Raw genomic sequence first — 288,358 nt, 5'->3', positions numbered from 1 at the left:
CTAGGTGACCAAACAACAGAATGAACTAACCTTCATCCACACTGATCTTTCTTTTTCGTTCAGGTTCAGGTCTCTTTTCCTTCGGCATATACCAAACTCTACACTGGACTTATATGATGGCAACAAGTGTAATTTACTAGGAGAATTGTGATTGATGTGATTGGGTGGTAACAAAAGTAGTCATTCTTTGCGTTAGATTTGTCACTATAATCCATAACATCTAACATGCATTCATGCTGACCCACATACAAAACCTTTCCTAGGATGTGTTCATTGGCCAAAAACAAGTTTCCGCTAAATTAATTTCAAACTGCAGACTGTAATCTGAGGTATATCAGCCTCACTGACAAGTCAAGCCCACGGGACACACGACAACCAATCATCATCCCAAAGCATTTTGACTGACAGGTGGAATTGACAGGGTGCTTGCAGGGACACCCTCCTCCTGAGAGACACAGGAGTCTGCTGACTGAAGATATGGAGGAAGGTTACAGAGAAGACAGAGAGTGAGAGTACAGTATGTCTAAGTGTGTGAGAGATGGATGGATGTGGTTCAGCCTTGGGTGGCTGTGGCTTAGTGGTAGAGCGGGTCGTCCACTAATCGGAAGGTTGGCACTTCGATCCCGTCTTCCCCGAGTCCACATGTCGAAATGTCCATGGGCAAAATACTGAACCCCAAATTGCTCCCGAGGGCTGTGCCTTCAGTGTGTGTGTGTGTGTGTGTAAATGATTAGTTTATTTGGACTGATGAGCAGTTGGCACTGTTGTGCAAATGTGATATGTAGTGTGAAGCGCTTTGAGTGGTCGGAAGACTAGCGAGGCGCTATACATGTACAGTCCATTTACCATTTCCCTGCTCTAAAGGAGCTCACAGTTGATATGTAACAAGCTGAAAATGAGGGGTTAGATGTGACCAATAATAAGCATTTGTTATTCGCTAATGGACAGTCAGTGTCATCCAATTTCATTTTCAAAAATGTAATTTCTAAACACATTTGTCTTGTCATTAACCTTACCCTCCCATATCCTAACCTCACCTGACACCATATCAAACCCTTTCCACTCCTTAGTCCTTCTTCTCATCCTCCTCCACATTCAAAGCCTGTTTATGCCTGTTTGACTTGTCACTTTTTATAGTAAAATTCCAGTTTATCGCAACTTGGCTCTTAATTTTGTAGTTTTGGCCATCATAGTGATTTTTCAGATGTAATTGCTGAGATCTAGGAAAGCAGCTACATTGCTAAAAAGAAGTCAGAAGGGGCAAGAAACAGTGTTAAACAAACCTCTGGGTTAAAGTGTCAGTGCACTTCAAACAAAATGTTTGTCAGCTCACCCAACAGCGTCTGAAACCCCCTCACCCAAATCTTTCAGACACCTGAATCGTAGTAGTGTGGACGACCTCCGTCCAGACAAGCGTTTCAGCTCCATTTCAGAAGTAATCTCCATCCATGCTAACAGGCTGAAAACACATATCACATGACCATTCATGTACACTGGGCATACGTGTGCCGGTGTAAACAAAACAGGACAAAAATCATAAAGGCAGGGAAACGTGACTGCTCTTCACAAAAACCTCCTGGATAACGCTGGTTTTATTAAAACATTGTAAATAGCATTTTGTTTGTCTCTTTTCCATCATTGTATTACATCAAGTCTTTTTGTGTCTTTCTAAATATAGAAAATATAACATCCATTCCGTCAATATACAAACTCAAACTCTCCACAATATCACAACACACACTCTTAGCCGATGCTTATAGCCTACATAACATACACATGTACTCTTTTTAGTTGGGCTATTCTTTAAACTGCATTTGAATTGAATTTACTTTACAGCAGAAGGCTGATGCTAGATAACACATGTGAAATGGCTGAACACAATAACAGCAGGCTAAGCTAAGCTACTAGCAAATGTTTAAACATTGATGCATCAAAACAAATCCATTATAGAAAACAGCGTCCATGACACAGTACTTGTAGTCACAACCTTGTACATTCAAAGAATGTTTCCTGTTTCTGTTGATGTAGTCTGTGGATTAGCATTGTAGCATAACTTTACCATGTGTTTGCTAGAAGTTGATGACAAGATCCTTCACTACAAGATCCTTGTCCTCCTTGAATGTCCACATCTGGACATTCAAATGTTTTCGCGCCATTCCCCAGGAACCACAACTTCATTAATAAAATTATCCCACCAGGCACTAGTTCGTCACCCAAAACAGGTGCTCAATGTAGGGCTGATAACGCTGCTCGAATAATAGCTTGCCTCCTGTGCATGTAGGCAGTAGTAGCATTATAAAATGCTGAATTTAACTGCACAACATCTGCTAGCATTGACAACAAGGTCAGCGTTCGTTATCCATGTTGAATTAGCCATGCTTTGTGTTTGTTTTCTTCCGGAAAAGGGTTACATGATAGAGGCATGATGACTCAGGGAAGGACACGTCGTTACTGATGAGACCTAATCAAGACATGAACGTGGGTGTCTGTGTCACCGTTTCTAAAAGCCTCCGTTTTTGCCCACCCAGACTAAAACGCAACCCCGGAGTTCTCAAACGCAAACGGTGCCAGCAGCATTTCCAAACATACGCTAGGTGTAAACATAGCAAAATTAACTTTTTAAAACAAAAACATAGTAGTGTGGATGTAGCCTAAGAGCCTACAGCCATGCTATGGGCTCTGTGACGCTGTATTTGAGCTAAATGGTCACTTCAGCATCCTAACATGCTCAACGTGAAAATACTAGCATGTTAATGTAGCAGGTATAATGTTTACCATTTTGTCTTAGTTTAGCATGTTAGCATGCTAACATTTGCTTGTTAGCGTTAAACACAAACTGCAGCTGAGGGGGTTTTTTGTTTTTTTGTTTTTTAGGTATTTGGCCATAATCCACAATATTGGACAAAATTAAAATCTGAAATTTTTCTTCTGGGAACCATGAATACAATATATCAATATATCATACAATATATCATAGCAATCCATTCGATAAGATATTTCAATAAAAAACAAAATTAGGAAAAAGTCAGGGGATCATCAAAGTCAGTAGGATTCATCATCTGGGCACCATAAATGCGTGTACAAAAGTGTGTGCCAATGCATCCAGTAGATGTTGAGATATTTCACAGGATTACTGTAAAATTTTACCTACTGGTGGCGCTACAGTACAAGTCAGAAGTCATTTGAATTTATCCTCTAGAGAACCTCCCTTGAATATCTATAGCACATTTAATGGCAATCCATCCACTTGTTGTCAAGATATTTCACTCTGAACCACAACCTCATGGTGGTGCTAGAGGAAAAGGGGATCACCAAAGTCAGTTGGATCTATCCTCCGGGGACCATGATAGTTTCTGCAAAATTTCATGGCAATCTAGTTGTCGAGATATTTAAGTCTGGACCAAAGTGGTGAACCGACTGACCAACAGACTGGCATTGCCGTCCCTAGAGCATTTGGTGCTAGCATAGCTAAAAACTATATTCAGGTGGCATTACATTTCTCACTAAATGTATTTGTTGTTGCAAATTACTGGTATATAAACCCAAGAAACCCAACTTGTAATACACCAAAATTATCCTCTAGGGAAGCATTAAGACATGCTGAAAATGTTCTATACTGAACTCAAACCCGTTATGCTTTGATTAGCCCACAGAACCAACAGGATAGCCAGACTGTCATTTCTTCATATTATACCTCCCTCATCCTTCTATCTCTTAACCTAACCCACTTCCCATTCCCTCACCTCTAATTTCACTATCTGAATTGCACCTCTTACAATCTCTCACCCCTCATCTCTCGCTCTCATTGATCCTTAAACCTTCACACCTCTTTCACCCTTCATTAGTTATCTCTGCACTCTAAACTCAATATTGTACTTCTTTATTCCAAACCATTTCTCCTGGTCTTCCTCCCTTGCTCACCTTCTTCTCACATGTTCCTTTATTCTTTCCCTTCCTCCCTCATGTCATTCTCTTTCTCTCCTCCTTAAGCCCCTCCTTCTAACCCTTTATCCCTCTATCCCAAGTTCACCCCCTTTAACCTCGACCAGTCTGGAGATGACATCTGGTCTCAATGCTGGGAGTTCACCGTCTATGGTCCTGGTTTACCAGATAACAGATAACACAGGAACATAACACAAAGATATTCAAGCTTTAACACTGCACATGTGTCAGGGAAACACAAACTTTATAAAATGTGAGTAGATTCTTGTATTCAAGGTTACATTAATATTCAAAACCTACTCAGTTTGTTTATATATTGGCTACTAAGTTTGCTTCTGAAATAATTATGGTACAGTGTAAAAATGTATGTTTGAGTGAAGCAAAATCCATCATAGTTTTAAACCTTTTAAAACTCATTGAATAAACTGACCAGTAATTAAAAAAGGGCAAAGGAAAAAGGCTGTTTCCTGTATTTCTGGAACGGTAACATTTTAAAGATATTAGGTTTTGGAGGTCCTGGATTTGTATGAATAGCTACACAAACAGATGAGCAAACCAGCAGCAGTTCAGAAAACTGGAAGCTTTTACACAAACATGTTATCCTTCAGTTGCTACATTCAGCCATCCATGACTAGATGGATCACACTGAGAAACAAAGGTCTTCATGTGGACAAAGTGATGAGGGCACACCTTGTGCTGTTCCTGATGATTTCAATGGGGGAAAAGTTGCCATGCACAGTATGTATGTGTGACACCACCAACAAATAAATTAGACTCTCAGCCGTGATAATATACATATAGTGTGCCTTAATGCTCCATTATAATTAACTACTGTATGATAACCCAACACCAACCCACTATACACACACACCCACACTGTGCCTGGTAAATAATAATAACCATTATTACGCCTGCCATTACAATGCTTTATTTGAGGTCATTTAAATAACTCTGTTAGGATAAGGAGCGAGGAGTGCTGGGTAAGCAGGAAAACACTCGCCTCGCTCAGCTGGCTTCCCGAGGCCCCAGGAGCTACCGAGTTGTCAGAGGGTGTGATTGGACAGCCCGGAGAGGACCTTCTTTGCCATCCATGTCACATTAGAAGGCTGGAAAGAGAAAGGACCTTGGCAATTCTTTGATGGGGTGGAATTCGCCAGGGTCCTCTACTAATACCAATCCACTTTTCAGTGTTTTTATGGCTGCTGGGAAGCATAAATGCTGAAAATGTAAAAGACTAAAAAAACATAGTGGTAAAAGATTATAAATATATAACACATGAATATGCTTTTCAGTTACAAAATCAAAAGCTTAATGCAACAAAATATTCAAACATATTACAAAAAAAATTCCAAAGAAGATAAAAGGTTGCTCCCTGAATTTAAAACACATCAGTTACAAAAACTAAATTTGTTTAACACTGTAAACAGAATGGTAGAGCTGAAATGATTAGTTGATTACAGTAATTGATTAGTTGATTAACACAATTAATCTGAAACTATTTTCATAAACTAATTAATTGTTTAAAACTGCTTTTCTTTGTCTTTAGTGATAGTAGGAACTGAATATCTTTTAGTTTTGGACTGCTGATTTAAAAAACAAGCAACAAGTCACCTGGGGCTTTGGGAAACTATGATGGTTATTTTTCACTATTTCCTGACATTTTATAGACCAAACCATTAATCAAGAAAATAATCATAAGATTAATCGATAATAAATATAATTGTTTGCTGCACCCCTATGGAATGGATTCTAAAATCTCAAATGGTAACAAATTCAGCCAGACCACAGGGATTACAGGGATTTACAAATTATGATATAATGTTTAGCTTCATAAATCGTACAGTTCTAGAAATCGCTTTTAGTATTTAACAGCAAGTACATAAAGATTCAAACCTGGTGTTAAGAGTATGGTTATTTTCAGTGTCTATTAATCTGCCAATTCTTTTCTTGATTAAGTGATTACTTGTTTGGTCTATATAATGTCAAAAGACAGCAAAAATGCCTGTTATTATTTCCTAAAGTCCAAGTTAATCAAGTCCAGTTCTTAGAATACCTTATTTTGTCCAACCAAAATGAAAAAATTATAAAGTTACTATCACATAAGACAAAGAAAAAGCAGCAAATCCTCCCAACTGAGAAGCTTGAACTAAGGAAAGTTCAAGGTTATTTTTCCTTGAAAAATGGCTTAAACGATCAATTGCTAATCAAAATAGCAGATTAATTTTCTGTCCACTAATTAATTGATCGATTAATCGACTAATTATGACTACAAGACACTCAAAGCAAAATCACTTTTACACTGAACTCAGCATGATGGTGGATAATACGGGGAGGAGACTAGCCAATGAATATAACCCTTTTTTTTACAGGAACATGATTACCCCAGAGGTATAATTATTGTCCTTTCATGATGTTTCCTAGATTATAATGCCATCACACACTCCTCTATCATCCCATATATATAAACACCAGTGAACCTTTCTTGAGAGGTCCTGTGAGTTGAAGGTTTTCCTTCTTGAAGAAAGCTCTTGTATCTATATTAGCTAATTCATATTCACAAATTGGTGGATGTTTCAGTTATTTTGTCTATTGCCTTGGATATAAAATACTTTCACCGTTTAGTGATGGCCACTGACAATGGGTTTATACACAGTACTGGAAGGAGAGAATGTGTGGGGACTGCAAGCCAGCCAGCGAATGACAAGGGATTACTGTGATACCCATTTGCATATCAAGAATTTTAAGTAGCGAGGGAGAAAATATCGAACCCTCCAGCCTGCAAGGTCATTCAAAATATTTTTTTTCTCTTCTCTTCATAATTATTTTGCATAACATGCAGTATGGACACACTGTAGATTAAAAAGGTGGCTTTAGCATATCATGCCATCCCTGATAGGGACCTGCTCCCACCTACACTTCTCCTAGACACCATGCCACCACCACAACCTCATCAAACTGACTAAGGACACACACACACACACACACACACACACACATCATCTTGATTGCTTTAAGACGAACTACACATTGGAGAAAAGAAACTGATTGCTGAAGCCTCTAATCCATTCCAAGTTTATCATCTCTTTAATTTTAATGGTTTTTTTCATATCAATAGGCCACAAAGCCAATGTTTTGATAGTCGCTGTTGGCAGAAAATGGTAAAAAAAAAAAAAAAAAAAAAAGAGAGAGAGAGAGAAAAAAGAATCGCCTCGACTATCATCTATGACTAAGGAATATATTCAGATTGACATATATACAACTCATTACACACTGAGGAGACGGTGTCAAATATGTTGTTTGAAAAATGTTGTGTCCAGTAATGAATTGTATTATCTCTAAGCAGAAAGACAAAACAGGCAGAGAGGATGAATTAAAATGTTCTGTTGTTGTTTTCTCTGTTTTATGTTAATATCAGTCTGTTTGAACAATAGTAATGACTGCGACAAAGAATTATTTTAATAAATTATTTGAATAAATTAAGATAATGTTATCATAAGGTTAGAACACAAACTATGCACAGAAAGGGAAAAATTTTATATCTAGGAATTATTGTATTCCAAACTAAAATATAATTACTAGATTTATATTCTAATTTTATATATATACACATATATATATACATATACATATACATATATATGTATAGACTGATGGATAGAGGTAAAGACTTGAGAGATGTATTATGGAGGAGCGAAAGATAGACAGAAATGTAAAAAATGAATGTACCGTATGTATCTTTCTTTAAATGAACAAACTTGGAGAAGCTTGGCAGCACAAAGAATTTAAGTGAGTGACACTCAGTAACTTCTGTTAGAGAAAAGATAAAAAAGAACCAAAACACTGTGACCATTATACATCTTTTTGTTGATCACTGCATTGCATTGTGTGTTCATTTACTAAACCAAAGGCTATAGCAAATCTATTAAGAGAATAAAGAGGCCAAGTGCTGAGTTTAACATGCAGGAAGTCCAGGAACCTTGAGGTGCTCTTGAAGACAAAAGAACTGGTCACAGAAAAGAAAAGAGAACATTCTTGTGGTTCTTTTCTGTGTTTTACACCATTAAATAAGTACAATATAGGACTTCAATATCATTTTTTTCATTGAGCTGCCTAAGAGTGCCCAAGAACAATTTCTTTCCACTAGAGCTGAAACGATTAATTTATTGATTGATTAGTCATTCAACAGAAAATTAACAGGCAACTGTTTTGATAATCAATTTATTCTGTCATTTTCGAGCGAAAATGCCAAACGTTTTGTTTCCAGGTCCTGAAATGTGAGGATTTGATTCTTTTGAATATTCACATTGGGCTCTGAGAAATTGTAATGAGCATTTTGCAATAGTTTCCGACATCTGTTAGACAAAACGATTAATCATTTAATCGAGAGAATAGTCTGCAGATTCATCATTAATGAAAATATTAGTTGTTGCTCTAATTTCTACAATCATCATCTATTAAAACTCGACAGCCTAATCAATAATAAAAATAACATATATTTGCATTCCTTAATAACAGTACTGTTATTAAGGAATGCGAATAAATGCTATTTTTCAGGTTAATTAATTGATTAGTCTAGAAAGGTCATAAAATGGTGAAAAATGGTTCAAGGTGACTTGAAATTGCAATTTTTTTCCCCAATTAATAGCTCACACTCCATAGATTTCCAATTATATAAAACAGAGAAAAGTAGCAAATGCTCACATTTGGAACCAGCAAATGTTACAATAGCAATAAATTGCTGTTGATCAATATTTTCTGTCAATCGACTAACTGATTACGCACGCTACTGTTATTAAAGTGTTAAGAGCAAAGGGATGACTGACATATCAGCTTAAGAGTGATGTTGGTCCTGAATGTGAGAAAGTCTTTTTTTGAAAGTGATCTTTAAATTGTTTTCTGCTAAGTTTTGCTTTTTACTGTAACACTAAAAACAAAGTTTCACTGAGGCAAGGACGTAGGTTATGGATTTGATTTGATTTTGTAATTTAAAAAAACATACACATAACACACTCTCCCAAATATTCACAAATCAAACAACTAAACAAAAACACAGATTCAATCCAACAAGAGACCTGGACATGCAAAGACAAAAAAGAAAAAGAAATTGAAAAAGAAAAAGAAATACTATAAATAGCATGTAACACAAACAAGTTGTCGCATAAAGGTTGTAGTGACACTACTGGACCATTGGCATGACTGGCCTTAAAGCAACCAAACCCCTTAAGATTAAAAGCTAGAAACTTCTGGTCCTAGGAGCAGAAGTGTCTGAAAGGCAACAACAATGAGAAACGAGTGGAATACCAACACTCCCAGAGGAGATAAAAGCCTGTTTATTTCTATCCCAGCTAATATACACTTTTCCTCTCATGTGTTTATGGGATATGTCTGATACATGGTGAACATTTTGTATGAACAACAGCACATTAGCCAGTGACTCCAGTCCCACTGTGACATGCAGGATGAAGAAGAAGAAAGAAGAAACAATAAAAAGATGCAGAAAAAGAGGGCGCGATGGATGCTGTTAGGGGGTGGAGGGTGGAGAGGAGGGAGGCTGTTAGTGGGGTTTTAGTGGTGATGGAGAGACCAGAGGAGAAGAAGGTGGATGGATGGAGGGTGGGGAGAGGGAGGCAGGAAGGGGAGGTGGAGGAGGGGGGGCTTGACGATAAGAGAAAAATTCAGACCGGTCAAAGTTTCCTTTTTGCCAATCGTGCTCCTGATAAAGACAGCGCCTGCTCCCGAGCTGATAGAGGGGCTATCTCTCTCCCTTACTCTCTCTCCCCCCCCTCCTCCCTCCCCCATCCTCCTCCATCCCTCTGCCTCGCTCACCCAGCAGTTAGTTTGTGAGGAGGAGAGGAAGGAAGAAAAAAAAAAACGAAGGGCCCTATCAGTGCAGCATCATGGTGCTACCATCAACCAGCCACTGTGCAGCAATTAATATCGCTCCAATTACTGTTAAAGGGACAAGGCTGGGACATGACGATAATGAACACATCCTCTCTTCCCCACCAGAGGAATTAAAATACATGTGCAAGCACACACACACACACACACACACACACACGTAAACACTCGTAAATATACATACACACTCAGTGCTGTGCAGACACACGTGCACAGACATACATAAAACGTGTGCTGCTTGAAAAGGAAATTATGCAAGATAGTGCGGTAATCTTATTGCATTGTTTAACTCATTGAAGACAACAGACAGAGAGAAATAAATAACCAAACAAACCTTGATAAGAGAAGAAATAAATAATAAAATTATGGCGATTTACTTGTTATCTCCTCTTAGCCGTGTGTATATGTGTTTTTGTTACGACTTGAATAAATTTTCCCCAGGCCTGTCACATTCACATCTCATGTTCAGGGGGAACAGCAGGACAACACAACAGACCCTGAAAGACACTAGGAAGAGACAAAACAGAAGAACATCTCTAAGACACACACACAGGAACACACAGACAGACAAACACAGCCATATAGGGCTGGTTAGATCTACTTAAGAGCATATTAAGAGTTGAAATAATGCATGTTGTCAGTATCCCTAGGAATAGTCATTTTGGACTATTCTGCAGCACATCATATACATTTAAGTCCAACATTCAGTTCTCTTTACCTAGTTACAGTACAGGGAAAATAAGGGTGTAGTGGATGGGGGGGGGGGTGTAGCAGGTCCACTAACTTTCATGTCACAGACTGGAGTTTGTGTTCTGCCAACTTTTAACAATTAATGTTTTTGGGGGGTTTTTAACCCTTGCGATGTTTTGTCCTTAATCAAGTGTTTTAGTTTAGCGATTTATCCATCTAGATTGTTTTGGTGTAAGTTGCTGAGTTTTGGAGATATCCTCCGTAGAGATGTCTGCTTTTTTTGAATGGGACTATGGCACTCGGCTTAAAAAATACATTTGAAAAACTCAACAGCAATATCTCTTTCAGTTTCATGAAGGAACTATTTTCTTTCTACCAATAGTTCCTACATGAACCGGCTCACAACAAGGTCTGTGGATATATCTTGAGTAACCGGGTCATGATTTCTGGAAAGAGACACTTCTGTTGAGTTTTACAACGAGCCGACAAGCCGAGTGCCATTGTAGGAGCCAAATAGGTTGTTCGAACGGCCAGAATTTAATTGTTATTCACTGTGTGTACATTGGGTGTCGCTGTGCTAGTATCTAGGGCTCAGGTATGTAGGTAGCAGGGTAACTGTTTGACCCCGGAAGGGCAAAGGGTTTTTGACTGCATGAGCGCTAAGGGTTTGTTTGTCACGCTGTAAGTTGTGTGTTTGGTTTATCAATGGAAACTAGAAAATGGACTGTATTCACCTTTACAGCAGAAACAATAAAGAAATGGATTCTTATTCTGCAACCGAAGAACAGCCTGGAGATTCTGTGCTGAACGCAACACATAGCAAATGTTAATGCGATCACATCAGACTAAGCGAAGCACGTCAACCAGGTCACTCCTGGGTTAGACAGCTCAGTATATTACAGTAATAGACTGAGCTCCTAAAGTCTTATAGTCCCATTATATTCAAGAGAAGGCAGACATCTCTACGACCAATATCTCCAAAACTCGGCAACACACACCAAAACAATCTAGATGGATAAATAGCACTACAGGTAAGAGGAAACATGTGTATTTTTGATTTTGGGGTGAACTGTCCCTTTAACCATACCATCGTTTCCATGTACAAATATTTTAGAAATAAATAGATTAAAAATGCTGTCATTTAATGTCAAAATAGGTAATGTGGGGTTTTGCAGAATATCAGTTCTGACAGGGTTGGGCCCTCTATTGCGAAAACACACTATCAACAATAGCATTCCATACCATAACAGAAATGTACACTTCCAAACTAAATTGAATATGAAATATGTTGTCTTCTGTGTGATATAGCGCCTCTGCTCTTTTTCCCTGAAGATAAATGTTATATTTTATAAAAATTGGTCTTTATTTCAGGCAAAGCAGCTCTCCTCCACTAGAATACACTGTTAGAAACTTTAGGACACAAATTATGCAAGATTACATTTCTTAAGTCTCATTTGTCATGTTTTATATATATATTTGGCTCCTTTAAATAAAAAGAGTTTGAGTGAAAGAGTTGACTGAAAAATGGAAACCACACAAGTCAGATGCAGTCTACTAACAACTGCACAGCTCTGAGGAACCCTGCTATAGACCTTTCTTCTATGAATTGTCATAGTAAGAACAGCATACATGTTGTTGTTACTAATAACACTGACACTGTAGGGTTTTCCCCAGGAAATTGGGTAGCGGAGACAATGGGGACGCTGCCGCCTTACAAAAAGAGCTCATGACACTTATTAATGTAAAACAAACAAAAAAACAAACGGGAGGGGGGCGAAGGTTCGAAGAAGACCCTCCTTCTCTTGGTCTCTCTCTCTCTAATTACGAACATGTAAAACTAGTTTTGCTATATATCTGTTTAGACAAAGTCAGTAACAAATGATGTGCATCATTAAAAAATAATTTCAGGTCAACTGTCAATAATTACAGGCTTTATACATTTTCACAAGTGAATTTCACACTTTAGAGACAAAAATATACTCTGTGCGTAAAGACAGCGGAGCGAGGAAAAGAGCCGAGGTCACGCGTGGCTCACAGACCAGGTGGACACACATACACACCAGTTAGAATGGCAGCAGATTGTCTCCGGCAGCCACGACGGATCCAGATCCTTAAAGTACCCCTCCACTCAAAAATGTGTTTTTCTTATGTTTATGTCCCTGAAAATGTCAGACCTTGACTTTACTGACTTGTATCTGTGCAAAGTTTGTCACTAGAGAGGTGTTTTCACATTCCTCTACTGAGGGGGGAGATGTCTGTACTCTTTGCTAAAATCTGACATTCAAACGTACCGTGGACAAGCTAGATTTGGTACGTTACAAATTCGAAAGCCAATCGCAACGCCACCGGCAAAGAAACCTGAAACCTCCAGTGCAGAGCGGACTTGTCAATACAGGGAGCGAGAGTTAGTGAAAGTTTTGACAGCAAACATAGTAGAGTGTGTTGTTTTTGGATGTAACCGGGTCCTGAAGTTTCCTTCCACTATCTACTAACGTTACGTAATGACAATGTGAACACACTGTAACATCATAGCAGATATTGTATGTTCCACGACCACTAATGCTGTGTCAGCCACTGCCAGTTACAAGCTAACAAACAACATAAACAAATAAAAGCTGCTAACTACTCTTACCATTCTGATTTGTCTGCTTGTTGCCGATTTAGGTGCACAACAGACTCCTCATCTGGTCTGACTGCGGCTCAAACATGTACGGCTGAATCTCTCCGATGTTTCCTCTAACTCTAGCCATCTTGACAACGCACACCGCTCTCTCACCATGGATCTATGTCTCTCACCCACATCCATGCTCGCACCGGTCAACCTAACAGCGCAGCGGTGGTGGGCGGGGCATTCAGAGATCCAGAATTTCTCAATGAGTTGGTCTCAATGAGTTGTTTCTCAAATGTACTTTTTATGTGGCATAACCATGTTTAACAAAATATTAATCATAGTATTTTTACATACTTTAAAACGTGTCTGGAGGGGAACTTTAATATTGGCAGAGAAAAAAACATTGGCAATGGTCTCTTCAATCATTGATAGTAGATCTGATCCTCAATCAGCACAAGCCTAGTTGGCAGCTGTTGCCCACATACAGCTGCCATCACTACGAGCAACAATGGCCTGTAAAAATGTCTACAGTGAAAAAGGCCTATTGTCTCGTGCTGGATTTGTTTTATGGATATTGCACATTTCTTGACTGATTGAATTTTAAATTGACTACAAGCCCCTCACACTGTCACAAACCTTGATAAGAGAAGAAATAAATAATAAAACAAACACTGTCTCCATTACTGTGAGGTCCCTTTAGCCTAAGAATGTCCTTTTTAGAGTCCAATTTGTGCAGGGTGGTAGTTCTGAATAATTACTATTAGTTTTAGAGCAAATAATACTTTTAATATGAATGCACACCATACTATTAAGTATTGTGAAAGTTTTGTTTTCCATTTGGTTAACACCGAACGTGAACACTTCATGATTTTGTCATCAGTGCTTCCTGAACAGGTATGAAGAACCTTTTCACAATTCTTGAGTAAAAGCAAATATTGGAATGAATTTTTCCCTCACAGTTCATTTCAAAAATCACAGTTCACTTTCGTTTTGCTTCAGTACATTTGTTTTGGTTAGTTCCAAATACCAAATGACATGTTTACTGGCTGCATGGAACCCCTTTGAGCGTACTTACCTGGACCCCTCCACTGTAACTCCTCTTCTTCTTCCTCCCCTTCCTCTTCCTCCTCATCGCCACTGTGTGTTGGGCCTTGCTCCTCTCCGTCCCTGTCTTCATCCTCAGGGCCTCCTCGAGAGTCCTGCGTCCTGGGCTCTGGATACACAACACAAACAGTCAAATTTAAACATGCTATCGACTCCTGGCGGAAACTGAAACTTCAGTATCGGCCCTCGACACTCTGTGTGTGTCTAAATATCTGTATATGTGCCTGTGTGTGTGTGTGTGTGTGTGTGTGTGTGTGTGTGTGTGTGTGTGTGTGTGTGTGCGTCTGGGCAGTGGCTGTTCCTGTCTGTTGATCAAAGGCAGCGGTGAAATAACTCCCTGAGCTGTGTAACACAACACCTCACCACGTAGAGATGGACCCTTTGATTCTCATTGCAACTCTGGAGAATCAAACTCTCGACCTTTAGTTTTTGTCTTTTTTTGGCTCCTTCCCTGTTTCTTCCATCAGTTTTTCCATTCTCTCTTCGTTAATCTCTTCTTCCTTTCCTTGTTTTCTCTTCACTGAATGTAGGTTGGTCTCATTGTGCTCGTCTTTTCCTCCGTCCTTCTCTTCTCCTGTATCTTTCCATCTTCGCCCCCTCTGCCTGACACTTTTTGAAGAGACTGAGGCTGCCTGTGTTCCTCTAATCAGCAATGATATCCCTGCAATTGATCAAGGTGATCAGATAGATCTGTGTGTGGTTCTGCACGTGGGCTGTGTGTGTGTGTGTGTGTGAATCTGAATGTCTGGATGTGTATGTGTGTATATGATGTGTTTATCCAGCATGCATATATGTGAACCCTGAACTCTGCCTGTACACCTGGTATCAGCCGGTTCATAACACAGCTGGGTCCCTCCCTATTAGCAGGATTCATGATTAGTTAGATTAGATTAATAGTTACATCACAGCACCTCAGGCTATCTGACCTGAAGATCTCTCTCTTCTTGCTCTCTGGTCTTGCATCATCATCAGGCCAAGGGTTAGGGTGACTCAAAAGCTGACTGCATGGAAACGGATCACAAACATGTCACTATTAATCTCACTAATAATTGTCACTGTAGTTATAACAAAATAAAGTGACCCAGATCTTTAAGGTGGACATTTCAGTTGATATAATATAAGGGAACCATTTTAAAAAGCTGGAAATTGTTTCTAAATGCTTGTGTAAATCAATTCATTATATTACTTGTTACAAATGCAGCCATGCAGTTAGTGTTGTGTAATGGATTGCGTGATTAAAAGTAACCCTCCCAGACTAACTTGTTGCAGGGAAGGAAAGCACCACCCCTGTCACAAAGATCATCTGTATCAAAATGAAGTACTGGGTGAAATCATCCACCAAATGGCACACTGTAGCACATGGGAGAAGTTCTGCCAGAAAGCCCTACTACTGCTTGGTTAGGTTTAGGCACCAAAACTACTTGGTTAGGTTCAGCTAAAAAAAGAGAGCCAGAAAGCCCTGAAGGAAAACTTCTCCCACGTGCAACACTGTATTTTAAGCTAATGATCCCATTTCTCACGACTTTTTATACATTTTACATAACTGAAATTCCAGTAAAATTCAGGCATATAATGATGTTCTATGTATGTTATAATAGGTAAAAGTAAATAAAAGCTACCTTTACACTCTTGTGGGTGGCCCACCTGATTGAAAACAAATCATTAGACCCTTGCGATGGGTTTTACTAGAGCAGGAGCGATATTAGCTCATCACAGATATATGAGTATTGGGGTATGTTGGCTGATAAGCAGAGAACTGCAAAAGATCTTTGAGGTAGAAACACTGTCTCCATTACAAAGTGTATTCACCAGAGAGCACTGAAGTCCATTTTTTAACTGTAAAATGTTGTGCTCAGTACATATCTATCTCAGAATTCTCTAAAACAAACAATCTAAAGGGATCAAAAATGTTTATGTAAACTAATTAATATCAACCAACACATAAACAGATTTTTTAAACTCTCAAATATTGATATTGGCATCAGCCAAAATTCAGTATTGACCATGTTGTAATTTGGTTACTAAGTTTTAAAAGCTTTGTAGAGACTAGGGAGACGCCAAATTTTCAAGGTTTCGGTTTTGGACTATTTTTTGAAAATGACCACAATAGGCAAAAAGACAAGAGTCTAATCTATTGATACGTACAGTATATCATACAGTATATTACATGTTCACATCACGTTTTGGAGCAGTAGCAGCCCATCTTTCCAAGTTCTACATAGTGATAGCGTCACAAAGTCAGAACGGTGGGTGGTAAAAGGTTACAAAGCAGACCTGACCAGACATGTAATGCTAAAAGAGAAAGTTTAATTACTCATACTATGATGTGATAAAAACACACTTCGGAAAAGTATTTCATTAGTAAAACTGTGATACCAAAAAATAAAAAAGCCTCTCACCACGTGATCAATTTACTTACTGGATGGTAGCCTAAAAAATAACCACACTAAATATACTGACTTTTGCTGGGTGGAGTAGTTCTTTTCCCCTGAGGGTTTCTATTTATATTTAATAAAAGTGCATCCATTTTTTTTATGATGTTAGCAGAGGTGGTTTTTGTTTCAGGTGCTTTCTTGGTATATACTAATGCACCATCAAACTCTACTGTAGCACCATCATTACACTATCAAAATAATGTATTAAATGCATTTGCCTATATAATTTAGCATACAATATACAAAATATGTTGTTATGTGTTGGTTTAGACTTTTCTGTAATTGATACCAACATCATACCCAGGAATTCTAGGAAGACCCCTGTTGTGTCTCCATCCAGGCAAAAAGAAGGAATAATATGGCGAGATCTTGATTAATTGTCATAAAAGATTTAGTATCAGAGCTTGTTACGATTTTCTTTTAATATGTTCAGAGGTTTGACATACATGTAGTGTAGTTTCTGACTGGACAGTTTATTAAATAATACACTGATATGACACTTATATGACTAGAATGTAAAAGGTAGCTGACTTTGTGATAGCATTAACTTACTATTTCTATTGTTGAGTGTGTAGTTAAAATGTTTTTTTAGTGATGATGTGTAAAGAAAACACATGAGAAATGTTGTTGAAGAAAACATATAATATATATGCTGTGAAAACCCACAGTTGCAGAAAATTCCAGGTTTGGTTAAAAGACATTATCCTTCTAACCCTGTATATTTAAAAAGCTGTTAATCCACTTTCTCTCCTCATTTCTTCTGTCCTTTGTCCGGATCCCTGTCCTCCTCATCCTAACTTTTGCCCTTTTCTTCACTTCCTCCTTCCAAGCTCCTGTTTTGTGCTGCTCTCCCTCCCCTTTCCCAAATCCCACCCCGTCTTCAGCCTCCACCCTGATAACACCTCAGCTGTCTGCACAAAGCCCATGTTTACCCTTGCATTCCCGCTCCGATAAACAGCGATAGCGCCCAATCAATACCAGCCATAAATGCCCCACTACCACGTGACACCCTCACACTCTGCCGTTATTAATGTAACAGTTGAGAGATTGGATCTGCATCGTCAAATAAATCAACACGCACACACACACACACACAAAGAGAAGCAGATGCACTCATACACACACCATCCATTTTCATGTCACGTCCACCTTTCGACTTCATCCACACGCAAACACTCATACACAGCAATATACTGTACACACACTAAAGCAACCAGGCCTAAACGCACATGCACACACACACCTCCCCCCTGCCTAAACAGTGCCATTATTTTCAGCTATAAATCACATTGAATGGCACATTGATTTTATCCTGCAGGGGCTGAAGCGAGGGAGGGGAGCTAGAGACACAGTTATTGCGTTTAATATTATCAATATTATCTCCCATATCATCTCAGACAGGGAGGCAGGTATCAGGAGGAGTCGACAGACACTTTTCTGCCAAACCCCCTCCTCCCTCTCTCCCACCCCCCACCCCCACCCCACCCCATAGTGAGACAGTCTCCATCAATCTGATAAGCTGAACTTCCCCTGTCACACCTGCAGGGCAAAGTCACCCAACAATCTCGCCTTCTAACTTCTACAGCCCTCTATACATTTCTGTCTCTCTTTTTCTGATTTTAAAGCTGCCTTTTGTCTTTTGCATCTTTTCTTTACATATCTGTTCCCTCATATTTGAGGTTCAACATATGTGCTACAGTCTCCACATTGGTCAATATGAAGCTGAAAGGGAACTGGACAAAACCAAGGTATGGAGCCAAGTCTTGCACCTTGTTCACACCAGCTAGAGAAAGCAGAACGTTAGCAGCAGCTGCAGTCATCTGTCAGTGTCTACACTGCATCCATTCAGCCACAGAACTGCTACACACTGACAAGCATTTTGGCAAATCTCACACCCAATACACAGTCATTGAGGTGACGCACATACAGTAAGTCAGAAGAGAAATAAGTAGGTCGGAGCGTAAAACAGGCTGCACTTCGAGTCACACATAAAGCATGAGTAAAGCACAAGTTATTTACACATATTAATAAAAAGATTTGATTTTTTTTCATGGATCGATTAATGGTTTCCCCTATAAAAAAAGTCAGACAATAGTGAAAAACGCCTAGAGCCCAAGGTGAATGTGATTAATCGTTTAGTGTATAAAATGTCAAAAAAATTGTTAAAAATATCACCCATCACAAAAGGTGCCAATGTGGCTAAGGTGTTAAGGTACTGACCATGAACTGCAACGTCCCTGGTTCGAGTCCCACCAGGGACGATTGCTGCTCTCTCTCCCTCATTTCTTCTTATCTCTCTACTGTCTGTAATAAAGGGATAAAAAAGCGCCCCAAAAATACTAAAAAATGCCTTTCACAATTTCCCAGAGCCAAAGGTGACCTCCTTGAATTGCTCATTTTGTCCAAACACAAACCTGTTCAATTTACAGTGACATAAAACAGAGAAAAGCTGCAAATTTTCATTGGAGAAGCTGAAATGAGCAAATATTTATTTGTTCTTGATAAATTATTCAAACACCTGCTCAATCATCAAGATTGTCTGACGATTGACTAATCAATTAATCAACTAATCACAACAGCAGTACTGCATACGTATAGTCCATAACTGTCCATCATGATGATACCAGAAAAGTTTATAACCTTTGTAATTTGTCCATTTATGCATCACACAGAGTTTCTCTGTCACCACTGATCAGATTCTGATGAAAAAGAAAAAAAACTGGAGGTTTACAAAAATCATCCTGATTGGTCCAAACGAGGGCACGGCAATTAGAGGTCAAAAGGAGGTAACATACTGACTAATCAGCCCAGAAATGGATTTTATCAGGTTTCCTGTGATGTATAAGTATGATTGCCTTGTTATGATAAAAGAGCCTTCACTTGTTTCTGCGGGTCGCTGCAACTGTAGAGCAATTCTGAGAAGAGAGAGGGAAAAAAAACACCACAACAGAGAGAGACGTACTGAACAGATGCTCAAGTCTTCCTCAATAAAGTTGTGTGTATGTGCATGTGTGTGTCGATCCATTGTATCAGCATTAATATACTAACTCACTCTGTCAGGTGGAGGAGGTGGCTGTGATGGATAGAACAGAGTGCTTGGTCCAGTTACTGGTAGAATGTGTTTTTCTTGCTAAAGTTATCAGAGTGGTTATCAGTCTCTCTCTCTCTCTCTCTCTCTCTCTCTCTCTCCCCCCCTCCCTCTCTCTCTCCCACCCCCCCTCTCCCAGATGGTGGATAAGAGGCCTTGCCTTTATTAGCCAGCGCTGGCCAGATAAAGACCTGGTATTGATCCCAGGTTGAAAGAGCAGGTTCGTCAAACATGGCTGATTTACAGAGAACTGATAATGGCAGCACTGGGCAACTGAGGAACCCCAGAGAAGAGAGAGAGAGAGGAGTAAATCAACAGTGTGATGGGGAGGGGTGTGTGGGAGGAGGGAGGGGACAGGGGGAAGCTAAGCACACACACACAAATAAAGAAACAAAGACGCCAAGTCAGTTTGCTATCGACAAAGTTGCTCAAATGTGCAGTCTGTTTGAGTTCTCTCATCTTCTTCTTCTTCTTATACAATCTAATACACACATAACCCACTTCTCACCTCAAACACACACACAGTCACACACACACACACACTATAGCTAATCTCTAATCTCGTCTCGATTAGCACCTGACAGAATTTCCATGGGTTTATCAAACCAAGCCAACCAACAGACGCTTATCACTTCTAGCCCCAAAATTTCACAAGAGCAGGAATTTTTGAGATTAAAAAAACACCGCTAGTGAAATCTTGAATAAGTCAAAAGAATATGACTGGAAACTCTGCTATCACCCCGTACAAGGGTAGCTCGGTATAAGAGGTGCATGAGGGGGCAGATTCACTGGAGCCAAGATTGAACCCTGAGAATTTTTTATTTTATTTATTCGTTTAACACAATAGAGATAAAAGAGTGATACATGTGGAAAGCTGCAACCTCATAATGGTTCTTCAGTATTTTTGAGTTGTCTCTGGGTGACGTTAACTGTCTCCTGACAGATAACAGGACGTCAGTTGATGAAAGAAAGACTTCAAGTCTTGATGGGGATATAAATCTGGTAATAACCACTAATAACTGCCGGTAAACATCTGGAATTATTATTTAAAAGGGTTCTTTTTGCTGCATGTTGTCAGTGCATGGCTATCATTATAGTCAGTGTGATACAGTGTAATAATCAAACAGTGTAATAATGGTGAAACATTTTGATATCTTCCTGATTATATAGTAAAAGAGTGTGAGCACAGATGTCTGCAAGTTATTTGGTCAGTTTACCGACACACTGTCAACAGTTTTTAAGGACTATTTCCTTGGTGGAAAATATTTCCAGTGAAAATAGGTCACAGTAAAGGTCTGTGGACTATCCAGTATACAGTAAGTGCACAGTCAAATTTAGACAGTGGTCCAGCAAATTTATTTGCGTGTCCTTGCAAAATACGTAGGGCATGAAGCTTTGTGACGTAGTGACTATTTGAGCTCTCAGCTGCAGAACAAACATACATTAACACAGTTCATTCAAGAGGGAAAAATGCCACACACACAAAAAAAAAAATCACTGGATACAGCTTGTCGGCTATGAATAATTGCTGGTTTGATTAGTGGTCTATGACAGTAAACTGATTATATTTGGGTTTTGGGCAAAACAAGCAATTTGTGACATTTTATAGACCAAATGATTAATCAAGAGAATAACTGGCAGATTAATCAATAATTGAACTAATTGTTGGAAAGACTTTTTTATAAGTGTAATTTTACAAAACTTTAAGCAGTGGATTGTTCTTTTTTCCAGCCAGCAGTCACATTTTAGCAGCAGGTATCTTTTTTGCTGGACCCATTTTAGAGTTTCAAAGTCTTCATGAGAAGTACTATCAATCTTTAAAGCAGCTACAAGGAACTTTCATTCTGTGTTGATTTTGGCGGCCCCTGTGGACTAAAGCGGTAGTGTTTCCACCGCCTCGTGCAGATTATGATCTGGCTAGTGCATGCATTTGTTTTGCAAGCGAGTGAAAGAACGACGCAACTTATTTTTAATACTAATATGCCAGAGAAACAAAGTAAACCGTTCAAAGTACCGTTCATACACCTACCCTAGGTTACATGTAAGCCTACAACTAACAGATTCAGTTGCTTGGTAAGAGTAATTTTGTTGAGGAAGCTAAAGTTATCAACATTCCCTAGTCATGGTATGTCTTCATAATAATAAGCTAACATCAAGATATAGCTCGGTAGCAAGTCCAACATAAAATGTTACGTTATAAGCCAGTTGTATTACAGTACTGCATATTTCATACTTGTCTAGGAGGAAGAGGGCCAGTTCAGGATCAGTTTTGAATCCTTTCAAATCCCACAATTCTCTTCATCTGTTGAATGACCGACCAAGGTTGACTCGTGTTTTCGCCCGTGCTCTATCACTGTCCCTTTTTCTCTTTGCTGATCCTGCCCCAGTATCGGCCATAGGGACAAAATACAACGTCAAAAATAAAATTCTCTAAAGAGAATCTTTAAATCTCCTCCTGCTTCCTTGTAACTGGCTAACGTACCACTCACTGTGGAACTTTGCGTCAGAAAATGTGAACGTAGGCTCTTCCATGTGCCGTAAATCATTTAGTCTGATTTTACAGGAAATCGGACCTGGCATCAAGAATAACTATATAGAAAGAGCCAATCTTCTCGCTGATGGTCTCGTTTGCTTATGTAGGTCATATAGAGGCATCAGTATTAAACACAACTGTTGCTCATTTTGTTCTTTACCTTCTTTTTTTAATTGATTCTTGTGCTAATATCTTTTGTTGGATTTTTGACTCTTATATCTGGCTTTCTTCCTCTTCTCACCTTCGTTGCACAGTGATGTGTATGGTGGGGGGCTGGAGCTATCACCCTCTGCTGAATCATCTGGGTCCGAGGCTCCTCCTTCCTCTCCTGATAGGCTGAGGTTGTCCGGTGTGTTTTCCTCACCGCTGTCTAGATCCCCGAGGGAACCTGCAGGAGGAAGACGGGGGAAAAACAACTGAATCTGTACTTATATCGATCAAATCCACTGTATTCTGTTTGGACTTGATACCTGTAACATCTGAAAAACTGGACCTGATTCTGACGGAATTTGAAAAAAGAAGAAAAAAATAAAAATATTGCCATCTGGATGGATGAAGAGTTTAATTAAAGAAGACAATAGCAGATCAGAGCCACATTGCAGTTTGAATATTTATAGAATTATAGTAGAGTACCACCAAAAAAATAGAGCTCCATAAAGTACAGAACTCTAGAAATCTCTGTCTGCGGACACAATCACAGAATAATATTACTCGTTAAGTCTGCAGAAGGCAAGGATTTGAGTTTAATTGTCATCCCATGGGCCTTGAGTCTAAACGGACTGGTCCAGGAGAGGTAAAAATTAAAGGAAGTGAGATTGTTAAACAAGCTACTTATGATTGTATGTACTGTAGAAGGGAGGAAAAATACCCTTAAACACAATGATCCATTTTTTTTTTAACTGGACTCATTCAAAAACGGTTTCAAGAATTGGACACGCTGAACGGTCTAATCCAGAAGATTAATAGCAAGAAGCCAAGGGGGACCTTAAAGCCAAATTACAGTATACCTAAAAATGTAGCTAAAAGAGTATTAGTGCAGGGCTGATCTGTATCAATTACAGTTTCATAATCCCTGCTGACCATAGTAATTATACAGTACTTTTGATCTATTTTAGCCTGTTTGAAGATTACACCCCAAAAAATGTGAGTCAGTTAATATGGATTTAATGTGACTTTTTTGTCAAATTGCTTCATTAATAATACTCCTTCTATAAGATGGATACACCAGGCTGCTTTAATGGTACATTAAGAGCTCGAAGCCTTGAAATATACTGTCATATTTATTGGCTGTCTTTCTGTAACACTGAGTTATAGTTATTAGTGTTTCAAGGCTTGATGATTATAAAAGGCAGTTTCTATTATGTTCATCTGCATCAGATGACATGCCTCATTCTCAGTTCCCGAGACGATACCATGATATAATTATTAATTCAGGGTAACGATTTCATTTAAGAGGATTAGGGAGTGCTAGAGTGAAGCAGAAATGGTTAATATGCTGCAGACAGCCAAGGGAGAAAACAACTCACATACATAATGATGATGTAGTGTCAAGTCAAGGAGGGTGGGCACATTGTTTTAGAATAACTAAATCAGAGTAAAATTAATACCGAGAGAAAACCAGGATTTTTTTTTTTTTTTTTTCATTTTCCGCTTTTCTCCCCCAATCCAGACAGGTTGTAAATTAATTTTCATTAGGTTGTGTCGAACGAACAGAGGGATTGTTTCGGAGCTAAAGCCGTGACTGGGGGCGTATATATTTACAATACTGGAACAAAAGGAGTCTATAATCTATACAAAGCACACAACAATACCCATGAATGAAGAAGCTTGTAGAAAAAGGGAGAGGCAATTTTTCTAATTCTGTTAATTTCACTTCCAAAGCAATTAAAAGAGGCAGAGATAATGCTTGGAAACAATCGCCGGCTGACAAAGTGTTTCTGTCTTTGTAAATGAAACATCTTTAGGCTAATTTCAACTTCCACGCCTGCATGGTTCACTCTAATTTCAGATAAAATGAACACAGCTAGATTTGGACCTTCATAAAAAATGTTTTAAGAAAGAATAGAGAAAGAAAAAAAGCTAGATCCTGTACACAATATTTTTAGAATTCTACGTCGCCTGAGCTTTGCAAGATCTAATTTTCAGTATCTATAAGGACATTTTCATACAATTAATTTTCCTTTAATCATAATTGTACAAAGGCACTTCTCTGTATAAAATTCCAATTATATTTCCTGTTTAAAATGTAAGTTTGAATTATGATTTCTTTCCTCATTACAGCTCTGGTTTAATGAATCAATCACTGCATCACTGCTTTCAGACATCAAATGGTGCGGAAAAGTTTCGGCTCCACTTTCTCCCCTCTTTTATCCAAGGAGAAATATTCTCTTTCCCCTTCTCTTCCTGTCTCGGATAGTTGGCAAAAAGGATAGCTGGGCCTGTGTGATAAGTGCAGAGCATTCTACTTCATTTGCCAGTTTAAAAGTTAAAGCCTTATTAATTGTTATAGCGCGATATTCACAGGAAAATTGGACTGAACTCATTCAAGAGATGGAGAAATAATAAGAAGACATAGCCCACATGACATCAATTAAGTTGAGACTTATCCAACAGCACCACTGAACTTTCTAGGTTGTGAACTAAAGAAGGAGGATCTTTTTCATGAAGAAAAGCCTAAAGCTTAAATTTATTCATATTTCCAAACTTTTGGTTCTGGGATGAATAAAACTTCAGGAAATACTTCAAATCAGTTCCTGGACAGAGAAGGGCGATGTGCAAAACCTTTCCAGAGTCATTTATAGACAGAGAACTTGCAAACAGTGCCAACCAACAAATTCAGATTTGTTTGCTTGGATTGCTTAACATTTATCAAAGAGAATTCCAGAACAACACTTGCTCCTTCGCAAGTATACCAACTGAGGTGCACTGATACAGCTTTGACATCTGCCTCAAAGTATGGACAAAAATTACTCTAGAAGGTTAAAAGGAGATCCTACTGAATAAAGATGCTGTAGTGGAGTAAAGAGCACAGATGTGGTCAAGAGCAACTGAACTAAAACAGATTTAAAACCAAGAACACAGCTCATCAAGCCAGATGAGTTCCATTCAAAACAAGAATATAGTATATATATTCCAGACTAAAGCTGCAACAAATTACTATTTTCATCATTGATTAATCTATCACTTTTTTTATTAACCATTTGGTGTATAATTTGAGAACATAATGACAAATGCACATCTTGAGTTTCTAATGACCATGGTTCACTTACTTCAGTTTGATTATTTTGTCTAAGCAACAGTTAACAATAACAAATAGATTAAAATTATATGAAACTAGGGCTGAAATTTTTCAATACCGATGCCAATACAAAGTTTTGACGATTTTTGAGGAATATGAAAATCTTTTTCAACAAAAAAAACATTTTCATTTAGCAAAATAGGACAAACCACGCAATACTTTGTTGTTAAAAAGCAAATGTGCCTTAATAAATTAAATACATTTAAAAAATAAAAAAGCAAAGTTTCCTGAATTCCCGATTTAGATTAGGGACTATCTGATCAAATAATAGCCAAACAAGACCATAAATCTGATCTGAAACTTTCAATACCTGGTGGTTTTTAATACTAAATGCTACAGACACTCCTCAAAAAGTACTAATGTTCAAATAAAAATTTGTGAAGCATTAACCAACTAGTGTTTGGTGTCAATCAACTAGAGCAGAAACAAATTATTATAGTAATGGATTAGTCAATCCACAGAAAAATAATTGGTAACTATTAATCAGTCAAGGTAATTTTTATCCTAAAATCTGGTTCCAGCTTCACAATTGTGAGGATTTGCTGGTGTTCTTTGTCTTATGTGATAACAAACTGAATATCTTAAGTCTTGAACTGTTGATCGGACAAAACCAGCAAACTGATAACCATCATCTAGGCCGTTAGAAAATTGTGATGGCCATTTTTCACTATTTTCTTACATTTAATGGACCACACGTGAATCGATTATTTGAGACATCAAAGTAATTGTTAGTTGCAGCCCTAATGGACACATTTCGGTTGGTATTCCAAAAGTATTGAGGTTCGATAACCAGACCTAGGTGAGACCAAACTCAAGACCATAACCTGGATAACTGAGTTTGCAAAATTCCTCCGCTAACATTTTAAGGGAACACAAGACATTATTACGGTATTTCAGGCAAACACAGTTTTAAAATTAGGGACAAAATGATAGAGGAGTGATCTACAATTACTACTCCATGTTGACTGAGGAAAAATCCAGTCCACCACCAAAAGGAGACCAAGACAGATGTGGCACTACAGGAGTACTTGAGCTCCAGCGCAGAGACTGCAGCTGTCTGTCTTGGAGGCGCAAGGAGAGTCAGAACAAAGTGCTGCAGCTGATGAAGGCACCAAAGATACTGCTTTATTAACTCTCCGTCCACATCAAACCTGCAGCAAGCAGCTCGCTGATTAAACACAGAGACAACACACATCAAACCTGCATGCTCAACAAGCCTGATTAAACAGACCCAAGCCTCGCCGCTCTCGCGCTAATAACCCACCACACAAAAAATACATTTGATCTGAAAGCAAGAGAAGGACAGGAAGAGAGAGAGTGAGAGGCATACTTGTATCAGAAAATCACAGACTTGTGAAGAGAAACATCAAAAGAGGATATTTAGAGAAAGAAAGGAGGAGAGAATGGGAAGGAGAGGAGGATGTGTGAGCTCTCGAGAGAAACTAAGGTACCTGACACAGAGTCACGCACTGGAGAGGAGCCACTTATTGATCACAGTGAAGAGAATTACCCACCACTGAGGAAATACTTTTAATCAACCTTGCACTTTAAACATTTCCCTCAACGCTGCATAGGCTCTTATCACACCTCCATGGCCACATTCCCTTCCATCAACCCTCACACAAGAGGAACCATCCACACAGCCCATGATATCGATCCGTTATATTCAGCTTCAATAAAAATCAGCTTTTTCTCCTCAGCCTTTAGGATCGGAGCTGCTAACGACTGCCCATTGATTACTCTGGGGATGACAAACTCAAGCAAAGCAATAGATTTTTTCAACAGATCTGAAATCCCTGGGACTTACTGAACATACCACACATCTTCACATCTAATGTGATGATGATAAAGTTCTCAGGGGGGGTGCAATAGGTGACACGTAATGGTGGATGGTGTGAGGGTAAGGCCCAAGTATTAAAGGCCTTAAGGCTGATCAACCTCTATCAGTCCTCTGCAACGCCTCTTAGATGTTCTAAAACGAAGTAGTCATATTAGTCTCAGCGAAACCTGCATTGTGAATCTAAATGGAACAGGAGTTTTTTAAAATGTGACTTTGGTTGACATAGGATACACATTTTTTCACCAAATTAACTGAAAAATGAATATACAGTATGCTTCCATTGTACTTGAGAAGTGGAAAATCTCCAACGTTAACCGCACTAAGGATTCATCCAGGCATCTGAGCTTTATTTTATTTTATTTTTTTATCCCAGATTGACCAGATCTTACATTACTTGCTTCATCGGACCAACACTTAAAGATATTCAGTTTACAGTGATATGAAACAGAGAAAAGCAGCAGCTTCTCACATTTGAAAAGTTGTAACCAGCAAATGTTCGGCTTGTTTTTTCAATAAATTACTTTAACAATTAGACATTTTCTGTCGATCTGCTGATCAATTAATCAACTACTAGTTTAAGCACTATATCATAATCACTATATAGTAATGTATAAATTTGACCTACAGTAGATTTTCAAAATAAAAGTGATGACCAATCCCCAGAGCAGCTGGGCCGGGTGGTTGTTTTTCCTGTAGAGTAACTGTGTGTACACTGAAAGTCAGAAACAATTTCAGTTAGTTTTCATTACTATTGCGACCTTGAACTACTACCATAAAACTGTGAGCAACAGCATGGGTAATATGTGGAAAAAAGCACATACAAAAGTATATGCCTTGGTTGAATAAAAGAGAAAAAAGTTATTCAACATTTTTTACACTTTCGACTGCATTGTATTTCAAACAAGCAAGAACAGTAATAGCAATACTAATATCGCTACGAAAGATGATGATGACGATGAACTGTAGGGGTCTCCACTGAAATTCTGGCTTTGATGGTGCTACCCATTTCACTAATATATATTATCAATATATTCTGGAAACTGGGCAACAGTTGCATAACAAGAAGCAAAAGATGGAAGTGGAAAGATGGTGCTGAAGTAGAATATAATGCTGCAGCATCATTTTTCCTACCTTAAAGGAAAGAGCTGCACTTTAGCTGCTAAATAAGGAGGTTGCTAAGCAAATCAGGTATTTTAAAATAGGTATGAACACACTCAGCCAATCAGAAGAAAGGAGAACAACCGTACATTTTAGAATGATAAACAACAGACCACAGCGTACCACCGATTACTGTACCATTGTTCGAGAGCAAGCTTTCATCTATATTAAATGTCTCAATATCAATTTTTTTTACAACAACCGCACTTGAACGCTGGGTTTCATGTTCTAGTTGAAACAATTAGTCAATCAATAGATTAGTTGACCTACAGAAAATTACAGATCAGCCACTGTTTTGATAATTGATTAATAATTTAAGTCATTTTTTAAGCATAAATGGCAAACCTTACCTTGTTCCAGTCTCTCAATTGTGAGAATTTGCTGCTTTAATTTGTCTTATTACTTGTGATGGTAAGCTAAATACCTTTGGGTTTTGTTTCTATGCGAAGCAACCATTCAAAAGTGCCCAGATCTTTTTTTTTTTGGCACAGAGAAACATTTTAATTCCATGCCACAGCAGGTTGGCTGCCATGCCCGCAAGAAATAAAAAGTGCCCACCAACAGTGTGAAGAAATGGACAGGCTGACGAGAGAATTAAATATGCAGAAATAAAAGGGGAGCGCCCGGAGGAAAAAAGCAAAAGGTAGAAAATGTCCATCATAGCCATCAGTGAAATACATACTGTAAAGACTGACAACACAGCAATGATAAAGGAGTGAGCTGATGTCCTTGAACGCAGCAGGATACCATACATCAAAGGCCTGAAAATGCATGAACACAGTGTAAACATATAACACATTACAGCATGTTTTTGTAGGATTGATCAAGCTCGACATTTTGGACACTACGTACTAACAAACTGCAACATATTTAAGACCTTTAAAAGTCATTTCCTACAATTACTTCATTAATAATTCTTCAATTGATTGCATTCAAGACCTTTAAAGGCCTCGAGTTTAAAAGAATTCAAGGCATTTTAGACTTTTAGGACCCTGTTTTCTCAGCTCAGTGCTCGTCTCAATGAAAAAAAAATTCTCTCCATCTCCTCTCATCCCTCATCTCTCTCCATTCCAACCTGCAGTCTCTCCTTTATATTCTCGCTTCCTCCTCTCTTTCTGTCATTATCTCTCCATTCCTCATCCCCTCTTATCCCCCCACAACCACCACCACCGCTGCCGCCACCACCTCTTTCTTCTTCTCCGTCCCTTTTCAATATCACTCACGCTCTCTCTCTCTCTCTCTCTCTATCACCTTCCCTCCCTCTCTCTTTCTCTCCCTCCCCTCCTTCCCTTTTTTTTTCGTGAAAAAGCGTAGTGACTGGGAGCGTCACTCTGTGCGGATAGCTGGGAGCCGTTGGCGGTTATCGGCTCCTGCAGACTCTCTCTGCCGGTCTGATCTGTCTCCTCTTCATTAAGCAAATACGCCGACGTGGAAATGAAAACATAATAGCTATTTGATTTCCAGCGAGATATTTTGCATATTGGTTCGGAGCTGATAGCGGAATTTCATCAAGTCGTTTTTTTTCACTCCTTCTCTCTTCCCTCCCTCTCCCACCGCCACCACCACTGCCCCCCCACACACCACCACCACCCCACCCCCGCCCCACAACCACCTCCTCCCTCCTTCCCCTTCCCTCCATCCTCATGCTTTAAAAACTGAATTGCTGAGCTGGGCCGGCTTTCAGCGAGATTTCTTTACATTGCTGGGAAGAGAAAAAAAAGAGAGGGAGAGAGAGAAATCTAGTTCCCCAGGAAGACTACTTAACCGATTAAATATCCCCCTATTCCCATCTTTTTTTCTCCCTCTCCCTTTTTGATAACAAGGAAGAAAATTTAAAGAATTCACTGTGCTTTAGGTTGACTACACTAATCTGAGATAGGAGTGAGAAAATTAACTCCTTAATGAGCAGAGCCGTCTCCCTAATAAAGGTCCTGGGGAGACGGCGGCGTGGGACACTGGCTGAACCTTGGGAGAGAGACATAGAAGGAGAGATAGACAGCGATAAAGCCAGGCAGCAGATGGAAGAATGAAGTGTAATGCAGGGGTAACAATTAGTTTCCCTCTTTTTCCTATGAGGAGATATTTGCTTCTTTGGTAGAAAGATAACAGCGATAACGGCCCTATAGCACCACATGCCCACAGTGCCTTGCATCAGCGCTGGTTGTACGGATGGTCCAGTGGCGGGGTATCCTTCATGCCTCCCGGAGAGAAAAGCTAGCCCTGGAGAAGAGGATCAGCAGCCTCTTCACAGCGGCCTATCTGATAGGCCGGCACATCTCAGGAGGACTATTCACCGGCCTGAGTCCACTGAAATAAATCTCCCTGCTGCTGCTTTCCATGTTGGACACCATGTAGCCTCGGTCCTGATAGCAGTCCCGCTGTGTTACTGCTGTAGCCTGGCAAATAGGCTACTATACACACTCACACATACAGTGGACTAGACACACACACACCTTTGTCAAAGGGTTCTGAGGTGAGGAAACTGGTTCTATAATTATACCTATAATATCTCTATAATTCTTCAGTTTAATTTTCTAAAAATGTCAGTCATTTCCTAAAACAGCTGGGCACTGTAGGTTTTAGCATGTTACTCAAACAGGAGGAAATGTATTGGGGACGGATCAATACCCATTTGGAGTATTTACAACATTCTCAAATTCCTAAAACGTGAGGATGTGAATATATGTTTTCTTTTTTAGCATCTAACTAAAGACAAAGTAACAAAACCTCAAGACATGCCTTGAACTCTGTTAAGTTGTGATGGCTGATGGTCAATACTTACGTTATTCTACAATTAATCAAATTATCAAATAAATTTAGTATCAGCCAATACTGGGATTTGTTGGGTTTCTGTAAATAACATTATAAAGCGTACAGTCTAGACCTGCTCTATAGGAAAAGTACAATGAGATAACTTCTGTTATGAATTGGCGCTATATAAATAAAATTGAATTGAATTGATAGAGAGTTTTAAAAATCTGATAACAATAAATTGGCCAATATTCTTCTTTTTTTTCTTTTACATTTTATTGTTGAAAAATACACTTGTCAGTGCTCTCTGCAGGACAACCAATGTAATGCAGACACGGTTTCTAAATAACCTCAAACATATCTTTAGCATTTCTACACTGATATTTCTTGCCGACACAGAGTACCAATCTGATATGAGTGCCCTCTTTTTCCCAAAAATAATAATCTGTATACTTCAATGTGTGGATTGGGATCATTTTTATGTAAAGTAGCATGTAGTCATGTGGTGCTAATATTTAGTTGGCGGCCCACAATAACGTTTATGTCGTTATTATCGCTTTTAGTATTATTTCTTTCTTTTCTTTTTTAATGTTGCTTCACTTGTAAACACAGTACAGTGGTCTCCGTGGGTTTCCCCTGTATAATCAGTAGACGCCCCCAGTTTGGAGAAGCAGACTGGAGTACCAGCACGGAAGCTAAGCAATGCACTGCTGTGGATCTGGGCAGCAACAAAATGTTTTTTAGCCACCTAAAAAAGTCATATATCCGTTATATCCATATATGCTCCCTTTAAAGCCACCAGATCCCACTGACAAAAACCTTAATTTTATGTTGCAGAACACGGGAGTTGCTGGCTGCCTCGATCAGTTAGTTTGTTTGTGTTATTGTGTGACTTTGGTGTTTTAACATGTCAGTTGCTGCGGCTCGACGCAGCGGTAGACAAGCAACTCTTGTGTTCTGCGATGTAAAATTACTGTTCTTCTTTAATAATTACATTTAAGGTATCTGTTTCAAATAACGTTTCTGTTTTGTACATTTAAAAAAAAGGACATCAGATAATATGCCGTAATCAGATTTTTTAAACTCTCAAATATCGATATTGGTATCAGAAGAATTCCTGTATCATTCAACTCCACATTATATTAGCCATTTCAGAGGGTGAGAGAGAATGGTTGGGGAAAATCCAAAGGAAAATTGTTTAATGCTCCTTGAAATGGTTCCATTTAGCACTATGAATAAGTTAGAATGGGTCTATTTAAAATCTTTCTAGGATTTCTTCAAGGAACAACATCAATTAATACAAAATGATCATGGTACCATTGAGGAACGGAACAACGCATGATGTTTCAACAACAGTGTGACTAAAACTGAACCATATGACTGACATACTGCAATAACATTTGGAGATGCTCCATTTCAGAAGATTTCATCACCGTTGATAGAGGGATCCTATCAAGCTCATCTGACTTATACAAAGTCACCTCTCTCCATCTCTGAACTGTTCTGTCTCTCATCTTTGTTTTTGTATAGCTCACTGCGACTGATTTTAGCTGCACTTTGTACACAGTTCCCATGTAATGGAGGATTGTCCTCCAAGCACTGCACTTTGGAGTGAGGTATGAAGCAACATGATAAATACTGTACACCAATCAATGGACAAATGTGAGAGAATAAGATGGATTTGGTGTTAATCATTAATATCTGACTGATAAGTTAATAAGGATGGGGTTTTTCAAGTTTCAAAATCAAGTATCCACCTTTTTATTTATCACTATATCACTGAAGTGTCTCATTCATTTCCTGCATGAGGTGTAGTGTGGAGACACCTCGTGATGTGTTGGATCAAGTCTTTCCTCTGGTATTCTGTTTCACAACCGTTTCTCCTCTGGCAGCACTTCAGACGCACTCACCCTGACAGACTGTTTCATGTTCCTCAAGGACGCCTCACTCCTACATACATCACAGAGGAACAGCAGTCTACAGTTTAAATACAGTGAAGTGAGTGGTGTGTTCCTCTGAAAATCTAATGAAAAGTGAACGTGTGTGCATCATGATGAGAAAGTAAGGGAATGACAGTGTGTATGTTCCACATTGACATTTCTCAAAAGAAAAACTACCAGCTTTCATGTCACAGATAAATAAATTAGGTAAATTAAATTCGATCAAACTCTTCACTTCTTCCCATGTTATGTTATTGCCACGATGGCACCAGCTACCCATGTTTCACATTAACCTGCATGTTCAGTGAGCTTGTCAGACTCAGCTGGGTAGCATCATACTGACAGGCTCTATGCCTACTATCTGCCCAGCAACACCTAGTTTGCCCAGGAACTGGGAAGTACATCTAATACAGTACGCAACATTTTTTGCTTCAGTATATCCCATGACCCAAATACATACAGTGTGATAAGTCTAATGCAGTGTAATTACATCTTGCCACTTGTGGAATATGAATTCAAAAGGTGCCAGCTTCAGGAAAGCTTCTACAGCTGTCAGTTGGTGACTGATATTATCTGAGGGAAAATCATTGGTATGGCAAACTGAAATAAGACCCTCTCAAATCACCCTCTGTTAAGGAGCATTATGATTTTTCAGTAAGCTATAGAAACACCTGACAAGGAACAGTGGCAAAGATAAAAAGCTGTGTGTTGACATTTTCAACTCACAAACATGCCAACTCAATACATCAGGGACTATATGCAATTGCTTCAGTGGCTTTTCTTTACAGCAAGAATTACGACCCATGGGCAACTGTTTAGTTGACACCTTTCAAATAATGAACCATGACCCCAAAAACCAATCACTTTGTGTACCATTACATCCCTTTTATGCATGGAGTCTACTATAATATAAAGCGTTAAGACTGGAGAAGATGGATTGACTGACAATAGACTGATTAAATTAATTTCTCGCACCAAGAAAACCACAACACTTCTGACTTCTTGAAATTAATTTAAGATACATTGTCTGTTTCTGTTACAGAACCCCAAAATCCCGACATCTTCTCCCAGCTGATGTTTTTTCATAGTTGATAATTCAAGTTCAATCTCATTCAACAGGAAAATGCTATATTTAACTGTATGGAAGACCAGATTCTTAAACCTTTTCAGCACATTTGAGGTCCTAAAATTCTTATGACCCACAGCATTTAGAAAATCTGTTGTCTTGTAAAATTGACTGTGGTTTATTTTTATTTTTGTCTTTTATTTTCAAGGGAATAGAGGGAGCTCATATACATGGATCACATATAACTTATGTTTAAACATATTCACTTGTTTTAAATACATGAAAATCAATAGCTATGACTCCATCTGCATATCAAGCCCCCCCCGCAATGGGTCCCAACCCCAAGGCTGAGAAACTCAGATTCAAGGCCATAAATATAAATATAGATGAAATCATTTCAGAATATGGTATGAACTTTCTAAAACTTTCCAAATCTTGCAGCCACCCTGTGCATAGTATGATGTGTTTGTATAATTTACAGTACAAATTAATCTGTACCTGCTCCTCTTAACAGGTTATACCCAAACACACACACAAACACGCACACACACAAAGACAAACATACAACCGCTAAAAAAATGGAGGGGTGACACCAAATATTCTTTTTAATGAGCTGGTAATGATAAAAAGGTAAGGAGAAAAGGGGGTAAGAACAGGTGGTTTTTCAAAAAAAAGAGAGAGTTTGGAGGAGGAGTTTAGAGGGAGGGAGATAGAGAGCAGTTACCATGCAGCCTGAGCTGAGACCCTGGACTATTGAAGCCAGGCATGCAGACGAGAAAGCCAGCCGATAAGCCCGGCTGATAAAAGATAGAGAATAGCAGCAGATTTGAACTTTCCCACCGTCCTAAGATCCACAGAGGGAGGAGGAGTTGATTCAACTACTTATTGAATCCCTTACTATCTACAGCCACCCCCTCCCAAAACCCAACAGCCAGGCAAGGCCAACACACACACACACAGAATTCTCAGCAATGTTTCCCATTAATTACCTAGACTGTGGTGGCCCGCCACGGCCTAATTTGTCCCGCCACAGTTTCATAATGAACTGAAAATATTTTACATAATAGCATAAAAACGCTCTGTTTTGCGCCGTTGCTTCAGCAAAGCATCTCTCACTGCCAGTCAGTCAGCCCCTCTCCCCCACGCTGTACACTCTCACACACAAACACAGGGGACGGCAGAGCAAAGACTGTCTGTGCTTCATTCTTACTAAATTTCATTCAGTATTTTGATGTCAGGAGTATTAGGCTATTTATTTTACTGACGATTTAGATTTGGTTCCAGTGACATATTACTGAGTGTATATAGTGACTTTTCTGTTGTAAACTTTACTGTTGCTGCTCTGGAAACAACATTTAATTATATTTAAAATATAAATCAATTCTAATCCTGTTCTGAATTCATTCTTTTTTTTTTAATAATAATTAAAAAAATCCCAATTCTTTAGTAATGAAAAAGCACCGGTAAGAGTATTGATAAAGAACTGGGCCGATAAGAGTATGGCTAAGATGAAGATAATGATACACACACACACACACACACACACACACACCTCACCCCCCCACCCCCCACAGCAGGTTATGGATTCACCCTGACTTTGGGAGGATGAGCAAATCGCAGTTCAAATCCCATCACTATAAGCCTTTTTTAACCAATGGTATTTTGTGATTATTATTTGTTATGGCACACAGTGCAATCACTCACAAAAATGTGAAGGATTACTTCAGTACATCGCGCTTACTTCATCAGTGAGCATATTTGTTTCACTTTTCTTCTTGCTAATGTCTGAGTGTAATGTTAAAAACCACAACTTGTGTTTTTTTATAAATATTTATAGAGCACAAAATTGTTTATAAGAGTACAAAGTTCTTCATAAATCTAGCCTCTTAATTTTGCTCTCAAAGTGCACCAGATTGATGCATTTAACTTGAAAATATACAAAATTTTCTTATGGGGGCACACGACCCCCCCAGAGGGCCTGAGGTCCAACCACCACAGTCTCACAAAATCCTGTGGGAAACACTAATAATAATTATCAGCAGAATGTAAATCATATATTGCCAAATTTAAGAGTTAAAATAAGGTTTCATGAAGAGGTCAAAGAAAGGCCAAGAAGAACTGGTTTCTGTAGACACACACACACACACACACAAACACACACACACACACACACACACAAGGTCATACAGTATCTTAAGTCTAACCATCATTGCTCCATCCTCAAATCATATCAAAGACAGTGTTTCTTTCCATATCTCTGCTCCTCTCAGTTGATATAACGAGACTTGGCCTTGAGTAAATGGTGAGAATGTTCACACACTTCTACATACAGACAAACACACACATGCACACACACTGTTTGGCAAAATAAGGTCATTCCCATATCCGACATGGTTTTGGCTATGAAATTTATTGATGGGATTCATTCACAAGGTCTATACTGCAGACGCTCTTTGGCAAAGTATGACTCTCATGCCGATTCTTACACAACAGTACAGGTGTGACTTCCCCATATTCCATATGCAAAAATACACCAATGATGTGAAAACCACGTACAGGGACTCTAATTTTGCATATATTCAGAAAGCTATGTGTAATGTTGCAGACACTACATCCATTTTTTTCTAACCTAGAACAAAGCTAGAACAGAGACATTTTTGTACTTTCATTAGGTACTGGGTATGGTGACCAACTGACCAAACTGACAAATGGTCACAACAGCCCTTTAACAAAGAGCAACATCTTCTATTAATATTTATGTTCAACAAAAGTTCAATTACCAATAAGAAGCATTTCTGACATGTCACTTCCAGCTCTTTCACAGTAAATACTCAATACATGTTACCACACTCTACAATTAAGCCAACAACTCAAATTATTTTTTGTCATCTGCGGATATGCTGCATCAAACTAACAAAGTACAGGCACATGAGAAAAGAGAGCTGTTTTTAAATCATTGCTTAAAACATATCTTTATAGGAAAGCTTTTTTCTTTTGATGCTTGATTTGGAACTTTGGTGTTGTGTTTTATTTTCTTTTGTTCTCATATTGTAACTATATTTTGTAGGGTTATTTATCTTTTATCTTTGTTTAATTCTCATGTATTTTGTGAAGCACTTTGTAACCTTGTTTAGATAAGTGCTAAACAAATAAAGTTATTATTATTAAAACTACAGGAGACATCAGATTCAGGTAAATCAGAGACTTTAATGTATGGCAATGATATTTCTCAAAGTGTGTACAGTATGTGGGAGAATCTGTTATCATTCATTTGTGTGTATTTGGCTTTTAGTGTGATTAGTGTTTGCATGATATAATAAGCCTGACTGCAATCCCTTCTCCTTGATCTCAACCCTGAATCAAGACGGGAGGCAGATGAGAGATTGTAATGGTATGCAGGAGGAAAGAGAGAGAGACTCCCTCCACCGTGGTCCTCCCTCGCTCACCCTCCCTGTCTGAGCACCCCCGAACACCACATCTTTGACATGAAGCAGTTCTGTGTTCACGTCCTTGCAATGTTGCGGATGTTGAAAAGAAAAATGTTGTTAACACTAGAGAAAACAAAGATCTTAAACTGATGAGGTGTTACATTTGGAAGACAAAAATGATCCAAGAGCATCCAAATGGCTTTCTGATCTGTTTATTATCTATGAAAATGCCTATAATAAGTTGTTTTTGAATAATAACAACCTTTCTAATGGTTTCTCACGCCTCTTTCCAGGTTTCTTACTTTCATTCACCTTTTCCTGCTCTTCCACTTCCCTGGCTTCCCTCTCTTCCTCCTCTGTTTCACCACTTTAGTTTCACTTACTCATCTTCTTCCTTCCATGTTTAGCCAATTCATCCTCTTCCTCCTGATCGCCGTCTCAAGTAAAGGCCTTCACTTTTGCTTTTTATCCGATTGCCAACCCTGAAACTTCATGTCAACTGTACAGCTACACAGTAGGAACAAACACACACACACACATGCAGATGTTTCTGCTGGTCCCAGAGACTAAACACACTGAGGGAGAGAGGGAAAACAGCTCCGGCAAACAGAGACCAAAACACGACTGAGAATGCAACAAGAACTGCCCTGGGGGATGGGATGGTTTATGTGTGTGGGTGGGTGGGTGTGTGTGTGTGTGTATGTGTGTGTGCGTGCGTGCGTGGTATGCACAGAGGGGACAGGACTGGGTTTAGTGGCATCTGCCTCAGTCAGCATCATCCATCTGTATTATTACATATGTGATGCAATTTTAATTGATATATTTACAGTGAAACTCATCAGTACTACTGTACGTTTCAGAGGCTTTTCCACCACTAGTCATTTTCCGATATTTGATAGTATGAAAGCCAAGTCCCCCGCAGCAGCCAGCCCCCGAAGAAGCTGAACCCTCCATGGACAACGAAACTTTAAGTGAGGCATCAACAACTTCATCGACATCTTCGGGTAATCAATTAGCTAGTTGTATAAGTTCTTGTTGGAGATAACTGGGCTTTTTCTCACTGTCTTGGTTGACGTTACTTTAGCATTTTTACTAGCGTTAGCTACAGGACTGTCTACTCACACAATGACCACGAAAGTCACTCAGTTGACACTTTTCACAAGCTAGCACGCCACACGTCCATTTTCTCACGCAGTAAAAAATAAATTTATAACTGATAAACGGCACGAAAAGAGGACACTGACAGCGCACAGACAGACAGGACTCAGCGGCTCTTCTGTCAGCAGTGTCTCTCCCTCTCGCACCGTGTGCACGCAGGTAGGAGTAACAGTGAGTTACTATGGTTACGGCAGGAGTAAGCAGTGTGGTAGTGAGAGAAGCTTGGTGTTATTTTTAAGATTTACATTTAAGTTATTGCAGAGAGAGTATAGTACCGAAAAAAGGTACCGGTATCGGTTCAAGTGTGAACGGTACGCAACCCTACTTAAAGAGTGCTAGATTTTCTCTTTAAAACAGAAAAATGCAGCAAATTTACCTCATTGGAGAGCTAAAAAACTACAGTAAAACTCTATACAACCAACTGTTTAATTTTAAAAGTGCGATGACTTTTAATGATGTCTTGTCCATGATTTGATTGTATATGTGTATACAGGAAAATCTTAATTACTGTATCTGGGCTGCTTTAAGTGTAATAACTACACTCAAACTAAAAAAAAAACCTACTAAAAGTAACACTCCTTATCAGATGTTTTAGTAAATAAGTGTTACAACTCCGAAACGGTCAGGGGATGAGGGAAGTAACAAATTAATATTTAAACCCGGTTTTTAAAAGGAGAGAGGGGAAACGGTTGTATGACCAGAAAATAATGAGGTTTATTTACAATGAAAATAAAACAACTGCTCAACAGAAATGTGCATCTTCAAAAGGAAGAGCCGGTCCGCCAGTCACGGAATAACAACACTCTTGAACCTGGTTAACCACACACGTGCATAAGGTGCCGTCAGGCCCACTAGCACCCATCAGCAGCTCACTATAGATAATGTCGAAATAAGGGGAACCTGGAGAGAAGAACACAAACTCAAACTCATCCACAGCAACACACACACTTGCACCACACTAGCAAACACACAGGGACACCTGCCAGATACAGAGACAACTGCAAAACACGCAGACTAAGCTGCCGAATGGTCCACTGATACAACTTGCAGCTTCTCCATGCCTTTTATACTCCAGGCCCTGATTAAGTAATTGAGGACAGCGGCCACCAATCACTCACTGCAGCTGCAAGGCAGGGAGGGCAATACCTGCAGAAACGCAGAGGCACAGGAGAGCAAAGAGCGACACACCCACTACACTACAACATGTAACAATAAGACAGTGATTCTAAGTGATTCTTACTAATGCTTCAATAACTTGATCATTACTACGGTTTCTTGGCTTGGTTCTTATCTGCAGTTTGCCATGAGACATGACTTATGTCTTATTGCACTGTAACTGCAAACAAAGTCTTCAAAATACCTGAAACAGAAAACTCAACCGAAAATTCTAAATACACTCTTTTTCCTCACACATTTCTTTTGCAATTACCACTGCAGTGTTGATTTTATTCCATTAATTAAGGGACATAAATCATCTTAAATGCCTGATATGTCTAACTATCCTCTTCCCAACATAACTAATCGTTCCCAGAATGGATTTCAGGGGCCCTTTTTAAGTATTAAATTACACGTCTGCTGTCACAGGTTTAAAAATATTTCCTAATCTGCTCTCTTCCTCATCATTAATGTCTACAGTTGTGTGAGTTGGAATTAACAGGTGAAATAAATGTTATATTACATTTAAAATAATACAACTGCAATGACTTCTTAAATGAGCAACACACATCTGAGAAGAACAGCTACTGTGGGTGCTTTGGACCCTCGGACATAGAATTAGAGAGATAGAGAGAAATTACACATAAACAGAGGATAAATGTATAACTTTACATTGTTGGTTACAGTCTACTTCACAAGGAACAGTTCAAAATGTTGGGGAATATGCTTATTCGTGTTCTTTCAAAGAGTGAGATGAGAGGACTGATATCAATCTCATGTTTGTGTGTTGAGTACAGAGCTCTCAGGACATGTGTAGCCTATCTTAGCATAAAGAACCAGCTAGCCTGGCTCTGTCCAAAAAATCTAATTTCTTTAATCTGTATACAGAAATGTAAAAAGGGTGACAGTTTATCCTTTTGTTCTACTAGAAAAAGTTGTGTCTTAGCAACTTTCAGCCCACATATTTAACACTAATCTTTCTGTGCCTTTTCTATCTTCTTTCAGGGCCTGTCACTCTACTGAAACTGCACTTACTAAAGTGGTAAATGATCTTCCGCTTACCATGGATTCGGAATTCACGAGTACTTCTATTACTGGATCTCAGTGCAGCTATTGATACCATAGATCATTGTATACTCCTAGGCCGACTGGAAAATCGATTTGGCATCTCTGGCCTGACTCTCACGTGGTTAAAGTCTTCCATATATGAAAGAGCACAGTGCGTATCCTATGATAATACTACATCAAAATTTTCTCAGTATGAATGTGGAGTACCTCAGGGCTCTATTCTTGGCCCTCTGCTTTTCTCTCTTTATATTTCATCTCTTGGCCAAATTATACGCATTCATGGAATTAATATCCACAGCAGCTGTATGTGCCTGTAAAGGCAGATAATTCTCAAATTATTAAATTAGAGGCCTGCTTGTTTGCTGTGAAAAACAAAATTTCATACTCCGTTCTCCGTACGTTCTGATAAAACTAAGGTGCTGGTCATTGGCCCAGCTCAACATAGATACCAGTTTGATCAAATAATAGTAACTCTTGACAACTGTGTGATTTCGACAGCCAAGAATCTTGCTGTTATGTTTGATCCTAGTCTCTCTTTTGATCAGCACATCAAAGAAATCACCAAGATCGCCTTTTTCCCCTTACACAACATAGCAAAAATGAGGTCTTTTCTGTCCTTAGCTGATGCAAAGATCCTAATTCCCATCTTTGTTTCATCCAGACTTGATTATTGTAAAGTTTTGTTGTCAGGCCTGCTGCGTGCTAGTACTAGCAAGACTTCAAATGGTTCAGAATGCTGCAGGTAGAATTTTAACAAAAATTTGTGATTTGTGATATTGGGCTAAATAAATAAAATTGAGTTGACTTTATCCATTTACCAGGCACTTCTTGCAGCATCTCCAGTTATAGCGGGTTATATGTATGGCAGTTATATGTTGTTTGTCAAAAAATCCAGCATGAAAAACAAATTGTCATTTTCTGTTTCTGTACAGGTTAATCAAACACGCGAGCTTTAGAGTTGTGGGAAGGTGTATTTTTGAAATTTAGACAGATCCAGGCTAACTGTTTCCCCCTGCATCAAGTCTTTATGCTAAGCTAGGCTAACCACATCCTAACTCCTTATCTAGACTTAAAGCACATTAGAGTTTTGCACAGGCCTATAACTGAGACATGAACTTGGCCTGTACCAGACTAGTTTATGACCCAACCTAACTGAACCCAGCTAGTACTGCCATCTTAAAAACACAAACCCAACCCAAGACCTGATCCCTTAGATTTGTTTTTAAAAGAATTGTGACCAAGACACATACTGAGCAGGACATTTTACAGTTAAAAAAATAAACTTGTCAATTCTCTCTGGTGGAGAAAACTATGTAATGTACAGTTTGGTATTTCTGTACTACAATTTCTTGTTACTTATCAGCAGACATATACTGTACATCAAAAGTTATATATCTGCAAGAAGCTAATACCGGCCTATATATTGGTCTAGCTGATTTATCGATCTAGCTCCAGAACATTCCTGGCAATGGTATTTTCTAATTCTTATATTGGAAAGACACTTTGTCTACATTTTAATAGGTTTACAATTGTTTTGAATGCGCACATTGCACTTGAAGTCAAGTCTCACTTAAGGTGGATGTATAAATAAGCACAGATCAAGCCACAAAAAATTCAATATGCCATCTTTCCGTCATGACAGAATCCCAGTATTGTACGGTGTGATCTCCGTCTGCCTACTGTACATCTGCCTCCCCCTGCCAACAGGAAGCTTCTACCAGGAAACCCTCTCGGAGAAGTAAAGAGAAATACCACGAGAGAGAGAAGGGGTGGGGGGAGATAAAAGGGCAGAGAAGTGATAAAGATAAAGAGACAGACAAGCAAAGCAAAAGAAAAAAACAAGGGAAAAGAGAGATGGAAAGATGGGGGGGCAGTCTTTTTGTTGGAGAGAGAGCAGAAATAGAGAAGAGGGGGAGTACGCCACTCACAACTTTGCTTTGCATCTGTTATCTCCGCCTCCTGTCACAAGGCTTAAAATAAAAATAAAAATAAAATGAGATGGTGGCAGCAGTGTTGGTGCGATAGCCCTGTGGAGCATGGAGAGGGGATGTAAAGGAGATAGCTGGTTAAATATAACCCGCTACATGGCTGGCAGCAGCAAAGAAAGGGGGTATTTTCAAGAGGCAGGGCATCACTGGAGCCCTCACTGCACAGATAACATCCATGTTAAGAGTGTGTGTGTGTGTGTGTGTGTGTGTGTGTGTGTGCGTGCGTGCGTGTTTGTGCAAAGGACATATCCATAACTACTCTACTGATCGAACACACACATGCACAAGTATGCATGCCCAGACATACACAATTACTTTTACACACTGATGGAGGCGAAAACACACACACACACACACACACACAGAAGGAGCAGAGCCAAGAAAAGACGCGCTTGCTCACATCTATGTATCTCTGCCTCGCCAAAGGAAGTATCAGCGACCCCCCCAACGCAAAAAGTCACAACGGGATTTCTGATGGGAAAAATGTGCTTTCCTCAGATGATGGTCAGATAGAGGGGAGTACAGCCAAATGTCAAAGATGATAAATGGAAGGGTGCAGAGACAAGATCACACACACACACACACACACACACACACACAAATGCAACACAGGCAGGCAGGCACACAGAGAAATACTCTTCCTCACATGTACTCAAAAGCAAGCATGCAAATACACGCACACACACACCAGGGCTGCAACTATCATTTGTTTGAAGAATCTATCAAAGCTGACATCCAGTATTCAAATAATCTCTAATCAAGACAGCACACTTTGAAAAATATACCTTTCTTGACAAATTGAAATGTCTTTGGCCAGTGTGCAAAAGTTCAATTCAGCGTTAAATATGACAGCAAGTTTTTCAAAATCTAATCACATTTAGATATTTCAAACTTCATGTATATGTTTTGCACCTTAGGCAGCAACTAATGATTATTCTCATTCTCATCAGTTAATCTGCCTATTTTTGACTAATGAATGAATGATTTAGCCCACAAGTGAAGCAAACTGTGAAAAATAACCATCAATAATTCCTAGCCCAAGGTAACGTCCTTAAATGTCTTGGTTTTGTCCAAGTAACACTCCAAAAATTAAATATATTTAGTTCACAATGACATAAAACAGAGAAAAGCAGCAAATCCTCATACTGGAGAAGCTGGAGCTAGTTAAGAAACTAAATCTTATTTTTCAACTAATTATTTCAGCACTTTTGCATCTTTTACATGACCACATGCATGTTTTTAAAATAGAGAAACCCAATTTTCCACCAGGAGCTCACTTCAATTCACAAATTGTTCTTGCTTTATAGTTAGACTGCACCCAAAGTTTGTTTTTGTAAAGTATCGCTTATCCAGCAGGTTGTTCTCAAACGTTCTGGAAGAGTTTTCTCATACATGAAAAGTTAACTAGTAAAATACAGACTGACTGAATACACCGATTCCTGCCTCAAAATATTAGAGCTGAAACACTTGGACAGATGGATCTGTGTCATGTAACAGGTAAAAATGACAAACCTTTGCTAGATCTAGCCTCTCAAATATGAGAATTTGCAGCTTTTCTCTGTTTCATATAATTATTTTGATGAATTGTTGAATGTTTTGAACAATAGGTCGGACAAAGCAGTTAGAAAATGTCAACTAGGGCACTGGAAAATTGTGATGAAATTTCCCCTATTTTCTGACATTTTATAGACTAACCGACTTAATAATAATCAAAAAAAGAATCCAAAGATTAATTGACAATTAAAATAATTGTTAGTTGCAGCCCTACAAAGAGTACTAAAAAAAGAAATAATTATACTCAGTAATCACATATTTTCAGTTCTTTGTGCAAAGGTATGGTCATTAATTTCAGAATTCAACCACATCCACAATACTGTATATTAGTACCAGTAGTGTAGTAAGAGCTCTTCAACTGATTCAGTAATGAAATGACAAACATTTTTTCTTGTCCATTTGTTATTGTTAGCATATCCCCTCCAACAAACATGATTTCAATAAGCAGTAAAGAAGCCACCTTTACTGCACAGAATGTATTTTGCTTTAATATGTTACAAATGTATGTGGTCCCAGTTTTCTACATCAAATCCTTCACCATTTACAACTGTAAACCTAGCAGGTTACAGAAGTGATATAAATGGCCACTGCATGCTTCACTGCAAGTGTGAGTAACTTTACCACCTGCCATGTAAACAATCTTTGGACCAGAGCAATTATTCATGGCAAAGGTTTATTTGCTAAAATTATAATCACAGGCTACTAAAAAAAGATAGGCTGTTACTGTTAGAGCAGGTGTTTATTAGAACTTTCACAAGAATTTAATTTGGAGCCAGTATGCCCTCTTTGTTTAAGCCCATTAAATACAAATCACAATACTTGACATTAAAGCCACCCATTTTCCAAAGCATCATACCTTCCACAAAGATTAGTTTCTGTTTATTTCTTTATACTTTGAAAATCAACTTGTAGAGACCGGAAATTTGGTAATCACTAGAGCTGCAATTATTTTCATTATCTATTGATCTATTGATTATTTTTTCCATTAATCACAACAGACAAAAGGTGAAAAATGGCCCTCACAATTTCCCAGGGCCCAAGGTAACATCTTCAAATTGCTTTACAATGATATGAAACAGAGGAAAGCTGTAAATCCTCACATTTGATAAGATGGAACCTGAGAATGTTTTAAAAGATTACAGAATTATCAAAATTATTGCTGAATAATTTTCTGTTGATCGACTAATCAATTAATCCACTAATCATTTCAGCTCAAAATGATCACAGAGAAAATTTTACAGAACTTTGTTTCCGGTTATTGCCGCAGTTACAAGTAGGGACTGATTTGAAAATGATTTCTCCAGGTGCATTCAAGGGCAGAAATAAAGAGTCAGCCAATGAACAGCAACTTCATTCATGCAGAAAAATTACATTATTTTCTCATAAGATCCATGTTTTCTTACTGTTTATTTAAGTTTAAATTTCTGACTACACGGCTGCTAAATGTGTCGCTTTTGAGCAACTGACTTTGAAGTTTCAATGTCAGAGCATCCTTGAATGCACCATGAGGGAAAACATTTTCTCTTGCCCTGCCAAACAGGGGTCAGGATCAGCAACACAACAGGTATTTTATTTCTTGTTCAAAGGCACTTCAAACACAGGAGTCTGAACCTGCATCATCCAGTCGAAGGATGACTCTCTGTCTACTAGATTAACTCATGGTGGACTCAGTATCTGGTCATTAGGTGGTACCCATGATAGCATCATGTCTTGTCTTTCTTTGGCCTGGCCTTGCCCTGTCTGGTCTGGTGTCTTCTGGGGCTTTAGAGTTGTGCAGCCTAGCCTAACTGAGGTGTGTGTGTGTGTGTGTGTGTGTGTGTGTGTGTGTGTGTGTGTGTGTGTGTGTGGTGTGTGTGTGTGTGTGTGTGGATGACTTAAGAGATAATTTTAATATCAGGCCGGTGTGGATTGCTGATAGTGTTTTAAGGCAGGGCCCGGTGGACCGAGCGCTGGTAGTACCTATCTGTAATTAGTAACCATTCCCTATCACTGATAAGATAAACTACGTCTGACCTTTTCCATTTGGTCACCATAGCAACCCAACACCCCTACCCCACCACCCTCCCCTTCGTATTATTTTAGTGATTAAACAGCAAATAGAGCCGAAGATGTGAGGAGCTGATAGGAGCATGATTAATAATAGTCCTCCACATGGTCCTCTGAGGTGTGTGTGTGTGTGTGTGTTGAGGAGGAGGGGCTCGTCAGTGTCAAACAGTCATTGTGAAAAGGCTTGGCTTGGCTTTTTGTGGTGAATAATGGAATTTAAGATGAGCTGAAAGTGAAATAAAAGCAGCGGGATGAGAGCGATAGATGTCTCCCTTTTCCAAGAGCCACTCTGAGGATAGGGAATATTAACATTACCCTCTCCCACACCCACTCAGCTCTTGCCCACCGTGGCCCTTACATTCTGTTGATGAATAATGAATGCCGGATTCCAGGGTTACCTCCTCCTCACTTTAAAACGCCACACTGTGGTTTTAGAGTGGTGGGCAGGAGGACTAACTTGAAATGAGAAACTGAGTGTAGTTCTTGATCGATGTTAGTTACAAACTTCCCTGGAAGGTAGGAAACCTAAAATCTTACTTTGGAAAATAGTCTTCAGTCATGTAAAGTACATGTGATATGATTGCTAAACCAGGGCTGACCCGAATGCTTCGAAGCTTCTACCGTCATGGTAATCGAACTCCAAATCAGTATTCAGTTTTGTGAGGCACAGTCCTGCTGATGGTTTCACATTTTTCAGCTGATTGACAGTTGGTGGCAGTAATGTGCAAAGAAATGTAGAAATGTGCCAACAAAAGCAAGGAGGAAGAAGACTGGGAGCTAGCAAATATGGATGTTAACACTTTAGGTTTCAAATTTCCCCCAAATCAGCTTTGCAAATGTTTTATGAGGAAGATAATGCATTCAACATGTTTATTAGGCACACAACATGTTAAGGATACATACAGTGTGTTTTGGTAAGAGACACAGAATGTGAAACAAAACAATATATTTTAAAGTCCAATACAGGCCCCCATACTTTGATGTTATTTAATGTATTATTGGATATGAGAAACTGAAAATACAGTTTGATCATTGCTTGTGCAAAAAATACCTATAGTGACTTAGTTACAGTACCCCACATCTCTCAAACTTTACTGTCAAATTCCACAACAAAGTTAATTATCACCTCTTCCAACAGTGCTCTCCACTGAAGCCCTGAATATCTTCCTCTTCTCAGCAGTCAGAGTCAACTGAGCTAAGAGCGAGGCCTTCCCCACTCCTAGGAAGCCTGTTCTGTATCTCCCTCCATTTGCATGCCAGGGAAACGGCAAGTAGGTATGCAAAGCGGGACCAGTTGACTGAAAGGTCAGTGTAGGTATGCTGAGGCCAGGCAGCCAAAAAAGCTAAGCAGAACCCATCTGACTGTTATCGCTCAGATCCCTTAACTGATAGAGGGAAGGGGACGCATTCTATCCCTATACTAAAAAGGGAAATCTCCCTTTTACCCCCATTGGTGGGTTACAGTGCTACAAGATTTCCTAATATAGGTCCACACCAACATCACCTGTGTTATCTGTACATACAGAAGCAAGCAAAAAGGTGTCCATACTACAACAAAACCTGGCTACATTATGGTATATTAACTAAACGTGTTTTAATCCTTTTAAATTGTAACCCATATCCAACACCTGTATGAACTGACAGCAATTTTAAAGGCATTGTAATGACAATAATTAAGGACATCAAATCCATGTTTGTTTCGACATATTTAAGGATGGTCCTTACAGCTGTTACACTAAATGTGGCTGGTTTAGAATATTTTGTACAAGCTTTTTACACAAGGGTTTTTACAGCACTATGTCTGTATAGAACCAAGTGAGCATATGGCTAAAATGATCTAAAATAGTTCTTTGTAGGTTGTTCTCTTAAAAAAACTAGCCAAAAACATTCCTTAAAAGGGACACTCCACTAATTTTACACATAAAGGTCAGCTTAATCTTTGTGGTTAGTACTACTCAGCATTTGAAAACAGTTGTATAATGTCTTCTGTGGCTCTGGAGGAGCTTTGTCAAGTCTGACAAATTAACCCTGATGATGTCATGGTGATGTCATCAGGGTTATCTCAGCTTGGGCTTTAAGACTACACATTTATATCAGAAAGTCTGTATTACAAACTAGGGGTGCGGATGTATGAAAGATGTAGGTGTTTACCAGGAGGGTAGGGTCTAATAAAGAGATGCTAGTGAGCTGCATTATGGGAAGTGTAGGAGTCAGTGTTTTTGGAGTTTGCCCCATCCTAGGAACTTAAAATCAGGACATCACGACCACTGTTGGTTTGATTTTTACCCTTCTTTATTATTTATCTGTCTCTCGCAAGTCCCCCTTATGGAAGTGCAACATTGAATGACTAGTGTAATGTGACAATTGGAACTACATTCTAATAGTCCCCATGTTAACTGTTTACAACCTGTTCTATAGATTATATTAGACAGAGGACACTGTTTGTAGAAAGAGATGTTGCAATTACGTTTTTTTTTAAATGTATTTTTAAATGATGTGAGCACAAAAAATGAAATTCCATTCACCTCCATTGTTATCCAGATCTCTCAAAACCTGGACTAGTAAGACCAAATCTGCACGGCTAGATTTTTTGTTTTGTGTACTATATCAAATATCTTTTCCACATTTTGTTTCTCTGGGGATGATCGGATTACTACGGTTACTATTCCCATATTATTTCTCACACGCTCCAGAATAAGGACAGGTCTCCCGACATTGCAGTCATTGGGTTGGGGGGGTCAGATGAATGTGCCTGGGAAGGCGGATTTTGCCAATCAGATGAGTGTCAGCCAGAGATATTTTAGAGATAATAAGCATTCTGGGTTATCTCCGGAAAATTCCTGCCCCTTACAGTGGAGCAGAAAATGGGTGCCATACACTGCTGAGTGATGTGGACGGAGGCAGGGAGGCAGAATCAGATTCACACAAGCAACATGCAGCACCCACACCCACACACACAAGCTTTTACATACTGCTGCTGGTATAAGCACTTCCCAACACTTCCCACTTTGAAGGCAATGTGGCTGTAGTACACACACACACAAACACACACGGACACGGCATGTCCGCATGATTGCTTGAGTAAGCGAATTAGCCTCAGCGTTGGCTGAGGAGGCAATAAGTTGGCAGAAAAGAGGGATAATCTTTTATCTTTCACCCTCCCAAATGATTTCTTAAAGTCTGTATCACTTCCCTGACAGTTGACGTTCCACTTTTTCCTCTTTCATTATTTATTTATCTATTTTTGCTTTGTGTGAATTCAGCTAAAATACTTCTAAAGCGCTTAATAGCCCTATCGCTGCCTCAAATCTGCTGCCACATGCTGCCTTTTCCCCGCTTCCCCTACTTTTAGAGATATTCTCCGGCCCAGGCCCCGAAGAGCCGTCGCTTTATCAAACAGTCTTGACGAGAATGACACGGCCAATTATTGACAAATTATTCCTTCATAGAATGACAGTAAGACAAGGGGAGGAGTGAGAGAGAGGGGGGGAGAGAGACTATTGGCTTGATGAGTGGAACGCCCCCCTAACAGGCCTGAGGAAACAGGCGTCTATCTATCAGATTATATTAAGAGCGCGGCATTTTGGCGAACAAAGCTGCCCGCGCCCCGCCACGCATTAACTGCTATTATACGCTCATGAACTTTGTCACAATCACAATGGTTCTCCCCATTCTCCCTTTTGCACATTTTTAGTCTCCTTTTGTGCGCTTAAGGACTGAGAACCCGCTTTCCCTTTGTGTGTCTGTGTGAGTCAAAGATTGGAATAGAAGATGATGATGTACATACAAAAAGTGACAGTTGTCAGAGAAACGCTTTTTTTTAAAGCAAAGTTGACTAAGCTCAATGCATTTTTTCTATCAGCGTTCTGCTTCACATTCATTCATACTGGGAGTTGTCCAGTACAACCACAGTCTTATAATTTGTCGAAAACATCAGGTGTTGCATCATATATCTATATCAAGCAGTTAATCACCTGTTTTATTTATAGGTTTTCTGATATTCTATATTTTTCAAAAAATCTAATTAAAGAGGAAAATCAGCAATGAATGTAACCTACTAAAAAGTACTGTTTGAGTATCAAAGCCTGATATATCATTCCCGTGTGCCACACAGCTCCATTGTTGTCCAAAAACTATTTAAAACATATATGAGCCACAACGCTGCACTGGGTGACATGTTTCACACACGCTGTGTGTGTGTTTATTTTGACTTAACACCACATACACCATCCTGCTGCTGGAAATACTCAATTGCACCCAACTATTATCCCCAACAAATGCACTATTTCTTCCTGTTTGAGTAACATTTGCTAAAATCAGACAAGGCGACAGACTTCATCAGAATTCATTGACAAACTTGCACAATGTTGGTTTTGATATGCTCTAGAAAAGGTACAATCTAATATAAACTTAACTTTTCATGAAATTTGCTGACAATAAGAGATCATTAGAATAATGCCTGACTTCTAATTTAAGCAGAATATAACTCATGTTAATATAACTCATGCCCATTGCATGCTCGGCACAGAAGCAACGCTGAAAACAAGGATGAAGAGCCTTTCACAGGTGAAGACAGGTCTGACCTTTTCGACCGTTCTTGTTGTGTCCTTAAAAATCCTTTAAAGAAAGTAAAAGTTTGGAGGAAATATCTCATCAATATCATCTGAATCTTAGCACAAGTTCTCTGACATTACTCATCCATTGTATTTCTGTCACTCTGACAGCTCTTGATTTTCAGGTGCAACCTTACTGATAGATCTTGAGTGCTCAAGATACAGTATGACGTGTTTAATAATGTTGGTCACTGAGCAGCTCCACTGCAGCAGCCGTTTAGTTTCCAGTGGTTTTTAGCTCAAGGGCTCCTCAAAAGTTGGGAGGGGAGATGACTCTTCTCGTCCCTTTTCCAAACCACATGTTCTGAACTGCTCAGAGGACTCAAACTGTCAACCATCCAGTTTGAGTCCCACAAGCCAACAGCACATCTTCATCTTCAAATGCACACCACCTTCAAATAAACACTTCGCATGCATTTAAAAATAGCATGAGTGTAAAAGATATGGCCCATTTGAACGGGCCCACTAATCATCAGTTGACTAACTACCTAATGCTTTATCAGTCATTTGTACCATTGCGTTTGTGAACCACCGCTCTTATCACTATGAGTGAGGCCTGACAGTCTGATGGCTGTGAGATAGAAGCTGTTGATGTGTTCACAGAGACGGATGAGAACTTGGCGCCAATGAGAACTTTGATACCGACGCCACAGTTAGGCCGGCAGGTAGGTAACCCTTAAGCATGAAAGGGGGGGAGAGGGCGGGTAACTACATTTTCATCCATGGGTCAGGAATTTTTAAGAGAAATTATTAGTTGTAGGAAAACATCTATTTAGCTTTTTTCTACATTTTGTTAACCATCTTAGAGTCACTGGTATGTCCTCTACAAGTAGGGATATAACCAATAATAACTGCATTAATGGTTTGGTCTCCGTGCCCATTAAAATTTCCCAGATTGCTTGTTATGACTGACCAACAGTCCAAAACCAAAAGATATTCAATCAACTATGATTTGATATTACATTTGAGAAGCTGGAACTAATAAATATTTGGCCTCTTTGCTTGAAAAACGCCTTACATAATTAATAAGAAATCAAATATAGATAGGTGATTAATTTTCTGTTTATTGACTAATCAATAAATTAACTTATTATTTCAGCTCTAACTACAAGTGCATGAAGTGTGGCTAAGATCTGTCCAAACCCTCAGAACTTCTAGTGGAGATCCCAAGGTTTTCTAACAATAGTCAAGCTGAATGGGGGGCTGATTATTTCACTTAATATAAGATTGATATCTTCAATGAAGTTTTGGAACAAGCAGATATTCCATATATAAACAATATATAGGGATTTTTTTTAAAGAAGAGCAGCACAAATAGGGGTAAATGTAAAGGGAAAGTGAGAGTTGAAAAGGCTAAAACTTCAGGACTGACACAGAAACCAGACTATTAAAGGCTGGGAAAATAAGAAAGTGAGCCCTGTTCCAGGAGAGAAACCAGAGAAAAGAATAGACTTGGTGTGTGTGTGTTTGAAAAAAGAAACACCGACCAGGGCCTGACCCCTCGACCCACGACTCATGCAAAGAAGACCTCTTTTTCCTCTCTGACTTTGCTCCTCATCACTGCCGCCACCCTCCTCTTCTTCCCTTTTTCTCCATTTTCCACCTACACACACCCCTCCCTGTTGCTCCGCTTTGCCAAGTCCACATCGTCGTAACGAGGGTGTAGTTTCTTAACATTCATCATCACTGAACTCTGAAACTTTATCAGCTCCGGATAGCGGCGCCACAGCCCCGGCCCTGGCTTTCTCAGCTCTCAGATAGGCCGATAACACGCTGATAGATTACAGCAGATTGTTTTACTTCAGGGGACACTGCTGCTGCTAATACTAATACACGACAAGAAGACTCGCTGGTGATAGAAGGGGAGGTGGAGAGAAGGGGGCAAAGAGGCAAAGGGCAAGGAAACCGCGATGGGTTGGAGGAAATTACAGCCAATGTGTGATATGTCCTTATCCTGCCTCCGCAATCATTTGTGGAAATATAGGCTTTCAAATTTGTATTTATGTTAATGTTATGTGTATAGCACACAAGTTCAAACTAACTATTTTGTTAAACTGTGTGTATGTATGCTTGAGGGACTGGTTAGACGCCACTCAGGTGTACACACACTCACTGAAAGGGGTAACCTGAGCTGGGGGGGGGGGGCACCCAGGTGACAGGGTCTCTCTCTCTCTCTCTCTCTCTCTCTCTCTCTCCAAAGACATTAAATTAATGGTTTATCATTCTTTCTTTCATTTCATCAATCTTCCTACAGTATTCTCTCATTTCAGTTATGGATTTTTCAAGCCTCTTTCTACAAAAAAGGGCAATGCAAACAAGTAATGACTTTTCGAGGCTCACATGAAAGCAATAGGCAACTGTTTGAATTGTGAACAGGGGAAATACACATTTGCCATCTTACAGAGTCCAATGAAAAGATTTATATCAATGTCTTGGATGTGTTTAGCTTAGCTTTGTACAAACAGTGGAAACTGTTAGCTAATCTAGCTATGTTAAAAGTGGAAAGTCTTGAAAAACAACAATAGGAAATCTATGAAACATCACGTTAAAACCTCTCTTTTTTTACCACATACTTAAGACTTATGCTCTTCATCTATGCCCACCTGAGGGTACCTGGCAACACCCAGTGTTTTTCACTGAGTAACCTCATAACTGCAAAATAGATAGCTTTAGGGTAGCTGCACCTATCTATGTACTGGACACAGTTGATTGTTCACGGCATTTCATACAAACTGTATATACATGCAGCAAAGTGGAAAAAACTGTTCATGTTAGCCTTCAAGTTGTAATTAGTAATCAGCAATATCGGGAATGTCTGAGAAATACAATTATCTCCACTTGGTGAGAAGAACTGCAAAAAGAGTCATCAAACCAGTGCTAAGATTACGTAAATGCAGGATAGGACAGCGAACAAGCATATTTCCGAAATGTCAGACTGTTTGTTTTAGCTGAAGGCTGAATGCACCACCTAAAGGATGAAACGAGCAGAAGCCGTTCATTTTGATATGCGTGTGTGTATGAGAACAATTGTACTGTAAGACATGTCATCAAAGAAAAAAAAAGCAGATTGGTGAAGGCATGGTCAATCACTTTGCCAGATCATAATCCACTCTCGTTATCAAAAGTCACACTGAGAAGCATCAGAGTTCCAGCAGGAGAGTTAATCTGTCAGTTATAACCTATAGTTTTAATAAAAGGCGTTCTCCATTCGTTATTTATTGGTTTTGAGTGGCTTTTGCATTGCTACTTTGTCAAAACTGCGGCTCTGACCTCTAAATTTAGCCTGGCTAGGTAACATAGCTTTCACAGACGCCTGCAGAGAGATGCCGTCGAACGTGAACAAGAGATTCATTTCTCTTCTGTGGCAGTAAACACGACACATGGCCACTCTGTGCTATGTTCAGCTTCACTAGATATTCAGACCTGACAAACAGTAATGTCAACTTAACTACTATAACAGCAGGGCTTCGACTATGTACTGACACTGCCTGGCTGCAACACACATATCCACACAGACACTCAAAAAGGGACATAAATGTGCGTCTAGGGACCAAAGCACCACAGGACTCCCTGTATTTCCAGCGGAGGGTCAGTGAGCCAGTGACCCCGTCTCCCCACAACCCTGCGTTAAATAGATTTTTTTTTTTATTTACTGGAAGGGAGGGTCCTAGCAAAATTTTAGGGTGGACTGACTCTTTAAAAAGGTGAAACGCTATCACTCCTTTCCTCGACGTGATGTACAGTATTTCCTGTTGAAATAGATCACTGAGGGCTCAATCCAAAACCAACAAGCTAGAATTTAACACTAGAATTTAATTTTGGGAAATATTCTTATTGCCAGGAATAGTTCCAGTACCCCTAAAACCACAAATAATTGTTGTTACATACGAAAAGAAAGAAAAGTGCATTTCCCAAAATTTCAAACTATTCCTTTAACTCCTCAGCACCTCACTTAATATAAATGGGACACCTTTTCTAGTGCAGTCATACGTTTAGGTCAGGTGGCTTCAACATCAACATTTTGGAAGCAATACAACACTCTATCCATGAGAGGATGAGTACTGGATGAGTACACACACACACACACACACACACACACAAACACACACACACACACACACAAATAGTCAGTCAGCTGGGAATTCAGAGCCATTGTATTAAGCACAGGAGCAATTAGGGAGTGGGGTCAAGTGGGTTCAAGCTGCTGACCTGCCTGTCTTCATGTCTTCTGTTGGGACGCTACTAGATGGCTCTGTACCACAAAGCGGCCAATTACGGCGCCCCATTCCTGCCACCGTTGTCGACAGCAACGTTTTGGCCCGTCATTGTGGAAATTCAAACCTGTCCACCGCTGGTTTGTGCCTCTCTATTAGCGACAGATTGAGGACTGAGCTTATCTGAGCCCACCAGAATGTGTGTGTATGTATGTGTGTGTGTTTGTGGAGACAGAGGGTGTGCATGTAATGAATTGGTGTCAGGGAGGGCATAAAGAGTTAAATGAGGTCTAATCTGCTAATAGCAAGCAATGGCAAGGAATTATCAACAGACAGCTTGCACACAATGCAAAAGCCTTTACACACACACAAAAACACACAAATATCATTACGAAAAACACTTGCAGTGCAAAAAAAAGTGCCTCTGTGTATTGGTCTTAATTTCGGCATCAACATTTTATCATCAGCCAACCCCCATGAATAATACGCACGGTAATTTCTTTCTTTCTCCCCTTTTTGTTCCTGGCATTTTGGTGCAGCAAGATAAGGGCTAAAAAACAACAGAAGGGCTCGCAGAGTGAAAAAAAGACAGATTGATAACATTGATATCAACTCCTACACAACACAGCCATTCTCTTATCTGGGCTTTTTATCACAGTTTCGTTTTTTTTCTTCTATTTTCTTTCTTTCTTTCTTTCTTTCTTTCTTTCTTTCTTTCTAAGCCTTCCACTCCCTGTTCTTTGTGGACTCACAGGGCAAAAAAGGAGCAGTGCCCTTAAAAAGAAAAGTCAGGTTTTGTATCAAATTAACCTTAATACTGATTTTGTGTAAAATGCAGCAGCAGGAGCATGTTGAAGAGACAGAACTGGTCACATAAAACAAATCAGACTGCGGGCTGGAAAAGAAAATGTGTTTAGATACGTGATCTAGTGAAATAGGAGGGGAGTTGCTTATTAGCAGACACAGACAAGAAGATTGGTTGGTAGAAACAGACTGACACACACACACACACACACACACACAATCTTGTCCCAGCCTACACTGCAGCCATATTTCTGAGAAGAGGAAATACTATTTCACACACAGACTTATCATTGCTCTGTGTCAGACAGAAAAGCCTCTCTGGGTCTAATCTATCAAGGTCAGCTAGTGTGGCCCGGACAAACATGTTGTTCCATCCCGCTGCTCCCTGCTGGAGAACACAACATCTGACTGGCTCACTGGAGGGATGACTCACTGACCCAGCTGCTGGATGACTATATATGACTATATAAGCTGACCAGACTTCAAATGTACTACTAATAAATACTAATAAATGTACAAAAACACTGCTATATCATGATCAGAATCAGAATCAGAAATACTTTATTGATCCCAGAGGGGAAACTCTTTTGTTACAGCTCTTTTGTTACAGCTGCTCACTATCACGTGATGAATTGAACTGAGATTGTAAAACTCGATCATTTAAAATCAATGTTTCTTTTAATTGAAATACTAGTACAGTCTTGTTGGTGCTCACCCTTGTTGACATGTTTCTTTCCCTGTTCAGCTTCCATCCCTCATGTACCAGCACTGCATACTGCAGCACTGTGAGCTGTTGTTTCACTGGATTAAGTTTAAATAGTTTTTAGTAAAGAGGTATGTAGATGGAATCAGTTTAATTACTTTTATTAACATTTGCAGAGCTGCTGTGCTTTTTGGTAGCGTCAACAGCTAGCCGGACACATTGACTTCCTGGAGTCTTGTCATCACTGTGAGGTTGCCAGGCAACCGGCGGAGATCCCAGGAAGTTACTGTGCCCGCTCAAGAAAAAGTCTGGCACATAAAAGTGTTGTTTTTAAACTTTGGTTTGTGTACAAATTAAAAAAAGCAAGATATAACCTGTTTTTTAGTGAGCTTTAGCAGTGTGGGTAGTCAGATTTTGTTGCCTTTGGACTGAGCCTGGCTAGATGTTTCCCCCTGTTTCCAGTCTTTATGCTAAGCCAGACTAAACGGCTCCGAGCTGTAGCTTCATATTGAACAGACACACGAGTGGTATCAAACCTCTCATCTAACTCTCTGCAAGGCAGTGAATAAGAGCATTTCCCAAAACGTCAAACTATTCCTTAACAGCCCTGCAAGAAATCCTATTTTAACAAAGTTTATAATATTTAGTTTTTGTCCACCCCATATATATAAATGAGGGTAGACTAAATATTACACCTCGCAGTATAACTAGTGTATACTGATACTGGTTGACTGCCCCCATATAGGACTTTTCACATTTAAAAGGTTAGTCAAACTTTAACCCTACATTATAATATCCTTGGGTTATCTTGTATCACATTTAACACTAGTTTTATTTTATAAAACATTATTTACAGGCAACTGTGGCTTAGTGGTAGAGCGGGTCGTCCACCAATTGGAAGGTTGGCGGTTCAATCCCGCCTTCCCCCAGCCGCATGTCGAAGTGTCCTTCAATTTACTTTAAATTTTCTTCCAACGCAATATGTCAAAACTCACATACAACAACTTTAATGGAAACCCAGCTATTGACAGACAGCAGACACCTTCATCGTCATCATCCTGATCAAGGAAGAGGGGTGATGGTGCAGATGGAGAATTTCTCCTCATGGAAAGGAGGGAGGAAGAGGTGAGAGGAGGAAGGAGGACAGAAGTTCAGTTGGACAGACAGAGCTGGAGAGCCAAAGATAAGAGAGGGGAGAGAGACAGAGGTTGCTGGTGGGGGGGGGGCAAATGGGTTAGAGGATTTGGATGCAGGGAGCATATCTATCAGGAATCTTTCCTGATATCAAACTGGAGCGATCAGTGATAAAAAGTCGACCTGGAAACGGCTGTAGCTGCAGTGGGAGTTCACTGGGCTGCAAATAAGTCTGTCTGCCCCTACTCTCTCACTATCTCTACATCTCTGCCACCATGCCCCCCCCCCAAGCCACCCTTGTTGCCTTTATAATGACTCGAAAAGCCAGTAATACAAGTTTTCTTTATACTCAGGCTGGTACTAATGGCCATTCTGCAATGATCTTTGTGCCATTGATGTTTTCACAGATCTACACCGCCCACAGGATCTGCAAATATAATTCACTTCCACATCTCGATACTCTTCTTCCAATCGTATGACCACTACAGAATCTCTCAATCCGCCCTCCTTTCCTCTCTGCACTCCAAAAAAAAAGCTCCACAGAAGAAAAGAGAAATAAAAAGAGGAGAGGGTTTTTCTTCTTTCTGCTGCGCCCCACCCATTTCTAGATAGAGGGAGAGAAGAAGACGAGGAAGAAAAAAAACATAATTTATCTGTGTATTATCAAGAAAGGCAGACACTTTAATCAGTCAGCTATGAAGTCAGTATTTCCATTCTTATCTGTCGCAGGAGTGGAAATGGAGAGGAGATAGCGTTCTGGGAGCCCATCGGTGGGCAGGAATGATAATGGGGGGTGGGGGGGTTGAGGGGGTGAGGGGGGTGAGGGGGGGTGGGGATGAGGGCTATTGGACCGCTGTGTCAGCGCTATCTGCACCCATTATCAACAGCCTTATCGGCCCTACCATCAGCCTCGCTGTAATGGGGCCAGTTCAACTTTCCACATTATCATACCGCCAAGACCTGGTTCGCCAAGGCTAGGGCTCTGGCTGGAGCCAGAGAGAGAGAGAGGAGGTGGGGGGAGGACGGGGCAGATAGATAGAATGAAAGAAAGGGTGATAGGGAAGTGGAAGTGGAAGGGTAGAGAAAGAGGGAGAAGAGTATTAAAAAATAGTGGAGGAGGAAAAAGAGAGATTATTTAAAAAGAAGAAAAAAGAATAAAGGATGAATTGATGGAATAGCTGAAGGTGGAGGTAAGGATAGTAAGGTCCAAAAATCGTAATAACTTTCAAAAAAACATTAGGCTTTGTTATTTAAGCTGATATTGCAGTGACAGTGTTGCATTCTGTTGTTGCGTTTACACATAGGAGTGTTTATGCTCTGACTTCCTGTGTCTCCAGGCTGTTAAATTATATTAGATCAACACGCCTGTAATAAATTATGTTACAACAGGGCTTCATTACTCTGGAAGATTACATAAAGTTAGTTTATAGCTCACTCAAGCTTTATCTGTGTTTCTATCGAGAGAGAAGATGAAACAATGTGTCAAGATATTTCACAAATGCGTTTTTCCCAACAGTCTTAACCAAAACATATAAAGACAGGACAAAAATTAAACAGTGTGTTGATTTATTTTGAAAAGAGTTTGATATGGACTGGTCCCTGCGGATGCCAAAAATCTTGTTGCAGCAACTATAATATAGGTTATTTTTACATTTTTGCCATATCATGCCACAACATTTAAGCCTTCGAATTAATCTGTTTCCAGCAGGATTGTATTCTTGTTAGGTTGGATAGGCCTCTGAAATGTAATATATGTTATATTAAATATGGTAAAGGGGTACTCCAGCCACTTAGTACAGTTAAAGTTGGAAGACTCGTAAAAGAATGGTGATAATTCAAGCAGCAGAGGCACACCAATTTTTAGATCCTAGTATGGGCCGAGCATCAAAAGCTCTGTATCCTACATTTCCCGTAATGCAACCAATAGTTTTTTTTTTGTTAGATCCTCCCTTTATGGTCTTCATGCCCACACTAAGGTTATTTTAGCTCCTCCAGAGTCACAGAGGACATTACACAACTGTTTTCACAGGCTGTTGTAGTACTCGCCATGACTAGTAAACTGACCTTTCTGGGTAAAATGTGAGAATGAGTGCCCCTTTACTGGGATTTCAAATATCACCCTATATTTCACATAATGGCATTGTATTAATTATATTAGCGTTGGCAGGTAACTATGTGCACTTGTGTCAAGATTTTGACTCAAATTTACACCAGAAACCCCAAAGTACTCTGAACCCAAAATATATCAAAATCTGAAATACTGCAGTATGCATGTTCACACTAGACAACCATAAAACAATTTCTGTATATATGTATAGTGTTTGACAAGCACAAGCCCTCACTTTTTCCAATGGTTCTTAAGCCTTCGCAAGCTAAGTGACTATTAAAATGTGACATTCAAAATAAAGACAATATATAGTCTACACAGCACAGTGCTGGAACACTATGATGTATAATTAAGATAGCAATGATAATCTTTAGCCCTAAGAGCTCTCATATAATCACTCCAATAAAAACATGTATGTATATTTACAGTGAATCCTAGCAGAATCCTAGAGTGAATTCCTCTTTAAAATAAGTTTTTTTTTTTACAGCAGTTTGATTTATATTAAATGTCTAGTATATAATGTCTTTTCACCTGTGACACATACCGTGAGCATACTGTAAGACCAGACACCCCCAACACCCACTATACACACACACATGCACACGCAGCCGGTTAATTGGCAGCTCAGTTATCAGTCAGGGAGCCAGAACACCATGGTTTACACAAGCACAAAGCAATCCAAAGGCTTGGATCACTGTAACGCTACTGGCTCACATGACTCATAATGTACACATGCTAAGACGTGAGAGAGAAGGATACTGAGAGACAGGGAGAGAGAGAGAGTTAGAGAGAGAGAAGAGTGCTACATTACTCATCACTCACCAACATGGCCCTGGTCAGGCTTACATTCTTAAATGTAATCAAATACATAAACACTCAATTTAAATGGAAAACAAGTTATTTGTGACTTTTATCATCCTCTGTTGGCATCCAGAGGGAACTGCAACAACAACTGGCTCAGCTTCCGGTGGTCCATAACTGACAGCTGATAAAAAAGTTGCATTTTCAAAACACAGAGGAGTAAATAGGCTAATTAATAGACCAGAAAGTGAGTTTTAAAAAGCCTGAAATTTAGCACCTGAATTTAGTGTGTGTGTGTGTGTGTGTGTGTGTGTGTGTGTGTGCGCACGTGTGTGTAGACAGACAGAGGAGGTCTAGACCAGCGGCTCCTCTCGCTGTTAAGGTGGCTCCCAGGAGGCTCCTCCGGCATCTCCTCTTTTTACTCGTATTGTCTCGGATGCCAAGTCGCCCTTATCTTCTCGCCTCCTATCCTTCCCATTCCCTCCTTCTAACCCTCCTCTGCTTCCTCATTCCCTCATTGTCCCCTTCTCTTCATCTTCTTAATCTGCAGCATTACATATTATTAATTAATATCAGCTGTCAAGAAATACCATCTGCCTGTTGCTCCGTATATTATGTGCTTTGTAAGGGTCAGCAGCTAAATTCAGCCATCAGCCATATAATTCATTTCATTGCCATATTTAAGTCTGTGCAGTCTGTAGATACTGTACATATACACTCTCAATATATGAACATTAAAACGCTTGTGTATATTGAGTACCTTATCAACTTAACTCATAACTTACAATATACATTCCAGCATCTGTGTCATATACTCTTGCACTAGCTGTGCCACAGCCCTGGTTATACGGTACAGTATATGTACCTGTATTAATAATCTGACCTGTATATAGACAGGTAAGAGCGGGACATCAAACTATTAGCTATATGTATGTACATGTAATGAATGTACATTAGTTCTCTGCACTGTGTGTAAGTATACTTAGAGCTACTGAGAACGAGAGTCAAATTTCTGGTATGAGTCAACATACATGGCCAATAAGGTGATTAAATGAAAGCTGCTAATAAAACAGTTTATGAACTCTTTCTGTGTCTTCATTGCATTGATCCTTTCCTTGTCATTTAGAACTAACAACATTCTTGCTTTGGGGGACGCGTTGGGCCCACGGAGAACACCAGCACACACACATTAACTAAACATGTTTCCATCATATGATCTCTTCCAAGTTCTTTTTCTTAAGTTGGACACTTCTTGCTACTTAGAGAGCTGACCAAATAATCCCAGCAACACAAAGGTGTTCAGATGAAATTCAGATCACAGCAAAGGCTACAGTTAATACTGCAAATTCATGTAAAATGCATATACAAATAATATAGTTAAATCAGTTTTCAACCTACATGTAGCTGAAAACATACAGGTCAACAAGCCAGAAAAAAAAGACACTTCACATCCTACTTGTCAAAATAAGAGTTGTCCAGTCCAGTTTGTTTCTTTCCAAATATTATCATATATATATATATCATATTATATAATTAAGAAATATTATTTCACTAATACATATAAAATAAAGAGTATGATGAGTCTAGCACTATGTTTTGCTTTGTTTAATGTATCTTCAATATGTTACACAATATATTACATTTATGCAGATATCTATGCATGTGAACACAGCTGAGTATATCACATTCCTTCATGCATATTGCCATGAGAGCAACTCTTGTATTAATGCCTGTATTTCTGATGAAGGGTTTTCAATGCAAATCTGTGGGTTAAAACCTCCCTCATTGCACATTAAACCCAAAAGAATACAATAAAATTCCTACACTAAAATAATACTCTACAAAAAAGCTAAAAATATACTAAAACTTAACAGATACCAGGTTTTCACCCAGCCGTGACGATATGACATAATAACAACTATATATAGCAACAGCAATATAACAGAAAGCCAAAACAATAAGGCCAAACAAAGGCAAGTCTAAGTTCAGGTAAAATTTTTAAAAAGGGATGATGCAAAGATGCAAAAACATAGTAGAGAGAAGACAAATGATGATGAACGATAAGAATGGTAAAAGAGATAAAAATAACAAAAAACCATGTCAATAAAATAAATACAAATAAAAAGAATAAAAGCAATAAAAAGATGACATCACATAAAAGCAAGTCTATAAAAATGAGTTTTAAGAAGTGATTTAAAAGAGGTCATGACATCATAGGCTTTTTTTTCCCACTTAATGGCTGACTGCACAGGGAGCAGGTACACGCAGGGTCAAAGGTCAGTGCAAATTAATGTGTGTGTATTAAGCACTTCATGATCTGTCTAGGGATGGTGGAGTATTGTTCCATTTTGTCAGGGTCCTATGACCTTTGACCTGTATGTCCAGTTTAATATTGGTGATCTGGGAATCCAAGCTTGGCAGCTTCAAGCTACAGTTGCATTTATTGTCGGTCAATCTGGACAAGAGCAGTCGCGAAGTGTATATATGTGTGTGTATGTGCGTGTGTGTGTGTGCGTGTGCGTGCGTGCGCAGCTGTAAAAGCAGGTCGGTCAGTGTTGTTTGCCCAGGTTGCCTTAAAACCACAGAACAGAGTGCTCAGCACAGTAGGAGCAAATGGTCTGTCTTATCACTGCCACCCGGGGGGGGGGGGGCCTTGACATAACACTGGCTGTCTCTCTCTCATACACACCCACACCCACACATACACACAGATATATCTACATGAACACTCTTTCGAGTGTCCAGAGTCATTCTGACCAGAGATCAGAGCCACATGGCCCACAGCTACCCCACACACAAATTCTCTTACAACTCCTACAACCACCAACTACACACACAGCTGCTTTAGTCTATACACCCCAAATAACTGACCTCCATTTAGTCTACTTTGATAAAGTGAGGTTTATATTCTGTGATTCTGCTACTCTTCCCCTCACTCTTGGCATTCTCATGTATCCCTGAAACCATTTAAACATCACTGACATATGTTGATGAAAACCTTGCATGATGACGCTCACTGCACCATCATTTGTCCTCAAACCTGTGTTTTCATGCATCGATCGGACAGCAGCTCGAGGAGAAGTCTTGGATTCTTCGGTTACTCTGGTTAAACATCCATCGTCTCTAATAGAAAGCATGTCAGCCATGAGTTAAGCCCTCACAAAGCTCCCTGGGAAGAGCTGGCAGAGTGGTAATTACTGCTAGAGCAAACAGTTTCGGCGGAGATTACGCTACTGTTGGTTGGGGTAATGTTTTCTCTCCTCCCTCATCTACGGAGTCGTCAGAGCCGAGGTCAAGGGTGAAACCGTTTACAACTGTGCTGAGTTGGGGAACCATAATTCACCACGAGGCCGTCCACTGGGTAAAGAGCAGGAAAGGGCAATAACTCATCCACACACCGAACACAAACGGTGTTTCCTCTGTAACCCTGCCCACTTCCCCCTTTGGTGTATCCAACCATACACACACACAAACACACACTCACTCTCCGTCACTGCTGCTCGGATAGCCACAATGCAAACACACACATTCAAGCAAAGAACCTAACACTGTTAACAAGAGCAGAAAGAAGACAGGCAAATCCACAAGGTATCTTGATCAAAAATGAGTTGAAATTGAAAATTGCTGCTTTTATGAGCTAATTTTGAAAGAATTCCAAATAGTTGAGAATAAGAGAAAAAGTCAAGTTCAATAATATGTAGGTCACATGACAAAGACATTATTGAACCATATGGACCATTAAGTGGATTTTCAGCTTTTCCAGCTTCAAAAACTGACGGCTTTCTTACAGAGATCCAATCAGGACTGCTTTGACTGCCCACTGAAAACTTGATCATTCTATGTTTTTAAAGTGTGCAGCTCTCACACCAAGCTATCTCATCGTGAGCATGACAAACATTGGCGTCTAATACCTAATCAGTCACCATCTAGCTAGTTTATTATCTGTTGGTAGAATCAACCCAGTGCGAGTCATCCTGCTGATGCTGTTACTTTCCTCTTTTTCCTTCCGCTCTTGCTTACTGTATGCTCTTCAAGTTTTACGCCTTTAACAGAAAAGAATATTGAAAAAGACATAAAAAATCTCCCTGAGATAATCATCGACGAACACCAAAATTTCCCAACATGTCTGCGTTATCTTACACAGAATCTGCAATGAGTAATACATGGTATTAATTTTAATTAAATTAATCAATGACAATGCTTGTTAGGGAGGAGAGAGAGAGAGAGACAAGGAGAGGAAAGAAGGAGGAGCAGGGGGGTTTGAATGAGCGAGAAAAGATTGAGGGAGAAAAGAAATGCATTCACACCTATCATCTAATTATACAACAACATTAATCCCATTAGGGCTGGAACTGATTGCCAGGGTCTGGACCCCGGCTGCTCCTGCCTGGGCCTGTTGTTATTGCAGTGGAGCCTCGGCTCCTGCCTGCTCCAGCCTGATAACAACTCTTATCACACTTGGCGATCTCTATCTGCACCGGAGATCAGGCCCCGCGGCTTATCGAAAGTTCACATCAAGCTAAAAGCAGAACAAAAAAAGAGAAGAAAAAAAATAAAACACAAGGGAAAGCCACCAAGGCGCTGCATGAGTCTTCTGGGTGTGTGTTTGTGTGTGTGCTTGGAATTTAGACATGCTTATGTGTTTTATTTTACTTTGGCTCACACAGAATGAATTAATCTCTCAATTGTGCGCCCATGTAACAATCATGTGACCCATGTCTGAGCCTTGTCAGACTACAGATAAAGAAAGAAACACAGTAACACATTCCTTTCACACAGCTGCGACACACTCAACTGGAACCTATCTCAAGTCATTTTAAAAATCTAAAAACACCTCTTCTATAAACTTTAAAGAAGTTTAACTGCTGTTTTATGAAAGAGAAGGAAGAGAAGAAGTAGAAGAAAAGGAAGAGGAGGAGGTCAGTGTGGTGATTTCCTTGTCTGGCCTCTGCAGGCGTTCTGGTTTGCTTTGAGCCGTGGGAGGCAGCATATTATTCATGCCGACCTCTGAGCTCTAGCACTGATGTCATAGGAACCAAGCTTTCTCACACACACACACACACACACACACAAACACACACACACACAAACCCCTACAGAAGGCCTAATCAGCAGTGTGGATCTGCAGGGTGTTATCTATCTACCATCAGCAGGCCTCCTTATCAGCCCCAAACATCTTTCACAGATGGGTCGGGGAACGGCTGGGCTGCCATTAAAAACACACTACAACACATTCATCTATGTATTCCACACACTTTTTGACTCTTTCTCTATCTCTTTCTACCCAATCTCTACCTCCACTCCCCCTCTTCTCGTCCTTCTTATCATCACACTTTTTTCCCCCCACTCTCACTCTGCTTTTCTCTTCTTTTAATTATCTAGAGATCCACCCCTAGCCAATCGCAAACAAAACCACTGACAGCAACGCAACAACACTGGGAAAATGGCATGCAACAGCCAGATGTAATTACAATGAGCCCTCCATCCTCCATCTCTCCTTCCATCTGCCCAAACTCCCATCTCTCTCTCTCCCTCTCTCTCTTTTGCTTTCTGCGATATCAGCAGCAGCAATCGCCGCCAAGTTTTATCATGTCTCCCATCTCAACCACCAAAATATAAGCCCAGGGATCCAGCCTCAGTGGGCTGCCTGCCTGCCTCCTATCTCTCCATCAAGGAGAGAAGCCTTATCAGGCTGAAAGATCACCAACCGTTGGCGAGGATGACGCACAAAGAGACACAGACAAATATCTATCTTCTGCACAAACACCCACTTCTCCTCCTCAACTATGGGCCTCCAGAAAGCCCTGAACTTAATCCATTGTTGTTGGGGGAAAAAATTGAAAAAGATATCCATGCTATGTTGTCTTAATGTATTGCTCTGTTGTGGGGGGGGTTATTGTCAGTTGTTGCTTTTCTGGTGGTATTTATAAAAGTTATTTCAGGTCAGAGAATCAGCGGGAAGAGCATCACTCCTCTAGAGCTGCATACTAACAAACTACATCACCTGGGTATAATGGATACATTTTTTTGGTGAAAGTGCAGATAAGATACCTGAGATTGGACTGATATCAAAACTGTACTTCCTAAAATAGTCTAAAATTGGCAAACTGTTTTTGAAATCAGGAACTTTCTGATAAAAGAATAAGTCAACAAGATTACAATTGCATTGTTTTTCTTCAACCCGTCAGCTTGCTTGACGAGCAGGTTTGCACAATGCAGTTGCCCATTACACCCTTCCCTGTGTAGGTTTGCAAAGATGTTTACGTGTATCTCTGCGGAAGCATAATTGAAGCTTTACTCACAACACAGTTGTGTTACCTTTCCCCATGATTTTGATGATCTATGGGGTCAAATCAAAAATACTTCCTCACATTACTTCTCGGGTGTTTGTTGTCTTGGTCATCCATTCAGCACAGCTCACTAGCATCCTCCATTTTGCATAAATGAAGAGAATAGCAATTGCCTAGTTTACTGGTAGGTCAATGGGGTCACAACAGATTATCACGCACCAGGGTACACAACGCGGTTTGCACTTATGCACTGCACTGTTTTATTTTAATTCCTTCTGTCTGTAGCCTCCCATGCATTTATAGTCTGATTGCACATTTTACTGGGGTTGGGCAGAACAGATCATGCTAAGACAGAGCTCAGAAGTGCAGTAAAAGCTTGTCTCCTTGTTGTAGGCTAATAAACAACCACATATGTGCATAGGGAATGCGTGGTTGAGTACAAGTGAGAGAGAGCGAGGAGCGATTGAGAGAGCGAGCGGCAGAAAAGTGGATGAATGGAGCAGAGCAGAGGAAAAGGTTAGCAGTAAATTGTCAATCTGGTTGTAAATGTACAGTGTTGGTTACAGTGTGTCAATTAATAAACGCTGCAGCTTCTCAAGATCAAGAAAAGTCTTCCAACTGCTGGAAAAGTGAAAGGGGTTAGCCCCGAAGCCCCGGTAACAACCCCGCCTACATTTTAGTAGGTAGTACTGTCTGCGGTGTAAACGCAAAACAGATCAATGATAATAATCTTAAAATAGCACGCGACCCCCCCCAACAGAATTGTCAATCGCCAATGGGTACAGCGCTCGATGGGTCGATGCATCTGTGCACACGATGACGCAAGCCTAGTCCGTTTCCAACGTTATGGGCTCACGCCCAAAATTTCTGTTTGCATAAGCTAAGTATGCAAACAAAAATGAAAACCAAAAATAGACTTAATTACAGCTCCAAACACACAGCCAAGAAAAGCGGATCAAGAAAAAAAAAACTAATTACAATAACTAAACAACTAATTGTACACTATCAAACCACATCAATGTGTGGTGTGAATCATTTTAAGAAAGGAAGTTAGAAGTGTTTTACTGTGATAATGAAACAACACTGTGACCTGGCTGGAATTTGTCGTATCAGTAACAGCGAGCAGCATGCTCAAAACAACATGGTGGACACACTGCATTAGTAGTAATAGTAGTAGTGGTAGAGATAGCACCAGCAGCCCCCACCTCCGCTGAACCCCCACACACCCCAGCCGAACAAAGTCCTTATCACTCCTCGCTCTTTCCTATCAAAATGTCTGCCAAATCACAAGAGAGTCATGGGGCTGAGAGCCTGGCTGGCCTCGACCGCAGCCGGGGCCTGGTGCACAGGGAAGCATAGTGGACCAGAAGCACTGATAAAGACGGCCATGACACCACTGAGACACACACATACACACACTCTCTCTCTCTCATACACGCCAAGTCTAGCCTAGGTTTATCAGCCTCAGGGTCTGGAATACATCTCCAGGCCTCGCTGCTGGCTTTACTGTAAGTGCCTACTGGGAGTTCACAGCTGATAGGCACTATGGAAACGTATGAAAAAACAGGAAGTGACAGACTATATAGACTACTTGCAGTGGCACACCAGAGTTTTTGGTATCATATTTTTTATTATTTTTTGATTAGAACGCTGTTCCTGTATTATAAAGCTTTTTTTTTACCTTTATTAGACATCTTCAAGTAACAAAACAAGCATTATCATTGTTAAACACACTTAACAATAATTCCAAGCAGAAAATTAACAAGGACAAAATAAAATTAAATAAAACTTAAAATTCAATTAAACATTAACTTAACTTTCATTTAAGGGGGTTTAATCTATGTATAACATAAGTAATTCAGATAATCTTAATGCATTCCTCTTTTCCAGTTTTTTTATGGATTTAAAGAAAATTTTCAAATAATTTTTAAATGCAACAAAAGTTGGAGTAACTTTAAAAAAAATCTACATTAATGGATATAAATGTACCTATAATCAAAATATTATTACACAAAAATTCAACATCTTTGTTATGCATTATAACACTAAACTTAACAATATGATATTCAAAAACCGGTATTATGTTCTTTGCAAGTAACCACTCATGCATTCTGTCCCAAAAAAGCTTTCACACCAGAGAACCTCATCAATAGAAATCCTTAATGGTAACCCAGCAGATATGCTTGAACACAATTGATGGCATCAATGAGTCCCGTGCTATTGGCGCAAACTATGGAAGAAAGCGAGCAGCTAGCAATAACTTTAAAGGTCCAGTGTGTAGGATTTAGTGGTGTTGAAATTGCAGATTGCAACCATTTGAATACCGCTCGCCTCACCCTCCCCTTCCAAGTGTGTAGGAGAAACTACGGTGGCCACGAAAAACACAAAAAACGTGTTTGGTTTGTCCGTTCTGGGCTACTGTAGAAACATGGCGGTGCAACATGGCGACCTCTGTGAAAGGGAACCCGCTCCCACTCTGTAGATAAAAACGGCTTATTCTAAGGTAATGAAAACACAATTCTTATTTTCAGGTGATTATACACTAATGAAAACATACTTAAATATTATATTCCGTTTCTGCCAATAGCTCCTCCTAAATGTTACACACTGGACCTTTAATTACATCCTCTAGTTAAGAATAAACACCTCATTGTCATGTGCAAAGAGCAAACAATAGCATTACATTTGTTAGTCCAGGTTAGCTAGCTAATGCTACTGACTAAACAGTTTGCAGAGGGCTGAACGATTTGAGGAAAATATCTGATTGTGATTTAAACTCAAAATATTTTCTACAATTTAAACTCCAGGTGTGTAGTCGTGGTCTAGATAGTTTTAAAACAAGATACGTTTGTACCAAGCATAATCACAAATAAAATGATCCTTGTTGCTGAGATCCTAAAAGGGTTCTTTTTCTTTAAACAGTCAGTCAGAGAAAAGTCAACTTCTGAGTAAACTTGGTTAGTTTTTCTATAGAAAAATGTACCAATTTAGCCTGCAGTCATTAATATATTATATTGGTGGTATACTTAACATTAGCTACTCAATACTGTCCGATGATAATGACGATCAAAAGTGGCATTATATATATTAGTAACAACTAAATGGTATGCCACTTATGGCAATAATAAAGTGTATTTATATACATAATTACTATTAAAATTTAAAAGTCACGTCTGACAATGTTTGATACTGGCCTGACAACCCATAATGATGCTGTTGACTTTAGCTGCTTAACCTAACGTTAATGTTAGCTTCATAGACTGACAGGGCAGACCGCTTCACAGCTCTGGATCCTGGAGGTGCTGATTCAGAGCTTTTAGGATGACAAGCTTAAACAACGATATCATGAGCGTGAAAGCTGTCATTTACACTCAACAACTACTGAGCTACTTGCTAGCTATCTGCCTGACATTGAAGTGAGGCAATCACCTAGATCATTTATGTAGAGCAAGACCCATCACTCTGTTGGAGTTTTTGAGCAGCAGAAAGACACAGCCAACCCTCCATTTTCATCACAGAGTGGTGTATCTTCTTCGATGAAACTATCTTTGGCAGAGCAATAATAGTACAAAAACCAGCATGCAGAGAGGCTATAAACCAGAAAACAAGAGTTTCATTCTGTAGTTTGACCAACTCATGGAATTAACTTTAATTAGCTACAGCGGAGTAAATTTGCCAAGGACAGCAAAATCAACTGACTAAAACCTTTCACCTCCTATAACTTATTGAGACATCGCTAATAATGTTAAATAAATAGTTAGGATTAAGATCAATTTTTGAAATTGTGATTTTCATATTAAAAAAAATGTAATTATAAAAATACATTGTTCAGCCATAGTTTGCAGGTTGCACAGCAACTTCTGAGCAACTTGGTGACATGATGTAATGCTCCTTGCTCCCTTTGACCTCTTGCTCTTAAAAACACAAACAATGCTCACAAGTGAGGTTTGCATTAGACCACGAAAAAAACAAAAAACAAAAGGTGATCACTGCCATTAGATGCAAAGAATACACGTGCTGTCACCAGAGCCAGGGTACTTAATCAGGGTATTTTGGTCAGAAATGCCAACTCATTAATATTATATAAAAAGGATGTGATACCATACAGCCTAAACTTACAAATATTGCTTTTCGGCACCAGGTTTCAGGGAACACAGTGACACAATCACTGATACCAAGATATTATTATTTGCTCAATGTGATAACTTACCAAACAAACTGCCCTGCTGAAGTCATGGTTTCCATTCCAGCTGTGGCTTCCAAATAGATACATGCACACTTTTCCCTTAATCTTTAATCTCCAGTATAAAGACATTAAATTTAGACTGAGACACTTCATCAGCTCAGAGTGCAACAGGCCTATCCTTTGGCCTCACAAAGCACAAGGCGGGGTTAATGACAACATCATTAATATGCTTTTATATCAACTTTGAACATCAGTCACGAGCGATAAACCTTCAGACGTTTTATAAACAGGAAGAAGTCGTCAAGCAAGGAGACCAGCCAAGCGCCAGATCAAGAAAAGGCCTTTCAAACAGCCCTAAGATGCATTATTGAGTTAAAAGGATAGATGAAAAAAAAAGATCCAATTGTAAGCTGCTATCAGCCGGAGAGATCAGCCAGGCGGCCTATCTGACGCCCCATCTCTGGAAAAGAGAAGTGAAAAGCCAGGGGGAAAATGCAACGGCGGCCTCGACGCTGCCTCAGACAGAAAACAAATAAAAAAGATCCAATTTTAATCTTTATCTGGGCTCACATCGGATCGCTGCCTTATCTCTGTTCACATCGGCTTTTTCAGAGAACACTGACGTTTCCACAACAGTATTAAACAGGAAGCCACGGCTACAGTTTTAGCTGCCAATGGACAAAGCATTCTTTACAGGGTAATAAATGAAAAACTTTTTTATATTCTTGCACACTCTAGATAGCGAGGCTCGCAAAGTGGCGCTTTAATAATTTTGAAAAACGGTCTAAGACTAAGTGTAAGCTACATCACTCGGTTATTCTGAGAAAATGCTGAAGCTGTAAGCTGTGCGGTGTCATAAAACTACTGACAGGCGTTACAGTTGGGTTTCATACTGCTTATTAACTTTATAGCTGGTGAACGCGCAGCTCAGCAGAAGCGCCGCACAAAACATGCGGCTTCTTCCCAGAGTGCGCGTGGCTCACCACACACTCTGCTACTACTCACAGCACTCCGGCAAATAAACAACATTAAGTAATGAACTTGTTTCATCCTTACGCTTTATCTGCCGGGGTTTGCTCTGCTTCCTCCGGGACATGGTTGCTCTTCCCTCTGACTGGGAGCCCGCTTGGACGGACTGGCAGAGCGTCAAAGAAGCGGTCTGGTTCTTCTGTTTTCTGCTTCTTCTCTCTCTCTCCACACAGTTTATTGCTGCGACGCGGCGCTCCGATCAGCGACCGGAGACCCGCCTGCACTTTGATATCTTCTGCCACGACAGCTAACGGAGGGCTACCTGTGGCTGAGTCCGCTTACTTGTCACTGCCCTCCTTCTCCCTCTTCCCAAACGTGCCTTCACCTCACCTTTCTATCCGTTTTCCTGCTAACGTTATTCCTTCGCTGGGCCCGCCTCCGTCGCAACCGCTCGCGCGTCTGTCAGCGAGCACAATTGCCTGTCTTCAGAAATATTAACGCTGATAAATGATAACAGCTATATGGAGGTCAGCGGAATGACTGCTATTGTTTTCTGTCAAGTTTCCTCTCGCCGGTCCGCCCCCTTGTCTGCTTGCGCGCTCTCTGAACAGGGGAGCCACTTTCAATGGAGCTCCAGCGGTGTAGTCAACTCTGCTTACTACTGAGGAGAAGACGCGCCTCTGGAACGCCCCTTACGTATGACGTAGGGCGCCGCACTCATCTCCTATTGGTTCACACTTATTCCATGTTAAAGCAGGCGTTTTTTTTTTTATCTGTCAAAATAAAATAAAATGAAATCCATATTGTACTTCATATTTCAACGTTTTGATTATTCAGTAACTACAAAATCAATAATACATATTCTCATGGAAGTTAATTATGTATTCGGTATCTAACAGGCACTAAGAAATTATTCATTCAATATTCATTGTCAAATTTAATATTAATTGAAGTTGTTTTGTTTTATTCCTTTATGATATAGCTGTTCTGACAATCACCCTTTTGTTATGTTAAAAAATAAAATAATAAATATAACAAACAAAATTATTCAATTAGGAAAAATGTTTAATATGTCAGAACAGCTTCTAAGTTTTGTTTTGTGAAAAATCTTGTATTTCCAATTTTTTTGTTTGTATGTATGTTGTCATAAACTTTTCCATTTTCTACCTCAAATTAAGAAGGATAGCATTGTCTTCTATTGGGAGTTTAAGGAAATGATAAAGTTTTTGGCACTCATGAAACTCTCAAAAGCTTTGAGGTTTGTCCAAATGATAATTTTCTTGTAATTTACCTAAGCAGTGGATAACCCCAATTAACTTGATATTGTATATTATTCAAAATTCAGATTTTTATCAAGTGTGTAATGCATGGTATTGTTGAGTGCGTTCATTGTATTGTACTTTGATTCTTGTTTAAATGTGATACAGACATGAGATTAGCCAGGATTTCCTTTTGGGATGACGACAGGCTGCTATGGTTTCCTGCTTGGATGACTCAGATTATTTGAATTATTGAGAGTCTAAGGACACACATGTGAATGGATTTTTGTGTATAGAAAAAAATGTATTGAACTTGTTTTCAGTCACTAACATCAACACTATGAACAGCAGGGGAGGGGGGAATTAAGTGTTGAGTGTTCCCACTGTGATATTCTGTCATGATACTAATTAAGCTTTTTAATATCTTTATTTTTATATTGCAGGGACATGATACATTCATTGGGAAATGTATATTTAGCACTTATTTAGAAATGAAAGGTTTTACCTTTCTTTTCCAAAACTCATAAGGTGAGAAAGTCTGAAGATTGTTTTAAGGTCTGAATACCTCCATCACTTTTTAAAATAACAGATATAACAGTAGTTGCAGAGTAACAAACCACCACATCAGTGAACTATAATTCAGGTAACCCCCATTCATTGGTTCATGCCATAAAGTTTCATTCCATCCAGGAATTTGAACCAGCAGCCCCTGGGTCACACATTTGCTTTTCCAAATATGCTACCGCTTTTAACATGAACACAGAGAGGAGCTGGAGTTGGCTTCTTACCAGCTAAATTCACTGGTGCCATCTAGTGGCCATCTTTAAAGTCACGTGAGTACCTCAGAGAGCTTAGAGGGTTAAGAGCTGAAAAACACATGTGCTTTATGCTCTGTAGAGCTAAACGGTGCAGTAGCATGGAGATTTGCCATACTGACTGGGAGGAGATTCATCTTGTGAAGCTATATCTTACTGGGTTAAGTTAATGACAATAGCAACTACACACCCATGCATGAGAGGAAAACCCAACCTAAAGTTTGTTCCACCATGAGCCTCCAGAACTGCTTCAGTGCTCCCTGTCATAGATTCTTCAAGTGTGAGGAACTCTACTAGAGGGATGAACAGCATTCTTCCAAAAGATATTCCCTTATTTGGTGTTTGATGGAAAGGCGTGGAAAGCACTGTCTAACACGTCACTCCAAAATGACCATAGGTGTTGGGTTGAGATCTGGTGACTGTGGAGACCATAGCTGGGTATGACTTGGCGGTTAAAAGCCTTTCTCGTTTTGTGGTATGTTCTCCAGTGATATGTTACACAGTTTCCACTCTGAATGTAGTACATGCTTTTTCTGTCCAGCAGTGGATAATATTTTGGAGATTTGTGGCTTACTGGAAATTTTGGTCATTAATCAATTCTTGGTCATTTATTTTTATCTGGACTATTTTTAGCTGTCAGCTCATGAAGACAGACTGTGACCAGATTGTGTTTCATTAGCATGTGTATCTTTTGAAATATGATTGTTTTTATGTAATTTAGTCACATTGTGCAATATGTACAAAATAACATAAAATTGTTTGTAAGTGGAATAGTTATCTCCTGCTTATCCCTGCCAAGAATGACAGATATGAAAAGACAAAATGACCTTATTAGTGTTTGAATCATTTCTGTCTGCTTATCAAGGGCAACACAGCAAGAAACTTTAATTTTGAGAACATACACTTTTGTTGTTGCATGTGAAGTGACGCAGACTACAGCATAGACAGTTTGGAAATTCTAAGTAACTAAACAACAAGTAACTTGAAATAAATGTGTTGTTTTGTATCTGGACATTTTGTAAACATGAGCTGATGTAATGGTTATATGGTTTTACAATCTAACATTAACTAAGATCACATGTAACTGCTGCACCAACAGTGCAAAACACAATTGACTTTATTTATTGGGGCAGGAGCAATACTATAAAATCTGTTTCACCAGCTGTTTGTCTTTATATGGGAGTAATATTGGAGCATCTCTGTTTAACAAAGCGATAATATCTGGTTAGGCATCAGTCATTGGTCAGGTTCTAGAGGTGATGGTTGTTTAACATTGGTCTCCAGTGCCTGTCACCCCAAGAGTCAAGGGAGCAACCCCTGCCATTTTTGCTCTGAGTTCCATAGTGCCCTTTAAAAAAATTAATATAACCACGCCTTAAAGCAGTGGTTCCCAAGAAGTTTTAAGTGGTCACCAGATAATTTTATGGAATAAAATACACACATTTTTGTTTTAATGTTTTCTGATTTTTTCTCTAATTTGTGTTTTTTATTGTGAAATACTGCATGCTTTCACCTCTTCAGACTGCTAAAAATCTTTCAAATGCTCACAACTTCAGTCATGAGGCATCACAAGTAGCTATTACCTCACTTTAAGAGTCCACAAGCCAAAAAGATTGGGGGCAGGACACTTCCATGCATACATTTAGTCATACTAGTGGTGGGTCTCAAGGGATAGTAATAGAATTCAGGCCACTGCTATGGTCCACATGGAAATATGGGTGGATTGCCATAAAATCGGTCCAGACATTCATGTGTCCCAGAGGATGAATTGTAATAAGTTTGGTGATCCCCTGACTTTTCATCAGGTCAAAATTCTTATTTCCCCAATAATTTGGTGTATGACCAAATACCTGCAAAACTAATGAACTAATGACCCATCTGTACTCTGTGTTTAGTGCTAATTAGCAAATGTTAGAATGCCAACATGCTAAACTAAGATGGTGAACATGATAAACATTATACCTGCTAACAGCGTGTTAACATTGCCATTGTGAACATGCTGACAGTAGCATTTAGCTCAAAGCACCATAGAGCCGTTAGTGTAGCTGTAGACTCTGAAGACTGTCAACCGAAAGTCACAGCAAGTGTACCCAAGTGCCCCTCTGGTTGGCTCAAATGCCACTCTGTTAGGATAAAATTAACACTAAACATAACCCTAACCCTGTGTGTGGTACAGGTCCCTATTTTTTTTTCACCTCTTCCCCAAGAGAGTCTTTACGCAACTGCTCACATGTGCTGTATGCTTAGGGTGTATGCTAGGTTTCAGTGGTGCATCTTCTGAGCAAGTTGACTTAGTGACCAATGATGCTGCTGCATGCTTGATTAAGTGTTTTGTGTCATTTGTATGATCCTTCAGGGCTTCATAGGAGTGGCTCTGTGGCTTTAATAGACGTGTATTATGGAAGACATTTTGACTTAGCAGGAAAAGCACAGGTGTAGTCAATAACATTAATTAAAGATAGTTGCATTCCATTTAGGTGAGGCAGTTCCAGGGCCTAGTTTTGTGCATGATAGTCTTACTCGACACTTAATGGAACTGAGCCATCATTAATGTTATTAGTTACACCTGTGTTTTACCTGCTGTGACAAGTGTCTATTGATATCCATTGTACAAAATTCCTAGATGTCCCTTAACCAAACCACTGTTCTGCAACATGTTGCAGATAACCTTCTTATTAAAGCTAAGGTAGGTAATGTATTTCAGAAGCATTTTTTGTTATATTTGTTGAAATTCTCTTTATATCCCAACAGCAATCAATAAATCAAATGCTCTGAAAAAAAAAAATAATCCAGTATCTGTGGCTGTCGCAGGCCTATAACAAGCTCATCCAATCATTTCATTCGCGCACTCTGCACGTGCACTCGCGTGAAAATGTGTTTTGGGGGAGTGGCTAGGGAAGGAGACCTGAAGGCAGAGGGTGGGATTTTTTCAGTTGGATACTTTCAAAATCTAGCTGTCTTTTGTTAGTTTCTCCAACGCTACTTACCCTGGCTTTAAGCAGAATGCCTATGGCGTGAATCCCCCATGTAACAGAATGAGGTTGAATATTTACAACAACTTGGCCTTGCTGCTCCCACCTGAAGTTCACAGAGCTCACCATGTTTGTTTGGCCTGATGGAACACCTTGTTTCTCTACTGATTATAGAAAGGTAAACAGTATTGCCAAATCTGACCTCTGGGGTGGAAGACTGAATTGTCAGGCTATGACCTATTCACTGTTTCATCAAATTAGACTTGTCATAAATATTACTGGTTTTCTCTTCTCCCTCTGTGTGAATGGTGTGCTTGAGTTTTGCCTCTTGTGTGTATTTGTAGTCTGTCCTCTTTCCAGGTCACCATGGTGGAGACTAGGTTGTGTAGCTCAGGTCCTGTCTGTATGGCGGCACCTGGAAGTTGCCTGACATCCTCCTGAATCACATTCTTCATGTTTACAGTCTATCTATAATTTTGTCATCCTGATTTTCTATGTTGTAATTTTGCTATTTTATACACACAACATCTATTGCATGTCTATCCGTCATGGAAGAGGGATCCCTCCTCTCCCTTGCTCTTCCTGAGGTTTCTTCAATTTTTTTGGGAGATTTTCCTTATATGAATCGATGGTCTAAAGATAGAGGGTGTTGTATGCTGTACAGATTGCAAAGCCCCTTAAGCCAAATTTGTGATATTAGGCTATGTAAATAAAACTGACTTGACTTAATATGTGTCATAAAAATGCAGAGTAGTAATAGTAATTGTAGAGTAATGCAGTAGAGCACCATGTATTAATGCAGCAGCACTTAAAACAAGCCGATTCATAACATGGTCATTCATTACAGTTTGAATGGAAAGTGGCAGATGTTTGAAAATGGTAGAGGAAGATTTTCACAATGTACTACCAAAATCACAGCAACAGCAACACTAGCATCTACGTATGTGTGACCCTAAATGCTTTTGAAGAAGGATAAGACTTCTTCAAAAGCATTTATATCTTTACGTCAACAAATTCCATGAAAATACCAAAACCAATAAATATATATACTGTATCTTTACACGATATACTGTAGTATCGCAGCCACCTCCCCTGGCAGGAGTTGCCTCCTGCTCCTTATGTGAGGCAGTTGGCATAAAGTTGCTCTCTTCTGTCGCCATCCCATCATCCTAGGGCAGAGCCTTGTGGCTCAGACCTTTGCGACTTCATAGGGTTTTCAGCTGGGCATGCCCCCTCACTGGTGTTTCATCGATTGGCCCACGGCACATCAGAGGGGCTCGGCAGTGGAACCAGCATCCTGGAACCGCCCCCTCAGTCCCTCAGGCTTACTCACTACTTAGCTCTGCCCTCCCTCTCTTCTACCAGCCTGGTTGTGCCATTGCTCATTCCTCTTAAACCAGATCCAGATTTAAATTGTTATTTGTTTTAGGATTTATTGCTGAAACATCATTAAATTATGTCTGATTGGATCTGTTTTAAAGGGCTAAGCCAAAATTGTTCAAATTGACTGGATCAGGCGATTTTTACTGGTAACGGCTGTGCATGTAGGTGCAGCCTGTAGGCTAGCTCCTTCAAACTCCGCTACATATTTGTTTTTATCTGTGGGAAAGGAAGCCAGGGTTTGGATTAAAGAGCAGCGGACCTTGAGACAATCAACCCAGCCAGATCAACCAGATCAGACACCATGGCAGGTGTTGTGTAATCGCCCCGGGAGGAGAGAAAGAGCTGGGATAGGAGCCAAGCTGGCCCAGTTTGGACTTAAGGCTGCTCCTGGCTACTATCCAGTCTTGATGAAATGGGACTCAGGCTGGCCAAGCAACAGGAAATCTGAGATTGTTGTGCCCACATCTTTGCAGAGACCTGCTCCACCAACATTCCTGATCAAGCACTCAACTGGCGGACCATGTTCCAAGCTGAAGGAGTGCAAGACTCCAGCGGGATGAAGGGAGTGTTACACACATCGATGGTGCTTGGTGCTCCAGCGCAATCAAAGTGATGGACACTGTTTCCAGATGTCAAACATTTTATCTTGTTGCTGTTGTCTTGCATTTCCCCAGACCTAAATTCAAAAAATGCACTGAATTATTTCCTGGGTGTATATGTGCATGTATTAATGTAAATAAGTGTAGGATATATATATTGTATGTGTATAGCATGAAGGGACTACAAACTTAATTTTGTTGTACAATCTTATGTTGTATGATAAATTACCTTGTAACATGTACCTTGTATGTGTACTCCGCAATAACTGACAGAAGTGCATCAGCCTAATGCGAGCAGTTAATTTCCTATAGTCAGTTTCCATTCCACAGAAAATAAAATTCAATAGGATTTGTTCTAAACTTTTTATTCGCTTCAATCCAATCTTATTCAACACCTCGCAGCAGTAAGAGCTTGCAGCATTGAGCTGCAGTGGTCAAAGAGCAGGATTTTGTTATTTTTGACTCAACGGTCAGCGTTTTGCTTGTGGTGCATTGGAGGTTAAATCAATGAGATTCTACTATGTATGCTGAGCTGTGGTTGTGAAATAATGAGCTTGTTTGTAATGTGTGTGTGTGTGTGGGACGTTTGAAAGTGCATGTACTCACTTTCTGTTTTCATATATTCACAATTTAAAGTGTGTGTGTGTGTGTGTGTGTGTGTGTGTGTGTGTGTGTGTGTGTGTGTGTGTGTGTGTGTGTGTGTGTGTTTGTGTAGGAGGGGTGGTGCTAGAGGGCCAGTAAAGGGGGCAGAGAACTATTTCTCTGAAAGTACACTGTAATTCTTTCTGTACACTGTAAGTCTTTTCTTCAAGCTCGGACAGGATGAGAACAGCGCTGTTCATTGTTTATCTCTTTCCTGTGCTGACAGTGATAGCACAGGCAACACCGGGTAAGAAAACATTTCACTTGACCTCATATTAGGGCAGGACATTCTGATGCACCAGCCACTGTGATTGACAGATGTGTAGGTTCATTGAACAATTTTCTAATATCTTAGCAGCCCAAGGAATGTTAAGAACAATCTAACAAAAATAAATTCTGTAAGACAAAGCATGACCATATTGACATTTGGGTAAAAGAACCCCTGTTCACATTGTCAACTTTTCAGGAGCTACCAATAACAGCCTTGTTGTAGCTTGACCACTGTATGGGAGTTTTTTTAAAGGCATTTTGAAAGGGTTTCATAAAACAATAACTGGATTAAGGACTTTTCCAATCCCACCAAGTAATCCCTGGATTGACATTACAGTCTTGTTTTTGTTTGTTTGTTGTTGTTGTTTTTACAATTGCTTACACCCATGTTTCAATGCTAAGTTGACTTTTTTTTTCAATCCAGTGGTGGAAGAAGTATTCAGGTCCTTTAGTTTAGTTAATGTGGCAATACCACACTCTAAAAATACTCAGTTACAAGTAAAAGTCCTGCAAAGATTTTGCTCAAGTATAAGTACAGAAATATTAGTAGAAATAATGTACTTACAGTATCAAGACTAAAAGTACTTGTTATGCAGGAAAATGGCCCCTGTTAGTGTTATATCTTATCATATGTTATGTTATAGGACTACTGATGCATTCATGTGTAAGTATTTTACTGTTGTCGTTTGTCGAGGTGGAGCTAGTTTTATAAATTATAACAAACGTTTTATATGATGAACAAATGTTTTGAATTTAATATTGAAAAAAATGAAATTAAAATAACTAATAACACTAGCTGTTAAGCTAGCTAAGCAATACATGTAGTAAAAAGTAAAAAGATCAATATTTGCCACTGAAATATTGTGAAGTAAAAGTATAAAGTAGCATAAAATGGAAGTACTCAAGTTGAGGTACCAAAAATGTGTACTTAAGTGCAGTTCTTAAGTAATTGTATTTAGTTACTGTCCACCACTGTTTACTACTGCTAATACTTTGTCACTTTTAACACAATTACCTAAAATCACTAACAACAGGGAGCATAACAATATGTACTGCGTCACCATTATCTTAGACGTACAGTATCTTTTCAGTTTTCTTGCATAAACCAACATTCCACAACAAAACAAGAATGACATGTATGGAATGTGCTACCTCACAGTATATGTCACTGTCAGAAATGCTTCAACTTGCTTTGCAATATTTTTGACAGTTTTTGCATGGAATATTTCCAAAATGTAACTAAGTAAACACATTTTTTTAATGTACAATATACATACAGTATATGTAGAGGATAGCTGCCAATTTATACACTAGACATACAGCAATGCTAGCCAAATGGAAATGGACTGCATTTATATAGCACCTTTATCCGAAGCACTTAGAATTTTCTATTGACTTCTATTGTCTTCTGTATTTGGACACAAGTTGTTATCCATATGACACCACTTCATGACACACATAGACTGCTGCTGAACTGACTGTTTGAAGAGTTTTGTGAAGTGAAGTCAATATTGAAAAATTAGTTTAACTAATTTAATCAAACTGCAACTTTGGAAGGTCACTGGCAATTAAACTTCATAAACAGACAGCAAAATGTGTTTTTAGTATGTATACTGACTGTTTTAAGTATATTTTATTTTGTCACATTTTTTTGTGTGAACACACTCAAAACAGCTTTAGAATTTATAATGATATCACATAAAGCACACCTCTGGTTGGTAATGGAAGTCCACATGGGAAATGCAGTTCACAACAAGTGTTGTTTCCAAGGTCACAATGCATGGGAAACGCCACTAACACACCATATCACAATAATGGAGTTACATATTAGAAGAAAATAAAAAGGAATTAAATATTGCACACACCCATAACATAATGCTCATATCAAAATCACACATCCCGTCAAGGCTCTCAGGCAGCCATTGGCTTTTCCATTCATTTTAGCACACTAACTGTACAAAAACCAACTTGCAGAGACTTGAAACTTGACTGAGTTAGGTAACCAGTCTGCGTCAACATGTCTGAATCCACTTTTCATTTCTAAAAGTTATTGTCAAATAGTAATACAGTGCAGACTTTTCAAATCAGTCTACACTTACATTATTACCACATTATTATACAACAATAGCATAACTTTGACATTAATCAAAGCAGACATGATGTTCACTGTGATGGATTACCTAATTCAAGTAAGTCTCTGCAAGATAACTTTGACATTCAACACATTAAAAAAATAATGGTAATCAAGGTATAGCATGCCTTGGAAAATGGCTGGCAGAAATGTGAAATATACATTAATTGTAACCTTGCAAAAACACCGGTATGGTCTTTTAAGATACAAAACATACACTTGTATCTTGAGCAGGGAGCATCGACCTTGTGGTCTCGCTGAAAAATGGCCAAATCAGAGGGGAATACGTAACGGTGAAAGGCACAGAGAGGAGGGTGAAGCAATATCTGGGAATCCCCTTTGCCCGGCCCCCTGTGGGGCCCCTCCGCTTGGCTGCTCCCCAGGATATAGAGCCGTGGGAGGGGGAGAGAGACGGCACACACCAGCCCCCCATGTAAGACTGGGTGACCACTGAATCACCAAAGGGCACAGAACATGACAAAATTAAAGTAACAGTTTTTCTCTCTGGATTGACATACTTCTTCCTCTTCTCTCTCTTTCTGTCTCAGGTGTATCCAGGATCCAGAAATAGTTGTGAATGTTTCTAGGACCATGTCAATGCAATACACCCCAACAGAGCTTTCAGAGGACTGTCTGTATCTGAACGTATACACTCCAGCTGAGGCAACAAAAGGGGAGAAACTGCCGGTGGGTTAGACACAGCGTGTACATACAGTCTCCTTACAGTGTAAATGCAATCCAATAGAACAGCCCTGAATTAAACCCTAACTTTGTGAAGGGGGGGACTAATGTATGATGTTGTTGTACTGGACTGAATTCTAATGTAAGGTGTTTATGTTATTTTGTTCACACCCTGTCTCTATGCTGAAGTATAGAGCTGTTCATTGTGTGATGCCAAATGTCAAATGGGTTGGCTGCTCATTAACTTTGTTCAAACAGTGTCTTCGTGGCAACACAGAGTTGGTAGATGGTATTGATTAGGTTATTTCAGCTTGTTAGCTTGTTAGCTTGCTTTGTGGATGTAAAGATGTGATGTCTGTTCATTAGTCAAATTAACATATCGACTGTCTGCTTATCTTCTATGACTGATGATTCTGCTTACTACTTTACATGATTTTATTGTGCTACATTAGCATTAGTGACAGTTGCGTCCAGTTACCTAACGCTATAGTTCCCTTAAACAATGTTATAATGTTATAACAAAAATACGTGTCGCGTCAGGTGTGGCATCATCTTCACTCAACCCTGCACTGATACGCCACACGTGCTACATTACATGTAACTGAAATGTTCTACTTTCTCAGTGTGAGGTGTAGTGTCAGATTCACCACCACTGACCACTGTAGCTTCACTCAACACCACACCTGCTCTTTCACATGACTAAGTACATTTTGTTACGTGAGGCGTAGGTGTGGCGCAGGCGATCATGTTAACGTCACACCTAAATGAAACACACATCGCCTACGCCACGTGCATGACGCATGTAACCACTGAATGGAAATTGTAGGTGTAGTGTCAGATTGGTCAGATGGCAGAGATGAATATTGTTAAGTTCCACCCCTCATAACTTTCTGTGTGGAGACTAGGTCAGCTGTGAACAGCAGGCTCCTGTGTTGTGTTGTGTGTCAGGTGATGGTGTGGATCCATGGAGGAGGTCTATCAATGGGTGCAGCATCTCAGTATGATGGCGCTCCACTGGCTGCTTATGAAAACATAGTGATGGTTATTATCCAGTATCGCCTTGGCATTCTGGGATTCCTGAGGTAAGGAACTGTGTTGCTCATCACATTTCTGTCACAGGTTTCAAATAAAGAAATAAACTGAAAACATCCACAGCATCTCAGAGAATGTTTTTCCAGACATGTCTTGATGTTTCCTGTTCCAAAGTACTGGAGACGAACATGCTCAGGGCAACTGGGGTTTCTTGGATCAGCTGGCGGCCCTGAGATGGGTGCAGGAAAATATTGAGGCCTTTGGTGGCAATCCACAAACCGTCACAGTCGCTGGAGAATCTGCAGGAGGCATCAGTGCATCCATACTGGTAGAGAAAACTAATCACTGGAAGAAAGAAAACATGTTAAGCACCAAACCGAACCAGCATGTGTTGATAGTGAAATGACAGGAACATGATTTCAAACACACATTCACACATGTTTAACACGTTTTACTGACCCAAATGTGAGAACCTCAGTGCTAATGATGTTTGGAATTTATGTTTGAGTGCATCTTGAATTTATTATTTATCATGTCCATTTGTCAATTGATTGCATATGTTTCTTTCCTTATGAACAGACTCTGTCTCCTCAAGCAAAAGGACTGTTTCAAAGGGCAATTTTTCAAAGTGGAGTAGCAACGCTTGGGACCTACACTACAAGCCATCCTTTGGGTCATGCCAAGGTACTGTAGTATGTAAACTGAGTAGATTAGCATGAATTCTTAAAAATATCTATCAAACACATGCTTATTGTTTTGAACATGTATTTGTTCAGCTGCATTAATTTATTTATTTGGCCACTTGAGGAATTAAGACAAAAACACCACAATGACATATTATCACCTCATAAAGTTGTTATGGCGAAGATTAAGTTCTTTATATGTCATATGCCCAACAATTATAGTGAAGCAGTCATTGCCAGTGCAATTCTTGTTCTCGTGCTCCCTCCAACACTGCAAAAGTAAAATAAGAAAAAGAGAATCAAAGACTAGATCTAAGATCCGAGTGTGTGTATATATATATATATGTATATATACATATTTAATATGTTAGTAAACAGTTGTCTGTTTACACATCCAGCAGACAAACATTAGAATCCCATTGGAGTCGTGTTTGTGTCCACCTGATGAATTGAAGTCCAATGTTCACTCTCCTTTTAGCTCTGTTTTGGTTGCCACCAACTCCAGAGAAAAATATCTGGCTCTTTCGCTGCTAAATGCTCCACTGTGTTCACCGGCTAGTTGCTTACTTGCTGGAAAAGAGGTTGATGAGAGTGGAGTTCCATGCCAGAAAACCAAAATAATAGCCCAAAACAGACTGAAAAGCTCCATAGAGCTGAAAGGAACTGCAGAGTTGGGTGATAATTCTCTGTGGAGAATGAGTGACCCCATTTACATTACACATAGCCATTTGATCTACTGTTAATATAAATTTTCATTAGCGCAGCTTCAAAGTAATCTGTAGCCCCTTTCACATACGCACAGGAGCCAGAGCAGATTCGCTTTGGCACTTTCCCAGCTCAGGAGCTAGAAGGATTTTTGTTAGTTTTCCACCAACTTTGCAGAGTAAAACACACAAAAAGTTATGCCATTGTTTCACATCATGGTTTCACTTGGAGTGAATAAGCCAATTACAAAGGCATAAGGTACAGCATGTAAATCCAATCAAAAAAACATCATTTGGTCTCAGGAGCCAGACAGCAAGTGCCATGCACTGCCTGTCATGTGTGAACAGACTTTAATATAGATTTCTCCATATAGGAAATGTGTTTCACTGATGAAAACACACTACCTTACTTGATTAATTGAAACAGAAATGTTCTGGTTTCTATGTGTAAAAAGGGTTATGAATTATCAACCTGTACTGGAAAGAACAATATCAACAGGTTTAGCTTACTGCAGCCTGAAACTTAATACTCATTTAACATTTTTCCAGTAGATAGGAGTAAGCAAGCTAATTAGAGCATAGATCCAGCAGAAACACTAGCAAGGCAAATACGCTAAATACTGTAATAAGAATACATTACATTTATTTAGCTGACGCCTTTATCCAAAGCGACTTACAATAAATGCATTTCAACCATGTGGATACAATCCAAAAATGTTAAGAATCATGCAAGTACATCAACTTCATCAAATATGCTGAACCGCTTGAAGTGCTACATTTAGAAACAAACAGAATGCTGCTTTGACATTTGACTTTTTGGTTTGAGTTCTTTTTGGTTTCTTGCTTGTAGCACTGTTCCTATCACTGAACACAACTATCAAACCCCCGTAGATACGGGATATTGTGGCTCTTTTGTGCAGTGGACAAAAACACAAGTGCATTTTTATAGCAACTTTCATGTCTACCAGAGTAAAATATGTAAGGATTAGTTATGTATCAGGATACATTTACTTTGGTATTTGTGATTTTCATTAATCTCTTCCTTACACCTAGATTGTTGCCAACCTTACTGGATGTGACCGCAGCAGCACGGAGGAACTGGTGCAGTGTATGAGGGGAAAAAGCAAAGATGAGCTAGTTGATGCGACTAAAAAGGTAAACGGTCTTGTGAGGATATACAAGCAGATGTTATACTCTAGATGTACTGTATTTACTCTTAAAGGTAGGGTATGCGATTCCGGGGGAAGATCCAGTACCATGACAAATACCATGATTTAGAGCGAACAACGACACAGCAAGTAATGGAACTAACGTTAGTTAGGTTGTGGGTTAACAAACTGTCCCCACATCAAATCTAACCACAATTAGGAGGTGAAAACTTTCTAATTTTACAAAGTTTCTGTATGTGTTTCCAGATGGAAGAACACTGGATTAACCTAGACCAAAAAAATAAAACGTGGATTACTGTAACCCAGACAACAAATCTACAGTTATTCAACCTAATTATGTAAAGAAACCTGCTGTCAATTTGATTTGGTTCTGCCGTTCATACTTGCATATCAGAATTACAGAGGGTGAACAAACTAATAGAAACCTCACCCAAAGGGGAATTTAAATTTTGTCCAGGTTCAGCGTAAAGATCCTGATCAGAATTTCAAGTGTCAGGCCTAACTGTAGCCACAAGATGGCAGCCTGTGAACACCCTTGGCTGGTAAAAACCCATTGAAAGTTTGGGTTCCCGTCATTCACTCGGCCAAAGTTGCACTGACATTCAGTAACAGTAAGTTCTGTCTTGTGTTTAGATGAAAATGTACCTGGGAGCAGTGGTGGATGGTGTGTTTCTGACTGATACAGCAGAGGAACTTCTCAAGAGGAAAGAAGTGCTGAAGGTTCCAGTGATGATGGGAATAACCAACCATGAGTTTGGATGGATCCTGCCTCAGGTCACACACTTCTCAATGCTTTCAGTCCAAATATTCAGACGTAATATACTTTACCCAGCCTCTGTAACATTTCCATTATTTATCTATGTCAGTGTCACTTCAGATCACTCTTTTCTGAAAGTTACTGACGTGGTTTTCTTCATGTTTAAGGATTTGCACTTCATCTTTAACTCATTTTGAAACCTTTTTTTCTGTTGATCGCAGAGCTTTGCCCCTCCTGGCTGGGAGAACGGTATGAACAGAGCGTCTGTGCTGGCAGTGGTGAACATGTTCAACCCTACAGGGGTGAGCTCCATGATAGCTATTGCTTCTTGTTGATGATAATGATGATATTGATTGATTGTTTGTTTGATTGATTCTAATTGAAGTCAGAAAGTGTTTTTAATATGTATTTTATATGACAATTAAAAATTTTATTTGATTGTTTAATTTTACAGTTTATTTTACTTTATTTAATTCAAAGTTTTATTATTATTACTATGATCTATCGTTTGACTATTTTTTGCCCCCCCCCAAAAAATATTTACTAAACCTATTCATTCCGAACCTGATGGTCAATAACAACAATTGAATGCAATTTTAAATATTTAATTCATCCCTCATGGGGTCATTTGAGGCAAGCGAGTTTGCGAACACAAATACACATAAACAAGTTATTCACACACACATAAAAACAGTCCAAAAATAGATTAATGGCAGTGGCCAATCCATTGCTGAATATCAGTGTCCAATACTGCAAAGAAACATTACTTTTACTACTTATACTTTGGCTGATCTTATGGAATAAAACCTTCAATTTGTTTTTCCTGCAAGCATTTTAAAACACATTACTGATGGCATTAGCTTAAAGAATAAAAGTACTCTTTTTGGAATATTAATTTGTGTCTGAAAGTTCAATTACCTAGTCAAAAATTATTCTCCGTCTCCCTCATTGAAAAATCCAGAATCTATGACTATGCAATTATTGTTTATTTCCAAAATTTAATACTAAACACAAACTGTCTCCTACTTCACTGAAAGACATGCTCAGTGTATGTGCACTGAAGGTTTCAAGTTTCCACTCTGCATATTGAACCATGATTGGCTTCCGAACCAGTTGTGATGTCACATAGTCCTGCTTGTGCTTGTACATGTGTTAAAGCGAGATTTAAGGAGAGCAGAGAAATGTTCCCCCTTCAACAGATGAATGTGAAAACAGTCTTCTAGTGTCAAACTCTGCACCTGCTTCATTCTGCACAATGAAGCTCAAACATTCCAGTGAAGTAACAATAAACAAAACACACATTTTTGAGTGCTGGGAGACTTTAAAGAAGTCATAAAAGACGTGTGGGGTCAGGGATAATCACATTTATACCATACTTGTAGTTGTTGGAAGCCTGTCAATATGTTTTGGTGAAATGATCATTTCTTTTGTTTTGATACATTTCAATCTAAAAATGATCTATTAAAAGGGTATACATCGTATAAATTCTGGTGAAGGTCTTCCCGTAGACAACCACTCGTGTACAGAAAATTGTACAATAAACACTCAAATGATTTATTTTAATATTTAGGCAAAATATTAAAATCTGTTTCAATACAATTAGCATTATATTATCGTATTATCTTATTAAATTGACAGGAAAGCAGCACAATGATTTTTGACCTACAAGGTCGGCGTCAGGCAAACACATTGATCACATATTGATCATATCACATGTGAACAATATTGACACAATTTTTAATAAAATAGTAAAGGGGTCAGACCCATTTTCCAGCTGCAACACTGTTCTACAAATGATAAGAGGTCATGAAAAAGGCCAACTAGGTATTCACTAGGTAATGGAACTTTGTTTTTGGAAAAACCATATCAGACACAAATTAATATTCCTGAAAAACAGCACTACATAACAGGGAAATCTGATGGTCCGAACTTCCTCCCTGTTCCAGGCGTCCTCTGCCAATAGCCTCATCGCAGACGAATACCTGAAAGATGCTAAAACACCAGAGGAGATCAGAGACGGATTCACTGAAATCATGGGAGACCTGCTGATGACGCTGCCTGTCGTCAAGGTGGCCGGATACCACTCAGGTCAGAAGGGGCAAGGCATAAAAAGAGCTTCTTGACAGATCTGTAAATAAATGGAAACAAATGTGACTTGTTTGTGTCACATGCAGGGGACTAATTGATGAAAGGTCTGTGTAGGAGGACATTCTGTCAATCTTGGTGCAATTTGCTGGTACTGATTATAGATTACTTGATGCTCCTTTAATCTCATGTCAACCTGATATAAGGAAAGCGCCACCTCATAGAGTTCATACATCACCCAGCTGTGAACAACATTCATTACCTGCAAGGATTAGCTCATTGCTCTTGATCTTTGATCTTCATCTCAGCCAAAGCATACATACGCCTCTTGTCTTTTCTCCCCTTGGTGTATTTGGTGTTGTAGATGCGGGTGTTCCAGTTTACATGTATGAGTTTGTGTACCGTGCTGAGATACACAAACACACCAGACCCAGCTTCGTGAAAGCAGATCATGCAGATGATGTCGGCTTCATGTTTGGTGGATGTTTCTGGAATGGACATATAAAAATAATAGGTAGGTTATATGTAATATGTTACTCATTATATATATTTACATATAAGATGGGCTCTCCTACTCCCCTCTTTTCTCATTACATACATGTGGGTGCCAAGTAATATGAACTGAAAATCAGGCATGGCCGCTTCATGCCCAAGTCCTGGGACTTGATGGAATAAATGAAGGAATGAAGACCATATGGCTACAACACAAAACACTGAAGTCACTTCAGATCATGGTTAATGGGTATCAGTATTTGATTTTGTGATTAAACTCCTCCTGTCCCATCTTCAGGCAACATTTCCATGGAGGATGACAGACTTTGTAGGACCATGATGGCATACTGGGCCAGCTTTGCCCGTACTGGGTGAGTAAGCACTGAGAACAACAATATCATTAAAGCTGCACTAATCAAAATTTTTATATTAACAACTGAAAAAAAGACTAAAGGAATATGAAAGGGGTCACTTACAGGGACGAACCCACAGAGAATTATCACCTGAATGCAGTTCCCCTCAGCTCTGCGGAGCTTTTTAGCATCTTTCAGCTCATTGTTTTGGTTTTATGGCCACAACTTTACTGTTTGGTTCAGTCTCACCGCTTTAATCATTAGTATTCAAAATGAATGCTAATGTTACTCAGTGTCTGCTGGATGTGCAAACAGGCAATTGTTGGCTAACATGTTCACCATATCAACTTTATAAGGTGATGTGTCAGTTAAGTCAATTAATGCAGCTTTAAATGAAGTCTTATTAAATGATGCTGCATAATTGAAAGTTGATACTTACTAGTACAGTAACATGTTGAAAGGTCAGGCTTTGAAAACACTATACTGTGACACAGCAGAGCAAGATGGCAATATTTAGCAGAATGTGCATATATGTATAAATCCAGTATATCCAAACTGGGTTGTTGCAGCAGCAAATATTCACTGGATACAATCAAATAATTGATGAATTGATACAATTTAAGAAAAAAAACTGTAGGCCGAATCAAAAGTGTTAAATGCAGTATATGCTTTACATTATGTGTACCACGTGTGAAGTTTCAAGCATGCAGAGACAAAGAAATTAACATATTTATATGAACATATGGAGTAAAGAAATTAGCATTTTCAATTTATGTAACAAATAAAAGTAGATAAGGTGCAAAATGAGCATTCTATTCATAATACCAGGCTATAAGGCAGTTGCTTTAGACAAAAAAATGTATAAAGGTGTACAGACATTCATTCTAAAGGCTGACCATACGAAATCAGTAGAAAACATACAGTATATGTAGTATAGTATATGACCCTAATGTCTGTAGCTGGCATGTTTGAATATCTCCTCAGCTCTCCCAACGGTCCTAGTCTGGTCAGCTGGCCTCAGTATGACAGGCAGAAGCAGGAGTACATGGAGCTGGGCCTGACGCAGACGGTGAGACAGAAACTGAAGAAGGACAGGGTCCAGTTTGCTACCGTCACCCTCCCTCAGAAGCTGGAACAGTTAGCAGCAGCAGTCAAACCTGGAAACTGATCTCTGCAAGCTGTCATATTGTTTGTGTAGTTTGAGAGTATAAAGCCTTCTCACCAAAACTAACTGGTATAATGTTAATTACTGCCTAGACCCCATTATTAAAATTGATTTACTGGGCTTCTTTTCCAAGTCTTTGAATTCAATGTGTCTTTTTTTGACAAGTATTTGTGATGGTACCCTGATCATGTGAGTGAGAGTGACATTCCCATAAATTTGGAAATTAAAATGATTTACCATAAATAAATATAAATTTAATGCATCATGTAAAATATTCAAAAGATGTGCAAACTGGCTGGTTAAAATTCACCAGAAATATAGGCTAGTAGGCTAATACATCATGTGCCAAGGAATACCGTTATATCTGGGCTTGCCCCACATCCAGTTAATGTAGACGAGAGCCAAGCACATTTTCGACCAGAGCACTTTAAAAAATAAAACATTTATTCTGCAACAAAGCAACGTTGAGTAATGTACACTGAGACTATAATATGTGATTTCCTTTTCAAAATAGGCCATTTGACGAGAACACCAACAAGCCTCATCTAATCTCCGGTCGTTTTGTTGTTTTGCTGAGTGAAATATTCCAGCCTTTTAAGATTAAATAATTGTATGACACATATTCAAGGAATCCATCAGGTTATGTGAGTGGAGGGAATTAATTAAAAAAACCTAGTTAACCCTTCCTCAAAATAGAATTTTCCTTAAACTGTTGTTACTCGAGGTCCAGATTTAGCCATCATTATGTTATTGTTGTATAGGAAATATCCGGTAATGTTAGTAATCTCTATAAACAGATATCTGCATAAATCGTCGTCGATGGGATACTCTGCTGACCTTACTCAGCACCACGGCTGTTCGGTCGCGCTCATTGGCTGTGCTGCTTCTTGACGTCACAGCCGCGAAGCCGCACGTTCTTCTCTGTCTGCGCTTGCGCCGTTCTGGTGTCAAGACCACAGACTCGAGCAAAATCTACGACTCACGAGCAGCAGTGAGGAGCCTCCCTCTTCCCCTGTCAGCACGGGACATTTCATGTACGTACAGCCGTTACTTATGTTGTCGTTTCATGAAATATCAATGAACACATTCATTGACTCCATTACGACTTGTAAACGGCATTGTATTTCAGTTTATGTGAAAGGTTCTGGGGTCAAAGCGGAGGGCTAATTGTCCTTCTCTCGTGATGTTTTGGCCTTAATCGTTCAGTTCGAGTTGTTTTGATGTGTATTTGGCTGCACTTGCAGATCCACCTCCATGACTGACGTGTGGTATCCCGGTTTGCCTGAAAATGCCAGCGATTAACGTTACAGGAAACGTCAGCCTTTTGCTGTGTTTATTCAGTGCTGCTTCCTATCTCAGCTGTTAAGTGCGCCCCGTCCAGCAACTGGAAGTCATTTGTCAGCATTTGTGTTAAATGATAAGCTATGTTCTGCCCTATGGGAGTCCAAGCACCTGTTTCTTTCATATGTTTTTAACTCTTCATATCTTAATTCATTCAAGACAGATTCTGGTTGTCCACTATGGAGACATCGTAAACCAAACTTCATTCAGTAAGGTTGCAATATAAGGTGACCTTTCTTATTGACAAAGAAATAGGCTATACCAAGTGAAATATGACACAAAGCGTTTTGTTCATTGTACCGGGACACATTTATATTCGGCAAATGTATCAGCCACCAAGCGCATTGTTTTTGTCGGAAATTTCAACTTTTCTAATTCGTCCACATGTAAGTTCAACAAGCTTCTTAAGTTGTGTCGAAGGATATTAATATTTTACAACAGAAGTGCGTCTTTATAGTACTGCTACGTATGTCACATTGGAGAATACCTCCTCTTGATTTGCAACGACAGTCAAGTCATGGTTTATCAGCTAAGCACGCTTGCTGATAAGCAGTGCATTATAAAATTACCAGATTTTTGAATGGAGTCTGGCGTGGCGTTCTCTCCATACGTGGTAGAGTAGCAGGTACACAAGCAGATGGCAGATAATACATAGCCCTAAATAAAGCAGTACATAATAACTACATAATATCTATAGACAGCGAACACTGCACACACAGGAGATAGATCTGTATTAAAACAAACAAACATGTAGCCTAAAGCCATTTTACCGAGTCATGATTTCTACATTAATCACAAATCTGCTATACTACACGTTTAAATCTGCATTCACACTAGGCCTACTTATCTCGTTTCATTACATTAGCCTAAAGATCTTTAATAGCCATGCGACAGTTAAGGAAAGGCCAGCCTGACAAAATATTACTGGGGCTCCAATTCCTTGGGTTGATAGATAGAGTCTGTGCTTGGTGTTATCTGGAAGTGCACATGGAGGAGAACTTCCTCCCTGGTTTTATAGCATCCATCGCTCATTTCACCCTGGCTCTGTAGTGTTTGTTTAGATGCTTTGTTGTGCATGTTTGTGGCTATCAATGACAGTGATCTTATCTTTTTTGTGTCCCCTTTCTGGGCCACCGTCTTCCACTCAGGTCTTGAAAGATGGAGAAAAGACTTTAAATATTTCTTACCTTCTGTATGAGCAATTGCACGGGCAGGCATTTTGTCTAAACTCGTGTTCTGCTATGTCACGTATTAGATTGTGATGGAAAATCAACAATAGAGGGACACTGGGTTAAAATGAAACGAGATTTGCCACGCTAGGTCAGGAGGTGGTAATGACATCCGTATTTAATAGAGTGTTCCTCTTTGACCTCTCTTCGACCTGTCTGTGCTGTTATTGAGTGTCTTCAGTGGGAAGATTAATAATTAAATCAAACCCTGGTAGTGTCAGTTTTGCAGTCTTAATATAAGAAACACATTTTTATAGTTTCATGGTAGATGTAGTGGATAAGGTGCACCATACTTCATGGGTACATTGCTTTCATGTTTACTGACATGACAATGGGGTACAGTGCTACTGTTTTTGTGTCTCCAGAAATCCAGCTTGTCCTCTGAAAACAGATTTGTTGGGACGGTGTGTATATGTACAGTGTTGTTGTGTTTGGAGCGTTGCCTGTGGTGAACAGATTACATCTGTAAACGCCGTCCCCTCAGCTGTTACACTAACCGACCTCAGCTGAGATTCTACACCTAAGTTATCTGCCATTAGCCACTTCTGCTTGTCACACCCCTATTGTACCATGTGATGTGAGGTTGTGCAGTTCAGCTATCACACTCTGGCACTGTGATACTGCTGTGTACCCAAACTGACCTTTAAATGTACAATTATGAAGCTATTTTGTTCCATAAAACAAAATAACCATATTATATGTGACAGTAAATCAATGATTATTTGGCTAGCTGGTGGGATTTCTGGCTTTCAAGCTGTATTGTAAAACTTTATTATTGCTGTCAGTCATACAAAGCTATGCCAGAGAGCAGTAGTTCCTACTTGTTGCTGATAGAAGCTGATAAAAGATATTACAGCCCCTGTTAACGCCTGTAATCAGGTGACACACGCAAACACTTCTTTCTGATGAAGTCCAGTCATGTCCATCCAAGACGTGACATTCCTGCACCCAGAACACTTCTCTCTCTGCTGCCTGTAAAAGTCTGATCCACCTCAGCTGGAGGGCTGCTATCCCACTATCAGTTTGGAGACTGAAAGGACTCGTTCTTGATTTAGGGCAGTGGTGGAACTTTCCAGTCAGCTTTGGCCGTCATTCCTGTCGGCAACAATAATATTATACCCAACTTAACAAGTTCAGTGCAGAGCTCTGGTAACATGGTGACATCACCAAAAAGAAGTTCAGCGGGGCAAGAAACATGTGCAGTCATATGATCAGACAAATTGTAAACAAACCCCCAGGTGAGACACACTTAAAGAGAGTCTGTCTTGTGTAAACATCTGTAAACAACTACTGGTTCAACTTTGACCTACTGTACTTACTGTAGTTGTGTGTACACACAGTTTTCCTGTACATGAAGGATTACCTTCATTGATTATTACCAATATTTCCATTTTACCTCCAAATGCTCGACTGTTCATGTTTCTTGCCTCATTGGACATTGTTGTAGCGATGTCCCTGTGTTCCCAGATCTTAACATTAGGCCTATTTCACAGCAGACATGTTGACTTGTCATAGTAGAAAAAGCACAGGTGCAAGTAACAATGGCTCCGTTCGTTTAAAGTGAGCCTGTAAGCCATGACAGTGTGACAGTGAGCCAGCAGGATACCAGGACTCTTAACTAAAGCAGCTAAATGGAATTCAGCCATCTTTCATTTTATTCTGGTTTTACTGTGATATGTGGAGATGTCTTCTGTGAAAAACAAAATTACTTTGATGGGTACAATGATACAGTATCATAGCAACAGAAACAATGGTCAAAACTACAAAAATAAGACAAAAATTGTAATAAACTAGAATTATCCTTTTTAATAACACATTGTAGATAAACAATGTAGTGGTACTAGTACTTAAGTATTTACATTTTATGCTACTTTATACTTCTACTCCACTACATTTCAGAGTGAAATATTGTACTTTATACTCCCCTAAAATTAGTTATTAAAACAGCCATAGTTGTTAGTTACTTTGCAGATTGATATGGTAAGCTTGTAAAATATGATGCATTGATATCGAAAACAACGACCACAAAATATATACATGATAGTTCAAATAAGCTCCACCTCGACCAATTACAACATTAAAATGCTGCTTACATGTTGAATAAAAATCCATTAATATACTTTTCTTAATGATATAACACTGCGTAATGACTAATTTTACTTTTGATATTTGTAGTACGTTGCTGTACCTTTTTTATTTAATTAAAAAACTAAAGAACAAAAGAAAAAAATGTGCAGGGCAGGACTTTAACTGTAACTGAGTACTTTTCAGTGTTGTGTTGGTATTTTTATATTTTTATCGTTCATCAAAAATGCGTCTACAAAACAAGACAACGGTCGTTTTCGGCATTTTTTGACAGCGGATCAGTTTGACAAATTGCAGGGAGTAATGGAAGAGTCAGGAGCAGCCACAGTGAGCTGTTAGATGGAGAGCTGCAGGTGACAGGCTGCACACCTCCAACTTCTCGGTCAGGTAACTGACTCCTTTCACTGTGCCCTGCTGTTCGCAGACTCATGCCGTGTGCAGCATAACATCAGATCACGGTTGCTCACAGAATGATGGAAAAAGGCCAGTTATTGTCTGACTTTTTTTTTATTAAAATGACAATAGTTTGTTTTGCTGCCCCCAGAATTCTGTGACCTGTAGTATTAAACCGCACTTGATGTTAGGCCTACCACCAGTAACCACAGGTGTCGCCAGATCAACCAGGACTGAAATCTTACGGATTGCCACTTTAAGGGGTTAAACAGCCTTGTTTCCAGCTCTTTGAACATATTCATCCAAAGTATCAAAAGTGGCGAGACAAAGAATGTACTCACTTCTTTTGTTTTGGTGACTAAGACGTCCCAGTAGACACAATAATAAGATACTGAACAACTTACCCTCTCAGATTACACAAGGAAGCCAAAGGATTGTGGGTCAGGGAAGTCCCCAGTTGGGTATTGGTTCCTACCTCCATCAGGCTGTGCTTAGTTCAGGAATGCTTGAGAGAGCACTTTGGGTTTAGGACTAGTGGCTTGAGAAGGGGACTTTGAAAGCATTTTGCCTACATGCTGAATTTCTATTCTATAATACTGTATTTGACATGGAAGAAAAGCTGATTAATTTCTTTGCATCTGCCGCATATTGCTCATAAAGTTGGTGTGACAGAGATGAACTGTGAAACACCACAAGTGTTGAGGGTAACAGCGTGTTGCTCATATCTTGCTCAACTGATGTTTTTGCGGACACGTGTGCTGAATAATATTTCCTGTGGGTGGGAGAGGCTTTGGGACACGTTGCATAATGGCACTGGCTTCCATGTGTGAATCATGCAAAGTGCAGCATACACTGAAGGTGAGAAAAGAGTGCAGGACGGTGATGCTGTTGTGTCGCACAGTGCTGCAATCTTCTATAATGATAGAAGCACCTTGCTCTGCGCACATTACCTTTAAAGGATAGTAGACAGGACACATTAATCAGGCCAAATGGCATCACTGGTCGGCAGGTGATTGTACCGCTGCCAACCGTCCTCAGCAGGGAATCATGACTGACTGAGGGGCTCTGCTGCTTGCTCAGGCCTCCAGATAAAAGCTGTGAGGGAAAGACGTGACGGGCGACGTTTCACACTTCGCCACTAAGACTGATGAACTGTGGGCCATATGCTCAGTTTTCCTGGTGAGATCTCACTTTGCCTGTTAAACATTAAAAAAAACTTGGGTATTCTTTATTTATTCAGGAACTCTCACTGATTTCTGTTACAAGAGAGACCTGAGAACAAACTACATATACACACCATCCCAACAAAACAGTTCAGTCACACAAAGCAGTCATTACACACACACAAACACACAAGTTAAAACATAACAGTAAGCAGAACTTTCCTAAATCCTTAGGTTTTTTTGCAGTTCATTCTAGTAGTAAGGTACATAGTACCAGAAACTTCCCCAGTTCAGTGTTAGTATGAGGAAATGTTAATGGTAACCTATTTAGTTTCCTGGTTGTTCACATTGACCTCAACTAAGGATGTTAAATATCTCAGCAACTTAGATAGCAAGCCCTATAAATGAAGACACAGATATGCTGATGCCTTCTAGATGTGAGTGATGACCAGCCGACTTTAACTCAGTGTGACAGCTGTCCTGAGTAATGAATTGAATGGCACTGTGGTTAATGGCTTCCAGTGGTTGAAGGGTAGTGGCAGCAGCATTAGCCTACAGAATATCTACATAATCCATCTTCAATTGTATAATGTTTTTTACCCCTGTTATTGAAGGAGAAACAAGCTTTGTTCAGGTATAACAAAATCTAATTTGATTATTTAGTTTTTGAGCGAGATGTTCAACATGAGTTGAAGAGTGTGGATCGGAGTCGAAACACCTGTGCTCTCGTGAAATGCATACACTGTCTGTTTGGAGTTTAGGGCAAGCTTTAAAGCCCCTGAAAACCTAGCTTCAAGTCTTTAGCATTTCTCTATAAAATTAAAATTCAGGACTAAATAAGCAACAATCAAAGTTAAAAAACATCTTAAGTTATTATTTATCAAGAGTTTAACACTCATATTCTCAGATTCAGATTCAAATAAATCCTGATTGGTGCACAGAAGTATGTGACATCACCCTTTTGCAACTGAGCCCCACCTACTTCAAACCAGACAAGGAGCACAGACAAAAATACAAATACTAACTAACTTTGGTTAGTTAGTCTAAAATAGTGTTTGTGTCGGACCCCCTTGCTCAAAGTAAGAAGCTAATTAAGAAAATATATATATTCAGGAGGTCATCAAAAGCAGAAAAAGCAGCGCAGAGAAGGCCTGGTTTGTGGTAGAACCAATGGCGTACAAGGTGATATTTGAGCATAAAAATGAATATTGCAATGTTGAGTTGGAAAATATATATTTATGTTTAGAGTAAATAACTGGGGCCTAATATTGATCCATGTGGGACACCTTTATCAACCATCTGGGGACTTGATTTGAAGCCATCTGCAACAACAATCTGAACTCTACCAGAAAGTACAGGATTCCTATCTGTAGGCAGAGTCATCAAAACCAATGAAAACCAACCAAATTCATTAGTTAACAAAATATTAGTATCAAAAGCTTTGGACAGATCTACGAAGAGTGCAGCACAATGTTGCTCTTTTTATATATATATATATATATGTATGCTGATGAGGCAATGAGATCATCATCATCTTTTTTGCTGATATTTTTTACATGTTACATATACGTGTTTGTGAGCTTATGTGCATATGTGTGTGTTTTCTTTGCCCTCATGCTGTGTATGTGTGCATCCGAATGTGTCACCCTGGGTCTTACTCACTAAATACCGCATTATACAACCACCTCATGTTCAGAGCTTCAGCCCAAACACACAGTAGGCCCAAGGGCTCCTCGCCTGGCTTGTGTGTATGTGTGTGTGATTGTGTTTAGGCTAACAATGTTATAGCAGTGTATGCTCAGTCAGAAGACCAAGCGGTGCCCTGTGATAGAGGAGCTACAGCAGATTAGCCCAAGGACAGAGTGCAGGATGTGTGTGTCTGAAAGACGAGCAGTTGTTGCTGTTTTCTGCCTCAGAGCGTATGAGGCCAAGGCGAAGAGTCCTGGGAAGACCTGAGTGGGAGTCAGCAGTATGATACTCTGCTATGACTTTGTCATTTATTTAAAATCAGACCAGTGTTGTCTGAGTTACACAACACTTGTACAGACTCATAAAATAAGATTTCAGTTTCTTGTCTGTGGTTTTCAATCAATTATTTCAACTTCCTGTTATTTGCATGTGAATGCTAACTTATGAATAAAAAGGAACTAGTTAGATATTTCATAAATACAAGCAAAGTGAACCATTTATAGGTTTAAAGCTGCACTGGGAATGATATTTATGTACAAATTGCCCATGTTATGAACCTAAATCACAATGTGGAACTACAACATCCTGTTCACACTAACTGAGAAGCTGCAGAGTGTCCTTATTTGATCAAGTGGAATTCTGGGATGTATTCTGTTTTCTTCAAAATGCTCTCTCCTTTTCCTTTGTGAACTGGAAAGTGATATGCAGTAGTTCTGTAGAAAAAAAGGAATGGAGCTGCTTGAGGTCTCTTTCTAGCAACCTTTGATCAAGGAAACACAAGAGTATCCTATCAGGAAGTTTTTTTTATTTCAGACCACATAACCTGCTCTTCTCAGCTAAGATTTCTTATAGCTGAATGTCTACACTGATCAGCAACTACAGGAAATCCCCTTACATGTATTTTCACACCTAACCCATTTAAATAACGAGTGCATTTGTGTGCTGAAATGGTTGTTAAAAGGGTTTATTGCCCATGTGCCTCATGTCTTTTTTGTTGACTTAGATCCTACTCTTGTTGCTTTATTAGCTGCTATTTTATGCTTTTTCAAATCCAGATACTAGAAACGAAATTTAAGTAACCATATCTGTTTTGTTTTTTTTAATCAAACTTTTGTTATTGGCTTGTACAGCGAAATCATCTATAATACCACTTTTTCACAGCAGACATTTTCAATTTTTTCATAGTAAGAAAAGTAGCCTCGGTCCAGACCTTTGAATCACTGCCCACATCTCAGATTTTAGTTCAAATAGGTCTGGTGCAGGGCAACAACTAACGATTATTTTCATTATCTCTCAATCTGCCTATTACTATTATTATAATTTTTATTATTATTTTCAATTAAATTATTAATTAAGTTCGGTCTATAAACCTCAGAAAACAGTGAAAAAAGACTTCTTAGAGGCCATGGTAATGTCATCAAATTTCTTGTTTTGTCCAGCTAACCTAAATATATTCCATTTACTATCGGGTAAGCCAAGGAAAATCAACAAATTCTAACATTTAAGAAGCTGGAACCATCAAGTATTTGGCATTGTTACTTGAAAAATTACTTAAACAATGTGTCGATTTAAGCGATTATCAAAATTGTTGCGGTTAATTAAAAAAAGAATTCTGCCTGTTGACTGATCAATGACACATTTTGCTAGTCTGGTATTGTGCTCATTGACAGCTGTTTCCCCAGTTGTAAAAACAGTTAACCAATCCGAGCTTTGTGTCATCAAACCCCAATGGTGAAAAAGGTTTGCTTTTCATAAAATAAATCAAACTCGTTTGACTTATATTTGTGAGCATGTAATTATGTTATCTATCACATTCGCTAACCTGTCGCTCATTGAATGCCTTGAACAGGTCGGCATGTCTGTCGGTGAGATGCGTTGACACCCTTGGTCTGCATTGGTTTAAAACATATTTCGCTCCGTGCGTCTGCTTTTGTCAACAAGCCGTGGACGTTCGGAGAGAGCACTTGCACTTACAGCCATGCCTCTCGTTCTGTCACCATGAAAGCTGCCATATGAGAGAAAAAAAAATGGCTGGCACGCCCACTAGCCTGCAGGGAGTGGAAGCAGAGCACTGCACTGCACGCTGCCCCGCTGTCGCACATCAACGCAACTCATAGGAAATACGCCTCTTATTAAAACACTGTCATGCTTAAAGTATCTGTACTAATAAAATGGGGTATAATACCGTTTTTAACGGCAAGGAATTGACATTTACGTTCTCCTCAGGATAACTTGTAATAACTGGTGATCTCCTCACTTTTGATCCTCAGTTCAAAATTTTTATTGGTCCAATACTTTGGTTTATGACCAAATACCTGCAAAACTAATGACATTCCCATCAGCCTCAGCTGTACTTAAATAATTAGCAGATGTTAGCACATTAACACACTAAACTAAGATGGTGAACATTGTAAACATTATACCTGCTAAACATCAGCATGTTAGCGTTGGCATTGTTAGCACGTTGGCATGCTGTTCGGAATACTGCGGTGTCTAAGAACAGCCTCACAAAGCTGCTAGCATGGCTTCAGACTATTGTTTACCTCTCACAGCCATTTGTGTCTAGTGCCTAGTGCATTTTTAATTGAACGTGAAAGATTATCACAATGCTAATTTTCTCCTTTCTTTGTTCCCAGATGCATTGGGTTTGTGAGTTCACTTGATGTCAGCACCCTCAGGGGGTGGGAGGGTCTGCAAAATCAAAACCCAATAACGACAGTGACCTCAGTTGAAACCTTCAGCTAGCACCCACATCTGTGATCACCCTCATGTTCCTGCAGAGCACCTAATAGCTCATTCTAAAAACTGTTGCAGAGCTAAAAGGAAGAGACATATTTCCAACATGGAGGGCGTAGCAGTGGACAACCTAATAGACTTTGACCTGCCCTCACAGGCCACAGCTCTTAGTATAGATGGAGGCCAACACCAAGGCCATACAGACATTTTCTCCCCAGAACAGGCATCTTCCATCGGAGTCCACCAGCAGCCCTTACTGCCGGAGCCCATGGCACCAACAAAGCCCAGCTCTCATCACCACCACCACCAAGAGGAAGGAGACAATGACAGCGATGTTACAGAGTCGGCAGACAGCGAGAACGATATGGACCCACCCTCTCATATGTGGGAGCTCAGGAGGTCTTCATCTTCGTCCGCTCACAGTGGAGAAGACACTGATGCTGAAACAGTGGAGAGGAGGCAGTTCATGAAGGCTTATGTGGAGAAGGTGTTTCATGGAAAGTAAGGAATAACTGTTTTTTTTCTCTCTATGTTGTGAGATGAACCAATATGAGGTCTAACCAAAGAGGTGAATTTCCTTTGTCTGTCCCAGAGGGCATGTAGACAGTCACCACTTAAAGAGATACATTGACCTTTTTTATTTAAGATAATAATTTTTTCCTTTACCTAGCTGCTTGTTTTGTTTCTCTACCCTTTATTTATCCAGGGTAATTCAAAGGAAGGTATAGTCGACTTCATTTATATATATATATATACTAAAAAGAATATTTTTGAAATAATATTTAGAAAAAGATAGACTGCACCAGTTCTCACCTGGATTGTATTATTTTTTTTACAAACAAAAATGTATGGCATCAGAATAATTTTAAATATGCTGTAAAAAATTCAAACTTGTACATAAAGGGGCATTAAAGCTTAACTATGTCTCTTTTTACAGAAGAAATAGCACATTCTTTCCTTCACAAAACAAAAGTAGCATAGCAAATTCTTGCAGAATGCGCATGTACAATTTTCACAATAGTGTCTACAAAATAAGCATCAGTGGCTAATTGTATACATTTTCAGATATAAAGATGAATATTATACATTAGAAAATATACATTGAAACTGTATCAAATTTACACATAGATGTTAATCATACACAGAAATGTTTGCAAATATATATTGTTCAGTATAACACTGAAATCATCAGTCAATTCATTGAATAATCACTAGACAGAAAATAAATCGGTCGGTAGGGGCTGAAGACCACAGGTTTGACAATAAAAGAACTCTGGGGGTTATGGAGTTGGAAAGAAGTGAGCTCATCAGACCTCTGTAGCCTGCTCCTCATCTCTGCTTGAGGCTAATGACTCGAGGCAACATTAGCCACTACTACCATAACATACCCAAATCTCCAACCGAACTGTCGGCGGCTGAGTTGCATTGTGGGCAATGTAGGCGCCAGTTTTTGACAAGGAAGAAGAATGCCTGAAATACAAAAGACGATATCTCTGGTTCTGCTGCATCGATTTTGATACTTTTTTTAAACTGTCCATTGTGAGTCTGACAATGTTGTGGGAGTGCAAAGCTAAATCGATGGGTGCAGGGGATGAGCTGAAGGCTGAAAGTTCCCCTCAGCTGCATCAGCTCGTCTCAGAGATTGCTAAGTATTGTCTAAGATGGACTTGATGATCCCCTCTACCACTGCCTATAGGAAGTCCAGGATCAGCAATGTGACTGTCAGACAATTCGTTGAACCCTCTGGCATCAGTAACCTTGATGGTGGCTCCTCAGCACACAAAAGTGTACTAATGGGTATTGTTTACACTTTTCATTACTCAATAACTGCCAGGCCTTCTAGAAACTTTTCTGACCCCATCTTTACCAGGTTTTCTATTGTTTTTTATCAGCTCTATTTTTTGTTGATGCAGTGATTTTTTTTTTTGTTGTGACAATTTCTCCTGCTTTAGGCTGTGTATTCACTTATATTCAGATCAACACTGTTCCATTTTTGTCACCTAGAATGACTAGAAACATTCACCCAGTCAGAGGTTCCCATTACTCACCAGCAGAGGCCCATGGGGGACAGCAGTTCTACAGACGCATGAATATTTGACAAGAAATCAAATGTGAGCAGGGCGAAATGTGAGCTTCTAAATATCAGGGTACTTTTTGTATTTAATTTTACAGACATTTATTGAACTTTTTGTGGCATTTTTGCTACAGGCCTGATCTTTTCTGACCGAGCTGAGTACTGTATCTCTGTCAGGTAATTTGCCACCTGTTGGCCACTCACCTCTTTGGTACAAATTGACACAGGGACCTACTCTGTAATGTCATAATCCATCTTGTCTAAAAGAATTAATTTCTTGCCATGAGAACCAAGTCTGCAGTCTTCTTGTGATTACCTATGCCTTCTTGACCTTCTTGAACTGGATTGTGAAACTTGATGAGCTGTGGGAACAGCAGTTCAAGTCACAGCCCCACCCAAAAATGAAAGGGAAGTATCTTTGCCACCACTGTGACAGTTGCAGATAAGAAAATTGATAAAGGAACTAAGGAAAAGAAGAGTTTGCCTGCTGTGAAGAGCTGTTTGTTCTTTGGAGGAGGACATGCTTTGGAGATGTGTCCACAGTTGGAAAATAGGGCACAAAGTGAGAAAATCACTTTCCTAAAAGAAAATGGAGTATGTTCTGGCTGTTTGTGTAAAGGACACATCAGCAAAGACTGCAGGAAGTAACTCAGCTGCAACATATAGTATTTCTTGACCCAGGTAGCACTGCATCATTTTGCACAGTGGGGCTAATGAATAAGCTTAATTTTAAGGGAAGATCAAATATTCTACTGGGCCAAAGGAAAGTCACTGAAACCAGCATTGTTTCAGGCCTAGAGGTCGCTGGACTGGACAGCAGTGATTTTTGTGATCTCAATTTTTGTCATATACACTATGGACTATACCTGTGCACAGAGGAAACATCCCACATCAATACGATATCAATCAGTGGCCTCATTTGAGGAATGTTCATCTACCTGAAATTGACACTGAAATAGAGTTGCTGATTGGCTCAGATGTCCCAAAGGCTCTGGAACCACTAGATGTAATCCAGAGTGTTGGAGACGGACCTTACGCTGTCAGAACTATGCTTGTCACTATCCAACTATTAATGGATCATTGGGAGGAAAAAATTATGATGCTCAGGAGCAGTCAGCCGTTAAGTGTCAACAGGATATCAGTTGCGAAACTTGATGAGCTGTGGGAACAGCAGTTCAACTGACTTTCCTGTGTGTGCCAAGGATGACCAAGAACCTTCAAGAGAAGACCAGCAGTTTTTGGGTTTAGTCTCAAAATCTGCCAAGATAGTCGATGGCCATTATTGCATTGGATTACCTTTGAAGAAAAGGGAAATATGCATGCCTGACAACAGAAGTGGATCAGTCGTCACGTGTTGGCTGCCATACCAGAAACAGAGAGAGCAAAAGAAATGAAGAATCTGTATTTTTCTCTCCTGTGTGTATTATAATCACATTATAATGCATTATAACAGTGATTATTATGCATTACAACTATGAGAGTTATAATACACTATGATCCTTGCCAAAAAAATGTCAGTGAGTGACCAGCAATTATAAAGTATTATGCTACTTTTTTAAGTCATTATAAAATGCTTTGAATGTGTTATGATTATTGTTATAAAGCATTATGAATATTTCTGAGCGCTTATAACTATAATTATACATTGCTATAAGCACAGTATAATGCATTAAAAATGTTTATAATGTATTATAATGCATTATAGAAATGAGCTTCATAGAAAGTGTTTTCACAGGGTGTGTAAATTAGTGCTATAACGAGTTTTTGGACAATTTTTTCACAGGGAGGACTTTGACCAGGAAGAGAAGGCTCGTTTTGGAGAGCTGTGCAGTGGAGAGAATGGCAAAGGCAGGGAGTGGTTTGCCAAATATGTCAGCGCACAGGTGAATATGTGGATGTCAGACATCATACGTGACCTTTAAGGAGAAAATAAGTACAATATTCCAAAAGCATTAGCCAAAGAATTACAGGCTCTTGTTGGACCCCTACCCACACAGTGAGAAAGCCAGCACAAGTCAGTTTCTACTTTATTCCAAACAAAGTCCAACAGAGTCTGAATCTAAAAGATCTAAAATGGTTGCCAGATATTTCTCTGTTAACGAGCCTTTCAAGCTGTAAACAAGATCACCTCATTTCCTTGATTTGGTTGAAGTTAATTTTTCCTTTACCTCGAGTAACACTGTGTGTTTAACAGTAATGCAAATTTCAAACTTGAGTTTTGACAGACATAGTGATGAGTAGATCATTTTTGGATCTTTTCAAGGAATAAAAATACACAAAATTAGTCACACATTCTAGTGCAAAAAACACCTACATGAATGCAGGAACTCAAACCACAATAGCTCATGAAATAAGTCGTGGAGTCCTCAATCATTTTCAAATCTGTGAAGTTTTTTATTTGTGTAATTTATCTGATGATTGTTGAGATCTTATCTTTATACCAAGCTTTCTTTCCTGAACAAGCTTATAACTCTCTTTCTTGCGTACTGTGTTCACAGCGCTGCCACTCTAAATGTGTGAGTGAAGCCACCTTCTACAGACTGGTGCAGTCTTTTGCAGTTGTACTGTTTGAGTGAGTCTATATGTGGTTGACTTTTGTTGGAGACCAGCATACTGCAATTGTCTAATTTTATTTGACTGTAAAGGATAAGGCTTGTGATAATCTATAAAGTTGTTATTGTCAGCAATTCCCGTGAAAAGACAAAAAATTTTCAATACTTTACAACTTTCCTACCGTGTCTGTGACACTCAGCCCCAAGCCCAATCCTACTGATGTAAACCTTTAAAATCAGGTGATAAATGCATACTTTTTATAAAGGCTCAGTCATTTCCTAAAATAGTTTTTAGCAAACATTACTTAAACAAGAGGAAATGGTGCATTTTATGGGGGCTATTTTCAGCGGCCGATTAATACACATTTGATGTTTTAGTGAGTAGGGTTGTCACAATCATGAAATTTTAGTTGACGAGTAATTCGATTTATCGATCTAACGATTTAATTGTCTTTTTCTGTTCATCTTATGACACACAGCGGTGCTGTTGTGTTTGGCTTTGCAACTAGGCCTAAATCCGTCTTGTTAATTTCAGTGGCTGCTCATCGAAATGATTTGTCGTTGGCAAAGGAGTGTCAATTACTCCTCAAATAGTTTGCACACGTTCTGAAAGAATTTTTCACCTCTCACTCTGCTGCACATAGATTTGCACATAGATGTTTTTTTCCGTGGAACCTTGTGCTCCGGTAGACAGTTTATTTGCCTCAACCCAGCTGATGGAAATGCACCTGTAGGATCCAAAAATTAGTACAGCGTGTAAACCTTAAGTTGACACGTGTGTTTTATGCTATATCCACACAGCTCACACCGACTCCTCGTGTAGATTAAAGCAAAAGAGTTTATTAATTCACTTTCCCTCGTACAAAATTAAACTTGGTGAAAACAAAAACAAAAGGGCGCGGTTTATCTCTGTATATTCCAAAAGTCCACAACGCGGTCGGAAAGCTGTGCAGCTCCACTCTGCACCTGCAGCTACTCACTGCTCTAAAGTGTCATTGAGTGTCGTCAGTCGGTCCTGAAGAGACATTTCTTTATTTTGCATTACAGGTAACAAGCAAATAAAATATAAATGTAATTGTTCAGAGTAGACCTGGATTAAACATAATATATTAAGAAAATAAGCAAATATGACTAAATATCTACATGTAAATAATAATAACTAATATTCAACTGCAAAACTTCCCTTGATTGTGGAATCTAACGATTATGCAAAATGATCGCAGTCAGCTCAAATAATCGTGATCAGGCAATCCCGTAATAATTGCGACAGGCCTTCTAGTGAGTATTTCTGGCAGCAGGATGATGTATGTGGGATTGAGTCAAAGTCAACTACAGTGTGTGTGTTCATGGTGATGAAGATGTCCCCCAGCGCTACATTGTGGCTCTGTGATGTGTTTTTAATAGTTTTTGGACAACAATGGAGCTTTATGGCAAAGGAATAACATATATATCAGGCTTTTATACACAGACAGCACTTATTGGTAGGATCAACTCATTGTGGGTTGGGTCTTTTCATGGGATTTGTTGACACTAAGAAAAAAATATATAAAAGTATCACCTACTTATCCTTTTAGTGAAAAAGCTCCAGTTAATTACATTATTTCTAGCAGTGAGGTTATGACAGGATTATCTCTAAAGAAATGGTGTGTTTACAGATGTTACCAGATGGATGACTACAGCCCGGCCAAAAACCTTATGACTATGTGCTTCACATATTACTACAGTGGTAAGGCCTATTCAATATCTCACTCATCTTCACACTCTATACAGTATCTGTCATGTATTTCTTTTCAAACTGTCAGTGTCACTTAACATAAACACAGCATGAGGTTGAGTTGAGAAAAGAGTTACACAGCAAAAGAAAACCAGCTGTGCATGTTTAGGTGAATATCACTGCTCCGTGCTGACTCAGAGAGTGTTACCACCACAGGTCGGCCCTGTGATTCCTCTTGCAGCAACACCACAAATACCTATGCAATGACTTTGTGGGATTGCATAGTGTTTGTGCTCATGCAAGCAGGAAGCTTTGAGTGATTAGTGTACCGCCGTGGCACAGTACATCGCATCAACATCTGTCTGCAGTCAGCTCTGCTCTAATTGTTTTTTACACATAAAGTAAAACTGCATTATTGGCAACTTTGAATAGTGGTGAATGGCCAAACCATAAACTGCAAAGAAATGTACCTGATTCAAAGGAAGAGTAACTGTGCATGTTTACAGTTCTTTGTGTTGCAAAGCTGGAAGTCTTTGAACACTGAATGATCCAGCCGAAGCTGATGGACTAATTGTTGTTTTCATTTCCAGCTCACTGAGTTGCAGCTGGCTAAGATGAAGCTAACTGGTCCATCACATTTCAGACAGGCCCATTTTTTCTCACAATGTGAACACCTGTGAGATTAACTTTGACTCAGAGGCTAAACAAGGTGATGTCTGTCAACTGTACAATTTGTACTCTGTACACTGTCAGCCTGACCAGTCTGTGATGCCTTAAATCAAGGATACCACATGGACATCGAGTTAAAAAGACAGATTGATGTTTAAACAAATTTACCTTGTCGAGCTTTAAAATGTATAAAACAATATTTTATTGATGCCATGTACAGATAGAGGTCATAATTCTTTAACTCTCTGCCCTCCTCTTGTTCAGGGAAGTCCCAGCCTTCTCCCTCAGAGCTGCTGGATCGTGGTGGTCCTCCAGCTGCTCTGGACTCGTACCTCAACAAGGCCAACTCCTGGCTGTCTGGGAAGAAGGATGCCGCCGAGCGCCTCCTTAAAAACACATCTAAGACTGATGTCAAAGGCTTCTTTGGAGGCCTAGAGAGCAAGCTGAGGAGCTCAATGGCTCCCAAAACTGAGTGAGCAAATGCATCTTCTCCTTTGAATTCATTAGCACAGTCATGTATAGTTTTCATTCCTTACTCTTTTTCTCTACTACATTCTCATTTCCAGGGATGGTGAAAGCCCAGTTGAGACAGAACCCATATCACCAGGTATAGAGCACTAAAAAGCACTTGAGCTGCACTTATTACAGTGCAATAGACAATACAAAAAAGCAATTTCTTTCTCATGCTCCACTGCTAGTTTTTATAAAAATGTGATTTAGAAATTAATTGCGCTGTGCCAGTCATGTTTTCTCTTCCACCCCAGTGTCTGAGGCCCCAGAGAAAAAGAAAGAAGAAAAGGTGTACCTGTACACTCACCTGAAGCAGCAACCCATCTGGTAAGTTGAGTAAACTCTGGCCACAAAGAACAGATACAGGAGCTCTGCAGAAACCAAGGAGTAAGTCATTCAGTCATTTTGGCGTTTGACATTGACATTTGATGTTATTAAAATGGACTGGACTTTATAATGGAATACTTCACTGAGTATTAAATACATGCTGCCCGTAGGCTTGAAAGTTGGCTCTAAAATGTTTGTAGCTTTCTCCTTCATGGACGACTGCAGCTGTTGTCAGCGTGGATTCCCAGCAGTTCCAATGGGTTCCAATGATGACCCAAAGATATATTTACATAGAAAGTATCAAAATGTCCATAAAAACCTCTCAAGCCACTCCTGGAACTCCTCAACTACTCTCATGTCGATCCTCCATATGTTTAGTATTGATTGACTGGGGCGCCCCGGAAAAATAATCTTTAAAAAAAGAAGCACTTTTGATTGACCTGCAATAACAGATGTTTTTGGCCATTTTCGGGCAGCAAAAACACAACACTGGCGTATTATCACCTTTTAAGTTGATATGGCTAACGTGTTAGCAAACAGTTGCATATTTACACATCCTTTGACCCATTGTGACATGTTTTTTGCAATAACTCTGCCTCGCCACTGGAATCCAATGAAACTGCTTTTCATTGTACTACTCCTTTAACTAGAGCAGTGGTTGCCAATCTTTTTGGCTTGTGACCCCTTAAAACAGAGTAGTGCCTATTCGACCCTTCATCACAGGTTATGGCCATAGTGGACTTGAGCTGATTAAAAGTATAGACTGTATATAAAGATGGACGATGCGTCTCCACTAACTCCTACTGTAAATGAAGCCAAAATGTCCCAGTTTTGGGAGCTGCCATCTTGCGCTGATGACGTCATTTGGAGCCAGAGTCTGCGCAGTAGTGATCGGGGTTGGAGCCGCAGATTTTGAGTTCCCGGCCATACACCTTGCCGACTCAATCGTTTCAGCTGTCAATCATGACGTGTAGCCCCATTTTTTATAGCATCAAATAATTAATTAAAACCAAACTTATCACAAACATGATCGCTTGAACATACATCAACATAAGAACTACCTAAAATGACAGAACTATCTTTGAGAAAAATTTTGTTTTTAGTTTGGTTCACGTCTCATCCTCTAACATTGAGGGGGCGGGGCTTATGACCTATAATGCAGCCAGCCACCAGGGGGCGATCGAGATGTTTTGGCTTCACTTTTTGTCATGTCGTCCATCTTTATATACAGTGGTGTGAAAAAGTGTTCTCCCCCTTCCTGATTTCTTATTTTTTTGCATGTTTGTCACACTTAAATATTTCAGATCATCAAACAAATTCAAATATTAGTCAAAGATAACACAAGTAAACACAAAATGCAGTTTTTAAATGAAGGTTGTTATTATTAAGGGAAAACAAAATCCAAACCTACATGGCCCTGTGTGAAATAGTGATTGCCCCCTAAACCTAATAACTGGTTGGGCCACCCTTAGCAGCAACAACTGCAATCAAGCGTTTGCGATAACGTGCAATGAGTCTGTTACAGCGCTGTGGAGGAATTTTGGCCCACTCATCTTTGCAGAATTGTTGTAATTCAGCCACATTGGAGGGTTTTCGAGCAGGAACTGCCTTTTTAAGGTCACGCCACAGCATCTCAATAGGATTCAGGTCAGGACTTTGACTAGGCCACTCCAAAGTCTTCATTTTGTTGTTCTTCAGCCATTCAGAGGTGGACTTGCTGGTGTGTTTTGGATCATTGTCCTGCTGCAGAACCCAAGTTCGCTTCAGCTTGAGGTCACGAACAGATGGCCGGACATTCTCCTTCAGGAGTTTTTGGTAGACAGCAGAATTCATGGTTCCATTTATCACAGCAAGTCTTCCAGGTCCTGAAGCAGCAAAACAGCCCCAGAAAAAATAAGAAATCAGGAAGGGAGCAAACATTTTTTCACACCACTGTACAGTTCAAGGGTAAAAGTATCAAGTATTTCACAAGAGAAAAAAATGCAAGAAAATCAGTGTAAATCATGTTGTGGCCCTTCAGATTTATCTTAGGACATCATCGTGTTGGGAACCACTGAAGTAGAGAGTGATTTGATAAGATGTTAGAGAAATGACTGGCCACATTAAGCATGCATCAAAGAACTGTAGTGTGTATGAATCATATCACAGCTTAGTGACCCTGTGCCTCCATGTTTTGTCTGGAGAAATTCAAGATATGGCAGGTTTGACCAGGCTGATTGTTATATGATTTCATTCTTTGCAGTCACTGGCTGTCATTTGCTGTCATCTCAAGTGGCTTAGTGAAGTAGGTCAGGCAGGAAACCTATAATATGTCTTTCGTTCTCTCTGTCAGGCATACGCTAAGATTTTGGAATGCTGCATTTTTTGATGCCGTCCATTGTGAGAGGAAGAAAAGATCACCAACCACAAGGTGAGTCTGGGTGGGAATCTAGACAGATAAATGAAACAATGTATTTACATAATATATTACAAAGTTGTATGGATTGTGGAAAAAAATTAGTCTTTTAACATAAGTGGGCTATTGTTCTGTGTGAGGTCCTGTGTCACTGTATCTGTCTGATGAAAATTAAATAAAGGTTGGAGTGATGTACTGCTGGCTTCAGCAAAGAGCTGTAGCTAAAGATAAATCTCACAGCGCTCTTCAGTATGCTTACATCTAAACCACTACTGCTGATAATCTCCTGATGCTCCGCACCATAGACTGTATATAAAATTGCTCCATACCTTTTCTTCTCTTTCTGTCTACAAGCTGTTGTTGTTGTCCCTCTTTCTGCATGTTGACTTTAACCCTTTGTCTCCTTGTGCCTTGCTGCTGGGCAGAGGAACGCAGGATGAAGAGAAATACGAAAGGTCTGTCCTTCTATTTGTCCGCTGCCATATAAAAAAAAAAATAGTCAAACTAAGAGAAAAAACAAAGATTAATCAAGGTGGAGAGGAGAAGAAGGGCAGAGGCTTTGCAGTTGTCTCACAAATCCTCTAGAAACAGCATGTGGTACCGTCATGGAGGTCCAGCGTAGCGGTTGTCTTGTAATAATGGCTAAATCTGAAGGGGACAGAGAGCTAGCTAAAAAGATACGTTAGTTATTGTGTGGTTATACAGAAGCATTATATTGACAGCAATAAAAATGCAATCCCCATCTACATCATCATAATGAAGACCTAATAGCTATCACTGACAAACAGTTAACCACTAAGTAGCTAATTTATTAGCATACTTAAGAGGGGACACAGCAGAGCTTTTATTCTGAAAATCATAAGCCAACACCCCCAGTTCAAAAACAAAAATAAAATTGTTTCGTAGCCCTGTTAGCCTGAGGCGTGCCACCAGAATAATTAGAGGCTTTTACAATGTTTTACAAAGTGCTAGGAAGTAATGATTATATAATTTATCAGGCTTGTGGACGCACATCCACGTGTTCATGTGGGAGACAGGATACACAGTCCTGCCGCTATTCAGGACTATTCCATTGATACGTAGTTGATGGTGCTAAGAAATGAAACAATGCGCCAACTAAGGTAGAATATCCAAAAAATCCACGCAGATGTTTTATGAGGAAGGAAATGCGTTTACTAGGCATCAAGGATACACACGATGTGTTTAGTTGAGAAACAGTGAACATAAACTGTTTGTTTACAAGAAAACTTTACAGGGTACCTTTTAAATTAAAGAAAGCCGTATTTGAATTAAAGCGATCACAAAATGGAATCTGTCAATGTTAGAGCAGGAAACAAATGAATAGAATATAGTAAAATGAATATCAAAATACAATCTAAAAGCCTTAAAATGTATGTAGCAATTCCATTTTAAAATCCAATCATTAAAATTCATCATTTAAAGACAGAATAAGGAAACAGAAGTATATGTAGAAAAATGTAATATTTTTGTACTTTGGGTTAATTAATGCATCATTTAAAGGCACATTTGATTAATCAATTTGTAGCTTTTAAAAATGTATTAATTTATTATAATTAAAGATAGTACAAGTCTATAACTATTCCGGTGGTACACCCCAGACTCTAGTTGCCAAGATGGATGACCTTCAATATGACTACAATGCACATTCTCCTCATCAGTTCTGATGGCTGTGAGACTGAGAATGGAAGTAAAACAGAAGGAGCATCTAGAAAGCATACACATCCGAGGGAGATATTCAGAGATCTGATAGATGACAGATGACAGACATTGATTACGAGGGGGTTGATGTGAGAGCAGCTTGGTGATTAGCCCTGTGGTGAAGGGTGAAGCTCAAGGTCTGGGAGATGCCCTGGGTCTGATTTGCAGTTTGGCAGATGTGGTCTTGTGAACACTGATAGGATAGTCTCTAATGGTAAATCCCCAGACTGGATGACAGGAGTCTAGTGTGAGCTTGTGATGTGTAAAAATTGAAAAGATGTATCTTCTTAATAACAGCAGGGAAATAATGTCCACATCACTAGAATTATAAATTGGAAGTGGTTTACTTGTTGTTATAATGTGTGTGTGTGTGATTACAGTGTTTGAATAATAGTTTTTTAGAGTGTACCCTATTCGTTGTTTAGCTTTAAATGAGTTCTTCACTGGTTTCTGTTATGATATTTCTGTGCTTTTTTTCATCTTTCTTCATGTGGCTTCTGTTGGTATGTTGTTGTGGTTGATATGATTCACCTAGGTATTCTGTCATGCTGCTGTTGAAATGACTTTTGTGCCTGTCTTTGAGTAAAAGCATCACACCTAGAGTTAATATCCTGAATGTGCAAAGAGACCTTGTATAATGTCTGGGATGGTATTTATATCCAGAGCAGGAGACAGAGGCAGCAGATCCACTGCAGTCTGAAGGTGTTCTCTGCCTCTTCACAGCGCACTGCATGTTCACACCATTAATCTCCTTGCATGTGATATTTTTTCTCTCCCTCCATCAGCATGTTCCCTTTACTGCCTCTTTTTTATTATCCTTGTACACTTCTATGTTTCAACTAAGGATTGATTGCAGGGATATGCTGTAAATGCCATAAATAGAAATATCCACTTTTAAAACAGTTGAACACAGCAAGATGTACAGGATGTACTACATTTGCCTGGGTCCTGACCTTCAAATCCACCCACTCCATCGAGTTGACTGATTCTTTTGAAGATGGAAATGGAGTGTAACAAGTTGACATTTCTGTCTGATATCAGGCTAGTACTACATTGCATTTTTGGTCAGTTTGGAGATGTGTGTTTTTTCATTCCTGCCAATACCTTACCAAACATGCTATAGTTAATGTGATGTCATATTCACAGAGGAGCTATAGTAGAGTAAATATTTCAGCTATATAATAGAGCAAAAACTATCAGTGAAAACTGTCCCTACAGTTGCTGCTGTGAAGCTAACAGCCAGAGAGGACAGCGATACTCACAACTCTCCTGCTCCTATAGCTAACATCACAACAGCAGCATATCTTGGCAAACTAGAGAGTAAGCTGAATGTCCGTGGGCAAGTCATTTAACGTTACCTGACACACAAATTATGGCTGGAATAGTGCTGTGTGGCTCGGTCCGAGCCACTTTGTTTGTTTCCCATTTACAGAGCCAGGGCTGTGTGCAAACACCAGAGGGTTTTTTTCAGCGCACATACAGAACGGACAGCTAGAGGACCGCGACGAGATATTCGCTGAATTTAACAAAGTATATTGGTTTAGAATCGCTTACCCCACCTTTAATTTGAGATTTTTTTTTTCCTGAAGACAGTTGTCTGCTGCTGCTGCTGCTGGAAATGAGGTTAATGAGAGAGGAGCAATGAGCTAAACAAAAAAAAAGGATGAAACGCTCTGTAGAGCTAAGGGGAACACTGGAGTCGTGTGGTAATTCTTTAAGTATTCATCGCTATAAGCGACCCCTTCCACGTTAGTGATTTGACTCCTTGTTAATATGAAAATATTGATTAGTGCAGCTTTAACATGAAAGAAGCCTCAAGGCTAGATGACCACTTTTCACCCCTCTATGGGGGTTTTCAAAGAGCGATCTGGGAAGTATTCTAGCTAAAAAATAAAAGCATTAAAATGCAGATAGGATAAAAGAAAGTGGGATAAACAAAAAAGTTATCGGTAGAAAGAAAATAGTTCCTACATGAAACTGTTCACAACAAATCTGTGGATTATCTTGAATAACCGCGTCATGATTTCTGGAAAGAGACACTGCTGTTGAGTTTTTCAGATGTATTTGTTTGGCGCTTTGAGCATCACAAGCCAAGTGCCATTTAGTCCCATTATATTCAAAAAAGGCAGACATCTCTACGGCCGATATCTCCAAAACTCTGCAACTCGCACCAAAACAATCTAGATGGATAAATAGCACTACAAGGTAAGAGGTGATTTTGGGGTGAACCATCCCTTTAAGGTTTTTGATAGAAATCTCACCTTCATCTAAAAATCTGTATCCTCCTAATATGTTTGTACTGAGGCAAAGTATGCCTGTATGTTTTATAAAAGTTTTGGATTCCAGCTTTAATAATACTACTATAGGTAATATGCATTTGTGTTCCTGTTCAGGACAGCAAAGGAAAGTACTTCAGTGGCAAAAATACAGTAAAGTAGTATCCAGTACAGCAACATCCTCTCTTTACCCAGTTTATTTTGACAAGCCTCATGACTTTAGTGGTGTTGGTGAATTCAGGCATGGAAACATTTTCCAGGTTACTAAATATTTGTTTTACATTAATACACAGTGCAAATCTATGCTTTTTATCTGCTTGTTAACAATGATGATTCTTTTTGAATAAATCATTTGTTGTTTTATTCTTTTGCTAATGGCTGGTTAATGTGTTTCTTGCCCTTTGATATTGTTTTATGTGTAATGTAATCTCTCTTTTTACATCCCATTACAAAATGAGCAGCAATTACAGGAATTGATGTCATGGAATTCTTAGGTGGATTATAGAGCTGGTGTTTAACCTCAAAAAGATCACAAACTGTGACAAACATTTTGAAGATTTATGTGAAACCAGTGGTCTGTGGTAGCTCTGCAAAAGCATGGCTGTGGCAGGTGATATTTTTTGACACCCAGCCCTGTGCTGTTTCTGTAGAGTAGCTGAAGGTCAAATGCAGACTTTGGAATTAAAGCCTGACTCTGACTGTCTCTGTGCTGCAGGGAGAAGTGGTGTCATATGACCCAGGAGGAGAGGGACGACAGCTCCAAAATCGATGAGAACATCGCCTTCGGCCAACTGGGGTGAGGAAGCTGCCACAGTGTTGTCTATGAACCAGGCACATAGAGGCTTTGGTCTGGACCTGAGAGGAGTGTCAGCAGGTTGCTTAGCGGTTGTCCTGTCCACATGACAAAGTGTCCTGAATCCCAAATTGCTCCCAGTGGATAAGCCAGCACCTTGCATGTTGCTCGCTGCCATCGCTATGTGAGTGTGTGTAAATGGGTGAATAAGAGGCAAAAATTATAAATGCAGCCATGCTTAGGGACGCCTCCTAGTGGTAAAACAAGTTAATGGTCCCAATAATAGCAATAATATGACATATGCTTTATGTAGAGATGGAGCAATGACAGTTGGTTCTATTTTCCATCTTTAGATAACAGTTACTATTACCCTTTTGCTGTCTTTTAAAAAGGAAAATGACCCGTTCCCATCATAGATAAACTGCACTTTGTTGGACAGTTTTTTTGGGACTGCCCCCAATTACTGTAAAGATTTAAATAAAAACTATCTTAAATATGGACTTATCCTTTGAACCATGCAACCTCATGCTGTCGAAATTTCTGACAGACATGTTAGATAAAAAATAAAAATGACATGCTCAGAGTTCTGGTTCTAATTGGCCATAAAATGATCACTTTTAATTGGCTTAAACAAAATTCACTAACTCTGGGGCAATGGAAGCGAATGCTAAAATGGTAATAAAGGCATGGAAGACAGCAGAATGTTATGTACAATGTGGGGACAGTCAGTCAGGTAGTGTCGGGGTAAAATGTCTGCGATCAAGCTTGCTCAAGGCTTGTTCTCTTCACAGGGAGGCAAGTGAGCGGGTAGCTTTTCGTGGGGATGTTGCTTCAGTAATAGGCCTCCACTGCCTAAATACATCGATGGGGTAGGCGGGGGTCACAGCCAGCACTGGAAGCGGGGCCCGATTCTGTCATGAGGGCTTGGCCTGATTTCGTCACAGTGGCGGGGTTAGCTTCCCGTATATGTAGACTGAAGACAATTGGGTTGACAGATAAGGAATGGCAGGTACTTTTTGATCAAGAAAGAGTTATATAATGTTTTAATAACTGGAAATGCTGATGTAAAAAAAGAACACTTCAATTTAACACTTCCACTTTTAACTGATCAATAAAGTATTACAAAATTTGGGAAAGAAAGTAGGTATTACAAGAACTGTATGTCTGTGTGTGCCAAGGACTGCAGATGACACCAGCTTTAATACAACTATTCTATCTGACCTTGTAAACATAAATAGTAACTATATAGTCTTATTAAATACTAATAACTCAGAATAGCACAGAGATTGATTTATTATTGGTTCACACACTGTTTCTTTTGATACTTATTGCGATATCAAGTTTTTTTGTGAATGGTTAATATAAAATATATAGTTTGTTTGCAATAATTTCCATTTGTATTGAGATGAGTTTGGTACTATGTGTATTTTCAGGACATTCACGCATAACATGCTGGCGTTTGGGCTCAGTAAGAAGCTCTGCAATGACTTCCTGAAGAAGCAGGCCGTCATTGGGAACCTGAATGAAGGTAAAGCATTAAATGGAATAATTCAGACTAAAACACTAGAGCAGTCTCTGCTCTCAGCCCATTTACTTAGTTGGTGTTTTTAGATGTAAAGCACCTGATGGATTAAGTTGTAACTCACAACCACAAGCAAACTCATGAATTAACTTATTCACGTTTCGCAAACTGCTGGTTCTCCACAAGGGAGAGCTGTTGAATCTTTGTCAAACCGTTTCTACGCATGCCAGTCTATAGTTCCTATAGAAAAGGAAAATAATAGCAGCAGCAGTTGTTTAGACCTGCAGATACTGTATGTAAACACGTCAATGTCACCTCCTACTGGCAAATGAAGTAAAAAGCTGCTGCAATCTGAAAACGTTTGCCAGCTGCAGGCAATGACTTGCATGGAATGAGCAGCCGAAGAAAAATAACGTTAAGGATTGGCAGTTAAATTTACCATTTAAAAGCTAAACTGGATCATTTTATTCTTGGCACCTCCCAATAGCAGCAGTAGGTAACTTATAAATTAAACTACAATACCCAGAAATCCTATAAGGTCTCACAGGAAGCTCACTTTACCCATCCTGGCTGGTTTCTAATGTTTTATACCAAAGAGTGCCAAAGTGACCACAGAGGGAAAACTCTAATGTTGGTGAGTGCAGCTTTTTTTTTTACACCTGGTATTAACATATGATCTGTATCTGGATCTTTTATCTGGGTTAGGACAAACCCCTGGTAATGCAGGTGTAAATGCACACCGAACACATTGCAGTTAGAATGTGCTTGGATTGGCCAGACCACATCTGGAAGTGACTTTCGTTGTGATCGGATCTTAGCCAGGTGTAAATGATATTCGTACAGTGTGACCACATTCTTAAAGCGTTCAGAGCGATTTCAGCCCTGCGTGAAAAAATGCAGCCCTCTCATTCCTTTGAGTGGAGCAAGTCCATCTGTGCAGTGGGGGTGCCACCGAAGGGTGCTCCGGGAAAAACAACGCGTCGGCCCATCAAACACATGCTAGCACAATTCCTGGTAGATTACTTTGTAACGTGAATGCCATATTTCTACTGTTTACAGTTGCCGCCATGATAACTTTCGAGAGTAGTAAAATCCTGTCTGTGAGTACTACAAACCGTTGTGCAGTGTACTCAAACTGGACTCCCTAGATTATATCTTAATTGTCTCAGTACTTTAAACAACACATTTCCACCAATGAAGCCCCCTGTGCTGTTTTAACGCAGGTCTTATTTCGGTCTGAATCCCTACTTTGTAACGCTGCCGAAAGTAGCCTATCACCTGTCTTAGTCTGTTAAGTGACCCTTGTCTTGCACAACAGTCTCCTGAGTTGCCCCATGTTTGTTGACAAGTCTGCCAGTTCCACCTACCTAATTTGTATATTGAGATCCGATTGTAGTGCATCCACATACAAATTACATGTTAATACCAGGTGGAAATGGGGCCTTAGTCATTTTACATTAAAAAAAATAACCCTAATGCTGCTTTACAGCTTTAAAACAAATATCTGTGTGTGTTTTTGACCCCTTTGCAGAACAGTACAAGTTGCTGAGTGACCACATAGAGAAAATGGCGCCAGAGTGAGTGTGAGGACGACAGGCTGCATTTCAAAGTCTCCACATAACAGACTGACACCACACACACATCAGCAATTACTTTTCAACTCAATGTCACAGTGACCGACTCTCCGTTTTCCTGTTGTTGCATTTGTGTGGTGCACTGCTGGAAAACAACATAACCTACTGTACTGAACTGTGCGATAGTTGTAGCAAACCCTGTTTCCTTGGTAACCATATTTATTACATGTTAGTGAAACACATCTAACAGCATCTGGTGAAAACACTGTACTGAGTATCGTCCTGCCTTGTTATATTTTACATAAATGTCTACATACAGTTCAAACCAGACTTGGGTATAATAGTATATGGCAATAATAACTCATAACTTTAATCTTTTATTAAAGGTTATATTCAGGTGGCATCAAGTCAGTTTTCAGTCACAAAGTGAGTTAAATTTATTGCTGAAAACGTCTGTGAAACACTGTAGTATCCTATTTGGCAGTACACAAAAAAATACAGCTTTGACATATGTAACATGTATCGCTGGCATTTAAAATGGCAGAAATATCCCTCCATGCCTTCTCTTAAAGAAATAGTTCGACATTTTGAGAAATACACTTATTTGCTTTCTTGCAGAGTTAGACCAGAAGATTTCTATCACTCTGATGTCTGTATGTGAAGTATGAGAAGTTGCGGATTTTCGGGGTGTTGGTTGCGTGGTAAAACCGCAACTCGTTTCTACACTTCAGTATTTGTACGGATTAAACAAACAAGATATAACATGTTAATTAGTGAGCTTTAGAGGTGCTTGTAGGCGGAAATTTTACCTTTTGGACAGGCTAGCTGTTTTCCTGTGCTTCCAATCTTTATGCTGAGCTAAGCTAACCATCTGCTGGCGTTAGCTTCATATCAAACAGACAATGGTATCAATCTTCTCGTTTAACTCTGGGCAAGAAAGAAAGCAGCAGTCTTCCTTCTGAGGACTAACTCAGATAAATGTTACTACCTAGTTCAACCCCATTTTCGCCACTTTTAGTCTGGCACACATTTACAATCTAGTGGTATTAATTCAATGTTTTTTTTTAACTAGACACTTTATTATACCCTTGGGAACATTAGAGACTCCTTAACCATCCAAAGTGCCTTCCATGAAAGTTAATGTCCTTGTCTTTATCCTCTGATGCTACCCTCGATTGCCTGACCAAACACTAATGCAGAGCCTGCAGAGATCACTCTTTTACTCATTCCCTGCTCGATTAACAACTTCTGCACGCCAATAAAATTCATTGCATTGCTGTCTGTGTTTTCAATGATGGACCTAAGTAGTAGTTTATTTTCCTTTGGTGGAGCTGTAATGCCAACAGCATAAATAAGCACATCACCTGGCTGAAACACTGGCCACACTTTCCTATCCTGCTGTATGTTTATTTATCTGCCATGTGCAAACACCATCAAGCCAATGTAAAATGAGTGACTGAACTGTGAAGTCCCTAATTGTATTACTTCATCCTACCACTGTGGGGTAGCATTGTGTCTTCATTCAAAGCACTTCTCAAAGAGAGATTCCTGAGTCCAAAAAATCATTCTTGGCTGTTCCAAGAATGTATCAATGTGTGCTTTTTGAATAATGAAGTATGGTTATCTACATATGAATGCCAGGATGATGCACCTTCTGACAGGTTGAATCCCATTTCAGATTGCTAATCTGTTTTAATCTATTATGTCGATGAAGTCATATTGTAAATGCTGTACATATTTCTCTGTATGAAGAAGAATTGATCATGTGCTACGGTTTGTGAATTGTGGGTCTTTAATTGTAAATGTATAAACAGTAGATGTAATAGTGCATTGTATTTGCATATAGTGTTGTGCAAAAATCTCCAAAGTAAATGTAAATCGTTCTTTCACAGCCGAGTGACATGTTTTGAGCTACTTGCAGTATGATCATACAAATCATATAGACAACCTAGCAAACCTCCGTCCACTTTACACTGTTTTTAATTGACTGACTTTAATTGTCTCAAGTGTTCCTTTGCATGTGCTCCAAATCCATTTCTAAACTTTTGAAACATATTCCTAGACTCTGTGCGGAATGGCGAAACACCTTTGATTCCCTACCATTGTGTTTTTCCTGATTTGACGATGTTGCAACTTTAACGCTTTGTACACCCTTCTGGCTTGGTTGAAGTATTGACCTGTATAATGTACTTGTTAGCGTAGAACAAGCCATTTGCACTACATTTAGTCTCAATATCTCTACACTCTCATCTTCCTCTGAATAATGTTACGCTGAAGTCTTTTATATTTGTTCTGTATGGCCAGTGCACGCTCTCTCTTTACATCGAGCATATCTGTTGTGAAATGTTGACAGTAGTTTGTCTTTTGTTGTCTGGATTAAAAGACCATTTTTAACCATATTGACTTTGTGTAAATGATCAACTTAAGTGAAATTTATCAATAAAGTAGTACATTAAGCTTTTGTGTGATTGCACTGTTGATTAACTTGTGGTGATGAGAATGTGGTCTCCAAATCCATGTGTCTCCAGTTGCTGATATAGTTTTGGGGGTTCCATGCTAACATTTTAGCATTCGCCATAGCAGCTAACCAGCAAACTACTTACAAGTGTGTTGTTTCAGTAGATGAACAGTCAGTGGATTCATTCAAAACAAAATGAAAGACCGTTAAGTCACTGCCACCATGGTAAAAAGTAATGACATACATATAAATGTGCTGAAACTGAAAACATACAGTCTGCTAACTTTGTTTGGTCTGTGATTAGCCCTGGTTTGTTACTTTTGGAATTTCCAAACACGATCAGAGTATGTGATGTGATGTTGCCTGGGTAGCAACTGAAAGCAAATTATGCATTATGAAATCAAGGGTGAACTACTAAGTCATGCAGAATTTAGCCTGTATGCTATAATGTTAGCTAGCATGGAGCTACTGGGAACACAGTAGCTGATGTCACTTTGTTAGCTCTTTGTTAGATCTGTGTGACGTGCTTGTCCTTAACGTGTAAGCTAGTGTGTAGAGATTAAGACCAATAATATTTTTAGCTGAAGCTGCTAACTTGATTTGTCGCGCATTTGTTGACCCTTTATTTAAAAAATGTTAATTCCCCCCACCCCTAGAATTATATTTCCTTGATGGAAAAGCCTCTGGAAGACCATAAAACTCATAAAATGTAGTACTACTATAATGGTAATTATAAAGCAATGAAACTTTATTGATCTTTGGGAAAGGCAAAACAATATCAATTGAGGCCGAATAAAGAGAATACCCTTTAAAAATACTGCACACCCATGCATTTTTCTTTGTGTGTGTATGTGAGAGCTTGTATATGTCTATGCCAATAAGAGCAGGGTGTTGATTTTAACCGTCTGTAGCAGTACAACGTGCTGGAGTGTTCCAGTGTTTGAGGTTTGGTCCGACTTGCCCACATACCATTTCCAGCTCTGTGTATAAATAAACAGCAGTCAGACTGGGTGCGCTCTGATTGGACACCACGTAATGATCTGTGAAAGGCCAGTCAGCAGAGTCACACCATGAACACCCCCCTCCATCTAATTAATGCCAGACCTCAACACACGACAGTCATGCAACATGCGGGGCACCTCTTGTCACTTTCTCCACATGTGGCTCCTCCATCAGAGGTTTCGAATGGGTAAACAAATCACAATGCACATACTGAAATCTTGAAGTTACTGTCGCAGGTTTGTAAAAGCAGCAGTTGCAGTAGGGTAAAACTAAATTTAAATAAAAAACAAAGTTCAATGCTGTAAACTCCTCTCCAGTAATTCCTCAGTTAGCAGGGACTTTTCAGAGGACAGGAACTGCAACCCAGGATCCAAAACTGGAACTACATTTCTGCAGTCAAAATGCAGGAAAAGTTTGGAAAAAGGTTCCAAAATGCCAGAGAAGTTCCTAGTAGGGGTGGACGATATGGCCCTAAAATAATATCATGATGTTTCAGGGGATTTCTGTGTTGTCAAGTTTAATCGTTATATTATAAATCGTCTCGATCCAAACATCATCAATAACCAATAACATCTAGCATTCCTAAATTTGGCCCTGACTCAATGTTAGGATTATCAAAGTGGTCTAACATCAGGGGGCTTCCCTCAACTCTTTCGTCTTAATGCTAAGGGACATTTGTGCAAGCGTGCCTGCGCGCACACATTGACACACACACACACACAGACAAACGTACACACAGCGTATGTATTTTACAGTAGACACACATTGACACTCTAACAACACTCTGTTCATACAAACATAACTATGGTGCATTCACAGTCACTCTGACAATAACACATTCAGCAAACATTTGGGATTTGTACAAGACCAGCTGTGCAGTATAAATCTGAACTGTTTTGTTTTAGCTTAAGTGCTCAAATTATTAGTGTATGTTTGCATATGTGTGTATGTGAGGACACAAACTCCGTTGCAACACAATTCCTACTTTTGTGTGTGTGTGTGCAGAGAGCGTAGTGGACCTAAGTGAGCCTGTGATGCAACTCCATTTCCTCCTGGATTAAGTGTTAACGTCAGGGTGGTCCCAGTCTTGGGGTGGTAATCCTGCTGCTGTGTACAAGTCCTCCTGCCTATGTTCACACACACACACTCACATATATACATATACACACAAGCCTCGTGAGACTGTGGGTATTTATTTACAGTTCGTAAAAGCAAAGCTGCAGATATGTTGAAAAGTTTTGATGAGAGCAGTATTTCACCGGCCAGCCGCCGGGTTACTAAAGCCAAGAATGACGCCATCATCTGCAGGATTGGAGAGGTTTTGTCTTTAGGATTTCGGTTTTTAGGGAACGTAGCTTTGACTGCAACACACTAATGTTAAACATAAAATAAATATTTGTATCTGTGTGTTACACTACTACTATGTGTTTGTGTATTAAATATGCAGAAATAATCTCATTGTTTGGGTTGAACATCCAACAGGCTGAGAAAAAGAACCACAGTTTTACAGAGTGCAAGTAAACCAGTCAGCAAATATGAATGACAAAGAAGGGTGAGCATACTGTAAATATATATATCATGATTTACTTCTTTTTAATGATGCAATTAAACTAGAGATGCATTATTTTGAGCACTGGTTCTGACTGATATGATTTTTGGATGACTATAAATATATTATAAAAATAAAACATCAACTTGTTGACCTTATAGTTACACTTCAGCATTAGGCTTTAATGCATTATGGTATTTAATACATAATCTGTGCACATCATCCTTATTCGCAGTTGTAATACTGATCAGTTTGAAATTTTAGTGGAGTTTATACTGTTTCCAGATGCTATGATATAAAGACAGTGGGACTGAATGGGCATCCATAGTTTTAATGCATTATATACTCATAATAACCCATTAACAGTAACAGTACATCATCATAACGAGCTTATGTACAGTTGATTATGCACAGCTGGTCAGTGTGCATTAGTGAGCATTTTGAAATATTAATGAAGGTTGTACTATGCACAAATTGATATATGAAAGGTTTATGTAGCATAAACGGATTGCGAGTTACAGGTGAGTAAAAAGTTGCACAGAAGTGTGATGAAAATGTTTGTGAATTATAAAAGTCATAAATCCGTAAGTTATTTGATGAAATGTGAACAACTGATTGATTAATTCTGAAGGGATTTGATAAACGTAACGATGATTCAGTTTCATTGACAGTCACAGGCATCACTTTTATCATCCACAATGGTAAAGAAAAAAAATGTACGTTTAGAATTCAAGCCCATGGGAACAAAAACTCACTGGCTCTCAACCTTTTCGGCTTGTGATCCTTTAAAACCAAGTGATGTCTCCTCCATTATAGGAAGCATATGAATGTGAGCTGTGAACACTTCTGACTGAATTTTTCCTTCTCAGATTGTTTCATTTGTATCATTTTTCAAGCACAAGGAGGTAAAACTCCAGTATTTCACAAGAAAAAAGCAAAAATTAGAGAAAAGTCAAAGAAAATAAACCCAATTTTGTGTAGCAGAGATGTGTTGTCTTCTTTTCTGTCATTTTAATCAATTATGTTGCTCCTGCATGACCCCCTCAGGACAGGAGTCCTTGGCCTCTCCCTCCAGGAGCCTGGTGGGTGGAGTCCACAGGTGAGAGACAGGTGAGATTCAGCTCACCTGTCTGGCCACAAGACTTAATAAACTGGTGGCAGTCAGCCCATCTTCCTCTTTCCCCTGGCTTCCACCTGGTTTAGGTTGTCTTCATTTCCTTTCTCTTTAAGTTATGTATAATAAACACATTTTTAGTTACAGCTCATGTGTGGTCTCCCCTCCTTTGCCCAGCCTTGAGCCGGGTTCGGATTCATCTTGTAAAGAGGTGAATGTAAAACTGATGAAATTGCAAGTGAACTTTTAAGGATGCATAAATTGTCAAGTGACCTAATCAGTTCAAACACCAGAGGATGAAACTTTACTTAGTTACTTATAGACATTTTGTGTGGGTTATTTTTAAAATATATGATTTTTGTCCTGTAAATCATTTAATACATACTGTATATGTAGTTGTGTGTGAGTGACTAAAATACTATAAATAATACACTTTCAAGTGAGTATTTTTATCACATTGTGCTTTCATCGCAACTGTTATTTACTGTTCATCAGAATCAGGCTTATTGCCAAGTAGGTTTTCACATACAGGGAATTTGCTTTGGTATTTTGGTGCGTAACAATAAACAGAGTAAGAGAAAATAACAAAGAGAAAAAACAAGTACTGCAAAGGTCAAGAAATAGAAACAGAAAAGCTGAGGTAATCAGACCCATTGAGGTTGAACTAATTTGTATTCATTCTTCCACCAGAGCAACTCTGACCACCTGGAATCCATGTAGAACTATAACTTACATATACAGATTGGTGACAAGTTAAAGAGAACGGCAACATGATGTGTGTTAGTAAGGTGTTGTTCCACCGCAAGCCTCCAGAAACTTCAGGTCTCTTTGTCACTGGAGGGATGAACGGGGAAAATATACAATATAGTGCAATGCAGTTACAGTTCAGCATCTGTTGTTTTTAAACGTGCTTATAAATACATTTGACTTGACTTGACAATTCAGTGCACAAACTACAGTCTCAGACACAACCGTAGGGTTTCCCTCACACAGTGTCAACACAGTTAAGATTTATTGCAGGTCTGTTGTATTTAATTTCATGCAATTTTACAGGTTCATGTTGGTGTACTGTATACCCACATGCACACGAGTACTGTAGTCTCTCTGTATGTATATGTTTGTGTCCAGGTTGTAAACAGCATCAGTCCTGATCTGGAGGACATTTAAGGCACATAATGATGTACAGAGCTCTGTGCCAGGAAACCTAACTTGATTAGCAGTTAATGTGGCCTGAACCGAGCCCATCAATCTTCATCATGGCCCCGCCCTCCCCCGGTGCTGAGTGTGTATTTGGACAAGTGTAGCCGGTTTATGTAGAGAGTGAAAAAATATAATAAACACTTGGATTAGGAGCCCTTTTGAACCAGCAAGCTTTAAACCGTGTGATTTAGCACTGAGCTGGGACTTGATTCCACATGAAACGCAGGCGATGACACTTTTCAGAGTTGCAGCTATATTTCTCCCTCTGTGACTATAGAGGCTTGTCTGCTCTGTCTACAAATGAGTCATGACGAAGATATTTAAAGTCACTCCAAATGCTCTGAACTAATCCACAGTTATCCCCCAGAGTGCCCCACACACAGACAGTAAAAGTGGCAGAAACATTGTAACAAAGATTTCGGCTTTGTCACAAGCGAAACCACTGATGAAAAAATTCTCCTACTCCAAAAAATCGCGAGGTAAACAGTACAAGTGTTCACAACACAAAGTAATCTACTAGTAATCTAAACGTGCGCTTGCACTTATTTTAGTGGCCACTGCAACACCTTGCCGGATAACGTCATGATTGCGTGCTGTTAAGCAAGTATAATGTTTCCTATGTTCACCATCTTACTTTAGGGTGTTAGCATGCTAACATTGGATAGTTAGCACTAAACACAAAGTGTAGCTCAGGCTGATGTGTGAATGAATGTCATTAGTTTAGCAGGTGTTTGGTCATCAACCAAAGTATTGGACAAATTTAAATTTTGACGGAGCCAGGAGATCACAAAGTGATTTCAATCCATCCTGAGGGGACCATGAGTCTGTGAACCAAATATCATGGCAATCCATCCAATAGTTGTCAAGACATTTCATTCAAAACCACAAATGTTAACCTCATGGTGGCGCTAGAGGAAAAGTCAGGGGATCACCAAAGTGAGTAGGATTTATCCTCTGGGCCTCATGAATGTCTGTGCCACATTTCATGCCAATACATCAGACAGTTGTTGAGGTAGCCTTTTTCAGTCTGGACCAAAGTGGTGGACCGACACACCAACATGCCATCCCTAGAGCCACCCCGCCTCCATGTCCAAGACAAGACTTTTGTAAACTAATGCAGTGATTTTATTTTACACCAGTGTTTCTTTAAGTGTATGCCATAGGCTTGTGTTTGTTCTGACTATAGGTGTATTTACAGTATTTACAATAATCATATGATGATATAAAAACAAATAGAAGGGACGAAGGACATATCAAAGAACTTAATAAAGCAAAACTCAATTAACTAAGCAGAACACAAATCTAGCCTCAAAATTAGCATGTCTGTGCATTGCAAAGAGGTACTCCAATCTTCCGCAGCCCCTCTCCCAAAAACGGAGAGCATACTGACCTAACAAGAGTTAACTCACAAGAGTGAAGAAGAGTGAAAGAAAATGGAGAGAGAGCAGCATGTGGCTGGCAGGGACTGGGCAGCAGATCCTGACCATCCATTCACATGTAGGGCGCTTTCAAACATATAGTTTGTTTGCTCTGGTCCAAATCAGTAAACTTAAAAAAGTTCAAGCCAACCAAAATGCATCATTCAAATCCATATGAGTCATGTGTTTACTCCGCTCATTGCTTAGATGTGTCTGGGCGGGAGTGAGAAAGTAAACACAGAAAGAGGGTCCTGAAGGCGATGGCGTAGCCTACTCTGTTGCTAGCCTAGTCCAGGTCAGACCTCGCCTCATTCTCTGGCAGCCAGCAACTATTTTGCTTCCCAGTATGCAAAGTGCCCCTTTCAGATCGAGGTCGCGTCACATTCCCACCACAAACGAACTGCTTCAAAATTCATTTGTGACCTGAACAAGACCACCTTCTTTAAAGGGTCTCAGTGCAGTCTCTTAACTCTTAACAAGGGGGGGACAGAGTCCAAATCAGCTAGACGAAACAACACAGCTTTGAAACAGCCAAGAAAGAGGGAGGGAACAAACAAGGACATGCACAAAAGCATAACACGCAACACTATCAGAGGTACTGAGTGGAATAAAACACTTTTACAAAACAATCCCAACTCAAGGTCCATTTACTAGCTTTTTCCGGAGCTATGAAACGTGCTACTTGCTCAGTTATCATCGGGATGGAACACAAGGCTGTTATCACTTCATCCATAGCACTTTTAGGACTTCTCATCCGTGTTAAAGGTAAACAATTCTCAACCTTAAAAATGAATTAAATTAATATAAATATACATTTAGACTAGACTTAGACTAGAAAATAGAGTTTACTTGGCAATAAAATGATTCCCCTTATACTGCTTATTTTAGCAAACTGATAGCTGACATTCTTTTAGCACTAGTTGTCAAAGGTTTACTCCATTCTGCATCAGTTTTCCCTGCAGTTCTTTTCCAGCCAGTCTGGAGACTAAATTTAGTTTGAAGAAATAATCCACAGCATTTTCAGATAAATACTTGTCCATTTTGTTGTGACTGATTATTACAACAGTACAGTGATTCAACCTGATGAACATTTTATGCTCTAAACACACACACTGTTTGGTGGGTCTTTTCCTGGGAAGAAATCCTCTGTCAGACAGGAAGTGATGCTTTTCTGTTTCTGGTTTGTTTGGATTTAATAGCAGAAGAACTGGGTTTGAGAAGTGATAGTCACGATGGCTGAAGAGAGAAAGGAGAATGAGGGTGAAAGTTCTTTTTTGACCAAGGAAAAGGAGTGACAAAAAAAATCTGTACCACCTTCTTATGAAAGGTTTATAAGCTGTAACTGATGGCTTTATTAATGGTTAATGTAGTTTTTCTCTATTGTTTTGATTCACTGTTAGAAACAAAAGTGCAGTGAGAATAGGTGGTACAAACGAAAACTGTGTTTTCATTTGCAAAACAGCAAAAGCATGCTCCAAAAGGTGTTGTGTTCTCTGAACTCTTCATACAATGGTTAGAATCACAGACTGGTGGAGACCATGGATGTATGAAGAGAACTGGAAACAGCGTCGGAGGTGGGGCCCCGTTCATTCCTGTGAAAGTTGCTCCGCATAGCTTTGGCATCGTGGGGCCCATAGAGCTAGACTTCCGCCGGCCGAGCCGGTTTAGCCCTCCGTCGTGCAGCTCTTCTAGACTTTCCAAATGTTATTGGAACGAATCATTTCTGAGAGAGGAGGAGTCTCAGATGGAGTAAGCTGAGGTTTAGGAAAGCTCTGATTTCCCCATTAATATTATTAGCATTTGGACCATCAGTAACTGAGTAAGTATGTCACGTTACGACCATAGCAGTTGATATGGAAAAATAATTGCGCTAGGGTAAAACGCCACAAGCACAGAAGACAATAACCCCTTTCGCCGCTGGCAGTCTCAAAATGGCGGACAACTCTTAGACCACACTCTCCTTGCAGACGCTACAAGAAGAACTACAAACATCCAGGGAAGCGGAGCTGGTCGAAATTAAATCTGAAATAGCTGCTTCATACCGAGAGATTAAGACAGCTATAACGTCCCTATGTGAAGAGACTAGGGACGAACTGTCAGGTGAACTGCCCCGACTCACAGCACAAGCGGAGGCCAATAGCAAATATGAAGAAATGAGACGGTCTCTGGGTGAAACGATGGATAGAGTTTTGGCATTAGAAAAAACATAACAGATGCTAACAAAAACATGCCAGAAACTACAAGACAAGTGTTTGGATCTGGGAAATGGAAGCAGGAGGCAAAAAATTTGGGACTTGTGGATGTTAAAGAGGGGTCCCAAAGTGGCAACATTTCTCATAGTTACTGGGAAAATTTGTAGCCCGTCAGTGATTGTTGCAAACATGCACGCGCTTAACCACAACGATGAGGGATTTATACGCTCAGTATCATCCTCTGTTTCTAACCTTCATAGTCATAGCTTGATCCTGGGTGGTGACTTTAATTTTGTGTTGAACCCAATACTGGATAGATCCTCAAACAAACAGCAGACCCTGACCAAATCAGCCAAATTTCCTAAATGCTGCAAATTTAAAAGACCCGTGGAGACATCTGCATACATCTCTATGTATTATAGAATATTCTTTTTTCTCACAACAGCCCAATTCATTTTCCAGGACACTACAGCGTGCATTTCCAAATATAAATACATATAGAACTTGGTGAATGAGCAATAGATTGCTGTCAGACAAATCCATTACTGAACATATAAAGTCTCAGATCGCTTTTTACTTAGCAACTAATAATACTCCAGATGTCTCCATACAGGCGTCATGGGAAGCAGTTATCTGTGGGCAAATGATATCTCATAGTGCACATCTGATCAAGAAGCAAAAAGAGAGAAAAACATCTATAAGGGAACAACTTCTAGCTCTGGATCATCAATATGCAACAAGCCCAAATCTGGATTTATTGACAAAAAGGATCTGAACCCACTATGCTGGAAGTTTTTAATGAATCGTTGAGATTTGGCCGTCTTCCACCAACATTTTATCAGGCATCAATTTCTTTGATCCTTAAAAAGAACAAAGATCCACGGGATCCATCGTCATACAGGCCTGTGAGTCTTCTGGATGTGGACATGAAGATTTTAGCCAAAATGTTGGCTATCAGACTAGAAAAAGTGCTGCCGACAGTCATACATGAAGCTCAAACAGGTTTCATACAAATAATGAAAATTGGTGCATAATCCTCGCAGACTGTTTAAGATCATACACTCACCTGGTTCAAGTGTTCAGCCAGAAGTGCTCAAAACTTTGGATGCAGAAAAGCCCTTTGACAGGGTTGACACAGGGTGTTACAAAAACATTTACTGGTCTCTATAATCCTTTATTTTTATTTTTATTATTATTGGAGCACACGATAAAGGATCTGCAGAAATGTTCTCATCTCCCTATATCATTAGCAGGACGAATTAATACAATTAAGATGACTGTTCTTCCCAAATTTCTATTTTTATTTCAATGTATTCCATTATAACTTAAATCTTTCTTTAAGAGCATAGATAAAGTAATTTTAGAATTTGTCTGGAATAGAAAAACATCAAGGAAGGTATTCCTACAGAGACCCACGTCAACAGGAGGGATGGGTTTACCACATTTTCCGCTTTATTACTGGTCGAGTAACTTATGGAATGTCTCATACTGGTCACAGAATCAACACCCGTCTTGGATGAACCTGGAAAGGGTCTGCTGCGCTCCCTCTCCCTTACCAGCACTGCTCTTCTCATCCTTACCTACGGTGTCTCCTAGCTCTATTGTTAATCCGGTGGTCTCTCACTCTGTCAGAATCTGGATTCAGATAAGTAAACTCTATGGCTGGCATACCAACTCCTTATTGGCCCCCATTATGGCAAATCATTCTTTTGCACCGTCGATTAACAACACTGTATTTGATGAATGGCACAAGAAAGGAATCTATAATTTCATGGACCTATTTATAGACAATTTGTTTCCGTCTTTTGAGAAACTTCAAATGAAATTGCAGGCAATGGCCCCTACCCGTGCAAACTGAGAGAAGTGATGACGCATTTAGATTGAGAGAAAATAACATTCTTATCAAAAAGACAGGAGGGTAAGATAAAATACAGTCGCCTTTTATAAGTTACTTCAACCAGACCAGAAACTGAAACATTAACAAATATGAATACCACCATCTTCACTACTAGTTTCCCACTTACTCTTTGGTCACACTTGATTATACTTGATTATAGAAACAGAGTACAGACAGACCCTCTATAGATACACCAGTTTGTTCATTGACAAGGGTTATAGACATCCACCCCTTTTTATTTATTTCTTTTTTACTTTTCTTTTGTCTTTTTTTTAATTCAATATCGTTTTTTAAAATGAATTGTTGTTTTATTTTACTCTGTCGGTAGGGCAGTAGACTCTTCAGTAAGTGCATAATTCTAAATGTTCTAAATTTTGTATGGCCTCTCAGGTGGAGAGTTGTGTTTTCCAAGTTTCAAATGTTAAAAGCAAAAACAAAAACAACCTTCTTTTTTTAACCTAGTGCATCAAATCACAAGTTCAAACCTGCAGTTATTTAGTGGTGATACACAAAACTGAAAACAAAATCAACACAATATTCCGTATCTTGCCTGTGAATTTAATTCAGTTGTCCACAGACTGTAGCATTCTTCCTGGCTGGACACCTCAGATAAAATAGTTTGTGTGACAAATCCAGCCTTAGTATGAGTGCATGTGCATCGCAGCTTCCTGCTCTGTTTGCGGCAGCTAACCAGCCCGCTGTGTCTCTTCACGCGTGACTTTACACTTCAGTTCAACGTTTTGTTCCTTTGCATGTTTTTACACAGTGACTGAGCCAACACAAGAGAAACCGATGTCTCTTCACTGGCAACAAGATTGAAAATATTGGGAGCAGAAGATTCTCATTTGAAATCTGAATTCAGTGGCTACACTGGTGTTAAATATTTGCAAACCTTGCTTTCTATGCGATAGCTTTGTGGAGAGAAAATAGAACTGAATGAAAAGAACCAGAAAGCTTCAAGAGTTGTAGAATGCATTTTTAGAAGTTGTGATCATTGCATTTGCAGTCTTGAGCACAAATGGCAGAAATGCATCAAATCAATGGAGAAAAACTGTAAATCATTTGCTTGAGATTTAAAATCCATTAATATAATCTTAACTCAAGGTAACCTCACTAGCATTATCTTACTACTCCTTTAAGTAAGGAAAGAAATCCTGAAGTCAAGGAAGGAAGCTGATTTAGGAGAATAAGGCAAGATATTCTAATCTGACGGAGGTTTCATATTGAAAGCACATCTTTCTTTAGGAAGCTGAAGAACAAAGAAGAAGTGTGTAGAAATGAGTATGATCATCTAAACAGACCTAAAGATTGTTTCAAATAGGAAAGGTGATTAAAGTAAATACAGTTAGGGCAAATAGCATCTGAAGAAAAAGTCCCTTGGATTGAAGGATGCCTTAAAACAAAGATCAAAGGCAAAGATAATGATAAACTACATTTAGAAGAAACAGGTGTGTTTGAGTTATTCTGATTTATAAACTCAGCATAATCCAGAACCTAGAGGTTTGTCCCACCTTATTCAGTAGGCTGTGTGCCCAGAAGAAAAGCCCCCAATTCACATCGCGTCCCTGCTAGAGAGTTCAGATTTCTGCTAATGCTCGATTCATGTTAAAGATCTCTGACCACAACCCATCAGCACAGTTTGTTTTCTCAGATAACAAATAAAACTGAGAAGACTTCCCTTTTGTTTGAGCTGCTTTCTCATGAGGATCTTTTACTGTTCAAACACTCACAGAGACCATCAGATAACTAACATTTATTAATTTGCTTTGCTTTTAGAAGACTTTGGAGATCACTGGAGGATGAAGAGCCAGTGGAGCCAATTACACTGGCTCATGTGTTAATATGAAATGCGCCCAAATCCCACAGAGACAGAGTGCCAAGTGTTCAGTTAAACCGATATTTCTCACTTCTTTTCTTTCCTCTCTTCCCTCACCCTCTCCTCCATTCTTTCCCTTCTGAGGTTTTCATCATGTTTTATTTACACGTCTGACCAAAAGAATCCTATACACAGGAAATACTTGTGATTGTTAGTTCCTTTCCTCTAATGTGGGGAAGTTTATTTATTTCAACAAACATTCCTGATTTGCACAGCGCTGGCCTCGCACAGTCGAGCTTTTTCAGACGAGCGTGTGTCTAAGCTATAGGCCTATATTTAGACATGGCTGCTCTCTGTTTGTAATGATGCTGTCAGCAAAGCTCTTTGATTTCATGCAGGTGTCATTCTACAGCACGCTGAAGCTCAGAAAGGATCATTTAGGACTTTCAATGCCATCAGGCCTTCCCAGATACTAATATAGGATTAAAAAAAGAAGACCACATAGTGGGAAAGTCATTTATAGTGACTCTCTCACTTGTCATTTAAACTTTTTTACTATAGGGTGTTTTATGATCCGTGGTCCGTAGCATTTAGTCCGAGGACCGAAGTGCTAGGGCTTCTTCTGACTTTACTGATTTTGTGCGTGAAAGTTCATTCTTGACCTTGGAAACAGCAGTTTGACAAAAAAGAGAACTGCATCTCGCAGTCTACCTCAGCGGCTGGAGTTTGCTCAGTAATGAAATGCAATGCACGACAACCGAGCAAATTCCATCTGCTGAGGAAGACCATAAGATGTGACTGAACGCTTAGAAAAGCTAAAATGTGGATTTTTTTTACCTGGACTTTACCTGTGCTCTTATTTCAAAGAATGTTGCTACTCTCAACATGATCCAGGGTTAGTATTGCCAGTATGTATCAATTTTTAATCAATATTATAATTTTCATCATTATAAGTATCACCATTAGTAGCACTAATTGTACTATGAGGATTTATATACAGTGACGTCTCTAATTTTCAGAGGCTTTTCCAACACAAAAAGAGACAAATTTTGGGGGAAAACACTGATTACTGTATGTTGTCACAAAATCAGCTGTCAATAATTTCAATATAAATTTGAAAAAATGGAAATTCATGAACAGCTCTACTCAAGAACGATTTTCCTGTACCAGACTAAGTCGTCTGTGTAACTGCCAAAGGAAGCCAAGACACTGAAAACTGCAAGAGGGTGAAAAATTAGTGTGAAAACAAAGCAGAAACATTTTTTTTTCCATTCCAGAAATCATCATGTGACCTCTTCAGAAGTGGTTGACACATTAAAGAATGGGCTCAGGATCAAACTCTTCAGTCAGTGGCACTTTAGACTAGACTGCAGAGTAATTCTCCTTCACAGTGGATTTCTCATGAGTCAGAACTTTGAGTCCATGTGCTTTTGGAGTGATCAGGGGTCGTCAGTTTTTGGAGTCATGTTAATTAAATGTTAACTGATATTGAAATTGTCTGTAATCCTTGTCTTTGGTCCCTTAATGGCGATTCTTATTATCAATCTGAAGTTGATACTGCTTCTGCCAAGAAAATAATCTCAGCATCCTGATATCTGTATCCAGTCGCTTTGGATAAATAATGTTTTTTCACTAAATCTATGATGTACGACAACACAACTCAAATCGCTCAGTCCTCTACAGCTGAGGCCTGGCAATCCTCAATGAACATCATAAGCTTCAGATCTGAAAAGAAAAATACTCAAATATACGTGTTATCTGTCTCTTTTCAAAAAGCACTTTTGATCACAAAAAGGAACAACTTTAGGTGACATTTCATTCAAACAGCAACAGCCCCCTGTCTTCCAACAGTATTTCTGTTTTTACTCACAATTTTAAATAAATCATGCTGTCATTGTACTACCCATCTAAACTTTATTTTGCATATAAAATTCAGGGCGGAGTTCAATGTAAAATAGAATTTGATTACATTATTGAGTACTAAACTGTATTTTCATATTGTACTGTATCTCCAGAGATACTGTGTAGGCTACACAGGCCCAGCCATGACAGTCAAGATTCTTCGTTGAATTACGCAAACATATATACTCTAAGGGTTTGAACGAAGAGAGAAATACTGTATATATGAGCTTTCCATAAATATTCACATGACAATGACGACATCATTATATACTTTTACCTTCTTGTTGCATTAAGCATTACAATGCGCAGCCATAGACTTTGAGGAGCAACAGTCTTGGAAAAATTGGTGAAAATATCCACAAACCTGACAATTATGCATGCGTAAAAATATATCTGAAAGCCTCCCTGCTGTTTCTCACTGTCTGAAAATTGCTGTAGATTATGCAGATGGCATAGATCCTGAAAAGAACACAACAGTATGCTGTCTCATTAGTAACCCATCATGCAAAGCTAATTACAGACGTTACACCTTTACGCATCCGTGCGTAAAATCCATTAAAGTCAAAAATAATTGTACTCATTTAAAATGCAGTACTTTGTCGGGGTAGGCGAGTGACAGGTAAGAGCAAAAGGGGAATCCCATCTGGTACAACTGATGCGGTCGAGCACCGAGGACCACAGACGAACTGAGAGCGGGACTTTGGCGCTCTGCACATGTCTCCGCTGACGAACCGAGGATGCTGTTGCGCATTTCGTCTTCACTTTTCGATAAGATACTCTCAATGGTAAAACATTTTGATTTATCCCTGCCCAGAACATTTCCTTTCGGCCTGTCCTGTGCAAGTGCAGCCAGCTTTGTGTTTCCTGCGCAGCTGACGGCGCAGAGCGGACCTCTCTCTCTTTCTCTTCCGCTGAACGCTGACCTTCTCTCCTCTGACTCCCGGCGGAGGGACGCGCCTGGGAAATTCGCACCGTCCATCCACAACGGAGCGTGTCTCAGAGTGGGACATGGCTCTGGCTGGGGGGCGTCAAGCCTCCTCCCGTTGGACACGGGGGTGTCTTGGTTGGGGGGCACTTTAAGTCTCTGTATGGGGGGATATTGCGGCTGTTCAGCGTGGTTAAATTCGACAAGAACAGCTTTTGTGTCTGGTTGCGTCTCCATCCTCTCCGCATCCTGCCTCGCTGGTACCTCTGTTATCCCCGAGCCAGTCTGATGTCTCAAAGAGGATTGAGGGGCCCTGGATGGCCCCGGACCCTTGGTGCGCTTGTGTCCAGCGGCTTTGGGGTCCAGAGCTTCCTGCTGGCTCTTCGCCTTCCTCTTTCTCCGACGGTAGTTGCCGTTCTCAAACATATCTAGGCACTTGGTGTCCAGCGTCCAGAAGCTGCCTTTGCCGGGCCGGCCCTTCTCTCTGGGCACCTTAATGAAGCAGTCGTTCAGGGAGAGGTTGTGGCGGATGGAGTTCTGCCAGCCCTGCTTGTTGTCGTGATAAAAGGGGAACCGGTCCATGATGAACTGGTAGATGCCGCTGAGTGTTGCGCGCTGTTCCGGGGCGCTCTTGATGGCCATGGCGATGAGTGCGATGTAGCTGTAGGGCGGCTTCTGCGGAGGCTCCTGGCGGGCCGGCACGAAGCTCAAGGCAGCGGGCACGACCCCTCCCCTGTCCCCTCCGTACAAGTAGATCAGCGGGGGAGCGGAGAGGCTCAGGGCCGAGGATGGCACTCCGAGCGACGGCAGGCGGCCGTGGTAGAGAGTCATGACGTGTGTCCCGGGGAAAGCTGAGCCTGCTCCCGGAGCTCCTCTCCTCCACTGACTGACTCTCCAGCCTCATGAGGGCCCCAGAAAATGTTAATAATTGTTGTACGTTTGCTGTGTTATGTTGACTTTGCACTGGGAAATAAATTGTCCATCATAAACAGTCGGTGGTGTTCTCAGCCCACCCACATTAATTAAAATTTCATTGCACTGAAACTCCCTCATGTCCCCCCCTCTGCCCAACAACCAATGAAGTGCCGGGTTATTCCCTCATCTGTTTATAGAATTAGTCGCTTGATAAGTCTGCCCACCCAAGTTGAATCAAGCTGTGTTTATTTGGAAAAATTTCCGGGCACCCAATACATAAACGCACTGATGTGCTGTTTGAAATATCACGTCCACCCCTGACGCTGAGAGTTGCTCACACAGAGAGAACAAGCAAACATTGCCGAGTCCTTTCTGGGAGTTGCTGTGGGTTCGCTCAAATGAAAACAAAGTGTATAAAAGGGAGAATAACTTAAACAATTTCTTTGTAACTCGTGTCGGGTCCTCTTCTTGCCTCCAGTCCACCAAAAGGGACGCAGAGGGAGTGTTTTTTTTGTGTGTAGGAACTGATGAGTAAACACCACACCACTGTTAGTCAAAGAACATCTGAGGACACAGTAAATGATATTAGAATTATAAGAAGAGATATTATAATAATAATCACAATAACAGTGGCACAACTACTACAGGTCTACAGCTGGTCTATATGCATATATCAATCACTATCAAAGCATTATTATTATTATTATTATTATTATTATTATAAGAAATGTTTGATTATGCACCATAATGTTTATTTAATTAATACTATAATTATGATATTAGATTTTGATATTAGACTTTTTTATAGCCTCCATCTCTTTTCTATCATTTGTATCCCAGTGCACTTTGTATTTACCATTTGGTGTATATATTTATTTCTATTTTATTTGTAAAGGGACCATGTACAACATTAAACATAAATGTTGCCATTTGATGTATTGTACCAGAGTTAGCTTTAAACTCATTTTCATCTGCAGTTCCTGGGCAATTAAAACATGCATAACAGCACCAAACAAACAGACTATGAGCACAACAGAACAGGATTCATAATACAAAATAACACAGAGCAGCACATCACACACACACAATGTCAGCAACAAATTAAAAGCAAGCATATTTGTATACAAAGCAAAACCAATAAAATGCAGTCAGTGGTTACAGAGTTGAGCAGCATTTAGCATTTTAAGGTTAGTTATCTATACCAGTGGTTCCCAACCTTAAAGGGTTTCAAGATAATTCCAAGGGGCCATGTGATGATTAACAGGAATAAAGTATAATATAATACACACGATACTCTTTGAGACTTTACTCAAATCTTTGCTTTGTTCTTGTGAATTACTGTGAATTTGACCTGTTCAAAAAAATTAATCTGAGAGATAAAACCCACTCTTGGTAAAAGTGGTCACAACTCTTTACTTTAACTTTATCTTTAAAAAATGAGAAGAGGTCTTCCCTTCGTGATTGGCTCCTTAAGGGGGTCCCTGGTGGCTTCAGGGCCATGGGTAATTGCTGGATCTGGGAACAATGTGGAGCAAAGATTGACGAGATTGGTCATTGCTCTAAATAATTAGAAGTAGGGGAGTTTGTGAAAATAACAAGCGCATGTAATTAATCACAACAGCTCTGAAATAAATCCCCCCATGTGTAAAGCTTATACTCAAGAGAACACAAACCCAGCTTACCTCCCTTCATTATTGCTTGTCTACCCCCTGTCGTAATCGGAGCACCCTACATCATAATACAGTATTAGACAAAAACAGCACAAACTTCAACTCAGAATGATCAGAGCTGAACCCACGCCTCCACAGTGACAACGAAAACTGAACATCATACATTTCATAAAGTTCACGGGTAGGTTCTAGAGCTGATACGAATAATTGAGCAACAGAATCTACAACTATTTCGATAATTGTTATTGGTTTAATTCATTCATCAAACTGAAATGCCAAACATTAGCTAGTTCCTGCTCCTGAAATGTGAGAATTTGCGATTTTTCTCTTTATATCATTGTGAATCATGGATGGATTAACCTGTTTAGGGGCCCTGAGGCAAACATTTGCCATTGGGACTCATCGATCTCCCCTCATACGCACACACCATCTGCCCTGCACAGGCCATCTACACTGTAGACTGTAGGCCCACTTTGACCGAATGGTTCCATCCTTGTTGTCAGTTGAACAAAACAAGCAGTTTAAACACGGACTAATTACACACCGACAATGAAAATATTTATTTGCATCTGTTTCTGTCATTTTGTTCAACCTTTAAGTCTACTATCAGTTTTCAGAGCCTGGATGGTCACCTGAATCGACATGCTTTAGGAGATGTATTCCAAATAAATTCCTGCATGATTTTTGCTCTCCATTATAATAACAAAACTACACAATTAAATCACACATACAACATACTGCAATGATACGCAAACCTGTAAGTCACGCAGAGCCGTATCTAACTGATGGTGACTCTGCTCATTGGATTAAGTTGCATGTTCTAGATATTGGCTCTGTTTGTTTCAAAGCTGAACAAAATGAAATGTGGTGTTTTAATTGTCCTTAAAGAAGCTGCAGGCAGGCGCTTAGGACTGTATTGCCTTACAAGGACAACATGGACAGTGTATTATTTGTAGATGTGAGCATGATGCTTTATATTATGTATTTTCCTGTTTATAGGTCAAAGGAGGATTATAACAACTTTACAAGTGCACACAGCTGGCTCCTGCTTACATTAGGGGTTTGCAGCTTTCAGTGGATAAACTCAGAAGTTGGTCTTTTCTCTGTTTCTCTCTCAGCAGACGGTGATTCATGAGCAAATAAAACTAAACTAACATGCAAGTATTAGACGTGTACATGCCACAGCAAGCAGGATTTATAAGGCATCTGCTTCCATCCATACTGCACAAGACACATTTTAGAATTAATGGTAATGAAAGAGCATGTATCTATCAGCTGGTGCACTATAGACTTGTGAGCCTATGATATGAGCAGATGGATTTTTTTATACGGGCTATTAACCACTAATCCCAGTGTTAATGCTATAGCCTTTAAGACACATAAACTCAGGTGAGTTAACAAAATTGCAAGTGTGTTCAACATTCAGGGGCATTAATTCACCAAACTCCATGCTGTAGAAATATTCCTGTATCCAAATATATCATTTGACACCATACAACTAACATAACCTACTTGTGTACATCATGATTGACATTACATGATCAGTGTGAGAAATAATTTTGCATAATTCTCATAAACTGAGGGAACTCGTGTAAAATTTCAAATAAATTATTAATAGACTATCCAGTCTTTCATTTGAAATAGATGATCTTTTTTTTTTACCATCTATGGATGTGCAAAGACCTTAGGTTGATCAAACAGTTTGAACCAGCCAATCTCAACAAAGGCCCAAATTTAAATTTGTATCTACTGTTTTCCGCCCTAATAAATTGAAAAACATGACCTGAGAGGAAGAGAGCTTATCAGTTTCTTCCTAAATTGACTTAAAGATCTTTGTTTCCTTCTTTGCCTTCTCTAAGTTTAGTAAAGTTTACCCCAAAAGATGTAACTTGCTGATCTTCAGTATATCAACACAGTACTGTATGTAGTAAAGTAAGTACCTTAAAGATCCCCTCCATGTGATGTTTTATGACATAGAAATACTCTGCTTTGAATAATAATTTGTGTCTGATATGGTTTTTCCACAAAAAAGTTCAATTATCTAGTTAAAATACTTACATCTACTATTTTTCAACTCCCTCATTGAAAAATCCAGAATTCATGAATAGGCAAACATTTTTACCTGCTGGAAACAAGATGTTTCCTGCTTCATTGAAGGCGAGCGCAGAGAAACGTTCCCCCTGCAACGACTGAATGTGAAAATGGCCTTCTAGTGTCAAAACATCATTCTGCACACTTTAAGAATCACTAAGCCTAAAAAGTATTTAGTGGGGCCCATTCCTAATTTACATTCATTCACAGCCCCTCCGTTGCTCTGTGGGAATAAATTATGGGCAGAAATGCCGACTTCATTCCATTGTCGCAACTATTACAACAGTCACTTTGTGTAAGAGCATTAGCTAAAGGCTAAATTAGTCTTCTGTATGATTATGTGAAAATGTTGAGATTTTGACCTGGTATCCATTTTGGTTACAATTCACTAGCAGTTTTCCCATTTTTGCCTTTAAACTCTGCAGTGAACCTCTCAACTTCATCCCATTTCTAATCCAAGTTCAAATATGTGTGGTATTTGGTGACACCTTCTGGACAAATAGAAAATTGCTTTACTCTCACAACTGATAATACAGTGTTAATTTATTATAGTATATACGGAAGTATTCGAGTAAAGGTAAAACGTGATATAGGAATTTGGTGAAATCAATGAATCTGTTATCATTCATTTAATGAATTTCAAGTTACCTTAAAATCCTAGTTATCATTTCAGACACCATGTCAGAACTTTTAATCCTGACTTCTCCAGACACCAAGTCTTGTATCTTGAAATAACGAGTTGAATGCTGAGTGTTCACCAAAGTTAGAGTTACAACTCTCCAGAAAGCCTTCTTTTTTCTGCTTTGAATAGTTAAAACATGTGGTTTTATACAAGTGACTTTTAATATAGGTCATAAAGTCGGTAACTAACTGGCTGTGTAAATAGGCAACTAACTAATAAGTTCACCACATGAACTCAATAAGACCATAATGTGTCAAAAGTGTGTTTGATGTTATACCCCCAAGTTGCCAAAAAATGATTAATGAAACTTTAATATTTCTTCTCAAGTTCAGTCAAAAGCTCATTGAGTTTAACATCACAACATATGATCAAACTTTCAACAAATATTATCTAGTTTTCAACTGAGCAAACATCTGCTGAGAGACGCCGCAAGATGTGGTTGAAAGCTCCAGAAAAAGCTGGTAATTGGACCTTGAATTTAAAGTATTCCAGTGTGGTTAAGACAGCGAAGGAAATTATGGTTTTGTTATTTTTATTTAAGCTGGACAAGCTTAAAATGTTTCACTGTGAACATGAACCAATTTTTTTTTTTCTCAAAGACTTTTTAATCAGTGCTCAAGACATACCGTACAAAATAGACTCAACTGTACAAAGCTGCTCTGGAACATTAACATGAGTCAAAACTGAAACAACACCACAACGATGATCTTTCAACATTTTGAACCTAAAGGGAAGTGACCTCGGTCCTGTCAGACGATGTTTGATTGGAGGTTTCTGATGCGTTGCGTGGATTATCTGTCTGCTTTGGAGCAACGAGATACTTCACCGCCCAGTGCAGCAAGGATTCAGCAACTTTGAATCGACTGAAATCCTGCAGATTCTGTCCAGACACTTGGTAAGAGTAAGAGAACAGCCTGCCATCGCTGTGAACAGTGGAAGTCTTTCTCGAGACAGTCTGCACCTGTTTGCGACTGCTGCCTTCTTCGGCCCCGGAGCCTGCCTGAGTCTCAAAGAGCCAAGATGGAGGGCTCCCACTGATCTGAGCTTCCTCATCTTCCTCCTCCTCTAAGGTGGTTAGTCCTTCTGTTGTGGGCTCACTTCTCTTTCTCTTTTGATATTTTCTCTCAACAGTCTCCTCCATGTCCTTCTCCAAAATCTGGCTTTCTTGGTCCAAACCCTGAAGATTTTGTTGTGCTGTGTCGGCGCGGTGTTCGTCTGTGGCAGGCAACAGGTTTGACGGTGCGGTGAAGGGTTCTGGTGGACTCACGGAAGTTGAAGAACTGGTAGAGGTGGAGAGGCTAGTTGAGTGTGGCAGTTTCTGGTACGGTGGCAGGTCGCTGTGCTGCCCTTCGCTGTGCTCTGATGTTTGCCAGGATTCCTTCGAACTGTGGACAGGAAGTTGCGTGCCGGTTAAGATCACAGCATGATCAGGCTTAGATTCAGCAGCAGTGGGATTGTGCAAGGAGTGGGTTGGTGTTGCTTCTGGGGATGCATCAGAGGATGATGAGGTGTCGCATGGAGGAAAAATGTCCCAAGGGTTGGATAAAGGCCTGATGTCGCTGTCAACCATCCCTTCGATTAGGTCCTCATGTAGCATGCTGTCCTCCACAGGAAGAGGCGAGTTCTCACTGGCATCGTGATCTATCTTTACAACTGCTGGCTTGGCTATTCGCCAGTCTGCATCATCAACAGAAGGCTGCGTTGTCTCTGAATGTTTGCAGACTTGTGGCAAACCTCTCTTTCTGTCCTCAGAGGCAGCAGAAAGCCCACTTGGTGTCCTGTTTCCAACATCTGGTAGTGTTTGCAGCTGCTGAGCATCTTCCTCTGGGATGACAAGACACTTTGAGGGGACCCTGAAACATTTCACTCCCTTATATCTAACCCTGTCGACATCCCAGCTCGTGGCAGTGAATGTGTCTGGGTGGCTCAGCGATGAGGTGCAAGTTGAAGTGGAGGGCTGCGGGCTCACGGGGCGGCTGCTTGCCATCATCAGCCTCTCCCTAACATCCTCCAGCACAGCCTGCAGGCAGTCGTGCTGCCACTCCCCCAGCAGCTCCGACAGATCAAACCCACACTGGCCCTTCTGAGAGTCCTGCACCTCCTGACCCAGCAGGGCCCTCCATGTCTTACAGATCTTCAGCCTGACGGAGGGCAGTGTCGTGCAGCAAGGGGTGCTGTCTTTAATTGGACCGGCTGCAGTTGTAGCCAGCTCTCCAACTGATAAGAAGAATCTGCATTTGGTCTGTTCGAGGGCCATGTGAAACTGCAGCTGGTAGTCCTGAATGCACACCGTGGTGTTGACCAGGCTGGTGAAACACTCGCGGTCCTCCTGCTCCTGAAGATGCTCCCAGGCTGATGCGGTGAGAATGGCAGGGATCTGAAGCACCCCGTCGGACAGGAAGAGCAGCCCTGTGGGGCCCTCAGAGCCCTGAGCCTGGGACTGAGACATCTGACCCACTCCGATGACATGAGCCTTCAGCCGCCCGCTGCTGCTGCTGCTGCTCCCCTCCCGACTGTCATAGCTCAGGAGCAGACTCTCTATCCACGGAGACAGTCTGCTCCAAGCAGGTCGAGGCATGTTTGTAGTTTCAAACTGTGTGTCTCCAGTTATGCTCCGTCAGGCAAACATTTACGATGCTCGGTGGTTCCTCCATCACAACATCACAATGGGAGCTAGAAACGAAAGGCATATCGCATATGAGCCATTATAAGATACTAATTTGTTAGTTTATCATGATACATTCTGGTTAAATCGTGGGAAGAAGTTATCACTTATAGCTAAGCGCGAAAAACTTTGCTAGGACCGGCGCATTACTGACATCTCCACTACGGACAGTTTTTACAGCCATGTTGCACGATTTCCTCTTAGCTAGCACAGCTAACGTTAGCCTACACAAGAATAACGTTAGCCTACACAAGTAACGTTAGTCAGTGATATTACCTTTATGTAATCCTGCGCAAAACAAGTTAGAAGCGGAGACAGTTGTTTCAAGATACCGAGAGATAACAGTGGACAGAATGTAGACGAGTTTCCTTCAAATTAAAAGCGCAAATGTTAGTCCATGTGCTCTTGCACAGACCAGTATGGCCATGAATATATACGGTGAAAATAAGATTTACAAATTCACTATCACACACTCGTGTTATTTAACGAATTTATATTACTAAAAAGTATACCAACAGTATACTAGTTGGTCAAGAGGGTTTTACTCACACCGGAAATACTGTTTGAATGGTGATAGTCTTGATGGCTTTCTGTCACATCGATCACTTTCTGCTGGCAGTTTAGTTTTGAGGCCCCGTTCCACTTCTTTTTAATTCTCGCTTCTTATATCCATTTCGAAATCTGAACAAAGGATACGCGAATATTTTTTTTTTTGTCTTAGTTTGTAAAGACAAGTTAAACAAATCCGTTCATATAACTTGGCTACATCTGTTGTTATCCACAATTCTGTTGGTACACAGGTTGCTCTTCAAGTATTGGGACGTTGTTTGTCTGTCCGCTTTCCGCCTGGCAGATGCTGCGTTCAAGTGCCAGATGAATTCTACAACTTCTTCAACGGCTGTGATAATAAAAGGCGTGTTCTCACCCAGCTTGTTTAAAGCTATTCAACTAATCGGTTCTCTTGGTTATTATTATGAGAACTTTGATCACATTTTTTTATGTGAATATATTTGTTTATCTTTATTTGGATAGGCAGCCCAATTTTATATTAATACAGGAATTCCTTATTTACCATATGTCCTTTGGCCATGAATGCAGCACAATACATAAACGTACACTTGCAACATTCTCGCATGGAGTGATTCATGTTGTCCTACAGCCCGTTCCCAAAAAAAAAAAAAAAGACAAGCGCATTTCGTAGTCATAAGGTAAGACATTTAAAAAGAGTAACGTTAAGCTTGAACTGTTAAAAGGAAAAACATGACATAACAATTGAACCACTGTAAACATACAGTGCAGGGCTCAAGCCTACGTCAATGTGTTTCTAGCGTTCAGTAACGTTAATTTGGCTAACCAAATTAGACTAGCATTAGCTAGCCTTAATTCCGTAACATCTTCCACTGCTGAACTGTAAATAACTTCGCTAGCGACATTATATCGTCATTGACATAGGAACTGTTAACCGACGGCTGTTTTGCTAACGTTACTAGCCTAACTTAGCCTTTACGTGCCATTTTCACCACCAGCTTGCCCAAACTTAATTTAGAAAACTGTCAGTTGAAGATTCGTAAAACCAAGCGTTGTCTTTTCCCCACATTATTCGGCGTTCAATTAGCAGTATATTATTTTAGTTAACATTTAACGTTTACGTTTTGTTAACATAGCTCGTCACTGCCCACTGTGGTGTGTTGTAGTAGATGACAAATTAAATGAGCAGTCTGCGAACTGATTATTACGGCCATTTTTTTAATCGAAATAAGTGTTTGTTGTGTTCGTGTTGTCTTTTGTGCCAGCCGAACTGAAGAATGTCCCCCGTTAATTTGTTTAAAGTCAAGCCTAGACATGCCGGATTCTGGATCGAGTGAACCCGGTTCGAAGGTTTCGGACCCACAACATTCCCAGAAACTTCTTAGGGTCCTTCGCATCTTCTGGCAAGAGCAAAGTTTCCACGATGCGCTGCTGGTGGTTGATGGAGAGGAGCTTCCTGTCCAGAAAAACATCCTGGCTGCTGCCAGCCCTTATATCAGGTCAGACATCTGTCCTAGTCTTTCAGCACAGAGTCAGGCACATCAGCCCAGATATGATCATGCATTATGTTATGGCTGGTGTTTACAATGTTAAAGCAACATGGGTGTGTCTATTTTAGCAGTGGTAGTGGTACTGCTGAGAATGATTAAAGTGCTTCAGGTTTCTAGTTTTTATTTTCATGTTTTTCATATTCAGTTATGTTAATGGTTTCCTGTTAGGACCAAGCTGAACTACAATCCTCCAAAGGAGGATGGGTCTACATACAGAATCGAGCTGCAGGGGGTCTCCATGCCCATCATGAAACAGATCCTGGACTACATCTTCAGCGGTGAAGTGAGTGTGGAGGCTTTAAAAAGCGAAGTGACATGCTTTGGTTTTAAGGTGTGGTAAGCACAAGTAATTGTGTCCTGCCCATCCTAATATATTGTTGTGGATATCCATTTGCCCCACCTTCCTCTTTCTCACTGCCTGCATATATGTGTCTTTCCTTCACACGCAGATCACTTTGAGTGAAGAGACCATCCAGGACATGGTGCAGGCATCTGACCTGCTTCTCATGACTGACCTCAAATCCCTGTGCTGCCAGTTCTTAGAGAGCTGCATCACTGCAGAGAACTGCATCGGCATCCGGCTCTTCTCTCTGCACTACTGCCTTTACCACGTCCACTATGCCGCCACCGAGTTCCTGCAGACACATTTTGGCGATGTGGCGCTCACTGAGGAGTTCTCGGAGCTGCTCCCGGACCGGCTCTGTGAGGTGCTGGCTATGGAGAAGTTGAACGTGGGCAACGAAAAGCACGTGCTGGAGGCTGTGGTGCGATGGTTCGCGCACGACCCAGAGGATCGCAGGGTGGGTGATGCTCACTACAGGTTCAGTTTGGAATGGTAAATGGACTGTACTTATATAGCGCCTTTCTAGTCTTTCTGACTACTCAAAGCGCTGCAAGAGAGAGCGCTCTTGGAGATAAGAGAGGTTATGAAAAATGTATGATAGAGTGATATGATAGACGTTGATCTCAATGTCGAACCCACAGAGTATTATTACAAACTTTGTAGTTCTCCTCACCTCTTTGTTCCATTTTAGTTTCTTTTAGCTCAGTTTTAGTACCCCCAACTTTGATCATCAGCCTTGTTTCCAGCAGAATCAATTTTCAGAGAGAAAAAGCTCAGAAAAACCCACTCTATACTGTCTGCCCAGCACCAAACATCAGACAGACAAAGTTAGTGACTAGCTGTTGAACACAGTGTAGCATTTAGCACCAAAAGAGCCAGATATTTATGGAGTTACGTTTGTATCCTTATTATGCAAAAACAAAAAATAGGTTTGAGAGCAGAACTATCCACACTTACAACTTTGTGATAAAACATTTCATCCACAATTTTTCTTTGCGAATCCACAAGTTTTACGAATCCTAAATGTTTAGCTGAAATCTTGTAGGTGGGACCTATTAAAGATATATCTCTATTGGCCAGTCTCGACTGGAGTGACAGATTGGCAACATCCACTGTTATTAAATGAGAGAGGGAGTTTTGAATTCCGTGGAGAAGACAGAGTGGGAGAAAAGAAAACCAATGCCCTCTTAGTAATAGGAAGAATGCTGTGTTTGAGCTGGTGTATGTAGATTGCTTTTTGACTGCAGTCAAGTGAGCTGTTGTTTGTGAAAACCCAGTCACGCCAGCCGCCGTTTGGATTTTGAGTACAGCAGATAGAAAGAAAAACAAGCATTTGCATTTGATATGTTGCAACATCTGCATTTGATATGTTTCTCGCCTCTTTTATTCAGGTTTTCCCTTTTAAAGTTAGGGTAGGTAGCAAGACACAGCTATATTTTGAAAGTATCCAACTGAAAAAATCCCACCCCCTCCCTTCAGGCCTCCCTCCAAAGCCACTCCCCCAAAACACATTTTCATGTGCAATGAGGGAATGGGCAGAGTGCGCGCAGGTAGACGTGCAGGTAGGCCTGGGCTTATTACAGGCCTGCAACAGCCACAGATACCGGATTATTGATTGCTGTCGGGATGTAAAGAGAATTTCAACAAATAAAAATAAATAAATAAATAAAAAAGTCTCTGAAATACATTACCTACCCTAGCTTTAATTTGTCCCCAGTCTGTATTTTTTGATTGCATAATAAAGACACAAAAGTAACTCCATAGATGTTTTGGTGGAGTTGCTGGAGAGCAAAACGGAGCTAAAAGGAAAGTGAATATTGGACTTACATTTGCCAGGTTGAGGAACACGACTCCAAATGAATGCTAGTGTATCTCGTCTATCTTGTCTGCTGGATGTGTACATTTCTTTCCAACTTGTTCACTATATAAACTTTATAAGTTGACGATATGTCAATTTTGTGGTTACAGCTTGTTCTTATGCCCCCAAGTGGCCAAAAACGCAAATTCATTTGGCCCTATGTGCTGCAAGCTTGTGTTCCACAAACCACAAAGTGAGTCTTATTCCATCTGTATTTGCAGGTACACATGAAGGAAGTGATGTCTGCAGTATGGCTGCAGGGCCTGGACGTGAGCTACCTGAGAGAGCAGGTAGGGGAACTGTAAAGTGCACTCCAGATTGAAATGCATGCTTTATAGTATTATCAATAGTCAAGTTTATCTATATAGCACATTTCATACAACAGGCGTAGACTCAATGTGTGTCAAATTAAAAGCAAGCAAGCAAAAAATAGGATCATCAGGAATAGATCATACATGACAAACATATAGTATAGCAATCCAGTCAAAGCATTTCACAAAGTTTCACATTGTGTATGCTATTTTTGAGACAAAAACTCAGGAGCTTACCTTGTTGTGTGCTGCATGGTATCCCATTAGGCCATGGGGGAACCACTGATGAGGGAGGTGATCAGAGAGTACTGTCAGCCGGTGCTGGGAGATGGCCAGCTGCAGGGTGAGGCTCTGCTCGCTGCCTTCAAACCCAGAGGTTACTCAGAGTGTATAGTTATCGTTGGAGGAGAGGATCGCAAGTGAGTCCACTGTCTTTATTTTTTAGGGCCCGAGCAACGACTGCTGCGAGGTCCCTATTGAAACTGAAGGAATGATGATTGTTATTATTAATATTATTATTCATATTATTTTCTTATTTTCTATTTGCCGCATTCATTTGCTCATGAAATTTTGCACACGTCAGACGTGGCGAAAAATTTGATGTTTTATGGGTCTTGTGCATGGGTGTGGCCAAATGGCTCCATAGCGCTGCCTAAACAGCAGCCCCAGCGGCACGTTTCACCTAAATGTACGAAATTTGGGAGGCACATGGATCATGTCCAGACATAAAAAAAACCCTCTTGGACCCATACCCTAAACCTAACAGGAAGTCGGCCATTTTAATTTTATTTTTTGTGTTTTACGCATCCTGTACTTTAACAAACCCCTTCTAGAGAATTAATCAGATCAACGTCAAATTTGGGCAGTAAAATATAAAGACCTTCGTGATGAAAAGTTATCAAAAGCTTGAGTTTTTGTCAAAGGGCGTGGCGTTGTTATAATTTCAGTGCACTTGGTCAAATCTGCCCCAAACTTCACATGTTTCTTAAGAGTCCTGACCTGAACACATCTACAGGGCAATATTGAATCATAGTCATAGCGCCACCTACAGGCAACAGGGAGTCAGCCTTAAACAAAGAAAATAACGTGGGAAATGTGGTCACAACCAGAGGAAGAGGTTAAATTAGTGCTGAGTTCACCCAGATCACACGGTTGGCTCACATCCTGTCTGGTCTGATGGTTTTTGTCCTGTACAGAAACCGGAAGCCGACTGCTGTGACACGCTGCATGTGTCCGCTCTACGACACCAACAGACAGGCCTGGATCGAGCTGCAGCCAATGAGTGTCGCCCGCCTCAACCACGGGGTGGTCGCTGCCGGTCAGTGCTGGGCTTAGGCCAGAAAAATACATCCACAGCAACTGATGTGCTGCAGAAAACACATCTGTAACATCTGTGATTCTTTCATCAGGATTAAGAGAATTCCTATTGAGTAGAACAGTGCAAACGGCAGGTCCAACAAATATGTAAGTCAGTAATAACATTGTGTTTCCTGTCTGTTAGAGGGTTTTCTGTTTGTGATGGGCGGAACAGATGAACACAACACAGTCCTGGACAGTGGAGAGAAATATGACCCTGACTCCAACACCTGGAGCCCCATACCCCCAATGCTACAGGTATACTCATGCCTTTCTGTAACTGTACGTCTCCTGAGGTTTCAGCAGTTAGAATTATCCCTCCATTATAAGTATATAAATGGCTGAGTGATCTTTTTGGTAGAATTTCTGTCCCCTTTTTTTCTTGTATTTTACTATGCAGTTCAGTCCTTTCCTCAGTTCAATATTTCTATCAAATAGACACTGAAAATGTCTATTAGACACTGAAAATGATAATTTTGTTATTGGAATTTGCTTGATAAATTATCAGTCCATCATACAAAGTGCATTTCTGCAGCCATGTTACGTTATATGTTCTCTGACGTTTTTTCAATTTTACATCATGGCCACTAGTTGTCAGCAGTGCTGCAATACAGGTTCACACACCCCCAGTCACCTTCTTACATTTTATAGAGAAAAGTGGTGTCATTCACATTATATGTTGACTATATATTGTTGAACGCTCTACACAGTACTTATGCATTAAAATCAGACTTGTAGAAGATATTATTCATAATATTTTGATAGATAAGAATATCAGATTAAAGTAATATAGTGTAAACCACTACCTAAAATGCTAATCAAAAACACTGTTGGAGACATAAAAGCAAAGCAAGAGGAATAAAAGGGGAAGTCAAAAGTGTTTAAAAAAAAATAGAATAATAAAAAAAGTTCAGTTCTTCTTATGGGTTTTTATGATTTCAAAAGGTGATACATGACTGACCAGCCTGAACTTCTTCAGTAAGTCAGTCTAAAGATTTGGAACCTCATCATGTTTTGTTTGTAATCTACATTTTCGAACAGTTGGTAAAGACATGTCTTACAACCCCAGACTGTATGTGGTTAGCAATGGAGCTTGGTGTCATACCTGTGCTTCAAATGTGATTTTAAAAATATCAGCTTATGAGTAGTTGAATGTGTGGGACATTGCTGTGGTTTAATTATCATGTCACTGATGTATGTAGGCACGTCAGAACTTTGGTGTGGTGGAGCTGGACGGTCTGATCTACGTTCTCGGAGGAGAGAACGAAGAAACACAGCTGATCACTGTTGAAGTTTTTGACCCTCACTTCAGTACCTGGAGAATGCAGACCAGTATGACCATGATCCGCAAGGTAACAGCACACATAGAAATATCACATTCACAGAATAGTAGAATGTGTAATACAGTTGATACTGGGACGTAATAATGTCACAAAACAGTACTAAACTTTATATCCCCACTTTATTGTTAAATTTAATGTTGTAAATTAAATTCTATTTATAAATAATATCAGATTTATAGTATATTTGGGCAGTATTACCTAAAATCATTATCACGATTAATTGTCACATTGAACCTCGGTAATAATTAAAAAAAAAAAAAAAATTATTAAATATACTTGTGCACAAGATTTCCTGTCCTCACAGTGGAGTTCCTATTAATTGCTTGTATTGAAAATAAACAGAAAATGAAGGATTATGGCTGAGTAATGTTCAGTAACATATTCAGTAGTTAAGAGTAGTTAAGAAATAGAAATAGAGAAAACAAACTCGATCTGAATAACACTTGTATGGCTTCTGTTATTTCATTCCATCAGCGGTGTTCAGCATGTTTTAGAGTATGGAGTGACATTATTTTAACAAATGCTTGTGTAACAGACTGCTGCGTCAGAAATGACCTGCTTCAGCCTCCAGGCTGTGGTCGGGGAGCACAGGAGATACTCCTTAGAGCTCCAGCGCTGAAATTGTAGCTTACTTCAGGGCTAACCTCTGCTTTGCTATATTCAGCTGCTGGTTAAAAAAAAAAAACCTCTCTGAACTCTGCTTGGTTCTTGATGTGCTATAGCCTTTATTTTTTGACAAATTGTCAAATACTGAACATTAACTGTTAAATTCACGGTTTGACGCTAACCTCCGTGTTGTCCAGTGCATCCCTCACCCTGAGCGCAGACACACCGTCTCTCTGTCTCCCACGCACTGGCCACACACACCATGCTGAGGCCGCCCTACTCTGCTGTTTGCAACAGTATTTACATTTAGCTTCATTTGGTTGCCCTGGTCACTTTTACGTAAAGGTCACGACAGCAGAGCCCTTTACAGACATGCAAAACGTAACATTGCTGGCTTCATCTATCTGTTAAAGTGATGGCTTTTTGTCATTCAAAAGGTGATGTTTACGTTGATGCTCCTTACAGCTTTATGGAAAGTGCTGTGAGCTGTGATATTTGGCACCTGGTGCACGAGAGGGAGTAGAGAGAGAGAACAGCAGTTAATTGAGATGTTAAGATAACGAGGAAGAAGACTGTTTTCTGCATCACTGTTGGATTTTAAGCTTACGTTGCTGTTGAAGCCTTAATTAATGACCATTGTGAGCGCAAGGAACTCTCCACTGCTTCTCATAGTGAATCCACATCAGTTTCATCATTTAACATTATTATGGTGTGAGTTCTGCTGCCTGTTTTTTAAAGGATCTGACAGTGCACAAGCATTGAATGACACGGTGTTACATGGGTTTTTTAACCTCTTTAGCCCCGGTCACACCGTGAGGGGATAGTTTGTATAGAATGATCTGATATGAGAAGAATCTTCTAAAACTGGCTCTTTCAATGTGTTTCATAGTTTATTAAACTGATTTTAGATTGAGATAATGTATTGTATTTGAAGGCCGAACAAGACGAGCATTTCTCTCTCTCTCTCTCTCTCTCTCTCTCTCTCTCTCTCTCTCTCTCTCTCTCTCTCTACATGTTTTACCTTGTGTTGCAATTGAAGTTCGGCTGTGGACCTCTGTTGCATGTCATCCCTCCTCTCTCTCCCCTCAGTTCCTGCAACTATCAAAATAAAAGCAAAACATGGCAGAAAAATACTTTAAAAAACATTTTTTTATTGTTGCTGATTAATTTTCGGTCAGTCGATTAATAATTTCAGCACTAAACAAAACCTCTCCTCTAAACCCAAATAAAAGGGGACCTGGAAGACCTGAGACACAAAAAAATCTGAAAATGTATTAGATCACCAAAATAAAAATGCCTTTTCCTGCCTCCTTATTTGGTTGTTGCCTATTTTTTGGTCTCTCACACCAGACAAATATCTTTGTGTGGGCAGTGTAACACACACACACACACACACCTAACAATGTTACTGAAATGACCATGCACAATGGGCCCAGGGCCATTACAACCCTTGTCCAGACTTGTCCAGGAATTAGACAGAACTTAGACCAAGTGATTCATTTTCCACAGTGAAACCCTCCCCACATGCTGCGACTTGTACAGCTGTATCTGTCTTCTCTTTCAGGTCGGCTGCTATGCCTCCATGAATAAGAAGATCTATGCCATGGGTGGGGGTTCCTATGGGAAGCTGTTTGACTCTGTTGAATGCTTTGACCCCAAAACCCAGCATTGGACGGCCCTCTGTCCTCTGAAAGAGAGAAGGTAAACACAACCTCTGATTGCGTTAGCTGTTGTGGTCTGAGCAGGACAAAAGAAAGAGGATCTATGATTTGTCAGCTAACATACAAGCAGTTCAAAGTCAATATTTGTTTTCCTCTTCTCTTACCTTCTCTTTTCTGTCCATTGAAGATATTTTGTCATATGTTATACACACTTGCTGTATAATACAAACATTTAACTTCAGCCTGTAATACTTTGTACTTGTTTTGTATTGCACACCAGGAAATGAAACACGGCTCCATCGTCATTGTCACACTCCCAGTACTGTTAGTTTTAGTTTCAGATTGACCTCCTTCAAGTTACACCATAGTCATACTGACATGTTGCTCAGGATGCTGAAGTAGCTTTAACTGAGGATGTTGAGTCACACTATGCACATTTGTTAGTCATAGCAGAACCTGTGGTCTTAAGATGTCAAGAAACATTCAACATTCAGTCTTTCATATATTGCATATCTTTTGGTCATTGTGAGAAATGTTGCAAAGCTTTATCGCAATGTTGTAGTTTTACAATTTTTGCTTCAATGTGATAAAGTATCTTGATTTGTCAGTAATTAAATTTGCTGGATTAGCCGATAGCAGACATTCCTGTCTGGTCATTTTATCATTTGCATTTTAACAGTTTCTCAACTCATTTTCCAGAAGATTATATATTCCCGTTTTTGATTATATTTAATGCTGTTGTATATGGAAAAATATAATAACATACATCAGGATAGAAGATTTTATCCACATTGCTCACTCCTAACTCTTAAATTCTCTGTTATTTTCCTGGTCAGGTTTGGTTCGGTGGCGTGTGGTGTCGGCCAGGAGCTCTACGTGTTCGGTGGAGTTAGAAGCCAAGAGCACGACAACCCTGAGCAAAGACAAATGATGACCTGCAAGTCTGAGTTCTATCATGATGAGATGAGGAGGTCAGTTTAGAAATACCGCTTCTGAAGGATTTTTTTAAGCTATTTTTATATTGCAATTTTCAAACTTTTATTAGATTCAACGAATATATCATCATTATTATTATTATTATTATTATTATTATTATTACTTTTTTCTGTGTTTTAGTATCCCATCGTAAATTTTGAGTTTTAAAGATCATTCTTGACCTTGGAAACGCTAGTTGAGAAAACAATCTCACCACAAGGACCATTTTGTAGCTGTTTTGGAGCTCTCGACCATATCGCATGTTCATTAGCAGATGGAGTTTCTAAAAGTTTATTCTTTATTGGATTCCCATCAGGTACCACAAAGTGATTGCTTGTTTTGCAGGTTGTTCCTCCATGACCAAAATACAGTTCTTGGGAGCAGAATACTTAAATACGTAAATTAGGAATAACTGTTTTCAGATTAAATTGATATTGATTAGTTTTTTGGTGACCAATTTATTTATTTCCAATATGAATTTAATTTGGTGGGGACACAAGAACATAAATAAGTTTACACGGTATTCATAAAGAGAATGCACACTGTGTGCCTGTGTACGTTTTTGTCAAATTGGAAACAAAATGTTCAAACATGCCTGTCCTACAGTTTTTCTAATATAGAATCAAGAAATTAAGAAAATCAAGAAAATTGTCATACCAAATTTTTTTTTTTTTTTTTCTGTAATTGTTTTTGATACCCATATCTGTTGCGGTATGATGGTGAAGGTGGATGTTCCTGGATGACCAGAACCTGTGTATCCAGACCAGCTCATCATTCGTTTACGGTGCTGTGCCCATCGGAGCCAGCATCTATGTAGTGGGAGACCTGGACACAGGTCAGTAAAAGAAAACCATGCAAAACAACAGCAGAGTTCTGATGGGGTTACAGCAACATCAATATTTGAATGTGTAAGGTTGGTGTTTCCTGTGTGTACAGGAACAAGCTTTGACTACATCCGGGAGTTTCGGCGCAGCACCGGGACGTGGCATCGCACCAAGCCTATGTTACCCACCGACCTCTCCAAAACAGTCTGCGCCGCACTGCGCATCGCTAACTGTCGACTGTTCCGCCTCCAGTTGAGCCAGGGCATGTTCCGAATCAGAGTCTGACTCCACTTTTGCACACTGGTACTTTGTACTTGCTGTAGGTCTGGGTTTAGGGATTTTATGAGCAAACGTGTATTATAGTCGCTAGATGTTGAGGATTGTGACTCTCCGTTCAGGGGTTTATTCTCAAGACCCTTTTGCTGTATTTTTTTATAAATCTAAATATTATTTTCTTTTTAATGTGGGATTTTATCAGTTTTTGCTTTTTATTTTAATGGACATTCTTCATTTGTAATGTTTACTGGTAATCTGTTGCTTGGTGAGGGATTTTAGATGTAAACAACACTTGATAAATTAACTACCACAATATTACATGAGGGATTATGATGCACATTTTAAAAAGATCATTTTAGGATCTATTGTGTTGTTTGATGGTGTATTGTTCATCTTTCTGGCCAAATGTAGACAACAATATTTTTTCCAGACATTTGCAACAGCTGCAGTGGAGGTTAAGTGTAGAAAATCTTTCAGTTATCTAAATCTTCAGTGAGACTTTGATGTCAGTCCTTTTTAGAATCCGCAAGCAAGCGGACATTTTGCAGCAGTCACATGGGGAGAAATCCACTGTTCAAGGCAGATACCCGTACCACCTTTCTCTATTGCTACTAGCCTCGGTATAGACCAGAATGCAATGCAACCACAAGACAAGGCATTTTGACTAAAGGCCCCTACACACTGCGCAGTAACAGTGATCTTATGGGTTCACTGCATGTCGCTCTGATAAAATCTTGGTCGCAATCTGTGTCAGACTATACAGTATCACCGTGTGATTAATGCGTGGTGAATCGTAGTTCTACAATGTAAATAGAAAAAAAATCTGTGCCACTTTCTGGTTTTAAAATGCAGCAAAACAAAAAACCAAGCTGTGGCCCACAGAGTGGGCACTGTCTTTGTTTTTATTTGAAGCTATATTCAAAAAGTGGTGCTGACAAATTGGTCAGCCAGTGTATTCTGCTTTACTTTATGTTGTATTTTGGTAGGTTTGTAGATGTGGGTCGTAGTCACATCGTGAGAATTTGATCCTAAATTTCTGACTGACTCAAATGGCAAAGTTCCCTAGATACCATAGGAATTATGTCTGTTGTCCAAGTAGCGTGAGATTTTTATAAAGCCATTAAGTCCACAGAGGGAGGACGAGGTCGGGTGGATGGATGACTCAACAATTCGTCTGACTTTAGTTTAGTTTTGAAGGCACGCACTAATGATGTCCTGCTGATGGGGGAATCAAATCAGAAAATGACTATATGTGTTATTCTGGAGGGCAATCACAAACCACGTATATTGTTGTATTATTTGGAGGACTTGTTGGCTGTTTTTGGTCGTCACAGCTCTAAGTTGGCCGTCAGTAGACATAATTGTCACTTTCGTCTTGGACAGTCCAAAACCTCTGCTCTGCCCAGATGCACTGCATTAACTGAGTGTTTGCACGTTAGAGCACAAGCACTTTACTTGACAGTCAGTTTTTATCGTTGACCAAGCTGTCTGGGCCCAGCCTGTTCAGAAATAGATGTGGCTGCGAGTGACACTCTTGAGTTGCTGGATGTGTTGCTGCCTTTGTGACCTCTGACATGGCTTTCCAGTCAGTACAGTTTTGGCATCCCTTGACCCCATTTGTTCTGTGTGAGTTACAGCTGCTGCTGTCTGTCCTTGGCTCAGGGGCAGCACATACAAAGTAGACACACACTCAGTGGAGCTCATGGAGTGTTGATACAAACGCACCTCTCATAATATCAGAAAGGCAATACAACTCACACACACATCAAAGACACTTACAGGGTTGAAACTGACGTCTGACCAATAAAGGCCAATACAAAGTAATTAAATTGTAAAATTCCATGTTCTTGCTACAATGGTAAGTAATCATGGCATACAAAAACTTGAGATAATCTTATACATTTTAAACAAATAATGTACATTTGTGTTCTGTTGCATTAGAATCAGTTGGAATTAGTGTAGTACATCACCTCTATAATAATTAATAATATAATAATGTAAGCAAACTATTATGTTAATATGTAACACATATTGCTTATGTAAATAACACAATTTGGAATCGAAATCTAAACAAACCCCACCACCAAAATTCAAAACCCAGGATTTTATAACTCTCAAACTAGGAGAGACAGCACCCTGTTGCACTAGCTGAACCTAACATTGATCCTCAGTTTGAGTGTAAAGTCAACATTAACAATATATTAACAATATATACAACTAGAACTAAACTTGCCACTTTGTTCAGGTGCACCATTTCTACCTAGTCTAAAACTTCACTAAGTCAACCGTGATCAAAATATTGTTAAGGAGAGTGACGTCCCATCCTGTGCATCATTCAGGTAATATGAAAAAGAAAGCCACTACCAACTTGTAACAGAAATACCTACAATAGACTGTTCAATTAAAATAGAGAAAGTAATGTATGCGCTCACATGTGAACTAGCTAACATATGATAATACACCTGTTTGTCTGTTAAACATCACATCATCAGTCATTCAAAGAAAATGTATTGATTGCTTCTGTTGTACTTTGATGTTTTGTTTTTTTGTTTTTTTACAAAGGTGAAGATAGCTGTATCACACACATGGTTATAAATGGTGACAACATCAGTATGCTGGAAAACTTCCATCTTGGTGAAAAGATTCTGCTGAAGGCAACTCCTAAACTGTTAAAGGTACCCTGTGCCAATACTAAGCATTCTTTCAGTGTCATCATAAATCTAAAGAGATGTAGTCTGTTAAAGGAAATGTCCTCCCTGTATAAATATCGATAGGGAGGTGTCAATTTTAAGTTCTGTCTTAACTCTGCGTTGTAACTACTGTAACTTGTATGGTGCAACTTGATTTACTAAGTCTAGTATAATGTAATGTCAAACCTAAGCTACGAACTTAAACACAGCTGGTGCAATAGGCTGCAGGTCTTACATACGCGGACCAACATTAGCCAACAATTACATTTAAGTGTTTAATCTTTTCTGTTGTAAATGGTTTGTTGACATCAGTAATGATGTCAGTACAGCAGGAAAACAGGATTTCATTATGAATTATGATCCATTTATTTCATATAGCAAAATTCTATATTTTGTTATAGGAAGGTCAGTATTGGTCAGTATTGCCACTGTGTCACACCCCAGTTGAAACATATGTGTCAGAAAAAGAACAATTCTCATACAGTATGTTTACACTGATATGACGTACCAGCTGAAAAAAAGGATTTCCTGAAGCTCGTCGTCACGCTCTAAGACACTACAAAGCAGCAGGACCAGTCTGCTGAGGCCGGACTGTGAATATTGTGCTTCCTTATTTTTGCACACTTAACATTCCATAGTGTGTCATCATTTACAGTAAATACTACATTAAGTTTCCGAGCTGCTTTGTATCCTAAACAACGCTTGTTCTCACATGTTAACACCTTATGACTGTCTGTGTTGTGATACACTGGAACACACCATAAGGGGAAATAATAAACTGAAAATAGTCTAGCTGTAACCAAAGTCATGTTGTGAAAGATGGGGAGTGAAACTGCTGTTTCAAGTTTGTACTTTTGTATCTGATGCATGAGGAGGTTTTGTAAGATGTTACCCATGAGTGTCATTCATTTACATCGCTGGAATTAAAACTCCAGTGGTCAATGCCATTTGTTTCTATTTTTTGTTTGTATGCAACCAAACACCATTTGCTGATATTTATTCTGAGAGCTAGACTTTGATCAATGATTCAAAGAGTTAAATGAAATATAATCTGTTTAAGTCATCTTACTGCCCATTTTATAGTATCTGATGTACAAAGGAATATTGAACGCTGAATAACTGCTTTTGCTTATGATCTATATTAATTATAATACAAAAATATTTTTTTATTATTATATCATATAATCATTTATTATTGAGAGGGATTATTTTTGTGTCTATACATTGTTTTTTAGGAAATTCCTACTTATTCTGCCTTGAAAATCAAGGGGGTCACCACTGGGATCATTAATGTGCTTTTTTTTGCACTTCACCTTTTTATTGTCATTTTGGGGGGAACAAATAATAAATTATTATTATTGAATTATTACAGTATATGCAAACACAGCCAATACATCCAACTTAAAAAATAATAACAAAGTGATGCCAAACAAAATGAATATACACATTATAGGACATGACAGTTCCATCTATTCAGTTAAACACATTTATTTATATATCTCTGTTGGCTTTCTAATGATTTTTAAAATTTCGTTATTTTCTACAAAAAATGTTTCAAAATCGGCCAAAACCCAAAAATTTGACTAAATGAAGCATGGTTTTTATCACATTTGCCCCAACATTATTAAGACGCATATAAAATAGTGCATCATACATTTGCATAACAAGTTGTATGTCAATCTGACAATTAGGTTGAGATATCCTGTATGCAATGTGACGACTTAACGTGAGGATGGAACGATCATGGAGTGTGCAAAATGCAAAGGGTTCATCCTCTGGGGAGCATGAGTGTGCTCTCTAAATTTTTATAGTAATTTGCACATTAGATTTTGATACTTTTGAATAAGTGTACATATGGATCTGATGGTAGCAGCAGGGGGAAGGTCAGGATGTTGATTAGGGTTCATCAAAAGAGGACCATGAATATCTGACCATTAGTTTTGAAGGTAACTTGTCATGGACCAAAGTGAAATTCTGACCTGATGATAGCTCTGGTGTAAAGGTCAACAAAACCATTAGGATCATCCTGTGTGGACCATGAATATTATACATTTATATATTTCATGTGAATGTGGACATGAGTTGTTGAGATATCATGCTCTAAAAGAGATAGATACACGGATGGAATTACAAGCTGTCCTTTCACTCTGCCTCTAGCAGGGCTAGAATTTCTCCTATATTCAATCCAGCAGTTCAGACCTTCATTAAATATCAGTGTTCTTTCAATTAGTAAGGGTTTAAAATATTGCTCTCCACATCAAGTTGTGTTTCTGCAAAATTGCTTCTGAATACTTTAAATGTATGCTGAAAATGAACAGGCAGTCTGTAGTTCTTAAATGTGAACATGTTAAAAATGTGTTCAGTTTAAACTGAGTGTCTTGCCGGGTTTATCTGTATAAGCAGTATACATTGTATGTGTGTGTTGCTCAGGAAAAGTCTAGACAAGGGATTAACCAAACAGGATTATGTAGCCAGGATGAGGATGGAGTGAGCAGCTCTCGTGACCACTCCCAGAATCCAGCTAACCTGGGACTTGTGACTGATGTGGGTGGGGGAGGGTTGCTGACATGGCGCTTTGGAATTTGGTACAGAACTAGGTTTACACTGAGATACTGTATGGCTAATAATTGCCAAAACTGATCAATGCCATGGTTGTTGATTGGAATAACTGAGTGTTAGACTGATTAGATGTTGTTCTTTTAATCAACAGTCAGGTGTGTGGTACAGTGCAAAAATCAGTTACATGATGTTCCTCACTGGACACTAGAGAAAGGAAACATTTTCTTTCACTCTCCACATGTGTCATAGTGTCAGATGATTTGCTAATCATGGTCCAGGGGCTTTTCCACTTTGAGAATTAAAGCTATGCCACAATCTTCTTACAAATATAAAGTTGAATTCACAGGTAAGAAAACACACTCTTGTTCAATTTAATACACTTTGGGGTTTTGGTGCTACAGCCACTTGGTCTGGTATGACCAGTAGCTTATGTTGGCTAATGTTAGCAAACATTTTTTTAGGTATTTCAATGACTGTGAGTCTTTTCTCTGCTTGTGCTACTGTTATGCTATGTTTTAGCACTTACTATTCCTAGTCTTTCTTAGTCCTGTAATTGCCTCATGTGGCCTCAAAGGTTGCTGTTCAGAAAGTTACATAGGCTCACTTTAAATCCTCTATTCTTGAAATTATTTTATTTTAAAATGACACAGTTGTCAAGACCTTTTCTCAAAAAACGTAAGTGTTATCCTTCAAAATGAGTTAAACCCTAGTGTAAATAGACACACACTCATACAGGTGTTTGGCTGTTGCCTCGGCATGTCATCTGACTGCCTGTCTTACTGTTTGGCCTCTCTTTAGAGGAGCTACAGATCACAACAAAGCCTGTGTCCAAGATATCATAATTAAGATTAAGTGTTTGTGGTTGGGACTGCACACTCAGCCCATAAAACTATGATCTTTTATTAACTCTGATCAGACCAACATGTTTCACTCAGTGCTTCATCAGTCTCATGAAAAGGTAATACGGGCCAAAGGCTCAAATCTGTGAAAACAGTTTGTGTACTATGGCACACAGGTTTAAAATAGGCTTCACTTAAGACAATAGTAATCAATACAAATGTAATCAAAAACAATATACAAAAATACCCTGGAGCAACATTAGAAATATTGAGAACATAAACAAGTCAATAAAAAACCTAATAAATAAACATTAATATAAATTAAAAAATATAATAATAGCAAAGAAAAGAAAAAGAAACTAAAAAAATGCAAAATACTAATACATAGAGAAATAATCAAAAAGAAAAGAAAAAAGTGTGATGTTGCTCTAATTGTAGAACAGACATTGCATATTCACACATCTGGCAGATCCTGAATGAAAAACAGGGTTTTATCCAAAGTTAAATCATATGTATATAACACATAAACAGGTTTAATTCATTCGCATTTCCTACGGAATCTCATCAAAATGTCTCTTTGGAATCGTTTCAGTTTTAGGGCTTCCTTCCCACAGACACTCAGCGTTCTGTTGATCAGTTCTAAAATAAATATAGTATGTAATCAAATTGTATCAGGTCCATTGATGCTTTGATATACATGAGAAATTTGAATTGTTGACATACATCTTCAACACACAAATGTAATAATTCTATTTAACACTGATTGTATTGCCAAATCAGTACATCAGTCTGGCTCTATGACACATTACATTCTTGCTGCACTTATTTCTTTCCCCTTTGGATTTCATTGACTGTTGACACAACAGCAGATAGTCTGCTGGCGGGCTGGTCGGCGTGTTGTAACTTGTCTCCTGAACAATACTGGCTGGAGTGGATTGTGGGCGGAACTGATTAAAAATTTAAAAAAAAAAAGGCTTTAGGAGAACTGCAGGATGTCCCAGTGGGAATGTGGAAACCTCAGAGGTGACACCGAGGTGGTTGTTGTTGTGATTTGGGACCCTTGAGATGGGAAGCTGTGACGCCTCTGTTCCTAGTCAGTTACCTGCAGTACAGACTGTTGCACCTTGCTACTGTGCCCTAACACTCACCTGTGTGTCTAAAGCCCCGCTCCCCCGCCTCATTCTTCCAGGAGTTTCAAAACAATGATGTCATCAAGAATGATTTTTTCCACCTGCACCAGATGATATCGTCCCCTATCTTTATAAAATATTAGCCACGTATGACCTGAAGTGCACTTTTCAGTTTGTAATCTAGGGATGCAACTGGTTATTTCCCACATGTCCAGGTTTTTATATATCTTTTCACACAAGACATTTTTAATTATGCTTAATGGAGTTAATTTCCCATAAACCCAAGACCTTCGTGGCAGATCTGTTGTAGAATATAGAATATAAACCACAGGAACACGCTTCATGTTTTCAGAAAGACCGATGAAAGAAATGCAGAATGAGATACTGCATGGAGTTAGAGACGCTAGTGGAACAGAGGCTTGTGCGGAGATTACGTCATGACCGACTCGCTATGAAAAGTGACATTATGAAATAAAAAGTGTTATGAAATAAAAGTGTCATTGGGAAAAATGCCAATACAAAATAAAAACAGACCATTGAAAGTGTGTATTTTAAAATAAAAAAAAATCTAATATGAAATAAAAAATGTACTTAGTATGAAAACAAGTTTATCACACACTAGTTTATCTGTTTAGAGAAGTGGAGATTAAATGATGGTTGGAGATGGTCACTTGTTATGGATGTAATGGTTCATCAGACGATTTCTTCACATTGAGCTGAACATTTTAGCTCCTAGATCTTTTGGTGGGAAAGCGCCTCTGGGAATCCTTGTGATGCTTCGTTAGGTACTCAGGATATAGCACCCATGCAAGCATGCAATTGGACGCAGTCACTTCACTTAACTGATTAAGCTGATGTTGTTACCAGGTTTAATTAAAACACTCCGATATAACACTGGGATTTCTACCCCTCATTCAGACCCTAAATGCAACACACATTTCCTTCAGGTTACTATAGTATGCTCTTGGTTATTTCATCAATAAGCTAAGTTTCTGAACTGCCACCAGCTTATGTTTGAAGCATCTGGGCACAATACTGACTGACAGCTGGTGACCTGCTGGATCACAATGTTGTGAAGCTTAGCATACAAAAACATGATCAGGCATTTTTATGCTGTACAGGGGAGTACAGGTTCCAGATAAAAACATTCTTACTTTAAATTTGTTCTGTATTTATTTCTCGTGTATTCCCCTTTAATATAACACAATCGGGTGTGACATTCAAGATGATTACTGGAATAATTCAGAAAAACCAGAGTTGACATTTCATCACAGGGAGATTACACAAGATAAAGATCATCACACCCTTACCACCTGTGGTTAGGCTTTATGTATAAACATATGCATGTATTATTTACTTTTTCTGTTGACCTTTTTGACAGGAGGATACAGAAGCTTAGTTGTTTAAATGTCGACAGGAAAAAAACCCTGAAAAAAGTAGTCAAAATGCTGATGGAATCTTATTAATCAGTCAGTGACAAGACTTAAAGCAACAGCCTGATAACATAGCAAGATAACTCAGCTTTTTAGGGGACGCTTATATTATTGAGTAGATGGAAACATGGGCTGATTCACAAGTGACTAAGTGTTAGTGTTAGCGATGGCTCTTTAAGTGGAAGGCATGACTTCAGGGCCTTGTATTGTTCAACATCCGCCCTGCTGAAGTATCCATGACAACGACAATAAATCTCTACCAAGGTGTGGCAAGGTGTGCTTCTTGCTGTGCTGTAACTCAGCCTACCTGAGTCCAAACTTGTTCTGGTGGAATTTATCTTAAAGACTAGTAAGACTGATAGCCTAAAGCCAGCTAATGGCCCCTAGAGGTTGTAATGTTCATTACACATTACACTATGAATATGATGACAGAACAAAAAACATATTTATGCTGGTGTTAGTCCTGCTGCTGGGTGGTGGGGGGCTAACGTATTAAGTTAACTTCAAAGAGGTAGGCCTACTACAGAATAGATCATAGATTAAGTAAATTCAAAGGGGTTCTTCCTCTGAGGAGCATGAATGTATTCAACAAAAGACCTGGCAATCAGCCTATTATGCAATATCTCGGGCATGTAGAAGTCATAGGATCACCAAAATCAATCAATCAAGGTTCATCCTCTAGGGACCAGGAATACCCGCTGCAAATTTCGTGGCATTAAATAATATATCTTGTGTTCAAACTTAGGAATCTGACCATATGGTGGCAATAGAGGAAAGCTCATATAGTGTCCACAATGGGAAGGGTTCCTACTCTTGGGAGCATGAATGTGCTTAGAAAATTTCACAGCAATCTCTTTGTTTAAGTTCGTTATTTTTGTGTATAAGTTGAAATCTTATTGTGAATTTGTGGGTTTAGGAATGTGAGTGGAGTTTACATTCTACTATTAAAATCCACACATGATTGGTATTTTATAAGCTGATTCTGGTTTGGTTAGACTTAATATGTTTACTAATAATAATAAATAATTAGTAAATAAAAGCTTTGGCATTTTCCCCTAGAATGTTAGTCCTGGCAATGTGGACAAGGCTTTAAAACCTCTGGTAGACCTTCATTTTGGTAAATAAAATGCACACAGTATGAGTATAATTGAACAGTTACCTAAATAAATAAAAATAAATATTAAAAAAAGAACAAAATCTGAGCAATTAAAAACCTCAACAGACCTTTTGGTTTCAAATTTTCTGAGAATGTAATGTTAATCAGTAATTCTAAAATCCCAGTTATGGCCCTGGTGACTGAAGTGTTGTAGGGGTAAATTAAAACATATGGGTGAGCCATGCCCACCAATCAGTTGTAATAACCAATCAAAAAGTACTTATGATAGAATCAGCAATACATGAATCAATATTTTTCTTCCAAGAAAATGTTTTAATATCTTGCCTCACCTGATCCTAATGGTCCATGCACACCGTAAATTATAGGTCATGCATATTTATATCAGCCCTTAATGTTAGCAAACTCTATCTGAGTGACATCACATCCCCGATTCTTCCCTCTTAATGAACTCACCCACATGTTGATTCATCAACGCTTTATTATGTATCTTCTTCTCTGCACTCCTTAGCTGGAAAAAGATGTGGATGTCGACAAGCTGCATCATTTCCAGTGAAAGGAGAAAAAAAAAAGAAAAGAGGTGGATCACTTGAAGTTCCTGCGCCCTCCTCCATTTTTTTGCGCGCAGGCGGGAGGAGGTGAGGGGGAGAGCGTGCGCCCTCGGCAGACAGTCAAGCGCAAAAGACACACGGCTCATCCGCTCGCCTCCCCATTGACGTCAGTCCGGTATCACATGAACGAGCGGGGACCAATCGGCGCTGCCGGAGAGTGCTGGCTCCTTTACACCAAGATAGGGGGAAAAGACTGAATAAAAGGAAACCGTGCCAGTGAGCTTGTAATGACCAGAAAACCCTGCGGAAGAGCCCAGAGCTGCCGCCATTGGATATTCTGCCCGTTTTCTTATTATTCCCATGCGTTCCTCGCTGTGGATTATTGTGTTTGGCACCGGGGCGGACGGAATGGATAAGGCCATGGCCCTAACATATTGAATAGCTCGCTGGTGGTGGGGGGGGGAGGCGAGACGCGCACCGTGGAGACAATTCATGGGGCATTGTGCGGGGAGGAAAATGGTGGATTATTTACACTGTATCACAAAAACCTTCCCCCGTCTGGATCTCCTACCATAAGACACTGTTTGCTGGCATTTCTGCGCCTGCCTTAGCCGTGTCTATAGTAACTGAGGTCGTGTTATAGCGGTTGGTAGGTAGGTACCCCCCCTCCCCCCTCCCCCCTCCCCACTCCAGCTCGATCCGAACGACCTTATCCATTTTTTATTTTTCATATACATGTAGGATCTTGTGTCGTTGGTTGCGAGGCGTTCACTCTCCCATCCCTGAGAGTAACATTTGGAAACAATAAACTGTTGGATTACCTAACTATGGATTTCAACAGCGGCAGCGGCGGCGGGGGCAACGAGCTGCACAACAACCAGTTTTATCAGTGCGAGGAGAACAAGCCTCTGCTGGGGGAGATGTCGGAGGGGAATAATAACACCAAGCTGGGCGCAGGGCCGTGCAAGAGGTCCCTGCACCACTGCAGCAGCAGCGGGATGCGATACAAGCTGCTCCACGAGGGGGACATCCAGGTGTGCGTGGTCAAACACCCCCGCACCTTCCTCAGCAAGATCCTCACCTCCAAGTTCCTGCGGAGATGGGAGCCGCACCACCTCACGCTCACAGACAGCAGCCTGATCTCGGCCACCGTGAGTTGCTTTCTAACTAGCCTCCTGTGTGTGTGTGTGTGTGTGTGAGTGAGTGACTATATAATATGCTGCGTTTCACATTCCACAGGCAGTTTTGTGGTGTTTTCTTGTCTGGACGCAGCAGACGCGCACCGAGATTACGCACAGTGTGTTGTTGACGCAGTTTACAAGAAAAGCAGCGTGTCACTGCTTTCATGGCCCATTCTGCTGATAATATCGGCAGCACTCTTGCTGTAGCCTGCACCCCTGCACCCCTCCGCCCCCACATCCATTCCTCTCCATCACTTCCGTTTGCAACACATCTTCACCGTACCTGTGACCCCGCAGCCCTCTGGTTCTCACACTGGGGTGCAGGGGACTCACGAGGTCCCTTGAAGTGGAGGTTCCTGAAGTGTGTGCATGTGTGTGTATGTGTCTTATTGGTCGTTATTTGGCTCCAGGAGGCTTTTAGCAGGTTTAAACTCTTATATTTAACTTATTTAATCAACAAAGAGCTTCTCTCATTAGTCACTGGAAATAAAACCCATCAGCGGGGGTTCCGAGGGCCCTGTTAGGTGTGTGACGAGAAACCAGTTGAGAACCCCTAGTGCAGCAGCCTGCACCCCCATAACAAACTGTTTGTGTGTTGCTTCCTGTCCGTCTTAAGGACGGAGTGCAAAATTGAGAGAAAGGAAGCCCTGATAATGTGCCATATTCAATAATATTGGTATCATTGTTATTCTAATAATCTTACAGGTGAGTTTAGTTTTAGTGGTGGGAATACATAGAGGTCACTTCCTCTGTTGCGGATGTGGCAGCCTATAGGTCCTGTTGATCAGCTGCCAGGCCTACTCAGTGTATCAGTCCAGTGCCAACAGGCCTACATATCATCATAAATATCACCATGCATGGATATTTTAACCGATGGTGGAGTGATAAATACAAAGGAGGAGAGACTATATCTCTAATTGGTGATCCAAACAGTGGCAAAACCAAAAATATATATATATTTTCAGGAAATCAGGATTTATTTTTTCCTTAACATACAATGTCCTCATTATTTTCAATACTATAACTTAACACATTAACTGTATATGCACACCAGCCTGGAGGAATAATACACTGTGTAATTATTAACCACAACAGGAGTCATGTCTGTGGTGGTAATCAATTGTAATTGTTAGAGATTCAGCAAAATAATACCAAAATAACAAAAGCCTTTATTTCCCCTTCTGTTATCAACACTTCTGACATTTTCCACAAAGCCAGGCCCATTGTTTTATCAACACACCTTGTTAGAGGCTTTTTGGATGTCTGCCTATCACACCCACACTACAGGAGTGTGCTGAATTGCTTACTGCAGTGGGCAATGTCTTGGAGACTGTTATCATTGCAGAAAAAGACTTGTGGATGTAGTTGAGGGTGAACCCACCTGAACTCGGCTTACCTGCTTGTTTACAGGGGATTTATGCCTTTTTAGTCCACTATAGATCTCAATAATTCAGCTGATTAATTGTACACATCACACTAAGAATATTTATACAAGTTATGAAAGGGTATGGGCCTTTTATGGGAAAATATGGCTGATTCCTTGCCTGTAGTTCCTGTTATAAGCTCAGTTCTAGTGCTGACTTTTTGGCATCACCATTAAAGCACACTACCACGCAAATGGGATACTATTTTAGGATAATAAAGTAGGCTGCATGCAAACATTTTTAGCATGAACAGTGTTGAGTGATAGCTTCGATGTTCCCATTTGAGTATACACCAAACTTCTTCCTACCATCCAAAAAGAGAGCCAACTTAAACCTGCAATACAGTAATTGAGTTCTTTTTGGTGACTTGTGGGCAGCAGAAACAAGTTGTGCACACAACATTGACATAAACCGTTTTTATGTCTTATTTGTGTCTTTTACGTTGATTTGCCAAACTTTTTAGGAAACAGTTGCTTATCATTCATTTGGAGTTGTGCTTCTGGCACACAAGGTTTATTCATTTCTGTTGCTTGGTATTCAGTGACCTTAACAATAGCATCTCTAACTTTCAATGGAGAGCACACAGACTGGCTGTGTAAAATACTGTAGATTTGGACCACATAGCTAGAGTGTTGAATAGAAGACGTGACACCAAAACTCAACTTTGTGTAATACATGTTGGCTGATGAAAAGATCCAACTGCTGGAGTGCCTACCATAGATGGTGCAAGTGAGACAAGGAATAGGCGGTGGGCGCTTGAAAAGCAGAAGAAGAAGCGGTTATACTACAATTTCTGCCCATTCTGCTATTTCTCATCTCATTTGTTCTACTTGTGTGTTATAGCTCAGGTTAGACTCTTGGTTGAGGGATAGCAAGAGCCATGCCAACACTATGTTGACAGGTAGTGCAGTAAGTGTGGGTCTGTTGTGTAGACTTGTAAGAATTCACAGTTCCAATTTAAAGCCCAGTACAAGTACTTGCAGTTTGGGGGCTTTTTGTATTGCTTTGATCACATTTCCTAGATGTGGTTTTAAGTGGTGTGCTGTAAGCTCCACTACATATCAGTGATTCTTTATTGATTGTGGTTGCAGTGGGAAACGGGGGCACCCTGCGAACTTTGGCCAGTCAACAGCAGCCCTTAGCTACAGCCAGGAAATCATCTCTGTGGTAGCAGGAATTAGGCAAAACGTATTTGTACATCTCTACATCAGAATTCATGGAGGGTGTCTTGCATTTTTGGCCTTAAACGCTCATTGCTGTGGTGTTCTTGTATTGCCACTCTCCAGGGATATCTTGTCACTTGGGACAATTAAGGGTGTATTTTGGGGGTGAATTTCTATGGTTGAAGCTTATTTTTCACATTAACTACCTCCTCTATTTACTCCAAAACAAACTTCAATTGGCTACTAGACACCAAGTGTTACAAGCAGCTGATGTTAAAGCTCTCATAGACTGGATGTAAGTTGAATCACTATGTGTTCTACAAGTAGCTCAGTACATTCAGTGAGCACGTTAGTTGGTAAACCTAACAGCTCTGCCACCAGTTTTACCTTTACGAGGCTTGTAATGTTCAGTTTTTGTTGATGCTGTAATAGAGGTGTTAATTCAACTAGAGTGTATGTTAATTATGGAGGTTGTAGTCAGTGGTGCTGGACTGCATTAAACTGAGAGGTGTTTTTGTCCACCCCATTTACATACATGATGGGGCAGAATATCAGAAACACCAGCTGAATAAGACATCTGACAGTGTCAATAAAAAATGAACATTATAAGCTTCATAAAGGTGGAATTTATGGCAGAGCTGTTGTATTGGATTGCATTAGATTGTACAGGTGTACCTAATAAAGTGGCCACTGAGTGTAAACATTTATGAAAATGGATTTCCAACCCAGCATTCTCTTGCAACTACGTCCATATTAAAAACTCACAATTTAGGTTCTGTGAGTGCGCATTTAGTTTCCGTCTTGGTTTCACTCGCTCCGTGTCCAATAAAACAATCCACATAGTTCGTTTTCTTATAAAATATCTTCCTTTAATCTTGATTGTCAGTTAAATAAAACAAATAAAATTATAAAGGCAAAATATGATCTTAAATCTTCAATATCACGGATGCGGTAAAGAAAACTGTGCGACTCCACTGTAATCCCTAAGAGCGCACTACCGCCAAAGCTTCACAGTCGTGATTCTCAAAGAGCCAGTACGCAATTTTAACATATTACATATTTACAGTGTAAAAATACAGAATATCCATCCAAATGGTATACACAAACAAAGTAAGCTCACAAAAGAAGCCAACTCAAACAAAAATATTCAAAAACTGAATCCAATCAAAATAGGCTCCTACAGGTTCAATGCCAACATTCAGTACCAATGCAGAAAGTAGTATGGTCTTTATGTAGCGAGACAGATAGTAAGGGTGTGGACATCCAGGGGTATCAGGCATCAGACTTTGATGCAGAAGATGGGAGTTTGTATGCTGTCACAGATCTGCAAATTACATTTGCCTTTTTATTAAACCTAATCACAATCTTTCCCTAACCTTAACCAAGTCATGTAGTTGTCTAACCCTAACCATACCTTAACTGTGTAATATCAATGATCTTTCCCTAACCATAACTACACTGTTGTTGCCATGGACAGAACATTTTCAAAACTTTGGCATTGGACATTAAAAATACGTAATTTAACATAATCCAAGATTTTTCAGAATTGTTCAATATCAACATTTTTGTCTGGCGACTGGGGTGTGCTTGAGCATGAAAGTTCATTCATGACCTTGGAAACAGTAGTAACAATCTTATCCCAAGGTCCACTTAGTAGCTTTTTCTAGTGAATCTTCTGGAACAAGTAGACATTGAGTTAAGTTTTTTGGTGTAACTACTGTGTATATGAGAAGTCTACCTCCATAGACATTCTGTGAATTTAACTTTTGTTGCCTCATGCTATTATATAGTTATTTTCATGCAGTATATATTTCCAAGGATCTCACTTGCTTATAGTAGGTTCTTTATTGTTCTTGATTCAAAGAGCCAAATGTCACTGACTGGCTGTCATAAATTTTCCTGTCAAACCCTCAGAGACTAATGGAAATGTTGTTCTGTAAGATAACAATGCACCTTAAGGCATCAATTGAATGCCTTAAGCTCTGCACATTTCATTAATGTAGCAGAAAATATGAACATTACTCAAAATGGTGTCATTTATCATAAACTGCCCTTTAGTGAACCATAGTCTGTTTTGTATTCATGGCAAAAACTGAATCTGTATAAACCCCAGTGGTAGAAATTATGATGCTAATTCTTCTGTTTTGAATCAAGTCATGTGTGCCATGTCATGATTTATCCAGATAGTCTCTCAACTTGTGTGTTTGTGTGTGTGGATGGTGACACCCCGTTTACAGCGATCATGTGTCTGCGAGTTGGCTTGTCGACGATGTCACATATTCTTCACTCTGCAGAGGCTGAAATATGAGGAAGAGGGTTTTATTCAGTGTGAAGCATGAATGTGCATTTCCTGAGTGGAGGTTTTGTGCTCGGTGTCGAAGAGAGCGGTTATGTGGGCAGAAGAACAATGCTGACCCATTTGCTCTGCTTACAGAGAGACTACTTCCAACAAGGAGGCAAAGAGCGTTGACTCTGCATCTCCAACAACATCCCCATGCACAGCAAATAACTGAGATGATTATGAGAAAAGAGCTTTGTGAAAGTCAGCATAGCTGCCAAGAGGGTTTCATTAGTTTCAGTAACAAAAATCACATAAATCCCGTTTAAGTTACAGCTTTTTTACAACTCACATTTCTCTATACTGAATTCACATATTTCAAAACTCAGAACAGAAGTCAATGTGAACCAAACTGTGGAACATTTTTCATTGCTTTCGCACAAAATGCATTTGCGTTTTCTCACTTAAACTCAACCACCACCAAAACTCTGTGCACATATTTACATTCTAATATCAAACGGGATGATGTGGCGTTTCACCATTCTCTTCCAGTCACAGTGGTTTACAGCCCATCCCAGGATGGCGTCACTTTTCCTTCCACCTTACTCTCTATTTGTCATCCTCATCGTGGAATTCTTGTCGTCGTGGAGGTGGAAAGTTTATCACCACCAGCCACATGATCAGATGTCCCTCTTGGACACTATGAATGCTGGATGTCTGGACATATCTGCAGAAGATTGCCAGGGATGGATCAGGCATGCAAAAAGATTCTTTCCCAGGTGAATTACAAGAGAGGACATAAAGTGTGACGCGGATGACAACCATTGAATGTCTATATCTGTAGCTATCCTATACATGTATGTATAGTTTTGTATTGCATTACTGGAATTAGTTTAGTTTCATTTTGTGCACTTACAAAAATGGCAAAAAAACAAACGCCTGTAAGGTAGCACAATCCATGTAATAAAGAAGTGACTTTATTTTTGTTGTAATGGAATCTTGACAAATGTTGTCAGTGTCCGGGTACAAGAGTTGATCCTGAGATGATGAAGTGTTTTGGTTACATTAGTGCATTTTGGATGTGAGAGTAACTGTTGTGCTGAGCTGCATGTCAGTAAAGACAACTGTATGCAGTTTTGAAAACATGAACTTGGTATAGAGAAATGTGAGTTAGCAATTGTAAAAAACTGTAAAGCAATGTTAATTTTTCCACAACTTAAATCCTGCTATATTATTTTGAAAGTTGTATAGAAAATTACATTGTGTCAGTATTCAATTTTGTTGTTAATTTCTTTGATTTTCACTCATTTAAAGTAGTCATATTATGTGTTTTGGCTTTTTATCTTTCTTTATTGTGTTATATATCTTTTTTGTGCATTTAATAGGTTTACAAAGTGAAAAAGGGACCCGAAAGGCAGTCACCCTCTGCCACAGAAAACACTGCTCCTGAACTGCCTGAAAACAGCTCCAGCCTTTACTTCCGTAACGTATCTGCGTCACTATGTAACACGCGTCATTACGCACGAATTGAGCAGTTTCCACAAGTACACCTAAATATGAAATTAAAGTAACGTTATGTACCCTGCAGGCAGTCAATAAAGTTGTTACTGTGATGAAGGGAGACAGTGCACAGTTAAAACGTTAGCTATGAAAAATAAATTAGTTACAAGTTAATAACTTACCACTCTGAAACGTCTTGCTCCAGTCTCGGTCGTGAAGCTGGTTCGGGTTGTTGGAACATGTACGACTGAACCGAAGCCATAGTTACCGGCTGAAGCGGCTTTGTTTTGGATCACGCTACCGTCTTCGCTGGACCCGCCCTACTGCTTCTGATTGGCTAGCAGTCCATACCTAGGTACTGGGCATGTGCAACTCCCATCAAAGATCGAATAGAAGTGAGATGCCTCACTCGGTAGCTAAAACGGAGCGTTCAAGACACAGGGTGAAAAGAGGTGCTGCAGCAGTGTGCACTGTGAGGAAAAAATATGGTGTTTTTTGAAAATTAAACCATGTAAACCTATTCTGGTACAACCAAAATAAGATAATGAACCTGAAAATGAGCATAATATGACCACTTTAAGGAGGAATTAACAAATGAATGAGTGTGAATAAATGAGTGTTTTTCTGCATGTACATGTAGTGATAGTAGAAGATAGTAATGTATGTGTGTGTATGTGTGTGTGTGTGTGTGTGAGAGAGAGAGAGATCTCACTCGGCAACAAGAGAGAGTTGTGACTCACTTTTCTTTCCTTTGACAGACCTGCCTGCCACATCTTTAGTCATAAACCTAACCTACATCACATTTGCGTAAGAAGGGCGCTAGCAAATAAGCACTTCCTGTGTTGCGCCTCGCTCACAAAAAGGCCTGAGATGAAAGGAATCTGGATGTGCCGCAAGCATGAGGGGCTCATTATAGGTAGCAAGGCGAGAGACAGGAGCCTTTTAAAAATCAATCAGGGAGGCTTGAGTGTCTACTGGTCACGTATGGAGTCTGAAGCCACATCACCAATCTATTTTAATGATGGTACTTTTTCTAGTTATGATTAGTGTGATTCTCAGTGTCAGTTTTGCTTTCACTGAAGATTGTTTGGGTGTTTAATAGCAAAGAATAATCAAATACCATATAAAGGTTATCGGCATCTAACATTTTTTTTGGCAATCAATTTATCTCAAGCAAAAGAGAGGTTGTTTATTTGATAAGCATACTGGTCTTATCTTGCAAGTCTTATTTTGCTGCCTTCATCTACTGCAAGTAAATACTTTTGGCTTCAGAAGTCATAAATATGACATGTGATTCACTTAGAAGTATGTGTGTGTATTTATGTGTTTAAGCTTTTCCATGTCCACAGGGTTGCATACATCCATGCATAGAAGCTGTTTCAGTTGCTTTCTCAGTTTATGCCAAAACAGTAGAAAACCTCTTGCATTTTTTTTACTGGGCATGCACAGGCCATTTGAGATGACACCTTTACACTGTTAACACCAAGTGGTTTTCTGCTATATTTAAGCCTGATGTGTAATTTACAGATTAAGTGTCATCAAGTCAGGATTCTCAAGAATGGATCAGATCACAGTCATACATTAGTGTTTTTAAAAAGATCTGCTTTTCCTGACCACACAGAGAGACCAACATTTTTGGAGGGGAGTGATCCATATTTGGTGGTAGACAACACCAGTGTAGATGAAATGACATCACAGAGACAAGCAAATTTCATATTAATTAAATTAATATGAATTTGCTCTAGGCCTAGTGTATAGAATAAAGAAAAATAAAATTACATACAACAGTGCTTCTTAGATGCATTTTATACCTGTTTAGCACCAACAAAATTTCAAAAGGCCTTACTGTAGTCAACAGTTTCTATTGCTTTTCTTCCTTGTAGCCTGTTTCAGCACCAATTATTATTAAATTATGTACAAATTTAGTGTCTTCACATGTTAACGCCACAATGTTGTGTTGCCTATCTCGCAAATTCTCGTTCATTGTTTTAGTAAACCGAGTGCACCTCATGTACTGAAACATACATGAACCATGTTGGTGTCAGTCTCTGACCAGACAACAAAAAGGGTGTAGTTTTCATTGAGTATTAGGGTGAACATGTTAAAGTTTGAATGAAGTGCATCTGTTGTGATACAGAGCTCTTACGCCTTGTTCACACATATGGACTCTGGATGCAAGTCATTGTAAACTGAACCTCAATACATATGCTGGCGCCGCCCACCTCAAAGACTCAAAAGGTACCTAGTGGTGTGACGTGTGGGAGATGAGAACGTTTAACTTTACAACGTATGAGAGGAACAACTCGTTTATTCCTACGGGATATACTTCAGACCGGCACATACGGGTACTTCGCAAAACATCATGGCTGCGCCCCCTTTTGGGGGATAGAAAACCGAAGATTCAACAGATGTAATTTGACGTGTTTTTGGGTTACAATTTTGACAAGTTTGAATACATTCCTTTCGTATTAAAAAAGCCTTTGTTTTATTGACATGTCTAGTAATGATTTTGTGACCTTGCCTGAACCTGAGCCTTTGCGAAACCATGATAAATTAAGGTTGATCGGATCGTTCAGCCGTCTTGCGCCTTCAGTCTTCCCCGGTCCCAACACTGCGGCCAGACTTTGCTTATCCAGACATCTCTTCTCATCTTCTGGCCTCAACCCAAAGCATGGCCCTAATACTAATCTCAGCCATGTCTGAACTAGGCCTAAACAGAACAATTTGATTGATTACAGGCTGTACAAAGGCAAAGGAAACTCTACTCAAGGTACAAAAGTACCTCATAATCTGTCCACAATATATCTTTGCAAATTTAAAAAACCCTATATTTTGATAACAGCAAACGTTATTATATCTGCACACATCAAACCTACACTCTTGAACTGCAAGACTAAATCATAAAATGTAGGTTAGATTGTCCTTTAAAATTAAACTAGAATTTACATTGTGGAGGCAGCAATGTGTGAACGACAATGGTGGAACAGGACATGTATACGAGAAAGCTCGAAAGAGAAAGAGTGTGTCTTTGCTGAAGCAAAGCCAGAGGATGTTGTGAATAAAGTAGACATCCAGATCAGCTGACCACACAGCACGTCACGCTGCTCCTTAAAGCAGAAGCAGCAAAAGATAACTGCACTGTCAGCCCTTGTTGGTGGTATTGTTTCAATTCAAAATAAAGGGAAGAGAAACGACCTGCAGTGACTAAAAACTATGAGCTCATACACACACACACACAAACACACACACAAGGCTTTAAAAGGCTCTGGGCAGGCCTCCAGGACAGGCTGCAGTACATGTTCATATTCAAATACTGGATCCTCCCAGTTTTGTTTGAACAATGCAGCCATTAAGCAAAGATTTGAGTTATAGTTGGGAATGATAGCGCTCTCTGCCATATTGATTTATGATTTTTAGAAGAGATTGGAATTGGACTCGTTCCCCTCATTCTACCTTGTTATGTGTGTCTGTGAGTGATGGATAAGGTGAAGGAAAACAGAGAAACCAAACAAGAGAGAATGGGAGGAGCAAACTCTTGACAGGGAATGGAGACTGCAGCCCTGCGGTGGTCATTCTTTATTAGGGACTTTTTTTAGTCATGTCTTTCAGGGAAACTGTGGGTTGTTTTTAACCATGATGAAAAAAGCCATATTCAGCCAGGGCAGCGGGAAGTCACTCACACCCCTCTTCTATTGCTGGATGCTATGAAACTTCATCTTTTGTGCATGGAAACTTGAACTTGACCTCACACCTTAGTTATACTTTACATCTCCCTTTAAATACTTTAAAGTATTTCTCATTCTGAGTACTCTGAAAGGTGACTGTCAGTTAGAGGTTAAATGATATTCAGCATGTGGCTTCATGTGGGAGCTAGAACTAGATTATGTTAACCCACAGTTGTCACATGTGACATGTTAAAACTAACACATGAAGACAACACTGGTCCCCTCTCATTGGTTACCTGTCATTACTTTCAGTGGAGGCTTCGATATTAGTCATTAGCAGTGACCCTTTTCACAGTTCAAAGGTTCACTTCTACTACTGTACCAATCAGACATCTATGGGAGGTGATTAGATGATGATGTGCCACCCCACTTCTTTAAAATGAAACGCAACACTTCCTGCAGATGTGTTAAATCAAAAGAATGGTTTAATGTGTGTTTTGCATTAACAGCAAACAGCAGTAAATTAGAACAGGAGCAGATTGAGAAACAAGCAACGTCTTTAGAATGTTTGATAAAATATATTAAAAAAACAAGGGAAATTAACAATAAAGGCCTAAAGGTCTCTAATATAATTCTGCTTCAAATACAGGCCTGGTTATTAAATGCCCCCACCCTTATTAAAGTTGCACTAGCTGCATGGCCTATATTTATGGATTCAAATGTGTTCAAAGAGTGACTTTAGTTTGTAGCTTTGGGAACATTGCCATGTTTTTTTTTTTTGTTTGGAAATTGGGAAGTATGTTTAATCATGTGTCATGTTGATGTTTGATTGAAAAAGAGAGCTGTCAATGATGTATTGTCCAGCCTACTTGAAATGACGTCTTAAGCTTATTCATCTGTGGCCTTGCCAGACCACAGTGAGATGTGAAACCGTGGCCTGACTTTGAGCAAATCAGACTCTAATTTAAAACATTTACTTTCTTAAAGTTTCTCTTTTTGTAAGCCACACTCTTAAGGTGACATTAAGTTGGAGCTTATGCAACAAAAGTATTCATCTGTTAAATTTTTATTATTTTAAAATGTGAAGAAGGAATGCAAACATGATAGAGTCCCTAGAGTTAAAATGCAAAATTACCATTATCATTATTGTCTGCATGAATGGAATGACGTGCGCATGCAGACCAATGCAAAACAGTTTTGGAGTTACTCCTCAGTTTCTCTGCAACATAAATCATTTGACAAGTTATTTTGTTTTAACCCCTGTCTAGCATTGCAGGTTGGCGATTGACTGTGTGTCTGTGGAATATTAAAGAATGAACTACTTTGGGATTATACATATAGTTTTATATATTGAGAGCTAGAGCTCTGTGGTAAACAATTTGCTCACTCAGTCATGCTCTTGAGACATTTTTATAACTGACTGATGACATTTAAATAACTGAAAAGTAGAAAGATATTTAGGCATGTTCAGTCCGCTGATTCACTTTCTGACGTAACTGTGTGTTTGTGCATGTGTCTGCCATGTGTCTGAATACTGAATGTTGACCTGCTACTACAAGGAATAACCATGGCAATTTTTAGGTTTATTTTCCACTGTGACCTTCAGAACTGCACATGCGAGGTTCTTCACAATCTGATTTATAGTTTTGTTTGGGTTAATGTTGTATTTGGATGAAGTGTGGAGCTACTTAGAATTTCCCAGCTGTTACACTCCCATTCACTGTGTAAGTTGTGGTCTGTGCTGCCAGGAAATTATGTTACTCTTGCTACACCCGTTATTATTGTATTGTTGGTTTTGTAATTTTTATTGTTGCGATTGTTTTTGTAGCGGTCACTGTTTGGTTGGTGTTGCTGTTGCTTTGGTTGTTGCCGTGAGTTGCCATGGTTGTTGTATGTTTAGTACATGCTGATGTCATTCTGTACAGTTTCTGAGTATTAATTCCTTTGTCCACATTCCAAGAATTCTTAATTTTGTAATCAAAGGCCTGTAATATCTTAACTTATCAAGTGTTTGAAGACATGTATTGATCACATTCCACTTTCTGTTAGTAAGGATAACAAAGAAGTGAGAAAACTATAATTTCCCAATCCTAAAGCTACCAGTTTTCCAGTACTTATTCCAGGGTAATTTTTTTAGTTAGCTTGTGTTTGTATGTTGAGTATGTTGAGGAGTGCAGTGAATAATTATTTTCTTCATCAAGGGTCCATCATTATTATTTTTTACGTAATCAATGTATGTAATTGATCAAATAATCATTTAGTATTCAAAAGTAATGACAAATGTCCATCACAAGTTGTCAGAGTCTTTTTTTTATACTAATAGTCTAAGACACAAATGCATTCAATGTACAATGATGAGCAAGGCTCGATTGGCAATCAAGCAATGTGAGCTACTGTCCTCAATGGGCCCCAAGGCGCCATATGATTCATATAATGTATGGTAATTTCATTAATTGCATTTTGTTTGGTGATGTCTGCCAATAAATATCAACTGTGGAGTTTTCTTTTGTAAACCAACAATTATGTTTACATTCACTCCAAAACACGTGTGTATCCTTGAGGCCTAATAAATGTGTTGAATGGATTTCCTTCTTTATAAAACATTTCTTGTTTGCTAGCTAGTAGTCTTTTTCTTCACTATCTTTGTTGTACCAACTGCTGATCAGTGGAACAGCGTGAAACCATTGCCTGGATGTATTGTGTCACCCGCGTCCCTATGCATGTGCATGAAATACAAACAAAACAGGGACCCACTCTTAAAAACATTGCTCCATAGCACTACTAGTGTTCAAAAACTCCAAAGGGTACCTTTAAGGTGGGTCCTGAAGCTCCTCTACAGTTATCTTGTAGAGGAGCTCTACAGTATGTCCAAATTTACATGGTGCATTTTGCTAAATAAATTGTGTTTAACCAAACTCAATAGGGCCCCACATTCAAGTTTTACCCTGGGTCCCTCTAGTGAGTTAATCTGGCCATGGAAATGAGACAGAGCATCAAAAAGCAACACATTCTTACAATTTAGAAGCAAATAACAGCTATTTTTTACTTGAAAAGGTGTTTGAACAATTGTGGAACTGTTTGATTGAGTAATGACTTAAAGACTTTACTTTTTGGCTTGAAAAGTTTCTTGGAACTGTGTTTTCACAGAAAGTAGCAGTGTCAAACCACAGAGGACTGTCACCAAACAGCTAACTCAACAGAAGTGTTCTCTATCCTCTCCTCTGTGAAGGACTGCATGACTTGTTGACAGGTCAGCAGTGTGTTTTTGTCCTCTAAGTTTAGGAGCAGCAATTTGGTTGTTCCTTAGCAAATGGAGAAGTAGAGCAGCTTATTGTTCAGGGAAATGACTCTTTAATGCTCGGCAACGTCACATACGAGTCCAGCAGCTTCACATGAGTTCCACGGTGTGACTAAGTTCCTAAACAGAGCATATGACATGTTTATGTTAGTGTTTGATCAATCTGTTGATTACAGCGAAGGTGTTTGAACAAACAGAGCTATCATATCACCTTCAAATCTGGGTCGCTGCTGAATGTCCTTTTGTTTGGGAACTACTGTTGTGTGATTATTGATAAATATGAAACCGAGGGAACACAGGATGTGAAATGATAATGTTTGCTTGATGACAGGAACAGGAAGAAATGTGCACTCAAATGCCCTGTTATCCACTTGCTATCTGTCTTCAACAGGAGGGTTGTGGTTGTCACTCTGTGTGATGCAAGCAAACACAGTGGCTGCAAAAGACCACAGAGGTTTCATGTGAGCCAAATGTCATTCAGTGTCCACAATGTCTCTGTCTTGGTAGATATGGTTATATACAGTATGTAACATCCTACTTTGTTACATACTTTATTACACAGCTGTGTATGCATATGTACATGTCACCCAGTGCTACAGTGTGGCTCATTAATGTGGAACGATATATCAGGCTTTGGATACGCACACAATACTTGTTAGTGCGATCAATTTATTCTTGGTTTTACCATTGGTTTCCATTCATATCCAACAGTACAGTAAAAAAAAAATGTATTGGAGGGACATAAAACTTGCTTCATGTTTGCTTTGTTTGTTGAAAATGTTACTTTGTTAGTTATTTATTGGCTAGTTAGTTAGTTATTGTTGCATGGTAATGCACTGCACACTTAAATCAGTCACCATGTGAAAAGCATTGATATGGGGCTGCAGTCATTATTTCCATCATCATTTTCATCATGTTGCTTGTTTTATTTGACCAAATGATATTCGTTAACACTTTATAATAATGATCAGTCATTTTTACCCATTAGTTAATAATAAACTAATCACCAACAAAACATTCATATTGTAAATGACTGATTAGTTTATCATTAACTAATGGCATATACAGTACATGACTTATAACATGTTATTATGAAAGGTTACTTAATATTCCATTTACAATTAAATAAAACAAATGGAGCAAATCCTGATTTGAGAAGCTGGATCTAGCATTTCTGCTTGATAAAATAACGTGAACAGAGTAATATTCACATCAATCAATTAATTGACAAACTGTTTCAGCACTACTTAATATGCAACTAGAATGTAACTATGAAAACAATAAAAACAGACAAGGTGTTCACTGTGATGGATTGCTCATCAGAAGCAAGTTTCAAGCCACTAAGTATATTTTCTCACTGTAGTGGAATGAATGGAAGCCAATGGCTGCCTGGAAGGTTGAAATATACACCTTAAAACATCTGCCAGACTGCAAGTTGCAAGTCGCACTTTGAGAAATGGATTGGAATGACATGTGAGAGTAAACATAATTTGTAGTGAATGGTTTAAGACATACAAAAAATGCAGTAGCATTCTTGCATCCTCCTGAAGGATGAAACCCTGAAACAAATCTCAAGTATATAAAAGTTGACATTTTTAGAATGAATGTGCTTTCTAGGCTGTTATTTCTCTTCCAAACTCTGCCCATCTTGCCACCGAAAAACATTAACTTTAGATCGCTTAATCTCTCTTGTTTAGATGGCAAGGTAGGTGTCCACGGGTAAGATACAAGGTTTTGCAGCTACCAAAAAACCTAGGTGGTTGGGCGCTCCTCAACCTCAGGCATTACTGGTGGGCCTGTCAGTTGAGGGCATTGACAATATGGGCTACAGATAAAACGGAGACAAGATGGTTAGAGATTGAGAAGTCGGCCTGTCCTTTGTCAGAGGTGGTATTCACTGATCCCAGAAGGAGGCCTTAGGCCCCGATCAAACAGGACGCGGTTCTTGCAGTGAGAGGCATCTTTGTTGTTTTCTATAGGCAGTAAGCGTTTTGTGCACTGCTAATGCACCCTGGGCACCTCACGTTTTTGCAGGAGCTCTCTGAATGCCTCGAGTTGAGCAGAAAAGCGCCCGACTTCATTTGCGTTTTTTCCCCATTGTCCAATCAGATGAATTGAGAGTTGCTTGGAAATAACAATCATGGAGGATAAACTGGTGGCTGTTGCTGGATACCCAGAGCTATGTGATTTTACCAACCGTAGTTACCATGATTTGAACAGAAAACAGCGGGCCTGGAGGCAAATTAGTGCACTACTTGAGATTTCAGGTAAGTTGTTTTCATTCATTTAAACTGTACTAATACTTAACTGGTAGCATACAGTTCATGGTTTGTGTTAAGCTAACTTTAACTCACTTTCAACTTTGTCAAACGGCTCATCTTAAAATAAACCTTGAACCAACCATCATCCAGACGAAGCTCCTGGACCAGCTGGTGGTATTCCCCGTTCCTCTTTCTGAGGGTCCCATGTTCCCACACTGATCTCCGTTTTCCTGTGTTCAGCGTACTATTTGGGAGCAGCCTCTCACCCTCAATCAAAGCCAGAGCAATATATATCTATATTTTAAATATATATATCTACATTTATATATACTGTAAGTCTATAAAGTATTTGGTTTCAAGCTCCATAGAGACCCATTGTTAGTCATACTTGGGGTATTGCCTGAAGAAATAAAAGAAATAAATACTTAATAATTTTCCATACTGCTGGCAGCTGCCAAACAAGCAATAACACTGAACTGACAACTGACAATCCCATGACAAGTGGCAATCAATAATCAAAGCAATCTACTTAAAGGACCAGTGTGTAAGATTTAGGGGGATCTGTTGGCAGAATATGGCAGAAATGGAATATAATATTCATAAGTATATTTTCATTAGTGTAAACCTGAAAATAAGAATTGTGTTTTTGTTACCTTAAAATTAGCCCTTTACAACTACAGAGGGAGCGGGTTCTCTTCCACGGAGTCCGCCATGTTGCACCGCCATGTTGCACCACCATGTACAGTAGCCCAGAAAGGACAAAACAAACACTGCATCTAGATTGGGCCTTTCGTGAGTTTTGCGGCCACCGTAGGTTCTCCTACACGCTTGGAAGGGGAGGGTGAGGCGAGCGGTATTCACTTGGTTGCAAACTGCAATTTCACCGCTAGATACCACTAAATCCTACACACTGGACCTTTTAATGGAAAAAATTACTTTTATGTTGAGACTACAAAATATATAATTTACAGAGAAATGGTCAATTTGGTTGAGGGCAATAGGAGAAGGGTGGCTCTGGATTGGCTTACCTGAGGGACAGGTACACTTGTGGGTGGAGAGGTTATGGGCATCAAAGTAATTATACAATCTTAATACTTTGGATTTATTTGTTTTTGTTCATGTACTGTGTTATTTTTTCTGGGTATTCTGCAACATCAAAGTGATTGATAAATATGTATATTTTCCAGATATATTACTGTATGAATAGACGTAGATGTAGGGGTGGGGAACGAGAGGCGGTCGGTGGGAAATGGCATGTCGGCAGGAAAGAGGACTGGAATGGGTGGGAAGTATCGATGGCACAGGAGCATAACAAAAACTAACTGAATATTGACAGGACAAACAAATGCTGGCACAGTAGAGGGTAGAATGAAAGGGGTTGTAAAAAGGCTTATTTCGAACCCCATATTTCTTTGAAGAAGAATGAATGTAATATGTAGAATGTATATTGAAAACTTTTGTACCCAATAAACAATAAGTTGCAAAAAAAAGTTACATTTAGAGATAAAAGGTTTTCACCCAACAGTGAGACAGTTTGTTTTTGAAAATACAGTGCATAGGTCATTCTTTCTTTCTTTTTTCCTCCTTTCTTTCTTTCTTTTTCCTTCCATCATTGCTCCTTGTCTGCTTCTCCCTGGAAACAAAAAGAAAACACAACATACATCTCCATCCCCTTGTTTCTATGGCAACACAGCAGTGAGGAGAGGAAACAAGAGGAGCTGTAGCCTCCTCCAACCCTACTCCACGATGAAAAGCAGAACAGAAAGAGACAGAATGAGGAAAAAAAGAGAAAAAGAGAGGACTGGAAGCAGGAAAACAGAGTCAAGTAGAAAGAAAGAAAGAATTAAGGAAAGACAGAGTCGTACAGGATGAGAGAGAGAGAGAGGAAGGTAGAGGGAGGCAGGCAATAACTGCATGCTCTTGTGCAGGATGGAGTATCTATGGTAACCTCGGCTGGTTATCAGAAAATTGAAGCCCCTTCTGTTTGTCTCCATTCTGCTCTGCCTCTGCCTATTCAAAAACACCATTTATCTCCTCCTTCTGCTCTTTATTTTGCAGTTCGTCTTGTTAGTATGGCGTGTGCCACCAACTCGAGCAAAAACTCAATCAAAAACACTATTTGGCAGTGTACAGGCAAACAGAAAGACAGACAGACAGAGATAGGAGCTGACGTTTACTCTTCCATGGAAATGAGACATCTCTCCCAGAACCAATATTTGTCATGGACGTCGTCTGTAATGAAAATCCTCTATGGGTGCAGTTCCACAACAGGGATTCTGTGTGTGTGTGTGTGTGTGTGTGTGTGTGTGTGTCTGCAGAGGGGGTGAGACAGAAGAGCCAGCCGTGGAGGGAGGTATAAATAAAGGAATAGCGTGTTTGTTTTTCAGCCGGGGGGGCAGAGAGAGAGAGAGAGGTGCCTGTTTGCTCTATGGAGAGTGAGATGGATGCAAATAAAGAGAACCACCTGTCTGCTCGACTCCCCTGCAGAGGGATGCCAGGGCAAAAGCAGGCGTTCACTGCTGCTGCTTCCATGTAACTACTCAGATGTGTTTGTGTTGAGCAGAGCTGTTACTGTGTGTGTGTGTGCTGGAGGAGGCCAGAGACAGACTGTTTATCTGTCTGGAAGCAGCAGAAAAAGAAGATGAAGGGGGAAGTGGAGTGATACCAGAGCAGCCTGTGGAGGCCTGTTTTACCGAGACACTGACTATAGCTTGACAGTCCCAGTTCATTCATATTATAATATAATAATAGTAATTATTTGGATGTCTACCTCTTTACTAAAGAACTGATATTTTCTAAACAGGTTGCAATGAGACATTTTGTTCAGATTCTTCACAAGTATAAATCATCGTAAACAGTAATATCATCAGTAATTATTTTCTTCATTATACAGTATTATTACTATTATCTGTCTGAGGTTTTTCCTGTCTGACAAGAATTCAATAAGGGAATAAATGGTTACATGTTAACATTTTGAATATCGGTAAATATTGGCTTCAGTTAAGCAAGACAAGTCAAGGCCTCAGTATGCCTTTTTGGCCTTAAACTCACACCTCTTGTCAACAGTCATAACAGATCACACACACACGATATACACACTGCAGGAATCAGCAGATATCGGTATCTTCAATGTCCACTTAGGATAAACATTCATTAATCTGATTTGAAATCATATTAGGAAGACAATCCTTATAACTTTAGATCTTGCCTCATAATCATCACATTCAGACTTTTTATTTAGTATCAAAAGTAGTTCAGTGATTGCTGCATGCAAAATGGCCAAGAAAGCTTTTCAGATTTTTGCTTAAAGCTTTCTCATTTTTGGCTGGACCGCAGCAAAGCGAGGCCAGCCCTATAAACGCAAACGTCTGTCCCTGACTTACTGAGTGATGAAGTTACACCATTGGTCGGTCCATTGCTCTTTCAAAATGAATAGGTGCAGACAGACCTCAATTATGTCCTCAGGAGCACATTGACCATTCACAGTCCAGCCATATACTAGGTTTCGACCTAGTCTTGTTTGTCATAGACACTTAAATAGGTTACCTTTTTTTTTAAAAGTCTATCTCAAAACAGTACTGGCCCCTATGTACAATGAAGCAGTTTTTTTTTCATTGTAATTGTTACTCTTGTCCATACAGGCGACAAAGAGATCCCCTTCTTAAGTAATTTCAAGTGATGGAGGACAAAATCCTTGTTCTGTGTAAAAATGCATTTTAAAGTCAGCTGAAGCTAATATGAGGCTTTGAAAGTTAGTCTTTTTACTGACAAATTCCCTGTTTGTGCTTCCACACAGTGTGCCCTTGCTAAGTCACGGCAGAGGGATAGTAGCCTAACACAAAGCACAAAGAACTCTCTTCAAGAACTCTGTGTTTTCTGTCTTTGTAGCCCTGACACAATGAATCGTACAAATGGAGATAATGGCGCACACTTTCGGACAATCTTTCCTTGAAGGCATTCATGGTGTTGCGCTAAGTTGTTCACACGAAAAGTGACAGAAGTAGTTGTGTGAAGAGTGAAAATGAGCTTGAGAGAGAAGTTCATATCCTACCTACTCTCTTACCTCAGCACACCTGACCAATCGCTGCGTAAAGCGGGTGTTTCAGAAAGTGTGTCAGAAGTTAACACTTTCTGACACAGCCCCTTCGATTCTGCTGTCCAAAAGGGGATTTCAGAAGCTATAAAATCTGACAAACACTTTGTTTGAAGAAGACTGAGGGCTTCAGATACTAAGTCCATTGCAAGACTGATACAATATGTCCACATGAAAAAGGAAAAATGTTAACAATGAAAAAGCTAAATCAGACAGAGCACAGTCGGCTGTGGTTCCTCTTTGATAGTCTTTTTGAATTTCTCTCCTGAATCTGCCACCTAAACATACATAGTAGGTCAACACTTTATTCACTTCAAACTTCATATCACCCAATACACTTATTTCCATTTATTTGTCTTAGTTTACTTTCCTGATGGAAACCTGCTGTGTCCCAATCCAGTTCCCATAAGAAATGTCTGTTTGCAGGCCAAAACACAATGCTTGAAATATTTTATTCCTTAGTGTACTTACTCTGTTTCAAATTAGTGATCCTGGCGATCCACTGGTGGATATTGACTTGTTTACATTTCTTCTATTATCTCGGCTGTTGTCTTTATTTGTTTCTTGGTGTCACACTTAACTGAGAATAGTAAATCCCACGCTGTCAATGTTTATCCACTGATAACATAAAATGGAACACACGTATGTAAGACACTTTCAAAGATTTTCTGAAATACTCCTCCTAAAGCTCCTAGAATTGTGACTACATTACTGTGGTCTGTCAGGACTTGATGGCCGCATCCAGCTGAAACTTTCTACATTCACCCAGCTGCTGAGAGTTTTTAAACTGAAAATGGCCTCAGAAAAATGAAAAGTGAAAGGAAAAAAAATGCTGATCAATGCCAGAAAGAATTGCTGCATAATTAGGGTGCAGCAAAAGCCACTGCAGATGACGTCTGCAGGGCCCATTTGTGTGGATATACAGTTAGTCTCCTATCAACAACAATTGGTACTAAGTCATGCAGTGACGCTAATGTCTGGGAAATCAACTGGTGATTCATTTACTGCCATTGCTGCATTACTGACAGACACGTCTTATTATAGACACACTGTGGTATTAAACATTTCTCTTGAAACTTCTTCTGGTAGTTAGAAGATATGTAGGCTTGGTTTCCTTGTGGCTTTCTCTGGGCCTCGTTATTTTTATCTGTTTAGAATCTTTCTTTTTTTTTTAAAAGACTCTTCTGTTCCTGACTCCGGAAACTTGTGGTAATTTGTCAGGGTTCCTGTAATCATTTTGAGACTAGCAAACAGGTTGTGGCCTGTTACTCAGTTGCATCTGCTTCCAGCTCTCACAATGGTGAGACTGGGATCAGAGCTCTGCATCACACCATAGTGGGCTTTCTGTCTGTGTGTATTGACTCAAAGCTACATGAACAATGTCTTTCGAGGTAATGTTTGTGTATTTGTGTGATTAATGGCTTTTGCTAAATTGATTTTCCACTTTGTTTCAGCATTCAGTGACTATTCACTTGGAACTACATCAAATGTCACCACAGCTGATAAAGACTACTCTGTATAACAGCGTTTGCCATTTTGTTTGGCCTTGTGTTTACCCAGGGCAGGTTAGCCCAGGATATGTTTCTTTTTGTCTTTCCAGCTGACTGCCAGTAAAAATAAATGCCTTTTTCTCCTCCAGCTCTGTTTAAATATACAGTATGTATTGTAAATGTTAGACAGTGGCAGGCTAATATCCTCTTGCTTTCTCTCTCCTTTCCAGCCCACCGGTTACATGGAGACATCATTGTCCTACAGCTCCATAGAGGACCTGCAGCTCCTCTCATGGGACAATGCTCCAAAGTACTGTGTCCAGCTCAGCTTCCCTGGTGGCACCGTCCTGCTGCAGGTAATGCACGTGTTCGCAGTCATCTTAAAAATAAACCAGCGGCTACATACCTAATAAGTTTTATCAGATCATTTTACTGATAAAACTAAAAAACAAAAATCCTAGGACACATCCGGTCAGCTGTTAGTACAGGTTGGAATAACACAGGCTTAAAATAAATTAGTGACAATAAAACTACCTTGACATTTTTGTAGGCTAGCTAGGTTTCCATTCAGTAATTGCTTATTTTGGTTGCAATAGCAATGGATACAAACAAGTGTTCATTACTCCAATCTAATCATTTCACTCAGTTTGGTCCAACACGAAAGGGATGAAGTGATGCAGTTTGATTTCTCAACAGGGATGGGCAGGGAACATAAACACTTTTATAGTATCAGATGAATTTTGTTCATAGCAGTGAGTATCGAAAATGTACTTATTATTTTAATTAGATATTTCCTGATGTTTGTTCCTTATTTCAATTATGTTTTAAAAAATACTATTAGAATACTATTTTCTGCATTTCTACATGCTTTTATCATGATTCTCAGCTACTTAACAGCAACACGTTATGATTAAGATGGCTATCATGTTTAGTTTAATCATTCTGCCAGAAAAGTGGTAAATATTCATCAGAAAAAGCCGCCTTACTCTCTGCATGTTTAACCCAGAACCCTGCTGAACATCACAGGCTGTGGTCCCCTGTCCCTGGTGGATGTTATGCCCAAGGTGCAACAGCAGCACAAACACACGATCCCTGCCTGAAACAGCCAGTGTAATCTGGCATTAATTCAGGGGTATCAGTTCATCAAACTCTTAGCTTTGGCAAAGTCATTACATCTACTATCATGTATCACAAAATATTTTAAACCCACTTGTATAAACAGATTAAATATCTGGGGACAAAGTGGAGCACTGCATGATAAATGAACACTATTTGGTCCATGGCCCGTGACAATTGATTAAACTGAGATTTTAAAGCTATCGGTGTAGTGGGAACTTTGGTCCTGATTGCTCCCTGTTGGGATGAATTTTTACATCAGTAGATTTGTGGTGAATAGTCTGTGGTGCCTAGTTTTGTGTCTGTAATATGTTAGACTCAGGACAGTACCAGAACCTATACTGGACACCTTACACCATGTATCTGCTGGAGTCTGAGAGACTGCTCTGAATTCCTGGGACAAAATCATCTCCACATTAACCAGAGCCATTCAGTGAGCACATCTGGTACTGTTACCCATTAGCCCACTTACCTCTGATACACAATCTAATCCATTATGGGTGTTGGGGGTCAACAGTGTATACCCACCTCCTCAGCTGTGTTTATGCTTATGCCTGCTGCCAGCTGTTTGGACCGCTGCCAGGCGGATTCAGTTTGTGCTTTGAAGGAAATGCTCCGCTGGATCCTATCCACAAGCCAAGATCAGTCATGGTTCCTGTGGAAAACTGGAAAACCTGGTGTAGTTTTCCAGCTAAGGAAAGAACATTAGAGAATTATTAAAATGTCATGGTTTAGAGATCAAGATAGTAAGTTAACCTGAAAACCCCAAACAGAGTGAACACTGAAATCCCAATTTGACAACATACTAGTTTGGACTATGGCAACTAATTTCCCAGCCGTACAAACTATGTCGCTGCATGCTGTATGATGAGGTGGCAACAAAAACACTGATAAATATGATTAAAACACTGAAGGAATATGATTTCTGCTCTCCTTGGCTCATTGTGATTGTATGTTTCCTGTGGGTATAAATTTGATGAAAGTAGGCCAGGTCATCATCATGGATTCCCATCTGAATTGCTGCAGTCACTCACCATTATTTGGATCTTGCATTTTAACAAGTAATAATGAATGCAATATATTCATCTCCAGCAGTCAGCAGTTGCTTTATTACTATTAAGTTTTTTAATAGTGAGTTATTGATGCCAGTTACTTTTGACTATTTTGTGACAATCAATTAGTTCAATTAGTTACTCATAAGTGCAGGTCCTTGTAGCATCATTTTAAGCAGGCTAGAATGACGACACTCAGTTTCAGTATAACCTGACACAATTTTAATCTCTTATAAGAATATTATCCAAAAACAGTTAAAATCCTTCACAGTGGCACATAGAAATGAATCATTTATCCGCTACCTCATTGAAAATTGTAGGCCACATACTGTACTGAACATACTGTTCCTTCTACCTGGTCTACAACATGCACCATTTCTTCCTCTAAATACATACCGCACCTAGACTGGTCTGACCTTAAAGTCATTACACTTTGTTTTGCCGGCAATCAGTTATTTTACTGTTAACAAACATTGGGACAGGTAATAAAAAATGCAAACACACAGGAAGCAGATGGGAAGAATGGCAACATTTTTTCTGGTCCTGTTTGTTGTTCTGAAGACAAAGTTAATTTTTAAAGTCTCTCTGCAGTTGTTGTCAATTCAGTTTACAATGTACTATCTCCGTGGTGTCGAAAAGTCATTTTTAAAAGACGTCAATAAATTATTTCAACCATTTTTTTCATCTTACCTCTACTCCTCTGTGTAAATCTCGTCTTGTTAAAGTAGGTGTGTCTCTCAGTTCAAATATATAATATTAGTGATTGAAGACCTGATTGGCTGATAATTATCAGTGTAGCATACACCAGCTTCCAATAAAATGCACACTGTTAACTGTAACAGTCTGTCAGAGATGGTACACAGCATGTAGAAGTGATTTGATATAAAAATGTTTGATCAAGAGTTGGAAACCTTAGCAACAATAGATGTCAGTCAGTGGTAACCTGATAATATAATGTATGCTAGTTTAGAGAGTAAGAGCACAATTACATGACTGTCAGATGTCTATTTACTGCTAATCATTCAGCTAATAGCTTTATGTTTTGGAGCCAATTAATGAAATGTACATGTGTCAGATTGGCTGCATCCAGGTGTCTCTCTGCATTCACACACTGATCTAATAAAGATGTGCCAGGCTTTAAAGGGAATTCATTTTATAAGATTAATACGGCACGTCAAGAGGCAGCTTAGAGTAGACTTCTTGTTCATTTTAAAGTTACACTTATTTCTGTGTTCCCTTAAAGTGGTCATATTATGCTTTCTGGCTTTTTCCCTTTCCTTAATTGTGTTATATATCTTTTTTTGTGCATATAATAGGTTTGCAAACTGAAAAAGCCCAAAGTCCACCCCAAAGGGAGTCACCCTCTGCCACAGAAAACACTGCTCCTGAACTGCCTGAAAACAGCTCCAACCTTTACTTCCGTAACGTATCTGCGTCACTATGTAACACGCGTTTGTAACACGCGTTTGTAACACGCGTTTGTAACACACAGTTTCCACAAGTACACCTAAATATGAAATTAAAGTAACGTTAGATACCCTCCAGGCAGTCAATAAAGTTGTTACTGTGATGTAGAGACAGCGTACCGTTAAAACGTTAGCTATAAAAGATAAATTAAAGTTAATTACTAACCACTCCGTCTCGGTCGTGAAGCTGGTTCGGGTTGTTGGAACATGAAGGGCTGAACCGAAGCCATAATTACAGACTGAAGCGGCTTTGTTTTGGATCACACTACCTTGCTCTCCAGGACCCGCCCTACTGCTTCTGATTGGCTATTTCGCATGAGAAATTTTCTGTGTTTTTTGTTTTGTCTGTGCTCTTCTCACTGGTATGAAGCAGGGGTGGGGCTCAGCTGCAAAAATGTGATACACATAGGTCACATACTACTGTACACCAGCAACATTTGAATTAAAATCTGATGACAGTTCTGTGGCTGTTTGCTTTGATTCCCAGAATACTGTCAATCACATTAGGTCAGACCACAACCACACAGTCCAGATGAAGCCACGCTCGCAGCTGCTCAACATCACACACAGGCGAGGTTGGAATAGACCGTGGCTGATGTCTCCGCTCCTTTGATTGGTCACTTTCAATACTGACCATGACCTTTGAATGGCTGTTTGGTTTGATCACTGACACAGTTAAAGACCAGCAGTTGCTGGCACTGACTAACTAACTTATGCATTGGGTCTACATTTTTTCATAGCAATTGTAACCTACATGGATCATATATGCCACTGCTGTCAACACAAATAGCCTATGTTACATTTTGGTTATGCATGATTTACTTGTGTTAAGGGCATTGTGGAGGTGGCTGGTCCTCACTTTACCTCTTTTTTTCTCCGACATCTTGATTGACTTCTTGATGATTCTGCTGCCAAAAAATGGGCCAGAGACAGGCCGGAGACTGTGGGTTTTGAAAGTGACCAATCAAAGGAGGGGTGACATCAGCCACTGTCTATTCCATCCCCGCCTTCAAAGTCTCAAAAATCAACTTGAGCAGCGTTGAGCAGTTGTGAGCATGTAGGGATGTTCAAGTCAGCGCTCGTCACAGCTCCATGCCCGCTGGACCGCATTTGTGCACGTGGAGCATAAATGCTCCCTCGCGAGGATGGTTTTCGCTCGTGGATACTGTTCTGCTTGCTCGTATTATGTGCATGTGCCTGTTTTTTTATGTGCACAGGTTTTGAGACTAATTAAATGCCATACTTTTTTTTGCCTGCTGCTGCTGGAAATGAGGTTGATGAGGGCGGTGACAGTCAACCAAACAGTAAAGTTGTGGTCTAATAAAACAATGGGCTAAAAGACAATGAAACGCTCCATAGAGCTGAGGGGAACTGGAGAGTCGGGTGGTAATTCTCTATTTATTCATCACTACAAGCAACCACTTTCATTACACATAGTCTTGATCTGTTGTTAATTAGTGCGGCTTTAATGTTTAGAATTTCTCCTGTAAAAGTCCAACCATGCCTGTTTAATTTATTTTTCCTTTGGCAAGCAGTGCAAAGACTCATTTTGTGTTTTGCATCTAGTAACTGCACATTTTCTTGTATTCTTGACTAATGTTAGACCTTCACAGCAAACACTTACAGGGCTGTTTAAAAGTGAAATCAACACACTGTGATTGTGAGTAACCAAAAGTAGTTAGAGGGAGGGGGCTGCGTTTGTAAGTCAAAACCCAGCAGATATTGTCTGCAACTGTAAATGTCAACACTTAAACATGTAAAATCTATCTTCAAAATGGAGTAGTTCTTGGTAAATATGCTGTATTTAGGCCTAAGATTGTAGAAAATGACAATGTACAGCAATCTGATAATTTAACGTTGACAAAAAGTGAACTTTTAACCTTTTACAAAAATGCAAAAATATTTTTTGCCTCTTTCAGGATGTAGTTGTCTGGGTGACTATGAGCCAATGTCATACAATCCTTTTCTGTGACTTTGCTTTCTATTACCTGAGATCAGATATAACAAATTGTTTGTGTCTCTCTGCATGGGTGTGTGTATGTGTGTGTTGCTACAGGCTGCAAACAGCTACTTAAGGGACCAATGGTTTCACTCACTGCAGTGGAAGGTAAGGTTACGGTTTGTCTTTACTTTTTAATTGATTAGTTTCATCTGCCCGATTAAAGCATGACTGTATTTCAGCACACATTGAAGTTTATTGCTGAATGATCCCGTTGAAACACCCAAAAATAGGTTTTTGTTGTATTACAAATCTTCTCACAGTGACACACAATTCTATGGCACTTTACAGACCTTTATGAGGATCAGACCTCTAAACCTGTCAGTACTAGAGCCATGCTGTGCTTACTAAGCTAAATAAAGCTATACAAGGAAGTATGCCTGAGGTAGTTCAGTGGTAGAGCTCACAGTTACTTCCCATGGTTTAAAAAAATATATTTTTCCTCTGTGTTTAATTTCCTCCACACTCAACACTTTCTCAAACAATAATCAGAAGCTGTCACATAAAAGCCATGTGACACACTGTATATATAAAGGTGTAGGGAGACTTTACACAGGTCTGATTCTTTACAAACATTTCCTGTTTGTGTGTTTTCACTGGACCATTTAAAAAATTAAAAACCCAACAACCCAACAAGCATGTGAGGTATAGTGACATGAAACAGGACCAAAACAAGAACAAAATTCACATATTTGAAAAATATTTCTTAATGATATCTGAGGTGTTGAAGTGCTGGTTTCACAAACCAATGCAAGCAGCAGCTATAGAAAATAAATGCATACCAAATACTTGCTAGGTAGTCACCGTGGGGTATTGCGTTGTCTTTCCTACAGAAAAAGATCTACAAATACCGCAAGGTCCTGAACAATCCGAGCCGCTGGGATGTGGTGCTGAAGGAGATCAGAGCGCTGGTGGACATGGCTCTGACCTCACCGCTGCAGGACGAGTCCATCCACCAGGCTCCACTGCACATCATCTCCACCCTGCTGGCTGAGGTAGCAACACATACACATATGCACCCTCATGCGTATATTACCAGTGAGGCCCTGGCCCTTACCATTTTCTTTTTATGCCTAATATTAGTCTTTGCTCTAATCTAAATCTAATCCTAATTGGGGGTTTTTAAATCAACATTTGATGCAAGTGCCTCATAATTCTACTATTCTTCTATAAAGTATGGAGCTCCAAAACACAATTTTATTGGAGTTCTTTTTTATTTTCACTATACACTATAGACATTTTTTAGCAAAAATGTTCCCAGTCCTTTATTTTTTATTAGAGACATTTTTAAATTTCGAAATCTTTTATTTTCTTCATGGGCGGTGGCTGGCTATTTAGTAAAAGATCCACCACTGCAACTCAAACATATTCTTAAAGGGGGGAAGGCCACAGCACATACAGTAGAACATTAGGGCCCTAGAGGCTACAATGTTTGTTACATCTCATAATGCAAAAGTACAATTAACACACTGATTTCATTGTTATTCTTAGATCTTTAGTAGTAACAGTAGTCAGGCTATAAATGTAAAGTCTGTAGTTTGGTGCTAGAGGAAAGGTTAGGAGGTCACCAAAATCATTAAAGGAATAGACATTTTAGGAAATGTGCTTATTTGCTTTCTTGTTGAGAGTTATATGAGAAGACCACTCTTATATCTGTACACTGAATATGAAGCTACAGCCATCAGACGGTTAGCTTAGTTCAGCATAAAGACTGGAAACTGGGAAACAGCTAGCTTGGCTCTGTCCAAAGGTAACAAATTCCACCTACCAAGCTTACTAATTAACAGTGTTTGTGAATAAACACAGTTGTGTCATCCTCTTGTGAGGACATTTGATTACAGCGTTCTTCTTTTTTGTTCTTCCCTAAACTCTTCTGGGTTTTTTCTCTTCTTCTTGACAGAACTCTAATCTCAGCACTCAGGATCATGAGAACATCATAGTGGTGAGTATGAAGTTCACTGTCACTATAAATTGATATTTGATGTCAGGCTGAAGTTAATAATTAACACCGCTGAGCCCAGCCTCTTGTTGTTTTGGTCTTTAAACTGAAGAAAAATATAGATTCTCTCATGTATTTGTTCATGTTACACTTGTGTGTTTGTGTGTTTTCGATTGCTGCTGTCGATGCCCTTATAGCGGTATCTGGGCGGAACAGAAGAGTTCGATGCTGAGAGAGGTTGCGATGTTTGTGTAGCTCACCTGTGGGCTGTTTTTACAAGGCTCCTGCACCTGACAGCTCTATACTGCTGGCTCCCAGCCAGTGTAAATAGGAGATAGGATATGGAAATATTCATCTATTTGTGTGTGTGTGTGTGTGTGTGTGTGTGTGTGTGTGTGTGTGTGTGTGTGTGTGTGTGTGTGTGTGTGTGTGTTCAGGCCATTGCTCCTCTTCTGGAAAACAACCACCCACCACCTGACCTGTGTGAGTTCTTCTGTAAGGTGAGCTCATGTGCTGCAGTCATAACCTGACTCAGAATAGAACAACACTGAACATATAGTTTCTGTAGTAAAGATAAATAGTTTTAAGCATTTAAAAGTGCTTCCTGTTGATGGTCATTCCTGTGTTTTGCAGCACTGTCGGGAGCGGCCACGGTCGATGGTCGTGATTGAAGTGTTCACTCCTGTGGTCCAGAGAATCCTCAAACATAACATGGTGAGAGCGGCTGTGTTCAGGAGCTGCACAGAGCATTCAGTAGTAAAGATGAGAATAAGAAATCAGTTCCCATTTAGTATTGGTTCCACTCTGCCCAATTCCTCTTTTGATAACTGTTTATTACATGCAATTTCATGTTTTTGGTAATTTATGTGAAAATGCTACATTCCTTCAATCTAGTAGAAGAAGAAATGCATCCAGTACATCTGATGAATCTAAAACCTTAAAATCCTGAATATAAACTGGATGTTGTGATATGTATCAGACAGGGCCGGATTAACCTTGTCAACGTTGACAAAAGTTTTTTAAAAATTTGTTTTTGTTGTAAGGTTTTACTGTTTGAGTTGTAATGTTTTTTTCAGTCAGTTTTTGCTCAATAGAGTTTAAACAGTAAAACTAAACCAACAATATAAAACATATGTGTTCTATTCTACCAAGCAATTAATCATAAAGTGATTGATAAGGAACTATATAGATCAATAAGCAAAATCAATAATGAAATTAGAAGTTATAAATTATTTTCTGGAGCGCCCTGGTGGCTGAGGGGGTTAAGGCGCCAACCATGAGGCGCAACATCACTGTAATTTCCTGTCATATCTTTAATTTCATATATCTAAAAAAATAAAAGAGCATAATATGCCTCAAAAACGTCTATTAAAAAAGACATTAAAAAATGTGTCCTTTCCCCAGCCCAGTTTAAAAGCGCCTGATTTTTGCAGGGGATGAAGACATGATATATGATGTAGTGTTCCCACAGTCTGTTTTAGAAAGGGTCTTCCCAAAGAACGGCTCTTTTAGTCGTTGTAATTATATATACAGTGCCTCTATCCACTAACTAAACCAGACAGAGTGGAAAACCTTTACATTTCTGGATGTAATCATCAAGTTATGTCTTTTCTCTTTTGCACTTTGGTTTGGTTTATATATTTTTGACTCTGTCCTTGTTTTTGTGCGTCTCTTTGGCAGGATTTTGGAAAGTGCCCTCGACTGCGTCTCTTCACTCAGGAGTATATCCTGGCTCTCAACGAGCTGAATGCTGGGATGGAGGTCGTGAAGAAGTTTGTCCACAGGTGAGAAACTGTCATGCCCAATAGCGCGTGTCAACAGGTCCTATAAAATTGTTGATGTCCTGTCTGATTAGATGTAGACGTGTAATCAAGTACACGTATAGTGGAAGGTTTGGATTTATGTTAATTACTGCTGGTATTTTGTTCTATTTATATATCATATTTATATACATTTATTCAATTTCATACCCTGAAAAGCCTCTAAAGAACATGTAGACATGAAATACTTAAAGAGCATGAGGTGTACAGAGCTGATCGTGTGCTGTCACAGAGGCTGAACCTACAGTAGATAGTTGGGACCATGGTATCTAACCTGCACATATGTGTGTTGTAGCATGCACGGGCCAACAGGGCAGTGCCCTCACCCACGTGTCCTGCCAAACCTGGTGGCAGTGTGTCTCGCTGCGATTTATTCCTGTTATGAGGAGTTCATCAACAGGTCAGTCATACACATCCACACACACACACACACGGTAGCTTCTCGTCTTTTCCCCGAACACGATGGAGTTTGTAAACTCTTGGCTTGCCTCACCACCTTCACATTTGATCTTGTCAGTTTTTCCCCTCTCCCTCAGTTTATCCACTTACCTTTCCACTCATGTCCGGACATCTTGTTTATCTGACCGCTGCAGTTTGAGCAGCTCAGATCTGTCAGGCCTGAAGGTCAGCAGCATGAAAGGCTAGACAAGCTACAGCTCCCCTGAGGTTTCATACTGCCATACTGCTTGCATACAAAATGGCTATCTGAGTGCACTCTCCATCGTTTAATGACAATGTATACACATTCCTGACAAAATACTGAAACATGACTAAAAGCTTTTATGTTTTTATGTTGTCTTTACACTAGAGATAGCTCACTCCATTGTAGCTTATTTATTGACAGTATTGATGTGCTCATCTAACACCTAACTTTTACAGTTGTTTTTTTTTTTTTTTTTTTTTAGAGTTGTAGGTACTAGAAGTGTATTGAAATTTTTAATGTGATAATTATCTTTTAGGCAAACTTTTATAATAATACTCATCAGTGGAAATTTGATTGTGTGGACAATATTTTTATCAGAAATGAGCAAGCTCCTACGACAACTTTGAGCCAAAATCCCATATTCTGTACCATGTACCATTTCTGATTCTGATTCTGATGTGAAACTGTATATTCTTTGTAACACCTCTGTTAAAAAGAGAGATATATACTCAGTTACCAGTTTATTAGTTACACAACCTAAAACTAATGCATCTAATATAACAGCCAACTGCAATAAACCCTACCTTCATGAAGGCTTTAATGTCCATTGTTTCCTGCTATAGAAAAGTGTTGATTCAATGTTATGGTCATTTTGGAGGCTGTAGTTAGTGCTGCTGTTGAATTAATAAATGTTCATGATAGTAAGATTCATTGCATTGTATTATACTGTAATAGTTTTAGCTAGGCATATCTTATAATAAACTGGCAACTGAGTGTATGTAAACATTCCTGAATTGCTAATTATTAAGAGCTAGAAGTGCACAATTACTTGAGTCTTTGGTCACTAAGTTTGTTCCCCAGAACAAAATTTAAAGGGTAGATGATCGATGATAGATAAATGTCTCAAAAACATTAAGGGATTTTTGCTGGGAGTTTGTCCAGTGTCATTTAGTTCCTAAACACCAGACATTGCTTGGAAATATTAATGCTGTGCAGAGAGGCCTACACATATTTAATTACACATACTATAAAAAGATATAGCTGGTGTGAAAAAGCTTTGCTAAAGCAGCCATTGTTTTTTAAGGTTGACCATTCCACACAATACCTGTTTGTTCAGCTGTTGTGGTAGAGGGGTCATTCTTTTGTTTACCTCTGTCCATTTTTTCATTGATTAAACAAACACATGATTGGTAATTTACCACATCTTGTACCACTAATATGAAGGAAACAGTACAAACAGTAATTTTCAGACGTTACTGGGAAAGCAGCTCAGATACTACACTGTCATCAGATCACATTATGCCATTTATAGTTTAAACAAATTTGCATGTCCCAGAATGAAAAAAAAAGAAACAATACCTCTACAGTGCAATAAAATACATACACAATTATATAAAATACAAACAATAAATAAAAATTAATTGACTACATAACATGGCTATGTTTATTAAGAAGGATGCATTGAAGTTGCATATGAGACCAGGTGTTCTTAGCGTTCTTTTGGGCTGTTGACTTACCTCACCATTCTTTGGAGTTTCATTTTTTTCAATAAAGAGCTCTTATGGGTTTAATAGTGACTATACACAGCATGACAGGTGACGAAACAGACCTTTGCCTTCAGTGTATCCATTTTCCACATTTTGCCGCTTTGACAGATATAATCTTTACATTTAGTCTTGGAATGCTTATTAAATGTTGTACATTGTTTATGAGGTAAATGGCCTCCATCAATCATACCTTCAAATATAGAAAAAAATATGTTCAGTGCATGGGAATAAAAAGCAGCTGCAAACCGCTGTATGTACCAACTCTGAATCGATCATTGTGAAAGAGTATACATTTTTTTTATTAACGCTTTGTTTATTAACATCTGGGTTTCATTTTTGTCAGTGTATTAACATATGTCATGGTATATTAGAGAAACAAAATGATTATATTTAAATGGTCTTGTTTTTTTCTAGTGTGTTCCATAGGGGCTTTTTGTTGACTGCAGATGTGTGGCGTATGCTATCTTAACTAATTAGCGTCATCTTCCTTCGCCCCAGAGAGGAACATTCTGAGCTCATTTTTCCAAAACTCCAGCACACGAAGGGACCATCACTCTGGTGCCCATCTCTCCTGGCTCTTTCTACATCCCACCTCTCTTTTCTTTCCTGTCGTCATTACACTTTGTTCTTTTTTGGCCTCTTGCTTATACTTTCATTGACATTACTGTTGTTTCATATGTGGTCCAATCACCTTTGCCCCTATTTCCGCCTCTGTGTCCCTGCAGTCGGGACAACTCCCCCAGCCTGAAGGAGATCAGAAACGGCTGCCAGCAGCAGAACGACCGCAAGCCCCCGATGCCGCTCCGCCTGCTGCGCCCCGAGCCTCCTACGCCGCCTCCTACCACCATCCTCCCCCTCTCCGCCAACCCCAGTACCCCTCAGCCCCCTCTCCCCGCCCCCTCAAACCCCACCCCATCCATTCCCATCTCCTCCCCAACGCCCTCCCTGCCCCTCTCCCCTCCTCCCTCCGTTGTCAACTCCAGCGAGATCCTGGTGGAGCTGGAGCGAAACAACAACTCGGCCAACGCCAGGCGGAAGGGCGGACCATCGGGGGGTGACAGCGAACCCAACCTCATCGACTGTCTGCTGGTCAGCCCGGCCGTCAACACTCTGTCCATCCAGCTGCCAGCACAGGCCGACCGAGTGCTGGGCTGCTTCGCTCTCATCCTCAAGATGCTGTGAGTTTACACATAAAGCTGTCACTGCTACTAAGTATTGATGGAACAGTCCAACGTTTTGGATACACTTGTTTTCCCAGAGTCAGATAAGAAGATCAAAATCAGTTTCAGCTCTAGGTGCTATACAGAGATGAAACAGCGGGCTAGCAGTTTCCCCCTGCATCCAGTCTTTATGCTAAGCTAGACTAAACATGTCCTGGACCTACCTCTGTACTGGACCCTCAAACATGACGTCCATAGTCATCTTCTCATATGAGTCTGTGTAAGACATCAAACAAGGCTATTTCCCAAAATGTCAGACTGTACCTTTAACTAAGCTCTGTCAATTGTAATGTTGGTGCTGGTGAGGTGAGCATTGCTATTGAATTCATTCTTTGGCACGACACTACCACCCCCTTGACTTATGATGGACTTAAACTTATATGAATAATGGTCACACATGATGGAAAGGAGTAAACTGGAGATCCTACAGCAATTTTCTGGAAACCAGTAAAAAAAAAAACTTCTTCTTAGAGGTAAAAATGTGTTACTACATGCCACACGTTGATAGACTACAGGATTTTAGCAATATTTTTCAGCTGCAGTGGATTATGGAAATGACAGCTACATTGACTTCAGTCATACACAGAGACTACGCACAAGTGTTTGTTTTGTTGTGTTGTTCTGAAAAATTCAAAGCGTAACAATGTGATTTTTCCATCAGTCTGCCACCTCTATTAGGCCTGTGACCAAGTCACATATTGAAATTCTAGCAAACCCATAGCAAACAGTAAAGTGCCAGCTCACCTATCTTAAGGAGAGTTTAAAACACTGGATTTTCAGATTTATGTCTTGGATATATGTGCGCACAATAAAAAAGTAACAGAGAAGTAACTTAGAAGTGAGTTACTGCATATTGAGTTTAGTTTTGTCAAATCAGCTGATTTTAACGGTCCACATGCCCAGTGACAGTATTTGAAGGTGCACATCACATGATGCAGAAAACAGACCTAACCTTAGCCAGTTTGACCAGTCCCCTGTATTAAGATGACCAGCGGGACACATTAACAAAAACATCATGTCATCTACATGTAAGGCACACAGTCTAACCTAACTGTGACACGTGAACAGATATCAGACTGAAAATTCATTGAAATCTAGTGCTGCTTGTTATTAAACAAAAAGGGGTTTCATACTGTAAAGCCTTTTATCAAACATCTGTGTCTTGATGAAGCTACTTACATAAACTTTAAGCCAATTTCATATCATAGAAATTACATGTCAACAACCCAGGAAGTGTCCTAGTTTGCAAAGGTGGCATTATGTGAGTGTGTATATACCTGAAGAACTGATCAGTATAAATGGGTTAAACAGCCCTCAGTGAATGAATGCATGTATGAGCCCCGGTGCTGATTACACAGTGTGAAAGTGGAGCAGCAGTTACGTGTGTGTGTGTGTGTGTGTGTGTGTGTGTGTGTCCCTCTGTCGGGGTGTAGGTGCTGTAACCAAACAGGATGGCCTAAAAAGCAATAGTGTGTAGCATTTGTATCAAAGGCAGTGTTACTTAACTCACAGTAATGTGATGCTGCTCTTCTGTTAAATCAACACTGTAGGTCTGCGTCATCTCAGCGCTGCTCATGTTTCAACTACTCCTCTGTCTTTTGGTTCTCCAGACTCACTTATGCAGGCTACACCCTCCTCTTTACATTGTTACACACTTCATCTCTGTTTTCTTTCTTTTTCTTTTTACGATTGTCTCTGTCAGGTCGGACTATGATGACTGGAGACCTGCTCTGGCCAGCCTGCTGCAGCCCATCCCCTTCCCTAAAGAGTGAGTATTCACACATACACACCTCAGCTCACAGTTATACTGTCGGTAGCAACTGCATTTTATTCATTTATATAGTAATCTGTAATACAAGAAACCTAAAATGAACAAAAAAAGCTTTAATGATTTACACAGTAAAATCGGTCTAAACAGTGCCCTCTGACTGTCCAGCTGCTATAATTCAGATGAGAGAAGAGTGGAGTTGATGAAAATATTGATACACTCATCTGCAATTATTATCGTGTGCTTGTAGTAATTCAGCTTTGGGAGCAGCAGCAAGGGATTTGCGGACTTGTTTTGCCATCTCAGGCAACATTCAAGCTGCCTTATCATCTTAGTGGAGGCTGTTGGGGGCTGAGAAGACTGCAGACACTACTCAGTGATAAAAATCACTTCAAACTCTGCATGTTTTTCAGTTAAAAAAAAATCATTTACAGTCAGCAGTGGGAGAAGTATTCAGAACCTATCGATAAAGGATGCGTTGAGGCACAGTATTGACTGTAGGTCACCTGTGTTTTGGCAGCGCACAGAACCCAATACACAATCACTGTAGTTACGCATGGAAACCCGAAGAAAATAAACAGTGCAAAGTAAAGAAAAAGGAGATTAAGCGTGAGATTTTACAGGATTGCTTTCATTTGTTAGAGGGAAATGTGAAGTATATTATTGACTCTGCTCTTAGAAGTTCTAATACTAGCCGTTGAAACTGTAAAAGTAGTACTAGCAGTTGTTGTAGTAGTGTACTATGTTTTGGTGTCTCATCTACGTAAATGCTGTTTCAGAGAAATGCGGAATAGAGCACTTTTGTTTCCAGTCCACAAACACCAGTGCAGCAGCAGCCATAACCATTATCATATACTGCAATCATCAGCATTGGCCCAGTACTACACACCACCCCTCGCACCTCCTTCCCTTCTATCTCCCTCCCTCCTCATTTTCTTCCAGTCTCTCTCATCGCTGTCTTTGGGGATGTATACATGTTTGTAGGAGGGTCCTGTTGGGGCCCAGCTGCTGACGTGAATGAGGTTCCTCACCACTCCTCCTGGGGGTCGTGGACTGAAGGGGTGGCTTTGCTCTCCCCAGAGAGCCCGCTTTAATTGGCTATAAGCAGCCCCGAGCCTTACTTGTAATTGGCTGGCTGATCCAGAGCTTCATTAGCGTTGGCTGGTGGACAACTTGTTGTTTCTTCTACATTGGGACACACCTGTTGCTCACCTGTGCCACTGTTGCCTTGTCGAATCGCTTCAGGCGTCATTAGGAAAGGCAACAATACTCCCCGGCACCCTGTAGCTGAGGATATTATGAGAATCATGCACACACAAGTTCGGAACACACACACACACACACACACACACACACACACACACGGATACTGACATTCTCAGATAAGTTCATGCACACTCATGCAGAAAACAACTGCCTTGCATAGTACAAACACATTCTGTACTATGTATCTGTATCTATAATGTGCACTGAATACAACAGGAAGGTAAATAGTTTTTGCCTCACGTCTTCATGCTTGGACTGTTTTGCAAATAGATATCGCTTCTTACAACAGTGTTAAAGGAATAGTTCAACATTTTGGGAAATATGCGTATTTGCTTTCTTGCCAAAGGTTAGATGAGAAGATTGATACCACTTTCATGTTTGTACGATAAATACGTAGTTGGAGCCAGTTGGTTAGCTTAGCCTAGCATAAAGACTGGAAACAGGGGGAGCTTCATATTTACCGTACAGACATGAGAGTGGCATCATTCTTTTCATCTAACTCTTGGCCAGAAAGCGAAAAGGAGTATTTTCCAAAATGTTAAACTATTCCTTTAATTAATAAACTGATGAATTTCAAAAACATGAATTAGGTCTGAATTAGAGCTGAATGTGTATATTTCTCTTTCCTTGCTCCTGTAATAGCTTACACACAGCATACACCTTTGGATCTAACTACTCCTTTAACCTTCCTCATCCTGTGCTTTATCATTACAAACAAAGTTTTTGTCGATTAACTTTGTGTAAATTTATTTTTAAATTCTAGTGGAGATCCTAAAGTGTCCACAGATACCAGAAATGGCAGGCTGAGCCACAGATTAACATGTGAAAAATGATGAACTACACATGTACAACTTCACTTTTGATGTATTAGTACAACCATAAAAAACATGGCATCTCAAATACTTCACACCACGTAAGCTTCATAAAGCTTCAATTATGTTTTGTAACAAGTTGATAAAACTAAATGAGGAAGAATTTAGGGGAAATAATTTAATTATACTGATTTACCTACAGGATTGTTGATCATTTTTGTCGTTTGTGATCAGTTTAGAATGTAACTATCCATTTCTCTGACCTGATTTATATCCAATATCACCGCAGCTAACCTCTTACAACTGCTACTAAAACATAATTGTAATGATTCCCCACAGGGATCATTAAAATGTCATCTAAAGCAACAAACAATCCCTAGAAGTTCATGTGCTCATGTCTTGTGCGCACATGCTGAAAATGTCATAATAAGCTCTGCATTCCCTCTGAAACTTATCTGAGCATGTTGACTGTATCCACCTATGTAAAGTAACATTGTGCTACTGTGTCATCAGCTTAACACACCTTTAAGGTAGCACAAAGGGGAACTCCAACCAAAACACGTCAAACTAACCTCCAGAAATGATTGTATACACTGGTAAACATCAAATATGAGCTATATTGCTAGAAAAGCATGCATTAAATTAACATTTCTGACAGAAACATGTTTGTTTTATCATATTTCTCAGCTCCAAGTGTTTTGGGCTGTAATATCTCACATCTCTCTTTGTCTTCTTTCTCTCCAGGGCCCTTGCACATGCCAAATTCACAAAGTAAGTAACTCAGACATCATAAACTGTTCTTCACAGATTGAGTTAGATTCCAGTTTGAAAACAACCTAACATTTGTGTCTCAATGTTTCTCTGTCTAAACAGGGAACTGAAATATGTTATTCAGAGGTTTGCGGAGGACCCGAGGCAGGAGGTGAGTGTGTGTTTGCATGTTTACCACGGTTTCAACCTTAATTACTTAGCAGATCTAGAGCTTAAAGAAAAGTTAAGTGTAGTAACTACAGCTGCCAGATAAATTTGGTGGAGTAAAAAGTACAATATTTCCGACTGAAATGTAGTGGAGCAAAAGTATAAAGTAGTAAAAATGTAGAAAAAAAGTACCTCAAAATTGCACTTAAGTAATTAACTGTTTAAAGTTAATATTCTCCTAAAAAGACTCAAAATTGAGCATCAGTCAGAGATTACTAAAGAAAAAACTTTTAAGTTGCATTTTTTCTTAAGATTGACGACAGAAAAATCATCTGTGTGTGTGTGTGTGTGTTTTCCAGGTCCATTCCTGCCTACTCAGTGTGCGTTCAGGTAAAGATGGCTGGTTCCAGCTCTACAGTCCAGGAGGTGTTGCTTGTGATGATGATGGAGAGCTGTTTGCCAGTATGGTGAGTGTATGGACACACACACAGTCGATCTGAACTATTAATGTGTGCAAATTAATAAATGGTTGTGGTTGCTAACAACTGACCCTCCCCTCCCCTTCATCTCCTCCAGGTTCATATCTTGATGGGCTCCTGCTATAAGACCAAGAAGTTCCTGCTCTCTCTGGCTGAAAACAAGCTGGGTCCCTGCATGCTGCTGGCCCTACGTGGAAACCAGACCATGGTGGAGGTATGTCCATGTTTGTATTTCCATTAATTCTTCTATCAATAAATATCAATTTTCTGTTAGTTGACAAATTGATTAATCAAATAATCGTTCCAGCTGCAGTTACAGTATTAACTGTAGTAACACAGCTGATCAAGGTGAGGTTAAATTGACTCAATTAAAGGGGATTCCAGCAATTTACTACTGCAAGGGGAGACAGATTTTTTTTCTAAATGGTCAAAATCAAAGCAGCAGAGGCCAAAATACTTTGAAGCTCCAAAAATTAGAGATCCTACATTTCCCTACATATAATGCAACCAATAGCATTTTCTGTTAGATCCTCCCTGCGTGGTAAACACCCCCAGTCTATATACCCCCATTGTAGTTTGCAGACTCATTTGACAAAGCTCCTCCAGAGCCACAGAAGACATTATACAAACGAGTGAACTGATCGTCACATATAAAATCAGTGGAGTAACCATTTACAGTGAGTATGTGTTTACATGTGTGTCCAGATCCTGTGTCTGATGCTGGAGTACAACATCATTGAGAACAAAGACACTCAGCTGCAGATCATCTCCACCCTGGAGAGCACCCAGGTGGGCCTCCGCATGTACGAGCAGCTCTGCGACCGACAGAGAGAGCTCAAAGAACTGGTGAGTTACTGCTCCAACACGCACACACACACACACAAACACACACAGTACTTTATTAAGTACACTGAGGCCTGAAGTTAACATGGTTCTGTACTCTTTGGCGCCTTGCAGTTCTTGTAGCTCTGAACTAAGAACATCTTGTTCCAGCTCATCCCAGATTTTTGCTGGGTTCAGCTTGGTGGAGTGAAGGCCTCTGCAGGAAAATCAAGTCGCCAGTTTCTCATTATGTACAAATTCTTGTGTCCTCAGCGATGCATGTGACCTACTTGTCAATCCACAATTCCAGCACACTGCTGACAGCAACTGTTAAAGGCACCAGAAGTTAAGAACCAAGCATGCACTAGATAAGATGAGAACAAAGGGAAGACACAAGGTTCATTGAGGAGAATGATGCGTCATATATGAACAGCTCCATTGTCTATTGTACAGGAACATGAACAGAAAGCACTGTTATCATACAAGGTAAAGAGATGTTTGTTCAGACGGCCGCAGCTCTGGTGTTGACCATTGATCACAACGTTGGTAGTTGGATACCAGAGCTCATCCTGTCCACATGCAGTGTCCTTGAGTGAGGCACTGAACCCTGACTGCTCCCATCTAATGTGTATGAGCTGAAAAAAGTCTCTTTCGACACAAGCGTACGTAATGTTTTCTTTGAGACGCGTTAACAATTTTGACATGATCTCACCTAAAATGTTTTTTGCGAATCCATTACATGCCCTAAAGTTCTTGATAAGGAAGAGTTTTTTGGCTCAAGACACGAGACTTCTCAACCTTCAGTTTCTGTATTTCCAAGTTATGAAACTGGTGAAATGAATATATTCTCCTGTGTTGGTCTTCTTTTGGAATATGGAGATCTCATTATTATAACTGAAGGTAAAGTCTAGGTCTAGTAAAATCAAAATATTGAAACAGCCACAATGCCTCTGTCCTTTTTTGGAGTAACTCAAATTTTTAGTAGTATGGACTTGAATATCGTGTTCCTAAAATCATCTTGAAACCCAGATTTTATAGAAAAGACTTTCAAGGAATGCACACAGTCTACGGCAATAGTTAGACTGTGATATTTCAATGAAGATTCACTGGTTTCAAGAGACAAAGAAAATAGTGACTATTCACCGATATGCCACCATCAACAGCCTGTACTGTTTAGACAGGAAGGAGCCATAGATCAACAATATTAGCATAAACCAGGCTTTGATGCACACCGAGTCATGTTTCTCCACTTGTCACCTACAGTCATCACCTGGTTTTTATGATCATGTGCCCACTTAGCTTCATCTGCTGCTGCAGTCCATCAGATTCTACAAATGCCCTTCACATTATTCTTACACTAAGGCTTATTGGCACACTTAAAGCCTGTCTGGTGGCTTGAAGCAGCCGCATCTTTCTCCTCCACTCTTGTCACATCCAGAAGGGCCGCAGCTAACTGGATAATTCTTCTTTGTCGCACACTTCTCAGTAAACTGAATGTGAAAATTCTCGGAGCTCGTCTGGTCCTGAAATGCTGGAACAGTAAAGATCAAACCAGTAACAGTAACTGGCCCTCTCTGCTCAGTCTGCATGCTTCACACGCTGAGTCACAGCCACTTGACTATGTCTGCAGAACTGAGCTGTTTATTTATATGTGGAGGTAGTCCAGGGAAGCAACCACTGAGCATTCTGTACACACATAAGCATAAACAAAGACAACTCATACACTTTACGCATAGCACATAAAGAAATATAAATGTTACTCAGCTGTGTACATAAATATGTACGGGATGTATTGTATTTATTCTACCAGTATGTCCAGTACAGTATTTATTTTCTACACTCTGACCCCAAATTTATCTTTTAGGAAATTTTGGAATTAAGAGGGCACTACTAACAAAATCAGGGAATGTGTATTTAAACAAAAACAGATATAAAAACTATGTTTCTGTGTCCATTTGTGTGTGGGACAGAAATTACAGTTAAAACTAAATGTAGTCGTAATCATATTATTGGATGTATCCTTCGGCATTTACAGCAATAACAATTACAATAATAAATCTTTCAGAAATTATCATTTATGACCTAATTTATTTACAAGTTTGTAATTTGTGGTTTAATTATTATTATTATTATTATTATCCTCTGGCAAAAATCCCTTTCCAAAAATGGCACATTTATGTCAGTTAAGAAAATATGGAAACAACTTGACAGGAAACAACCATTTGGAAGAGTCCAAGGATTCAAACAAGCTTTCTGTTATCCTTTTTCCTGATTAGATTTTTCTCACTAAATACAGTGAGAGATATGTGTAACATCATGTTTAAAACACGGTATTATTAAATTATATAAAATAGGTGAATAGTGTTTTGTTACAAACCTCACATGACCCATTTCCTCAATATGAATGCAGCATGGGCGCAGCTGCTCACACACACCATCTACTGTTTGAAAAGGTTCCTGCAAGGCAATGAGCTCAGACGCCATCTTTTTTCTGTGTGTCTTCTCCTCAGCAAAGGAAAGGAGGCCCCACCCGGCTGACTCTGCCCTCAAAGTCCACGGTGAGATTACACTGATGCCTTCACTGCTGCACACAAAAATAGTTTTAACCTTTTCTCTCCTGGCCGACGTCAGTTATGAGACAGTTAGCAATACTTGCTTTTACTTTTTCAATCTTGAATGTTTTTTCCTTATCATGCCTTAGGATGCGGACCTGGCCCGCCTGTTGAGTTCAGGTTCTTTTGGGAACTTGGAGAACCTGAGCCTGGCCTTCACCAACGTCACCAGTGCCTGTGCCGAGCAGCTCATCAAGCTGCCTTCACTCAAACAGCTCAACCTCTGGTCCACACAGGTATACACACACACACACACACACACAGGAACACAGCACTAACACAACTGCAAACACACACACTAGTAATCACTAATGATCTAATTTATGTCTAATGTATGTCCTATCTTTTTCTATTTTTTCTTCCTTTAGTTTGGGGATGCAGGGTTGAGGTTGTTATCTGAGCATCTGGCCTGTCTTCAGGTTTTGAACCTGTGTGAGACTCCTGTCACTGATGCTGGTCTGCTGGCTCTCAGTTGTAAGAAAACACACACTAAATGAATCATATCACAGTATTCTATAGAAAGCATTTTTAACTCGCAGAAACTGAGCTTAATGAGAATGGCTAGAAGACAAGTGTTATCTAACTAAAAAAAGCCAGAACACTAGGACAAGTTCAGAGTTAACATGTTAACTATGTTGAAGGTATAAAAGTCAGTTGTTTGTTAGTGTTTAAACTAATTGTGGCTAATTGTAACTGCTTGCCTTTTTCAGCCATGAAGAGCCTGTGCAGTCTGAATATGAACAGCACCAAGCTCACAGCTGACACATATGAGGACCTCAAGGTAATACTACAAGAAAACTCATGCCAACTGCAAATGGGTCGTTTGCACAATATTAATTTGGAAATAGTTATGAAAATGCATATTTTTCTTCTAATTTGTTCTTTCTGTTTTGGCCTTCCATCTAAACTGTGCTTTTAAAAAATGATGCAATCTGCATTTATATTTTTTATATCTGCTTTTAGGTTTATGTTCTCAGTTGAATTTACATAGCACACATTTACGTAGCGAGCCTTTATTCTGGCTAGTAGTTCCCCCCTGCTTCCAGTCATTGAGCTAAGTTAAGCTGGACCTGTCTCTACTGGATGCAAAGAGACAAAATTAATATAAATCTTAATTTTGTGGTGAGAGGGAATATAAGCATAATTTCCAAAATGTGAGCTAGCTTTCAAGCTGATAGTAAGTGTATGTTTCAAGGTGTTGATGCAGTGTCCATTTGTCTGTGTCTTTCTTTGCAGGCCAAACTTCCCAACCTGAAAGACGTGGATGTTCGGTACACAGAGGCCTGGTGATCAACCATGCTCACATACCCCTCATACACAACCAGACACACACATAAACATATGCACACACTGCACACAGGCTCAGATACATAACATGAAAATTGTGTGGTGATGTCATCTCCATCGTCGCCATCATTAGACCAGGAACTCCTGACATCACCCCAGCGTGAGGATCACCTGAGGTCACTAGAACGTCACTGACACTTTTACGTCAGAGGAGGAGCCTTCATCAGCTTCTGACGTCATCACTAACCCCTGTAGTGACGCCATGACCAGGAAAGAACTGTCTACTCTGCTTCAGCATCACTTTTTTCTAAATGAGAAATCTTTATGGACCTCGCTGCTTCCCTTACTTCTGTCACAGATGTTCCAAGGACCTTGTTTTTACAGACATGAGGGCATCAGAGGACATGCAAGGACCCACTATGTTGTGACATAAGGGACCCTTTTCTCTCTCTCTTTATCCTTTGCCCTGTCTTTCATATATGATCTCTGTTTTCATATTAAGTCCTTAAGTCCAGCTCCCCAGCCGTTGCCCTCCCACCTCAGTGTGTCTGTGTCATGAGGAAAACCTGAATCAAACCCTCTCCCCTCAGAGCCTTCCTCTCTTTTTCTCTTGTGCAATGAAGGCTGGATACTGCAGCTCACATTCCAGTTCTTCTCTGATCTGATCCACAATGTAGCTCTCCAAACAGACATGTTGAACTGTTAATTACTTCAGTCCTCACTCTCGTGCTCTTTGGCTTCAGTTTTCAGGTTCAAATTCCAGTCTTTTCAAGTCTTTCATTGGGAAAATGAGGTGCTACCTCTGAGAAAAGGAAGAGTTGCAAGACTGTGCCTATTCCTCATACACGACACGTTCACACACAAAAAGGAAAAAAAAAAGGTTTTTATCAACTTGAATGAACATATTTTTCCAAACATCTGTGCTTTCATATATTGTGTGTTTCTATATAAAACATATATATGAAGATAAGCCCCAGTGATGACATTTCAGAAACATTTCGGGAGCTCTGCAGGAAAGTTAAACAACGATGGCAACATTTGTTTGTTTTTCATTTGTTTTCAGTGTATATGCTGATGATCTCCCATTACTATTTAATAGGACAGTTGTGTAGCAGTAGTTGGGCGGTCTGGGACTGCCTAATATTTATAAGTTGTGTCTTTAAAGCCTCCTTTACTCTGTCTCTCCTGGATTTTGTCCTGGCAGTAATGAAGTACACAGGTCCTGTTGTCATTTTTTGCAACATATAACACAAGAAGCCAACCAAGAGGGTGCCCATACATGGATCACTCTGTACCATGCCATGGTGGTAATGTAGACCTGTAAAGTGGATTGCGGTAATTCTAAAGTGGACCCATAAACAAGACCCATCACCAGCTGAGAGTTGTATATTTTCATATCCTGTGCTATTTTTTGGCTCTGTTTGAGACGGTTTTGAAAAGAAGAAAAGACACTTGCCAAACATCTGTATCGACTTTACTTTTAGTTTTGTGCACTTGTTTCATCAGGCCCACCTGAGCGTGGTTTCTATACTGATTGATGTATCAAGTGGAACCTGTCCTGTGGAGAGACCCTGACACTGTTTGGGTTCACGTCTCTGGCCCCCACCTGCAGAGGTCAGAGTGAAGAGTGGCAGTGCCTCTAGTGGAGCTGTGGATGAGTTGCCTATTGTCATCTTTTTATCTGTCACACCACCTGTTTTGAATTGTTCTGCTGTATTTATATTATGCCATAATACATGGGTGACATTTTTAGGCTTTATGGATGAATAATTCTCATCAGAGGATGGGACAAAATTAGTGTACATATTCTATCACAATGGGCTACAAGGGACAAAAGGTTGGAAAAAGGCACCTTTCAGCCATATTTGCCTGTCTACATTCCCTCAAAATGTTGCCTGTTTATTGTGTCAACATTTCATATGATGAGGTAACTGCCCTGAAAACTATTTTTCCTCTCTGTCTAGACGTGATTTGGGTTGCTTTGTCTTGTGTCAGTCGCCCTAGAAAACACAAGACAAGTCAGATTTCCACCCTTTCCAGTCAGCCTCACTCTGACTGCATCCATCCATTTTATTTATTCATTTCGACCTCCAGAATGCTCCGAATGTTTGTTGAATCAAGGCAGAAGCTGCAGCAGAGGACAGGATACCGTCCACTATGAGATGCTTTGTTTTCTATTTATTGGGTGCCATGGCAGTTTCCTGTTTGGCCTGTAGACTCGGTTTGTGTATGGCCCTCTTTGGGTCTGGCTTTAGGACCTTGTGCTCTCTTTCATATCCTGTATGATGTATATACGAGTGTATATAGTCATCTCCTCCCTTTCTCTCTTTGAACCCCTTTTTTTCTTCATCTTTTCTGTATTTCTCTCGGCCTGCCTTCATCGGCAGGCTGGTGTTGCCTTCATCTTAATGTGTGTGTGGTTGTTTTTTTTCACACAAAGTGCACTATAATATAACAAATTCTGTTTTCATAATATCTTTTAAGTTTCCAACGTCTTTGATTTGATCACTTTAATCAAACATTTGTTTCCAGTGTTCTTGTTTTTTTGCATGTACATGTTGCTGCATCATCTGATATTTTTATTTTGTCATTTAGTTTTATAAAAGGTTTGAAATATGATAAAGGGTCTGATCACTATCTCACTGAGGTTAGGGACTGAAATGGAGAGATCCCATCTAACTATTTTCTGATTGGTTGTTGCCAGGATCTACCCTTGACAGATATTGGTCGAGGCAGTTTGGGTTTGATTGATATTGATTTTTTAAAAAGACAATACCAATACTAGTACTTTTGGACTGAAGCGGCCCCTAGCTCAGATTTAAGTTTGACTATTTTCATATCAAAAATGCAAATATTTCTTGTTTCCCCAAGAATTTTGTTCTAATCCTGATAGATAATAATAAAAAGTATCTCTGCTGGTTGCCTGGCAACCTCACAGTGATGACAAGACTCCAGGAAGTCACTGTGCCCAGCCAAGGAATAGTCCGGCACATACACCCCAATGTGTTGTTTTCACGCTTCAGTTTTTTTGTGAGGTGCTGGTTCGATTTTGTTACCTTTGGACAGAACCACGTTTTCAGTCTTTATGCTAAGCTAAGCTAACTCACTGTTGGCTGTAGCTTCATACTTAAAGTAAAGACATGAGACATTTCCCAAAATGTCGAACTATTCCTTTAAAGAAGTGGGCAGTCTTTGGGAAATCCTGTCACTAAACTAATCAAAAAATTTTTAGGCCATTATGAGCTGCCGCTTGTCCAAACTGTGAGCCTGGGGGCCAGCATGTTGAGGTTATAATGGAAGGTTTTTGTATTACTGTAGAACATGTAATGGTTGAATAGAAACGCCTCTTCTGTTCTGTCATGTCTCCGTATCCTGTGGAGCTCACTGTGCTTTGCTTCCTTTGCCATCCTGATTCCTCCCTCTTGTCTATTCGCTCCCTGATGTTTTTTATTCTACACATACTGTAAAGAGTTTCTACCATGTCTAAGTTGTGTACAGCTGTGCTTGAGTCTTAACAGTTGTTATGGAAGGAACAGAGTCAGATGCAGCACAGCCTGACAAATCTGACAGACTGAAAAAAACTACTCTTTTTCCCATAATTCCTTGTAGTAAAATCTTTTTTGGCAGCTGGAAAAGGGGCGCCCATTCTGTTTCTTTCTCTTTTTCAGTCTTTCTCTGCGTTGATCTGCTTCTCCTGCTGGGTTATTATTATTGCTGCTGCTGCTCTGTGGCTGTTGTAATAAAAATACAAAAGATCTTCAACAGGAAAAATAACAACTATGATGTGAAATAATTTCAATCAAAAATAAATTGTCTGTGAATATGTTTCAGCTGTGCGTGGCATGTGTTCTTTTTGATCTTTTTACAAGACAACAACTTCATTGTAAAATGAAGTAATTACCCACCACTCTTTCATTAAGAGACATGTAGCTCTTCTCCTTCACTGATACCAGTAATTACTACAGTACTACTACAGTAATTTAACATCAGCCAGCCATCTAGCAACTTCAACAGTTTTGTTTGTTATACACTTTAAAAGGTACAAGAAATACAATATACATGAAGTTTTTTTTACACTATGCTGTATGTTGGTTCAGTGCACAGTGGGCCATTCTCTGACAATATAAAAGCATAAATCAGTAGGCTACTTAAAGGTAGAATAAGTAGGATTTGTCGGTTGCTGTTTGTAAACACACAATTCAAAGTTGGCCCCTCCTCCCTGCCTCAACGAGGAGAGAGAGAGAGCTAGATGGTGGATTAACTGTGTATGTAACTGATTGTTTCATGGCAGTTACGTTCTAAAGCATAAATAAACATGCCGACACGTCTGCATTACGTCTGCAATTTTATTAAACACTCTTCCTTGACCTCAATGGAAAATGTCATAAGGTGAAGGAGAATTCATAAGGACTTAGGAAAAGACAACCGCGGTGCTAAGAGAATACAGTAGGTGACGTAATTATGCGACGGCGGATGTTATTGACGTAGGTCTGCCATGGTGAAACTAGAGTGTTCCGAAGATGGACTACAAAAAGTGCATCTTATTTCTCCCTGTGCGTTATACCCTGTTGTTTCATGCAACACCAAGATGGCAAAAGAGTCGTCTGTAAAACTGTTGACAGGACACCTCAAACTGCAAACAAGGTCAATTATGACTCTTTCTATTATGAATTTTTGATCCAGGAGATTTTATATTTGTAAAACATTCCTCAAGCCAAGAAAAGCAATTTAAAAGAGTAAGTTTCCAAACCAGCCACCATGTTGGTCCGGTTTGAAACCCGGGAGTGGTCAGCCCACGAGTGAAAGCGTTTGTCCAATCAGGTGCAGCCAGGAAGTGTTTCCTGTTGTGTTTCAGGGAAAGAGAGCACCTGTCAATCATCTATCGTGACATCTAGTGGCACGCCTATCAAGCATCCATTGCTGGGAAGTGGCGCAACCCCTCCCCCTGCGTCCAAAAACGCCACTGTGGACGCGTACCAAAAATGCAGGCAGAGGGCAGGGTCCCTGCAGACACAGACACCACCGCACTTCTAGTGGATCATTCGTTACATTAATAGCAATGTAATGCAGCTCCGGAGGCAGAAATACCTGCTATACCAAATATCTGAAATCTCTCTCACCCAAGCCAGCCCTTTATCAAAGAGGAAAGTCTTAGGCCTACTTTTAAATGTGGAGATGGTGTCTGCCTCCCGAACCCAAACTGGGATCTGATTCCACAGGAGAGGAGCTTGATAATTTAAGGATCTGGCTTCCATTCTACTTTTGGAGACTCTAGGAACCACAAGTAGCCCTGGATTCTTGGAGCGCAGTGTTCTAATGGGGTAATAAGGTATTAAGATACGATGGTGCTTGACCATTAAGAGCTTTGTAGGTGGGTAGACGGATTTTAAATTCTATTCTGTATTTTACAGGGAGCCAGTGCAGAGAAGCTAATATTGGAGAAATATGATCTCTTTTCCTAGTTCTTGTCAGTACACGTGCTGCAGTATTCTGGATCAACTGGAGAGTCTTAAGGGACTTATTTGGGCAGCCTGATAATAAGGAATTGCATGAGTCCAGCCTAGAAGTAACAAATGCATGGACTAGTTTTTCTGCATCATTTTGAGACAGGATGTGCCTGATTTTTGCAATGTTACATGGGTGAAAGAAGGCAGTCCTTGAAGTTTGTTTCATGTGGGAGTTAAAGGATAAATCCTGATCAAAGATAACTCAGAGGTTCCTTACAGTGGTGCTGGAGGTCAGGGCAATGCCATCTAGAATAACTATATCTTTAGGGGGTGTTTGGGGCCAAGTACAATAACTTCAGTTTTCACATTAGAAAATTGCAGGTCATCCAGGTTTTTATGTCCTTAAGGCATGCTTGAAGTTTAGTTAACTGATTAGTTTCATCTGGCTTGATCGATAGATATAATTGGGTATCATCCGCATAACAATAAAAGTTTATGGAGTGTTTCCTAATAATATTGCCCAAAGGAAGCATATATAAGGTGAATAGAATTGGTCCAATCACAAAACCTTGTGGAACTCCGTGACTAAAGTAGTTCCAGCACAGAGGACTCACCGTTAACATGTAGAAACTGAGATCAATCTGATAGATAGGATTTAAGCTTGGTGCGGTTCCTTTAATGCCAATTAAATGTTCCAGTGCAATAGGATGCGATGGTCAATGGTGTCAAATGCAGCACTAAGACCTAACAAGACAAGTACAGAGACAAGTCCATTGTCTGATGCAATTAGAAGGTGATTTGTAATTTTTACCAGTGCTGTCTCCGTGCTATGATGCACTCTAAATCCTGACTCAAAATCCTCAAATAAACTATTGTTATGTAGAAAGTCACACAACTGATTGCCGACTGCTTTCTCAAGGATCTTAGAGGGAAAGGGAAGGTTAGATATAGGTCTGTAGTTGGCTAAAATCCCTGGATCAAGAGTGGGCTTTTTAAGAAGACGTTTAATTACAGCTCATCATAATCATCATAAGTGATGATTGAGAGGGGTTATTTTTGTGAGAGTCTATACATAGTTTTTTAGGAAAATCCTACTTATTTAAACCCAAGCTTCCCTGGTACCGGGGGCAGCAGCGCATCTCAAAACAAGTGCCATATAACAGCATAAACATGAAGCAACTACTGTTCCTACTGTATATAGCGGGAAGCAGCTCGGCTAAAAGCTGATGCTAACCATTTTTACCTAAATGAAACACAAGTCAAACAGCAAGCAACTGACTGAGCGTGTAGCAAAAAGCATTCTCTGCCTGTCTGTCTGAAAAGAGTGCTATTAATATCTTTCATTTCATGCTATCGACACAAACAGCCCCTTAAATTAACACTGAGATTCCAGAGATTACAACATCATCATATAATTCTACAACCAAAACTCACTGCATAGCATAACCCTGCGCCATCTTGAATCCATTTCAGCCGGTTTGTATACATTTGCATTGCATGGGGAAGAATTATGGAGATGGCTGACCTCAGCCTTCCATGTGATTACAGGGTCTATGTCTCCATCTGGTGGCTGAACTGAGTACTGACATCAACCAAACTCATTTCATCCTGTTTGTCTTGCTGAGAGGAATCCATAGATGTGTCATACTTGACTCTGGGCCTTTCTATTGTGCATTTATCTGCCTGTATAGCATGGAGTGCTTCAGTTATGAATATTGATCAATATTCATTGTGTTTACTATATTTCAATGTTTGAGTGCCTTTGGGCAGGAGGTCAATATGTGCTCCAACGACCCTCTTGCTGAGCACAGTGGGCAGTTTGGAGACTCCACTTTTCCCCAGTTGAAGAAGTTCATTGGGCTAGGCAAGACACCGCCCGAATCAGGTAAGTGATATGGTGCTGCTCTGCCTGCCAGAGATCCATCCATGTGACTCTCCAGTCCATGGCTTGCTCCCACCTTGTCCAGGCCATCTCCTGGCTCATACCAGCAGCCCTGCTCGACCTCCATTCGTCCACTGCAGCCCTCACTTCCTCCATAATCATCCTTCGCTTCTACTTGCCCTTACTTTTCCCGTACCGTGGCGTTGGAAACATTCCCAAGCCCACTCTCCCACCAGAGTTTGATGGCACAGTTGTGACTCTGCTTCCAGCACACCGTCCTCGGCTCGCCACTTTCCAGTCTTCGCCACCACTCCTGCCTGGGCCACCTTCGGGTCACTCGAATCCCTGTACATCAGCACCTCTCTCGTCCATGTCACCTTGAACTCCTCTTCTAAAGACTTTAAGAGCAACTGGAGCTTCTGTAAACCTTTTGTATTCGAAAGCAAAACTTTTGGGTTCAAAAGCAAAACTTTTGAATTCGTAAACAAAACTTTTGGATTTGCATTAGAACATTTTTAATCCCAAATTAATTTTACTTGCAATAAAAAAATTGATTGGAGTGTCGATAGTTCTCAAATCTATTTTTTGATTGCAGTGTGGAAAGTTTTGCTCTCAAACCTATTCTGTTTGATTGCATAGTAAAGACACAAAAGTACCCTCATACTATTAGATCTTAAGTAGATCTAAATAGCATGAATACATTTTATTCACATTAAAGTGAATAAAATCCAACACAGCTTTAGGGAAATTAAGAAAGTAAGCTGAAATAGAGATATAGGGAATAGTTCATCAAGCATACTTTATTGACTCAATTCATAAGAAGGTCTTATGGGAAAGCTATAAACATCATCTGGCATCAAATTAAATACATGAAATGTTCTCATTGAATTGGATTAAGTCACCTGTTTTCATTAATCTAACTTCACTTCAAAGATACAACACATTACCACACAGAGAAAATAATGTCACACTGGTGAAACTACACAGCAAAAATGTTTATATGTCATCAGACTCACACAGCACCTTCCTGCCATGCTCCATATCAGCTGTTTTATACTCATCAGTATTTGAAATTAGACACATAAAGGTGAATTCATTCATACAAGCTTCTGCCAGGGAGTGTTCTGTACAGCAGTGAACCTATTAATTCAGTTAGTGGACACTCTTTAATTGAAAATATATGACATCTAAGTATCACTGTCCACCTCTAACATGATGCAGTTTAATTATAGACTGAATGCAGACTTGTTCAGCACTACACTGGCTGTTTGTGGGGACCCCTCAGAGGAAATGTTACAAGCTCACATCTTATCTGTCATAAAGGAGCTACGCAATTCAACTTCACTCAACCTGCTTCACCCAGTTCTACTTAAGTTAATGGTTTTGTACATTTCACAGAAGGCTTTTAAAGAAAGAACCCCCTGAAAATTATGTTAACGTGTACAAATATTTCCATATCTGAGAGAATATTATAAGTTTCTAATCTTCAATAAATAGAAAATAGTTTGGGGGAACTTTGGATTTTTGTTATTTTTAGTATGAAAATGAAAAACGACAACATTTCTCCACCACTCAGGCAGGAAGGACGTGAACAGTTGAGGTTCTGCTGAGTCCTCAGGAGTAGAACTTACTGTTGTTTATCTTCTTTTCTTTTGTCCTGGGGCACAAAGAAAGACAGCAAAATAAAAATTAGAGACTTAACATATTTAATTTCATTTAACCACTTAGTTTTCCACCACACCCTGTGAGTTTGAGACTAACCTGTGTTTCTCGCTGGTGCTGAACTCTCTCATGAGGTGGTTGGGCTGGCGAGGAAGGGAGGAGCGCTGAATGTTGGTGTGTGTGTCGTACAGGAAAGGTTCACTGCTGAACTCAGCCTGCTTTTTTTTCAGCTGGCTGGAGGACGAGTACAGCTCCTCCTCTGCTTTCTGAATGACAAGAGTCATGTGATCACAATCACAGAAATACCTCCATACTGAAGTCAAACTGCAGAAATATGTAAATCAACATTGATGTGTACTGTGTGTGTGTCGACATTGATGTGTGCCGTGTGTGTGTGTGTCTGTGTGTTTGCTTACTCCTGCTTGCTGTATGTTGATGTAGACCAGCAGAGAGGCTAATTCTAAGTTTTCATTGTAGCCGTTCTTTAGAGGCACAGAGCGGTAACCTGTTGAAACAAAAAAAAACATTCATTCAGCTCAGTTGTTGGGTCTCTGTAAATAATATTATAAAGAGTACAGTCTAGACCTGCTCAATAGGAAAAGTGCAATGAGATAACTTCTGTTATAAATTGCCGCTATAAAAATAAAAAAATTTTAAAGTTTAGCCTGTTAATGACAATATCAACCAATCATATATACAATTTAAGGACCACACTTTTGTTTTTGATTTTTTTTTTTTTTTTGCCCATTTACTACAATTCCAATGTAATTTACATTACTGCTAAAGGGCAGATAAACCTGCTGGGGGGCCCCAGGGCAAAAAGGAGCTGTGGACCCTTACTCACCCCACTCCCATCCCACTCTCTCTGCGTAATATATATGCATCCTGTTGGATTTAAGTACCCATCAGGTACACTGCAGACTACACATGCAGATTCAGTATATTTTGCCAGTGCCTCTATGCTGGGATACTATCCTGCTCCAGGTTTGCTGTGTGTCAAGTTTGTAGTGACTTGATTAAACACAAATTAAATTAGGAATATGCACCATGTCACCAAAATATCACAACAAAGCTAGATTAAATGTGATAAAATGTTGATACGTTCATCAGTGTTGTCTTTAATTATTACCATGTTCTCAGAGCAAAACTAAGCTTTGTGAGCAGCAGCAGCAGCCCGCACTTCTGAAACCAAACCTACACCTTGGCCTCAACATCAGTTAAAATGCAGTTAAATTAAATTGAAAATAATCAAATTACCACAAATCAGACAGCTAACGTGCAGCCTTCATACCTAGCAGGCAGCCACTGGTGTCCATTCACTTGTTTGAGATGTTGAATGCAGTTCCTCACAGTGAACATTACTGTATATCTACTTTTATTGTCAAAGTTATATTGTTGTTATGTGATAATGCAGAGCAAACTTTCTGGCAGACATTTTGCATCATCATTTTGCAACAGAACTTTGACAACATTAAAAGCAGACCCGATGTTCACTGTGATGGATTAACTATTTCAAGCAAGTTTGTACAAGTTGATTTTCAGACTTTAGTGAAACCAGCGGAAGAAATTCAAACCAAATTCAAAAACACTATTGTATTCTTTGGAAAATAGCTGGAGGTCATACTATGTATACATAATATATAGAAGTCCACATTTCATGGTTGAAAGCATTCACACCATGTGTCAAATGAAGGTAAGAACATTTGACATCAATGATTTCTCTTTACTAATCATTCATACTGTATAAGCTAAGGTAGAACTGAAAAGTAATAAAGTATACTGTAGTGTACAGAAATCCTGCTTCTAGGGAATTAATACGTAAAGTAATACTCTTGATTCATAATGAGTACTGCATGAGCTTCATGTGAGCAGCCGTTCACCAGCTCTGGCCTGCTGTGCTGTATGTATGTGTGTTCCAACCTGAGCGGATGCCTTTGACAGGAAATGTGGCCTGAGCCAGGAAGTTGGGGTCTGAGAACATGTCCTCCTCGTTGACCACAAAGCGTAGGAAGGTGAGTTCAGACTCATACACAGTGAAGACTACAGGCTCTGCTGGGGCTTTCCACACTGGGTTCAGACCATTATCACCTGCAGCCGGCAGAACGACAGCACTGTTCACATGATCACAAAGAATCTCTCACTAAAGTCTCATTTCTCCCTCTCCCATCTTTCTATCCCTTAGGTTTAAAGGTGCAATGTGTAAGATTTGGCCAGAATTTTAGTTCAAAACATTCAAGAAATGAATTAACCTTATCAACAGAATGTGAAGTAACAGTTCTGACGTCATGTCAAAGACATCTATGCATTATGTTGAAGAGATATCTACTGAAGTTAGCATGCTAACCTGCTAGCCCCAGCCCATCCTGTGTTGTAATACCACTTGTGCCTCGAGAGGCGATAGTGAGTCACTGTAGCATCCAGTCTGCTCTAAGTCCAACATGAGAGGACGAAGAAGTAGAGCTGGGGCTTGTCAAGTTGAAGGTACAGCCCCCGGTTAGTGTCACAGAAAGATGGCAAAGAAAAGATGCGATATAAAAAAAAGCAAAACAAGAGTAAATATTGCCATGGCTTTCCACCGCTGGACACAGCTCTTGGCGAGTAAAGAGATGTGGTTTGCTGCTAAACTTGCAATGTTACTTTTCGACTGGTAAGTAACAATGTAACACTGTTATTGGCTATTGTTGGCATTGTTATTGGCTATTTAGAGAAACGTATCTTTAGTACTAGTAATGACAACCCAAACCGTAATGTTACCGAAAAACTTTCCAAATGGCGTGGATATATGGTTTTGATGTGGCTGTTTTTTGCTACTATGGTCTTGCTAAAACTGAGCTCAGCAAGCTATAACGTAAACTATAGGCCGACGCCACACGTCAAGATTATAAGATAGCAGGGTTATTTTGACCGGCTCTCAGACTTTAAGCAGTTTGGTCGAATTTTGCATATTCTTGCCCTGCTGTTAGTTAGTAGCTGGCTTTGAGGACGTTTATTACACGTGTCTAACTCTAAACAATCTTGAACCGTGTCATTGCTGCAATTGGTAAATCATGCAATTCTTGCACAATGCTGTCCCCTATTTGTTTGGAGCATGTGGCCAGGAATTACACATTGTACCTTTAACTTTCACCCTCCCATCTCCCACTCCCCCCTTTCCTTACGATAGACGATGGTCTTGAACTTCTCTTCTGAGTGTCCACACAGCTCGATCTCCACGAATGGACTGGCAATGCTGCGGCCGGGTTTAGGAAGGTGTCTGGCTGCAATCACCTGCAGACGACAAACACAACTTCTGTTATAAAGTTCTCTTCTGACCAACAAGCAAAATGTCAATATGCTGCTATTCATCCAGTATTTATTTATTTTATTACAAAATAAAGATCAGCCAGTCAGCATCATGCACCTCTAACATGATGATGCACTTTGACTATCACAATATTACACTTGGCCTTGAACCTGAATATATCCTAAAGCAACCTCATGATGACGATGTATGTATTAGCCAGTTATTAATAAATGTGTGTGTGTTTGTGTACAGACGTACCCTAACAACAGAGAGATAAACTCGTGAGCATTCCACAATCCAGATTGAATCAGCAAATATTGACTGCTTGCCTCTTTCACTTTGGACACTTTAATGAGGAGACACTGAGAATCTGTCCAACAATGTGAGTTTGCCTCTTCTAATCACCTGAACCTGGGTCCTTCACATTTAAGGTGTGTTCATTGATTGATTCACAACGTCAACTCATGCATTGAGTAACATACAAGAAAACATTCCACCTTAAAAGTTGCCAGTGAGCGGCACAGTGAATTTTTTCTCCAGTCTATAGCTACCGTTAACTAGTAAAGATGAAAAGGTAGCAAAACACTCTTCTGACGGTTTCTGTATTTGTGATACATTTGCAAAGAAGCAGCCTGTTAAACTTGGCCAGCTTGTGCTGGATCCACAATGCCTGCAGGAAATTAAAGCTTGCTTAGCTACATTTATTAGATGAACTTGACCCTCTGCATGCACTGCAACTTTTCCTCAGAATGGATGTTTCAAATGCGGCTTCATTTGCTCAGCACAAGTAAATTAAATCATTCAAATCACAAACTACTTGTGTTCATTCACCTGTAAATCATTGCTTAATGCCATGCTAATTACAACCTACTACATCCATGGTATCGCCTAATACTACTTAGCTAGATGTTTGGCTGACTGCTGAAATGAAACTGATGAAACTATTCATAAAGTCAGTCTAACATGTGATCGTGTGGTCAGTTATAGCTGACTAATGCATGTAAACTTGTCACCATAGGAACAGTGGTTACGTAACCTTCGAAACGAGCCACAACTTAACTGTGCGCGCGTGGGGGTGTGCACGTACTTAAACAAATAGCACTACACCTACTATGTGTGTGTATGAGAGAGAGAGAGAGAGAATGTCAGTATTTTCCTGAAGAGTTTAAATATTTACTGTATTAAATAAAATAGCCTATTGCTTGAATGTTGTAGATCGTTTTATTATTTTTCACATGCAGTTGGACACTGCAGGTTAAAACAAGAAAATGGCTGGTAAATCATGACGTACATGAAGCATGTGACTTAAACATCCACTGAAGCTAGAAGCTTCCGCTCCACTGAAGAGACAAAAAATAGCAGCAAATGAGAACATCAGATCTGTGTGGAGTGATGGGGAGACTATAACCTTCCTCGAATTAATACACGAAAGAAACATAAAAACAATATTTCCATCGTGTTTTCTACATTGATTTTCACCATTTGAGGTTTGACTGGCGGCCATTTAATTACATCATCTTGTTGTGCCCTCTTCTTCTGCACTGGTTTAATGTTACGATTCCAATATTTAGAAATAAATGCTGAATATTGGAGCCGATAATCAGTCGACTCCTACTCCCTACATATTGCGACTCACACAGGCAACATTTTTGCCTGGGGCGAAACCAACGTTGAAATCCAGCTTTTCAGAAACAGAACTACAGACATGGCCCCACTGTTCTCTTTTTCGCTGTACGAGTCATACTTTATGTCCACTGTGCAAGCCTATTGGAAGCGTTGGGATCTCTGGATGGCGGTTTTGCATTACCTGTCCCTCATTTATATCTAAATTTTTGCTAACGTGCAACATACATCGAGATGGCTGCGCTTCCAATAGCCTTGATCAGGGGACATGGCATATAGCTCATACAGTGAAGAAGAGAACAGTGGGGCCATGTGTAGGGTATAAACACTGGTTTCGCCTCGGGCAAAGATGTTCTCATCCTGGGACAGTAAACACCCGATCACGAATATACCTTAAAGATGCAAACCACTGCCAGACAACAGGTTTAAAAAAAAGAAAAAGGTTTTATTTCCCCCATAAGGTTTGCGCTGAGAAACCTGTGTGACCGAGTCAGAATGTACCGAGTGCCGTGGTCACATATGGGGCTTGTGTGACCAATCCCTAATACACGGAAATGCATGGATAGACAAGAGTACAAGATGACAAGTATTGTATGTCCTTTCTGGGAGCTCAACCCAGATAAACTACCTGCAGTCTGGAAGTTGAGAGCCACCATGTGACAGCCAACGGCCCACAGTGGGTAAGGGTCGTAGTTGGAGGACTCCACACGCTGGCCTTTTGGGTAGATGCGACTCAGAGCCTTGCGGTTGTACTGCAGGAAGTCCTTGGTGCGGCTCTTTCCTGGCATCTTGTTCTCCACGAAGGAGCGGATCTCTTTGTAGTTGTAACTGTCTGTATAGACAGATTAAAGAGCATTTGAGAGGTACAGGGTGAGCTAAATACAATTCAAGGCCATATCAGTTGATACCAACAGACCACTAAACCGTAATGAAACTGTGGATACTGTGGTTACATTGAATATCTTTATCTTTACATGTTGTTAGCTGGTTGTTGTTTGTTGCTATTTAGCTTAACATGTTGTTAGCTGATGGTGCTAGCTCAGTTTCGTTGCTTGCTAAGGTGTCTTGGGTCAAACTCAACTACACACCAGTTATTGAGAGGGTGCCCACGAGCCATACTTTATGGCTCTACCTAAGGGTCTACCCTGTAGACTTGCCTGCACTTTTACGCTGACACACAACTTCATATCGAGGGACATGATTTATGCATGGAATAGTTTCTCATACCAGAGAGGTTGCTAATTAGTAGCTATTTGTTAGGCTTGTGGAACAATAAACAGTGACGGTGGTTGGACATCTGAGCGGGCCATGGTATTCAGATTAAGCCAGTGGGGCCAGCTAATGTAGTTTAGCCTGAGCAGACACAAAGTAGCTATAAGGCCAGATCAAGCTGACGAGTATCTGCTCTTTGCTTGGGTGAGAGTAGAATTCAAAAGCAGTTAAGGGTACATTAGGTCAAGGTTAGAGAATGGTGTCGCCTGTCCGAAAGCTCAGTAGATTTATGACAGCACAGCCACTGCAGGGCCTAATGATAGGTCAAGATAAATTATTGCCTTGGAAAAAACATTTAGAGCATTTCCTTATTTCCTTAGGAGCTTCTGAAACATTTAGACTATACTAATGATATGGTAGTAGAAAGTGACTTGTGCAAAAAATCGCTAACTATGTAACAACCATACTGGAACAACTGATAAAGACTGTTGTGGTGTGGATGTAGATTATGTATTATTCAGTGCATGTCCAAATTTAGATCGGTATAACACAGGAAGCTGAGTAGTCTTGAGATCTTTACACGTACACATACAGTTAATTTAATTTCTTAAAGTCCTTTAAGGTTCACTTAAAGGACCCAGCTCATATCATCACTAGTAGAGAGGTTAAATAATCATTAATTGTACTGAAAGTATATTTCTGAGCATAATTACACTGTGAAGCTGTGGTAAAGTTAGTCTCTTCAGGCCCTTGTCACACCATCATGTTGCTTGTTGTGTGTTCATTATGTGCATCTGCATATGTTTACCAAAGCGGTCCTTCTCCTTGCTGCGTGGCTGACAGTAGACCACCAGGTCCGACATCTCCATGGCAACCTCAGCCTTCTTCTCTACTTCCTCCTGCTGTCTGATCTGAGATTGGACAGAAAAACACTTCCTGTTTGCACACTTATGCTGACAGACCACCAGTTAAACACCTCAGTGTGGTTATACACTATGTAGTCTGTTATATATATATATGGTTTATGACTGACAACATGGTTTAGATGTCTCCTCTAGGTGTTGACTAATTGAGGTGGGCTCTTCCACCACCGCATACCTACACACAGTATATTATCATATAACATAAGATACTAACCACTTGTTCCCTGTTGTACTGCTTGCTCATCTCTCTCTGAGTAATGTCCCAGGCCACCTGGTACCATTCAAACAGCTCCTCCAGAGAGCCTGCTGACAGGTCAAACTGCAGACTGTCCTGCTCTTTGTCCTGCAGGGTCAACACGTGCTGCTTCCCATTTTTACCATTCTTCACTAGAAACAAGAAGGGAAGAGAAGAGGCACAGTGAGGGAGTGTGAAGAGGAATGCACAACTCCCATAGTTTTTATAGGCAATGCAAATTTGAATCCCATTCTAGATTCATTCCCTTGACTTTTACAGATTACACCACAAACACATTTGTGATTACACCATGTGCAGCACTCCAAAGGCAAAACCCTATTTCTTTAATAGCCTAAATGACATGCAAAGAGATCATTCTCAGTCACTGGCTAACCCCATCTCTCAAACTTGTTGGTGTCAAGGAACTACAATTTTGGGATCAGCTTGCTCCAATATATGTTGTTTTTAGCACAAATCGGAGTCACAATGGCCACATTTATGGAAAATATGGCAGGTTGAAATATACTAAATATAATGAGGGGCATTGTGGTGGCCTAGTGGTTAAAATGCGTACCGTTTACTGTGATCACAAGGTCCTTGGTCGTGTCTGCATCTCTACTGTGACCAATCTAATAAAGGCAAAATTCCAACAAAATCTTTTAAAAAAGGTATTGTATCCATTGGGGTTTGTTACCACCAGTGGAGCAATATTTTGATGACCAGGTTGCAGGTGCATGTGCACAAAATACAAATAAAAAGGGAAACTCACAAGTACATGCACAAGCACAGGGTGATGCAATACACATTCCTGCCAGTGGTTTCACGCTATTCTACTGATGGACAGATTGTGGTAGGGTCATGAACATTGGAGCCTCTAGATGAAAATTGCAGGGCTTTAGACTTGTTTGTTAAATAAAATGGGCAGATTTCAGATATATCTATGACAATGGTTTAGTTGACAGCCAGCTGCAGTTTGTTTACCCTGTAGCTTTTTTTCTTCTTCTTTTTTTGTTAGTTTGCTAGCCTTGCTAATTAGTTGTTTCACTGTCAGAAAAAGCTACATAAGTGTAGTGATTGTGAAAACGTATGCCTGTACTCAACCACAGGGGTATGTGAATGTCAAGCATGCATCAGACACTAAAATAACTCGCACTCACAGTTTTGGATGTTGCACTTGGAGATGTCCACAACACCCTGACATAGTTCACCTAGTGGGTTGTCTTCCATGTCCTGTTTTAATACACATCACAAACACACACAGATTATTTTCTAACACTATGCTGATTAACCTCCAGTTAAACTGTGACCTAAACTCTAATATTCACCTGTCCTTTGGTCTCATGTTTGGTGTTGTTCGACACTTCCTCTACATAGTTCGATGGGAAGAGCAGCTGCAGTTTTCCACCATGGTCACCTTTCCACCTGTTGTGAATAGAAAGTGGGAGACAATGTGAACAGTCCTGTTTGTTGTTTTTGTGTGTTTGCAATTGGCCATGCTAGCCATGTATATGCAGATGAACATGCAAGATGCAGGGGCATAAAGTTACTAATCCCTAAGATATGGCAAAGACTCATTACCAATCCTTGATACAGCCTGTTGCTGCCCGTGTGTGTGTGTGTGTGTGTGTGTGTGTGTGTGTGGTACAAAATTCTGGGCCCTATAAATAAGCAGTCTCTGTGAGCCCACATCCTCTCTTGATCCATGTCTCTCACGCATCTTTTGAAATTTGTTTACAAATAATTGAGCCAACAACTGTACATATGAATCTGCAGTGGTTATCAGGGTAGTCACTAATGAACTGTTCATACCACATTTAAACTAGTAATAATAATCTGTGATATGTGCTTAAGTCTGCACATTTCGATCCTCTTTTCTCAACATAATGTAACCTACAATTACTGGGTTATACTTTTACTATGGTTAAATGAGGTATGCCTGGTTAAGAGAACATTATTTTCTTCATGGTTGAGTATTTATTATTTCTAAGGTAGAAGACAAAGCTAAAAAATACCATACTATACTGCAGAATAAAAGACGACTGAACAAGACTTCACTAGAGTCATGTTTTATTTGAAGAAACAAGAAGATAAAAATGTATTCGATTTATTCTGCCATTTTTAAGTTATGAGACTAATTACATTAAAACAAAAACAAACTTTTCTTTCCTGGCTTTTTCGAGGGCCCTTCCCCCATTGGGGCCCTGGGTAGTGTCCCACTTTTCCCCCCACTATATACATCCATGATGTGGACTCACCATCCATTGTTCTCCTTTGATACATTGTGTATCAACGCTCCTTTACTAAAGTTGAGCTCATCCGGTCTTTGAGCCTTGTAGCTATATAGAGCCCTAACTGTACTTTGAGGCTAAAGGAGACAAACACACACGATAATTAATTTCTTGATCAAAGAAAACTGCAAAAGATAACAGACAATCAAAACTGACAGAGTATAGTGTTGTATACACACCAGTGAGGGCTCAATCTCGTTGGGTTCCACGTATGTATCCATCGCGTACAGAGAAGCACAGCCTGTCTCCTGTGAAGCACAATCCACTGTTAGGTACCAGTCAGTGCTGAGGACACATGTTATTATGAAACATATATTGAATTGATATTGGACTTAAAGGTCCAGTGTGTGACATTTAGGAGGCGCTATTGTCAGAAATGGAATATAATATTTATAAGTATGTTTTCATTTGTGTATAATCGCCTGAAAATAAGAATCGTTGTCATTACCTTAGAATACGCCCTTTATAGAAGAACGGACAAACCAAACACTGGCTCTAGATAGGGTCTTTCGCATTTTTAGTGAGTTTCGCAGCCAACGTAGTTTCTCCTACATGCTTGGAAGGGGAGGGTGAGGCGAGCGTTATTCAAATGGTTGCAATTTGAAATTTTACCGCGAGATGCCACTAAATCCTACACACCGCTCCTTTAAATGTCCAGTAGTGGGGCTAAAACAATGAGCAAAATAAAGGTGACTTCAGGATGCACTGGTGACTATTTTGCAGGAGAACAAGATAGAAGACATATGTTTTTCTAAATTTTTTTTACAGTTTTTATCAGTTTTGAGCCACACTAGCAGTGAGGCCCTAGGAATGGCAATGTCAGTCGGTCAGATTGAAATATCTCAACAACTACTGGATGGATTGCCATGAAATTTAGACATATAGACATTCATGGTTCCCAGATGATGAATCCTAATGGCTTTGGTGATCCCCTTTAATCCAGTGCCACCAGCAGGTTGACACTTTTGGTTAAGAGTGAAATGTCTCCACAACAATTAAATGGATTGCCATTAAGTTTGGTACAGATATTCATGTGCCTCTCAGAATGAATTGTAATAATTTTGGTGATCCCTGATTTTTCCTCTAGCGCCATCATCAGGCCAAAATTTCAGTTTGTCTAATACTTTGGTTTATGTCCAAATACCTGCAAAAATAATAACATTCCCATCAGTCTCACCTGTACTTTGTGTTGAGTGATATTAGCATATACTATATACTATATCAGCATACTAACATGCTAAACTAAGTTGGTGAATAGATAAACATTACAGACAAACACCAGCATGTCAACATTTTCATTGTGCGCATGTTAGCATGCTAATGTTAGCATTTAGCTCAAAGTACCAGGGCCCATTTCCCACAAGCAAAACTAAGATGATTCTAGCCCATAATAGGATAAGATAAACACAAGATAACATTACTGTCTTGGGAGGTTATCACATGAAGGAAGTTACATTACATTACAGGTGTTCTCATTCACCTCATCCCTTCATTTTTCTTATCTCCACAAGAATAATCACTGAGTATTTCTTAAATAACTGGTGAAATGTCTGGTGGATTGTTTTAATTTGTTCTGACCTGTTAAATGTTTATAAAATATGTGCATTTAAACAAATGTTTCTCTTCTTTTACTATATGCTGCTACAGTGACAGAACTTCCCTACAGGGATTGTTAACATTTTCTCTGGTCTTTGTATGTCTCCTACAGTAACTCACTGTACTGAAGCGATCCACCAGCTCGGGGGTGACTGGGTAACGTAGCTTGATCTTGCGATACAGCGGCTTCTTTTTGAAGTAGTTGACCAGCTCCACCAAGCTCTCGAACTCTGTAGTGGTGCCCAGCAGGTACATGTTGCCCTCCTTCTGGATCCGGCAGTGTTTCACCTTACCTTCACCTCTGAAAGAGAGGGAACTTGATTGATACAAAAAACAAACAAATCAGGCAAAGACAAATAAAGTCATAAGTGTCACTGCACCTGAATGTAATGGCGAAGGAGTCTGTTTCTCCTTCTCTCTGTCGGATGAGGAAAGCTCCATCTCTGGGAATCCTCAGCAGGTAATCTTCTGCCTGCCCTCTGCTCAGGTTACTGTAGAACCACCTGCACAACACACACACAAGGACAGTTACATTATGTATGTGTGTGTCTGTGTGTGAAGATGGTTATCAAAAATACTATATGTGTGTATATATATGTATATATACAGTATTTAGTCATATGTCAGTGGTATCTGTCAGGCGACACTAATGTATGCTGAGAGGTGAAAAGAGGTGTTTTTTTCTTTCATGCCAGTAAAGCATATTTAAAGTGAAAGTCAAAATTAACCGAAGAAAGAGAGAGGGGAAAGAGTTACTATGCTTATGTGGGTGTATGGGAGCGAAAGTGAAATGTGAAAAACAGAAAGCATGTATGTGTGGGTGACACACAAAGTGAGTATGAGATAAAGCTTTACCAAACCAATATATATAATCTGAGTAGATTGTGTCATTGTACCTTCAAGTTTTGTTCTTTATATATATAGAAGGACTACTTTAGGTGTTCTTCAGTTCGTTAAGAGAATTCTATGGCCCTTGGTGTTTGTGAAACCTGATCAAACCCCATTGTATGAACAATGGATTGTAATGTACTTGACACCAGCACAGTAAAAGTAACACATATACCCTGACATTTTGAGAATTATGCTTGTTTGCCATGAGAGTCAGATGTGAAGATTGTGTCCAGTACAGCGATAGATCCATTACATGTATAGCCTAGCTTTGCATCAACACTGGAAACAGGAGAAAACGGTTAGCCTGTCTCTGTTAAAAGTGAAAGCATATGCTCCAGCAACTTCATAGAAAGCCACACTCAAACCTGAACTTCCAGGTAATGTTCCAGAAATATATAAACCTCATTCAGAATCCCATTTACATTTCTAATAACGCAAATAACATAATAAATAAAATAAATAAGTCCAGTTGGCACATAGCCTTGTTTAATAGTTTGTAGAGTGGTTCACTCCATATGTTTAGATAAGGATGTCAATAAAAAAAAAAGAGCTAATATAGTTGTTAAATATTTCTACTTTTAGCAGCCTTTAAAGGGGAACTCCACCGATTTTACACATCAAAGTATGTTTACAGGTCTTAGGTAGTACTACTGCATAGCTGGCAGAAAGAGCGGCCAGCCCAGAGGTGACTTCGGGACTTCAACTCTCTATAACTGTACTATTTTCATGTGATTGTTTAACATATAATAAAATAGATAAAGTTAGCTAGTTGGATCTACAGTATTTCTTGATAACAGCTGGCTGCAGTGAACACAGCTTCTTTTAAGTCCTGTGCCACTCTTGTAACTTTACTATGACCAAAATAAATGGGGAATCTTGGACTACCTTGCCAGTGAACAAGATGTAAGTGAAACAGATTTAAAGATGTTGGAAGACATATGCTTTCACTTTTGCACACTAAGCTAAACACATCTCCAACCTACAATATCTCAGTACTGGACACACAGAGATGAACTGATAACAATTTTATTTGGCTGTGGGTTTAACAGTGAAAATAAGGATTTTTCCCTAAAGTTGGGGAATACAGAATGAATGCTTTAATCTACCAAAATTATATCAAAGTATCATAATGAATCACTAGCTTACATTTTATAATGATTTTTAGCATGTGTATCCAGTCCCCTGTGATGTATCAGACTCATGTTTGTTCATATATGACAAACCCTTCATGTAGATGCGGGTGGGGCTGTGGTACAGCGTCAGTGAGGCGCAGTTCAAAGTCTTGGCAGCGCAGCGGGTTTTCTCTGTAGTGCTGGATCAGGGAGTACACACTGGGAAAGTGGAGGTTTGGCGTCAGGTAGAAGTAAGTGTGTCCCCCCTCTGAACCCGAGCGAATACGACAGTGCTGGACCCTCCCACTCCGCCTGAAATACACACAGAAGACATGCTTACAGATACATACAATTGATTAAAATATATTACACAACTTTTTATAACCTAAAAGCAATAAAAGCAAAAACATTCTAAACTTTGGACTTTCTACATTTCAGTGCCTAGCCCTGGGGTGTTTTTTTCTCTTCACTGGCTAGGTTTTGGATATGGTTTGGGGATCAAAACATTTGATCTCAGTGATTTCAGATTGGAATGGTAAAGTGCGTTAACACATGACAACAGGATGGTGTAATGGTTCAAAGGTTGTCCACAGATTGGAATAGGTTGGATCCCAAATGATGCCAAACTTACACTATACTGGAACAAGATCTTTTACATTCTCAAAGGGACACCACACTGGCTTGCCATATACAGTATCTGAACCAGGTGGATAGAAGAAAATACTTTAACTGTGTCCCATTTGAAGTCCACATTTCATGTCCACATGGATTATGCCAGGTCAACATGGCTGTCCCATTCGAAAGCTCCCTTCAAATAGTTATGGCTGAGAAATGCAACAATCTTTTGCCCAATTTTAGAGGAAAAAACAACAAATCTGTATTCTATGACACTCTGTCGAATCCTCTGTGGATCATCTAATTTGAAGAGGTGACACATGTTCAGCCACACCTGCCCCTGCAATGGGACCGTGTATCACACAAAAAACTACAGTCCTCAAGTTTTTGGTTGGGCTGGCCATGAGATCAAGAAATTGAATGTTGTACCAGAAGGAGAGCGTGAAGTCTGTGACGTAGGTATCGCTCTCTCGGACCAAGAAGGTGCCATCTCTTCCCCCAGTCTCTGCACAGTAATCATAGATCAGTCGCTCGGCCATCAGCCTGCCCTCCTTCATGCGACCGTGAAACCACAGCTCTGAACAGTGCAGGTCCTGGTACTGAGAAAGACAAGAACACTGGTTTTAACACAAACACGTTTGTTTTAGGAAAACACATATTCTTTCACCTTTCATTTATATAAGTAATGTGAGCATTTATGAATATGTATGCATGATACAGTATATACTTAATGTAAGAAAAGGATAACAATATCAAATTATTAGAATTGTTTATACCATATATTTCTGTATCAGCATTGGGCCTAAAATTCAGGATTAGCCTTTGATAATGATAATGCTAATAATCATAATCATATCAGTAAACGATTTCAGTTAAATGGTATTACCCTGTTGAGTTTTATTGTTAAAAAAATAAAGTTATGTTAACATTTAGTGTGTTTCACCAAAATGCATTGTGGGTATCTTTGAGACCTTACAGACATAGAATGCATGAAACATTTACAAAGCAGATTTTTCAAAATATTTTGACATCTGCATTGTTTACATCCATGTTTGCTGGATAGTATTCGTCTTCCATGTCTTTTGTTAGCACTTTGCTGTGTTTCTTGGTGCATTGCCAGCACCATCTGTAGATCAGTGGAATAGCACACATGTACATGTCCTCCATGCTCATGATACAAACAATATGGGAACCCACTTATCAAAACACTACTCCATAGCGCTACTAGTGGTCAAAAACTCCACAGGGTACCTTTAACTTTACAGTTGATCCAATAAAAATCTTAATGTCTTTACTTTTTACAATTATGTTTTGCAGATCTGTATGATTTGATTATAACAATTGTGTGATATTTTATATTGAACCACTTAAAGTTGATTTATTTTAAATTGAAAACAATGCAATACAAATTTGTTGGTAAACTTTCCTGTGGAAAGGAGGAAAGTTTACCTTTTACTTCTTTACCTTCCTGGGATCTGCTTCCTCCTCCTCGTACTCCTCTGCATAGTACAGGTTGTCATCAGAGATCACACAGTAGTGCTTGTTCCACCGCTGAGAAAGAGAAATAAAAATGTACAGGTTTAACTAAATATGCAAACAAGCTGCTCACACAGGGAGCTTTTCAGAGAAACATGAAATAGTTTTAATTCTGAAATTACTCACTGAAGTTTAAATACAAATATTGTCTCTATATCAACAAGGAGATCCCAACAATGATACACATATTTATAGGAAGTATAAACTCATGATTTCTGTAGGAAAGGTAAAAGCAGAGGTAAAAGACTCATTAACATCAGAGAGACATAACTGGGGAATTTTAGTGAAACCAAACCTAAAATGTGAATATAACGTCTTGCATTTTTATTTACAGCCAGACTGTTTTAATTAAGTGCATACAAAAGTACGTTGCCTGATCATGATGTTGGGCACACTGCTAATTAGCTCAGTAAATTATAAATGCAGCATTTCAGTCAGATAGATCTCATAAAGCATTCATTTCTTTTCTTCAGGCCTTTTTTGCTCAGACTATCTGTGCTTTTCCTCTGCTTTGGCAGCAGGAAGAGCCTTACTTTACTTACCGTACAAAAAAAGGACCAAAATGTCACATAGCTAGTATGAGTGGATAATCCATTTATTTTCCATACTCGCCCTAGACTGCTGAATATGTTGAAAATGCCAACTTGTTTAAAAAGGCCTATATAACCCCTACACTTATTTATAGGCTTAACTTTACTTTTAACTAAGAGTTACCTAAGTTAATTGATAACCAGCTTTATCACAAAGCAGTTGGAAATACAGGTTAACTCGTGTTCTTGGTGTTAAAGGAGTCTCAGGTACCTTGCCATACCCATTTGACCCCTCTACCAGTACCTGGTCCACAGGGTCCCAGATCTCCAGGTCTCCCTGTTTCTGCCCCTTCCTGAAGTCTCTACTGATTCCTCCTCCCTCCACACTGAGCTTCTTGTGCTGCACAAGGACAATCAAGGAGAGCACAGTCATGGCCATTAGTAATGATAACACATAACAAAACAAAACTTTTCCTCACTGATATACCCATTCCACTGACACATCAGCATGTTTAGACACACGCTCGCACACACTATACCTTGAGTATGATCTTGCCCTTCAGCTGTGTAGGTGAAGGCAGCTGCTCAGCCATCTGCTCCACAGGTTCAGTCAGCAGTTTGTCTCCAAACACTTCTCTGAAGATACGAGCCATCTGACGCTGCTGTTCTAAAGGACAATGCTCCTCTATGGACAGGATCACTGGGAAGCTGAGAGAGAGAAGCATGGTTATCAAGATGTGTTTGAGTAAAAATAATTCATAGATTTTAAATGAGTCAGTTTAAAAATCAGTTAAATAAGTTGAATATATTATTACATAAAGGAAATGGGATTTGAGGCAATGGTTCAAAGGAATCTGACTTTAAGATTATTTAGTTTTTTTTAAGAACCAAAACAAAAAAAAGTACTAAAACAAGTGGCATAATGACCTTTTATTTAGTCAAAATGTTGGGAACCACAAATCTTTGCACCAGGGATTTAAAAACATTAAGTGTTTTTGTTTTTTTAAACATCAAATTGAGACTAAACACCCTGTTGGAGTTTAATGATATAGAATAATACTGAAAAAAACAGGACAAAAAATTATTTTGATTTAGAGTAGAATCAGATATCATCACCCTTAATTTGTTTTACCTTTTATCTAACCAGTGATATAGACATTCAGACCTGGATGCTGCCCAATACAACCACAGGCCTATATTATGGCCAGAATGGCATCTGTGCTATTGTAAATAAAAGGAAGTGAATGAACATAGTGTTCTTTTACATGAATTCAGTATCAGCTGGGAAAGTCTGGAAAGCTGTCATTCTTGTGTGTGTGTGTGTGTGTGTGTGTGTGTGTGTGCGTGAAGGCTGTGTGTGTGAGTGTGAGAAAGTCATAAAGTCACAGACATAGAGCTCAACAGTGAGGTTCCAAAAGTGAAAATCCCATTCATTTTCTGAATCAAGGACTTTGATTATTAGCCATATTGTTGTAACCATCCAAGGTAGACTTACCACGAGCTATGAGATTGTGAAACGATGGTATATGCTCCTGTAGAAGAATTCTGTATGAAATCAACCTCATTTTAACGAAAACACGTTTCATTCACAATCTCATGGAGAAATACTACACCACCCACTATCCTAAAGTATAATAGTGACGTCTTTGATTGGTGGAGCTAGCTGTTACCATGGAAATGTTTATCGCACCTGTGAATGCGAACCTGCGAACGGCTAGTGAAGAGGCACACTACTATCGTTAGGTTGGAATTTGTTGGAAAGGTATCATTTGCAATGGTGTATGGGATGCGTTGTTCCTTCACTCTTAAAATAATTATGTACACAGTCTTGTACCTTTGCCTTTTTGCTCTGAATCAAATGTTTTATTGTCACAATTCATCTCGCAGTTGACTGGCTTGGATTCAGGCTTAAAACTCTTCATATAAGGATTTTCTGAAACGTCAGTGGAGTGAATTAATGGGAAAGTCACTTCCGGAACCGGAGCTGTTCAAAAAGTGGGCGGTCACTGTTGAGCTCTATCGTGACAGTGTTGTTGTTTTTTTGTGATTCTTACTCTGACGTGACAAAAGCGTGATCGTTAATGGCTTTGACCACATCCTCAAACTTGATCTTGGTTGTCCTGGTCCAGCCGTGGTAGATGATTGGCTCCCCGGGCCCTTCCCAGCAGTCCACTGGACAGATTCAGCACCACACAAAACACACAAAAAAACAGGTGTTGAAGACACAAAATAAAGCATTATTTATCTATCTGCCACCCCCCTCTAATCTTTTTGATTTGTGCTGGGTAAAATTGCCCAAAATGAGACCAATACTGTTAATGTAACTGCCAAATGTAAAATAAAATACATCCATGATCTAAGTGTAGCACAATGGGGCTGTTATATACTGACATTCAACACAGCGGCATCCCAGACGCAGACAGCGTACATAAGCCTCTGTGGACGACTCACTACGAAGCTGATCACCCGTCAGGTAGCTGTTGAAGAACACACAAAACAGGATACATGCTAGATTATATATATTTCACAAAATTAAAACCTTGGTTGTTGTTGTGTTTTTACCTCTTGTTGGGCCTCATCACGTGTGAGACAAGGACAGGCCTACCTGGAAAAACTGAAGCCTTCACTAAGAGGCTCGACTGAGAAACAAAGGACAGACAGTAGAACAGCACCAAGTCCCCACACCCAATAACTCAAACCGAGCTGTAGCTCGGCGTACAGCTGTGATGACATCACGTCTATAAAGCCTAGCGCCACACACTGCTCGTCATCTTTTCCACTGTAACCCTTGTTACGACAGGAAGGCACATCATGTGAACTTTTATTTTCCTGGGAGAGTCAGGCTGTTTTGTGTTTGCTGAACAAGACTGAGCCTCTCTCTCCCCACGACGTCGACCACTGCTTCCCTTTGCTGCCACTTGAAGGAACAGTTTTTGCCATTGGAGCCACCGATAGTGTGGACCCGGCTCCGTCAGTATCCAAGCTCGTGAGGCCTTCCCTGGATTGCCCAAACGGACTGACGCATACAATCGCTAACCAAGAGCGATTTTCAAGTAAGAGACTTGGGTCTGAGAGTAACAGACCACTGTGCTATAATTGCTGTGTGCTTTCCTTTGTCTTAGCACGTAAGCATTTCTTTGTGTTAGCACGATAGCTGTGTTAGCTTTAGCCACTGTGGAAGCTAATAACTGTGCTTTATTACAATTAGACAATTAGAGCTTGTCCTCCTTTTGAGGTCTGTCCCTTTGTTTGAGTTTCACAGGTCAGCCCGCCATTTTGGCTCTGTGACCCACATGGCCACGCCCCCACCCTTCACTGTCCCCGTTATTAATGTAGGATGGTACTCTAAATATCAGCACATTTTTAGGTGGACAGCCACCTTTGAGACTGTCTGTCAGGTTTGGTTATTGGTCCTTGATCCCAGGGTGGTGCCCCTTAATTATTAATAATATTAATAATTTTGATAATACATTATTATAATAATTGTATTAATCATATATTAATATTAATAAATATCTTTAATATTTCTGCTAATAACCAAACTTGCCCTACCTGAATCCCAATATTCTGCTGTGGAGGTTGTGTTTTGGTCCTGTTTGCTTGTTGATTAATTAGCAGGATATCTGGGACCACTTTCTAATAATATATAACTAATGGCTTTATTCATGTTAGTAAATAATTGACTAATGCTTTACAGATCAGTTATAAGCCATTAATAAGAACAACTTTTGGGTTGCCAGGTCACTGAAAACCACACTACTAATCCACTGATCTATGTATATTCTGAAGGTAGAAATGATGATAAAGTCATTAAAGGAGCACTCCAGCAATTTAGTACATGATTTGAATCATTGTTTTAACCACTTATCAACCAATAAAGCCATTACTTGCAACCTGGTGCCTGTATCTCATGAATTTCTATCATTATATGTATTTGTTGATATGGGGATCTAGATGCAGTTGTCTTTACTATTTAAATAACAATTGTGTGTGTGTGTGTGTGTGTGTGTGTGTGTGTGTGGAGTCATACTGACGTGTTGTGGGAGGAGCTAATCCAGTAATGGGACAGAGGGTTGTTCATGTCCAGGTTGCTGATCTCTGAGAACTTCTCGTCCCAGACAGAGTTCTCCTTGGAAAACAGGAAACTGAGGAACTAGAAGAAGAGAAAGGCTTCAGATTCAACAATAAGTTAATAAAGTCCCTCATTACTTGTGTGATTCATGTTAGCAATGGTAAAACTTCAAATATAACAACAACAACAAAGCTTTCAGCATTAGTTTTCAAGCCAAACAATTTTCATCATACTTTTAACATATACTTCTTGCCTAAGTCACTGAACTGCATTCCTACAAATAACTATTTAGCCTTTTATTTCCTGCCAAATTCAGCTCAGTGTTACATGAAATACAGTGGTGAGGTTCCAAATGACCATAAAAACAATTTCTGCATACAGTGGCCTGTGTGTTACATTTTTGCATTTTCTATCTCTGTCACACACAATACATGCAGGCACACAACAGAATACCTCGCTGACAGTAAACTCAGGATCATTGGTTTTTCTCATGGTGTCATCGATGAAGGTGGTCATCACTTCTCTGACCTGGTTCAGATCACTGGCCCAGGATTCCTGAAGGATGAAGGGACACAAAAAAGACAAACATTAGAGTGAATGAACTGTCTGTGGGGCTTTTAAATAATCAACAATTATAAATAATTATATGAGCAATCATTTGCTTCTAATAATTTGTCTGTCTTGAAAAGATTACATTAATGCTTCATTCAAACTGACAAAAGAGAAAGAGAAAAAATTAGGCTATAAACAAAATTATGTCTGTCTTCTAAAATCACAATAGGTCAGTTTCCTTTGATGTGAATGATGACAGGAACATGTTTTTAAAAATCTTTTCATTCAGTGTTTCCACACAGAGAACCTGACAACATGAGAGAACATAACAACTAATTATGAATAATACCAAGCATTAAAATTAAGGATTGGATGGAGTTTATGGATGATTTACTTAAAATTCAATACCAAAAGCAGGTACCAAAAGCGATGACAAAGGTAAATGTATTACATAGGCCATTATGTAAAGAAAATTAAATGAAATATGATGTAAAGAAAACATAATTTGTTTTAAAATAGTGCTAAAATTATCATTCAATTAAACCATTAGCAAAACGATATTGACAATTTTAATTTGTTTATTTGAGACTAAGAAGTTTCAGGTCAGAATTTCTGGCATCACCCTAAACTGGTTCTCAATCATAACTCGTCATCAGCCACAACTAGGTTTGGAGTACCTCAGGCGTCAATTCTGGGTCCTGTTTTATTTTTACTATACACTGTATGCTCCCTCTTGGAACTATTATTTGCCACCATGGCATCTCATTACATTTTATGCTGATGACACACAGCTATAACCTTCAAATAAAGCCCACTGACTTTAGTATGCTGCGTCCTACAGCTGATGTCAAAAACTGGATGTCAAATAATTTTCTTAAATCAAACTCTGACAAGACAAAGATTCTTATTATTGGCTTGCAGTACATTTGCGAACAATTACTGCCAAATCTAGTCTTTTCATCTTGAATCATTAAACATGCTGCATAAAATCCTATGCTAAAAATTCCCAACTTAAATCTTCATTAACACATCACTAAAAGTCAGACATGCAAAGTTGCAACAACACCTCTCTTGTCTGGTGAGCTAATCATTCACTGTAGCTTATTTTACCTTTTGCTGGTAGATGAGGAACCGCTGGAAGTCATGGAGCAGAACTGCTGAGGCATCTGGTTTATCTGTGTTACTGTATAATTGAAGAGAGCAAACACACAGATAAAGCACGACAAACTACAAACTATAGTTACAAGCTGCCTTTCATTTACATCAGGGTTTGTTAAGATCAAGTGTTTAGCAAAGATGAAAAAAAACAGGTGCTCACCCCAGAATAAAAGCACATGATTCCTTTTTGAACTCATCAAGGATCTGAGTTTAAAAAATAATATGAATGAAAATGCTGGAAAGACATATGTGCAATAATATATACAGTATATATTTACTTTGATGTGATCAATTCAGACTCACCTCATTCTGTTCAAACATTATATGGTTGTACAATTTATGAAACTGCTCGAAATCCAGGCGGTCTTTCTTTGCTCCCACTTCCTGTGAAATAGAACATAAAAGCACAAGACTGAGACTACAAGACCAAAAGTTTGAATATTTATTTCCAAATCAGGTCATGTCTAATATCTCTGATATGACAGAAATGATGTAGTTTTCCTTGTAAAATAGATTAATAGTCCACTGGTTGTCTATGTCTAAATTGTCTATGTCTAAGACAAAAAGTTAAAAATTTGAATTAATTAATTAGAATTAATTACACACAACAATGATAAGGACATGACATGAAGAGAAGAAGAGTACCAGGAATTTGTCTTTGAGAGCACGAGAGCTGGGGGCCTTGTAGTTGAGCAAAGGAAGCAGAGCCTTCATCTCCTTCAAAGAGATGCTGGGAAGGACACAAAAAGACAGTACGCATCATGTGTACATCTGGCCCCAGGAAGGAATCCTCTTTCAATTCAATTCAATTTTATTTATATAGCGCCAATTCATAACAGAAGTTATCTCATTGCACTTTTCCTATAGAGCAGGTCTAGACTGTACTCTTATACTGTTGTCTATCATAAATATGATCTTTAATGCATTCAAGATGTGCTATTGTATGTAAAATATTTAGGAAAAAAATCCCTGAATGTTATCACCAGTTTTGATAAAAGATGTGATTTTTCTTTAAGAGCAGCCATGCTATTCAATAAGTTCCAATGTTTTTCTCACATATTGAAATTTGATTAGTGTAGAAAACAGTTTTTACCTACGATCATTTATGTAGTAAAAAAAAGTATTATCATGTCATATCATACCAGTCATTAGACACAATATTGACTGTATCATTTATGTACAGAGCTAGTATGAGTAACCACTGTATCATATATATACAGTACCTGTTTGTTTTGGTCTGACTGACAGAATACATCTGCTTCCTCAGCCAACTGGAGGGAAAATAACACAGAGAGATCAACGATTACATGAGTATTTATCACTAGTAACTGTGTAAATGTGTGTGTGTGTGTGTGTGTGTGTGTGTGTGTACCTCTCTACAAGAACCGGAGTTGGAGCGGCCAGTGTCTCTTGCCTCAGCAATTCTAGTCCCGTCAGCCATTTCTGTGCCTCCTCCACAGAATCAGCTGGAAAATATGCAAAACAGACAATATTACTGTATGTACTGTACAGACATTTAGCCCTGTGGGATCATGAGCAGTGGATCTACTTTTAAAACATAATGGACATCAGATCTGCTGTTTGGGAAATAACTGGCCTTTGAGCTCTCACTGTTCACACGAGGAGAGTTGTTCAACACACTTCATGGAGCAAAGGGTGCACTAAACATAATCTATGCTTTATCAAAGCACTTGATGATATTGTAAAAAAGTAAAAAAAAACAAACATGCAAATAGATCAGGTACATCAATACCAAATGAGACTATGTGAGACCTAATATAATGATGGTGGATAAAGGAAAATCTAAGAACTGGTGAGAAACTGCTTCATCAATGTGCACAATCTTTAATGAGATTTGTAAGCTTAAAGTTAAACAAATAAGTTGCACATTCATATCTTCTGTTACACATCTGTTCTGCCTCTGGTCTTATCCAAAACTAACATCAATTTATTGGGTTAGCTCAGTGCTTCACTGTGTTCCAGAGAGTTGTCTACCATGACAAGTGTACAACTTTCTCCTGGACATAGAATAATTTTCATTTCATGTTAATCTTTTAAGAGAATCATTCAACATTTTGGTAAAAATTACGGAGTTAGAGTCAGGACTTGGTTAGCCTAGCTTAACATAAAGACTAGAGGATAGCCTGCTCTTTTCAGAGTGTAAAAAAAAATGCAAACCAAAAAGATGACTGATGAACACATTGCATCTTGTTTTTTTTTAACCTGTACACAAACAGAAATGTAAAAACCACAATTTGTGGTTTGGAGTTATATGCTGCATCAACGAACAACAACTGGATGCATTGACTGTGGGCGGCTGCCAGGTTTGGTATCACGGTGCAAGACTAAATCTAAAACCTGTGCTCACCGACCGTATCTGGCAACTTGCGCAATAGCCAGAGATGCTGCATAGAAGTGCTGGGCAGATGGATAGACTCTTTTAATGTCAGGAAATAGCATAACATGTACAAGGCTAGAAACACACGTAGAGCCCTCACCTCCCAGACTGAGGGTGTTGAGAACAAACTGTGAGCCGTAGAAGATTGTGAAGCAGGTATTTTTATCGTGTTTGTCCTTGCCATCTTTAAAGCGCTCAAAGTCCTTGGAGTTCCTCCCTGGACGAACCTCTCTGATCTCAAATAGGTCCACTGAAACGCAACATATTTCGGGTTAATATTTTTGAAGGAGGTGATTTGCCATTTGTAAATCATCATCGCTGGGGAAGACATCATTTCATCTATAGTCAGAATCACAAAACACAAGTGATAAACAATATAATAGCTATAACATGGTTTTTTTTCAGTTTCACACATTTTCTGCTCTTATACTGTCACTCCTATAGTTAGCGCTTTTTAGGGCATGGTTATTTTCACACTTGGACAGACTGTGATGCTGGCAAGTCAATATATTAAAACACACACACATATCTATAAATAGTATCTAAACAGTGGTATAGAGGCTTTAGAGCTACATTACAAATGTCCTAGGAACTATGACTGTTGTCATGATGGAATGTAATGTACAAAATGAAATCCCCTGAATGACACCGCATGTCTACTGTTGCCCAAGGGCTGAGGACTGTAGTATGGCAGCTAGCTAGTGCATTACATGACCTGAAAGCTGTCTATAGCATGATGATCATAATGCCACAGTGGTTCTTTGTTTTTTTTAGACAAAAAGGCAAACAAACAACTCAGGGTTTATGTGTTGTTACCTCAGTTCCGGTTTTATGCAATGCATGCTTTTGCACCCTCAGTCTAATAGTTTGCACCCTCAGCTTTCAATAATAAATAATGTAATAAATAGCAAAAGATAATAATGGAATAAAAAAACAATTGTAATGAAACTTACACTATTAAAGTAATTACAGTAATTAAATAACATATGTGCATTAGTCGTGTGGGCATCACTGTCATAATAACCCTACATCGTGGCAGGCGTCATGAGTCCTCTGGGGACTGGAGTTTGAGGTTGCAGGTGCTACGGTGTTACAGCTGTTGTTTGTACTCTAACATTTAGAGATGCAGTAGATATGCTGTATGCATTTACTGTATGGTTTAAAACAATGAAAAATGTTAATTGTATCCTTTGTCTCAATTTTACCATTTCCCTAATTTACCATTAAAAAAGTTGCATTTTCATTTTCGTCCAGCGTGGTGATTCAGGGAAGGAGTTAAGATTACATAAAGGATTTTAAGGATTGTAGCTGATTTTCCAAAATGGCTATATGGAATTGCATGTTACATGAAATAATATGCTTCAAACAGCCTTTCCAGATCTCAGACTGATGTGTCATTTAAATCTGGAGGTCATTACGGTATGGCGGTGATGACTCAGCTACATTACAGCTGAGCTGAGAAGAAATGTGGGGAAGGAGATGACAAGAGCAGCGTTCTCTCCTGCCTCTGCAACTGACTGGAACTGAGGTGAAGCCATGGTGGCAACCATTTCCACCATGTGTGACACCTTAAAAGACGTCTAAATCAGCACATACCCAAACATACCCGTCTCTAAGCCTTAATAGCTTCGTGATGGAACAATATATAAAATGTATTTCAGAATCCCATTAAGGAACACTTAAAAAAAACCCTAGTATGTAGCTACTAAAAACCAAGCATTTTGATCAAGTATCTAGTAGTACCAGGGGAGGCACTGCATCTTAGAACACAACATTCAGCCATGGTGATTTCCGCTTTATTACATAATTAACATATATAAATGGTAAATAGCTACATTTATATAGCGCTTTGATCCAAAGCACTTCACAATTTGCCTCTCATTCGGCCATTCACATACACACTCATACACAGATGGCAGCGAGCTGCCATGCAAGGTGCTGGCCTGACCATCGAATGTATAATGCAACTTTTCTATCCACACCATATTAAATTCAAATTTTTTGCCACTGTAACTTTTTTTCTCCCAGGGTTTTGTAGTTTTTGGTTCTCCCGAATCAAAAAAAAAAGATTCCCACTAAGCCGTAGTGGTAGGCAGATAGTTTCGGTTTGCAGGATTTTTTATATCTGCCTCTGAGACTTCTGCCACTATTACAATACAATAAAGGTGAATGGAATTTTGATTGTGGTAAAGTTTTGTGATTTAATGAACTGATATTTTAAAGGGGCTCAGTAACATTAAAGATGCCTTGTGGAGTTTCCTTGTAAACAAACAGTTCTGTTTACTTTTACTGTTTCTCACCAAAACACATTGTGTGCATTTGAAAAGCTGATTTTCAAATCCTACATTGTTTACATCCCTGTCTGCCAGCTTGGCCTCTTCTTATCCCTGCGGCGCATTCTTTGCGGGCGCATTGCTACGCTTCTTCGTGCATTATCATCCCCAAACTGTTGAACAGAGAATGAAACCGGTGGCAGGAATGGATGCTGGATGGAATGCGTGTGCATGTGTATCCGTGTGCATGACACATTACAAACAAAACTCATTCGGAAAAACGTTGCTTTATAGCATTACTAGAGGAAAAAAACACTCCACAGAGTACCTTTAAAGGACTGTAAATGGGTTCAGTCAGATAAACAATTTTGTCATCAATAACTGTGTGGTTAAGAAGTGACAATAGATCTTATTATGTTCTTCATGCATATAATGTAAAATGTACTGCATGAAATAGCATCTTATAGCTTACAAAAGCTATACATTATAATTCAGTCAACAAATTATGCAAAAACATACTAGCCAGTGGTTTTAATGGTGAAGAGATATTGTCACTGTTTTTAGAAAAATACTAATACTCACAGACACCATCAGTCTTGTCTGCGGTACGTGTCCATGCCACCTGCCGGGTCTCCATGATGACCTGCACAGTGAGCCGCTCCGCCTTCTGCCGAAACACCGTCATGACCACGCCCATCTCCAAGTCCCGTTTGATCAGAATCTTTTTGTACTCCGTCATCTCGCCCTGCTGCCCCCAACAAGCCATTTCTGCAGCTGAGACAGGACAGGAGAGACACAGATACGTTCATTCACAGGCAATTGCTGACAGTGTAAAAGGTGTAGATTATGAAGTGTTCTTGAGTAACTACAACATTTTTAAAAGTCAAATCACCTTCATGTAGCTCATTCTGCAGGTGTCGTTTTAGAGATATTTTAATCTTTCCATCTTTCAAAAGATTTAAGATGTTTAAATTTTCTACACATAAAGGTCTGTTAACTAGTCACTAGTACTATTCATTCTGTGAAAACTGTCGCATAATGTCTTCCGTGGCTCTAGAGGAGCTTTGTCAAGTCTGAGCAAATGTGTCCTCTAAACTTGCAGATCAAGTTTTACTTGTAATCATGTAATCATGTTACAGGTTGTTAAAAAAAACCCTTTGGCACCATACAGTAACGTTGGCAACGGCCAAGAGTGAAATTAGCTTCCTGTGACACATCTATGGGTCCTGCAATGGCCTTACAAAAAGTGTATATAGGTTTTTCCTACGAGCGCAACTGCAAACAAGCTTCCCCCTGCAGCACTATAAATCAAATTTAACTTTAGGTCTGAAGGAGTCACAAAATCCAGTGCTCAGTGTGGAATGATCAGTATAATGATGAGTTGTCTTTGTTTGGCCTACATACCACAGGACAATGTTGAAAGGAAGCATCATATTGCATCATTGTTTCATCATTATTTCATCATTATTGTTAAATTACTTGGCATTCAATGTTATGTTCTTTAATACTCTTCATGGCAGACTGAAGATGTATAACATAAACATCTCGTTGTCTTGTTTCTCACCTTACACTAGTATGTGGTGGCACATTTAGTTTGTATAGCAATATCATTTTTAAAATATATTAGACCTTTAAACCTTAGTGTAGAATGTCCCTGAGGAAAACACATACACCACATAGAGCAATATAAATGTGTTAGCAAGCACAATAGGATACCTAGGACAAAACTACAGTAGGCTATTAAACATTATTTTATCCCACTTGCAATTTCTCTGTTTAATGCTTAATCTATGAATCCCAACCTGCCCAACTCTGCACTCTGCCACACTAAACTGCAAGCTGTGTGTTGGTTTAAACACACATTTCCAGTAATGGAGACAGTGACATTCTGTAATGTAATGAGTAATGTATTCACCAACTTACTTAAATTAACTCAACTAAACTCGATTTGTCATCCCTTGTCATTGTCACTCACAAAGGAATTTGATAAGATAACAGAACTACCTTGTTTTCTCTAAAACATGACAATTCTAACTGACATTAGGAATACAGGTCTGCCTACATTTTTTAGATCAGACAGAAAACATCTTTTTATCCCCTAATTAAGGTCGCCAAGAATTCATGGGCTTTTGTTTTGGTATCGCTGCCATTTTGGGCTCAGCCTGGGTCTCACTGGGACATATACATCCACATTTCTTTGTCATATTGTGTTCTCATCTTTCTTTAATCTTTACCCTGGTGGAGGCCTGGACATTTTATTTATTATTTTTCAGATTATTTTCCTGATTAATCAATTTTTTTGTCTATAAAATGTCTGAAAACAGTGAAAAATTACCATTATAATTTCCCAGAAGGTGGCTTCTTCAAATTCCTTGTCTGAAGACACCAATGGTCCAAAACCATAATCCAAAACCCAAAGATAGATTAGCCTACTAATATATATGACTAAGAAAAACAGTAAATCCTCATATTTGAGAAGCTGGGACCAGTGGATATATAAAACAATAAAAAAAAATTAACAAGATATTCGATTAATAACACATTCTGGCTTTGGCAGAGGAGAGAAACAATAAAAAACTAACAGCAGACTCAGAAACACAACAATCCTACTCCTTCACAGAAATGTCCACTCTTGCCTGTAACGCTTCTTTTAATTTATTCTTTTAAACCTTACTTTAGTTTTGGTGGTACATCTATGATCATCTCTTTTTCCTGCCTTAAAGCACCCATAGCTCTCAAAATCCACCTAACATGCATAAGGCTTTAGACTTTTCACCTGTCCTTGCCAAAATGGTCAATAGGAAGCCTTAAAGGGCTACTCCAGTGATTTAGTATTGAACTTCCATAAACCTGGGGCACAAGAGACAGATTAAAAAAGAATGGCTGAGATATCCTGACATTTAGTCTGTAGTTGGGATGTCCCAAACCGATCCAAAGGATCAGTATTGTACATTTTAATGGATTGGTATTGGCTAAAATAAAGCCAATATGTTCTTTATTGAACCTGTGTTTTGTCCACCTCAGCTACTAGTGTTGCAGCGTGCTGCTCCCCTTAATGACAGCCGGCACAGCGAGCATTCCGCTCCGTATGTGTGTAAATGTGAAAGATTATTTGTTTGCCCCAGTGATTGACTCTCCTCTCTTATTAGCAAAGAGCAGTGTACCATATATTTAGGTAGGCCTACTATAGTTGTGTGTTGGCTTCTCATTTTTAGCCAGTTAAAATGACAAACAGCGGCTGCGGCAGGTCATATCAGCTGTCGCTAATTAACATCAACGTTAAAAAGTTAACCAAAATTAAACTTGGCTGTTTATGGGTTTGTGTGCTCTCTGCAAGCCGGTAACTGTAACGTTACTCTGTCAAAGATTGTTTATGAGGTAAAAAAGCATCACTCTGTAACACTACTGTACAACCGCAAGTGTTTTTGTAGTCCCAACATCTCCAGAGTGCTACGTCTTCTCTCTAGCTGATCGCTTCACGTCAATTTCAGGAGTCACATTCTCCCAGTTAGCTAAACTTTTATTGATATCATATCAATAATTTAAGCTGATCAACTTAATAGTTTTGAATTAGGACCTTATTTGTATCAAGAAACTCATGAAAATCAGGTGTGCCAAATTAGAGGGCTACTGTTATTTCAATGTTTCAGATAGCCTTCATATATAAACAACATTTAGGTAGCCTAAGTATAAGTATTGGATCGGCAGATGCCCAATTGAAGGACTTGGATGTGGGCCAAAAAAACTTGATTGAGACATCCTTAGTTTCTAGTATGGGCCAAAAACACTAGATGCAACATTTTCTATAATCATAGTTCCCACACCTTCTTAAACATCAAGTTCAAGGACTTTTCAAGGACTTTCCAGGCCCAATTCCCTCAAATTCAAGGACCCAACACAGCATAGTTTGAGGCTTAAATGTGTTACAGGGATATTACTTTAAGTAAAAAAAAAATAGAACTTTACCGTTTCTATTTTTGCACAAAATATATAAATTCAAGCACTTTCAATGACCCATGTCTATTTATGTCTATTTTCAAAAACTTTCGAGGATTTTTTTCCCCTCAAATTCACAAACTTTCAAGGATTTCAAGGACCTGTGGGAACCCTGCATAATATAACTCAATAGCATCTTTCATTAGACACTTTCTGCCTCCTAAATGCCCATTTCTTTCACACCCCACCACCTTCAGTTTGTAACACAGGCTTTCTATTAAACATTTTAAGTCTCAAGCCCAATCAGATACATCCCTGATGACATCATAACAGAGCATTTTTATGGCTCAAACAGACTAGTGCAGTGATAGTGTAAGATCAAAAAGTCCATTAAAAATAGTGTGTGCCCATACTGTACGTGTGGAGTTGAGAGTAGTGTTGAAGGGTGTTAAACGTGGTATGCCACAATACCGAATATTTAACTTGCAAATGACCAGAGAGATATCAAAACAAAACAGTGCCACCAGAGGCGTTCTGCTGAATTAATTTTTAACTAAACTATGTTATAAATGATCAATAACAAGGTACTGTGGAGAGTTTTGTAGTATATTTCTATACTGAAATAGAAAGAATTTGTAATTAAAGACAAGACAGAACCAAATAGAAAGCCAATAACCTCATACAAAAAATTGTCTGGCAGTGGGATTCTTAAATCTAGATGTGTATTAAAGAAATGTATTAGAGTATATACTTTAGGTGCAGAAACAATTCATAAAAGTGCTTTGTTTCTTTCTATCAATTGTCTGCCTTCATCTACACTAATGCATGTATTAAAAAAACCCTAACATATAAACTCAAAAGCGTTCAGTGTTCTGTAAAGAAATTAATGATTAACTGACATTATTACACAACTATTCCCCTGTTTTCCCTGCTGAAACATTTACCCCTGTGAAGGGACTGTCCCTATTGGGATCACTGCAGACTTCTTTAGACTAGCAAATTTCCTCATACTGATACAGCAGCAATGTACAGTATATAACAAATACTGTGCCAATACAGCCATATGTGTTCACATCACGCATGCACAAACACAGCCGCTTCAGGAAAACCAGTGTTTATATGAAACAAAGATGTGACGATCCACTGTGCTGAATTTTAATGTTTGCTCTGTTGGTGTGATATTTTTTAGATACACACTCACCCATATACACCAAAGGAATGCATATGTATGTATGCACCCAGAGACAATCTCGTGGAAAGCAGCACCAAACTCAAACTCTACTCAGGCCAATTGATGCCTGTGTTGAGGTGGTTCAAGTGGTTGAGGCCTGTCAGCAGCTATTGCTCTCAGGGTCCACCTGTGAGCGCCTTGGGCTCATGCATTTTACCATTCCAGCAGACCCTAATGTTGTGAACAATGTTCAAGTTGGGCCCCAGACTAAGGATACATTGGTTAGTAAATTCCAAGATGTTTTCACTGTTGCAGTTGAATCTGTGCCAGGTGAGGTGTATTTTCAGTTAGATGCAGCGATTCAGCCAGTCCAGTGTGCACCTCACAATGTTCCAGTCGCTATGCAGACAGCAGTGAAGGAGCAGCTCGACAAATACGAAGAAGAGGGCGATATTGCTCCAGTTACAGAGCCAACAGACTGGATTAGCAATATGGTAATTGTTAAGAAACCTGACAAGCTGCGGATATGCATCGATGCAAAGCACCTCAACCAAGCTATGAGGCAATCTCACAATATCCTGTCCTCGACAGGGCCATATTTAACAAGCCCCTTCTGAGTGCCCCGAAGCATCTGCAGAGCATGCTGCTGGCTCTGAAGAGTTACAACCTCAGGGTGGTGTATAAGCCAGGGCCAGAGATGCACGTGAGTGACACAATCAATGGGGATGCAGAGCCAAATCAAGGACTTTGTAGGCAAATGCACTATCTGAAATTACTGATTCAAGTCTAACTGATAAAGTCTTGCTTATAATTTTTGTGTGTGTGTTAATTAATGATATGGGGTGATAGTTGGAGCATTGAGTGGTGTCCTTATTTGGTTTTGGGATGAGTGTAACATAGGCAGTGTTCATATGATAGGGCCTGGTGGTATTTTGGAGAATTTCAGATATTACTTTGAAGAACAAAGGTGAAAGGAGAGGCCAGATCTGTTTATAAAATTCTGCTGGATAGCCTTCTGGACCAGGTGATTTATTGTGGTTTCTTCTAGAGAGAGGGGTACCTCTAGGTTTTCTGTTTGGGTTTGTAAATGTAAATGGACTGTACTTGTTTAGCGCCTTTCTAATCTTAGCGCCTTTCTAGTCTTAGCGCCTTTCTAGTCTTCCGACTACTCAAACCGCTTCACACTACATATCACATTCACCCCATTCACACACATTCATACACTGATGGCAAGTGCCAACTGCTCATCATTGCTGCTCAAATAATCATTCACACATACTCACACACCAAAGGCAACGACCTGCTCTACCACTAAGCCACAGCTGCCGACAGAGTTAGTTTGAGTTAGTTTAGATTAGATTCAACTTTCTTGTCATTACACATGTACAAGTACAAGGCAACGAAATGCAGTTTAGGTCTAACCAGAAGTGCAATAAGAAAGTGTAGGATATAAAGTATGTGCATAAATGCAGGATAGAGCAGTATTATAAAAATATTTTACAAGTGGTATTATGGACATTATATACAGATGGCATTACTATAAACAGACGTATACTGATGGATATGTACAATAATGAATTGGACTGGGCAGAACAGTAGTACAATAAATATAAAGTAGTACAATTTATGGAAATAGTTAACAGTGCAGTAGATGAGTTATTGCAGTATTCAGTACATAGTACTAGAGTGCAAATGATGCAATATATGTATAAATAAATAGTCCAGTAGTGCAAATGAACATGAGGTACATGTAGCATAGGTAGGGAGACATTCCTCAGAAATGTTTCTACTTCTTCTAGAGAGGTTTTCTGGTCTGGAGTGTACACATTTGAGTAAAATGATCTAAATGAGTCATTAATTGTGGAGGGATTTTGAGTTATATTTCCAAATGGGTCTGTTTCAGGATTGAGATAATGATAGATTTCACTGTTTGTTCTTTTAGTTGATTTGCTAGAAATTTACCAGTTTTATTTCCAAATTCAAAATATTGTTGTCTGCGTTTAAAGAGAGTATATTTGGTTTTCTTGTTCAAAATGTTGTTAAATTCATGTTTGGTTTTCTGAAGTTCCTTCATTATTGAATCAGTAGGTGCTTGAGAGGCTAGAAGGTCCAATCTCCTCATCTCTTTTTGGAGGATGTGTTCTTTAGCAATTTCTACTTTCTTTTTGTATGAACAGGATGATATTATTTCCCCTCTCATGACAGTCTTTGCAGTTTCCCATAGTGTACATGCAGTTTTTCCAGGAGAGTTGTTGGTTTCGATAAAGGATGCCCATTCCTTTTTGAAATAGTTATGGAATTCTTGGTCTTTAAGTAACGAGTTATTGAAGCGCCAGCTGAGGGGAAGATGGGGTTGGAGTTCTGCTGTGAAAGTTATACTAATAGGGGCATGATCAGAGATGACAATGCTATGGATGGCTGGGTCAGTTATTTTGTGAATAATACAGCTGCTAACCAAGAAATAGTCCATATGGGAGTATGACTTGTGCTGAGGTGAGTAATATGAGTATTCATTATTACTGGGGTGTAGTCTCCGAATATCTGTCAGTCCACAATCTGATATTAACTGTTTAAGTAAGGATGAGGAGTGATTAGGTTTATTGGTGGAAGGTGATGATGAACGATCAACATGTGAATCTAGTACTATGTTGAAATTACCACCTAGAATGATATGCAAGTCGGGAAGATTAGATAGTCTGAGTTGGGGCGATAGATATTTGCTAAAGTTAGAATGTCTTTCCCAATGGTTCCAGTGATAATGATATAGCGACCCTCTGGGTCAGTCAGTGTTGAGTTATGGGTAAATGAAATGTTCTTGCTGATTAAAATAGAGACGCCTAGTTTTTTGGAACTATATGTGGAATGGCACGTCTGGCCAATCCATCTGGCTGTAATTTTCAGAGATTTTCTGCCTCTGTAAGATGAGTTTCCTGTAGGATGCAGATGTCTGATCTTAGTTTATTTAGGTGGTTTAATATTTTTGTCTTTTTTTGCAGGAGAGCTGATTCCTCTTATATTCCATGACGTTATTTTCACTGGCAATACCATGGGATTGTTATTGTAGCAAGTGGTATTGAATTACACGATTTACAGTAAGGATGCAAGTGGGTTAAGGTTTTGAGTGTGAAAACATAAAGCAAAAACCAAAAGAACATGTAACATAAACACAGAAACATACAGACATTCAGGGTACAGAAAACTAGTGTAATCGGGGATTGGTGGTAGAGTTGAAAGGTCATTTGCATTTGAAGACTCAACTGGAGTGGAATTGTAATATTAAGGCAATTGATCCATTTCTGTAACATCTTTTGGATTTGTTTACATAAGCATTAAGCAAAACAGATGAGATGGGGGTAATGGATAGATACTGGGCAATAAAAGCAAAGGTTCTAATAAAGAGGCAAAGAGAGATGAGGTCAGAGTAAAGTAGACTGAGAGACATACTAGGGATGAGAAAAACAACAACAAAACAAACAAACAAAAAAAGCCAAATATGATAATAATAGTGATTATAATAATAATATATATATAATTACCAATATACAGATATACATATATATACATACATACACACGTCTTATACATTGTACCTACACATACTCATATATCTGCATATATATATACACACATACATACATACACATACATACATTCATACATACACACATGTACATACATACACACACATTCACACACCCACACGCCTATACACACATACACCCACTCACACATTTAGATGTTAAATGTCTTGTATCTATATATACATACATGTTTTTTTCCCATTCCTCCCTTTTCCCTCTTTTTGTTATCTTTCTCTTTTTCCCCTTAACTTCGTCCCCAGATAATACACATTTTAGCTATTACACTATTAGAATTAGAGTCATTAAACAGTTCTGTTTTCGGCAGCTCTTAGTTCACAATTATTGTCTCACAGGTTTAACAGTCACTGTAGCCAAGGGGTGATATTCGGGTCCTTGAATAATTTATTGTCTATGTAGAGTTTGACAGAATAATCAGAGGTGGGAACTGTTTCCCTTTGAGCCTTCTCCCTAGACTTCTGATGTATTCACGCTGCTTGAAATGCTCAAACTTGGCAACGATGGGTCCGATGGCTGCTGCTAAAGTTTGGAGTGCGCTGGCGTATGTCCTCTTTTTCCCAATCCGGTGGACTCAGGCGAAGGTAATGTTGTTCACAGCCTCCTCTGGGATGTTTAGTTTGTTCTTCATGAATGTTTTCAGTTATTCATTTTTCTCTTGGATTCCTTTGAATATTAAATTGTCTCTCATTGATCTGGTTTGAAGGTCCAGCAGTGATTCTTTCAAGAGGTGGTTTTCTTTTTTGACGTTTGTGATTTTGGTTTGCAAGTCTGAGACATTTTTGAGCTCCACTTTATATGCCGTGACCATGTTCAGTTTGCTTAGTTTTTCCAAATGCTAGTTTTTCTTATATTAGCAATACAATGTTATGCTCAGTGTCGGTTAAGTCCGGGGATTGTAACAGTTCTTGACTTGACAGTCGTTTCTTTTTTCCAGCCGGTGGACAGATTTCTGTGTTCTAATGTGAGCCTGACACAGGTCATAAAAAGCGTCAACCATCGACGTTTGCTGTTGCAGTAAGCTGGATGGTTTGTATAGCTATTGCCTGTGGTTTTGGCTTTAGGTCTGCTCAGTTTTGAATGTAAGTTGAACTTGTCTGAAGATGCACTGAGTTTGAAAGCTATGATATGACCTATAGCTCGTTGTATCATATTTTAATTTTGATAGTGTGGAATGACTCTCAATAAAGTTTTTCAATGACTGTAGTGTTGTGTCCTGTTCATGACAGTTACACTGTGACAGGACATACAACTGATCATCTTCTACAACTGCCGTGGCTGTGAGATGAAACCTCATTCTAACTTTACTCCATAACAACAATGAACAGCACTCTTTGTAACAACAGTGTCAATTTATAAAGTAGACAACTCATTACCCGATCTCCCCCCAAACTTCCAGCTTTGTTGCCCATTAATGATCATACTGTACCCCTTCATGTTAGAATAGGTAGGCCTACTCGGTAGTTTAAAATACTTACAGTAAGTTATCTTTAAATTTCTTCCAAACGCCAGATGGTTGTTCAGTAGGTCATACTTTATCCCTTAATATAGGTAGCCTAAACTACGTGTTATTTACAAAATACCTACAGTAGTATTTTTAGGTCCCCAGATTGTTACCCCCTTATTCCCTAACTTCACATCTTGTTACCTTGTAGGCCTATTGGTACACCATCAGTGCAAAACAAATTACACTAGAAACTGGGAAGATTTACGCTGTACGTTGCGTTACCAAATGGTTCTACATAGACCAATTAGGATGTCACTCTGGCTTCATACCAAGCCATTTTTGTTCAAAGCATAAGAAATATAAATAATAATAAAACATGAAATATAACTTTGCGCTTTGTTATGCTATATATTCTGGTAAACCTATTTTCTTCTTATTTCACTAAGCTTTCAAATGGTTACTCCAGGGAACCACCCTTATGAGAACCCAATAGCCCAAGTCATCATTCGGCTATAACATACGAGAATAGATTTAAGTATAATGGTGAATGCAGCAAACCGTGTCTGAATACAGCCTGTGGAGCCGGTATGACAGAGCATAGGACTGACTCCACGCTGCGAGCTGCATCAAGCCGCCTGGTCAGACACACATCATCTGCAGCCCAGCAGATTTGCTGCCAGTAAAAAGCGGATTTCCCCTCTTCTAACTTAACTGTGTCACACCACAGGCAGTTTAACACATACTAAAAGAAAGATTTTAAGAAAGTAAAAGACTTACCTTACAAGTGAAATCGATTATTTTCAGCTCTACAAAGTTGCCGCTTGTTTTCTATCTGATCATGATTTGAAAGTTATGAAATTAAGCTGGAGAGGATGTATAGTGTTGACAAAAAAAAGGCCAGACGCAAAACGGTCAGTTCCTCTATCTGTGTGTACAAGGAAGTAAAAGTTAACTTGTATTACATTGCAACAAGCATAGCCTACAATGTTGTAAAAAAAAAAAAAGGGGGGGGGGCCGGAAGCAAGGACGGTATCTATGCAAACTACACTATGCAAGTGCCATCGGAAAGGGCTGCCACTTTGACCCGTCAGGATGAAGACTAACACATGTTTTGGACCTAGCTTTATAGATTATCTTACAGAATGTGAAAACCTCGCAGTCCGTTCTCTCTAATGCTGAGTGCAGCTCAAGGACGCAGAGAAAGGTTTAAACACAATAAATCTATACGTTAGAGATGGTTCTCAAAGTATGGAGGAGGACTACTAATTGTCCATTAAGGTGGTCCAGCGGGTCCTTAGACGACTAAGAATTATTGCATTCACCTGAAACAGCCCCAGTTATAAATTAAAACTTGAGAAGGAAAGAGTACTATTCAGATCCTATACTTACGTAAAGTAACTAGATAGCTGTTAGATAAATGTAGTGGAGTAAAAAGTGCAATATTTCCCTCTGAAATATAGTGAACATGGGAATACTTAAGTAATTAATGGAAATACTTAAGTATAGTACAAGTATCTCAAAATTGTACTTAAATACAGTACTTGAGTAAATGTACTTAGATACATTCCACCACTGTCTGTTCTGTATTTGCCAGACAGTTATCCTTTTCAGTATGAAACAAACATTATCAAATCTTTTAGGGGCTACTGAGTAAAAAATGTCCTTTAAAGAAATAATTGTGGATGAGGGTAGCAGTAGCAGAGAAAGCACTTTATTTCCTCTAATCCCTGCTTTTGTAAATTACTGGATAACTTTAGGTCTTCAGGACTCTTAAAAAACTATTCAAATAAGACAACAAAGTAGATATTTCTTAATTATATAGGATCACAAGACAAAAAGAGAATTTGATTATAAAACCATTGGGGGTCTCTGACATGTGAAAAGGTTGAGAAAGGTTTTGAAAAACATTACACAAGACTGAAATCAAGTCCTCAGAACAGCACATACCATAGAATTAAAGTAAAGAAAAGACAATTGAGTTTAAGTAAGGGTTGAGCAAATGCAACCATTAAACATAATGGCAAATACAGCTCCGTCCATGAGTATGAAAATAAATAAATTTCAAATATATGAAACTAATGTAATAGAGGGTGACCATCCACACAATAATAATGAGGTGATCCCGAGGCTCAAAATATCTTCACATTTCTGGGAATTAAATAATAAAATAATTTCCATACACAAATATAAAAACGAGTATAAACATTCTTTATGGAACGACGTTGATCATGTCACTGTGTGCTGTGTGACTTGCTGTAAGATTATATAACAGATTTGCATGTGTAACTTGCCTCAGTAATTTGCATGATAGCAGAACAGAAGAGGAGGAGGGAAGATGAATAGAGTTGCCTTTCAGCATCTGACCAGGTGTTTGTATTAGTACAGTGAGATGTCAAAGTAGAGATCTTGTCATTTATGGTTATGGCAACAGCATTACTGGCAAGGTCAGAGATGATCAAATGAAGACTAACTTAGCTAATTCAATTTGATTATATTTATATAGCACCAATTCATAACAGAAGTTATCTCACTGCACTTTTCATATAGAGCAGGTCTAGACTGTACTATTTACAATGTTATTTACAGAGACCCAATAATTCCCACCATGAGCAAGCACTTGGCGACAGAGGCAAGAAAAAACTTCTCTTTAACAGGCAGAAACCTTGAACAGAACCTAGGCTCAGGGTGGGCGGCCATCTGCCTCGACCGTTTGGGTTGAGAGAAATAGAGAGAGGGGGAGAGAAGGGAGAGAGAGAGAGCAGGAGGAGAGAGAATATACAGTAGCAAAATGCAAATTCTACATAGAGATTTAAAATAATGGTAATGGTAATGTTGATGGTAGTGGTAATAATATTAATATTAATAAAATAATAATAGTAATAATAATGATAGAAATAATAATGATAAGACTAATAATAATAATTGTAGTGGTGGTTGTCGAGCAGGAACATGGTAGTAGTAGGTGGCCTGCAATCATAGATCCAGACTCTGCAGCTCTCGAGGCAGAAATACCTGCTGAAAATGACAGAAGGAGAGACGAGGGAGACAAGAAAGCACAAAACTATGGGAGGAGGAAGATGTAGAGATGGTAACATGCAGTAATGGGATAAGAATGCACAGAGATGGAGAGGGAGAGGAAGAGAGAGGAGAGAGGTGCATCATGGGAAGTCTCCCGGCAGTCTAGGCTTTTAACAACATAACTAAGGGATGGTTCAAGACTCACTCAAGCCAGCTCTAACTATAAGCTTTATCAAAGAGTAAAGTCTTAAGTCTACTGTTAAATGTGGAGATGGTGTCTGCCTCCCGAACCCAAACTGGGACCTGATTCCACAGGAGAGGAGCTTGATAGCTGAAGGCTCTGGCTCCCATTCTACTTTTTGGAGACTCTAGAAACCACAAGTAGCAATGCAATGTTTTGTAGGTGAAAAAAGGCAGTCCTTGAAGTTTGTTTTATGTGAGAGTTAAAGGACAAATCCTGATCAAAGATAACACGGAGATTCCTTACGATGGGGCTGGAGGTCAGGGCAATGCCATCTAGAGTAACTATATCTTTAGAGAACATGTCTCGGAGGTGTTTGGGGCCAAGCAAAATAACTTCAGTTTTGTCTGAGTTTAACATCAGAAAATTGCAGGTCATCCAGGTTTTTATGTCCTTAAGGCATGCTTGAAGTTTAGCTAACTGATTAGTTTCATCTGGCTTGATCGATTGGTATAAGAGGGTATCATCCCCATAACAATCAAAGTTTATGGAGTGTTTCCTAATAATACTGCCTAAAGGAAGCACATATAAAGTGAAGCTAACAGTTTACTCAACTGAGAAACACAAGTGAAAGTAGGTGCACCCTCCAGACACCCTCTTACTTTAATACAAGCAACCCTGCAATAATGTATTCACTACACATGCACGCAGAATATCCTCCATCAATTTCAAACACTATATTCTATGATGATTGAAATTATTGTAAGAGGCAATAAGCATGTTTCTAACTGCACAACGTTACAAAATGACCATACAACTGCATGTCTGTTGATTCATTAGAGTTGTTGTCCCAATGACTTAGTAATCATTTGTCCTGGTGCTACAGGTACATATTTTTTAAATTCACTTTCTAGATCAAAACTGCTCTTTTACTGGAGTTTGAGGACATTAACACCTAATATTGCCACTTAACCTGATATTTTACAATATTTTCAACTGGTCAAAACTGTTCAAAATATGGTGATATACTGAATCACCTCTGTATTAGAATACAAGATTCTGTTACATCCAGGCCCTGATAAACTGGCTTGCTCCTTCAGTATATTGCAAATTTGTGACTTTATTTGTACATTACATGCTCTACCACAGACCTGTTGATTTCAAATGCAGTATCACATCTGCATGTACGATACAGGTCTATTATGATGATACATTTTACAGGAATTCCTCTATTTGTGTTTCACCTGTTGTACATTTTGCTCCAGAAAAAAGCCATGATGGGTTAATCAGTCCAACCTCTCATCTAATGACTGGGTCATGATGTGGATGGACAAGCCACTGACCTCAATCAAATAAATAAATTAAATTAAATTAAAAAAATCCAGAGGTGCATCCAGTCTGTATAAATGGGTAGTTCAAAGAAGCTTTTGTCTCTTGTATTCATGTAGTGTATCCACAGCTGTCAGTTTGACGAGGGATGAAGTATTTAGAATCCCTGGTATTTAAACAAACAGTCAATATATCCTCTTGTATTGTAGAAATTCCCTGAATAACTCCTAAGCTTCTCAGATGGTTAAACCACTTATGAAGGATCTTGACATGTTCAAGATAATGCCTCACAAGATGGACCAGCTAGATAGAGACTATTAACAGGCTTGTGTAAGATTATGTCTCCTAAACCTGACGGTTTTGTAATACTGTAGCAATAAAATAATCTGTCACATAGCAATTCACAATTATACTTTTCTAAAAATGGGTTTAAGAGGATCTACTATGAAGCCAGACCTTCAGGATAATTCCATGTATCATTTTACTATTATACACAATTAGTAATGGCGTAGCTTACTGTTACTGTGCTCCCTTTCCTCAACCTAATACTTCAGTTATTGATTTCAATGGAGATGATGTACTGGATGTATTGCATCCTGGTCGACTGAGGCTACTGCTGGTGAAGAGACTGGTTCCGCTGCCTCTTCTCTAACAGATATTTCTGTGATATTTCTCAAATATTCATTCAAAAAAGTTTTCTTCTATCAAACACTAGTGTATCTTGGTGGAAATAAGTATGAACACACCCATGACACATTGGTCCCTTTCACACTGAAGACAAAAGCTGGCTTGAAGCCTCCACACTGTTGGCTTTCAGCTGTGTGTGAAAGGGTCAGATCAGATTTTACAGACTACTAATAAGCTGCCTTTAGACCTGGGTAGGCTTTGTTAGCCTGGTTTATGTTGTGATAATATCTTCCATAGCCAACGCCATCTTAAACATGATCTGTGTAAACATGACGATGACTTTAGTGCCACTTGTCATTAAAAGAAGCAGCAGTTTGTGTGTTAAAGGGTCCAAGCAGAATGAAAGGCGTTAGTTAAGTGTGAGTAATCTGATATCACTGTGCACGTTGAAGACATGACTTAAAGTCAGATGTGAATGTTATCCAGCTATGTCAGATGATAAAATCCCAACTTGCGTCAGTACCAGGTGGACCGGGAGCCTCAATAAGGTAAGATTGTTTTGGTCTAGCTCCCTGTTGCCCCTCACTCCTCCTGGTCTTTCTCTGGCTCCCTGAGGCCCTGACTATGCAAAGTCTTCCCTGCTATCTCCATCATGGCCTGGACCTCTGGATCCACATCCAGTATACTCTTCTTGCCCCCCCCTTCCTCACCCTGAAACACAAAACATACAGAAATACCATGGGTTTAATTTTTCATCTTCTAAAGTAAACAGCTGTATAATGTAAAAAAGCTGAAATGCAAATGAAGTTGTCTATTTGTGGTACAGTTGGTACAGTTACTTACATGCCTAATAAGCATGCACTCCTCTGCCTAAATTAAAAAAAACAAATGGGTGGTGGTTTTGTTATAACTCTACTGAATATGGATTTTAGTGTGGGACAAGTTCTATTTGTATTGCCCTCACTCTTAAGCAGGAGTTTTCAAGTGGCACTTGAATGCACCATTATTTAACATTTGGGAAAAAAACAGATTAACACCTGAAAAACAAACTTGTACTGTTACTCCTGACTGTATACTACAAAAAAGGCATGCATTAGCCCCTGCATTTTACTGCAATCTTTGTGGACAAACTCCAACACTGTTGTGAGTCTGCACTGTAGGACAGTTGAAGACTGAGTTCTTCCCAGTGTAAATGTGTGTAAAAATAAAAACAAGAGCAAGTACCTCTGGTTCTGGGGGTTTTCCGACTGCCCACACTTCCATTGAGTCCAGGGTGAAGTCCTCCTCTCCAGAGAGCTGAGGGCTGCCGTAGGTGGTGCACTTGGGCCGTGCACGGCTATGACCACAGCCAAAATCACTGTCCAGCCACAGGCCAAAGTAGCCATGCTGACCGCCCATACCCTAATGAAGGCCAGAAAACATACACCACGGGACACAGAAAAAATGAAGACAAGCATGTAATAAGAGTAATCTCATCCTTTATTTAAGTCTTTTTTGTTCTATCCTAAAGTGGGAACAATATTTCTGGAATTCACCTACCAATATTTTGTGAAATCAAACTTGGTAATGGGACCATTCTGATGCCATTTTAGTGGAACACTAAAATTGAATCTCAGGATGATGATAAAAGCAATACCAATAGTAATACCACATCAGAAGAGATTAACATTTTCTGAATGATACCAATCACTTTTAAAACTGCATTAAAGGCCACTTGGGGGCAACGGAATAAGCTGAAAACACAAAATTGACATATTATCATCTTATAAAGTTGTTATGGCAAATGTGTTAGAAAACAAAGTTTGTGTTTGTGTTCAACATTCACACTCCTTTTAGCTTTGTTTTGGTCTCCACCAACCCCTGAGAAAATCACCAGCTAGTCTCTAACTGTGTCTGTCTACTGTTTGGTGCTGGGCGGGTAGAGTGCAGTGGGTTTATCAGAGCTTTTTTACTGAAAACAGCTGCCTGCTGCTGCTGGAAATGACACTGATGAGAGCAGAGTTGCTCATGGGTGATAATTCTGTGCAAGTTTGTCAATACAATCAACCACTATAACATTAGACATAGTTATTTGATCCATTGTTAATAAAAAAAAATATTGATTAGTGCAGCTTTAAGCATTTTTAGCTGTTTATTGCAACACCACATGGCAAAACAGTACCCTGTTTGTTCACTGGTTATTAGAACTGCTGTTCTACCACTGACAAAGATAATTGGTGTATGTTATACAATAAATATGTAATAAATAACACCGTATCGTATCTATAACATGACAGGTCAGTCACTGGTTGGCTGTAACGCATTTTTTAATGAAGGTTTCTGTCCCCTAAATCAGAAATCGTTGTATAATGATGCAACCCTATCAGGCAATATCTGAAAAACAATATTTACACTCAGTGAGCTAAATTAGGGGAATTCTATTTTAAACTCCATGTAATTATTATAGGCCATGAACAACATAAATAAAGTTCTCCTCTATTAAACTAGTGCCTCACCAGTCCGTTGGGCATGGTCTGCTGATTCTGGTTGAGGTACATGAAGTGTTGGTTGTATCCTGTTGCTGTATAAACTCTCAGTTTGGGGAACACAGTGAACAGGAAGCATCTGGAGTCACCTGCACACACACATATATACAAATTATGGAGATCTGAGTGAAAATTCAAGTGACAGCCCACAGTATTCAAACAAGTAGTATTACTTCCTCAATTCGTCCTTTTATCAGTATTTTAATATTAGTCTTGATCTGGGGTCTGTACAACACCAACATGATAGTACTGTTTGTATCACAGCATTATGGATTTAGAAGCTTAAATTCACCGTTTTCTATCAGAGACAACACTCTTCACTCCTGTGTGACTGAGTTGTATGAAGCTTTGTCATCATGTGGTATAAGTTATTTGTACAAATCACCTCTGTTCTTTATTCAGCGGTACAGAATCAACAGTTTATAAATAATAATAATAAATGGTTCATCTGCTGTAAAAATTTTAATTTAACTGTAAATCTTGATACCTCAGGCAGTGGTTCCCAAGGTGGGTGCTGCAGCACCCTGACCCAAGGGTGCTGCAAGATTTGTTCAATTCCTTTTTTTTTGTTGTTTACATTTTACAATAGGTTTCCCAATTAAAATGAACATTTTTATGTTAGGTTTTCAAACACATAAAAACAATAAACAATATATAAGCAATAAACACGTAATACAATCACAGTATTAAAAACCCTGCTAAATATGCAGTTACGCTGCAGCTAAAGACATAACAGCAACCCACTTTCTGATTCTGCATTTTCCTGGTTTTCAGCAGTCTGAAATTGGGACCACAGCAGGCAACGGAAATATTTTACTCTAAATACAGCTCAAAGAAATGCTGACCTCAGCCCACAACACGGTCTGAAACGATTGAACGAACCTGCGCCGGCCAAAAGTGGGGTGCCATGAAAAAAATCATTATGGAGGGATACCATGGTTTAAAAATGTTTGGGAACCACTGGCCTAAGGTATAATTCTGATCTCCTATAATATTGTTGTTTGTATGAAGATCAGTTTTAGTGATGTCACACAATAAGAGAACTATAGAAATGTTGGAAATCTGGAAATTCCACCACCTCAATAGAAATCTTTCATGACAGACATTCTGACATGTCAAATAGAGGTGTAACTGATAACATTAATCATGGCCTTTCATTTAGAAATTCCAGTTTCATTGCACTGATAATCTGGCCACTGGAACCATTATTTACACGTGTGCTTTTCCTGGTACGACAGGCAAAAAATGTCTGCTGTGAAAAAGGTCTAAAGGAAAAATACGTTGATGCAATAACACCTCAAGTCATAATTTCATGTAAGAAGCATGGACAAGATTTTTCTTAACCCTAGAGGCTAAAGGCTAAAGCACATATATGATGTCATGTCAAAATGGTGGCAAACACAGCACGTGCCGCACTGTATTAGCATTTGTAGGATCCTTAAAATACATTCCAGACTAATCTTTAACTTTTTATGACCTTCAATTCACTCAAGTAGTGAGTAATAATTACTTAAATGCATTAATTAAAAGTATGAAAGTGCACTTTTAGTTGCTAATATAATTTTGTAACTTACAAGCTCAAGCTTGCAAGATCAAGCTATCACTGGTTAGCTGTTTTATAACCATAGTTTATGTTATGGGAAGCTCATCCTACTGTTTGTTATCAGTTATACCAATAATGATAATAATCAAAACTAAAACTATACTATAACACTGTACTTTTATTGAGATACATGTTATATTTTGAACCTAGCATAGTATTTCAAACACACTACAAACTGTGTAGCATTGGTTTACTTGCTAACATGAGAGAGTGAGTCATGCAGGCTGATGTTACTGTGTTCCCTGTAGAATTGGTGAAGGCAGCTGATAAACTAGAGATGGCATTCATCAAATAGCAAATTACATCTAAAGTCATACAACATGAAAGTGCTTCTCTCACCCTGGAACTGAGGTTTGACCTCCCAGGCGTGGGAGGCGAAGCCCCCAAAAACATGTCCCTTTGTGTCTTTTATAAGCAGCAGGGTGGGCCCCCGCTTTGTCAGGCCGGCCACCATCCTGGTGAAGCTCTCCCCATGCAGCCGTGTGGAAAACACAAGTCTCCAGGGGGCGCTGTAGCTGTCTGGCAACTGGAGAGATTAACATAGAGTTGTACAATGACAGTGTGTGTAAATATTAATAGTGATACAATAAATGCATTCGAAGCTTGAGATTTGAAGGCTCTGCATGTGTTTCCAGGTATTCTGTCATGTCTCCTCTTCCTTCCAGGTAGAGGAGACATCTAATTAGCCAGCATTAGTGAAAACACCTGTGTGAATGAACTGTGGTTGTCTAACAGCTATAAATATCAGTCAATGTATAACTTATATTTTCATGTGATCATTTACATGACCTATCCCTTGTGACTATTTAAACAAATTAATCAAACAGCGAACCAAAATGATGTATTATTCATACTAATCAAGATCTTACAACACACTATATTGGACTCATGCAAATTTTTACATCTGTCTTTTGTCTTTTATTGTGAAGCGATGTCTGATCTAGAAAGGTGCTTTATAAGTCGACTTTACTTTAAATATATATATAGACAGCCTACAGGTAATATCTACGACTACGACTGAAACCTTTTCTACTACAGGTAATATCCCAGAACATCTCCAACAGTTGGTACATATACACAGCCTCACATAAATGCTAACAAACATAAATAAACAAAACCAAATATGACAAAAAAACATAAACAAAACAAAGCTTATATGCACCTGTTCATCTAAAGTGAAGCCTGAGACACAATATCATGGCTTGATCACTGTGTCCATTTGATGCATATGCTGCCCTGCTTAACATGAAGATCTATTACAGGAAGTCAATCCAGTGACTCTAAACTTTTTGACTACTGAAAGTAACAGTGGACGGCTTAACTGGTCTTAAAAAGTAAAAATGACTCAAACTCAAACTCAGCTTCTTTTATATAGCACAGAACTTCCTGGTGATGTGACTTTAGATAGGGAGGTGAACTGCAAAAAAACGTACAACAGCCAAGAAATCTATGCTTTGCCTTTGCCATTATTGTGAAATAAAGTACACAGTATGGTGGCAAGTTGCTCCTTTTATAAATGTAAAAACAAATGCTGGAAATGTCATGGACCTTTGTTTGAGTTAAAAGTTAAATGTACCAATGCCAGACTTAACTACATCAAGGAAATGAGAAAACTATGAGGGCTGATTTGTTTGCCAGGAAGGAAGGAAGGAAATAATAGTTATAGTGAATTTTGAGAGGTCAAAACTATGAATAACAATAAAACTCATTTACCATCTGATAATAATTAAATTCATATTATGACTTGATTAATTATGTGCAGAGCAAAAGGTTTACTGTTTATGATGTCAATGAGGGCATGATAGTGACTTGTCTGAAGTTAATAAAACTAGATGACAATAAGGCAGGTGGAACTTATCACATTGCCACTGAACATTTACAATATGATGGAAAAACCTGTTCCTCCTCTTGCCACTTGATTTACTGGGTTTCTAGTTCATGCCATATTCTACCTGACTCAGTGCTGTCAGTTCCTGTTTTAAAATGAAACAGGTCAAATAGTAGAGATAACTATATGATTACAGCCCTGATTGTGTCTGGTCCAAGGTGTGAGAATTGAGAGAATTCTGATGGACAGGTTCACGACGTGGCTTATGGTATACCATCTTGTTTTAGTGGCATATATAAATTCTGAGTGGTATGGCATTTAGCATGTTACTCATGTTCCACTGTCATACACCACTCCCATGTCCTGCTGTGTGTAATTTATTATGATAGGCCAAACAATTCAATAGCTTGGCCTACCATAATTTATAAATGGCTTGTCACTTGTGTTCCACTGGCACATATCACTGTCCACCATCATACAGGTGCTATGTCACTGTTGTTCAGTGTCATATTCCTAGTTGTGCCTTGTTCTGTACAAAACACATGAAAAATATACTGACACTCATCTCTTCACAAGCTGATGTGAACCATTCCTCATTCACATCAGATTACTTCAGATGAAGCAAGATGGCAAAAAAGGGTTGAAAAGAGAACCCTTGGGTTACAGTTAAGGACCTGTCTAAATATCTCAGTCACTGAGGTTGTGATTTATGTCTCAGCAACAAGAAACATATAAGGTGAAAATAGTGCTCATGGAAGGGTGAAAATGTGAAGCAAGAGAACACAGGTGGCGCTAGAACCTCAGGTATGGGAAAGCTCATCTTGCAATGAACCTTATTCAACTCTGCCTTTACCAGTCAGAGATGTTTGTTTTGTGATTGTTTAAGAGGATCACAGTCATACATCTCCTATGAATGAATAGGGTGTTTGCGTGCATCTATAAGCTGTGGCTGGTAGACAGAGGATCTCAAACCCGTACTTATTATAATCTTTTTTATTTTACCAACACATTATAGACATAATTCATAGCGAGTTGAAAATGAAAATAATCATAGCTTTTCCACCACAAAGGCTAGGTTATAAGTATCTAGCAGACAGTACACCAGACACGAAACAAAACAAGCATGAAATGAACAGCTATGCGAGTGTAAGCCCATATTATTGTACGCTAGGATAGTCTATGTTGGTTGGTACTGAAATAGAATGAGCAGAAATACAAATCATAACAAGAACATTCAAAAAACTATATTTATGAATTTTTATAAATAATAATAATAATAATAATCCACATGTAATGGTTACTTACCAACATATACAATGTTAAATCACTCAGTAGGTGTACAGTGGTGAAGGGGGTTCAGCTGCAAATTTGTGTTAAATATGTGCCAAATGCCTAATATCCCATATATAGTGTAGCCTACTATACGAAAAGAAGTAATGTAACAGCAGAATATACATTTTTTTTAAATTTTCTCTTGGTTTTAGGCAGCAGGACCTCAAATGTTCGCTGCAGACAGGAGACATGTACATGAACATTATGTCATCATTCACCAGCCTGTTAGTGCCCCCTCCTGTCTGGTTTTAGTTATTTCAACAGAAGGCCATTACTCTGTAATGTAACAAACCATTTGTGATACCTATCGGAAGAATTTCCTTTGTCTGACAGAGCTGATTCGACTGACAAAAGACATAGCAGTAGCATATGAGTTACAAAATAGTATTTTATTTTTTTCTTTCACAGTTCAGGGTCAACCATTCGGCCCCAAATGACCAAAAATGAATGTCCCTCACACTATCCGGTCCCTGATATACTGTACTGTAATCTTAGGCTAGACACCCTTTTACAGACTGGACACAATAAACAAATAAAGTCAGAGCAAATCCATAAAAGTACAAAATTCAGCCCCCTGAACTCTCTGCAGGACTAATTTATAGACACAGCATCTACACTTTTTGTAATTTGCATTGCTTCCTTTGGGAACCGTTTGTGGCATGCTTCAACAAGAGTATCAATAACCGGATAGAAGAGGTGCTTAGCTCATCTGTCCTTGGGGCTCTCTGAACCAGAGGCTGGATACTCCCTTTGCCCCAGCATGCTCTCCACAAGTGCAGAAATGAACGTGGCTGGCTTCCATGCAGGGCGCTTGTGTCAGGGCTCCTCTTCTGTGACAGAAATGCCATATCTCTTCTCAATTATTTCTCATTTCTCCAAGCCCCTGCATGATGGCTTGGAGAACACTAGAGGCTTTACGAAGTGTTGTATCTGTTTTCTGGAGAGCCTGAGATGCAACATGGATGATCTTTAGGACATGGAAGAGCACAATCAAGCACAAGCAGAATTGTAGTCTTCCCACGCTGTAAAGCAGACCTGAAGCCTGAAGGGGGGCACAGAAAACTCAGCAAGAGTGGTCATCATGGGCTTCAAAGATTTTCTCACAGCTGACACGTTATGCCATCTACAGACCCATCGTGTGTCACTCAAGGCAGACAGGTCCACTTTCACTCCCAGCTGTTTCTGCATCTATAGGAAGGCATGGTGAGATCCAGGTTGGCCAAAAAAGGTGTATAGACTTTCCATGACACTGAAAAAAAGAGGCTATCCGGTTGACTTTGCAAGCCTCAATTAATACCAGATTTAGTTTGTGTGGTGCCATACAATGGATATAGATGGCCCCAGGGTGGTCCCCTTTGCTGCACTCCGTTAATGTTCCCAGCCATGACGGCAGCACCGTCATAACACTGCGCAACCACAGGAAGGTTGGAAATTTCATGTTGAGTCAGAACTTTTTAATTTGACCGTATATTGCTTCTGCATCATACCTTTCAGAGCAGTCAACAAATCCAAGGAAACGCTCTTGTATTTCCATATTGTGCGTGTGGTTCAGACTTGAAGCTTCAAGCTTCGTCAACCATGAGAGTAAAAAAAATTCCCCTCAATCTCTTTGATGATTTCCTTCCGCACCACACCAGAAGCTATTTGTATTAACTCATTTTGGGTGTCATGGCTTGTGAGAGTACATGATGTCTGCTGTATCATACAAAATGACGCATCTCGCTTGGCAAGGAAGCACATTTCCAAAAAGTTCCCACGGTTGCTTGAGCCTTCACTCTCATTGTGTGCTCTAAAGGCTATCCCTTTGCTTTCCCAAAAACAAAATAATTTCAGCAAGGGAGGTGGCATCTTTCCGATTCTCTTTCACGGTTTTCTTGTGAGCCTTGCACGTGTGAAATGTTATTCCCTGTTGCTTGGTTTTGGCATTTGTTTCATTAGAAATTCCAAAAGCAGCACAAAAATCTGGCACTTTCTACTATTTGAACTGGCCAGAACCTCGCAGCAATATGGCGGCGTCAGAGACGCATCTCACAAGTCGGATGTTGTATCTACGTGTATATATTCTATGGTTCACCTTTCTATGTAGACAAGCGCCGATGGAGCCAAGACATGCTAGCAGGACCTCCTGTAAACATCACAGCTAGTAGTAGATCTTTAACAAATTAAACATCCTTATGGGTTGTGGAATGAAAATTAATATGTAATCTATTTCTAGTCAATTTATCTTTCATCTGTCGCAGCTGAAATCCCACCAGCTAAGCAGCTATTCCAATTTAAAATAGCGTTGTCAGCTGCCAAGAATGAGGTGAGTTAGCATATAGCTAAAGTTACTGCATTAAGTAACTAAATAAGTTCTATCTGTTAATTAATCTATTAAGGGTGGACGATAATGTCTTTGGCAGAGCTTCTGGTTCGCCTTGGCGGTTGGGCGAGAGAGTGAGGCTGGATATGTCCAGAGTTCAGAGACAAGTTCTCCCTTTTCTCCTTGAAATATTTCTGGTGAGCACGCAATCAGCAGTAAGTACGTTTACCCGAGTTCAGTGATATACTGAAGTGATATATAGTGAAATACAGCGATATTGGATAAAATCAACAGTGAACAATTGATAGTGTAATTGACTAAATGGGACTGCAGTTCACATCCTGAGTCCTATGTGTGGTTAGGTTTAGGCAGCAAAAGCCCTTGGGTAAAGATTAGAACAATAGAGGGGGCTGTGTTTGTGGGGGCGACACATATGGTGTGGCATATGGTATGTCGTCATGTACTGGTGGGAAGTGGTACATGCGTCATACCGTTATTGTGTGCTATATGCCATATGCTACAGAGACATACCACTATCAATCTGCCAGTGGAACATGAGTTGCACACCATTTAGAAGTGACACATAGCAGCAACATACCATAGTCAGCAGCAGTATGCCAATAAGGATCACTGTATGTCAGTGGAACATGAGTGGCATGATGTTTATAAGTGCCTTAAGTCAGTAGAGCAGCAGCGGCATAACAATAATCAATAGTGACGTACCACTGAGAATCGATGGCATATGCTTCTAAGATGCTTTCAATAAAATCAAATATTAAACACTTTTTCATATAAAGAATGTTAGCGGAGCACCTAAATATCTACTCAGTATCGATGAGTATTGGTGTGTCTATAAAACCATGAAGGCTATATGAGGTAGTGGTATATTTGATGCTTTTTATATCAGTAATATGGTTAGGGTAGGGTATGATATTATTAGAGAACTGAGAATAGTGGGCTGGAAGCCTTTTGGTATTGCTGGTATTTTTTCTTCCTTCTTTCTTTCTGACTGTTTTTCATTTTTATTTCTTTTTTCCTTCTTCATTTCTTTATTTGTCTATCTTTCTTTTTTCCTTTCTTCTTTGCATAGCAGTCTGTTCTATCCCCAAATAATGTATACTGAAACATGAGGACAATGCTCCTGATGGTGGCGATATAGAAAATGTCTAAAATTCAAATTTTTTAAACTGATGCTGTATACATTTTTATTCTGACCTGTGGTGCCAGAAACATGAGGGTGAGAAGGTCCAGCAGACACCTCAGCTCCTTCCAGGGCGTCTCCCTGCAGGGGGGCAGCAGGGTGGGGGCTGGCCGACCACTCAGGGACACATTTAGGCCCTCAGCTACCAGCATCTCCAGGTACAACGATACCTGGGAGACCCTGAAGATCCAGTCCTCCAGACAGGAAACATCACAACCTCTCTGATCTGAGGAGTGAAACAGCGTGAGGAGGGGAGAGGAGAGCAGAGCAAATTGGGGGGGGGGTTGTCAACAGTCACATTTCCTTACCGTTAATACATTCAGAAACCTTCAAATCACACATTTACCTGAGGGTTTGAGTTCAGAACACATCTGCTCTGCCAGGAGTTTGACACCCAGGGAGCAATCACCCATTCTCTCTGGTTTCCAGCCCTGCAGACGCCCTCTGTGGACCAGAATCTGAACTACAGCAGAAATCAGGTCCTGTAGGAACTATGGAGAAAGGGAAAAAGGGCCAGAGTATGGTGTCAGTAGGGAAGGACGGAGGCAGAAGAGTGAAAAGGTAGGGTTGTGTCGAAAGAAAAAGTAGATAAGAAGAGAAATACCACAGAAATTGACACATTATTTCCTATTTAATTACACCCTCTACTCACCTCTGCTACCTGCTCACATGTGACAACCATTGCTGCTCCTCCTGCTCCATTCTGGGACATGGCCATGATGAGAGGAGCCCGTTCTTCTGCAGTGCCTCGCAGGGTGTCTGCTAGGAAGATGACCAATTGCTCTCGTCCTACCCCTGAGACAGCAGAGGTTCTGGTCTTCCCAGAGGCTGCGGGTGCTGCCAGTCCAGGGTCGATACTACACATGCACTGGTAGACCCTCTTTACAATGGAGTCTGGGGCCAGGCTGCCCATTGAAGACTGGGAGAGACAAAAGGAGGGGTTGATTATATTCAGACAACACACTAGCAGAAACTACCTTTTCCTGACAGATGCACTGATACACTACATTGGATAGTAATGACATTTGCTCAGTGGAACAAAATATAGTCAAAGAAACAAAGCATATTTCTGAGCGTGTATACCTACTGCAGGTATAGTATTTTAGGAATCTGTAATACTACACTAAATTAGAAAGAAGAATAACTGGAAAGTAAATGTAAAGGGAAATGAGGTCCAAATATGTACTGTACATCTCTGAGTAAACATGCAATGCAAAAACACAGAAGTCATTTAACGGAGACTAAACAAGATCTCTAGGAACTGCATTTATGACATTTTACAGTAATTTTCAGACTTTATAAAGACAAGAAACAAGAAACTCTTCTAAATCAATAGATCTTGTTTTTACCGGAGAACAGTTTCATCTGGTTATGCATTGAGTTGTAATCTTACGTCTTTGTTCCTGCTAAACTGTTGGAATGACACCTACATGCACTAATTATACAGTCTATTTACTGCTTTAACAGTCACACCTGCAGCATCTCAAGTGTTAGAGTCTTCCCTGCTGGTGTTTTCCCTGGGGCTCCTGAAGGGCCCCCAGCACCGCCCTGGAGCCTGTCGAAGACCCCCTCAACCACAGGCCGCTCCTCAGGGCGGAAGCGGGCCAGCCGCTTCTGCACCACCACACTCTCTGTGTTACCCATGTTGCTCTACAGTCCAACACATAGCATGGCAGGACACACACACCAGAGTCATTATGTTTACATACAGCGGGCTACAATTAAAGGAAAAATCCACCCTAAAACAAAAATACATATTGTGCTATATTGATTTCAGACGGTATATTCATATATCGTATTTGTATATATGTAAATAACAGAGCTGGCTACTTATAATGTAAGTCACATTGTCAGGACTTAAAATAAAGATATCGTGAATCAGTTTGAGTTTCACACTCAATTAACGACTGACTTTGTAGGCTCACACACGTTTTACATATTCCAATCATATTAGTTCCAACTGAATTTAGCAATTACAGAAATCAAAGTTTTCAAAATGTCCTGTCCTCCTTATTGAAATGATTCCTTATTCAATATACAACCCTTTTTGGCATATGAGCCCTTAAAATGAAGCAATACCTACTGGTCTCCAACTGTTAGACTTTTATAGGCTGAAGAGAGAAAGGCTGTCATTATTTGACAAGAAAATATATTGTTAATCAATTAATCATTTTTTTCATTATTTTGTGTAAGAAATGTCTCTTTCTATTCTTAATTCTTGCGACCCCCTGAAGGGGGGCCCCAAACCCCAGATTGGGAACCAATGATCTAGGGAGCAGCTTCAGCATTTGTTTCACTGTCTATGCGCTTCATCTTAACTGCCTGAACTGTGTAATATTAAAGTAATGATGTATCTCAACTCTATTCTAGGGCTGACCCATAACCAAAATACTATACGAATAATTTACTAATAAAGCAATACAAAACTGTAACGTTATGGTAAAACTTAAATTCAGCCATCCGACTTCCAGTGCAGTAAAATAACAACTTTCAGCCTTTCACGACCAAAAGATACGGAGGTAACGTAGAACAACAGAACATAAACTACTGCGCAGTGTTAAATTTAATGTGTTAAATGATATTTTTCCAAGTGTTGCTGCTCCCTGTTTTGTTAAAGGTCTGTATTCATATTCTATGCGATGAAGACGTTTGCTAATAATCTATAAGTATTAAGTATTTAATAATACAGCTAGCCTAACGTTGCCGATGTGTACATGGTGAAATAACAGAAATGTTTTTGTCTTGGACCTCGAATGATTAGCTAACGCTAGCTAGCACCGCGTTATTTCATTTGTATCCCCTGCGCATATGGCTGTATATGAAAAACTTTGGGAGGATACATGACATGCATGGTGTTCTCAAAGCTAGGCAACTTCAAACTTAACCTAACTCTAAATGTGTCTGTGTGCCGCTAACCTTTTAAAGAACAACAGCTAAGCTTTCCACCGTGCATCTAATGACAGCGAAATGTAAACTTCCTGGTGCTAATACAGATGACACTTATTGTAGCCAATGAAATGAGCCAAATGTTCACCTGCTTCATTGTGACTGGTCCATGATGTCGGGGGGCGGGGATAATCGGTAAGGAAGCGTTAGTGGTTACTCCTGCACTGACTCTTCCTCTTTTTGTCATCATCACAGTCATATAGTTTCCCAGAACATAAATCCAAACAGATTGTGAGTCCGGGTCTGATGACATCACTGATGTTATCTTCCCTTATTATATATCTTATCCCATAACAGATTTCACATGCAAAAACACACACATATATATATATATATATATATATATATATATATGCAAACTAAACTACGTGTAAGCTTACACAAAAACCTCGTAATGTACACTAACATGAGTAGAAACTGTAATTTCATAGTCCTATCCCGTCTTTCACCAGTAGAGTCTGCACAGGAGTAACCGAAGAGAGACAGAGCCCTTTGAGGAAACGGCAGGCAGTTGAAAAACGCCTTTTAAGGGCATGAGACTGACTGTGAGTGCACTGAGCTGGGTGTGTTGCATTGTAATGAAGTCTTGTAGGACAGTGGATGCACCCACGTCGGCACAGCTGAATGTGTGGGTGACGTGCAGCCATCTGCACACGTCAAGTAAACAGACTGGTGTAAACAGGATACCAATGATGAATCATTGTGCAGCAAAATATGAACCACATAGCTAGAAAAGTCTTCTGCAGTGCAATTACTAACCAAAGCTGATAAGTGGGTCATAATTCTGAATGAATGAATGAAGTTAACCTTGTCCCCTTTGAATTTAGCAGGGAAGGTAGCTTTTTGCCCCCTACCTAAAGTAACTGCTAGTCTAGACCCTACAAATAGGGAGTCAAATGTATCAGTTTTATCAGTGCTGAATCACCAAAATTATAAAGTTTTCTCCCTGTTCCTACTGTATGTATGATAACCCTGTTATACTTATCTTTAGAACAATACCTGTAGTTTAGCCCAGGGCTACTTGTTCTTTCAGAGTCTCCAACTCTCCAGCGCTACAAGCTGACAGCGGTGGAATGTAACTAAGTGCATTTACTCAAATACTGTACTTAAGTACAAATTCAAAGTACTTGTACTTTACTTGAGTATTTCTATTTTATGCAGCTTTATACTTCCACTCCACTACATCTCAGAGGCAAATTTTGTACTTTTTAATCCACTACATTTGTCTGACAGCTTTAATTACAAGTTGCTTTTCAGATTACAATTTTTCATACCCTTCATGTCCAGTGAAAGCCATGTATCTCTCTATCTGTTTTTGGTGAATTTGGGTGTGAATGTTTCTGTCTGATAAACTGAGGGACTGAAGTGTTTCTTTATGGGTTGAGAAAACTCTCCCGCATCTTAAACTAAATAAACTTTTTTTTTTTTTTTTTTTTTTTGGATCAGCTGGAAAATGCACCATCACAAAACTGAAAACAGGCTGTTTTCTGAGCTCAAGAAAAGTTGACTTTTTAAAGATACGTGGTTCTCACAGGACAGCGACGCTACAAAAGTGATGATCTTATAGACCATGATGCATTGCTGTAGATTAAACTACCCAACAGTATATAAAGTAGTTAAAATGAGCTCAACCTTAAACATCTGCAGCAGTAAAATGCAACATACAAATGCAGCATTAATATTAATCCAGAAACATCAGATATAGTAGGAAAACAGTGACAGGGAACATTTCACTGCACAATGAGTACTTTTACTTTTGATACGTTGTGTAAATTTTGCCAATAATACTTACATACTTTTACTTAAGTATGTAGTGGAGTATTTTCACAGTGTGGTATAAGTACTTTTACTTAAGTAAAGGATCTGAATACTTCTTCCACTACTGCAAGCTGAGACATCTGAAGAGCGCAGCAGGCACTGAAGCATTTAATTCCTATCAGGTCATCATGTAAACACACAGGATATAGGTAAATGACAAAAACCTTTGTGCCAATGCTACTCAGTATAACCAAAATCCTTAAGAGTGCAACATGATGCACGATGTGCAGGTGCAGTGTGTTATACTTTTGGTGAATTCTAGGTTTGTCTTGTTACATACAAAGAGCACAGAGTTAAAAAGTGCTGTTTGGTACATAGGCCTATTGGTAGTATTTTGAAAGGACTTAATATGATTTGTTGCATAATCATGATCATGCACAAGCAAAATATTTGCTCTTGGTTTGATTAAAAACACATCATTTATGTAAACAAGATCAGTTGTTGGAGAGAGATTCAATATAAGACACTTAAACGCCACTTTTTTTGTTCCATTCCAACCTGTTGAAACTGAGAAGGTGAGTCCAAATGTATCTGCAAGTCACAGTAGAATCAAACAAGTTCGTACACTTTCTTTATAAACTCATATTGACCTTGAGGGCAGCTGTGGCTTAGTGGTAGAGTGGGTCGTCCACCAATCGGAAGGTCGGCGGCTTCCCTCAGTCCACAAGTCGAAGTGTCCTTGGGCAAGACACTGAACCCCAAATTGCTCCCGAGTGTGTGTGTGAATGATTAATTAGTTTCTTTGTACTGATGAGCAGTTCTGCCATCAGTGTGTAAATGGGGTGAATGCGATATGTAGTGTGTGAAGCGCTTTGAGTGGTCAGAAGACTAGAAAGGTGCTATACAAGTACAGTCCATTTACCTTAAATGGCTTATGCCAAAATGTAGGATTGATAATATATAACTAACTGGGTTACTACTGAGAAACTAGCTTAAAGTGACACTGTTCCTTTTCTGAATAGTGGCCATAAATGTGACCGCTTATCAGTCGCCCAAACACTATAATAAAAGCACAGCAGTTTATAATACTATGAGATAATGATTTAACAACTTTTACAACAAAGGTATAACACTGGCAATCGTTTTATATTTTGTCGCTACACAACAACCGCCAGGTAAGCAACTCCATAAGGAGAGATCACTGGAAGTGTGTAACAATATTTATTGACAGAGCAAGTGATGGAGAAGACTAGATCTGGGGGAAAAAGGCAACAGTTCCCCCATTTAGAGATGAAAGTGGAACATGATAGAAAAGATCTTCCTTATGTTGCAAAACCTGTAATCAGAGCAGTTCACAGTTTAGACCAGGCGCTATCTATCTCCTTCTCTTTGCTTTTTTCGCTCCCTCTTGCTCTGTTTCTTTTGCCTCATTGGTGTTTCGAGCAGGTACAGGCAGAACCAGGCAATACACATGGTTCACTGATATGCTGTATGACTGTGTATATGCACACCTTCCTATAAAAAAGAGAAACTTGGCTTGATAACTATGAACTGTCAACTGAAATGTGCTCACTCCTCTATACTGATTCAACTGTCAACAAGTTGAGACTTGAGAAGTGAGTCTTGTTGGTTCTTCTTTTCTCTTCCCTTTGCCCACTAACCCTCCTTAAAGTTGCATCCCTATATGGTAAAAGTTTGACTACTGAGTGACTGCACAGGAAATCCACCATTTGAATACAAAGTTCAGAAAAAAAAAGCCACACACCACACATTCACTTTGATGGAAATTGTCACCCTACTTCAAAGTGTTCTTGCATATCCATTTCAAGAAAAGCTATTCTGCGTTTGCTTGCCACATGTAATTGTAGTCGCTTGTACTTTCTGTATTATTTTGTTTGTATTCTCAGTCCAGAGGCAAAGATCAAGAACATGACCCCATTCCATTTTCATTCATTTTTAAAAAGAGTTTCTGCAAAGAAAGACACATGTAAACACAATCCCAGCCTAAAGCATTATTCTGTTGAGGGTTTGATATAAATGGCATATGAGGCCTGTCACAAGGGGAACTGTGTGTTTCACAGTAAAACAACAAAACCAATGAGTTCCTATATACATTCTTCTCTTAGGGCTAAGTGCTTTGCATGTGTGTACTGAAGGATTTCAATAAGGCGGACACTCCTCTGAGTCTAAGACCATTTTTGTTTTTTGTTTTACAGAAAACCTGGCTACTTGTGCATGTGCATGTACCACCTCAGGCTGCAGCTGAGCTTCATCTTTGAAATGCTGTAATAAAAATGTCACTTATTGTCATGTGGGGTCTAGGTAGATGACAATCAAATAAAATACATTTTCTCTGTAGGTAGAAGTTTCTTCATGTGTTCATGTGGGAAAATTATTGGCCACATGGAACTTAACCTTTTGTGGAATCATCCTTGTAAAACTGCACAAGGCAGTTTAACGGAAATACTTTCCTGAGAGTGACCAACCATGCAGTTAACCTAAAACAAGCAAGCAAACACACACATACATATACAGTACATACATACACATGTATTAAAAATCATATCTCTTTCTGTCAGCTGCAGTGAAAAACAGCTTCCTCATTCTGGTCTCTGTGACAGCCGCTGATTCATTTGTTAAAATAATCCAGGATGTCATCACATCTTTCATGTGGGTGTTAGGATTTCTGCTTGTCAGTTTGACTGTAAAGCACAACCTTGTGAAACAGACCTGTTGCAGAAAGCAGCCCCAGTACACACATGAGGGACAGGAGTAGACAAAGTAATGCCTCACGCACATTTTAACAAACATACAAATAAGAGTAGTGCCTGAAAATGCAAAAATGGTATCAGATTAGGGCTCTAATAATGATGCACCACATTGCATCAATTTGAGGCAGGAAAGCCAAGAGACCTTTCTCACGGCAGGCAGTTTTAATCACAGGTGTAACTAATAACATAACACTTAGGTGTGTCAGTTACAGGGTCCTGGTATTGTGAAAAGTAATCCACTGGACCAGAGCCATCATTAATGTTATTAGTAACACCTGCTGTTCCTTCTATGTTGAAGGTACTGTCATATTATTATATTACGCTTCAGTTCTGTGAATAAGTGTTCACCCTTGTTCAGATTTGTTCTGTGAATTTGCATGTCTGACAAATAGAAACACTGATGAATAGTGTTTGGAAATGGAGAATACATTATTCTAGAAATGTGCCATCCCCTTGTTTTGTACAATATTACACTACCAGACTACAAACAGCAGCATCATGTATCTATGTATGCAAATATGAAGCTACGGCCAGCAGCCGTTTAGCTTAGCTTAGCATAAAGACTGGAAGCAGGGGGAAACAGCTAGCCTGGCTTTGTCCAAAGGTAACAAAATACACCTACCAGCACTTCTTAAGTTAACTAATTAACACTCTATATTGTTTAATCCGTACAAAAACAGAATTGTAAAAACAACATGTTGGGGTTTTACAGGTTGCCTGGCAACTGCTCAGAGCCCAGTAAATTATTGTTTTTACACTTCGGTTTTTGTACAGATTAAACAAGATATAATGTGTTAATTTGTGAGCTTTAGAGAAGCAGGTCGGTGTATTCTGTTTCCTTTGGACAGGCTACTGTTTCCCCTTGCTTCCGGTCTTGTGCTAAGTTTAGCTAACCGTAGCCTTATACTGAACGGAGAGACATGAGAGTAGTATCAATCTTCTTATCTAACTCTCCGCCACTATGCGATTTAGTGTATTTCCCAAAATGTTGAACTATTGCTTTAATAATTCGATTTATAAATGAGCTACCCAGTAGTTTTAACTGTAGTATATAATGAGCTTCACCCCACCCAGCTACAATATTAAAATGCTGCTCACACATGAATATATCAGTTATCATAATCCAATATCATACACAATAGTATAACACTGCCAGGGGGCATTCTGCTGCATAATGAGTACTTTTATACATTTTGTTAATAATATTTCTGTACTACTTGGGTAAAATGATGAATGCATGACTTTCACTTGGAATATTGGAATATTTTTACATTTAGTTATTGCTACTTTTGCTAAAAGATACTCAATACTTCTTCTACCACTATTTATTGCCTGCATCAGAACTGTCACATCACATCCTCTATTATGGCTGAGTCTGGGGAAATTGAAACTGTTCCTTAACTCAAAATGTCTGCCGTGAGAAAGGCTCACTGCGTGTCTGCTTTGACATTTTACAGTACATGCTGAGCTATTGCTGTTTGAGGATAAAGTTGCTGAACGTAAGTAAGAAAGATTCTGCTGAAATGATCTAAATCAAATTGAAGTGCTGTTGGATTACATATTTACACATTTAGATCAAATGTGTTTGTGTGTATCCAGTTTGAGTTCCCTTCACAATACAACAGGCCTAACATCATGAATCAAACCGATGTAGCCATAGCTTATAGATCAGTGCCTGATTCCCTAGATAGCTCTCCAGTTGACCCATGCCTTGATTTACAGTGATATTACAAAAACTAGTCTTGGAGTCATTCAGAGTGCCATTAATATGCACAGCCACTCTCATTTTTATTATAAAGGTCCGTGCACAGAGGCAGTTGACCTTTCACTGTAACCTTATGGCTACCAATAGGGCAGGTTCAATAAATGAATAACTATTTTAATGGATGCCACTCATGCAGAGCAGAGAGTTATAGTTTAATTAAAATGAGAGTAGACTCTTGAGCAGGAAATAGATGTCCACAATGTATTAGTAATTGGAGAGAGAGAGAGCAAAGATGAATAGAAAGATGAAGATAAAAAAGGACAGTAATTGTTTGAGACAGCAAAAACGGGGTCAGAAAGCAGAATTACGTAAGATATTGCTGTGGTCTGACAGACAGACAAAGAGGAGAAATGTAGAAGGGAGCAGGAAAGGAGCTATGTGTTGCCTTAAGGTATAGCATTGAGATGAGGATGAGTGGAGCTGTTGTGTAGACTGATGGTAGAGTGACACAGACATGTGACGCTCACAAGAAGACACTTGTAACAGAAATAATTCTCCTGACTTAAATTGCGGATGTGAAAATGTGCTGTAGGGTCTTTGATATTGTGTCATATAACAACATACTGTATATAATACATATAAAGCATATGTACAGTATACTACTACAGTACATGTCAAATTATAAGTATGACAGTACCATATACTCCAAAGCAATGCAGTACAATACAATGGGATAAGATCCAACACAATATAATAAATAATACACCAGAATATGATGATTTGCACAATACCATAAACTACCTGATATGAAATAACATGATATGTACCATATGAAAAACAATTATGATACATATAGTATGAAACATTACAATAGAATCCACTACACCATGATATATATGATGATACACTATGTTACAGTGTTGGGAAGCCTGACCAGAGTGGCTAGGAAGGTGGCAGGAAGCAGACGCGAGAAACTTTGTCCAAGTATAACAAAAGGTGTTTTGATTACAAAAAGTGGCACCATGCTACATGTAACCAAAAATATGCACAAACAAAAAAAAAAAACAGATAATAGTTAACTTGGCATAACTGAACAAAACTCAACTCATGGTAAAACAACTTATATTAACATCACGTCACATGCACACAGCTACACGCTTCTATATTTGTGAATTATTAAATCAGGGACCATCTGGGACTTAGTACAGCTGATACAACCAGACTTTGACCAGTTCACCTTGTCAGTCACTCGGAATCAGTAAACAGTGTAATGAATACAATCCCAGAGGATAAAATGGACTTTTCTCCTCCTTACATTGCTTCCTTTGTTCAGTCTAGATTGGTCATCCGTCTTTGAAATAACCTTTGGAACAAGAAGTGAGCTGCATATTTCAACTTCCTTACATATAGATGCAGGACTTCTGCTTATTTTCAGTTTAATCATACTTAGCCCCAAAGTCAACCGCTAACAGAGGTATTCTAGAAATGCTGAGACAGAAAGAAGAGGAAACACATCAGTATAGTCACATTACAAGGGCTCGTTCTGGGGCTGATCTATAGGCCAGACATTATGAGACAGCATTTGCTTCACTGACATCCTTGAAAAATGACAATGAAAAAGAAACAGAATGAAATCATTTAGATTTTCTATAGAATGTCAAATATACAAAGTGATGGAAATAATTATGATAAAAATATATAATATATAAATAAAAAAGACTACAGAAATCCAAAACATACAGTGCACTGTATGCAGTAGAGGGTTGCATTTCAGTACAGCTAAATTGCAGGTAAATGAACTGGTAATTTTATTTTTATTTTACTTTTCTATGACAAGAAATTCTATAGAAATCATTTGGCATTTAGGGTTAGATTTAAATCATCTGAAACTCTCAAACCTGAATAATACCGCTTATTCTTACATGATGATTCCTTGTATCTCTACTACTGATTCTACGACTATTAAAAATTCTCTAAAATCTGGCTAATTCTCATGAAAAGACCAAAACCATCAATGAATTGATCCCACTAACCAGTACTGTGTGTGTAAGCCTGATGTATCTTCTTCCTCTGAGCCACAGAGCTCCATTGTCATCCAAAAACTATTAAAAACACATCAGTGAGCAACACTGTTGCACTGGGTGACATGTTTCTTGAGCACACACACTGTAGTTTTATTACTCAGTCCCACATACACCATCCTGCTGCCAAAAATACTCACTAGAGCACCAATTGTGGATTACAGTAATCTACCACTGAAAATAGTCTCCAACAAACGCAGTATTTCATCCTGTTTGAAAGTATTGAGAAACAGGCTAATGCATTGTTGGTCTTCAGTCATCGGCCAAGTACTTTTCCAATTCGAAGTCCACATTTACGTAGCCGAGAACAGTCCAAATGCCTGGAAGTATTCTTGCTAAACCCTGACTTGCATGACCTTAGACAAATTAGACAAGTATCTCAGCATATATTTAATCTCAACCAGCAGTGATGGCGGAGGACATGGACCAAACCCACAAGCTTAAAATATAATTTTCAAATAGTTTTTCGGTGAGAAATTAAATGTTTAGATTTCAAGAATGTGGTCATTTTGTCATTAATTAAAATAATGCCTTCATGTAAATTTGCTCCGTTTTCAAAGATATGAACTTCCATTAGCGGGTCTAGCTAGTTTTAGCTGGTAATTTGATCATTTACCTGTGGCATTGATGTCACAGATCTTGTCACAGTAAAAATCAATAAATATATATAAATGAAAATGAACAGAGTTAGTGTAGTGTATAATATTAGATTTAGTTTCAATGTATAGGCTACATTACAATGAGGATAACAAGTTTATACATGTACAGTAAGTGTGTAAGTGTGATCACCTGAGCCTAGCTTAGAACACTGTTGTCCAAATTGCAAACTCCCATTCATCTTGCCCAGTTTGAACTCCCAGAAACACAAGTTTGAATTTGCCATACTCTGTATTTAGAAATTAAGGCCTTTGGTATATTTATCAGCCGCGACAGCATGACTGGTATTGTTTTCACCTTGTGAGTCTGTGTGTATGTGTGTGTGTGTGTCTGTGTGTCATCATGGCAAAATGTGGTCCTGTGTGTTATATATTCAATTCAGTTCAATTCAATTTTATTTATATAGCGCCTAGTCATAACAGAAGTTATCTCACTGCACTTGTCCTAGAGAAGAATTCGAGTTATATGTCTGTCTGTCTGTCAACAGATTTTGTCAAAGCGATAGAGTCACAACCGTGCAAGATGCAGCATGAAACTTTACAGGTCTGTAGTTGAGATCAAAATGAAGGCCGAGTTCAAAGGTGGGTGTGGTCCAAGCAAAGGCACCTTTTAGGGGGGTAGGAAGTAGGGGCAGGGGCCACTGGCCGCTCCACTTTACGCCCCTGGCCCACATTTGTTTTAAGTCGCAGAATTAGCTTTGCCAAGATGACAAGATCCAGGCAGACAAAAAACTAAACATGGCTGTAGCATACAGCGATCCAGCGCAATCTAGATAACATTCAATCTTTATTATAACAACTAACACGATGCATCTTACATAGTCTACACATACTAACATAGTATTTTGCGCAAAACATCTGTTGAGAACGACCATTAGACTACAGCCATAAGCTACACATAATTATTACTGGCTGCAATACCCCCCCCCACTCAGATCGGAAAATGACTCTGCAAGGACAGTTAGGCAGTTCACCTGTTTCGCCAAACTCACTTCTCTCATGTCATGTGTTCCATTGCACCTTACATACCAATATGGCGTTGCGGCTGGTGTAATCCCATCGCAAGATGGTCTCTAGTCATGAGATCTGTTGATTACAAGAAAGATATTAAATAATACCAGCCTAACTTTGCAATAAAGACGACATCATTCAAACTGTACTGTTATCTTTCATATGAGAGGTCAATAACTCAGAAGGGCTGATCATCAGTAGTGATAAAAAACCAATAACAGACTGACATCACAGCAAATAGACACCCCACTGTCAGCTTGTATGTAGAGTGTAAACGCACTCAGTAAACTCTGTAAACAGATGCTCATTTGGGGTGGGAGAATGAAGTGGCCCTCAGCTCGTTAATCTCTGACAATGGCATCTCTGTGCCAACTCTGTGCAGCGCTGGCACACAGGATCACTGAGAACTGACCCATTCACAATCACATTCCCTCTCTGTCGCTCCGTCTTCCCTATTCACATGGCCTGGAAGAATCTGAAAAGAGACCCACCCCACCTCCCACCCCCATTTGCTTTGCTCAGTCGCACAAATTTAAATTTCCAAGCCCCCCTTCGTCCTCCCACCAACCATTATCTCTCTCTCTCTCTCTCTCTCTCTCTCTCTCTCGCTGTCTCTCTCTGCGTCTCTCTCCCTCTTCACCCAATTGGGGTCCCCAAAAAATGCTACTCACAAGTCTCAGTCAGGCTTCCAGCACCTTCCCAACTTACATTTTATCTGGACTGACTGCCACAGTGAAATAAATTAGTAATGCCATTCCTGGATCACAAAAAAATCACACGCAACCAAAATAAAAGAGTTTGGAGGTCAGGGTCGTAGCGCCTTTATAAAATCACTAACTATATGGAGACCATGTGCAAGTCAAGATTTTGTTAAACAAATAATATGCTATAGAATTTTTTGTAGCTGTAAACACAACATCAATATAGTTTCACCTTTTAAGTTGATGTTAACTTGT

The 288,358-nt window shown here is 39.4% G+C and overlaps 9 protein-coding genes and 1 long non-coding RNA gene across 17 annotated transcripts; 4 read left to right on the top strand and 6 right to left on the bottom strand.

The window, feature by feature from the left end:
- Nucleotides 1–3,890: 3,890 nt before the first annotated feature.
- zfpm1 (zinc finger protein, FOG family member 1) lies at nucleotides 3,891–73,296 on the bottom strand. Of its 4 annotated transcripts, none has more exons than XM_044192345.1 (4): nucleotides 72,663–73,269; nucleotides 22,546–22,692; nucleotides 14,220–14,357; nucleotides 3,891–5,048 (listed from the first exon to the last, which is right to left on the bottom strand). In XM_044192345.1, the coding sequence occupies exons 1-4, from the start codon at nucleotides 72,700–72,702 to the stop codon at nucleotides 5,041–5,043; spliced, it is 333 nt and encodes a 110-aa protein (XP_044048280.1). In that variant the 5' UTR covers nucleotides 72,703–73,269; the 3' UTR covers nucleotides 3,891–5,040. The 4 variants fall into 4 exon arrangements, with proteins under 4 accessions (XP_044048280.1, XP_044048278.1, XP_044048281.1 ...); XM_044192343.1 differs by lacking the exon at nucleotides 3,891–5,048 and adding an exon at nucleotides 7,598–10,350 and having other exon boundaries at nucleotides 72,663–73,276; XM_044192344.1 differs by lacking the exon at nucleotides 3,891–5,048 and adding an exon at nucleotides 10,336–10,379 and having other exon boundaries at nucleotides 72,663–73,270.
- A 7,039-nt stretch (nucleotides 73,297–80,335) lies between these two features.
- Nucleotides 80,336–91,899, top strand: ces3 (carboxylesterase 3). The gene is made up of 13 exons (XM_044192342.1): nucleotides 80,336–80,492; nucleotides 82,881–83,079; nucleotides 83,195–83,333; nucleotides 84,276–84,409; nucleotides 84,534–84,687; nucleotides 84,939–85,043; nucleotides 86,800–86,901; nucleotides 87,549–87,689; nucleotides 87,894–87,974; nucleotides 89,619–89,760; nucleotides 90,122–90,271; nucleotides 90,548–90,620; nucleotides 91,587–91,899. The coding sequence occupies exons 1-13, from the start codon at nucleotides 80,426–80,428 to the stop codon at nucleotides 91,768–91,770; spliced, it is 1,671 nt and encodes a 556-aa protein (XP_044048277.1). The 5' UTR covers nucleotides 80,336–80,425; the 3' UTR covers nucleotides 91,771–91,899.
- A 749-nt stretch (nucleotides 91,900–92,648) lies between these two features.
- Nucleotides 92,649–122,989, top strand: kiaa0513 (KIAA0513 ortholog). 2 transcript variants are annotated; one of them, XM_044192340.1, is made up of 13 exons: nucleotides 92,649–92,801; nucleotides 102,304–102,904; nucleotides 106,261–106,360; nucleotides 106,976–107,049; nucleotides 108,685–108,755; nucleotides 109,677–109,884; nucleotides 109,979–110,019; nucleotides 110,177–110,249; nucleotides 112,582–112,659; nucleotides 113,070–113,099; nucleotides 117,355–117,435; nucleotides 118,866–118,960; nucleotides 120,486–122,989. In XM_044192340.1, the coding sequence occupies exons 2-13, from the start codon at nucleotides 102,510–102,512 to the stop codon at nucleotides 120,533–120,535; spliced, it is 1,296 nt and encodes a 431-aa protein (XP_044048275.1). In that variant the 5' UTR covers nucleotides 92,649–92,801; nucleotides 102,304–102,509; the 3' UTR covers nucleotides 120,536–122,989. The 2 variants fall into 2 exon arrangements, with proteins under 2 accessions (XP_044048275.1, XP_044048276.1); XM_044192341.1 differs by lacking the exon at nucleotides 113,070–113,099.
- Nucleotides 122,990–135,096: 12,107 nt separating this feature from the next.
- foxl1 (forkhead box L1) lies at nucleotides 135,097–139,444 on the bottom strand. The gene has a single exon (XM_044192339.1). The coding sequence runs from the start codon at nucleotides 138,830–138,832 to the stop codon at nucleotides 137,654–137,656; it is 1,179 nt and encodes a 392-aa protein (XP_044048274.1). The 5' UTR covers nucleotides 138,833–139,444; the 3' UTR covers nucleotides 135,097–137,653.
- A 4,496-nt stretch (nucleotides 139,445–143,940) lies between these two features.
- acd (ACD shelterin complex subunit and telomerase recruitment factor) lies at nucleotides 143,941–146,898 on the bottom strand. Of its 2 annotated transcripts, none has more exons than XM_044192336.1 (2): nucleotides 146,574–146,898; nucleotides 143,941–146,032 (listed from the first exon to the last, which is right to left on the bottom strand). In XM_044192336.1, exon 2 carries the CDS (start codon nucleotides 145,935–145,937, stop codon nucleotides 144,084–144,086), a length of 1,854 nt encoding a protein of 617 aa, XP_044048271.1. In that variant the 5' UTR covers nucleotides 145,938–146,032; nucleotides 146,574–146,898; the 3' UTR covers nucleotides 143,941–144,083. The 2 variants fall into 2 exon arrangements, with proteins under 2 accessions (XP_044048271.1, XP_044048272.1); XM_044192337.1 differs by lacking the exon at nucleotides 146,574–146,898 and adding an exon at nucleotides 146,301–146,567.
- A 148-nt stretch (nucleotides 146,899–147,046) lies between these two features.
- gan (gigaxonin) lies at nucleotides 147,047–161,292 on the top strand. The gene is made up of 13 exons (XM_044192335.1): nucleotides 147,047–147,232; nucleotides 147,855–148,051; nucleotides 148,271–148,385; nucleotides 148,552–148,902; nucleotides 150,525–150,593; nucleotides 150,882–151,033; nucleotides 151,811–151,932; nucleotides 152,116–152,228; nucleotides 153,173–153,322; nucleotides 155,484–155,620; nucleotides 156,417–156,551; nucleotides 157,281–157,390; nucleotides 157,492–161,292. The coding sequence occupies exons 1-13, from the start codon at nucleotides 147,170–147,172 to the stop codon at nucleotides 157,662–157,664; spliced, it is 1,887 nt and encodes a 628-aa protein (XP_044048270.1). The 5' UTR covers nucleotides 147,047–147,169; the 3' UTR covers nucleotides 157,665–161,292.
- Nucleotides 150,995–168,009, bottom strand: LOC122874458. Its single transcript, XR_006377615.1, has 3 exons — nucleotides 167,877–168,009; nucleotides 154,941–155,017; nucleotides 150,995–151,096 (listed from the first exon to the last, which is right to left on the bottom strand). It is a non-coding gene; the product is annotated as an uncharacterized LOC122874458 (long non-coding RNA).
- Nucleotides 168,010–168,195: 186 nt separating this feature from the next.
- On the top strand, nucleotides 168,196–216,920 carry LOC122874455 (c-Maf inducing protein). Its single transcript, XM_044192334.1, has 21 exons — nucleotides 168,196–169,122; nucleotides 190,555–190,680; nucleotides 196,015–196,065; nucleotides 196,791–196,952; nucleotides 197,858–197,899; nucleotides 198,334–198,396; nucleotides 198,530–198,610; nucleotides 199,577–199,680; nucleotides 200,012–200,116; nucleotides 202,632–203,084; nucleotides 204,829–204,894; nucleotides 207,717–207,743; nucleotides 207,846–207,894; nucleotides 208,250–208,357; nucleotides 208,467–208,583; nucleotides 209,075–209,215; nucleotides 211,702–211,749; nucleotides 211,893–212,039; nucleotides 212,172–212,277; nucleotides 212,514–212,584; nucleotides 213,040–216,920. Exons 1-21 carry the CDS (start codon nucleotides 168,799–168,801, stop codon nucleotides 213,091–213,093), a joined length of 2,445 nt encoding a protein of 814 aa, XP_044048269.1. The 5' UTR covers nucleotides 168,196–168,798; the 3' UTR covers nucleotides 213,094–216,920.
- A 7,208-nt stretch (nucleotides 216,921–224,128) lies between these two features.
- Nucleotides 224,129–259,490, bottom strand: LOC122874454 (1-phosphatidylinositol 4,5-bisphosphate phosphodiesterase gamma-2-like). 2 transcript variants are annotated; one of them, XM_044192332.1, is made up of 29 exons: nucleotides 259,306–259,489; nucleotides 248,961–249,152; nucleotides 246,206–246,355; nucleotides 245,080–245,173; nucleotides 244,931–244,978; nucleotides 244,353–244,437; nucleotides 244,011–244,091; nucleotides 243,868–243,911; nucleotides 243,660–243,732; nucleotides 242,451–242,552; nucleotides 241,960–242,078; nucleotides 240,317–240,402; nucleotides 239,980–240,097; nucleotides 238,465–238,633; nucleotides 238,230–238,325; nucleotides 237,324–237,410; nucleotides 236,289–236,458; nucleotides 235,356–235,556; nucleotides 233,622–233,744; nucleotides 233,362–233,542; nucleotides 231,825–231,893; nucleotides 231,613–231,722; nucleotides 230,683–230,779; nucleotides 230,515–230,587; nucleotides 229,337–229,509; nucleotides 229,008–229,110; nucleotides 227,616–227,819; nucleotides 225,240–225,348; nucleotides 224,129–224,169 (listed from the first exon to the last, which is right to left on the bottom strand). In XM_044192332.1, the coding sequence occupies exons 2-28, from the start codon at nucleotides 249,142–249,144 to the stop codon at nucleotides 225,323–225,325; spliced, it is 3,066 nt and encodes a 1,021-aa protein (XP_044048267.1). In that variant the 5' UTR covers nucleotides 249,145–249,152; nucleotides 259,306–259,489; the 3' UTR covers nucleotides 224,129–224,169; nucleotides 225,240–225,322. The 2 variants fall into 2 exon arrangements, with proteins under 2 accessions (XP_044048267.1, XP_044048268.1); XM_044192333.1 differs by lacking the exons at nucleotides 224,129–224,169; nucleotides 225,240–225,348; nucleotides 227,616–227,819; nucleotides 229,008–229,110 and adding an exon at nucleotides 229,932–229,986 and having other exon boundaries at nucleotides 229,372–229,509; nucleotides 259,306–259,490.
- Nucleotides 259,491–262,357: 2,867 nt separating this feature from the next.
- meak7 (MTOR associated protein, eak-7 homolog) lies at nucleotides 262,358–277,663 on the bottom strand. Of its 2 annotated transcripts, none has more exons than XM_044192329.1 (9): nucleotides 277,509–277,663; nucleotides 275,948–276,124; nucleotides 275,127–275,393; nucleotides 274,821–274,965; nucleotides 274,489–274,700; nucleotides 268,151–268,337; nucleotides 266,179–266,297; nucleotides 264,908–265,084; nucleotides 262,358–264,394 (listed from the first exon to the last, which is right to left on the bottom strand). In XM_044192329.1, exons 1-9 carry the CDS (start codon nucleotides 277,617–277,619, stop codon nucleotides 264,266–264,268), a joined length of 1,524 nt encoding a protein of 507 aa, XP_044048264.1. In that variant the 5' UTR covers nucleotides 277,620–277,663; the 3' UTR covers nucleotides 262,358–264,265. The 2 variants fall into 2 exon arrangements, with proteins under 2 accessions (XP_044048264.1, XP_044048266.1); XM_044192331.1 differs by lacking the exon at nucleotides 277,509–277,663 and adding an exon at nucleotides 277,391–277,497.
- Nucleotides 277,664–288,358: the final 10,695 nt, after the last annotated feature.

The sequence above is a fragment of the Siniperca chuatsi genome, linkage group LG4 (genome assembly GCF_020085105.1).
Source record: "Siniperca chuatsi isolate FFG_IHB_CAS linkage group LG4, ASM2008510v1, whole genome shotgun sequence".
Lineage (NCBI taxonomy): Eukaryota > Metazoa > Chordata > Actinopteri > Centrarchiformes > Sinipercidae > Siniperca > Siniperca chuatsi.
The sequence above is the reverse complement of the archived record's forward strand: the minus strand, read 5'-3'. Positions and strand labels throughout refer to the sequence as shown.

Coding starts and splice junctions, on each gene's coding strand:
- zfpm1 (XM_044192343.1), bottom strand. CDS start 72,702: ATGTCCCGGAGGAAGCAGAGCAAACCCCGGCAGATAAAGC. Junction 14,358..22,545: donor CACATCACTGTGCAACGAAG/GTGAGAAGAGGA, acceptor TTGTGTATCCAG/AGCCCAGGACGCAGGACTCT. Junction 10,351..14,219: donor GTTACAGTGGAGGGGTCCAG/GTAAGTACGCTC, acceptor GTCTCTTCCTAG/TGTCTTTCAGGGTCTGTTGT.
- kiaa0513 (XM_044192340.1), top strand. CDS start 102,510: ATGGAGGGCGTAGCAGTGGACAACCTAATAGACTTTGACCTGCCCTCA. Junction 106,361..106,975: donor CCAAATATGTCAGCGCACAG/GTGAATATGTGG, acceptor CTGTGTTCACAG/CGCTGCCACTCTAAATGTGT. Junction 110,020..110,176: donor GACAGAACCCATATCACCAG/GTATAGAGCACT, acceptor CTTCCACCCCAG/TGTCTGAGGCCCCAGAGAAA.
- acd (XM_044192336.1), bottom strand. CDS start 145,937: ATGCCTCGACCTGCTTGGAGCAGACTGTCTCCGTGGATAGAGAGTCTG.
- LOC122874454 (XM_044192332.1), bottom strand. CDS start 249,144: ATGGCTTGTTGGGGGCAGCAGGGCGAGATGACGGAGTACAAAAAGATT. Junction 243,912..244,010: donor TAATGTTTGAACAGAATGAG/GTGAGTCTGAAT, acceptor TTTTAAACTCAG/ATCCTTGATGAGTTCAAAAA. Junction 242,079..242,450: donor CTGAGTTTACTGTCAGCGAG/GTATTCTGTTGT, acceptor CTCTTCTTCTAG/TTCCTCAGTTTCCTGTTTTC.
- ces3 (XM_044192342.1), top strand. CDS start 80,426: ATGAGAACAGCGCTGTTCATTGTTTATCTCTTTCCTGTGCTGACAGTG. Junction 80,493..82,880: donor GATAGCACAGGCAACACCGG/GTAAGAAAACAT, acceptor TATCTTGAGCAG/GGAGCATCGACCTTGTGGTC. Junction 84,410..84,533: donor GGCATTCTGGGATTCCTGAG/GTAAGGAACTGT, acceptor CCTGTTCCAAAG/TACTGGAGACGAACATGCTC.
- foxl1 (XM_044192339.1), bottom strand. CDS start 138,832: ATGACTCTCTACCACGGCCGCCTGCCGTCGCTCGGAGTGCCATCCTCG.
- gan (XM_044192335.1), top strand. CDS start 147,170: ATGTTGTCCTACAGCCCGTTCCCAAAAAAAAAAAAAAAGACAAGCGCA. Junction 148,052..148,270: donor GCTGCCAGCCCTTATATCAG/GTCAGACATCTG, acceptor GTTTCCTGTTAG/GACCAAGCTGAACTACAATC. Junction 155,621..156,416: donor TGTCCTCTGAAAGAGAGAAG/GTAAACACAACC, acceptor TTTCCTGGTCAG/GTTTGGTTCGGTGGCGTGTG.
- meak7 (XM_044192329.1), bottom strand. CDS start 277,619: ATGACTGTGATGATGACAAAAAGAGGAAGAGTCAGTGCAGGAGTAACC. Junction 274,966..275,126: donor CATGTGAGCAGGTAGCAGAG/GTGAGTAGAGGG, acceptor CTTTCTCCATAG/TTCCTACAGGACCTGATTTC. Junction 264,395..264,907: donor GAAAACCCCCAGAACCAGAG/GTACTTGCTCTT, acceptor TTTGTGTTTCAG/GGTGAGGAAGGGGGGGGCAA.
- LOC122874455 (XM_044192334.1), top strand. CDS start 168,799: ATGGATTTCAACAGCGGCAGCGGCGGCGGGGGCAACGAGCTGCACAAC. Junction 199,681..200,011: donor GTGAAGAAGTTTGTCCACAG/GTGAGAAACTGT, acceptor TGTGTGTTGTAG/CATGCACGGGCCAACAGGGC. Junction 209,216..211,701: donor AGAGAGAGCTCAAAGAACTG/GTGAGTTACTGC, acceptor TCTTCTCCTCAG/CAAAGGAAAGGAGGCCCCAC.